Source organism: Chelonia mydas, chromosome 1 (assembly GCF_015237465.2).
Source record: "Chelonia mydas isolate rCheMyd1 chromosome 1, rCheMyd1.pri.v2, whole genome shotgun sequence".
Lineage (NCBI taxonomy): Eukaryota > Metazoa > Chordata > Testudines > Cheloniidae > Chelonia > Chelonia mydas.
In genome coordinates, this window is record NC_057849.1 from 149,650,678 (window position 1) to 149,939,035 (window position 288,358).

Here is a 288,358-nt window from a genome sequence, read left to right on the forward strand (position 1 = left end):
ATTTCAATTTAAACTGTGTTATGTCTTCCAAAATCCAACTGGAAAATTGCACCTTTAAATTTAACTACAATAGGACAGGGGGAGGGGAGGGAAAATGCCATGAGCAGCCCAGTGTTTATCACCAGAAGGAAAGGAGCCAGGAAAGGGGAAGTGGGAGGAGAAGTGAGGTTCCAGGAATTGTTAGCTGCACTTACAGGAAAAATATAATGACCCTCCATTTCTGGAACAGAGAGACAGTCAGTGTTGCAGTAATGGAGATGTTTTGTTGTAAAACCCGTGCACATCGTTTCCTCCTGCACCTCTGCTAGTACACCTCACTGTGCAGATGTTACTCTTGTATCTCTGGCAAAGGCAGAGGGGCCAGTCTCTGCATTCTGGAACATCTACTGCGCAGCTAAGTAGTGCTGCGGTGTAAATGATTAATAAAACAACAACAAAACCCAAATCTTTGTAGAGTCCTGGAGTCTGAGCTGGTTCCAGGTTCTTTAGGAGGGACAGAGAGTGTAAAGAATCCTAGCTCTGAGTTAGCAAGTATACTGCAAAGATGAGAGATGGTTCAATTTCACTGGGATACATCTCATAAACATAGAAAGCTTTTGAGGTGTACTTCCTTTTAAATGTCCAAAAGGAGCAGTTCCTGAGATTTTGAGAGATAGGAAAGTGAAGGCCTCAGGCTACCTGTAGGAATGAGAAGGCTGCTTTTTATGTTTTAGTAATAGGATTTTCTAGGTTGGGAATTAAGAACAGGGGGATTCATTCTTCCCAGGTGATCTTGTCATGTCCTCCTACTGCTTCCTGCCACATCCGTGCACGTGCTAGTGCGCCGCGCTGTGCACATGATCATTCACACTCAAGCAGCTGGCGTTGCAGGGAGATGCTTCATATTTTGAGGCTGTCTGCTGCAGCCGCAGGTATTGGGGCCAGTGATGTAGACCCACCTGTTCATTGCATCTCTATACTGACCAACTGCAGTGCAGAGTTGATTCAGGCAATGCTACGTAGTCCAGGGCTGATCAGCAGTGGGTGGTTGGTGCTTGACTGGTAGCAACTGGAGCTACTCTTCTTTGCCATAACTGAACCCTTGTCTTCCCAGACTAGCTGTGCACAGAATCTAAATGGTTTCTTGGATCCTTAGTTGACAAACTGATTGTAACCTTCGCCATTGCAGTCCGAGTCATCCTTTATTTATAGCTGTAATATCACTGCAATTTGTGGTTTAAGTTTGCCCAGTTTCAAACTGAAAAGGAAAATGACAATGAGTGTCTAATCTTGCAGCCTTCATGAGGAAGCCATAGGACAGTACTTCTCGACTTGTCATCACTCTTCATCTTATTTTCTCCAGTATCACTGGAAAGATCTAAAAATGCATCCTACTTTTCACACATCTGTTGGCTATCATGGAGCAAATTCAGCCCAGGTGTAATTGAGTGTAACTCGACTTATTGAGGTGGCACCCACCTACATTAGGTCTGAATTTGACCCTATTTGCTAAATAAAGGTGTTATTAATATGAACAAAAGTATTGTCAATGTTAGGCCTCAAACTTCCAGAAGCTTCAAAGAGCAAGTTTTGTAGAATTAAACTGGAACTTGTGGTCAGGATGAGCTGCAACCAGATAACACTTTAGGCTAACTCATATGTATTGAGATAATCTATGCACCTGGGCATAGCTTACTCGATACATATTGACCACAGTTGAGATAATTGGCTACATGGAGATAAGCTATGCACCCGCGCATAGCTTATAATATTAAAGTAATCACACTAAGAATTTGGCCCACCCTGATTGGTTGGTCTGTTTTAAAACATGGCTGACAGATAAGATAAAAAGTATGAAGGCACAGGACTGTGTGTGTGTGTGTGTGTGTGTGTGTGTGTGTGTGTGTGTGTGTGTGTGTGTGTGTGTGTGTGTGTTTCCGTCATAAGGCAAACCTAACCCACACCCCCTGAACCGAAGAGACATGCACTTCTCGACTGTCTGTACCTGGCCAGTGTGGAAGACGACCGACTGAAGGGCAACATATTTTCGGACGAATGCAGGGTAAGATTATGGAGTAAAGAAGTCTGGTTGCTTGAACTAAATTGATCTTAGTTGTATCGATACTGTAGTATAAACCAGTGGTAAGTAGCTGGTGGATAATAGCTTTACATGTACTTGTGCTTGTCTTCAGTATAACTAGCCAGGCCAGGTGCATGTAAGGTTATTGTTCTTTAGCTCCTTGATGAGTGGTAACTTTACATGTACTTGTACTTGTCTTCAGTATAACCTGCCATTTATACTAATTCTTATACAATGCTTGTCTTTACTTTTTCTTTTCTTATTTTGTCTGTGTTGCTTTTATAGCTGAAAAGCATTAAAAACCTTTTTTGAGGAATAATTAGTCGTTTTAATTTGTCTTATACGGGCACTACTCAACCTCATTACATCTGTGTTGGGTGGCGACCACCCAGGGCTGAATTAGGGCCCTGAGGCATGTCTCCTTCTTCCTTCATCTCTGCAAAAGGAAAACTGGATTTGTATTGATCTCTCTTTCCTGTGAGATATGGAGGATGTGGTGTTCATGTTGTCTTTTAGTGCATATGCAAGAGACCTCTAAGAAACTCAGCAGTTTTGTTTTGCTATGAGGTTCATGGGTTTGACTCAAAGCCCACTGAAATCAATGGGAAGGTTCCCTTGGCTTCAAAGACGTTTAGATCAGGAGCCACGTGAACATTTTCTTTGGTTACAGTCTTCATCTGTCACCTCCCATGAGTTTTCGGTCTGAACAAAGCCAAGTTCTCCAAGTGAAACTCCATTTCACCTGGCTGAAATGTCAAAAGCCACAACCACAAATACAGTATAATTCCATATAGTAATCCTGGACCATGGAGACCTGAGAGCAAGTCCCTGCTCTGCCATAGACTCCCTGTGTGACTTGGGCTAGTCACTTAGGTCCAGATCCTGAAAGATATTTAGGTGCCTAATTCCCATTGATTTCAATGGAAGTTTGGAGCCTAAATACCTTTGAGGATCTAGGCTTTAGCCTCTCTGTGCCTCAGTTCCCACTCTGTAAAAGGGGGTAGTAGCTCTTCCCTACCACACGGGGTGGCATGTGGATAAACATTAAACATTATGAGAGGCTCGGATATAATGGTGAGGGAGTTATATAAGTACCTTAAATGGCTAGTGAGATACATAGATTTCAGTGGGAAACTATAAATCTGATTGTGATGCAGAGTCAAAAACTGACCCAGGATCTCTCAAAACTGGGATCAGGTTTCTTTTACATCTGTGAATGATAGCAAACCGTATGATGTTTGTGCTTTGAGATTCAAGTGTGAGATTAAACCTGAAAAGGTGAGCGTGGGATGATTTTGGAACTCAGTGTGAACAGTTAGCAAAACTCTAGTATTCCATTTCTCTTTGTCTCTTGATGAGATCCTCCACTGCATGATTTGAAAGCTTCAGAGCAGGGAAACAGCTTGGCTGCACTGCATGCTATTGTGATCCTTTGATCATTTTAATTGCCATGTTTAACAGCAGCTTGAGCTATTTAAAAAAAATAAATTCATGTTTTTTAAGGTAAGAGAATTACTAGAGTGATGTCTGCTCTGTTAAAATAATACAATATTTAATTTGCTTCATCATATGTTTTATGGTCCAGCCATTGTGAGATGCTGCCTAGTTTGGAAAATGCGGGATAAAGACAACTTTTGGGAAGCTGATTAAGCTGTTTACTTAAACGTAAGCTTCGTTTTGTCTTTTGTATAAAGCATAGTAGTAAGATTTGGCTTTCTCCTGCACTGGGAGGGCAAGCTGCCTGTGTAGACAATGGTAGTTCATCCACTTATCTATCTGCCTCCTGCACAGGTTGGCTGACTGCTCGCTCCCCATTTGGCTGGGGATTATGACACTGTCTTTAAACTAGGGTCTCTTGCAAAAACCTGCGGCCTTTGCACCTCTAGAACATTTTACATAGTAGGCTTTTCTGCCTTTGCTCCCTAATCTTATCAGAGTAATTTGAATACAAAACAAGGTGCAGGCCTCTGAGTATTATCTAATCACTAATCTCTCTTTATACGTGTGTGCATGGGTGTTTTTGGGAAAGATCACATTTGCCCATTGATAAGGAAACCGCTCTCCTCCGCTGAAGAGGGCTTGCCAGCTGTGCAATTTTGACAATATTATATTGGGTATTATAAAATGTCATTCATCCAGTGTCTTCTTCCAGTAAACATGACCATTGTTTAGATAAATAGGTTTTGCTCTTTATCTAAGCTCTGCTGTACAGTAATGAGGAAGAACAAGTGATAAGCAAAACCTCGGGCGTCTATGGTTGTACAAAACATAGTCAAATTTATCTGAACCTGTGGGCCACCCCAACAAGTCCCACAACCCTCCTCCTGCCAAAACAGGCCCAAACTTCTTGCTGCTTTGGGTGGGTTTTGCTTGAGATGTAGCGTGAGGTCCACTGGCTTGCTAAGCCCTACAGTCTTCACTTTCTTTGTCATGCTGCCGGTGGTGTCTCACTCCCCATCTGAGGGACCTGGTTCTCTTGGGCTTGGCCTGGCAGTTTCTTTCCCCTGCAGTCCAATCAGTATTCATCTAAGGGGGATGACTGAATGGCTTGCTCTGATGCTTCAGCACCCTGGTGGCTCTTGTTGATCTGACACTTTTGAATGTAAAAGGCTCACTGCAGCAAGGGGAAAATCTCAAGTGTGTGAGATCCCTCTCTCTCAATTTCCCTCCTACCTTGATTTGAAACCCAACAGCCTTCTACGCAGTAGCTACCCCGCACACTGTAGTGGCGCTGTTGCCAGGTGCTGGCGGAGGAATAGTGTGGTACTTTTGCATAAGGATAGCTTAATGGTTCTACCTGTCATGGTGGGAGGGATTTGAATGCAACTCCCAGAAGTTAATTCTGAAAGTGAGTGAAGGGAACTGGCTACTCAGTCATACTCTGAGGATAAACTGAAGACAAAGTGGTATGGCCGTCCCCTAGACCTACCCCTTCCCCTTTTCCCCCAAGAAGATTTGCCTCTGCAGGTAAGAAGAAGAGCAAAGATATGGTTGGAGGATGTAGGTCTATCTTGACACCTCTTTGGATGGGGTGACCTTTGCCACACTTTCCTGAAGGTCTAAATATTGTTTTTGTGTTAAAGGCTGAATAAACATCCCTGTGTGTGTGGGTTCTGTAGTGTCCCTTGCAATAGATGAGAGAAAGGACTCAGATGTGGTTTCTCCACTTGGGACATTGGAGGCATGGAAGTTATTATTAATTATTTCTATTACAGTAGAATCTAGAGGTCCCAGGCAGGATCCGGTCCCCGCTGTGCTGGGTTTTGTACCAACATAAAATGATAGTCAGTCCTTACCGCAAAGAACATGTGCAGTCTAAGGCTCTGATCCTATGAACTACCCAGGGAGGGATGGGCTGCTTTCAGAGAGACTCTGTGCTGGCTCAGGGAACAACAGAAGAATGGCCATACTGGGTCAGACCAGTGGTCTGTTTAGCCCAGTACCCTGTCTTCCGACAGTGGCTGAGGCCAGATGCTTCAGAAGGAATGAACAGAACAGAGCAATTTATTGAGTGTTCCAACCCCTGTCATCCAGTCCCCACATCTGGCAGCCAGAGGCTTAGGGACACCCAGAACATGGGGGTTGCATCCCTGACCATCCTGGCTAATAGCCATTGATGGACCTATCCTCCATGAACATATCTAGTTCTTTTTTGAACCCAGTTATACTTTTGGCCATCATAGCATCTCCTGGTATCCATCAGCATGGAGCAGCTTGCAAGATCAGGGTCTAAGCTCCCTGGATCTCTAGCTTGCAGACTGAGAACAAAGTTTGGGTTTTATATTGTCACTACCCAGGATCTACCTAAGGGTATGTCTACACTGCAGTCAGGAGGTGTGATTGCAGCACACGCAGGCACATCTGAGCTGCCTTGTTAAAAATCACTGCATAGCTTGGTGACCTGAACTAGCCCTTCAAGTACGTACCCAGGGCGGGATTGTACTTAGGCAGCCAGCCTGTGCCACTGTGGCTACACTGCTATTTTTAGAGAGCTAGCTAGATCCAAGCTAGCTTGGGTGTGCCTACCTGTGCTGCAGTCATGGCCTCCTGATTGCAGGGTAGGCGGCGTACCCAAAGGCACAGCCTACACCAAGCAGTCACGGAACAGATTGCTGACTACATTGTGGCTTCTTGGTGTACTTTCTTGAACCCAGTTATGAACCTAGTTGTGATTTGTCCATGTGAGAAGAGTTTTCAGCATTGTGACTTGCCTCAGGTTTTTTCACCAATGTGTCAGAAACAAAACAATTAGCCTTTCCATTTGACAGGCAGGAGAGGTGGTTAAGATGGGCCAGTGCTTATGAGGCAGTAGGCGCTCCATTTTAATTCAGAGCTCCTTAGCGTCTGAAACCAAGGAAATTTCTGTCATCAACTTCAACGGTAGCTGTATCCAGCCCATAATTAAGTGGTGGTGGCAGACAGGGGAATCAAACCACCCTATCCAAGAGAGTGGGGCTGGAAGGGAAGGCTAAAACAGTGACACTTTTTACGTACAAAAAATTAACAGTCTGGAGAGAACCCATATTTCTTCATTACAGCGAAATCCTGTGGAGCCTGTATCTTTTCGTTATCACAGAATCCAAGGGCCTGCTCCTGCATTTGCTGTGCACCAAAAATTTTGCGGAGTCAATTGCTCTGCTACTGCAAAATGTTCTTTGTTACACTACCACTGCTTCACAGCCACTCCTCCCGCTCTTCTGGTGGTGTGCTTTATTTCCCCTCTCCTGGATGAAGTGCCAATTTTCTGGGACAGCCACATGCACAGCACCTCTGCACTCAGCCGCTTGTAAAATGCTACCCAAGCAGCACAGGGAAAATCTGTATTTGTTTTTCTGGGGAGGAGTTTGCTCTTTGCTGCAATAAATTGGACAAATGATGTTTTCACACCCACCCTCCTCCTCATATCACTCTTGCGCTCTTCTGGAGCCTGAAAACAAATCCTCCCCAGCAGCAACTCTGAAAGGAATCATAGAATATCAGGGTTGGAAGGGACCTCAGGAGGTCATCTAGTCCAACCCCCTGCTCAAAGCAGGACCAATCACCAATTTTTGCCCCAGATCCTTAAATGGCCCCTCAAGGATTGAACTCACAACCCAGGGTTTAGCAGGCCAATGGTCAAACCACTGAGCTATGCCTCCCTAGACTGATTGCCTGATTTGTGTGGATGTCCTAATGCTGTTTCGCACATCTGATCAGGAGTGCATTTCTGCAGTGTTGTGTTGCAGGCAAGATTAATGCTGAATCAAGTGACCAGTATTCAGTTTGACCCAAGAGGCATCAGAACTCAGGTACTGGTCAGCAACTGAGGGGTAGAAAAAGCCCCAAACCATCATATTCAAATTGGTTGCTTCAAGTAATTATTTAATGGGTCAGATCTTTAGCACCAGGCATACGTCAATGGTCTGCAAAGTTGCTATGCCATTTGGCACCAGCTGATGATCTGGCTCTGTATATTTATTGATAGTAATTGCTTGATGTTTTTTCCCCTCAGCAGCTACATGCAGTATCACCAGTATGGAACTGTACAGGGGACACACACTTTCTCATAGCCAGTAATTTTGTCTTCTAGTTGCATGCCAGCCCCCCAGCCCCATAGATTCACCATGTTGGCCTTGTCTGTATGTTGCATTATGATTGATTTTATTACTTTTGTGGCTTTTGCTGAAAAATTGAAATCTTATTTCTGAGTGATTAAGCAAACCGTAAAATGGAGACCATTCCTTCACTTCTAAGATGTAAACACAGAAGAACCCTGATGTTCACACACACACACACACACCCTTTTAAGATATAGGGCTGGAAATCATCTATCATTATCTGTTTATTCTCTGTAGCTCTTTATGTTCAAATACCATACCATCCCCACGGCAGGTGTGCATCTGTGAAGATGCTATATTGATAGCCCTGGAAACTGAAATCCTCTCAAATATATCAACAGAGCAGCTTTGCAAGCTTCTGGCTGCAGTTTTGCAAGCTTCTCAGGTTATGTGACTCAAACTTGACCTCTAGGGATTACCGCTAGTGGTGAGAAGGTAGTTCATTCTCTATGCTGATTTTAATTGTCCTTTCTGATGAGATTCTCAATCAGTGCCAACTGGGCCATGGAAACCTGTCCACTAGGAACTAGACACCACCAGATTATTTCAGATATAGTAGGTCACCAGACAGCTGTCTCCTGCTAAGAATCTGGGCTGGATTTGAACTGTGCCCCAAAGGCAGAAGCCTCTTCATCCCCTAACATTCCCTCAAGCCATCCGGTCTCCAAAAGGAACTCTTCGAACCTCTAAATAACGTCATGTTACAGAGACTGCTAAAGAAATTAGATTACATCTAGAAATCGCACAGGGGTAAAACACTCCCCTTGCTTTTAACACTAAATTGCTTCATTATAATTTCCAGCAAGAGAGCATGTGATTTGTCATGTGCATTGTTATCTTTCTCAATTAATACTTTCCACAGGAGTTCAGGTTTAAGCATCTCCCTTTCTCTTCCCAAGCTCTCCACATTTCCCAGACTGTTTTCCAGAGCTACAGATCATTCCGTTTCTGAGATGCTGCATTTCTCACCTGCTGATTGCAATTAGCAACTGCCAGCTGGGACCTGGTGTGCTGCTGAAGAGCTAACAAGAAGTGGAGAACAGCATGAGGCCTAGACAGTACGTATGCTTTGAATATATAAAAATGCTGCTTTGTGTTTATGAGAACACACCACTGCAAACAAGATTTCCATGCTCCTACATGAATGTAGCTTACTTTCCTTCGTGCCATAGTTATGTATTACTTTTTCATACAATACAAGCATGGGTTTACTAGTAAGGCAACATGTGGGGGAATAAAGAATAGCATAGGTAAAAGCGAAGCCAACAACGACCTTGTTAAGCAAACCTTTCACATAGTACTATCCTCAGGCAGTGTCAGTCATGATGGGGCCACGTTACCTCTGTTTGTGTCAAAAGAAGCTCATTAGACTGACAGCTAAAACTCCATAGGCATAGCTGAAATTACAGTGCTGTAGCATTCAGGAGACCTGAGCTTGTGGGTATCATGCTCTCTGGGGTCGGATTGTACCTGCCAACTGCCAGAGGAAAAAGAGCACAAGGAATCTCCCTGCTTCGTGACACACAGGAGCTGACCATGATTAAAATCCTGGCCCTTATCTGAAAGCAAGCTCTCTGCTAGTGCATCCATGGGCACTAGCCTCTCCAAAAGGATGGAGGGGCACTTTAAGGGGCAAAGCAATAGCCACGCTGTCCCTGGACTGTGGGAACCCTGGAAGGCATTGGGCTTCCCTGAGGCACAATGCCTGCTGGTCCTCCCGATGGGGCAGAGAGGTCCCTCAGCACTGCCAATGCTAGGAGGGGCTTATCAGGCACAACGAAGGCCCAAGGTGGCACATTCTGGAAGCACACTCAGTACCTAGTGGGGGAGGGTGGGTATCCTATCACAAATTTCCCCAGCAATACGACTGTGCTCATCTGAAATGCTAAACTGAAATGTGCCAGGGGACGTGCACAGACAGGCAGAGTGGGGAATATAAAAATATAATCTCCTTTTGCTTCAGCCACATGTTGCATGCAGAGGCCTAGTCAGTCTCTGAGTGGGAGAGGCAGCTGGTGCTTTGCAGCTGCTGTCTGTGTTATCAATACTCTGCTTCCTTTGATACGGTATAGCCCTGAAGCATTGCAATGCCCGTGTCACTCATGTTTGGCACTTCATCATCTCCTTGTGTGGGTCGTGGTGTGTATGGTATTCTGCATGTACTGTAATGCAACAAACCCAGGACTTTGCAGGACATAGGCTCTATGGGGTATTGGTTTGAATACTCAGCTCAAGCTCTGCAGGGGGCTCAGTATTGTAACTGCTACTTGCATCTGCATGGGTGCTGTGGTAGTATGGCCGGTGTACCATGAGTTCAAAGGCAAGAGCTGTAGATGATCCAAAGGCTACATCTTGTGGGCTCTGTAGCACCCATTTCCCAGTAACTTTCCCTTAATTCTCCTGCTGCTTGTCAAGACATTTAGATTAAGGCCGACGGAAAGGGTAAATATGCTTAGCGTAGCTCAGAAGTCCCGAAGGACAGTTATGTAGGAGGATACAAAGATAATTCCTCCCCCTTGGCCACCTCACCAAAGGAGCCCCTTTCAGCTTGCCTCTTGCTTGGTGTCTTTGCTCCTGAGTCTTTGCTCCTTAGATCTTGCAATTCTGGCTTGTCTCTGCTCCCAGTGTCCTGGTCTTATTTAATATTCCTGTTGGCCACCGACTCCTCTACAATCAGTCTTGTTGATGATCTCATTGTGATGGGTTCCCCCCAGGGTGCCACTTGGAACTGAGATACCACTGAGCCCACCTGTCCCACCAGCCTGGTTTCCCCTTACTCTGTGCTGCTGGGATAGGCTCTCAAGCTCCCTTCGAGCACAAACACAGATAGAGACACACCCAGCTGCAGCTTTATTCACACAGTTGCTGAAATCAGCTCTGCATGGGAGAGCTCAGCTAAGGAATTGCCCAGCATGCAAGTGCACACCCCCCTCTGGAGTGTACACCCCAAATTGTATCGTCTTGCACTGCACAGAGAACTATACAGCATAAGCTCATAAAATTCTCCCTCTCCCTCAATGTGGAGAGAGATATGCAACAGCTTTCTGCCCCAAGTCTGAGTTCCACACTGGTTTTAGAGAAAAAACAAAACAAATTTATTAACTACAAAAGATAAATTTTAAGTGATTATAAGGGATAGCAAAGAGATCAAAGCAGATTGCCTTAGTAAATAAACAAAAACCACAAACTGAGCTTAACATACTAGATAGGTAGGATATAAATTAGCAAATTCTCACCCTGAGTGATAAACAGGCTGGCAGATTCTTAAGGCACAAGTTACCTTGGGTTTCCCAGGTTTTCGTACACAGACTAAAGATCCTTCTAGCCTGGCACCATCACTTCCCCCTTCCCACAGTTCAGTCTTTGTTCCTCAGGTGTGTTGTTGCAGGGAAAGTGAAGTGCTCCATGATGTCATTTTCCCCCTTTTATATCTTCTCCCCAATTGCTGGAAAATTCTTTTGCTGTGACTTGGGTCAAACAGTTCCCATTGTTTCAGTGCTATCTCTGAGCGGTTTCTATTGTACACAGTTCCTGCGGTAATCCTTGTGCTTGTGTGCACTTCCCCATTAACATTGTTTGGCCTTTTTACTGTCGTACCCTGAAAGGCTGCTTGTGGGTGTTTCCAACCTCAGGACATGTTTTAGCAACACATACATAGCCAAACTTCATAACTTCACATACGATGACAGCACATGCAATCCAATGAGATATTACTGCCTAGCAGATCACGACTTTTAGAATGACACCTCACAAGGCATACTTTGTATAAGACATATCCTAATTACATGACAATGGTGAATATTGGGGTGTCAGGGTGTCACACCCATCTCTTCTTGATGGCCTCTACCTGTAGGTGACAGATTACAAGTCCTGAAGTAGTTATTGGAAAGCATATTCCACTACCAAATTTCCTGTGTGTAGCTCATTCCAGCTTCATGTCCAGTAACCCAATTCACTGATACTCGTTTACTGTCTGCTGTGCTTGGTACTGCTTCCCGAGTGAGTCAGTACCCCTCTGAAATAGGGATAACTCTTTAAGGACTTTAACTGGTTTTGAGACTGTAGCATACTTGACGAGTGGCTAAGGCATCTCCCCTTTAGAGCCTACCACATAGTGTAATCATGCTAACCTTTCCCCAGGTTATTACCTCCCTAAGCCTCAAGGATTTGAGGTACTATCTTTTGAAGTCTGCCCTGGCAGGCTGTTCCTTCTTAGGTTTCAAGGGCTCTCTGTCTGCAGAAGGAGGGCCGGCGGGGGGGGGGGAGGGAAGGCAAGTGGGGCAATTTGCCCCAGGCCCTGCAGACAGGGTGGAGGCAATTTTGGTGGCGGGTCTTTCAGTCCCTCTCTTCCACTTCGGCAGCAGCTCAATCACTCCGCTTCAGTCTTCTGCAGCAATTCGGCGGCGGGTCCTCCTGTCCTCTTCTTTCTTCGGCGGCACGACTTGGGTTTTTCTTTTTTTTTTTCTTCGCCACTTGGGGCGGCAAAACTTATTTTTTTTTATGGAAGGGGCCCCCAAAATTGCTTTGGTCCAGGCCCCCTGAATCCTCTGGGCGGCACTGTGCAGATGTTTGGCTTCCCATTCAGCCAGGAAGAAGAGGGCTGAGTTTTTTGGACACAATGGCCTTTTCTACTCCGAGAACGAATCACTTCAGGTCCCAGACCAGATCTTCCTGCACATTATTTCTCCATGCTAGAAACTGTCTGCTGGTTCTTTTCTTTTCCACAGGACTCTCTGAGCGGCATTTAAGCTGAGAGATGTAAGGAATTCTCTACTGGTTTAGTACCAGTCTAGCTCCATTAGTGCTAACAACAGTGAGAGCAGCAGTGTAAACCAATAGGTATTATTACTACCATGTCAGCCTCCAGTTCTTTCATAGTGACCAGCATCGTTTTTGAGAAATGATTCTAAAAATCTCTCTGGTGTAGTGACTGTCTCTTTATGCTTGTTTCTGCAGAGCACTGCACAATGGGGCCCTGATCCTTGATTCCTTAGGCACCTACTGTGTTACTACTACCAATAATAATGGCAGTAGAGAAGCTGATCAAGAGGGAAGCAAGCAGAGGCATTCAGTTTCATCAGAAGTCTTCAGCAAGTAAACCCTGGTGATCCAGTCTGTGGTCATGAGAGTGGTCAGAAGGGCTACTCATTGCATCTGAAGATTTTTTTTAAAAGGGGTGGTGATAGAAGGGAATGGTCTGACAAAGAGGAATGGAGAATAGCAGTGGAAGAGAGGGTAAGCGATGGGAAATTTTGGGGTGAGGATAGAATAAAGGAGAAATGTAGAACTGGAGAAGAAATAAAAAGATGGAAAGTCTTGGGGAACGTGTGGTGTACTGAGAGCTGTTTTGGATTTGCACATTATTACTTTAAGAGTGGCGGGGTTTCCTGATCCTGCTTGCAGGCTAGGGGGCTCTGTAGCAAAGCATGCAATCAGAGTCAGTCTTGGAAAAATCAGCTTTAAGCAACATGGGGTTCAGTGGTGCCGCCCTGTCTTCAGGAGCGGCCTGTTTTCTCTCTCTGTGTATTTGGGTTGTTGTGTGTTATTGTTTTGCATTCTAAGAAATAAAGTAGTGTTACGTTACAACCTTCCAGCAAGAGTATGTATGTTTTTATCTACTTTTTGTGTGTATGCTGTGAACATAACAAAAGAAGGAACAGACAAAGAAGGGGGAGACACAGAAATAGCTAACCCAGTGAAAGGGGAGTGGGAGAACCCAGTAGAATGAAAAGAATATGCTAAAAGGAGTGCATGAAAGTAGGAAATCAAAGAGAAAATGAAACAGAGGGATGGAATAAGGGAAAGAAAGAGCAAGAAGAAAGGAACACTTTCCATTTGGATTGAATGACAATTGTCTTTGTGACAGGTTTCAGAGTGGTAGCCGTGTTAGTCTGTATCGGCAAAAACAACGAGGAGTCCTTGTGGCACCTTAGAGACTAAAATGTATTTGGGCATAAGCTTTCATGGGCTAAAACCCACTTCATCAGATGCATGGAGTGGAAAATACAGGAGCAGGTATAAATACATGAAAAGATGGAAGTTGCCTTACCAAGTGTGAGGTCAGTCTAACGAGACAATTCAATTAACAGTAGGATACCAAGGGAGGAAAAATAACTTTTGTAGTGGTTACTCTCATTACCATTTGTTAGTCTCTAAGGTGCCACAAGGACTTCTAATTGTATTTGTGAAGCCATACACTCCTCCTACATGTCTAATAAGATTTCCAAATCCATAGCAGATTCCTATCCATCTGAGGTAAGCACTGTAATGCATTACTCACTCAGCTTCATGTTTCCATGTTTCAGTCAGGTGGTGCCTGCCCTACACAAGAGGAAGGAGAGGGGGCAAGGATCCCTTTCCCTCCTGCCCCCTTAGGTACAGTACTGTCACAGTACTTGCTCTCTCTGAATGCAAGGACATTGCAGTCTCTGGGTGGCCCTGGATTCCCTTCAATGGGCAGGGAGTGGTGGGGCCTTGACCCACCCCCATGCACTAGTTAGCAGAGAACGGCTTGCAAGATGAGAACACAGGCAGCACGCTCCCCCTGCATGACACGAGGCAACACATCTGCCTTAGGTTCCATGCCTCCAGAGCTCCCGCGGTAGCCAAAGAATTGTGGGGTTTACGGTGAAAGCATGAAATCTGCCCGAGACTTAGGGCATGGCCTAATAAAGATCTTCAGATCTGGGCTACTGCCAATCCATGCCACGTTGGCTGTGGCAGCTATTTTAAATTCTGTATGAATTTTTTCTACTGTTTATCGTCTTGGACCATCCCAGTGGGTTTTTATTTTTGTACATTAGTATTCCTATTGTCTTGGCTTGAGATTTTACAAAAATATTAAGAATTAACATGCTCTGCAGTGTATCACCAGGGAGCGTTTACTAAAATATTAATTATATAGAAAAACACCACAATATGTTTGCAAGGTTCTGTTCATGACCAGAGAGCTACATTTCTCTTTGCTAATAATGATATTTCAGATTGATCTATGCACACCACGTTATTGCGGTGTCTCAGAAAGATTGAAAAGACAGCTTACAGAAACATGCAGCTTAAAAATGAATTAAGAAACAAAGTCTTTCACAGTCTTCAGTATTTTGAAACATTGCATTCCCCATCATTTTTGAAGGAGGAAAGCTGCAGCTTGGTCTTGGAGATCTCCTTTGCTTGATAGGTTCTGTTAATGGTTTGGTTTTATCTTACAAAATCTTGATTAGGTTATGCTTTAAGACTGTGGCATATGTCATGCTTTTATCATAAACCCCACAATTCCATCATATTTTTGCACAAATCTGATCAGCTAGTGGGTGACACACCTGCACATCATCCCCAGGGCAACTTTTGCCTTTCCAGCCACATTTGGCTCCTTACGGTTTTCCACTGGCAGAAAAATTGGATCTGAAAAGAGAATTTTGTTTCCAGTTACTGAAAAGCCATTGTCTGTTTATGACAGACCCAGCACCTATTTCAATCCTCCTTCAAACCCTGCAAGCACCTGTCAGAGCCTATTGGTGTGGTCCTTAAAGGGGCCCCAGCTTCTCCTGGCTACTGGCCCGCCTTACCTTGTCTTCAGTTTGGTCAGTATGTGAGCCTAATTAAGGCTAGCAATCCCTTAATTTTAGGGCTTGCAGTCTGCTTCGGTCTCTGGCTGCTGTCTCCCCTTTGCTGTCCCAAGCCTCTTTGCCTCCCTTTCCTTCTCTGTACTCTCCCCTTTATAGAAGGCCTTGTTTCCTCTATTGGCTGTAGCTCTGCGTGCTTGCCTCCATGTTTGACAGCTCTGGTAGCTGCATGGGGGTGTGGTCAAGCTGCTTGCTTGTAAACAGGGAAGACTCTCCTCCCTCCTCTGTCTAAACTCAGAATGGGGTTTGTAGGCCCCATTACGGCACCTCCTGGTAGCAGAAGCAGCAGCAAGGTCTTTCGGAAGCCACTACGTTGAAATCCCCTCATTCTCTGGGGTAAGTCTCATCCTTATTTTTTTTTTGGTAGTAAATATTTATACTCTGGAAGCACCCATATGTCCCAATCAAGATTGCAGCCCCATTATGCTCTGGGCTGTGCAAACAGTCTTTTCTCCTTGGCTTCTTTTTGCTTCTCCTAGTAATCTAGGGAAAAGACAAGAAAGGGAAGCCCACCTTCTCACTCAGAAAGTGACACATTTTTCTTCCCCCACATCTTTTCTGAAAGAATTCAGCGGATCTTTTGGAAATGTTCATGGCCCCTGTCACAACCTAGAGAACACAATCACGGATGGACATCATCATCAGAGGTCCTGTGCATGTGGTACATCTGGGCAGCATTGAGCTGTAAGTTCTTGTGGCACAATAAAAGGATTTTTCAAGCTTGTTAAGTCTGAAGGAATTCCCTGAAGGATCAAGCTAAGCTATTGTCCACTAAAGGGCCAATAGGTGAAGGTCAGATCCTTTCATAATACTCTTGCAGTCTCTTTCTTGTTGCTGTATGCAGAATGGGCTCACAGGTTTTTATTCTTAGGCCTGTTTCTTTTAGCCATTTGGTTTGATCCAGGAGGCTGCCACACGTCTTTACTTTTGTGGTTACAGACTATGTAATCTAGGAAAATGTAGCAATTTACACAGCAATTTAAGGTCTTTACTAATTTCCCATTTTCAGGCCTGGCTCCCAGGAGAGTCACAAATGGGTTTGGATTTGTATCAGTTTCAAACACAGATGAAATAAAGGAAGAAAGAACCCTCTCTCCAAACTATTGAAACAGTCTCCAAGCCCACAGAACGTGCTGTCGTATTGTTTGCCCTCAGAAACATTACAATGCTAGCATCTATCTGCCTGGGTCATTGTTGAATGGCCTTTGCTCCTGAGGAGCGCATTACCAAAGGTGAGTAATAAAGAAATGTATTAATTTTAAATTTGTTTTGAATGGTAATTGTATTTTTAAGATGATATTTCTGCTCCCAGGGGTTCACTCTGATTTCCAAATCTAGAGGAGGTTCCTATTTGTCTGAGTTAAGTACTATAAGGCATTAGTTGATTCTAACACCCATTGCTTCTTGAAAGTGAGATTACGATGAAAATTATGAGTTTACTCCAAATAGGTTTTTTAATTGTAGATTGTATTCTAAAAGTACAATTTAATGGTATTACAATTAGAAGGATGGAAGGAACAATCCATTATAACTATTGTATTACTTATTTATTATCGGCAGTGAGGTAACACCTAAATGGCCCCAATCAAGCTGGGATCCCCCTTGTTCTAGGTACTGTACTAACTTATAAAATATGGATCCTGCCCCCAAAGGATTTACAATGTTTAAAATAGCCCAAGACATACCAAAGGGAGGGGAAAGAGCTAGAAGGTCCAATCATTGTGGCCAGGTGGTGATAGACACACGTCTTATTGGTTCCACAGTGATGAAGATTATTGTTGTTTTGATACAAACACTCTTCAGCTGTACTTGGCCATTGTTAGATTAGAAAAACATAGTAATCTCCACTCCCTTTTCCCAATTAGTGACTGTTCCCTAGGGTGCCCTAAATGAGACTTTCTTCTACCTCCAGGTCCCTTTTGCCCATCCCTCTCTGCGTTCAGCAGAAAAACACTCAGGGGAGAATTCTAAACTCCGGAAGAGAGTCTGTGGGGTCCCAATGGGGTGGGGGCAGGAGCCTTTGTGTCCATCCTGTCCGGCTCCAGTGTCCCAGGCAGCCTGCTGCCACCATGTTCTACAGCTAGGTCCTAATGGGGTTCATTGACACGTTGTGTCAAGAGTAGGGAGATCACTCCTTGGCATGGCCTTCTGGAGAAGGGGCAGAAACCTTCATGGCCCTCCTCGACACAGCCTCTCTCAAGGATGCAAGGTGGCAGGGTGTTTGTTATTTGATCTGAATGTTATGCGCTGCACAGACACTCTGTTGACATTTTGGTATGGCAAAATATTTTCTTTAATTGCATAATAATTAATACATTTCACTTTTTGTCTGTAGAGCCTGGTGTTTGATGAAGGCTGGTATGGTGTATTATCCCTTTATATAGGTGGGAGTTACATGAAGCACAGAGACTTGCCCACAGTCACTAATAATTTAGGTCTCTTGCTTGCTAGACCCATGCTCACCTCACTAGAAAACAGAGCTACCCCTAAACCAAATAGTCAATATAATAATATAAATCTCACTGTGCGGTAGTGAAAGCAGCTAGACTGGAGAGCCTGAAATTCAGAAGTTGTTCCATAAGGGAACCACCAGGGACTATTCTCACTGACTTTTTCAATTATCGTCCTGGCTCCGTGTCTGTCCTTGTTTTTACCATGTCTGTTAAGCAGGAGAGCAGTGTCCAACCCACATCTTGCTAAGTTTGAAAAGAAGAAAACGTGGATACAAATTGCTTTTGGGAATTATCATCATGTTGGAATCATTTCACGGTCTCAAAAATAATCCCGGCTGGCAGTGTAGGAGCCCTTAATAGTCTTTAAAATTCATTTTTAAAAAAAATTGAATGAATGCTCAAAATAAAAGAAAGTAAGGAAGAATATGCACTCACACCAAGGTGGACCAATCTGTTCCTAGCACAGTAGTCCAGTGTCTCCCAGTAGCGTACTCTGGGTAGTCTACACTTACACTCATATTCAGGAGGAAAGGTTTAACCCCTGCATTTGCATTTGGCGGTGTTCTTTTAAGTGTTGGGGTGTTTTAAATGGTGCAGATGGTTGGGGACATCAGAGGAGTTTTGTAGTTCCCTACTATCTGTGACATTAAGGCGATTAGAACTCCACAGGGCAGATTCTTTGCTCTGACTGAGCTCTGCATGGAGAGGGACACAATGTGAGATGTGAAAGATGGCTATAACCATATTTGTTCTCTCCTATTCTGGGCTCAGCTGAAGGCCAGCCAAGCTCCTCACATAAGAGCAGCCCCATGTCTACTCTGCCTTACACTTGGCTGCCTATGGCCCCAAGGGGCTTTTCTGACTGCTGAGAATAGCTGTCTGGCCATGTTCCCTATATGCCTATATTGTAGGGACCTGTAGTTCCCAGTGAACAGATTCACTGGGTTTGCAGCCCCTTTACTGCAGCAGAGCAGCAAAAGGGGCCATAATATAATGCAGAATCCAGCAAACTCTCCTCCCCTGTCCTTATCAGAGAAACTGATTTTCTTTAAGAATGCTGATTCACCCAGCTGCTTTCTACAGCAGGCAACACCCCAGGCTTTTTAACCTGTGAGTGATCTCGTCCTATGACTTTGCTTTATTTCCTCCATTCAGCTTCCAAGTCAACAGGACGAGCTTCCTTGCATGTAGCATTTCCAAGGTGAGATACGGCCATTAACCATCCGATGAAGTGAGCTGTAGCTCACGAAAGCTTATGCTCAAATAAATTGGTTAGTCTCTAAGGTGCCACAAGTCCTCCTTTTCTTTTTGCGAATACAGACTAACACGGCTGTTACTCTGAAACCGGCCATTAACCAGTCTGTTGTATTGTGATGGTTCTTTATGGCCCATCTGATTTTAATAGTCCACCTGGATGGGAGGAGGGGATGTTTCCCATGCTTGGGTTCACAAGTACAAAGCAAACATTTTCAAAATTATAAAGCAAAACTTACATATTTTCTTATAGCGTGGAATACAGACATTACAAGCGAGATTACTGCAAGCAGCAATTTACAAGCATTTCATAGAGTCTAAACACTAAATACATTCTTATTCTATTCTGAGCAAAGCTAACATACAGGTGGACTGGTCTGGTCTCCGGCTATGAGTTTGTTAGTTCTTAGCTAATGCCTGCAGCCTGGGCAAGAGCTGGCACCTGGTTTGCAAGCATCCCAGCCCCAAATTGAAGTGAATTTCCACTTCTCCCTCACCAACTACTTCTGTAATTGTTGGCCACATAGAATGGGAGTTCTCCATTTTTAACGGGATGTCCTCAGGGTAAAGTGAGCTGTAGTAAGGGATATGTAGGGCTTTATCCTACAGACTGCTGAACATTTCCTGCATGAGCATTCTCATCTCTCACCTACTTCAGTGGGCTTGGAGGGCATTCTGTGGAGTTGGGCCTATTGTTGGGACATAGTTAATTATATTTTCTTGCTTTTGGGGATGAGAGTTATGCCACTAGCATTATAGTGAATGACCAGTGACTGGAGAACTCAGTTGGGAGCCAAGAACTGGTGGGTTTTTCTCTCTCTGTGGCCTTGGGCATGAAACTTAATCACCCTGCCTCAGTTTCCCCATATGTAAAATAGTGATGACAAAACTTCACAGAGGATTTGCAAATAGAACTGAAGCCAAACCAGGAAGTTTAGATCCAGATCCAAAGCAAAACTTCCCCAAACTTCAAGAGGGGCTTGAATCCAACATTCTGGTTTGACTCCACCTTACAGAAAATAGCCAGAATTACAAAGTTTGGGTCTCAATTTTCTTAAAGTTTGAAGGGGTCTGAGTCCAGTGTTCTGGCTCAGGCTCCCCATGCTTGTTGTGATGATTCATTGGTTAGTGTTTGTGAAGCTCTTCAGATGGAAAGTGCTACAGAAGTGTCAATATTGGGAATAAAAAGAGACAGTCCTGTTCTATCCCGCTGTTGGAAGGGTGGGTAAATGTGATTAGTTAAGAAAGATCTTACCCCTGAGAACAGTAATACAGAAATTTAACATCATTCAAGATTTCCCCGCAAACTACTTAAAAAACACACTCCACCCTGTAAAAAGCCTTTTTTGTATTTAGGGGCATTGCTTCCCTTCCTGGGCACTCAGATACAGTACTATGGTGAGGAGAGTGGTATAAGAACCGGAATAGAGTCTTACATCAATCAGTCACATTCATCCTTTATAAATAAATCATTTTTGATAATTCTGGTTTTATCAGTTTGGGAAGAAATACAGAACTAATCTTATTCGAGAGAAATCCTCCTCCTAGGTCTTTTCACAGCTAGAGTTGTGGTCAGATGCCACCTCACTCCTCTGAATGGAAGCAGTAAGGAAAAGTACCTTACTATACATTTGCTTTCCTCTTGATAGTCAGGTGAAGCCATGCAACGTAAGGGGAATAAAGACTAAGCAGATGCACAGTTAGACTGTACATACAGACTGTATTCTGAACAAACACCAGTGAAAGTTCAGGGAGCAAGAGGTTAATATTTACCTGTGGCGGCCTCTGTAACAAGGTGCTGGAGAAGATTCCAAGCTGGTGTCTTCTGAACGCCAATGTGGCACAACAAAGTAAAGCAATATGAGGTGTAGCTCACTGTCACGGGGGGAGCTGGTCTCTGTGGATAGACTGAGCCCAGCTCCCCTGGACAGAGCAAATGAGCCCAATCCAGCTAATTCAAGAGGGCTGGGCTACAGCAAGGCCTATAAAGGGCTGCTAGCAGGCTGAGCCTTGGGGAGGGAAAGCCACAGGAGTGCAGTGTGAGTGCCTGTGGTGGGTCCCTGGAGCAAGGGGCCAGAGGCTCAGGGAAGCAGCTATGTGGCTGGTGCTCCAGGAAGGGAGCAGAGTTAGCTGAGACTAGGAGGCTGCCTAGAGCTGGAATGCCAGGGATTCCCGGGAGGGGTGGCGCTGAAGCCTGGGGTCCCGATTGAGTTGACTGTGTTCTATTTGTTTATCTCCATTCTGAAAACAAACCTCCTTGACTGAGACGGGGCATGGCAGGGTGAGCTGGGGAGAAGTGATTCCAGTGGACCCTCCCCTCCTGATGGTTTGTTGCATGTTGGCAAAATGACTAACTGCAGGGAATAGCAACAGTGTTGGTAGCCAGCTGTGAGATGTCACAAAAGGGAAAAACAGTTGGTCACTCAGCACTGGCCCATTGAATAGAACAGCAGTTCTTTTTTTTACTGGGACTATTCATTTCACTTTCTCCACCTATACATTTATAGACAGGAGTATGCAATGAGGCTGAGGGGAGGTGGCTTTGTGTTTGTCCTAGAGGAGTGGTGCCAAATAATTGGTGGCTGGCGGACATGCACAAAGAAACTACTGTAAGTAAGCATATAGGTAGACTGAAGGTGTTCCAGGGATGAGGAGCAGTCAAAAAACTTGGGAAACTTTTGTGTTTTACAAGATTGTAAAGCTCTGTTGAGCATTCTCATTGGCCTAAATAGTTACGTGTCTCCTATTATGTACTTCTCAACCAGGAACAAAGCCCCCTTTCTTCCCCCTTGAGATGGCTAAAATACCCAACACAATAAAGGAGAATGATTCAGTGAGAAAACTGAAACCAGCTAGGAAATGAGTCAAAAGAGCTCTCAGTCTCATTGGTAAAACTGAGAGCTGCAAAGTAGAGTGTTGTTCAGAAGATCAAAGCTTTGAGACTATGGTTATAAAGGCAACACTATTCCCAGCATCCCACACCAGGTAAATACATGCAAGAGACAAAATCAATTTATCTGACAGTCAGTGCTATGCAAACACACCTTGGAGTGAGAGTAAGAATGGGGGGAAAGGTCTGCAGACTTGGCTGCTGGAGAAGGCGTTAAGGTGTGCTGTGTTTAGTTTCCTGGGAAAGGAGATTGCTCTGTGATACTAATCTGTGTTCCTTGCTGGCTGCCAGAGGATCCATTTTGCCCCCACCGTTTTGTTCTTCTGCACAAAGAGCTAAAATCACTCTTCCCTAATCTCTGCAGCCCTTTAGTAGGGACATCTGGATTTATTTATTTTTTTAGAACTGGCTGAAATTTTCCAAATTTTGATTTTTTAAACATGAGTTTTTCATAAAAATGTTGATTCCCCCCCGCCCCAAAATCATAGATAAGTTTGCAATGACCCCTCTGCTGGGTTTCCAATCAGCTAAAGAGATGATTGCGTTGTTTTGATTCTGAAAATGTCAACAAACTTTTAAAAGTTTGAAAAAATAGTAAAAAGAAATATGATTTTTTTAACTAAAATTTGTCGTAGTTTTTCCAAAAATCTCTAGCTGTTTTCGAACAGTATTTAGTGACAGTCGCTTCTACTCTGGACAATATAGCTGACAGCTCTTATGATGAATTCATATACAGTATTTTTTCAGTGATGTACTGCCCAGTGTTTTAACAAGGCGCTCCAACTAAAATGTTCCCAACAGCCTTTAATAAACCCCATTAACCCCATATTTGTGCTGCACAGAAGACCCGCAGTGAGCAAAGAATGTATTCATTTCTTTATTCTTTTAAACAAAGGGGAGAAAAAAAACTTTCTGACAGTCATACCCAAGGAGGGAAATGACACCACCAAGGCAAATGCACTGATATTAAATGTTCTTACACTGTTCTTGAAAACTATACTGAGTACATTGATAGTAGAACACAGTGTCCACCTTGTGTAATTTGAATGGAATTGGTAACCTTGCAGGGCCTCCCCTCTGGAAAATTACTGACATCTGTGAGAGAAAGGAAATGTTATTAGCCTTAGCCCATTTTACGGATGAGGAACTGAAGTTCAGAGACACTAAGTGACCCCTCTAAGGTCAGAAAGGAAACCTATGCAGAGCTAGGAATTGAACCTCCTGAGTTCTAGTTCTGTGTATTAACCATAAAACCAGTCTTCCTCTTGTCTATCTTGTTGTAAACAGTATCCCTGAGGAAGAATCCTTGCTGGCCAGTCATTAACTGGCCTGCAGTTATCATGCAACATCATGACATCATGTTGGAAATATCACATCATGATCTCATTGTCGTGCTGGATAAACTTTGAAAAGTAGCAAGTCTTCAAGCAGCTCAGCTTTCAGGAAAGCCAGAAGAGGGCAAACTGTGTTGGTGCTTGCTGCGCTATTGAAACCAGGTGAAATGTGGATGAAAATCTGATCTTCACTTTAGAGTGACTTCTGATTTATCTTTGAGATGAATAGTTGTCAATCTACACTGCACTGTTTAAAGAGGTTTGCTCTGATCTGATACACTTTGCATAGCTGCTGGCTGCACCAACAGGAGAACCTCTTCTCTAAACTATTTGCATTGGGTGTCTAGTGCTCATAATCCCAGATTTAATGTCAAATATTTTCTGCGAGGGGAATAAAAATGTCAATAGGAAGTGAAATGTGGTCTGATTAACAGTTAGACCTCTGCCTCATTTTTGACTGATGTGGTGTTTTACAAGAATAATTCAGCTGATTCCTCTTTATGGATGGGCTCTGATGGAAATATAAATTAAGCAATTATTACGATTCTCTGAGGCTCATAAAAATAAACCGTGCTGAGAGATAGTCATATTTATTTTTGAATTGCTTTAAAAACAAGAAGTGTACATGGCAGTACCACTTTTTTTTATTTTGAAGGAACGTCAAGATAAATAGGACTTCCTTAACATCCAAAATAAAATAGGGAAGCAAAGCAAACAAAAGTCTGTGTGCGGTGGGCAGTTCATGATTGCTGAGGTGCATGATCACTGAGGGAGTTCTGGAGTCCCTGATTTTCATGTGTTTTGTTAAAAATGAAACAAACAAACAAAAATACTGTCTATAACCTTTATAGTAGCACTGAGCGGTCTCATTCCATGGCAAGGGGCCTTTGGGCTACCCAAGCACTGCCCAAACACATAAGGAGGCACAGTCCTTGTCATGAATTGCTCACAATCTGACTCTTGATGTGTGTAAAGTTTTCTCCTGTGGATGGTTGACTGCGATAGCGACACTGGCTCAGTGTTTATTGAGGACCTTGAGGCCTTCCAGCTTGAAACCTGCGTTGCATGGGAGGGACAGCAGAAACTCTCAGGATTAGTAGCACCTGCTGAGTGCTATGCAACAGTATTTGCAAACATTTCTTCTAAGCCTGAGCTGCAGTTTTGGATCCCTTGATGTTTGCGTGAACGGATTTTCTGCTCACACAAATGTTTGGAGAACGTCCAGTACTGCCAAGCCCCAGGGGTTCCAAAGTCACGAGTCAAGCCCTAAAAAATAATAATTTTTCAGTGCTTTTTATTAACCTTCTGGTTTTCAACCCTTAAGATTTTACATTTACAAGCTTTCCTCTGCAGCCATGAAGGCTAGAAACTTACTTTTTTTTTTAATGAAAGCAGAGATTCTCATGTCACAATATGTCCCCAGGAGCTGGGGCTTTAAGAAAAACACCAAATATAACAATGCTCACAATGAAATCGTGAGAGCTGGCAATGCTGAATTTGTTCTTCATACAAAGGCACATACTCATGTGCAAAGAAACAAAGCTATTTTGTGCAAGAGGGTTCGCTGTTTATGCTCACTATACATTGTTCTGTTTCAAAAGTTAGTTATTGAATTGGAGAGCAGAAGTAATGCCTTGACTTAAGGCACCACTCACGTGCCACAGAAAATGAACACTGAATAAGGGTAGTTGTAGCCATGTTGGTCTCAGGATATTTGAGAGACTAGGTGGGCGAGGTAATATCTTTTAACTTCTGTTGGTCCAATAAAATAAATTACCTCACCCACCTTGTCTCTCAGATACTGAATAATGCAAGGTTGTAGTTCATGAAGAACCTCTAGTTTGAGATTTGTTCCCCAAAACTATTCTCTGAATAATTCTACATAAGGAATAGGCCCATGTAAATCTAAGCCTCTTCTTGGATGATTCACAAGCAGAAAAAAGGCTTTAAAATATTTGTAGCAAATGTTCACAACATCTGATTAATTAATCATTAATAAAGGAAGCATGGCCTAGTGGATAGGGCATTAGATTAGGACTTGGGAGTCCTGTATTTAATACCTGGATTTGCCTCAAACTTCTTGTGTGACCTTGGCAAGTCACAAAATATGCCTTGTACCTCGGCTTCCCTTTTTCACAGGGGGTGTTGTGTGGCTAAAATCCATTCATGATTGTGAGATGCTCAGATACTCTGGTGATGAGGGCTATATGTGTACCTAGACAAACAGAATTGAGCAAACTCTATTGTCAAGGTTAGTTTGTTGTGGGGGCTGGAGATAGTTTCATGGATTCTCTGGCTTCTGTGAAAAGTCCTGGAGCTTATATAGCTGGTTTGAGACTTCTGCACAGTGCTGCTGCTAAGATCTTTGCAGAAGCTGGGTCAGGAAAGCAGCTCTGAGGAAGTGGTAGCAGTATCTTTCTTACCTTCCTGCACCATTGTTGCTATGGGGCTGAGCTGGCCCTGGGATAGGAGTTTCAATTATTATTGTATAGCTTTCAGTTATTATTAATTTATTTTAAATACATTGCGTAAAAATACAGGATCTTTTGATTAAGTAATGTAACTTGTGACAGCTGGCATGTTTATACTTTAAATTGTGACTTTTTTTCCTTTCTCTCTTTTATGGCCAGATCATGATAATTTGCATAATTTATGACAGGTTTCAGAGTAGCAGCCGTGTTAGTCTGTATCCGCAAAAAGAAAAGGAGGACTTGTGGCACCTTAGAGACTCCTTTTCTTTTTGCATAATTTATGTGACTACTCTTAGTAATAGCAAACCTCAGTTAATACTTACCAACTACTGTAACTAGTCTTGCAAACAACAGAGGAGATGTCTGCTAAACAGAGTAGGCGTTCATGGAGTCCATGTCTTTAGTTGTTGAAATGCACTGCTCTGGATCTGTTTCCTGGCAGTTGCCCCAGTTAAGTGGGTATGACCTTGAACTGGGTGCAGATGAAGTGGATTCTACCATTCTGAGGTTTCAGGTATGGTGGGAGTGGGAAGCAACATTGTGTTAGCAAAAATTACAGTCATAGCGGGAGTCAGTTGATCTGGGTTCTGCCCTTTGATTTGCCACAGGCTTTCTGGGTGACCTTAATTCAGCTGCATTGTGCATATGCATTATGACACAGTCTCTAATTACATGATCACATACTATTTATTCCACAGGACATGTGCCTCATTCAGTGCACAGAATGGACAGTGCTCACTTAATGAACAATTATGCCATTTTTTTTATCCTCATTGTTCAATGGGTGGCCACAAGCCCTATTTATTGGACACTATTCAACTCCTGCTGTGAAGACAGAACTATTAACTTTTTCATGGGCCTTTCTGTGGTGCTCATCACTATAGTATCTTAGCGCTTCACAAACAGTAATGAATTTAGCTTCACAACACCATGATCAGGTGATGCAGTCCGAGTCTCCTCTCGAGCTCCTCCCTGGCTCCTTATTCCAGTGTCTCTGCCCAGCCAGTCCCAGCTCTTTCCCTGTACCCCAGCAGCACCTTGTAAGATCTGTCACCCCCTGTCCGCTACCCCTTTTCCCTCCACTGGTTCCTCATCCCAGTCTGCTTGTCCAGCCAGTCCCAGTCTTCCACCCTCCCTCCAGCTCCTCACTCAATCTCAGTGTTCCAGTTTCTCTCACTGGCTCCCAGTCCCAGCCTCTCTGTCCAATCAGTCCCAGCCTCCCCGTGTCCTGACCAGTCTTAGTTTCTGTCCCCCCTTTCCAGTCTCCTCACACCAGATTCCTTGCCCCAGTCTAATCCTTTGCCTCCCCCTGCTCTGGATTTTGTCCCCTCTGCATTCAGATCAGATTGTTTCCTCCTCCACACTGCCTGATGTGTCAGCAAAGGCGGGGTCAATGGCTATGTTTACTCTGTACATAGACACCGGGGCTGGCCCAAGCCCTGATTCCGACTCCTGGGGCTCCAGCTAAGGGGCTGTTTAATTGCAGTGTAGACATTTAGGCTCCTGCTGCAGCTCAGACTCTGAGACCCACCAACCTCGCAGGGTCCTAGAGCCCAGGCATCACCCAAGCTCGAATATCTACACCGCAGTTTAACAGCCTCTTAGCCTGAGTCCCGCAAGCCCAAGTTGGCTGGCACAGGCCAGCCAGAGCTTTTAATTGAAGTGTAGACATACCCAAAGAGAGCACAGGAGAGACAGGCTCCCTGCTCTCAGTCCCAGTGCCTGGTCCCACCCGAGCTGGGATCAGTTGGGAGCAGCCGTTGCAGGGAACGCTGCAGTAGCCCCGGGCTGGAGTAGGCTCAGTCACTCAGTGGTGATGTCTGGTCAGCACTAGGAGCTGTCGGAGGCTCGACTGTACTCAGCCAGGAGGGAATCTTGGGAGATTTTAGCTGCTAAAGTCAAGGTCTCTGCTGAACTGTGCAAACTGTGATTTTTCAAAAGCTTAAAACTCGGCTGCATGTGGACAGATTTTCACAGGGACAGAAAAAGGCACGTCCCTGATATAAAGGTGATCCACCTGCCAAATTGCAACTCGCTGCTCCAAAACATGAGGGCACTGGAGCTGTTCAAAGGAAAGGTTGCCAGAATTTTTTAACATGGGTGAAACAACGTCTTTTCCCCCTATCCTTGGTCTCAGAAACAGCTGACCTATTTTGGCTGAAATTTAAAAACAAAATCAGCCTGAGACAGACTTGTGGAAAACTTCAACCCAAATGGTTTCAGTTAGGCAAAGTTAGAAACAATCAACACCAAGGTCATATAATGGGAAGTGTCTTGCAATTTTAAACACAAGCAGTGCTAGCAGCCCTGGCTATAATATGAGTTTGGGCTGAGTACGCACCTCATCCTCTGGGGATCTGGCAGGGCCGATCCCACACCTCAAACAGGTAGGAAAAGGGCTTGCCTTTGGAAGTTCTTGAGTTCTTGGAGTTCTGAGAGTGACTGACCTTTCACACACATTCTCTCTCTGTGAAAATATTTCCCCATCACATTTGATTGTGAAACGACAAAAATTCCAAAGTCCACAGGTTAATTTTAGCTCCTAGTGTGTCCAGAAACATAGGACAGCCCTGTTGGCAGGCTCAGCAGAAAGACACAGGACTAGCTGGACACGGGGAGGCTGCCTTCTCAGCTCTCCTTCCACGTCATGACTGAGGCACATTGGCAGCCTCAGCCATGGCTGCACAGAGGACTGTGGTTGCCAGTGCTCTCAGTCTGGCCCCAGTCAGCAGCACATCCAGTCGCTTTAAAATGTAGGGAGAGCATCAAAACAGTTTTGAGTGTCCACATGAGACAAGGAAGTTCAAGGCATGATTACTGGTCACAATGATCTGCACAGAAAAAAGGCCTGGGGGAAGGAAGTGGTTTGGTAGCTTTCTTCTCTGGCTGCTTGCTGGCTCTGTAATGGGGGGGATTGTTGAACGATTCTGCACAGCCCTGCCAGTCTTTCTCATCCGGATTAAATAGAAGTTTTTACACAGTCCAGTGAAGTGTCCCGTAGCCTCATTGGGCAAATGGATTGGACAGTGGCAGTGACCCAGGGATCATGAGGCATCACAGGCTGTTACTGCTGTTCCAGATGTTGTCTACTGGAATTCTAATGCTGCTGCACTCCAGCAGCTTTCCTCCTCCTAGGGCTTGGCTACACGTGCAGCTGTAGAGCGCTGGGAGTTCAACCAGCCTTCGGAGACCACAGTCGGGAAAACGCTGCCGTGTGTTCACACTGTCAGCTGCACGCGCGCTGGTGTGGCCACATTAGCAGCTCTTGCAACGCCACAGAGAGCAGTGTATTGTGGTAGCTATCCCAGCGTGCAAGTGGATGCAGCGTGCTTTTCAAATGGGGGGGGGGGGGGTGGAGTGCAACAGGGAGTGTGTTGTGTGTGTATGTGCAGGGAGAGACAGTGGGTTTTGGGGTGCTGAGAGTGTGTCAGCTTGCTGTCTTGTAAGTTCAGACAGCAGCAGCCCACCTCCCCCCCTTCCCCTGCTTCTCTCTCTCACACACACAGCGACAGCATTCCACACTAATGGTTGCTTTGTCCTGGAGCAGATAGGCATGCCGACTTTGAAAGGGGGATATCCGCATTCCTACAGCCGATTCCAAAACAATGACAAGAGTAGCCACTTGACTTCAGAGGATTATGGGACATTCTGGAGGCCAATCACAGCAGAGTAATGCAACAGCTCGTTCACACTGACGCCCGGGCGTTTCAGCGGGGGCGCAGCAAGCTTTATGCGTCTCGTGGAGGTGGATTACCAGGAGCGCTCCAGCTGCAGAGTCTGGGCGCTCTAAGTGCCTTGCCAGCGTGGACGCATCGGGAGTTAGGTCACCTGGGGCTGCTTTCATGTGCTGTAACTTGCAAGTGTAGTCAAGCTCTTAGACGGCCTGTCGTGGCAGCATTTCACAGAGAGAAGCTTGTCTCTTCCGCTGGGCATACTTGCCTCCTGGTTTTTAAATGTTTGTTTCTAAACAAACCTGAAAACTGAAGTGAGAAGTGCAGCTCTCCTAGCTCCTGGGCTCTTACACTAGGGCTGTGTCTACACTGCGCACCTGGAAGTGGCACAGCTATGCTGCTGTAAGGTATGCAGTGTAGCTGCTCTTTGTCAGCCGGAGAGAGCTCTTCAGCCAACAAAATAAAGCCACCCCCAACAAGTGGCGGTAGCTTTGTCGGTGGGAGAGCATCTCCCGCCGGTATAGCGCTGTCCACACCGGCGCTTTTCGTCAGTAAAACTTTTGTGGGTTTTTTTCACACCCCTGACTGACAAAAGTTTTACCGACAAACGTGCAGTGCAGACATAGCCTAAGGTTATGACTCCCAAAGAATTGCAACCATCCTCCCTTTTTTGGGCTAGAGGGGAGGGCAGATGCCTTGAAATTCTTCTTTTGTGCTGTAAAGTGGGGTCAAAGAATAGAAAAGACTGAGAACCACCGTCCCAGCCAGCTGCTGGGTGGTTACCAGCTAATAGCTGGAGCCATAGCACTGCAAACTCTCAGTGGTCACCATTGCACCAGTGAGGTGCTCAAAGGAGGGCTGGGGTAACTTCCTTGCTACTGGTTGAATTCAGAACCCCTCTGGCTGCTGCTAAATAATCCCTGTCACAGCTGATTCCTAGGGACTATTAAACATGCTTCCAAATAGGGATGTAAAAGATTAACTGTTAACCTTAACTGTTAACCAGAGCAGCCCCAGCCCCAGCTGTACTGGCCCCAGCCTCACCGGCAGATTGGCTGCAATTCCAGCAGCACCAGCCAGTGGGATTGGCCTCAGCCGCTTAATTGGTTAACTGTTTAAACGACATATTTTTAATCATTTAAACAGTGACATTTTTAAACGGTATTTACATCCCTACTTCCAAAGGGCACATTGCTCGTTTTGCAACACGTAAGATTGCATCAAACGACATTTAACAAAACAAAGAAATCCCAGGGTAGGATATAACGGGCCTCGCTCTCCAAAGTCTCTAGCCCAGCGTTTCTCAAACTGGGGGTCCTGACCCAAAAACGGGTTGCAAGCATATTGTAAGGGGGTCGTGGTATTGCCACCCTAAATCTGCACTGCCTTCAGAGCTGCGCATCCAGCCAGCAGCCGTCGCTCTCTGGCTGCCCAGCTCTGAAGGCAGTGCCGCCGTCAGCAGCAGCGCAGAAATAAGGGTGGCATGGGATGGGAAGGAGGTCATCACCGCCTGAAATATTTTCAAAGGGTGTCCCGGCCAAAAAATGTTTGGGAATCCCTGCTCTAGCCCTTCTACCTCCATTTCAAAATTACACATGCTGAACGCTGGGTACCTCTCAATATTCTCAGTATGGGCCTGATCCAAGCCCACTGAAGCCAATAGAAGGTCTCTCATTGAGTTCAGAGGGCTTTGGATCAGGCCCTCTATTCTTCCGGAGCAAAGTGTGCATATTTCCAGGAAAATGCAGATGGAAATTCTTGATAAGTGCTGCTGCCTCCTTCCTTGGTTAGGAAGTAAGAATAGATGTGTATATGTGGGAAAACAAATGAAAAAATTCCCTACTTGCTGACCTCTTCTCTGGGTGAATTCATTGTGTACACACAGTTTGTCACATGGGTACAGGGCAAAATGTTTGTAGGATCACCTTGTTTAAAATCGTGGCAGAATTTTGCTCTGATATATTGTGCTTGCTGTGTGAAGAGAGGTTGAATGTGTTTGCTCTCCAGCATGGAGTGGTTTCTGTTTTCATGTGAAATGAACATTTGCTAATTATTCCCACTGCTATTCAGAGACTAGCCCTTTTGCAGAGATATGGCTTGCCTTTCCTAGCTGCACAGTACTGACCTGAGAACACTGCGCCTCTTCAAAATATTTGCATTTGATGAATGGTGATTTCTTTCCCTCCCGGGTAGGGGTAAAGCAACTGGAAAATCATCTATAGAAATACCTATGGTAGGTTTTCAAACACTGAACATGAGAAGTCTAATGACACTCCCGTGAGAACAGAAAACGTGTGTAATATACTGCACCCTTATGGGTTAACCCAGACAACATGCAGTTTGTCTCGCTTGAGCTGGAAATGGCAGGATCCCAATGGGATTTACGGCTCCTCCTTAATGATAACTCATTATAGTGGCAGCAACCAGTACTGCTGAAATTCAGACTCTGTCAAGGTTTCTGCGGTGGAGTAGAGTGCTTGTTTCAAGCACTGGTGATGATGTAGCCATGACGCTCCAGCCATCTCTGATATTTGGCCAAGCTGCTCACAGTTAGGCTAGGAAGGGTTGGGGTTGTAATTTTTTTTTATTCAGCTGAGAATAAATTGTGGAGGGGTTTTTGTATTAAATGCCAGAGTTGAAAAATAAAATGAATTGAATTTAACGGGCTTATACTGCTTATTTGCTCTTCTGTTGCCATGGAATTCCACTGAGAGCCTGGAATTAACCAATCGGGGGTTAGGGAAGGGGATCTTCTTTTTTCCGGGGGAGGGTAATTATATGGCATACATTTTCCAAAAGATTGTCTGTTGTATATCTCACAGGGTCTAAAACAATCAACTGAAAAATCCCTCATGATATACTCTGAGCTGCCAGCTACCCCACCTCCCGCCGTTCCCCAACAGGCTCCTGTGTGAGTGCTGTGGATAGGCTTTGTGGTGAGATATGCATTGCTAAACGCATCCACTTCTTATCAGAACTGTAAAATTGGAGAAGTACCACAGGAAAGCAATTAGCATCAATGCGTCATGCATTCAAAACCAATGCTGCCAAAATACCCTCCAGGAGGCTGAGTGATGTTAACCAAGAACATGCAAAAAATCTACCACTTGGGTGAAACTAACCCCAAAGCAGTGACCCACACGAATGCTCCAATTAAGCCCAGAATCAAAGGGCAAATCCATGCCCCCGTTCCACAGCCACAGGGATCCCCATGGCAGGGGAACCAGTGTGGTTGTACTGCACAAGGAGGTGAGATGTGAGCGGGCTGGCTTTGGGGGAGCTGTACAAGCAGTGCACACCCCTTAGATGCCCCTTGCCTGAAAACCATTATGTCCTGTCTACACTAGCAGAGACAGGGCAGTTGTGGGATTGGGAGAGGGAAATAAGAAGGGGGTCCTTTGCTTCCGCAGCAGGGTTGCATTGGAGCAACAGAGAGCTACTTCAGACATGACCCTGAAGTACCCTGTCTGGTTAAGAAGCTAAGATAACCTCGCTGGCACCTGATCAAAATGATCAATGAGGAGACAAGATACTTTCAAAGCTGGGGCGGAGACGGACGGACGGACAAAGGGTCTGTCTATCTGTGTGGTGCTTTTGCCAGGAACAGATCAGGAATGCTCTTCAGAACTTCTGTAAAAAGTTATTAAGCAATCTAGCTAGAAAATGCGTTAGATTTTCTTTTGTTTAAATGGCTGGTAAAATAAGCTGTGCTGGAGGGAATGTATATTCCTGTTTTTGTGTCTTTTTGTAACTTAAGGTTTTGCCTAGAGGGATTCTCTAGGTTTTGAATCTGATTACCCTGTAAGGTATTTACCATCCTGATTTTACAGAGGTGATTCTTTTACTTTTTCTTTAATTAAAATTCTTCTTTTAAGATCCTGATTGCTTTTTCATTGTTCTTAAGATCCAAGGGTTTGGGTCTGTGTTCACCTATGCAAATTGGTGAGGATTTTTATCAAGCCTTCCCCAGGAAAGGGGGTGTAGGGCTTGGGGGGATATTTTTGCGGGAAGATGTCTCCAAGTGGGCTCTTTCCCTGTTCTTTGTTTAACGCGCTTGGTGGTGGCAGCATAGGGTTCAAGGACAAGGCAAAGTTTGTACCTTGGGGAAGTTTTTAACCTAAGCTGGTAAGAATAAGCTTGGGGGTCTTTCATGCAGGTCCCCACATCTGTACCCTAGAGTTCAGAGTGGGGAAGGAAACTTGACAGGGCAGTTGTGGGATTGGGAGAGGGAAATAAGAAGGGGGTCCTTTGCTTCCACAGCAGAGTTGCATTGGAGCAACAGAGAGCTACTTGAGTCATGACCCTGAAGTACCCTGTCTGGCATAGGCACTGACTCCATAGGTACTCTGGAGCTGGAGCACCCACGGGGAAAAAATGGTGGATACTGAGCACCCACCGGCAGCCCCTGCATTAGCTCCCCTCCTGCCCTGCAGTGTTTGTCGCACACCTGTAGGCTCTGCTGATCAGCACCTCCTCCTCCCTCCCTGCGCCTCCTGCCTGCTATGATCAGCTGTTTCATGGCATGCAGAAGGCTTTGGGAGGGACGGGGAGGAGTGAGGGCGCGGCGCACTGCAGGGAGGGGGTGGGAATAGGCGAAGCAGTGTGGAGCGGGAGCAGGAAGAGGAGAGATACGGCCTTGAAGGAAGGGGTGCAGTGGGGGCAGGGCCTGGGGCAGAGCCAAGGGTCGAGCACCCCCCAGCACATTGGAAAGTCAGTGCCTGTGCTCTCTGGAGCGGGTCTGCCGCTGCTGTTGCCTAAAGAAAGGCAAGAGGAGGGGAGGAAATTCCTTTTTCCTGTCCTCAGTGGGCATGGTGCTTGGTTCCTTATTAATGTGATTTTTGTCTGTTATTTATGCTGTGTGGCCCCAGTCAATATCGGGCCCTATCGCACTATGCACTGTACTGTCATATTGTAAAAGATAGTCCTTGCCCCAAGCTTACAGCCTAAAGTTTGGAACCTGTGTCAGGATCTATTAGCACTGACCCCTGCACCTGTGCAAAGTCCCATTAGCTTCAGAGGAATCCCCCACAGGTGCAGGGGATCATGCTAGTAGATCGCCAGGCAGAAGTAAGGCCTGAATCTGGATTTGGCCTTACGGACACAGGCTATGTGGACAGCCTGGTGCAAGTGTTCTGCACACGGGTGGACTGACCCCTTGTGAGTACAGAAAGACACAGAAGCGGAAATGGACTCAGAAAGATATTGAGAGACTAGTTCTGGAGGTAAAATTTTGTGACCTGGTGCTCGGATCAGAGCCAAGCAAGACTGAAGCACTATGGGACCAGGCCTAGGGCCCTAGATCCTGGGGTCAAGTGCTTACATCAGAATTACAGCTTACTTTCTTTTTAATTAAAGATTCTGGCTCACATGGTTGCAAAGAAAAGCTTGAAAACATGAACTGAGTACGACTGATGCAGTGACACCTGCCTGAGTCTGCTGGTGGCCTGAAACAATAGATCAGAGACAGAGTAGGGATACGATACAGAGGGACCTAGACAAATTAGAGGATTGGGCCAAAAGAAATTTGATGAGGTTCAACAAGGACAAGTGCAGAGTCCTGCACTTAGGACAGAAGAACCCCATACACCGCTACAGACTAGAGACCGAGTGGGTAGGCAGCAGTTCTGCAGAAAAGGACCTAGGGGTTACAATGGACAACAAGCTGGATATGAGTCAACAGTGTGCCCTTGTTGCCAAGAAGGCCAATGGCATTTTGGGATGTATACGTAGGGGCATTGCCAGCAGATCGAGGGACGTGATCGTTCCCCTCTATTCAACATTGGTGAGGCCTCATCTGGAGTACTGTGTCCAGTTTTGGGCCCCACACTACAAGAAGGATGTGGAAAAATTGGAAAACGTCCAGCGGAGGGCAACAAAAATGATTAGGGGACTGGAACACATGACTTATGAGGAGAGGCTGAGGGAACTGGGATTGTTTAGTCTGCGGAAGAGAAGAATGAGGGGGGATTTGATAGCTGCTTTCAACTACCTGAAAGGGGGTTCCAAAGAGGATGGATCTAGACTGTTCTCAGTGGTAGCTGATGACAGAACAAGGAATAATGGTCTCAAGTTACAGTGGGGGAGGTTTAAGTTGGATATTAGGAAAAACTTTTTCACTAGGAGCGTGGTGAAACACTGGAATGCGTTACCTAGGGAGGTGGTGGAATCTCCTTCCTTAGAAGTTTTTAAGGTCAGGCTTGACAAAGCCCTGGCTGGGATGGTTTAGTTGGGGATTGGTCCTGCTTTGAGCAGGGGGTTGGACTAGATGACTTCCTGAAGTCCCTTCCAACCCTGATATTCTATGATTCTATGAGTGGGGTGGTAGATCAGACATTAGAATGGGGTGGTAAGGTCAAGACCGACTGCTCTGGAGGGGCCTCTCCAACATCATCCTAGCAGTGAACTCTGTGTGGGTGGGAGGGAAGAGTGCCATGGGCCCAGCACACCCACCCAACCAGATACACCCAGCTGCTGGGCTAAGCATTGAGGTCTCCTTGCTACCACCCTGCCTGTTCAGGATGGGAGATGCTGGCTGCTACCCCTGCTGCTCCCAAGTGAAGGGAGGACACTGCTGTGGCTCCTGGGGTCGCTTACCACCACTGGGTGGGGATGAGACCATAGCATAAGAGAAGGAGCACAACTGCGGTGGATGTGTCGGGGAGAGGGCGGGCAGGTTGTGGTGTGTCTAGGCCCTCAAATTGTCTTCATCTGAGCGTGGACCCAAAGTCTTGAGGAAGTGGGCTGCACCAAGCAGAAACCATTTTGGATCCCAGCTCTTCTTGTCTGTGTCATCCTCCAGAAAACCCCAAATGCCTTACCTGTTCCTGGATGGGAAAGCAGATGCTCCTTCACTCTGCCAGCCAAGCCAAGCTGCCTTCTCTGCCCTCTTGAATTCCAGTGATGTGCTGTCAGTAAATCTTCCGCTAGAGTTTCCCACAGAAGAACTGAGGAAGAACAGAGCTTTTCTTAATGTACTGTGGATGTCAAAAGCTTGCTGGATCCAGAAGACATTTTACAGCACAAAAATAAAGCTCAGTTGGTAACAGCTGAGTACCTACCTTCATGGCTCTAGGTTTCCATCCTTGCCTAAAAGTCCGGAAGATTTGACTTCATAAACTGTGTACCCACTGCCTGGTGATAAAAAAGGCCCTGCGCAGGTCTGGTAAGGCAGATGTACACATCAGCCTAGACTGCTGGAGGAAAGAAAAATTGAGTCAGAATGAAAAAGAAAAGATTAAAAAGGAGAGTGAGGGAAAGATTCGGGGTGGGGAGAAGTCACCACATCTCATGCATGGCGTTAGGTCTGTGGCATCTGTTTTGTAATGATTAATATAATGAACAAGGGGCTCACAAAAAGGCTGCTAATGCTCACAGATCAGAAGTAGAACGACGGGTGAGCTGCAGCTGTTTCAGTGGCTCTCTGAACAGCAGGCTCTTGTTGAATGAGCCCCATGATTATTTATCTTCATCCTGGTTCTTTATTTCAAGTTACTTGTTGTCTTTCCTATATTTTGACCGTCTGTCTTTATGCATAGAAATATCTGATGATGGATTTTTTTTTTTTTGAGTAGCCTCCTTTCCCTTCTGCTTCTACGTCACAGTGTAGCCCAAATCACCACAATATGCAACTGCAAGGGGCTGCCAAAATTTTAACAAGTTTTCCCCCTAAAGACTCATAAACACAGGGTCCCAGCGTGTGCTGCAGAGAGAAGGGCTGGGAGACTATTTATTTTCTCCATTTATACAGAAATGCTTTTTCATAGTGATAATCAAGGAGAGAGGCAAACATATTAAACTATGTCCTTCGGACAATATGCTGAGTATATAGATAGCACTGCACAGCATTCAACTTGTGTAATTTGAAATATGTGTGTAAGTGAAGGCCTTGTAGGACTGCAGAGTTTAGCCTTCCTTGGTGGGGTTTTTTAAATATCTTGTCTTTGGGCCAATCTGGTCTATTTCCAAGGCAAAACGTTTGTTCTTCCAACTCGCTTTTGGGATGCAATAAGGTCTGGAAGAACGTGCAGGGGGCGGGGAGTGAGACAGGCCTGAGTTCTAGTCTTGGCTGGGCCAATGACTAGTTGTGTGATTCCACGCAAATTGCAGTTTCCCCGGTTGTGAGATCAAGATAGTATGGCTTATCTCACAGGGCTGTTGCATTGATTAGTTAGGCCATGTCTACGTCAGCAAGCTTCCAGCGGCACAGCTGTACTGATGCAGCTGTGCCGCTGTAAGATCGCTCGTGTAGCCGCTCTGTGCTGACGGGAGGGAGCTCTCCTGTCAACGGCACTGTGCGCTTTACTACTTATGTCAGCAAAACTTACGTCGCTCAGGGGTGTGAAAAAAACACCCCCCTGAGCGACATACGTTTTGCCAACATAAGTGGTAGTGTAGACCTGGCCTTAGTTAATCCATTCACAATGCTTCAAACATGGAAAGTGCTGTATAAATTCTAGGTAGTATTTTTTTCTCATGAGTCCCAGCTGCCCAGTCTGGTGGCAGAATTTTGACAAGGGACTCCTGATCACACGCCCACTGGAGAGCCACTTCAGGTCACCGCTGTTCTGAAACCAGCACAGCTTGTTCAACGGGCGCAAGAATGTTACGCGTGGAAATTCACCAGCTCAGATTGAAATACAGTCAAAGGGCCTGATCCTCAGCTGGTATAAATTGGCATAGTTCCATTGACTTCAGTTGAGCGAAGCTGATTTATGCCGGCTCAAAATGGGATCTGGCTCAAAATGTCCATATTTGTTAATATTTTAATATAACAGGGCACTTTTTGTATAGTTTTAATTTGTTTTAGCTGTTTGTTTGTATGAAAAAATGACACCCTGAGAAGCCTAAACATAACATCCCTCATTCCACCAATACCAATTTTTTTTCTATTTGAGTTGTCATTTAGAAGGAGCACAACCATTCTTTGGTTGTTGTTTTCATGCAGCGCCAAGATAAAAAGTGTGCATGATATTTCTCACAGGCCCTACAAGAAATGTTATTTTAAATTTTAAGGGCAAGGTATCAAAAGCATTGAATGCTCTCCTTGTAGCCATAGCTCAGCCATTAACTCTACAGGTTATGTTCCACTACCCATCCACCCACCCACCCACTCAGGATTTATAGTCACAAAGAGTCTGTAAAGAGGGCGCAAACCTATGTACTCTGCATTGCATGACTCACTCGGCACCTCTAAAAATAGGGGGTAAGTAGGCAGGAATATAAGCCCAAGTGTGCAAATGGCAGTCTTCGAAGGAGAATCTGTATGGGCAAATGCCATCTGAGTCGGGCAATACTAGATGACTGAAACCTAGAATTCATAAAAAAGGGTTGCCTAGAACTGAGGGCTCCCTGATGCCCTCTGTCAAAATAACACATGAAGGCGAACAAAATAATCACAACTCCTTGTGACTCTGAAAGTGTGGCCATTGCGCCACGTTCCTTCCAGTGCGGACAGGAATGTGGAGCAACTGTGGGAGGGTCAGAGCCCCATTGTGCTAGGCACTGTATATATGAGTAATAAAGACAATCCCTGACCCGGGGAGCTCTCAGTCTAGATCCATGACAAGACGCAACAGTTGAAGGAAGCAGACAAACGGAGGGAGCTAGGGTAACAGGATGAGGTAGCAGTAAAACGAGCACGTTGTAGCCTTGGCTCACGAGCTGTATATCTGCTGTCAGCCGGAGTGTTCTGGTGGCACCAAGGAGGGACTTACTTTCTAGAGCTCAGTGCGGAGTTTTCTCCACACTCTTGGGGCAGCCTGGGAGAAAGTGTGACAGTGCTTGTGGGAGAAATGGACTCATAGACGATAAAGATGGGCATTGCTGACAGAGTGAAGGTGGGGTCAAAGCACAATATGACTTAGATTGGATACATTGGGTAGGGTTAAATCATGAAAGGCCTTAAAGGTAAAAACAAGAAACACGTGGGTGATGGGGGGCCCAAGAAGGGGGTGATGTGATCAGAACAAGAAGTCAGGAAGATCCATGTCATTCTGATTTCATCTGAGTCATTCAGTTAAATTTATTAATGAGTGTACAGCTCTTTGGGTGCTATATACACTGGGTCATGTTCAGCTCCAGCATAAGCAGGTTCAGCTCACACCAGGCCAGATTCCTGTTTATACAACTGTTAATCCAGAGTAACCTCATGAAAGTTATTGTGGGTCTATTGCAATGTAAGGGCCTAATCCTACTAAATGGTGAATTGAAGGTGCCCAGCACCTTGCAGGATCAAATGTAAATGATCTCAGAACCCAGTCCAATATGAGTTATGCCGGGGCTGAATTTGCATCTGTAAGTGCTAAATATTATTACTATTTTATTTATTATTGTTTTATGTTGGAGATTTTAGTTGCACACAGTTGCATACATTCATATTCATTATAATTAACCAAATTACTTGCCCATAGCCTTTTTGTACATCCAGCCTTTAAAACCCAGAAGGCATTTTTTGACCAGATTGTAATAATTTTAAACATTATAAATATTTTGTCTCAGAACAACTGACAGAGTCTCTGCTCTGGATGATCAAAAGCCTGGTTTTAGCAGGTTTTAGTACTTACATGGCAGTTTTCTAAAAGAAAGCACCTTCTTTGAGCATTCAAATCAGTGCAGCATCTTTGCTCTCTGCAGTTCTGGTGAGACAGCACCGAATTTTGTTTTTCTTTGCTACTGTGCTGAAAGGGTGCTTGTGCTTACAAGACTTGTGTGCAGTGATGGATAAAAAACCATCTGCCGCCAGTGACTTTTGAGACATGGTATATTTACAAACCTTGTTAGTTGCCATGAATGTGTCATGCCTGGTTTAGGCCCTTATGGACAAAGAAGGACTGTAGGAAGGGTATTCTCCTTTCCTTTCCCTAAGAAGAAAAGGCCTCTTTTTTTAAAAGGTAGCACATACATGTGAGAGTCCCAGGGGGCAGGAAGGAGCATCCGGTAATTCACCAAAAAGTCAGTCTTAAAAGTGGTAATCATGGCCAGGATGCTATAAAGTCCAGCAACAGGCTGGAACTTGACAGACACACCAGTTTTGCTCTTTTGTTTTTATACAGTGTCTTTTCCTACTCATAACGGGTAATGCTGGGGGAGTGTTATTATGTAATTCCTGTGCTACTCCAGTGCATCATTAATTCATCACCATATACTTGCGGGAAATAATTATTTCTTTTTCCAGAAGACACTACAATGCACAAAACCTTGATTGTTAGATAGAGCCCAATTGTTACAGAGCCCTGTCACTTGAAAAAGGATCTGAGGGATGATTCTGTGGCATTTCTAATCACAGGGTGTCTGCTAATGACATGAAAAAGTTGCATAGCAGTTTGGAAAGGTGCTTTTATTACTTCTGAAAAGGTGGGTTATTCTTAAATGCCTTTCTTTTAGACTAAATGCAATATTTATAAAGGGATCATATTTCTTTCATGGTGTTTGGAACAATTTTCTTACATTTTTGGACTAACAAAATAGCTAATAATACTTCAAAATTTCCAGCCAAATTTATAGTCTGTGTTTTACATTGTGGTCCAACCCTGTTCCTCCATTGTTACTCAGTCCAGAGGACATCACAGAGAAGTAGGTAAGCCTCAGCATCTCTTCGTGTGGTAGTTATTTTGGAATGAGTCTGTAGATTATCATTAAAGGTCCATGTAGGGTAGGCAGTAGCTAAACCTTATGTAATACCTCTTACTCAATTTAAATTGAACACTGGCTGTAAACATGATAAACATGCATATGTCAGTAGTCAGAGGGCTTGAATCCCTATTCCATGCCAGTGCCTGTTTCTGTAACAAGGGCTTTTACTAATCCTAATTCAATTACTTCAGTGATTGACTGAAGAACTAGATGTACTCACAACAAATTGATTATATTAAAAAAATCCCCTATAAGGATTTGCTCAAGTTTGGGCCAGAGATATTACAGACAAACCTTTTGAAGTGTAGGCATAGGTGCTAGAACTAGAGGCTGCTGCACCCCCTGGCTTGGAGTGGTTTCCATTATATACAGGGTTTACAGTTTGGCTCAATGACTCTCAGCACCCCCACTAAACAACTTGTTCCAGCACCCCTGAGTGTAGGATTCACCCAAGAATATTATACATACTCTGTGTTTGTTTGTTGAGCTTCCACATCGAAAACTAGGCCATGTTCACTGGTTGTTTATGGCATATTTGTTTATGTTTCTTTAACATCTTTTCCATAAACAGTGCCCTCCCCTATTAAGAAAACCTACACTGCTGCTGTATTGTGTAACGTATATAGTATATACTATACCCAACACTGTCATGTACTGCTAATAGAACGTAGAAAGCCATCGGTGTGGAATTCTGCTGTATTTTTATAAAGGTTCCAAAAGTGCTGCAGCAAATTCTTCTCCCACAGTGAAGTTGTAGTGTAGATGGCTCAAGCCATCAGCTAGTGGCCCCAGGTCTCCTGTAGGAGCACTTTAGTGATAATTGGCTCATATTCTTTTCCTTGAATCATGGAGCTGATATCTGCTGGTTCTCTTGACATGTAAGTTCCTCTTGTTTGGCACCCGCAGTGAATGCCAAGGGACGCAACTGAACCGCTTCACCATTTAGAGCAGTGCTTCTCAAGCTATCTGATGTGGGGGACCGGCAGTTTTTTTTCCCATGTGAGTGCAGACCGGCAGCCGATGGCTTGCGGACCAGCACCGGTCCACGGACCACCACTTTGAGTAGCACTGATTTACAGCATTTCTTTGACACCTCTACACGATATGTAACTTCTGTGCCCATTTATGGTGCCACCAAATTTGGCCCTTGCTTGCTTTAGTTTCTCATCTTATGCTTGAACGCTTGGGTTTGTAAACACTCCCATTTGCCAGGTGGGGAGCACGATGCCAGGCTCTGCTGTGTCATCACCCTAGCTCCATGCTTGACAGAATATGGCACTGTACAACATGTGCAATATGTCAAACAGGCTCCTATGCCCTTTGCATTCTAAAAGTGTGGTAGGTCTCATATAGTACACACACACCCACAAAAGTAAACCCAGAATGGTGGGAGTGTATTACAGGCCTGTTCCCATGAGGCACCAAGCACACTCAACTTCCATTGGCTCCCAGGGAGCTTTGAGTACCCCACACCGCTGGGCCTTATAGCCGAAATGCTTCACCCAATAAGTTGTTTTTTAGAGCGTTAGTGAAGTAGGGAAGGGACGGGGCTTAGCATACATTCAAGTGCAAACTGTTGCCGGTATATGGAATGGCCAGCCTGAAGGCATGGAGCCTAGAATGGGCAAAGGAGACAAGGGTGTGGTCCAAGCGTTACCATTAGCAGGTGAAAGGCAGAGACATAAGTAGGGCTAGAGTTATGGAATGGAACCTTGGTCTTTAGTGCAGTCAAAGAATGGAAGCCAATATACTGATTGAACTAATGGAGAAGCACTTGGAAGCTGTATAAACCAGTCTGGAATGTGGCTGATGCAGTCATGCAGCACTCTTTGATAGACACATTTAGGAGGCAACAGCATTAAATATATGTAAACAAGCTGTCTCAGCACTAAAATTTTGTTACAAACTAATTAAATTCTGTCATCAACTTTAACTGGCAGCCGTGGCTCACAGCCTTCCATTCCTATTGTTTCATGAGAATAAAAACATGCCTCATATTATTTCCTTCTGAAGATTGATGGAAATCTCTTCCCTGTTCCTATCACCCTCTACTGAGGCCAAAAGACACCTTCAATATCCTAGATATCAGGGAGGCCAGTCACATTTACGTTCATCAATCTTGAGAGTTTTGGATTGCTGAAAGTTTGTTCATTTGCTTTGTGGGCCAAAGAGCAAGTGGGAGGTCCATAAAAACGTTTAATCTAAATGGATCAGAATATGTATCAATATACAAGGTTGGTGTTGCCCCTTTAGGGATCAGGGATCACGCCACTCCTTCTGGGGAGCAAGAGGTAATATTTCCTTAGCAAGCTGTTGTTTGGTCTTCTGTGCATACCTACTTGTACTCGGGTGGGGTAGAAAGCGTATAGAGCAGATGCCTGTACCTGCGCTGATGCAGCCTTCATCTGAGTCATTCTGTTTTCTGTGAATATACTCCTACTCAGAACTACTGCTTCGACCCATCAAATTATAGACTGATCTTGTCCACTTGGTTTTCCTTATGTTTATTTCAGTAATGGACAACATCAGTCTACGACATCTCTCATCTGTGGTGTGATCTGCGCTAATGTCATTTGTATTACTTTTATTTTAAGTCACTGTTCTTTCATGGAAATGTCACTTTCATCTGAACACTCGTTGATTTGTAGTGGAGCATTCACTTTCTATATGGCGGCTTTTCATTGCCAGTCATTCTCAATTGTCTACATGTCTTGGCCACCATCTTGGCTGATACAATGGGGACTGAACCAAAGATCTCCAGAGCGAAAAGCACAAGCTGCTGCAGCGTGAACTAAAGCTCCAAGCTGTCTAGCTGGGTTTAGTAACAACTCCTATCCTCTGCGGATCAAACTGGTAACACACTCGCCGCTGGGTTACCCAACGATGGGATTGTAGCGAAAAAAGCTCATCACCAGGAGTGCAGAAACAAAATGCAGCATCTAAAGCAAATATTCTTGATGAATACAATAGGCCACGGTTTCATTTACACCAGTGTAAATATGGGGTGCCTGTTGACTGAAGCCAGCATAAATGAGATTGGAATTTGTGCTGCTGCTCTTCAGATCATCTGCCGCCTCCAAATAAACACTGAGTTTGAAATCTAGTCCTGGCCAGTGTTAGACCATAAGAGCGTGTCTCCCTCCTGAGTAATAAGTGTATGAATTAAAAAACAAACCTCACAGGAGCACGTCCGGGTGATTAGGAGGCATTGAATGCTCGGCTCAAGCAGGTCCTGCCTTTGACATATTATTTACTGTACCTCAGGAAAATAAAGTCGTGCCATTTTTAAAGCTCCCATTTGCTCCAGCAGAGATGAGAAGGCTCCAGCTCATTATCAGTCGAATGACTGCTGCTCCCTGGATAGCCCTTAACTGGCTCCATTCCCCTTTGCAGACTGCTCAAACCCAGCCACTTGTCAGTCGTTGTGGGAGTGTACCTCTGTTGATGGCCTGTGCTTCCACAGCCATTATATTCCCTTTCTGCTGGAGATTTGCTTATGTAGGGCCCAGATGCAATGAAATTAAATGTCCCTGCATTGATGAGTGACTGGATTGTTGTTGTTTTTGTGGAATAAACGTGTGTGGGAGTAGTGTGCATTAAACATGGATGAGAGGGTTACTTTCTCCAGGGAGGATGCTGGCCAATAATTCCAAAGAATTCCACTCTCCCTCCCCCTTTGCCTTCTCTGCAAAAACAAAGGCGGGGGGGGGGGGGAGGGAGAGAGAATAAATACACAGGGGTGCTTAAATTCCCAGCTAACTGTTGTGCTCACTGTGCTGATTCAGACACTGAGCTTCCTCATGCAGCGGGAAGCAGCATGAAGCCAGGTTGTGAAGCCACGCTTTTAATCTTCCTTTCTTCTGCTTCCAGTGCCTGCTGTGCGAGGAGCAGAAAAAGCTGCAATAGAAAATGCTAATCAGCCTAGCGGCACTGTGCTCCAGTCTGCTCTCAGCCCCTTCCCTTCCCTCCTCCTCCTTGCCCTACCCAGCTTTCCCTTCCCCTGCCTCCTAATGTGCTCTCATACACAGAGCTATGCAAAGCCAGCCCTTCTGTAGGCTGTGCTGGCAGTGTGTGTCCCTGGCTCTGTGTGTGCGTTTGTGTGCACCCATGTGAGCTTCTTTGGCTGCTTTGTAGCTTTGTTTACTCTCAAATTCCCACTGGTGTTACTACCAATCCTGCTGAACTGGTGATAGCACCAGTAGGAGCCCTAGGGTAACAAAGAGCAGGTTTAATTAACACTGTGGTAAAAACACCAGAAGCCACCATAACCTTGTCTACACACCCAGCTCCCACTGGTGCTAAGACCAAGAATTGCACCGGTGGGAGTATTTTGTAACATGCCATACTGTCAACATGGAGTAACATTTTCAAAAGCACCCAAATGAACTAGGAGCCTAAGTGTCACTGGAAGTCAGGGAGTTAGGCTTCAAAATGCCTAAGTCGCTTTTGAAAAATGGGGCTTGGGCTCCTCAGTCACTTAGGCACTTTTGAAAAATTTCCCCACGGCCCACGTTGGTGTAAATGTCTGGCTGTGAGATGGCCACCGTCTTAGCCGACACCAGGAATTGAATGGGGGACCTCCATAGCTGAAAGCCCAACTTGAGCTAAAGAGGCAGCTTTGCAGCTGGGCCTGTGACAGACACGTGGATCAGGCACAGAAGAGGAAGGACATGGAACACACGGCTACCCCTGGGTTATATGTGCCTATGTGAATAGACTTTCAGCCTCTGGGAAGCCTGCCAACATAAAGCAGGGCAGCCCAGAATTTGTCTCCTTTCAATCAGTGTGTGAATGGAAGAGAGTTACCCCAGTGGCCAGCTAACAAAAGGAAATAAATGGTGGGTGGGAGGAGGAGAAATCTATCAATTTGTTTCTGCAATGTAAACACATTGGGCCAGATTCTCAGCAGGGGTAAATGGTTATTGGTCAGGCAAAGTCAGCGTGGTCCTGGCTTCCCATTATGTGTGGCCCACTCCCCTTCCTTCCCCAACAGCCCATACCATTTTGAGTGATCTTGGGCACAGCAGAGCCTTCGTTTTTGTGTCTGAACTGAACGCCTGAAAGACTTACGGGGTGTTTTATTGGCTCTGCCAACGCCACAGCACTACGCTGGGCTACCTACAACAGATCTGAAAAATGTAATTATATTTCTTTATAGGTTGGGACCCCCTTGGGACTGTCACCTGACATGCTGAAGTTACCTCTGAGCCCGTTTTCCCTGCCAGCTTGGGACTTCCAGAACCCTGCCTTGTTGAGCCAGACACGCTAGCCTGCTGCAACCCAGACCCAGGGTCTGGTCCACACCCCCAAAGCTGCAGACTTGAACTAAAAACAGCTCAGCATGTTACTTGCCTCCAGCACCCAGACACCCAGTTCCCAATGGGATCCAAACCCCAAATAAATCCGTTTTACTCTATATAAAGCTTATACAGGGTAAATTCGTAAAATGTTCGCCCTCTATATCACTGATAGAGAGAGATGCACAGCTGTTTGCTCCCCCAGGTATTAATCACTTACTCTGGGTTTATTAATAAAAAAAGTAATTTTATTAAGTATAAAAAGTTGGATTTAAATGGTTTCAGGTAATAATAGACAGAACAAAATAAGTCATAAAGTAAAATAAAATAAAACACTCAAGTCTAAGCCTAATACTTTAAGAAACTGTTTACAGATAAAATCTCACCCTCAGAGATGTTCCAAGAAGCTTCTTTCACAGACTTGACTCCTTCCCACTCTGGGCCCAACCCTTTTGCCGGTATAGTCCTTGTTAGTTCCAGCAGACATCTTAGGTGGTAAGCAGGGGTTTTCTCATGACCGGGACCCCTTTGTCCTGCTCCACACCCTTTTATAGCTTTGGCACAAGGTGGGAATCCTTTGTCTCTCTGGGTCCCACCCCTCCTTCTAAATGGAAAAGTACCAGGTTTAAGATGGATTTGATTATCATGTGACATGGTCATATGTCACTGTAAGACCTCATTCTTCATTACCCACCTCAGTACACCAGAAGGGTTGCAGGTAAATAAACCCATTCACAACCAATTGTCTTAGTCAATGGGCACCATCAAGATTCTAAGCCATCATTAATGGCCCACACTTTGCATAATTACAATAGGACCTCAGAGTTATACTTCATATTCCTAGTTTCAGATACAAGAATGATACATTCATACAAATAGGATGAACACACTCAGTAGATTATAAGCTTTGTGATGATACCGTGCAAGAGACCTTTTGAATAAAGCATATTCCAGTTACCTTATAGTCACATTCATAAGCATATTTCCATAAGACATTATGGAGTGCAATGTCACAATAGGCACTTAAAGTGTTTTCTGTACTCAATTCTATTTGATTTGGCTATGTCTGTCCACTCTATAGAACTGTGAGAGAGACTCAGACTAAAGCTTCCAAAATGAGCACAGTTCAGAGCCATGTTTGAGATGGATAAGCAAGGTGAGACGGAATAGGAAAGACAAGATAGTCACGGTATCCCTGGGTGGGGCAGAAAAGACTCGCCGTCCCAGGAACCCCCATGCCCTGAGGAGGACCTGACAAGGAGACTTTTTCCTATGAGAGTTGGTAGGGCCTTTAGACACGATAAAAAAGGATCAGTTAGCTATCAAATTCAGTTTCTTTATGGCATAACTCTGATCTTACCCTGGTTTTATGCTAGTGAAACTCCACTGACGTCATTGTTGTTACTCCTGATTTACACCGGTGCAACTGAGATTGGTTAGCACAAAGCACCACTTGATTTAGGCCCTGGAAATAGGTCATAAGTGGTTTATAGGTCTTGTGCGGATCTCAGCACAGGGCTAAATTTCACCCTGAGTGTTTTAACTCTGTCTGTATCTGTTGGGCCTTTCTTAGCGCTTCGACAGTTGTATATTAGCATTATAAATGGCATTATACCAGTTGGTGAGAAACGAATCAGGCCAAATATGTCTCTTCTGTATTCCTGGCTGTTTGATACGACAGGTGGCTACATCTGAGTTGCTTTCTGCTGTTGTTTTCCTTCCTCCCAAAGCTAGACAGAGTTTCTCTCCCTCCCGTTATAGTGAGAACAGTGGTAGTTAGGTCTCTCATGTGGCTACTGCCAGCAACTCGGTCTCCACATGGATTGTTCTTGCACACTTCCCCAGAAATGAATCCATTCTGGCCATCCATCATCACCACAGGCAATCTAATTACAGCCCTGTCTGAAAAGGAGAGGCTCATTTATAATAAAGACTGCATTATGGAAGTGTAATACCTTGAACTACATTTTACATTTTTTTTTTTAAGAAAAGGAAATTAATTAATTGTCTTGTGCATAGAAAAAACTCCTGAGGTTGCCACGTCTGCACCTCTCAATGCATTCCCTCCCCCTGAGTGCCTGCTGAGCAACAGTGAAATGCTAAAATTATTATGGCCTGGAAACAGTCTCAAAGGCTGTTGTTTGTTTTCAACAACAGAGGAATATCTCAGAATGCAGCCTGCCCCTCTGCCCTGTGGGACTGTTCCTAATTGCATACAGCATGCTGTAAAAAAGCATTCAAAATGCACCGGATGGCAAGCAGAATTAAACATGAGGAAAAGAACACATGTACAGCACACCCCCAGCTTTAGCGGAGCCAACCTGTTGTAAGAATGCACCTTTCTGAGAACACAAAAGTTTATACTGGAATAATAGGACAAATCTCTTAAGAACATAAGAACAGCCATACTGGGTCAGACCAAAGGTCCATCTAGCCCAGTACCCTGTCTTCCGACAGTGGCCAATGCCAGGTGCCCCAGAGGGAATGAACAGAACAGGTAATCATCAAGTGATCCATCCCCTGTTGCCCATTACCAGCTTCTGACAAACAGAGGCTAGGGACACCATCTCTGCCCATCCTGGCTAATAGCTATTGATGGACCTATCCTCCATGAATTTATCTAGTTCTTTTTTGAACCCTGTTATAGTCTTGGCCTTCACAAAATCCTCTGGCAAGGAGTTCCACAGGTTGACTCTTATTGGCATATGCCCAACAAAACGACAAGGGATTGGGGCCAGATCCTCGGCTGATGGAAATCGACAAAGCTCCACTGAAATCAGCTGATTTTCACCAGCTGAAAAACTGGCCCATTGTATCCAGCCTGACACATCCACCTTTTCTTATGCTGATGCCCGCTGACTTGAGCGAGCAGACCTGTTAATGGGGCTGCTCAGATATGAATAAGAGTTGCCCACTGGAGTTGTTATCACTATTGGAAATGGGTCAACACTAAAACCATTCATCCAAATTGACCCAACTGCTGCAGAGAGGTGGTCTTAACACATGGCTCTGTTGATGTGTTCAGGGGAGTACTGGGTAGTCATTTATCTCCCTTTCGTGTAGGGAGGTCAGGGAACGGAAAGGGACTAAGGCCCCAGTCTTCCAAAGAGGCCTGGATAGGTGGACCTTTGCACCCACAGAGAGTCCAGCTGAAGTGCAGATGGATCCCTTTATAGGACAGGGGCCTAAATTTGGATGTGACAAAAATGGGAGTAATAAACAACTGAAAGACTGGGAATGGGAGAGGTAGAAGGACTGTAGTGATAAGATCACATACCAGCTAATGCATGTATATGTCTCAATACCACTATTTTTATTTGACTTCTTAGTGGCACTTACTGCACATGGCTTTTATTACAGGCTCTTGAATGTAACTTTGCAATGTTCACCATGGCATTTTGCATGCCTTTACGCACATTTTTGCAACTGGTGCTTGGTTTTGTGAATGGTCCTATATGTATTCTTGATGCTGGTTTACTGTGTAGCTCTCGTATGAATTTTGCAATGTTAATACTGAGTTTTGTATGTTTGTTTCTATGTGTTTTGATTCCCTTGGTAGTCTTTAATGCAAGATTCATTTAAAAGAGAAAAGGAAATTATTATTTCAGTAAGAGAGCCCCACGTGAGCAGGAGAAATTGGAAAATGTAAATTTGGAAAATGTAAATCACTCCAATTTGGGAACAGATCCTCTGCTGGTGTAAATTCATGCATGGAGCTGATTTACACCAGCTCTGGCCCCATATTCCCCATGGCCACAATTTCAAAGCCGACATTAGAATAACTCCTGGTTTTGTGTTTTGCAAAAGTAAAAGCTGACAGTGAGGTTTTGCAAATTCAGATGCCCTTTTGATTTGTAATTCACAACCCTGTAGTTCAGGTTATATCAGTACTTTAAAGGATACACCCCTTTGGCTTCATTCTGATCTCCCGTATTCTGGTGTGAATCTAGAGTAACTCCAATTAAATCAATATAGTCAGACTGGTATAAAACCGGTCTAAGCAAGTGGAGAATTAGGGCTTGTGTACATGGCGAGTCAGTGCACAGCAAGCCAGAGTGTGAATCTACAGTGCACTAGCGTGCCGCATATCATGTGGGCCTACTACTGTTGATCGAAACAGGAGCTAGAATTAACAAAGGCCAGGAGTCTTGGTCTCAGATTCGCCTCCCTTCCTGTATCTATCTCAGGGGGTTTGTGTTCCCAGATATGACTCAGACAGGATAAAGGTACAACAAGATTTATTAATGTGGTGGCAAGGACTCCCCAGGTAACAAGGTGAGACGGATAATAAACCAAGGCAGGCTGTATCAATAGGGATCTATATACAAGGATCAAAATGACAATGACACTACCACCTCTAGCAGCTTGATCTGATGATGCCTTCTCCTCTTCTGGATTCCTCAGGTGGAGACAGGACCTCCAGGCAGAACCAGATGAACGTCTTCTCGGGTAAAATAGAAGTATTCAGATAATTAAATCTCTCCCCCTCCCTTTACCTGCATTGTCATGCATGGGGCAAATGATTGCTATAGGAGAGGAATTATGTGGGTGTAGGTAAGTATACTGCCTGCTTAAGACAACCCTTGTGGGGTGAATGGCCTACCCTGTCAACCCTCAGCCACTTGCTCTGCCTCAAACAGACAACAACAAGACTCTGCCACTCAGGCGGGCAGCCCCAATCTAATCTGAGCACCGCCCTTATCTAAATTTAGGGTTGCTAGGCAGATTAGCCGATGACAGTGATCATCTTTTCCCACCTGAACATAAAAAAGGCGCCAAATTCAGAGTGAAGAGGGGGCAAGCAGGGCTTACAAAATGGATGCCTAGTTGTCCTTTAGACTGAGGATCCAAGATGGCCTTAGGATTTTTACCTTTACACTTCCGCTCACTAAAAGTTCTGTAGTGTGCTGTGCCTTACTCCCGTTTCAAGCAGCAGTAGATCAAAGCACATCAAGGAACTTTTAATGTGCTGAAGTAGGGTCAAAACAACCAGTGAGCATGCAGCAAGCTAGCGTGCTGTAGAGTCAGACCATGGCTTGCTGTGCACTACAACCCCTCAAGCCATTTGTTTCTCGGGATAAGAAAATTATCCTTGACAGAACTTGACTCCCCCCGCTTCTTCCCCTAAAATTAAATCTTAACCTGAGAATTTTGACAGTTTGACAGTTTGTATTTGATCGATTTGGAATTTTTGAGTGAAAACATGCAAACGAACAAAAATAACTGTTTTCCTATGTCTTGTTCATGCTCATATAATAAAAATGGAATAATTTAAAACAATGAAATGTTGCTGTACTGTGTAATACAGCCCAGAGCTGTTTGCCATGCAAAATGAATGAGCACACAAGCAAAAAGAAAGGTGCTATGCAAAAAATGTACGAACATGAGTTGACATTTATATACATCAAATGGCTCCAAAAGTGCTTCTGACCCTGATTTTACAAAGTAGACTGATCAAATTCTGCACTAGTTACTCCCTATGTGTAATTTTGTGGGATGTACATCAGTGTAGAAGTTGGTGCTGTGTATGTGTGTGCGTGCGTGTGTAGACATAGCCAGAGAGAGCTGACTTTGTCAACTTAGATTTAAGATTATGCAAATACATTTCCTACCAACAAAATCATGGCACATAAGGGAAACTTCCAATTAAAGCAACACTGACATTCAGGCTTTTCTCGGTTCACAAGTCTTCTCAGCCTAACAAGTCCTCATCTTGTCACACACCAACCAACCCAAGAATCAGCCCGCACGTGGGGACTGCCAGTGTCGCTAGCCCTTGTGATTTCATCACAAAGCTCATGGTACTGGTTATTTTTCTTAAAGCCCAGCTCCTGGATTCATAGGATTACGTGGAAGTCTCAACTTTCATTAAAAATGGTTGCTGAAAAAAAGCTTGAAAACGTGTTCTGAGTGCACCCGGAAGGCTCAAAAACCAGAAGAGAAAGTCCCCCAAATGTATTAGTTTTTACAAAACCTCAGGATTTTTAAGTGAATCCCATTATTTTGGCGGCTCTGGCTCATGATTTTTGAACACATGGGACTGGCAATACTGGGCTGCAGCCTGGGACATTGGCCTGGCTGGTGCACCAGGTCCCAGGATCTGCTAGGCTCTGCAGGAGTGCCCACTGCAGGGCAGCCCCATTGTTTTGCAGCGCAGGCTCCGGGCTTGTGAGCCATAGTAGGACGGTTGGGGATGGAGAAGGCAGAGAAGTGCTGAGCTGCTCTTGAGCCTTCTCACCTGGGCTACCTGCAGCCTCTCCTTTCTGGGCTTCACCTCTTATAGCTCCAGCACTTTTCTTCTCGGCTGGGAAGCTCATATCTGAGGTCAGATTTTGGCTCCAAGTTGTTAAAGTAACTGATTACAGTAACAGGTTACTTTGAAACTATATAATCTGAATTATTTTTCAGGATGATTTGGATTATTTTCAGTTACTTTCCTTAGTAGTCCTTTCATTCCAGTCCCCATGGGTGAGGAGGCCATGGCAATCCTACTAAGCAATAGGGCCATAGTGGCTCTGTGCAGTCTCCCCTGCATAACACAGAAGGACCCACTCCAGCCTGTTCCAAATGCTACTATCAAAAAAAATTATCTCTCTCATCATTTTCAGCAATGGTTCCATTTTCTAACATACACCAGCCTATTCCATCATGTCTAAATTCGGTTGCACGCTCTTCTTTCTTCTGTAAAGCACTTGTGCACATTTTGGGTACCTTTTAAAATGATTAGTAATAACAATAACACCAATGAAAGGAATCTAAAAGGGATCAGGAATTGAGCACTTTTAGGAAATCAGTTATGAATAATGTAGGCTCCTGCTTCTAATGCACCACATCCTTAGACGTGGAGCTACAATCAGAGAAAGAACAAAAGAAATGCCAGCAATTAAGGTATTTCTTACAAATGATTTTTGGCCTCTGCTCCCTGTGTCCAGGCCAACCCAGAAAAGAAATGGAGTGGGATTTACTGCAGATGTAAATCTGAAAGACCCAGATGAGCTGCAAGTTTCTCGGCTACCAGAATCCCCTTCAAGTTTCCTTCTCTTCCCATCCCCATCCCAACCACCCTTTTGGATGGGGCTGCTGCATCGCTGGAAGAGAACCAAAATATTCATTCAGAGCAGCAAAAGTCAGTTAAAAAAAAATTCCCCAGTGAATGTCACACTGTTGTTAATCAGATTGAGAGCTGATTAGCAAAATAAAAAAAAATTGAGATAAATGCTTTGCATAATTTGGCAGACTGCTGTACGTGTACGTGTGTGTGTGTGCATGCATGTGCTTATGGGCTCTTTCATCAGCCTGGTGAATTTAATCCATCACTGCAAGAGAAGCACTTTTGCATTCATAGAATCATAGAATATCAGGGTTGGAAGGGACCTCTGGAGGTCATCTAGTCCAACCCCCTGCTCAAAGCAGGACCAATCCCCAACTAAATCATCCCAGGCAGGGTTTTCATTCCTGTTTTTGATGCAAGTCAGCAGTTGTCTTGTACGGGTCTGGCAGGATGGAGAGGGGGAGTGAGAGGAAGAATCCTGCTCCCAGAGCTTAGCAATAGAAGCAAGATTGGAGGCAGGCTTGTTGAAACCCAGGGCACTGTATTTTGCCTCGCTGCCTGACTTGGAAATTGCAATAGCGTTACATTTTTACAGCAGGAGAGAGGGGAAACTGGGGGAGCTGTGGTACCTCAGAACCTGGGAATGGGCTTACTGTTAGACGTGCCAGATTTTTGGAGAGCCAGGGCCATTAAAAAATAAACCAAGCCCACCCAGTATCGCCTGCTCCATTCACTGAATCTAAAAGACAAAACTGTGTCGTTTCTGAAGGGCAAACAGGCTGCCAGTTCCTCCGGTGGTGTAAATCATAGTCGATGGAGTCACATTGATTTACACCTGGCTCCTTCTCACTGGAGGAAATCCCTGCTGCTCGCAGATCTCCCACATGTACCTATGCACTGCCTAAGGCTACCTCTACCTTCATTTGCTCATGCCGCGTCCTCCTGAGTTTGATGTACTAAGAGTAGGCAGGGGAAGGATCAGCCAGAGAAGTGGAGCACCAACGCTTGCATGTTTTTCTCCAGGTAATAGGGGCAGTTCTTTTCTTTCTTCACTGCACCCCTCCTGCACTGTCCCCCCGCTGCCTCCTCCTCTCCTCACTGTTTCCAGTGTGAATGGTTTCTTGGGAGCATGAAGTCCAGGTTGGCTGCTCCATTCAAATCCAGCCTCATTTTGTTGCTGCCACTGCCAGACTACCTCCTCACTTTGGCTGGCTCCAAATTAACTTGTTGCACTCCCAACAAATGCAGAAGGCCAGATTCAGCCTTTGTGTAAGTGGGTACTTCTCCATTGACTTCAGTAGAGTTGGATGCATCTTGAGGGTTGAATTTTGCCCATATCTTTGATTCTTTATTTTCTCCAGGAAGGGGAGGGCCTTTGAAACTCCAGTAATGTCCTTAAGAGTAGGTCTGTCTGGAGAATGGAATATTCAGTTTGGCTGCAGGTCTGGGGGGGAAAAAAACAGTCAGTCCTAGGAGCAAGAGATTGGAAACCATGGTAGTATGAAAAGAAGCTTGATCTAGATCTAGTGGTTAAAGCAGGGGAGGTCTGATTGCCAGGTAAGGCTCTGCCACTGACTCTGCCATTGACCTTGGGCAAGTCATTTAACTTCCATTTTGTCTCTCTTTTCTTATTGGTAAAACGGTGCTGAAAATATGCACAAGGCTAGATTAAAGAATTTTGGGGCCCTGTGCACTATGGCAATTAGGGACCCTCCACCATCTCTGGCCCTGGGGGCTGGGAGGGCAGGTCCTGCCCCCCAGAGTGGGAGGCTGTTGGAGAGTGAGCCTGCCTGCAGCGGCTTCTATCTCACAAACTGGCCCAGCTCCCCACTTCAGCCTGTTGGCTCTTGTCACATCATGCAGGTGACCCCCCACCTTATCCCCTTCCTGGTCCTGAGATGTTTGTGTGCGTGTGGTGTTTCCCCCGGTGGTTAGGGTGCCCCCCTGACATCAGGGCCCTGTTCAACTGCACTGAGTGCACATTGATTACTCTTGGTCTGAATATGCACTTGTCCTGCAAGAGTGTTGGGAGGCCTCATTAATTAATGTCTGTAAAATATCTGGAGATCACTGCAAATCCTGGCATATCTCCTGCCTTTGCAGCACATGCCAGGCTGGAGGGGCCCACGAGTTCATGGGCCCTGCAAGAACCAGGAGAAGAGTGAAGGTCCAGGAACAGCCCCTCCTCTGCACTGACTGGGAGTTCCCCCAGCTGGACTGATGCCACAGGCGCAGCAAAGCACAGGAAGGTTCCTTCAAAAATTGCCAGCCTGTGCCTGTCCCTTCCCTCAGCTCTCATGGTGACCCCCGGACCAGCAGATCTACCCAGAACAGCAGCAGAGAGTGGTGACTTTTTTCCAAGGCCTCTGCCAAACACAGAGCCACCAATGAATGTAGGAGAGGGACAGGGAGAGGGAGAAGCAGAGAGACACAAGGGTAAGGAAGTAAGTGGGAGCATATTTTGGGTGGCTGAGGGAAAAGGAAATACTTCAAAGCTGTCTGTGTGTGTGTTGATGAGCTCACTTCGATTGGCATTTGAGTTCTATCCAAATGTTGTCGCACCTTGAACCTGAAGGATGACGTTGTTATATGGGGGAGATAAAGATTTTTATGTCCGGTGCAAAGTAACAGCTTGATAGAAATGATAAAACTAAAATATTAGGTGAACTAAAATTTGCTGAAGGACCGGGTCCTCAGTTGGTGTAAGTCATCATGTACCGTGTAAATCATAACAGTCCCTTCTGACTTTAATATCTATTAAAATTGGCATAACTGCATTCAGTTCAGGGGGGCTGCTGCGATTTATGCCAGCTGGGGATTTGGCCCGATGTAGGCACATTCTGTTACACACAAATTAGAATTCTCTCTGGCACAGCGGCTCAGCATCCAGACGGGCTCGGCTGGCTGAAATGTTCTGAGCCTGCACTGGGCTCTTCTAATTCTCATGAAGCCCAGAGAACAACAGGATCTTTTGTTCTGGCTGTTCTCTTAGTTTTCCTCAGATGTTACATCTCTGCATTTGCTTTGCTTCTGTGCTGTGTTTATAGCACCACTATTGCACGACATGTTGCCACATGGCATGAAACTGGGGGAGTGGCTGTGCTTTAGCCAAGAAAAGCCTTTGGTGGGCTTGGATAAGCTAACTTGTCCTGTCAGATGTGGTTTAAAAAATGCTATCGGAAAATGCCTCTGTGCACCTTGCGTTTTTGTGCGCAGCACACTCCGAGGCTGTTAACGTCTGGATCCTAGGCATAGCAAGAATGCACAGCAAGCATGGAATCAGCCAATTAACAGAAACAGAGTCTTACTGCGTGAGATGAAGGGATCTCTCTTTCTGGCTGGGGTGCTAGTGGCCGCTGCTGAGAAATTAGAAGCAGGGTGAACAAATCAGTTTCATAGCATCGGAAAAAGTTGGAGGAGGTATCCCAGAACAAGGACTTTTGTAGCCCATAAGGAGATTCAAGGTTGCTCAGGTTTCTTTTCAGGTAGAACAGCAAATCACCATAAAGTCTCCAGAGTTTGATTCAAAGTCATTGGTCTCACACAGCTTTTACTGAGGCCTTTGCTGATAAGCAGAAGCTGTGGTAAGGCTACGCTGACACTTGTCTTATGTCCTGTTTTCTGGTGCTTGGAGCTTTCTGAAAAAATGATTATTCTTTCATGCTTGGCCTCAGCTCAGAAGTAAATTCATTCATCATATATTTTTGAGTTGCAGCATGGTAGAGAGGGAAAAACAAACATTTTCTGCTGTAAAAGGTGTTTAGAGTCTCATGCAAGCAATTCAAAATTGTCTGAACTTTCCAAGTCAGGAATTACCAGTGGTCTTGTTCGCACCAAGTCGCATAATAAATAAATAAATAAATAATATAAAAGTTAGAAGCCACTGAACAATTGATTTTTGCACAAGCTCAGTACAAAATTTTCACTAAGTTTAGAGTCAGGATGGTACAACTCACAATAAATAAATATATATGTGAGACTATGAAATAACATACATATATAGGGACAAATTCCGCTCTTGATTAAAACAATTAACTCTACACTGAAAACTGGGGAAGTTAAGGTTATTGTCCACATGCTTTTACAACTTCAAAATTTCATTAAACACAAAATTTAGAGGATTTGGGATTTTGGAGGGCTGCTTTTTGAGAGTTGGGGTGGGGGGATCGTTTTGTTTGCTTGCACATCAACTAGTAAAATTCACTTCCAACATGACATTTTTTGTGCTGAGATATTTTTGTGGACGTGCCTTGGCAGCCACCTTTAGCAATTTTGACTTGTGAGTATGGGAACGTCTACACTGCAGCCGGGAGTGCGATTTGCAGCTTGTGTAGACGTACCAGTGCTAGCTGTACTCTAACCAGCTTGCTAAGAATGGAAGTGAGGATGTGGTGGTGTGGGCTTCAGCACTAGCTGCACAAGTGAGTAGGTACCCAGCGGGGTATGTACAGCCTGTGCTGAAGACCACACCACTGCATCCTCTCCTCTATTTTTAGCAAGCTAGCTGGAGTACAGCTAGCCTGGGTATATCTACACAAGCTGCCATTCCCGCCTCCAGCTCTAATAGATGTGCCTCTAAAAGAGCAGAGTGCTCAATGCAAAAATATGCAGCTTCCTCCCCCACCTTCCCCTATGCGCTGCTCCTTTTAGTAGAGCAGTAAAAAAATGTACTACATAGACCAGGCCCCTGAGCTGCTCTGTCCTGTGCCTAGCATGGTAGCTCGGGGACCCTGTGCTGGTCTGCACCACTCCTCTCTCCCCGCATAACGAAGGACAGATTTTTGCCCCAAAGGTTCATATACAAATAAGCCTGCCTGTGTGCCTTACACGGGATCATCCTGAGAGGAAAGCCAGTCCATTTGGTTTCAGAATGAGCAGTCTTTCAGTGATTGCAGCTTTGACTGCAGCCACCCAGGCTGGCTAAATGTCAAGTTTCTGTGAGCTAGGAGTGGTTCCCAAAGGTCTTCATCCCACTCACTTCTGACCTGTGCTGACTTGCTCCACTTGTGGTTCACAAGGCTTTTATGGGAAGCACTTTAGCAGTAGCTGTTTACAGTGAGGTGGCCTATGTCTCACTCGGTCCTCCTCCTTTGATGCCGTGCATACTAGAGCTGGTTGAAAAATCTCCAGTAGAATCGTTTTCCATCGGAAAATGCTGATTCGATGGAATCAAAACATTTGGCAGGAACATGGCCATTGCATCTGTAAACGGGGGAATGGTCTTGCTATTGTGGGGAACTTTCCTGGCTTATACACTACCCCAGTGAAGTGGGCTAGCAAAAGGATCTGAGTCCTCGCTCCCACTTCCTTTACCCAGAGGCCTGCCTGACCTCAAGGGCTCCCCTTCCACTCTCCTGTGTGGCAGTCTTTGTAACCCCAACAAGGCTGGGCCCAGGATTCCTGGGGGCTCGACCCCCAACCTTGTTGTGGTCGCTTAGGGCAGGGGCTAGGGTATCTCCACTCTGGAGTGCTCTCTCTGCACTGGACGCTTCCCTGACCCACTGATCATTACATACAGTTCAAAGGAAATACAATGTATTAAACAGCAATAAATTTAAAAAAAAATAAGGAAAAAATGGGAAAGGCTAAAGGAAAACACAGAACAGCGCTCTGTGGCACGGGGACATCACAATCAGCTGTCTCTGGAATGTCAGGGCAGTTCACAGTCTGTTCCTCACACATCCCAGGCCTCCTGCCCAGATCCTGGCTGTGCTGCAGGGATGCTGCGGATCGGACACTTGCTCTGGTGCTGGCCACACGCCTTCAGGCTCCAGGTGGCAGGACCCTGCTTCCCAGTGTCAGCTCCCCTCCAGCCCCATCAGAGTTACGATCCCCCTCCAAGTCTGGCCTGCAAGGCCTCTTGGCTGGGGGCGTCTCCCTGCGCTGGGCCCACTGCCTAGGGTCTCCCCTCACTGTCCCCAGCTGCTGTTGCGCACCCTGCTCCAGACTGCTCCAGCCCCAGCTCCAGCTCCAGCTCCAGCCCTACTCTGCCTCAGCTCCAGCTCCACTCTGCCTCAGCACTGCTGCTGCTCTGCCTCCAGCCCCCCTGGCTGCTTTTCTGGCCCCTCTGCGTCTGGTTGCTGCGGCTCTCCTCCCAGTACAGATCTGCTCTCTGAGCTGCCTCTCTGGCTCTGCTCCCAACACTGCCCTGCTTCCTGGGCTGCTTCTCTGGCTTTTGTTGCTGCGGCCCTGCTCCCAGCACGGATCTCCTGCCTGGGCTGCTTCTCTGGTTCTCTCTGGATGGTGTGGCCCTGCTCCACAGCTCAGCCCAGGCTCCTACTCTCTCCTTAGCTTGACCCCACTGGCCCACTCTGTTTCAGGCAATTCCAGCTCAATCCCACCCCCGCCCCCCTGACACCCGACTCCCTACTCCCTCATTAGCCTGCCCACCCTGTCAATCAGTCTGACCTAGAGCATTGGCCTCTCCCTAATGTTCCTGGGGACTGTCAGTCTCAGGGTCCTGATTTCCCATCGACCCTTCCCCTTCCTCTTGGTACTGGGAGCTAGCCAACCAAAAAAAGCCAACTGAGTTTTAGTACGGGGCCAACAGTCCCCTTACACATCAACTCTTTTGACAGAAACCAGGCAGGCAGGCTTTGCAGCTGGTTTGCCAGCTGACTGGATCCCCAAATCCCCAGCTGCTCATTGGGCGGATGGGCTGGCTGCCTGTCTGCTTATCTCCCCAGGCACAGCATACCAGCTCCCCTGCTGCCTGCCCGGTGCGCAGGCTGATCATCTCCCCAGCTGCCTGGCTGGCAGATGCCAAGACAGGAAATTGTGGAATGTTGATGTCTCGTTCCGCATTGGAATAAAATGAAACATTGTGAGCCCCAAACATCCCATGAAATGAAAATTCTCTGTTTCATCCAGTTCTAGTCAATATTTGCCTCAGGGGCAGATATGGGCCTGTGTTTCAAGGTTAAAATCTACTCTTTTATTAATTCCTTACTCATCCTTCAGAAATTCCCCATTCTGCTTGTAACATTTGCATAAAGATTCTGATCCTGCAAGATGCTGATGCCCTAACTCAGAAAAGCTAGTAAATGCTTACTGTCTATTGCTAACTAGGAATGGATTGCTGAATTCTGGATTCTGAGAGCATCCACCTAGGTGCTGAGGGTCTCCTGTAGGGACAGGTGTAGGGCATCCTCAGTGCCCAGTCCTTGTACTCCCCCATCTGTTGTCTCTTGTCTTATACTTAGATTGTAAACTCTCTGGGGCAGGGACTGTCTTTTTGTTTTGTTTGTACAGCACCTAGCACAATGGGGTTTGTTCCCTGACTGGGACTCCTAGGTGCTACAGTAACACGAATAATATTCATAATAATATTGACTTCAATGGGAATTGAGGGTACCCAGCTCTGTCCAGTCAGTGCTCTGCATCTCACAGGATCAGGCCCTCTGTGAATGTAGACAGGTGCTATTCAGTATCTTTACAGATGCTGGAGTAGAGGAGTTTTAAACAGGAACCTAATGTGAATTTGTTTTGTCTTTGTGACATTTAACTTCTCCTTGTAATAAGCCACTTCTGCTTTTATCAACTAGACGCTAGTGAAACCTCCCCCCTGCAAACTTCAGTGTCTTCTTTTTCAGTCAAAGAGCTGTGCAGTAAGGGATGTGGCTTTGCTACTGCCCCATGTGCAGGGCTCATATTCAAAGGTTTGAAGAAGCTGTTTCCTTTCTGAGACCTTAGTACACCATACAGCAGATGAAAGTTCGGAGTCAGCAGCAGAGAGAGAGAAGTGGAATGAAACCCTGGCTTCCTGCTGAAACCCCAGCTGAGCTACTGAGACATAAAGAGTGAAAGATTCTCTTCTAAGTTGGTTGTGCTGTGGAGGTGTCCCCTACTTGTTCCCTAGGCAGAGAAAGTGTCCAGCTGCTTGTGTTGTGAGTTCCAGTCTAGCAATGACCAATTCAAATAGTGGCTTCCAAGTCTGCAGCTAGTTGGATAAGTGGCTTCCAAGTCTGCAGCTAGTCTGCAGCAAGTCTGCAGCAGTTGCATAAGGCCCCCGGGACATGGGCTTCCAACACACCACAGAGCAGCTGCAATACTAGTATGATGTTTCCTGCTCATGGTTCAATTCTTCAGGGTGTGGGGTACCAGCAGCTTCATGCTCACAGAAGGATCCGTGGTGAAATTACCTTGAGCCATTTTCTGGAGGTACAGGATGTCTCCCCCTTTATTGCATCCCTGTCTGGGGCAACTTCCAAGTTCATCACTTCTTTTCTGGAACAAGAAACCTCTATCCAGTCTTCCCTTAACTCCTTCCACACACACCCTATTCCCTCCAATGGGATTGCACCCTCCCCTCATGACAATCATTCATGCACACAACAAGGGGGAGGTGATGGGGAGAAGGCCACACACTGAACCTGGGACCTCATAGCTCTATTGAATGGCCTTCCAGAGAGCCGCATGTGTACTTGAGCCAGCCCTGTCTGTTGTTTGCAGCTGCAGTACCTGCCCCATGACCACTGTAACACATGCTAACTCCTGAAGGCACACCGCACCCTGGCCTGTGTGATGGGCAGGGATGTAGGTATGTCATGGGGCTCGTGAACAGTCGCAGAGTCTGTGGTTTTTTTCAGAGCTATTCCTCAGCCATGTAACTCTTTTCCTTTTTTTTAACTATCAGTTTTGAAGTGCTGCCCACTGACGGGAGAGATGTCACCTTGTACCGCTCCAGGCAGGGTGGAGAGAGGTCCTGCTGCTGTCTGTCCCCCACCACCTTACACAGAGGTGATGACTCCACCGCTTGGTGAGAAACACAGCAGCATCCACTCCAGGCTGCTTCCCCCCATGCCACAAAGCTGATTCCGGGAGAAGGAAGAGCCACAGTGTTTTAAACCCAGAGGTATGAGGCAGAGAAGATCTTCATCCTCTCTTTGGGCCATACAACTGGCCCTTGTTTAGGAGTGCCTCCCTCCCCCCGGGAGACATCACCCCTCACTCAGCTTAAATCTGCCTCTGGACACTGGTTTGTAAAACATGCTACATTTTCAGTGCCCTGTAACTCTTCTCCCCCTCTCCACATTGTGCTGAGGTCATGGCACAAACCATTTCCTCCAGTCTGAGCATTATGTTTCTCAGTTTTATAGTTAATATTGAATCTCTAAATTGGATTCCTTGCTATCTTCTCTCCTCCTGCAATAACCTAGAACATTAGGTTGACATTCCTCTGGCCAACAAGTGCAGAACTGATTACTGTGCAAAACCTTGAGAAAGCAGAGCAGGATGGGATCCTTCAAGCAGAAAAGTATGTTATAATATGAAGCTATTATTACACAATCTGGGTTTTAATTAACTACTTTCCTGTTTTGCTTACTACTTGCTGACTTAGCACCTATTTTGTTTTTAGATGAATGTGATAAGAGCAGATGATATTATTTATCACAATAAATTTAGCATGTTATAAAAGCGTGTTATCTTCTTTATTGATTACAGGCTAAAGCTTCCTAGCATTGCTGAAGAAAAGCTGATTCTGTATTCCAGATAAATGCTGAGTTAAAACTTTTTGCTCACATTCAGAATGTTGGACAAATCAGAAATGGCTACAATGTAATACAACAGTTTGGCTAGTTGTGATTGTTAACCACTTTACATGAAATATGCCCCACTGTGTAATACAAAACCTTTCAGGTTTTCATCTTTCCCCTTGATAGTGTGTGGATTGTTTTAGTAACATAGGATAAATACTTATTGCAAATCTAAATACATAGAAAATCCAGACAATGGGTCAGATCCTCAGCTGGTATAAATTGGCATAGTTCCATTGACTTCAGTGGAACTACTTCTATGCATAGAAATAATTTTGTCCATTCCTGCAATCTCCGAGCTCTCAATCAAAGTTGTCATTCTTTTTACATGAAAAAAAATCAATCCCCATGATTGTGGCATAAAAGACTACACAGGCGCAAATTTTCAAAAGTAAGAAAGACTAGAATCACTGAGCCTGATTCTCCACTGCCCTGCTCTTTGTACGCTCATTTATACCTTTACCTCATTGGGTGTAAGGCACTATCAGGTCAAAATGGTTGCGATTAAAACTCACATGGTATAGGTGTGACTGACTGCAAGATGGTAAAGAATCAGATCCAGCGCCTAGGAATGTTATCAAAACACACCTGGATGCCAAATTTAATTTTCACTTTGTTTGATCGTTACAGGTTACTGGGGAAAATACAAATTCTGCTGTCAATTATGCTGATGTAAATTTGGAATAAGGGCCAAATTCTTATCTCACTTACACCAGTGTAAATGGAGATCAGCTGAAATCAGTTGTTACTTTGGATTTAAACTACTGAAATTCATAGCAGAATGTGGCCATTCTATCTTTTACACCAGATGTACAGAAGCACTTGCAAATATAAATGTGATTCCTGCTTTAGCTTATCTCTTATTGTGCTGTTTATTGCTGCACACTTATCATGCAGTACATTGCTGATGACTAGACCTTGGACTGGCTTGCTATATGGGGAGGGCTGCATTCTATCTTTAGAGCCTGGTCTCACTAAGTGAACCTAAGGAATGAAAGTGCATTGCATGTGCAGGGACCGCTGAGTCAGCCTTGAGAGTTACAAGAAGATGCAAAAAATATAATTGCTCCAGTGGTACCTTAGGCAAAGGTGTGGTGCAGCTAACAAGTGCCCAACATTTATACAGAAAACAAGACTTCAACCTCAGCTATGTTGGAAAACAGACTTTACATGCTCTATAATCTTTTGCTACACTTTCCCTGCTGTGGGACACTCCCCAAATGTCTCCTGGGAATATTGTGGGCTGGTGGGATGATGTGCCTTCTGATCAATTTATCTTCAGCTTGGGTGAAGATGCCAAAACCCAATGCAGCAAGAATTAGAACATTGCAGACTGATGGGACTGAAGAAGTACAAAAGAGGTGTTCAGCTGCCTTCGCACCCACCACCATGCTTGGGTTCTGCCCCGTGCTCGGTTCAGCCAGAGGTGAGGAGCGAGTATCTAGTCCTGTAGCAGGGTGGGCTCCATTCCTGCCTCTGTGCACCACAGACACCATCTCAGACTCCACTGGCTGTGTATCCACTGGGCCACCAACACCCTCGCAGACCCATGCAACTGTACTGTTTACACAATATTCCCTATGGCTTAGGCTGTCTCCTCAGGACCTGAGAGGAGCCGAGGTCTCTTTTGCCTGAGACCTCTATGAGATTGGGCTCAGCTAGCCCTGTTACCCTCCCCCTAGCACATCCTTCCTGTTCCTCTTTATCAGTAGGGCCCTACACAATTCACAGTCCATTTTGGTCAATGTCATGGTCATAGGATTGAAAAAATCATAAATTTCATGATTTCAGCTATTTCAATCTGAAATTCCACAGTGTTGCAATTGTAGGGTCCTGACCCAAAAAAGAGTTGTGGGGGGGTCATAAGGTTATTGTAGGGGGGTTGCAGTGCTGCTACCCTTACTGCTGCTCTGCTGGTGGTGGCAGTGCTGCCTTCGGAGCTGGCCAACTGGAGAGCGGTGGCTGCTGGCCGGGAGCCCAGCTCTGAAGGCAAAGCCATCCCCAGCAGCAGCACAGAAGTGAGGATGGCATGGCATGGTACTGCCCCCCCTTACTGCTGCGCTGCTGCCTGCAGAGCTGGGCCCTCTCCGGCCCAGTAGCGGCCACCCTTTGGCCACCCATCTCTGAAGGCAGCAGCGCAGAAGTAAGGGTGGCAGGGTGTGGTAGTGCCACCCTCACTTCTGTGCTGCTCCTGGCAGGCTGCTGCCTTTAGAGCCAGGCATTCAGCCAACAGCCGCTGCGCTCCGGCCACTGGCCACCACTCTCTGGCCACCCAGTTCTGAAGGCAGTGCAGAAGTAAAGGTGGCAATACCATGCCCCCTCTACAATAATTTTGTGTCCCCACAGTGACCTCCTTTCGGGTTGGGACCCCCAGTTCAAGGAACGCTAATGAAACCTGCATAGTATAGGGTAAAGGTATAAAAAATACCAGATTTCATGGGGGAGACCAGATTTCACAGTCCATGACGCATTTTTCACGTTGTTGGGTCATATTCACTATAACCCACTCATCCTTTTCAGCAGCTTTATTGCCTACCCTGCCGGTTTCACATTTTGTTCTTATGTCTCTGATTTGTCCTTCCTACGTGTAGAATTTGTACTTATGTGTCTGATTTGTCCTTCCTACGTGGTATTTATTGGATTTCATCTTCTTGATTTCAGACAAATTCTTCAATTTGTCAAGATTATTTTGCATTCTAATCCTGTCTCCAAAGTGCCAGCAACCCTTCCCAGCTTGGTGAAATCTGCAAAGTTTATAAGCATTCTCTCCACTCCATGATCCAAGTACTTAATGAAAATATTGAATAGTACTGGACCCAGGACAGACCCCTGCGGAACCCCACTAATACGTCCTCCCATTTTCACAGTGATAACTACTTCTTGAGTATGGTCTTTCAATCCACCTTATAGTAATTTCATCTAGACAATGTTTTCCTAGTTTGTCTACGAGAATGTCATGTGGGACAGTGTCAAAAGACTTCCTAAAATCAAGATATATCACATCTACAGCTTTTGCCCACCCACTAAGCCAGTTATCCTATCCAGGAGGAAATTAGGTTGTTTGGCATGATTTGTTCTTGACAAATCCATGTTGACTATTCTTATTACCCTCTTATCCTGTAGGTGCTTACAAATTGATTGTTTAATAATTTGTTCCAGTATATTTCCGGTATTGAATTTAGGCTGACAGTCTATAATTCCCCAGGTCCTCTTTATTACCCTTTTCAAAGACAGGCACTATGTTTGCCCTTCTCTGGTCCTCTGGGACCTCATGAGTTCTCAACAATCATTGCTAACGGTTCTGAGATGGCTTCAGTTAGTTCCTTAAGGTACCCTCGAATGGATTTCATCAGGCCCTGCCAACCCAAATACATCTAACTTATCTAAATATTACTTAAATGGTTCTTTCCTTATTTTGGCTTGTGTTCCTTTCCCCTTGTTGTTAATACTAATTGAGGTAGGTAACACAATTACTTGTGTTAACTGTGTTAAGTAGTTAATTGTGTTAAGTGATAAGCCATTTTAGTGAAGACGGAGGCAAAATAGGCATTGAACACTTCAGCCTTCTTGATCTTATCCGTGATTAGCTCTCCTTCCCTGCTAAGTAGTGGACCTACACTTTTCTTCTTCTTCTTCCTCTTAGTGTGTTTATGTAATCTCTTCTTATTGACTTTGATGATCCTTGCTAGGTGTAACTCATTTTGTGCCTTAGTTGTCTGATTTTTGTCCCTACATGCTCGTGCTGTTCTTTTTAATTCATCTTTAGCAATTTGGCCACATTTCAACTCTTTTAAGGATTCCTTTTTGATCTTCAGGTCACTAAAGAGCTCCTGATGTAGCCATATTGGCCTCTTGCTAGTCTTCTTATCTTTCCTTCGCATAGGGAGTGTTTGCTGTTGAGACTTTAATTTTGTCTCTTTGAGAAACCGCTAGCTCTCCTGAACTCCTTTTTTCTTTAGATGTTCTTCTCATGGGACCCTACCTACCAGGTCTCTGAATTTGTCAAAGTCTGCTTTTTTGAAGTCTTTTGTCATTCTTCTGTTGCTCTCACTCCTTCCTTTCCTTAGAATCAGGGAATCTATCATTTCATGGTCACTTTCGCTCAAATTGCCTTCCACCTTCAGATTCACAACCAATTTCTCCCTGTTAGAATCAAGTATAGAATGCCTGTCCCCCTAGTCACGTCCTCCACCTTCTGAAATATGAAGTTGTCCCCTACACATTCTAACAGTGATCGGTGGTGTTTGAGCACAGCTGCCACAAAAACTTGCCCAATTCATGCAGGAACACAGCCTAATACAAACAAATACTTGTGTTACCACTGTTGTCTGCTCACATGGCACAGACAGCAGTACCTATTGGCGTGCAAATGGTAATCCACTGCCTGGTTTAAGCACCTGAATAGCATTCATTCTGGGTGAGCACATCCATCATAAGGGAATGGGGACTGTAGTGTTTTGTCCACAGTGCTACACACACACATCATCACACTCTGCCTTGCAGTCTCTTTGCAGTAGAGAACAGGAATGTGTTTTCTCATGGATTTCAGGTGAATCTTTCTACCTCCATTCCCAATCAGCTTTTCTCTAGCTCTAGTGTGACATAGCATAGGGAGTTAACACCTACTGAAATCCCAGGGGGATGGGCAGACGCAAGCCTGCCCATATCTGAGCGCCCCTCTTCCAGCCACTAAACCCAGGGTTCAAATAAAGTCAGGGAACAACAAATGATAAAACAGGAATGACCATGAGGGTCACAGGGACAAAAACAGGAAGCCAGAAGGGATCACCAAGCAGAGAACCCCAGACAGTGCCCACTGCTCCTCAAAGGTGTCTAGGGAGCCAGTGGATGCGGCCCAGAGGAATTCTGCCTGGATACATGAACCAAGATAGGAGCGGAAATAGGTCCCACAGTCACAGAGCACCTCCCCATCCAGCATCCTCCTCCTGGTTTTACAGATAGCCACCTTGGCCAGCACCAGTACGAGGTTGATGAGGAGATCTTGCGACTTCATGGGGCCATGGATAAAGGGTGTATAAATCAGGAGGTGCAGCGGAAAATGCATCCAGCACCTAAGGAGAAGGTTCTGGAGGAGCCGTAAAAGGGGCTGCAACCTGGTGCACTCAAGATAGATGTGAAGGGGTAGGTGTCGGGGAGGAGGGTGAACCGTGCCCAGTACACACCCGTGCTCATGGCTCCATGAAGGAGCCACCAGTTAATATCCCCCGTGGGCCATTGGACCATTGTGGAATACAGGTTGGCCCACCGGAACTCCTCACCCTCCACAGGTGGAAGGAGGTCACACCACTTCGCGTTAGGGCGGGACATGAAGGTGAGGAAATGGAATGTGTGGAGCACGAGCATGTATAGCTGTTCCTTAGGCGCGGTTCGGAAGCGAACCAGCTGCAGGTCACACAGCTGGCTTGGGGTTTGCAGAGGGGGTTCGCGGGGCAGGGTTCCCACTGTGTAGGGAGTTAACAGGTCAGCCTGCACTCTGATCACTCTGACACCTATTAGTTCCCTCCCCCTGCTCCCACAGAAAACTGACTGGAGTAATTAAAGTCAATTAGCTAATCAGGCTGGTGGGTGAAGTGACCTAATAAGTCAGTCAGCCCATCAGTTTAATGTAAACAGTAAACTGAATATGACCCAACAACGTGATACAGTTGTGAAAAAGGCTAATATAATTCTGGGGTGTATTAATAGGATCATCTTGGCACTGGTGAGGCCTCAACAGGCCTCAACAGGAATACTGTGTCCAGTTCCGGGTGTCACGCTTCAAGAAATATGTGGACCAATTGGAGCAAGTCCAAAGGAGAGCAACAAAGATGATAAAAGGTTTAGAAAACCTTCCTCTGAAGAAAGGTCAAAAAAACTGGACATGTTTAGTTTTGAAAAAAGAAGATCAAGGGAGGACCTGATAACAAACTTCAAATACATCAAGGACTGTTATAAAGAGGACCATGATCAGTTGTTCTCCATGTCCACTGAAGGACAAGACATAATTGGCTTAATCTGCAGCAAGGGAGATTTAGGTTAGATATCAGGAAAAAGCTTTCTAACTTTGTGGATACTTAAGCACTGGAACAGGCTTCCAAGGGAGGTTGTGGGATCCCCGTCACTGGAGGTTTTTGAGAAAAGGTTGGACAGACACCTGCCAGAGATGATCTAGGTCAGGGATGGGCAACTTTAAGGTAGCAGATCATCACAAAATCCACTAAAACCCTTTGGTGGGCCAAACATTTTTTCTAGAGGCTACATCCTCATCCTTGGGGCAACAACAAGCGGCAAGAGCTGTCAAAGCAGGCAGCAGCAATACCTGATCGGGCTTTGCTTCCACTACGGGAGCCACAGAGTGTTCTCAGCAAGGGCAGTAGCAGCATGTCTTCTCTGGCCAGCCGCAGGTCACAAGCACCACATGGAGGATGCAGGAACAACAGGGTGAGATCGGGAAAGATTTGGGGGGCAGGAGGGGGCGGGAATCTCCTTCCCTGTACTGTACATGGGGTAATGGTGTGGTGGGTCGAATTACATGATCAGGTGGGCCAGATGTGGCCCTTGGGCCATCAGTTGCCCATCCCCAGATTGGGTGTACTTGGTCCTGGCTGGAACCTCTCAAGCACCCTTGCAGCCTGACAGAGATGTGATTCTATGATTATATAATGTAGTATTGCAAAAATCTGATGCAAATTTGTAATCCACATGTAAGAGGTTACACCCATGTGCTATACTTCAGATACGTTGGATAAAGTTGTAACATCCCTCTCTGTCAATGCACCTCTTGTGTCTAGAATTTGTCAGTCCATTTTCCTTCACATTTTTTCTTTCTTTCTTTAGGGCTCAGTGCTGTGAGGTGCTGAGCCGTCTCAGATCCTCTGACTTCAATAGGTTCAGCATACAGCAGGATCTTGCCTTGATCTTGCACCATTGTTTTGTTGTTGACACCAATGGGAGAAGGATCAAGCCCAAAGAGTTTCAAGTGCTCCTCCCAGCCTGGATCCCCACAGCATTTATTGATCAGTTTTCCATTTTCCCCCCTAATTTTTTCACTCTTAAGTGTTTCTGTAGCCCTCATATAAACAGTATCTGAGCATTTCACATTCTTTACTGTCTTTATCCTCGTACCACTCTGTGAGGCAGGGCAGTGCTGTTATCCCCATTTTACAGATATAGGGAACTGAGGCACAGAGAGACCAAGTGACCTGCCCCGCCTCACACAGGATATATGGGGCAGAGCAAGTCCCAGACTAGTGCCCTAACACTAGATTTCCATCCTCCCCTTAATTTAGATTTTCAGATAGAAAAAAATAAGCAGCTTGTAGACCCAAAACTGTTTTACTGTGGACCAGATTCTCAGCTGGTGTAAATCACAGCCATGCCATTGATTTAACTGGTGCTACCATTTATACTCGCTGAGTATCTGACCCCACCTTTTTTAAATTAAAAGCATAATCAAAAGCAGTGTGAGAAAATAAATGTTCTCTGTTTAAATGGAATACTTGCCATTGGCAGAGGCATTAATCATAATGGTATTTATTTGTTCATTGCTTAGTGCAGCCAATGTGCTCTGTGCTGTACAACAAAAATAAAATCAGTCCCTGCCCAGAGGAATTCACAGATGTGTAGAAGACTGGCTCCAATGGGAAATCCAAACTTATTCATTACCATAACCTTTATTTTTTTTAATTTGACTAGGAAAGGTATGGGGAACAATATGATCTTAATGTAAGCATATTCTTATCTTTTCCAAACATGGGTTTCCAGGAGACTTTTTTGCTCAAAGTCTAGCACCACGCTTGTAAATCATTAAAAAGCCTTGTCAGTAATTTTGCCTGTTGCATTTTGAGGTGCTTTATTCAAATTAGGGCCTAGGTATTTAATTGTTCCCCTCAGGCCCTCCTGGGTGTTTCTATTCTGTAAGATTGTTTGTAGGCAAAACACAAGAATGAGCAGACACAATATTTATGAATATACAGTTTGATCTCCAGTTACATATTGTTTGTTGCTAGATAATAGAATTATGAAGTCTGAGATAGCATCACTAATGAGCACCCCATTCATGGTGGCTTATTTGAAGTCCTGTTAGTCAGATGATGTAAAAGTTGTTCATTTTATAAATGATCTTAGGGCAGAGAGTCCCCAAATTGTGGGCAGAGGAACATTTGTGTGTGTGTGTGTGTGTGTGCAGCAGGACAGCGCCCCCAGGGGGCAGGGAGGGATCACCACCCAGGCCCCCTCCGTCCCTTGACCAGCTCCAATCCCAGCCAAAGCTCCAATCTATCCCCTTCTCTGACCCTAGTCCAGCTCCAGCCCCAGCTGGAGCTCCACTCTGCCCCTTGCTCTGTCCCCAACCCAGCTCCACGCTCACTCCCTCTCCACCCCCAGGCCAGCTCTGCCTCTAGCCCCAGCTTCTCCCCCAGTCCTAGTTCTTTCCCCAGCTCCACCTTCAGCCCAAGGTCTTCTGCTGAGCCAATTGTGCCATAATGGAGAGGGGTGCGGACAGATGCCATTACTGGTAAGGTGGACGCGACAGGAAAAGTTTGAGCACCACTGTCTTAGGGCTAAACTCTGTCCTCAGTTACAGACACTGAGCTCCTAGGAGTTGCTCACATGCCCATGTCCCAGAGAAGAACTTAGTCCTTGTATTTTAATATAGGTCATGTTTGTAAGCAGGCCCAGCCCTAGGTGTTGCACGGCTCTGTGAAAAATAAACCGTCAAGCTTCCTTCATATAACTGTGACCATTCCCACTCTATGTTCTCACGATGACTCTGGCTGCCACCCATCTGGCTGTGAACATATTGCAGTGAGGTTTTGCAAATTCAGGTGACTTCCCCCCACCCCTCAAACACTCTGAGGCCGGGGGGAGCAGGAGATGAAGATGTAACACGCTAAAGTAGGGAGTCCTAAGGAGAGCAGTTAGGGAATGAGTCACTACCATGATCTGCTGACACTGAAGTCTGATTGGATGGTGGATGGCACTCTGGCTGACAACCAGGAGATCATGTCTGCTGTTAAGTTTCATAAATTATCAATAATCCCTATGTTACCGTGGGTTGCATAGGCCTAAATCTGCCAATGCTTGTATGCCTCTGGCATCCCGACTAAGAATTACAGCCCTTTGGCTACATCATAGCTGTGCGTAATAGGACCATTGTTTTACTGGCTGGCAATGAGATTTTGGCCATGTGGCACATGCACAAGCTTGTTTGTTAGAATTATACCAGGGCTGGGCCCTAGTAGATCATGAAGGAGCTACCAGTATCTTTGGCTGAGTATGGTCATGGTGAGGGACTTGATTCTGCCAACGTCATAGGCCTAACGGGGGCACCTGCAGTAGTTTTTAATCTAGCTTCTGTTCTTTTGGCAGTCTGATACATCCTGAGATGAATGTTGTGTGATCTAAATGGTCCACTAATCCACGGTCCCCCAGACAGCTTCCTTGGGAGCTTCCAAAAGGGCAAGAGTTTCTGGTTTCTACTTCCCCTACCCCAGAAACCTCTCTTCATAGCTATTAACCTTCCAGTGGAGGAGGGATTAAAAATGCCTTCCAGTCTAAAGTCCTTGCTGCTCCAGAGCTGGGGCTGGGGCTAGGTTAGTGTAAAGCAGTACTGAGTATTCCACATCCATCCCCCATTTCCCTCCCTTAGGCACTTCCGGGCCGGACTGTCTCTATGTGATCCAGTCATAGATCTGCTGTCATCGGATGATTTTAGGATGTACTGAGTTTCAAAATAAAACCAAAAATAAATAAGGCCTGGTACCATCTGCATTACTGGCATTTTGAATACTATGTCTGTTGTGTCCTGAATGCTTTCCCTTTCCCTTCTGCAAACTTTTGCTTGTGGGTTTTGTTGTTTTTTTTTAAGTGGAGCAGCTAGTATGGAGAGTGGTGTTTGTTCATTGCCGCATGGTTGCAGAAAAGGTGCCAGACCTCTGCAATAAATTATTTCCCTGAGACATTAAATATACAGACAACTGCCTGTCAAGGACTCCCCCTGCACAGATGGAAGCGGCAAAGCAGTAGATCTGTGGGGGTCTGAATCTCATGCCACACAAAAAGAACACTTTCATGTTACAGGAAACCACTGCGCAGGGTCTGAAATTAATTCCTTTGGAGCAGGGGGAATCAATTTTGGTCAAATTGCTTTCAGTCAAATGACTAACGGTTTTGTAAAAAAATCTCATTGTCAGTCTTTAGGAGAGATGTTGATCTGGATAAGCTGTCCTGAGCTTTCCCTCCCTCCCTTGCCACTCATGGCTTGAGAAAGCTCTTCAGAAAATATCCCAAGCAGCGTATTATAATGTTATCATGTCCTTGCATATCTCATTCACAGACCTAACCAATTTGATTGTAAATTGTCCATAAATCTCCAACTAAATATAATCTGGGCTTCCTTTTATTTTATGGTTTTCTTCCTCTGTATCTGTTCACACAGTCAAACCCATATTTTCTTTCCTAAATCATGGGATTTTCATCATGGTAAGGGTTATATTTTGGATGTGAGGTGGGCAAAACGACTATGTTTTTTCTCTTATAAAACGGGGGGAGGGGTATTGCTTGTTTGTTTGTTTTTGTTTTTTCCTTGCAAATCCCAAATCTGAGCTGGTTTCAATCTGCATCCCTTTATCGGAATCCCCAAAATCTGATGGGGGGTTAGATAAAATGTTTCCATTTTGGACTGTTGTATTCTGGATAAACAATTCTTTGATTTCCCTTAGATTGTGGTGAATAAAGAAAAGGAGGACTTGTGGCACCTTAGAGACTAACCAATTTATTTGAGCATAAGCTTTCATGAGCTACAGCTCACTTCATCGGATGCTTATGCTCAAATAAATTGGTTAGTCTCTAAGGTGCCACAAGTCCTCCTTTTCTTTTTGCGAATGCAGACTAACAAGGCTGCTACCCTGAAACCTGTCATTGTGTTGAATGCTATTTGCTTTGTGTGCAGGTGTTCTATTAGATCCAGAGGAATTCACTTTGGATAATGGGGAGGGGAATATGTGAGAGCTCAGTAGATTATTCAGTAATTCCCCAGAAAAAATTCTGAAGCGTATTCAGGTGATAAACACCATCTGTGTAGGGGAGAAAAATCTGTGGCTGTTTTTGGTTAATATGTCTTGTGTGGTATGCATGTGCATGTGCTATTTGCACCTCTTTCTTCCAGGCAGAGTGAATCAGCTCCATAGTCTGAATTCAAAATCTGTTTGTTCAAAATCAAGAGATTTTATGGATTTACAGATGGCTGAAGTGTCCAATGCGTTATTTCGAGGTCTTTCTGTGGGTCAGCAGAGAACGGCTATTTGCTAGCTGTGCCTGACTGCTGTTCTTCCTGCCTTTTTTTGTTGACTAAAATGTTTCACTTTAAAACTTTCTGCACCATGTGTTGCTTTGGCTCATTGTAAGGATTTGCATGATCCTGTAAATACTTTTACACATCGATACTGATTTCACAATTGATAAGGTTCTTTTTCGGGACATCTTTATATTGCCTCCTCTGTCTGCCTCTTGACTTTTCCCTAATGTACATTTTCTTTAGTAACTTGGTGTCTTCCAGACAGGACATGTCTGGTCCTGCAAGCTGGTTTTAATATGCATTGCTTCAGTGCGAGTTGTGAAATCTCTTTGCCAAGCATAATTATTTCACATTTCATCTGATATGCATAACAAACTGAAGGCGCCATGGATGAAATTTTCCAGTATCTTGATGTGCCAATGGCAACTTCTGTGTTTCACTGCCAGATAGTAAGGTGGAAATTTGGAGCTCGGTTCTCCATTGTCTTGTGCCTTGTGCAGTAATTTACACCTGTGCAGAGATGGTATAAAAAATGAATGTCTTGGACTGTAGTAGCATTTGCACAGCTGCAAATGACTATAGAAGAAGCAAATCAATGGAGAATCAGGTCCTTGATCTTTTGTGTGATGTGATATATGGATTCCAGCTGCAATCAACATTCTATAGAGCATGTTACATGTCTTTATAACTCAAGAAATGATTTCTTTGTCTTTAAGAACAGTTTCTTCCAAGGTAACATTACTATGGACTGCTACAGATTATTTGGGTGCATATGTTTTTCCAAATGTTAGGGAAACCACTCTAATTGTCCCTTGAAAAGTTTGATTGTCTTCACTAACTTGAGTGACGTTCGTAGTTTTAGATGATGTCTCCATGGTGCTGCTTAGGAAATTGCTACCTTCAGTAATTAGGAGAAGGTGGATTCTGCAAACTGAAATGCCTTATCATTTTTTTGCCTGTGTGGGTAAACTCTCTTTGAACTGATATATAGGGTTTACATTATCAAAGATCTAAAATGTGTGGAGATAACATTTTTATCTCAAAATTTTCTATGTTATGAACCTATCTTAATACTTTCTATGTGATAAATGTGTTATCTCCATGCTCTAATTTATCAGGCTGTCTGAATCTTAACATCTGGCAGTATGTTGCAACAGTTGTTCAGGATTTTTATTTCTTAAAATTCAGAGTAGGCCGTGGTGAGGAGTGGATTTTTTTTCATGATTTTGAGGTGCCTACTTAACCCACAAATTGTGGAAACTAGCAGAGCCATGACAAAGTTGCCTTGTGTAAAATAATTTATGCCATGCTTTCCTGAATCTATCCTCATCAGAGTCTCTAACAGTCTCTTTTAGGGCAAATCACTGGGCCATTACTCCATCCTCATTCTCCTTGACATCTCTGCTGATTTTATTGGGTCAGTCATCCACTCCTTGAAATCATATCCTCCCTCACCATCCATAATCTTAACTCTTCCTGGCTTTCTTCTTACTTCTCTGGTAATTCCTTTCATAGGCCTTCATCCTCTCCTCTCTCTCACTCTCCGTAGGAATTCCATAGGGTACTGCTTTGCCCCCCTCCTCTTCTCACTCTCTACATGTTCTTGTTCTTTTCCTCCCTCAAACCCCTCCCCAAGAGCAATTTTTCCAATGACTCCCACAAGAAGCCAGATGACCAATGATGAGTTGGCTGTGCAGCATTTGGGGAGAGCTGATTTAACTATATGATTAAAAAACACACACATGCATGCAGAAACAACCTGTACCTGCTGATTGGGGGGGGGGGGGGGCAGAGTGAGGGCAGCTGGCTTCAGCAGTATTACTGAGCATGCTCAGTCTTTGTGAGCATGCTCAGTACAAGCCAAGCAGCAAATCAGGGGGAGGGGGCAGGCACATGACCCTGCATGTCCCCCCCCCATGTGTCACCTCATACCAAAAAAAGTCTTCACAAAAGCGTTATGCTCAATTGCTTGGTGTGTGTGTATATAGGTGAATAATACATGTGTCACTTCAGATGGAAGAGACTGCAACCTCTTCCTTTTCCTCTGTATTGGTTTTAGATGTGAATGTTGTGGGGTGTGAAATAATGAGCTTCCTTGTACTTAGCTGCATTTTGGTTCTTTTAAAATGTAGTGCATGTAACAATAAGAAACTAGTAGTCGCATTGTCCTGGAGCTGTGCACATTTCCTCCACCTGAGGTTGCCACCCCTACAGGATGGGCCTGGAGTCTCCAGGAATTAAAGATTAATCTTTAATCAAAGATTATGTCATGTGATGAAATCTCCAGGAATACATCCAACCAAAACTGGCAACCCTACCTCCAGCGTACCTCAGCTTTGGTTTGCACCTGCCGCTGCTCCAGTTCTAGGCCTGTCGCTGAGATAGATTGCCAGTCACGACAGATTGTACCATGGTTCTGGAATGTAGATAAATGTCAGCTGGGGACTAGGTCAAATGCAGCAAACTTGCAATTAAAACGATTTAATGTAAGTAAAGAGCACGGGCACAGCGTCATGGGTGAGTGCTGTTTGAAAGTGCAGCCGGCAGGCATTTTCAGTGCACAAGCGGGGCGCGGGTACAGGGATAGGCCACAGATGAGGCTGGGAGAGTTACTGAAGGATGCACTCTGTACATATATGAAGAGATCAATGAGTGTGTGTGAGGGGGGCGGGGAGGGGAATCTTCGTATACATGCTATGTATGTGCAAAATATTATTAAACATTGGGAAACTGTCAGCTGCAGAACTCTCTGTGATTACTGAGGTAAGTGGAACCCCTTGCTGCCTGCCTTGGCCTATCTCCAACAATGGGCACTAACAAACTGGGCTTGTGGAATTTACCAGACATCTACTAGTGGAGGCCTAGAACTGGGGTTCTACTTGGAAGTAGATTCAAAAGAAAATGGTTGGGGTTGGGAGCTCCTTCGTGACACCTGGGATCAATCCCCCAGCGAGAAGCCTTAGACCCTCTACCACCCTACCCTGTGAGAAGGGGTGTTCTACCAGCATGCTGTCTCTAGACCCACCTTAGGGGTGTCCAGCCCTGGTATCAGCTTCTAGTCTGCAGGTGTATTGTAAATCTGAAGCTCTGCCCCCCCCCTTAGTAACCGAAAGGAAGAAGGAGAGACAAGGTGGGTGAGGCAATATCTTTTACTGGACCAACTTCCCTTGGTGAGAGAGACAAGCTTTCGAACTGACACAGAGCTCTTCTTCAGGTCAAGAAGAAAGAGGCTTCATTCTGGCCACAGGTAGGGAGGATTCTAGTGGAGGCCCAGCACTAGGACCCTCACAAAATGTTCAGGTCGGTGCTAGCTGTCTTTGGTCAGAAGGCTGTTCAACCTGATGACAACACTTGGCATTTGTAAAGGGCTTTCCATCCATGTGTCTCGCGGCACTTTGCAAAGGTAAATAAGCATCATTATCCCCATTTTGTGGAGCAAGAAAACTGAAGCCGGGCAATGTGACTCACTTGCAGACACAGGGAGTCAGAGGCAGAGCTAGGAAATAGAGCTCTGGGCTGCTCTCTGTAGCTGGTGTGTCCTAACCCCTGGGGTGTGTGTGAGAGAACAAGTCGGAGGGAAACTGGTGGTGAAAGTAGGCCGGTAACTTTGGGGTTGTGAAAGCGGCCCAGAAGAACTAGAGGAAAAAGATAAACACTGAATGAACAGCCCCACTCCCTCATGCATTGTATCAAAAGGCAGATGCTGGCTTGTGCAAGGCTTTTAGGCCACTTGCAAACAACCTTAAAAATTCTGATTGTACTGCTGTAACCAGGTCACTTCCTCCAGCTGTAACTGTAGTGTAGCTGGACCCTTACACTCAGCATGGTCAGAGCTTGCTGTGTCTTGGAGTTTAGCCTAGATTGTTTACACAGCGCTCTGACATTCACTTCTAAAGGCGTTTTGCAGTTTGTGTGTGTTCCTCTGCAGCTGCTTTGGTGAAGAGAGAGCTCCTCAGATGAAGCAAAATTATCTAAATACCAATAAAATCTGGTGGCGGATAGAGGGACTAGAAATGGGAAAAGCCCACAATCCAGGTAATTAAGCTGTAAGGCCCTCCAGGGATGGGCTGTCATCAAGTCATCTGATGTGTGATGAAGACCAAAGCAGAGCCAGATGCTTTGTCTCTCAGTCCCCTCCTCCACTCCCCAGAATGTTCTTATTCTCCTAGAAAGTCTGTATATGGAAGGTGGGGGGAAAAGGCTGATAAAAATAAAATCCTAAAGGATAAATCTTGTAATGCAGAGCACTGAACAGCTGGTAGTTTAAGGCACCAAACAACAGTTTAGTGATTAACGTACCTCTTTAAAATGCTGAACGATGCAATACAATAAAATATGACTTGTATGGTGTATGGTCTCTTTCACACCTCCTGTCGCACAGTGCTCTCTAGGGTTAAAAAAGGCAACAGAGCTAAATAATAAGTAATAGCAGAAGCAGCGAAGAATTGAGAGATGGGCAAGAGACCAAAATATCAGCAGCTTAGGAGCTCTCTCGCAATCCATTTAATTTTATTGAAAGGAAATAGCCTTCGTATTTTCCCTGATTTGTACGTATTGATGTCTTTTGCCTTGTGTGCCCTTTCCCTCTCCTTCCATCGCACACAAGCATCTGTCTTCGGCTGCTGTCGGTGACACTCCCTGGTGGCATCAGTGTGCTGCTGAGACTGTCTTACCCTGGATGGCTGCCAGTTCTCTCTCTCTCTCTCTCTTTCTGTCTCATGATTATATGTTGTCTCAGGTGCATGGTTGACCTGGTACCATCACCAAAGGGTATACTGCTGCCCCTGTGTCCTATTGCCTGATACAGCAAAGTCCAGCAACCTACTGTATTTGCATAAAGAAAAGGAGGACTTGTGGCACCTTAGAGACTAACAAATTTATTTGAGCATAAGCTTTCGTGAGCTACAGCTCACAGACTAACACGGCTGCTACTCTGAAACCTGTATTTGCATAGGCAATCTGTGACCACTCTGGAGATGCTGAGAACTGGAGCTCAGGCCTGCTTCATGTATAGCTGTGACTGACGTCTTCAGAAAAGCATGTGTGGTGTGGGAAAGGGAGAGACGGGGAGAGAAGGAGGGGAAATCAGGCCTATAATTATATTGGTTATGGGGGGAATTGCTGTAGTGTCAGGCATGTGCGATCAGATTCATCCCCGCTGTAACACCTTTTAAGTCAATGACATTACATCAAGGTTTTATCTGGCCTAGGAAAACGGGGAGCCATGTAGCTGTTCCCAGTTTAGTTGTCAAATTCATGACAAAGCAACTGCTTGGGGAGCACATTTCGGGGGTGTTCTGACTATTTCTTGAAACCTTCAAATCTGTGGCATTGAGATATCCTGAAATCCTGTCTCTGCCTGCGTGCTATTCATGGGATAATACTAAGGTAGTTAGTTAGCAAACAGATGCTAAAGCCACTCTTACTCCATTTAGCATTTCAGAATTGCAAATGCCTGTTTCAAGGGCTGCTTTTTTTTTCACACAATGACATTGTTCATTTTCCCAAGTCCTTTGACTTTGGAATTCTCTCTTGCAGACAGTAAAATGTGGCAATTAGCTGGGGGAGAGAGGTGGGGAAATGCCATTTCTAGGCCTTGTCTACACTACAAAACAGTGAATGCATACACACTGCAATGCGACTTTTGGCAGCAAAAATGCCCTATTTCAGCAACAAAATAAAATCACCCCAAGGAGAGGAGATACATAAGACTTTTTGCACAAAATTTTTGTCAACAAAGTGCCAGTGTAGATACGACACTTGATTTTATCACTTTAATTGGCACCCAGGAGGTGTCCCACAATGCCCATCCTGACCGCTCTGGTCAGCAGTTTGAACTCCACTGCCCTGCAGCCAGATAAACAACCATCCACCCCTCCCCCTTAGAAGTCCCAGGAATTTTTGATATTCCATTCCCTGTTGGCTCGGCATGGAGAGGTCTCATTGCATCTTCCCAGGTGATCATGGCGGCTTATCACAGCAAACGTTCTTCCGCTTGGACCACTGTGGAGCTGCTGGATCTGCTCAGTATATGGGGAGAGGAGGCTGCGCAGTCCCAGCTGCTATTGAGCTGTAGGAATTTTGATACCTACGGGCAGATTTCTTGAGGCTTGTGCAAAAAGCGCTATAATCATGACACGCTGCAGTGCAGAGCAAAGATAAAGGAGCTGAGGCAGGCGTACCATAAGGGGAGTGAGGCAAATCGTTGCTCTGGTGCTTCACCTAAGACCTGCCCGTTCTATAAGGAGCTGGACTCTATTCTTGGTGACAACCCCACCTCCACCTCCAAGAGCCCCGTGGATTCTTCTGAGGGAACGGAGGCAGCGGAAAGAGGACCTAACCCGGAGGATGAAGTCATTGATGAAGAGATAGAGTTAGACGAGGATGTGGAGTTCCCGGCGGGGTCGCCTGGTGGGGCAGGCGGCCAGGAACTGTTCACCACTCCGGAGGTGTTTAGCTAGTCTCAGCAGTTGCTCTCCGGCGATCAAGAAGCAGGAGAGGAGATGCCTGGTCAGTGGCTCTCGTTTGTGTAGTGCGGAGGTGGGTTCAAGGCATAGAAATGTGGAAGGCTGGCTGTGTTTCTGTGAGTTGCACATTTCCCTGTACAGCTAATCGGTATGGCGGAACAGGGTGTTGATGAATGCTGAGATCTCACGGGAATCCTCCAGAGAGATCTCCAGGACATCTCCAAGCAATGCATCGTGGGACACTGATGCGGTCCCAAGATGCACTGTGATCCGCTCCGCCTTCCCACAAGACCTAGCGACAGAAGCTGTTGAGCTGGACTATGGGATAGGTAACCACTGTGCATTGCTCACACTGTCGATATTGCCACAACGGTGGACACACTCTGCTGACAGAGGGACCGAGTGTGAACATGCAATACTGTTTTTTATTATAGCCCTTTTTGAGTGTTGACATAACTTTTGTCGACAGAACTCTATAGTGTAGACAAGGCCTTAAAGTAATCCAAGAAAAGTGCTGACAGTTCTCATAGGAAGGCAAAAGTCCTGATAAAAAAAATACTCTTAACGCCTATTGAGTTGTATGATGTTCACAGCATTAAAAGGTGTAAATCTCAAGTCCCACTGATTTCAGTGGAGTTACTTAGTTCCCTACCTGCAAAATGGGGATTTACACTCTCATGAGATCAGAATCTGGCCCTGAGACTTATTTGCAAAGAGATTTTATTAAGTAACATCATGATGTGGAATTTCCCTGAACTTTATGTGTTCAGCCTAAAAATCTTGGCCAGTCTCACCCTGTCCAGAGCAAAGTATCTGATACTACAGCTCTGCATTTGAAAAGGCACCTTGTGCTTTTCAAAACGGGTTGGTGGCTGCATTTTCCCCCCAACCAATCTTTAATATAGATCTAATTCTTACTACATTGCAGTGCAGTGAAATCACTTTAGGTAATTTAAGGAGACTGGCAACCCCTTCAAGCATGATAAACCTTTGATTGCTTCCCCCAAAGCACTAATGAATCTGCATAGACTGAGTGTAATGGAGAATTGTTATATCTGGAGTGGTTCTGAGCTTAGGTGCAGTTTGCCGTCGTGACCAGGTGTTAGCTGGGGAGTGACAGGGTTGAGTCCCAGTCTGATGAAGCAGGTGCTGTTTCGCCCTCTAGGTAGAAGAAAGACTGGGTGGAATGAGAGGGGAGGGAGGAGGAAAAGATCACAAAAGATTAAAGGCTGCAATTTCTTTGGGATTCTTCTACCCTTATAAAAAACACCCTAGTGTATTCAACAGTAATAATCCAAACCATGGCTATAACATTGCAGTGAGCTGTATTGTTTTGGACCACTAGTCTCAGCATACCACAGCATTTGTACAAGGACAAACAGATTAGATGTATTCATGTTTTGTTTTTCAGTTACAGACACTGTTTCTCAAGCAGCAAAATTCAGATCCAGATCTTGAAAATCCCCAAAGTCCAGGAGTATTTGGCTGCCCTCTCTGTCTATTAACAGAAAAGGAAAGCATTTCACCTCCTCAGGAAGACTACTGAATCCTGAAAACTTAAATAAATTCTTTATCGCGTGCATATGTGTGGCAGATTGAGAGGTTGCCGCAAAGGTGGGGCATTTTAATGATTGGGGTTGGCACAAAACAGTGCTTATCTTTTTAAGAAATGGAAATGAAGTCTAATTAGCATATACTGGTAGCAGTTAGCATATAAGTCCCATTCTGGGACTTGGAGGAAGGGAAAGGACCAAGCACCAACTTAACAGGATTTTGTTAGACAAAATTAGCTACCATCGAACAGTCATAAAAATATCTAAATTATTAGTAGTTCTGACTCTTAGTGTTAATACTGCATGAACACAATAATATCTAGCTGCTCTGTATCATGCCACTCACCAATAAAACAAGCCATGGTACAAATGTAATCTATCTGATGTGTATTGTTATACTACAGAAAGCAAAATTTGGCAGGTTTTATGTAAATATTAATTGAAAAGCGTTAACATTCTTAAACGGACTTTGGAGAATGATTTTTGCTAATGGTAGATGAGTTATCAAAATGGACCACATTTGAGGAAAAACAGTCATGCTTTCATTTAAAAAAAAAACCATTTGTGTGGGCGTTTCTTGAACTTTACACTCTTTGTTAATTCAGAATGAAACAGAAAAACCTAGAGTTCAGTATTGCCAGCCACAAACATTCAAAATCAATGAATCTCAGGCCCCTCGATGGCTTAAAAAAAAGTGTGCTTTTTGTTATTGGAGGGATTTTTTGCCTTCTGGTTCTTGAGCCTTTAGGGGTCACATTTGCAAGCTTTTCTTCACAATCATGAGGGCTAGAAACATACTTTTAAAAAAAGAAAGAAAGAAAGATGATATTCTTATGTGCTAAAATGATTCCAAGAGCTAGGGCTTTAAGAAAAACACCAAATATCACTAGATTTGCATAAAATCATAAGTGTTGGCAACACTGAAACTACCACTTCTTAAAAAAACGTAGCTTTGAATTTTTTGCACACCTCTGATGTGTACCGCAAAAAAACTTGGATCTATTACTGTTCCTTCTCAAAAATATATTCTCTGCACATGTGGTTATGTGGAATCAACTTAATACTTCTGCAGAGCATGCAGAGGGCCCAACTCTCCCCTCTGCATCTATATGGAGCCAGATCAGTCAGGTTTGGGGTTGAGTGGTGTGGAAGTGGGTCTGCAAGGCTGTGTACTGTTTCTTTAAATCAGTAGCAGGAAATCTGGCAGGATAGACCAGGGGTAGTTTATAGCCGAAAGTCTACAATGATTAGCGAATCCCAAAAAAAGATAGATGAGAGAGAGAAGCTCTAGGTATGATACTGTTTTCCTTATTCTAATAAAGTTCCTTGTTCTGTTTTGGAAGAAAGAAACTGTTTCTGTGATTCTTTGTGATTGCCACATTCCATTCCCCTGATTCTGGAGACACCCCTCCACAGGTAACTAGTAGGAGGTCGCACACTTTATTGTTCCTGTTGGCTGAGCACAATGCAAACAACCAAGGTGTCCCTGCCTCCCTCCATTCGCCCCATAATCTCCCTGTGCTGTCCTTCCATCTCGCTCTATTTCAAGGACTCCCTGCAACTTCCCCAATCTCTCTCTTGCCAGGGGTTCTGTGTTCCCCATAATCCCCTTCTTCCATACCACTGCCTCTGTGTGCACCCGCATCTCCGTCTTCCCTGCTTACCAGGGGCTGTGTTCTCCCCATTTGCCCATCCTCCCATATCAGTGTCCCCCCATTTTTCCTCCACACCAGCACCTCTGTGTGCCCCACTATTCCCCCTCTCCATTCCAACATTTCTGTGTACCCCCACTTCCACAATGCTAGGTTCCCCCAATCCTCCCCACACACACACTAAGGGTTCTATGTACCCCACCATTCCCCCTCCTCCTTTCTTCCAGGACCACCATTTTCACTCCTGGGGCTGGGGCTCTGTGTGAGCTCACTCCCTTCTTTTCCTCCCACAGCCCCTGCTCCCTCCATGCCCGGGTCTCTCAAACTCCCTCCTTGTCAGGGATTCTGAGTGCCTCATTCCTTCTCCCCCATTTGCCCCATACCAGGGGCTCCCATTCTACCCTCCTCCCCAAGGCAGGGACTCTGTGTGTGCCCATATTTCCCCTTCCCCCCATTTTCCCCTCCTCCCACATCAGGGTCCCCAATCTCCACACACACACACCCAGACGTTCTGTGTTCTCTGCATTCCTCCACCCATACCAGGTTCCTCCATTCTACCCCCATGCCCAGGGAGCACAATCCCATTCCAGTCCCCCAGTCTCCTTCCCCCATCATTCTTCTTCTTTCTTCCTGGGAGATAAGTCATTCAGGATGCCAATGTGTTAAACTTTATAGGGAGGATGAACAGCGATGAGATATGGGTATTGTCATGCTGGCAAGTGTTAATGGTGTCATCAGTCAGTTGTTTGGTCGATAGACAGTTGCACAGATGCTTGTGACTGTGTTAAAGAGCTGGTGGGGCAGCATCTGTTCCCCATTTTCTCCCTTTTCAGTTTCCAATTTCCCCCCAAATCAATAGGGTTTTGGCCACTCATGCCTAGAATGTTCTCTGAAATTTTTGAATTGATCAGATATGATGTTCAAAAATTATTGCGTTACAGACAGGCACACAGAGGAGTGCCGTTGGTGGCTGAACTTGCGCTGAACTCAGGGGGTTGACTGTGGCGTTGGGCGATGGCTAATGTTCCTGGCTACTGCCCCCCTCATCCATAGGCAAAATAAGCAGGGTAAAGCAGTTGTGAAATGATCAGTACCATCTTATGCAGGTGGTGCCTCTGGATGGTGATATTTTATGTCTGAGGGTGGGTTTGAGGCAGGAGAGCTAGAAGCTCCCCAGAAGTGGGGGGGCCACCAGTGCCAGAATTGTGGCCCCGTCCTCACTTCCCCCTTCTCCTGAGGCCCCACCCTTGCACTTCCTCTTTCCCCAGAGGCCCCGTCCCCCTCTTGCTCCTCTCCGCCCCCTTCCACCTCTCCGCCCCACCCCCGTCGCTCACCCGTAAGGCAGGTAAAAAGTGGGAGGCCTAAATGATGTGTTTATTATATTACATACTGAGGTACCTTTAAACAAGTGAAGAGCTGTGTCTCTGGATGGTGGAATAATTGTGAGTATTGACTTGACACTAGCAAATAAGGTAAAAAAAACAGATTAAAAACGCATTTAAATTTGCTGGTGTAGACCGTCCAACCCTCCCATTTTGGAGTAGGATTTGGAACAACTTCTATATTTCATCCGTTTGATATGTTCAGGGCATGGTGAGTCTCTCTGAGATGTTGACTCTGCTCCCTGACGAGAAGCCCAATTTACATATTCTCAATTTAATCTAAAGTAGGTGCTAATTGATTACTGCTGAATGTCAGCACGCTCTGATTATCTGTTCAAGATGCTCTGGAAAACAACCCCTGAGCTGCATGTGAGAAAGGGATTTTGCATTCTGCATGCTGAGAACAGAATATTTACACACACTCCTCCCCCCGCCCGCCCATATTATATAAAGGTTTTAATTAGCTAGGCCTGAGGTTCTTGGGTGAGTGCTGCTTCCTTGTGTCCTTCTAAGGCAACTCAGACTGGCTGGGTTGTCCTAGTTATCTGTCCCAAGTGTCCATCTCATTTGGCCTTTCTCAGTTTAGAGATCACGGGACAAATTCTTCTCTGATGTAACTGATATGGCGTTACATCAGGGATGTGTTTGCCTCCCCCATCCCCTTTCATACGTTGACCCCGAGGATTTCCCCAGGAGTCCCTATGTTGACTTTCAAGGCTTGGTACAGGACCAGAGAGGAAGGATAGTCTTGTGTTCAAGACACTTGCCTGGGACTCAGGAGTTCTGGTTTAATTCCCCACAGATTTGGGAGGCTGTGTGGTCTAGTGAAGGGAGCACTGGAGTGAGATTCGGGACACTTGGTTTTCAATCCTAGCTTTGCCACTGACCAGCTGTATAACCATGGGCAATTCACTTCACCTCTCTGTTTACCTTCCCAACCTTTGTCTGTCTCTTCTAGTTGGATTATAACTCTTTGGTGCAGGGACTGTCTCTTACTATGTGTTTGTACAGCGTTTCTTTCAATGTGGCGCTGATTTCAGTTGGCACTATACTGGAGCTAGTATAATACGAATAAGCAAACCTTTCTATTCGGGTCATAACAAGTTTGACCATTTTGGGGCCCCTCACTTCCCATCCCAGGCACCATACAGATGTTTTGGACTATTTTCTTTTGCTTGGGTTTTCTTTATTAGCTGGTTTCTCTGGGCACTGAGCCCAACTTTAATTCGTTTATGATTGTTACAGCATGCCAGTTACTGTACCTGGAGTTGAGCACTCAACAATTATTTAAATAAGTATTTAAGCCCTATATGATGAATAAATCACCAGCACCACTACCAAAAATAAACAAAGCTAAGCCAGATATAGCAGGGAACTGCTCTCTCATTATTCTTTCTTGTGGCTGGCTACTGTTAACCATAACATTTCTGCTTCTTTGGGTCATGGTAGGATTAATCAGCCTCACTGTGGTGAGGCCATTTTTTTTTTCTGGATCTCGCTTGGCATGCAGAACTATTTCCCTGTAGAAGCAGATTTCGATTGAAGTCCCATCATGCAAAAGGCTTTTTGTAATGTTTGCTCTCCCAATGTGGTTTGCACCAACATCCTTCCCTCCAGCTTTTCCAACTTAGCACTCACTGCATGCTCTGTATAGATTTGGGAGGCTGCAGGGGGACAGTGGGGCGGATGCGGCAAGCCTAGCTCAACTAGTGCTGTGCAGAAACAGTTGATTTTTCTTTTGGGCAGTTAATACGTGTAGATCCCCACTAAATTTTCCAGCTCCTGTTATAGTCTCTGATACATAGAAAGCATTTGGTGGTTGGGTCCAGGAACTAGACACTGTAGGGTGGAAATTATTAAAGAGATCCATCTTATGACAAAATGCTGGCTTCCAAGAAATCCCCTGACCTGCTTACTTAATGCTCCAGTAAACGAGCTACATTTTAAACAGGACGTCAATTTAATTTCTTTTTTATTGTTAGCAGCTACACTTTGCCTTGCCCATTATTTGAAATATGTGACTCCTCTTCCTGTGGAATTGTGGTCTAGTAAAATATGGACTGTTCTTGTACAGGAAAAGCTTTCACACAGGTACACGCATAAAAGAAGCACCAAAAAGTGGACAGATACTTCAAAATTTAGTCATCCTTTGCAGCGTACTCAGAGGAGGAGGCTCCCCAGCCAGCGAGCCAGAATTTTTAGTCAGGTTCTTTGGATATTAACCTGAGCCTGAAAAAGGAATGTACCAAGTACTATGTTACCATTTTATTGTAACTTTGCCTTAATAAAAAGTTTTTAAAAAGAAAGAACAAAGAAAATTTCCCTTTGGTTAGTGCTGTTGCTTTTAAGAGCTGAACATTGAATAGTTCCACTGAGAGTCGTGGAGAAAGCTGTTATGTTGTACCGGAAGGGAGCCAGCCTTGCTGCCTCTAAAATTCTTCTGTACAAGATAGTCAAGGGAGCTTCTATAAAGGAATGAAAACTTTAAGAAAATTACTAATGTAACCCTTCTGCCCATCAGAGCTGGCAGCAACAAGGGCCGGGTTCAATATCTAGGGGATCCATTCCAATAACACAATGCAAACCGGCTCGAGCCCCCACCCAGTGACCTGGGACAAATATATACCACCCCCCTGGGCGCCTCCAAGAGGCAATACTTCCCCTCTCGCAAGCACATAGTCTGAGTGTAGCAAAAAGCCTTTTAATAACAGAGAGAAACAATGTGGCATTATGTTGGGGAAACACCACCAACAGGATTCATAACACAACCCATGAGCAAAAAAAACCACCCCAAGCAAATTGGGGCATGCCCCTTTCCCTCAGGTTCTTGAGTCCCAGCACCCAAACGTCTCTTGAGTCCAGCAATCCACAAATCACCCAAAGTCCAAAAGGTCCAGCCCCAGAGTTCAAAAGTTCATCTGCATAGTGTTACTCCCCCAGTCTGGCTAAAATGTGCCTGTGTGTGGGGGAAAGGGGTAAGGGGCACCTTACGTGTCCTGAAGCTGACTGCCCCACAGGTCTCTGCTCTGCTACGCTGTCTCACGAACGGCTCTGCTCCACCACGACCGGCTCCGCTTTGCACAGCTCGCCGTCTCACGAACACGCCGCTGTCTCACGAACGGCTCCGCTCCACCACGACCGGCTCCGCTCTGCACAGCTCGCCGTCTCACGAACAGCTCTGCTCAGCTCGCCGTCTCACGAACACGCCGCTGTCTCACGACCGGCTCTGCTCTGCACAGCTCGCTGTCTCACGAACGGCTCCGCTCTGCACAGCTTGCCGTCTCACGAACAGCTCTGCTCAGCTCGCCGTCTCACGAACACACCGCTGTCTCACGGACGGCTCCGCTCCACCACGACCGGCTCTGCTCGGCACAGCTCGCTGTCTCACAAACAGCTCTGCTCAGCTCGCTGTCTCACGAACGGCTCCGCTCTGCACAGCTCACCGTCTCACGAACAGCACCACTGCAGTCTAGATCTTCCGGCTCCCCACTACTTGACACAGTGCTCAGTGATTTCAGCTCTTAGTGATTTCAGCTCATAGTAGTGGGGGCCTTAGTGCTGGTGCACCATAAGGCCAAAGTGAATGCAGCACAGTACCTGTAGCAAGACTCTTAATAGACCCAAAATTAGCTCTGACATTCCACAGTGGAGAGAGACAGAGGTGCAATTGGTGCTTCAGGCCCTCACAAAGGGGCCCACACCACCAGGTACTAATACCTGTCTCAAGTCTCTCTCCATTCACACAGTTTTGGAACCCATGACCCATGCCTAGCGAGTGCTACTTAGTTGATGGTGAGTCCCTCCATCATAGCAAAAGGCCAAGTACAGTTCCAAGCACAGTTCCCCTAATCAGGGTAATAACAATTTATTCTTCCTGCCCCAATAACAGAGACACTGAGGATCCCACAGCAGCCGAAGTGACCATTTGGGCAGCTATGGCCTCAGTCTAGGCGGGGTGGGTGTGCCTATGCAAATGAGATCAGCCCCTGAAGTTTTTTTTTTCACAACTTGCCACACCTCACCACCAGATGTCAGGGTGGAGCTCATCCTGACACTGCTTACACTAATAATCAGAGCCACATTGTGGCTGGCCATGTGTGGTTATGCAGGAGGTAGGGGAGGGGCAGAGAGACTGCGAAGAATAGCCATCTTTCCACTTGTGTCTGCTTGGGGCAGACACCTTCCCTGTTCTTGGGCTCAGAGAGCACAGTGAATACGCCTTAAGTCCAACAGTGGCCTTCCCAAATGAGGCAAGGAGGAGTGGGCAATAGTGAGACTGTGTGTACACCACCCTGTCCATACTGGCTAGCAGAGTGGCTTCTTCCTTGTAAAACAGTGGAGCAGCGACTGTGCCTGCAAGTTTGTGCCTGTCTTGGGAGAGATGCCACAGAGACAGGGCCGGCTCTAGGCACCAGCAAAACAAGCAGGTGCTTGGGGTGGCACATTTCTAGGGGTCTCATTCCGGCGCCAGCCATGCCGGTCCCTAGAAATGTGCCCGCCCCAGCTCTCCTCCGCTCCGCCTCCGCCTGCTCCCCTGAGCGCGCCGCCGCCACCGCTCCCCTTCTCCCCCCTCCCTCCTAGGCTTGCCGCACGCCAAACAGCTGTTTGGCACTGCCAGCCTGGGAGGGAGAGAGGAGAAGCCAAGTGGCGGCGGTGGTGGAGCAGAGGTGAGCTGGGGTGGGGAGCGGTTCCTCTACCCCCCCCCCCACACTCCCCTCCGCTCCACCTGCTCCCCTGAACGCGCTGCCTCTCCCTCGCCTGAGAGGGAGGGAGGAGAAGTGGAGTGACCGCGTGTTCAGGGGAGCAGGCGGAGCGGACGTGAGCTAGGGTGGGGAGTTGCGAGGGCGTGGGGGGAGCCATAGGAAGCAATGTGGGGGGGGAATGCGGCATGCCCTGGGGAGGAGGTGGGGCTGCGGATTTGGGGAAGGGGTTGGGAAGGGACGGGGCGGGGGGCATGAAAAAAGGCGGGGGCGGCCAAAAATTTTTTTGCTTGGGGCAGCAAAAATCCTAGAGCCGGCCTTGCACGGAGAGTAGCTACTGGGATGGCAGACCTCCCTCCCTCCCATGTGTTGATAACCTACTTAGCAGTGCAATAGAATAGCATACACATCAGGAGAGTTTAAAGATGTTGTTTTAATCCGCCTTCTGATTCTTTTTCACCTTTAGGGGGAAGCTGCCACCCCCCACCCACCTGTGCGTGATCATCTCATGGTCAAAATTCAACCTACCCTGCTTATAACTTAGAGAGGACTCCACCCACCCTCTGCTACCCCTTCAGGTGAGGAGAGGTGCTATCGTTTCCCTCTCTAGCTAGACAGGATAAGCAGCTGCCTCACTCACATTCTGCCTCTGTGATCCCTCATCTCCTGTCCCTTGCTTGGCCTCTGCTACATTCATTTGCCCCCCTATATTTCTCTCTCTTTCTCCTCACAGTCTCCAGCCCCCGGACATCCCTCCTTTCTGCCACACTACATTCCCTGCACCATCCTTCAGTCTGTCTCCTACACCCTGCAGCTACCCCGATGCCTCGTAGTTTCCCATCCTGTTTCGTAATGCTTCATTCCTAGCACCCCCATGTCTTGCACTCATTTGAGTAAGAGGCCACCATTTGCCCTGACAGCAGCCTGGCTTCAGCCTCTCTAGAAACAATGAGAGATGGTGACCATCAGGGTGAGGGCAACCTGCCTGTGGCTTCAGTCCCCTTTACAGTAAAGAGAGATGGTGGCCATTTTGGGATAAGGGCAAAACTTCATGACTATCACAATAATTAGTATTAAATGTTTTGCTTCTACAGTTTTTCTGAATATTTGATTCCTTCTGCCTTTGCAATGTGGATTTCTGGTAATGGAAATTAGTTGCTTTGCCCAGGTAGTTAACCAATTACAGAATCATAGAGTCATAGAAATGTAGGGCTGGAGGGGACCTAAAGAGGTTTTCAAGTCCAGCTCCTTGCGCCGAAGCAGGACTAAGTAATCCTACACCAGGGATCGGCAACCTTTGGCACGTGGCCCACCAGGGTAAGCCCCCTGGTGGGCCAGGCCAGTTTGTTTACCTGCCGCGTCCGCAGGTTCAGCCGATCACAGCTCCCACTGGCTGCGGTTCACCACTCCAGGCCAATGGGGGCAGCGGGAAGCAGCAGCCAGCATGTCCCTTGGCCCGCGCTACTTCCCACAGACAGGATAAGCCTGGAGCAGTGAACCGTGGCCAGTGGGAGCTGCGATTGGCCAAACCTGCAGACGCGGCAGATAAACAAACCGACCCGGCTGCCTGGTGGGCCACGTGCCAAAGGTTGCCGATCCCTGTCCTAGACCATCCCTAACAGGTAGTTGTCCAACCTGGTTTTTAAAACTTCCAATGGCGGGGATTCCACGACCTCCCTTGGAAGCCTATTCCAAGCTTCACTACCCTTACAGCTGCAAAGATTTTCCTAATGCCTAATTTACATCTCCTTTCCTGCAGATTGAGCCCATTATTTCTTCATTGGCCTTCATTGGACGTAGAGAACAATTGATCATGGACCTCTTTATAACAGCCCTTAACATATTTGAAGATTATTAGATCCGCCACTCAATCTTCTTTTCTCAAGACTAAACATGCCCAGATTTTTTAACCTTTCCTTAGAAGTCAAGTTTTCCAAATCTTTTCATTTTTGTTGCTCTTCTGTAGACTCTCTCCAATTTCTCCACATGTTTCCTGAAGTGTGGCACCCAGAATTGGACACAGTACTCCAGCTGAGGCCTCACCCGTTCTGTCTAGAGGGGGACAATTACTTCCTGTGTCTGACATACGACACTTCTGTTAATATACCCTAGAATAATATTAGCCTTTTTCGCAACTGCATTCAAGAGAGAAGCTGAGCCTGTGAGATGGGGAAAAGGTGAAGGAAGGAGTCAAAGAAATGAAATCATTTCATGCAATAGCTAAAATATGAATCCATGGGAACTTAAAGATATTGCATGAACATCAATTTCACATGCCTATTGTTTGAATGAAATTAGTGTGTGTGTGACTCCCCTTCTCAACTACTCCAAGCAAGAAGAGTATTGTAGCAAATCAGGAAATGGCACAACTGAATCAGCCCCGTCACTTGAATGGTTAAAAACTAGACTGGGCGAGGCCCTTGAACATATACATAGTAGAATCGTGCTTCCCTCGCTCACACAAGTAACCACATTGAAGACAGTGGGGCTACTTGTGTGTGTAAAGCAAGTAAGATTTGACCCACAGCAGAGAACAATCCAGCATCGGACTAGATGATGTATCTTTTCCATCTCAGACTTCATTGACAGGACACTGTAAAAGGCAGCCTGCTAGAAAACTATTGAAAAAAATAAAGAGAAATAGGAGTATTTAAAAAATGTAAAGCCATGATTGTGTTTGTCACAGACAGTTTATTTTCTCCTTTTAGGAATAAAACAAAATGCCCAGCGATCAGAGCTCTATGTTTTCAGGGGAAGATATCGCATGGCTCACAATGTGCTGCAGCTGGTTGGAAAGACACTGTTTCCATACCCATACACACCGCACCTTCCCTTCACCCCAATATAAAAGTTGACAATTAGCTTTTAGTGCACATACATGAAGGGAGATACATACTTTGGCCTCTGTGTGAGAGCAATAATTCTCTTAAATTGATGTGTCAGCAAACTAAAACTCAATATTTTTTTCACACAGTATATTTTACAGTCAGAGGACCTTCACTAATCGGAATAAAGCAATTTGGCTCCCTGTCATTGCTCACGGAAAACATATGAGCTGGTTGGCATGTATGGCCTCCTAGATTTATCAGTGTCTCCCATCTAGTGCACGGGAGTTTCAGGGCTGCAGCTCTGAGAGGAGTGAATTTTTATGAACGCTTTGTCCTGAGAATCCCCATAGCTAGATTTATTCCTTATTTTCAGAAACATTTTATTTATTGTCCATAGCCCATACCCTCTTTAGGTCCAATGGAAGTCATATTTTACATGTTTGATTTGTATTATTATGTCTTTATTGCTTCATGTTTTTAAAAAGTCTGGCAGATGCCACCATTCCCAAAGCTATCCGTCCATTGTGTGTGTTTTTCCAAAGATGCCAGACATCTGTGATGGGGATACTTGTAACTTTCCTCTCAAACAGGCAACCCTTCTAAACACATCTTGCATCAATATCTTGGGCATTGTAACTGGCTTCAGTACTGTTCATTAGCTCTGTACCACCTCTAAAGAAGTTTTTAGGCCCCCCTCCAGCTGAACCAGTGCAGTCTACATCAGTGCTATGCCAAGGTGGATAGGACAGCTACATAATTGCAGTCCTCCTTTTTTGACTGCACAGTACTGTGCCCCGCCTTTCAGTGACTGTTGTATATCCCCTACCCTGATACCCCAAGATGGCCATTCTACATGCAATCTCTTGCCATGCTTTTGCTCTCCCCCTTTGCCATAATGTGCCTTCATGTTATAACATTGTTTCGGGACACAAGTGCATAGCTAGTCATAAAGAAAGGGACCTGCTGAACCAATTAAAGACCCCAGGCTGAGAACTCATGGCTTAGAGTACTTGGGTCCTGAAAGAGAGATGATGCCCAGGTTTTCACTCTGAAGGGAATCAAAGAGAGGTTACTCATGGATGAGTTCTAGAAGCTCCTCCAGGGTCTGTTGTCACTGCAGAGTTAGCCTGGGTTCTTACCAGTTTTTTGCCTTGACCACCCTCCCGCACACTCAGCCAAGTTTGATGGCTCTTTCAGCCTGGGCTTATAGGCGCTGACTCTGTGGGTGCTCCGGGGCTGGCAAACCCACGGGGAAAAAAGGTGGGTGCTGAGCACCCACCGGCAGTCCCCCTATCAGCTCCCCGCAGTGCCTTCTTCTCGCCGGTGGACCCCGTGGATCAGCACCTTCCCCTCCCTCCCTGCGCCTCCTGCTCACCCCAATCAGCTGTTTCGTGGCATGCAGGGAGGCTGGGAGAGAGGGGGGAAGAAAAAGGATGCGGTGCACTCGGGGAAGGGGATGGAATTGGATGGGAAGAGGCGGGATGGGGTGGGGCTTTGGGGAAAGGGGTGGAGAAGGGGTGGGGCCTGGGGCAGAGCCAGGGGTCGAGCACCCCCCGGGACTTTGAAAAGTCAGTGCCTGTGGGCTAGCTGGCCCAGTGGGGGCTAGAGCCCTAACTCCTCTCACTCTGGCTGGAACCTGCCCACTTTGCACTAAGGACACAGGCTAACCCACTTGAGAGATGATAAAATCATAGAATCATAGAATATCAGGGTTAAAAGGGACCTCAGGAGGTCATCTAGTCCAACCCCCTGCTCAAAGCAAGATCCAATCTCCAACTAAATCATCCAACCAGGGCTTTGTCAAGCTTGACTTTAAAAACCTCTAAGGAAGGAGATTCCACCACCTCCCTAGGTAACCCATTCCAGTGCTTCACCATTCTCCTAGTGAAAAAGTTTTTCCTAATATCCAACCTAAACCTCCCCCACTGCACTTGAGACCATTACTCCTTGTTCTGTCATCTGGTACAACGGAGAACAGTCTAGATCCATCCTCTTTGGAACCCCCTTTCAGGTAGTTGAAAGCAGCTATCAGATCCCCCCTCAGCCTCTCCTCATAAGTCATGTGCTCCAGCCCCCTAATCATTTTTGTTGCCTTCCGCCGGACTCTTTCCAATTTTTCCACATCCTTCTTGTAGTGTGGGCCCCAAAACTGGACACAGTACTCCAGATGAGGCCTCACCAATTCCAAATAGAGGGGAATGATCACGTCCCTCTATCTGTTGGCAATGCTCCTACTTATACAGCCCAAAATGCCATTGGCTTTCTTGGCAACAAAGGCACACTGTTGAGTCATATCCAGCTTCTCGTCCACTGTAACCCCTAGGTCCTTTTCTGCAGAACTGCTGCCTAGCCACTCGGTCCCTAGTCTGTAGCCGTGCATGGGATTCTTCCTTCCTGAGTGTAGGACTCTGCACTTGTCCTTGTTGAAACTCATCAGATTTCTTTTGGCCCAATCCTCTAATTTGTCTAGGTCCCTCTGTATCCTATCCCTACTCTCCTGCGTATCTATCACTCCTCCCAGTTTAGTGTCATCTGCAGACTTGCTGAGGGTGCAATCCACTCCATCCTCCAGATCATTAATAAAGATATTGAACAAAACCGGCCCCAGGACCGACCCTTGGGGCACTCTGCTTTCTACCGGCTGCCAACTAGACATGGAGCCATTGATTACTACCTGTTGAGCCCAACGATCTTCCCAGCTTTCTATCCATCTTATAGTCCATTCATCCAGCCCATACTTCTTTAACTTGCTGGCAAGAATACTGTGGGAGACCGTACCAAAAGCTTTGCTAAAGTCAAGGAATAACACGTCCACTGCTTTCCCCTCATCCACAGAGCCAGGTATCTCATCATAGAAGGCAGTTAGGTTAGTCAGGCATGACTTGCCCTTGGTGAATCCATGCTGACTGTTCCTGATCACTTTCCTCTCCTCAAAGTGCTTCAAAATTGATCCCTTGAGGACCTGCTCCATGATTTTTCAGGGACTGAGGTGAGGCTGACTGGCCTGTAGTTCCCCGCATCCTCCTCCTTCCCTTTTTTAAAGATGGGCTCTACATACTTTTTCCAGTCATCTGGGACCTCGCCAGATCGCCATGAGTTTTCAAAGATAATGGCCAATGGCTCTGCAATCACATCCGCCAACTCCTTTAGCACCCTCAGAGGCAGTGCATCTGGCCCCATGGACTTGTGCTCGTCCAGCTTTTCTAAATAGTCCTGAACCACTTCTTTCTCCACAGAGGGCAGGTCACCTCCTCCCCATACTGTGCTGCCCAGTGCAATAATCTGGGAGCTGACCTTGTTTGTGAAGACAGGCAAAAAAAGCATTGAGTACATTAGCTTTTTACACATCCTCTGTCACTAGGTTGCCTTCCCCATTCAGTAAGGGGCCCATCCTTTCCCTGACTTTCTTCTTGTTGCGAACATATCTGTAGAAACCCTTCTTGTTACTTTTAACATCCCTTGCTAGCTGCAACTCCAAGTGTGATTTGGCCTTCCTGATTTCACGCTTGCATGCCTGAGCAATATTTTTATACTCTTCCCTGGTCATTTGTCCAGTCTTCCACTTCTTTGTCAGCTTCTTTTTTGTGTTTAAGATCAGCAAGGATTTCACTGTTAAGCCAAGCTGGTCATCTGCCATACTTACTATTCTTTCTACACATAGGGATGGTTTGTTCCTGCAACCTCAACAAGGATTCTTTAAAATACAGCCAGCTCTCCTAGACTCCTTTCCCCTTCATGTTATTCTCCCAGGGGATCCTGCCCATCAGTTCCCTGAGGGAGTCAAAGTCTGCTTTTCTGAAGTCCAGGGTCCATATTCTGCTGCTCTCCTTTCTTCCTTGTGTCAGGATCCTGAACTTGACCATCTCATGGTCACTGCCTCCCAGGTTCCCATCCACTTTTGCTTCCCTTACTAATTTTTCCCTGTTTGTGAGCAGCAGGTCGAGAAGAGCTCTGCCCCTAGTTACCCTAGTTGGTTCCTCCAGCACTTGCACCAGGAAATTGTCCCCTACACTTTCCAAAAACTTCCTGGATTGTCTGTGCACTGCTGTATTGCTCTCCCAGCAGATATCGGAGTGATTGAAGTCCTGCATGAGAACCAGGGCCTGTGATCTAATAACTTCTGTTAGTTGCCTGAAGATAGTCCTCCAGTGCCTTTCCACAATTCCCTCTTTGTCTCCAGAAGGACTGACAAGTTCTCCCGCAATTCACTAGGAAAGTATCATAGTGCAGCTCAGTTACTGCAACACAAAGACCCATGGAAAATGCCCCCAGATGTCTTAGTGCCTCACATGGGTGACTGCAGCACCAGTGAGCACACAGTAACATGGATAGGACTTGGCAAGGTGGCTGCTCATACGTAGGCTAGGCTAACCCAGGTGCTCAGATGCAGATGACAATCACCCAGGCTAATGCTGCAGTAAAGCCGTAACCCATCACTTCAGTAAAACCATAATGAAAATCTCTCCATCCTGCAAAGTGGAATAAAGCTACATCCACAACAGATCAGTTCTTTCCCAAAGAAGACTGTAACTGCCATGTGGGCAGGATGCAGGCATGTTCTGTGGTCATCTTTCAAATCTTCCAGGAACCAGTGCTGTACCATTGGAGTCAGGTTGCCAACAGCATAAAATGCTATGATTTGGCTTGCTCCAACTTGGTTTTTCTCCACTTGGTGTAATGGGGTCAAAACATCCAAAGTCCAGGACAGGGAGAACTTGACAGTCCCAAGGTATAATTGAAAAAGAATATGTCCCAGTCTCTTGTAAACCCAATAATCCGTTTAACCACTCTGTCTAATGTGCTGTTTTTTTCTTACCATCTTTTCCTTTGTTCATTTCCAGCTAGATGTTTCTCACAATTGTAGCCCAAATAATACTTATAAATAAGAAAATAGGATTTAATGCAGGAGCACAAGAGGGAAAAGCTGCTTTTAAAAAGTGAAAGTACTGGCCAGGCTACAACTTTTAAAAGCATTTCCTGGGTACTTGATCCACATTTTTAATATGTTCTAATAACATATCTAGATGGGGGACATCAACAGGGTCTCAGTTGAGCTGTTTTAATAAAAAGAGACAGTTCAAAGAGCTTGGCCAAGGAGGCAGTTTGGATATTTGTGGTGTGGGGCATCAGGTATCCATCTCCACCGCTAAGTGAAAGGTTCATATTGTTCAGCCTTCAGTCTTGTGCCTCCATAACATATTGCATGGGAGGCATGTTAAGAGCCCAGGAGACTCCTGTCCTGTGCTGTGTTGCTGCCTCATACAGCAGAGGTATGTACACAGACAATCCGGTCTGTGCTAGTGGGCAATCAGATGAGTCAGTGCTTGAACTTTGCAATTCTGCCAGTCCAACAGGAGTTAAAGCCCCATCACATGAATTCCATTGAATTCACACTGCGCTCCTGTAAAAAGCACACTTCCTTTCTGCGGATCAGGTGCTCCAAGAATGTTAACAACACTAGCGACATAAAGAAGACTTGTTTCATACCTGATGTCCTTCCCCACACAAATCTCCCTTTGTGGTTTCAGTGGGAATTAGGAATGTGGGAAAACAGCAAAATTGGTCTTTCACTGCATTGCTGGCTTCGCAGCACTCTCTCTGAATTGGAACCTCTTGAGAAAGAATGGTGTCCAGTTTCTTACAGGGTCCCTATTTATCCAGATCTGTGTTTCTCAACATGTGGGGCATGACCCACAGGTGGGCCTTAAATGGTGCCTCTTGGAGGGTCAGCACAGATTGAAAAACAAAAAGGCAGCCATACCAGCTGTGGGTTCTTTTATGGCCCCAATCCCATAAGTCTTTACAACAAGACACCAGAGGTGGATTGTGGGTTCTGGGAGAAAATATGAGGTGAACCACTGGTCTAGATATTTTGCCACTTGGAGGTCATTCTTTGTTGTTGTGTGTTTGTCTTGGAAGTTGTAACACATAATACTAAACAGCTTTCAGATGACTTTCAACTCCAAAATATGAGAGGCTGCAAATGAATGTGTAGAGCAGGATCCTTCTTGTCCTTTGAGAAACCTGAATCAACAGGCTTCCCCTAATTACCCTTTTCAGGCTGTTTCCGAAACAAAATTCCTATGATCCTACTAATGGGAACTTTCTGCAGTTTGCAGTGCACACATCTCAGTCTGCAGAGATATAGGACATGAGAGCAATCATGAAATTGTATGCAAGTCCCACAACAATTTGGCAACGAATTTTACTCTCACTGAAGGGTTTTGTGAAAGAGAGTCTTCTGAATTTTCCCATCTGAATATCATTCTTCTTGTATGTGCCAAATGTACAACTCTCTGCATGTCTGCCTTTAAATGAAGTGGCATCAGTCATGTGAATGATTTCATAGCAACAGTGTTAGTGCTGTTCTTATAAAATATGTAGCTGTTGTCTAGTAACACTCCCTAATGACAATAATAGCACTATACATCTTCAAGGTGCTGCACAAACAGGAGTTAATTAATTAATTTTTCACATCAACTATGAGAAGTAGGTAGTTAAATGTTATAAAACCCATTTTATAATGGTGGGGAGAAACTGACACCATGGTAGAAAGTTTAAGTGACTTGCCTAGGGCCAGGCAAGTAAGTCTGTAGCAGAACCACTGCTAGAACCTGGGAATTCCTCGATTCCAGTGCTCCTCTCTATCATATACTGCTTCTTGAAGACTGCTTGGGTCTTCACCTGCATACTCTGTTGGCTTCTCTTATTCTGTTTTTCTCTTATTTCAGTGTTTTCACATTTATAGATTAAAAGGCCAGAAGGGACCGCTGTGATCATCTACTCTAACCTCCTGTGTAACACATGCCATAAAGCTTCCCTGATGTTACCTCTTTCTGGAATGGTGACTTTCTATTATGGCCAATCCTGGTTGTCAAAAATTATAATAATTGACTATAGCTTATATTTTGATAGCACTTTTCATCCCAAAGGATTCCAAAGCACTACAAGCCGTACCTACACTCAGATGCCCCACTGTTGTTATCACTAGTGTAGCTCTGCCTGTGGTAGGAATGCTGTGGCTGGGGTTTTAACCACCATGTCATCTAGCCCTGCTCTGCAGCAACTTTGTCTCTGCTGGCCCTTCCATGATTGCCACCGTCGATGGAGCTGCACGGGCAGGGCTGTTCTTACCCATACGCAAAGTACGCAGCTGCGTAGGGCACCAGGAAATTTGGTAAATTTGGGGCACCAAATTTCCTGGTGCCCTGCGCAGCTGCATGCTGCTCCAGCCCCTGCTCCGCCTCTTCCCCAGGGCCCCCGCTCCTACTCTACTCCGGTCCCGCCTCTTCCCGCCCCTGCTCTGCCCCAGCCCCACCCCACTCCACCCCTTCCCCAAAGCCCCCGTCCCTGCTCCACCCCAGCCCCGCCTCTTCCCACCCCTGCTCTTCCCCAGCCCCACCCCCATTCCCCTGAGGACTGAAGCAGGGCCGGGCCTGCACTCACCGGTGGCGGAAAGTGCAGCGACCCGGCCCCAGCTGCACTGCCGGTGAGTGCTGTGGGGTGGTTCCCCCCGTCCCCCGAGCCACACCCTCCCCCCCCCACCATGGAGGCCTGGGGCCAGCCCCACCCATGTACTGTCTAGTCTGACACTGCTCAGTTTGGGATCACAGCCCCAGGTGATGTGATTATATGTAGGAATGTGACTTAATACAGACGAGGGCTCCAGCCATTTCAGATCTTTGCTTCATTTATTCCAGACCTTTTAATTCTTTTCCACATTTAGCTGAGCAAAAGGTAGGAATGGAAGCACATTGAATAAGTCTCAGGGGCTTCAAAGTGGAAGGAAGCATATATCAGAGAGAGAGCTAGAGAGCGAGAGTGAGAGAGCGCAGAGTTCTGGTTTGTCAGTATGTGAGACCTCAAGCTTAGTGACTGGGAGTTGACATTCCTTCTATTTATTTATAAAAGTTGTAACTGTGGAAATTAGCCTTAGAAGCTGTAGACCCATTACTATTATTTTTATCGTCCTTCTAAGACATACCCTGAGGCATTCCTGGAGATTGAATCCCATTGTACTTTGCAATAAGCCCATAATTGATTATGCCATGGAGCTTTAATATGGATTGGAGAAATGGAATTCAGAGTAAATACATTCAAAATTTTGCTAGCAGGCCAAATTTAAAACTGATTTTCTGAACCTACCAGGATTATTCCTCCTCAGTTAATGATTTAATTTGAGCTAGCCACCCTGAGAGGTGCAATATGTGAGGTAAGTCTAGCTCCCTGGGCTTCTTTAAAGGAGTTTATCCTGTATACGGCACCTGTAAATTTCTGAAAATAAAATTAAACTCAAAAATTATACATTATGGACCAATGAATAATCCTGATGCTTGCTCAGGTCCTGGCTGGTGCTTCCCAGTGTAATGCCGCAGTCACCTGTCACTAATATTGTCAGCTGTGAGTTTGCTGATTCACTTCATTTCTGGTAAACGAGGAAATTATACCAGATTTCTGCATATGACAGGGGACAGAACTAGGGGGTTAGAGTTTGCCTTTGTTAATCTGAGCTTGAAAAGAGCTGTCAAAGCTCGAGGTGGCCAGACTAAATGGGTGTTTCAATGCACTTATTGAGAGAATCCCAGCAGCTTGTTCAGCTTGTCCATTAACGGTCCTTTCCCTCTGTGACAGGTTCGGTCAGAGAGATCCCCTAGGGACTGTCATCTGGTGTGCTGAAATTACCTCTGAGCCCATTTTCAGTGCCAGCTTGGGACTTCCAGAACCCTGCCTTGTTGAGCCAGACACGCTAGCCTGCTGCAACACAGACCCAGGGTCTGGTCCACGCCCCCAAAGCTGCAGACTTTAACTAAAAACAGCTCAGTAGGTTACTTGCCTCCAGCACCCAGACAACCAGCTCCCAATGAGATCCAAACCCCAAATAAATCCGTTTTACTCTATATAAAGCTTATACAGGGTAAATTCATAAATTGCTCACTCTCTATATCACTGATAGAGAGATATGCACAGCTGTTTGCTCCCCCAGGTATTAATCACTTACTCTGGGTTTATTAATAAAAAAAGTGGTTTTATTAAGTATGAAAAGTAGGATTTAAGTGGTTTCAGGTAATAGACAGAACAAAGTAAGTCATAAAGTAAAATAAAACAAAACACGCAAATCTAAGCCTAATACTTTAAGAAACTGATTACAGGTAATATCTCACCCTCAGAGATGTTCCAATAAGCTTATTTCACAGACTAGACTCCTTCCTAGTCTGAGCCCAATCCTTTCCCCTGTACGGTCCTTGTTAGTTCCAGCAGACATCTCAGGTGGTAAGCAGGGGTTTTCTAATGACTGGCCGCCCCCTTTGCCCTGCTCCACCCCCTTTTATAGCTTTGGCACAAGGTGGGAATCTTTTGTCTCTCTGGGTCCCCACCCCTCCTTCTAAATGGAAAAGTACCAGATTTAAGATGGATTTCATTATCAGGTGACATGGTCACATGTCACCGTAAGACCCCTAGTCTCCATTCTTCCTGGGTTGGCCCACACATACACAGGAAGGCTTGCAGGTAAATAAACCATTTACAACCAATTGTCCTAGTCGATAAGCCATCAAGATTCTAAACCACCATTAGTGGCCCACACTTTGCATAATTACAAGTGAATAGGACCTCAGAGTTATACTTCATATTTCTAGCTTTAGATACAAGAATGATACATGCATACAAATAGGAGGAATATATTCAGTAGGTTATAACCTTTGTTATGTTACCTTCCAAGAGACCTTTTGCATAAAGCATATTTCAGTTACATCATATTCACACTCATAAGCATATTTCCATAAAACATATGGAGTGCAACATCACTCCCTCCCTTTTCTTAAAGTGATCTTTTCCTTTCTCCCCATTTCTGATGACCCCATATTCTGTGCTTTGATATGCAAAGCAGCTCCCACTGATTTCAGATAATTTCATGGTTTAAAGTGGGCTAAATTGCAGACCTGGCAGAAATTAAAGTCCTCTAAGGTGGGTCAGTTGCCATCTAGGAGCCAATACAAACGAGCTGCCCAAGCCCTGAATATTGATACAAGCTAATGAAATTCTCTCAGACATCACAGAATTAGCATTATTTTCAGATCATTTTAAATCCTGGATTTGTTTCTTGACTTCAAAGCGCCAAGGCAAAAATTGCCCATTAAATTCTATCCTAGGAATTGTTTTTTTCAGCTCCCACTATGCATTTATATGAGTAGCTTTCATGAAACCTTGTCATCAGCTGTGTATGGTCTGAAGAATGAAAAATGTGATGTAGTCCGGTATTTTTAGGGGAGCAAACTTTTGCAGTCATTTCATGCATTTTGGTAGTATACGAATGTAGATCAGTAACTGAAAAGTTGGGGGCTTCCTTGGAGTTAATTAAATGATTGGCTCGTGTCTACTAAGAAGCAATACAGTGAAAATGTGGGTGCTCAGAATATCCCTAGTTCCACAAGTTTTTCTAAAATCCAATGGTAGTGTAGTTCTGTGCCTTGGCCCAGGCTGAGGCCCAGGGCTGGACTGCAGAGATGAGTACCTGCTGTCACATTGGAGACAGCTGAGCTAAATCCTTACATTAGAGCCAATGTATGAGGACTGTCTTTAGCTCAAAATGCCTACAATCAAATAGAAGGCAAGAGGCAACAATAAAGTGTGGGGTCGGGGGCATGGGAACAAAAAGGAATGGAAATAAGAGATGTGTTAACCTAGGTCAGCTGTGTGAAGCACAGTTAGATGGATTCTGGGCTGGACTTTTGGTTGGTTATTTTTTAAAACTGATATAAATAATAAACACACTGTAAATTCCAAGATGAAGGCTATACAATCTCCTGTTCTTCTCCATCCTCCAACTCAACTGAAGTAGGAAATTCATAGTTAATTACCATCACTGTTAAAAATTTGCTCCTTCTCATCTGAATTTGCCTAGCTTCAATTTCCAGCCATTAGATCTTGTTATACCTTTATCTGCTAGATTGAAGAGCCCTCTAATCAAATTTCTGTTCTCTGTGTGCTGTTCTCTTACAGACTGTGATCAAGTCACCACCTTAGCTTCTCTTTGATAAGCTAAATAGACTGAGCTCCTTGAGTCTATCACATTAAGGCATGTTTTCCAGTTCTTTAATCAGTCTCATGGCTCTTCTCTGAACTCTCCAATTTATCAACATCCTTCTTGAACTGTGGACACCAGAACTGGATACAGTATTACAGTAGCAGTCACATGAGTGCCAAGTACAGAGGTAATAATATAACCTCCCTAGTCCTGCTTGAGATTCTCCTGTTTATACACCCAAGGACTGCATAAGCCCTTTTGGCCACACCATCGCACTGGGAGCTCAAAACAATACATTTTGGGTTCTTTTCTTTTTCCTTCTTGATTTTTAACCTTTAGTGTGCCCTTGGGTCACACTTTCAAGCTTTTTGCTACAAACATAAGGGCAAAATACTTATTTTTTAAAAAGAAAACTGACGTCCTCATGTAATCACCTGACTCTAGGAGCTCAGACTCCAAGAGAAAATACTGAATACTGCAACACTCACATAAAATTGTGAAGCCTGCCAACACTGTACCTGATATGTGGCCACTTCTGGTGAACAGATTTAAAAGCCTTTTTTCCTCGGAAAATGTCAGAAAATATAATGTACAAATGTACAATTTATATATTATAAACAGAATGTGTAATAACCCTCTCTCTTCAGGTTATTGTGTATGGTCTTAAAGGAGACATCAGTAGCTTGCTGTACTACTATAAAGAAAAGTTCATTAGTACACCACCATAGCATTTTAAACAATCAGTTTATCAACAAGAGTCAGTTAGGTCCAGTTAGCTCACTTCTCAGTTTTCAGAGATGCCAGTGCAATTGACATATGCACTGTTTGAGGTCTGTAGGTGTAATTAGTCGGGCGGGGGAGGGAGGGTTGTTGGTATGAGTGATACAGGGACAGAGTTATGTTACATTTGTTGTATAGGCTTCTACTAAAAATACAAATATTGGTAAGAATTTTGTAAGAAATATTGTTATTTCTCTACACTGACACTTATTTATTTAGGAAGTATTCACAATCCCTGCCATGTCAATATCAGAAACAAAACAATAATCATAACAACAGTTAGCTTTTGTTTAAAGAAACATTGTGTAGTGATAGTCATCTGATCCCTCTACTTAATAGATTTTTTTTACCATATCACAGAGGGAGCATCATTACAATACCTGTGGCACGTCATTTTTTTTATGCTGACACTTTCAAAATCTTTATTGTCCTTAAAAAATAAAAAGTAGCAAGCCAAATAAAGCTAGAAAAGCCAAAGAAGTAAAATAAGCTCTCTCAAAAAGTTAACAGCCTTTAGTTTTGTTTATGGTAAACTTCCTCTTTAGCAGAGTTGGTTGATATTTGCAGACTTCCTGTGTGGCCACTAGATCTGTGTGTATTTATGTTCTCTCTCAGTAGAAGTGAAAAAACAGGAACCATACATAAAAATGAAATTTTGAAACAAGCAGGGCCGTCGAGAGAAAGCTTGGTCCCGATACATCATGTTTGCTGGGGCCTAACCCTCTCTCACGTCCATTAATTTATACAGGTTTTAGGGAGAGGCTGAGTGTCCCAGTACAATTGTCCCCCCTTACCCTTCCTCTCATTAGTCCCAGAAACAAGGTCCTAGCCAAGAACTAATTAAACTATTGCAGTGTATTTGCTAGTGCCTGCGATGATTGTGTAATCCAGACTAGGATTCAGGGACAGCTTGCATGTGATGCTAGGCTGCATGAACTGTATCAAGTTGGGAGCGAGAAAGCCAGAGAGTACCACTGCGTCTGTGTATGTCTGGCAGCCTCAATAAAGAATTCATTTTATTTTCATTGTAGCTGAGTCCTATCTTATATTTACCATGAGCACTAAAGGTTGCATATCTCCATCTTTCTCTCTCTCTCTCTGGGCTGTAGACCTTCAGGGATATATTGTTTTAAAATCTAAGACTTTTGTAATGATACCCATCACCATAGTAAGTCATGGATATGATTTCTTCACCTCTGCTCATCTTTCCAAGGTTTCTCCTCTTTAGAAAGTGACTGAATTAGGGCTGCTCAAAAAATGCTTTTTTTTTTTTTTTTTGTGAAATTTGAAATACACTTTATTTTCACTTCTACAATTTTTTATTTGTTTGTTTGATGGAAAAACTTGAAGCTTTTCAGTTGTCAAAAGCAGAAAACTTTTACAAACAATTAGAACAACTTCTTTTGGTTTTTCATAGAAAAACTGGCAAAGCTTTGAATGAAATGCAAAAATTTACACCAAAATTTTTGGGAGAGAGCCATTTTCTGTTGGGCAACAAAAAACAAAAAAATTGTGGCATAAAACATTCGACCATCTCTAGAAATCATTCTGTGCTCAGAGAAGTAAAGTGAAAATAATTAATTTTCCTCAAAATGTTGGTGTGCTAGACACTAGCTTGAATTTTGTAAATTAAGTCATGTAGACCTTGTGGAGATTAGCTTTTTGTCCCCACCCTTTTTTAACTAACGGTTGCAATGGTGGAATCTCAGGTAAGGCACTGCTGGCTCACATTTTAACCATCATCTAGAACTGCTCTCAGCAGGGGTAGACCGCATGATTATTAAAACACAATCAACAACTGTACAGGAGTTCTTACCATAAACAACCGTACATGGTTCTTACCAGCAGTGGAGCTGCACCGTGTGCATGTGTGTGTGTGTGTGTCTGAGAGAGAGAGAGAGAGAGAGAGGAGCTGCACCGTGTGTGTGTGTATGTGTGTGTGTGTGTGTGTGAGAGAGAGAGAGAGAGAGAGAGGAGCTGCACCGTGTGTGTGTGTGTGTGTGTGTGTGTGTGTGAGGGGGGGGGAGCTGCACCGTGTGTGTGTGTGTGTGTGTGTGTGTGTGTGTGAGAGAGAGAGAGAGAGAGAGAGAGAGAGAGAGAAAGAGAGAGGAGCTGCACCGTGTGTGTGTGTGTGTGTGTGTGTGTGTGAGAGACAGAGAGAGAGAGAGGAGCTGCACCGTGTGTGTGGGGGGGGGAGCTGCACCGTGTGTGTGTGTGTGTGTGTGTGTGAGAGAGAGAGAGAGAGAGAGAGAGAGAGATAGAGAGGAGCTGCACCGTGTGTGTATGTGTGTGTGAGAGAGAGAGAGAGAGAGAGAGAGGAGCTGCACCGTGTGTGTGTGTATGTGTGTGTGTGAGAGAGAGAGAGAGAGAGAGGAGCTGCACCGTGTGTGTGTGTGTGTGTGTGTGTGTGTGTGTGTGTGTGTGTGTGTGAGAGAGAGAGAGAGAGGAGCTGCACCGTGTGTGTGTGTGTGAGAGAGAGAGAGAGAGAGAGATTTTAGGAGAAAAGGTTCATGTGGAGAGCCCTGAATGAGAACTAAAACCAAAAGGTCAGAATGCAAGATTAAAAGTGTGTGTGTTTTGGTGGCTGTCCAGAATCCTTGCCCTGATGGCTTTTTTGCAAGGAGGAGAATTTGAGAGTTGGCAGTCGGGAACATAACAGGGTTGTTCCTCATAAACGAAAAGTGACCTCACATGGCACATCATAAACCAAAAGCTTGCTTCACTACTCCATGCGACGATATAGTTCTGCATGGGGACAAAGTATTGGGTTTAGACTCTTTTGCACAGCAGTAGTGTGAGGTAGGGAAAGTGCATTCTGTAGAATGGCACGTCCTCTGTGTGATGCTTACTGACATTTATTGAGTTTCTAAGGGGTTGGAATGTACATTCCGGCAGATTCCTTTTCTAGCCTAAATGTGCTCCTGCATATTACTGGAGTGGAAGAGCTTCCCCATCCCCTTCATCTTTACAGCATGAGGGGAAAAGGGCAACCCCCCCTATATTAAAACAAAAAAATGTTAAATAGTTGCAGTATTTTCACTTGATGTTACGTTGATTTGAAAACACTGTCATCGTTTAAAATGCCCCAAAGAGCAGCTGCACTCATTTATAAAGTTATTTAGTCCTTCCTCCCCCCTGCCTCCCAAAAACCCACCAAGTTTACAGAAGAGGAGAGGGTGAAGCCAGGGAATGATGGTTACCCACCTTCCTCTGCCCTCACATACATACACAGTATTCCAATTTGGTAACATAATCTGCTCTACCTGTCAGGATTTATGAATCATTAAGTTGCCAGTGGACTGAGACGTTGTTTCTGAATATGGCAGTTGCTGCCTATTTTGAGGTACATTAATGGAAAAGCAGAATGCTAACACTTGTTCCAGATGAGCTAAATATATATAATGTATACAACAACTATCGAACATTATTTAGGTTGAAAAGCTAAGCACTCTAAAATTAGGAAGTGCCAGACTTTCAGTTGCAAGTGTAGCCTTAGTTCTGCCCTCTTGTGCATCCATTTTGTACACTGAATGAGGCAGAGATCCTGTGGAAAAAAGAGTATGTGATCATGTAATTAAGACAGTATCATAATGCAGCATTTCTCAAACTGGGGGTCTGGTATGGTACTCCAGGGGATCCACAAGTCATGTCCAGGTCTGCCAGTCCCACTGATAAACTCCTCCTCCTCCCTCCCAGTGCCTCCTGCATGCCGGGGAACAGCTGTTCGGTGGCATGCAGGAGGCACTGGAAGGGAGGGAGAGGAGCTGGGATGGGGCGTGCTCAGGGGAGGGGGCAGAGAAGAGGAAGGGCAAGGGTGGAATAGGGACAGGAAGAGGTGGGGCGGGGTGGGGCAGGGGTGTAGCCAAGGGTGGGTCTGGGTGGACAGTGGCCAACCCACTTAGCATTTAGGCCCATCCCACAGCCCCGGGTCTGTTCTGGCCCCAGTGCTTGCCCCATTCCGCCCACCTGCCCAGCACTTCTGCTGGGAAGCGGGATCAGGGCACCAAGGCTTGTCCTGCTCTGCCTGCCCACCCGGTGCTCCTGCCAAGGAGTGGGGTCCTGCAGGGGCCGGGTGGGTGGAACGGGGCAAGCCTCTGGATCTGGCTGGAACACCAGGCAGATGGCCAGATAGGGGAAGCCCCCACACTCCCACCCCACTCCCCAGCAGGAGTGCCGGTTGGGCAGAGTGGGTGGGCGCGTTGGAGTACCCATTTTTCCGGGGCCCCGGGTTGGCCCACTGGCTAACCCACCACTGAGGGGAGGTAGGGTTGCCAACTTTCTACTTGTACAAAACCGAACACCTTTGCCCACCCCCTGCCACACCCCTTCTCCGAGGCCCCACCCCTTTGCTGAGGTTCAACCCTTCTCTGAGGCCCTGTTCCCCACTCACTCCATCTCCCTTCCCGGCCAATGGGAGCTGCAGAGCCGGTGCTTGGGGCAGGGGCTGGCTGCCCCTATTCATAGGAGCTGGAGGTGGGACATGCCACTGCTTCCGGGAGCCGTGCAGAGCCACGGCAGGCACGGAGCCTGCCTTAGCCCCACTGCACCACCACAGCGGGCAGGGAGCCTGCCTTAGCCCCAGTGCACCGCTGACTGGATTTTTAATGGCCTGGTCAGTGGTACTGACCGAAGCCAACAGGGTCCCTTTTTGACCAGGCACTCCGGACCTGGCAACCCTAGGAGGAGGGCAAGTGAGTGGGTGGCCAGTGGTGGTAGAGGAGGTAGGCCTGCTGCCTGGGGGAGCCGGGTGGGCCTGGCATGGGGCGTTGGGACCTGGAAGGGAGCTGGGAGCCATGTGTGTTTGAGAGCAGTGTCTCCTCCTGGAGCTGGGTGCGCACCCGGGGCCCTGGGGAGCCCCTGGCCAAAGCGTCCATCCATTGCCCCCTGCAGGGCTGGCTGCAGGGTTAGGGGAGGCAGGACCCCCATCCCTCCTGCCCTACTGCCCCCCCATAATTGCCTGCCCACCAGTGATACAAGTAGAAATAATTTCTTGCCGGTACTACACTCATGGGAGGTACACAAGGGGGGGCATGTGACCTCCCCACGTGGCCCTCCATGTGACACCTCCCTGCCCCACCCCCAGCCCAGGGCCCCCACGCTCTCCCCACCTCTGACACCCCCCTTTGTATATACAAACATCAACATGCTTAACTACTCACTTCCCCCCCACATATGTAGTATTCAGTCTGTTTATATGGAATATGGGAGTTGGGTGAGGAGCCATTTCAGCATATTTATGACTTATTAAAAGACACATTTTAAGTAGAACTGTATCCTAAACTGCTTTATGGTATTGTACCTAAATGTTGCATTTCAATGGGGGATTCAACTTCCTTTATAGGAACAGTCTCCTGAAACTCTTACCAGTCCACAAAAGTGGTCCACAGTTATGCAAATAGTCCCATTGTCTTCAATGGGATTGATCAAATGATTAAGGGTTTACAAGATTAGGTAAATTGTTCTGGATGAAACTGACAATGCCTGAACTGTCAGATCAGAAGGAGCTTCATTTGAATAAAAGTGGGCAGATGTGTGATAAGTCTTAGCTCCATTGCTAAGATGAGGAACATATTTTTAGCAAAGTTCTTGGCAGATTCCTGAGGCAGCTGGTTTAAGGCTGTCAGTGTCCGGCATTGTAATCTTCACTTACAGTTCTCTCACCCACAAAGCTGGAAAAGGAGGCATTTGTTGTCTTTGTTTTGCTGCTCCAGTTCCAGTTAACAAAATGCATGTTAGACTAGTTTGGCTGCAAAAAAGAATCCTATGTACACTGGGGACAACACCTGATTCCTGTAAGGCTGCAGAACTGGGCTGACATCAGAATCCAAACGTCGTCTGGTCAGTGCAAGCAGAGGCATTCCTCTAATGATTTGGACTCGATGAAAAACACTGTTTAAACACCTTCCGTCCCCCCCACCCCTCCCCTCTTGAGGCCTCCTGATCAACGTAAGAGCACAATAATTAAAGCCTTTGCTTAAGTTTGTTAGCATATGTATTGTGCTGTTAAAGCCATTTAAAGAATGAATGCCCTCCCTTGCTCCCTTTAAGGAGCAGAGCTCACCTCCACCCCTCCTCCAGAGTGTGTGGGGGGGGCTAGCCCCAAGTCTTTCCGGTACTCCGTTACCCGGTAAAAACCTATCGCTGGTACTGCATACTGGCGGGTCCCGCCCTACTTGGACTCCTGACACCCACCCAAAATCAGGGCCCACCCAAATGTCCCATGCTGGCTATGCACTGGGGTGGGGCCTTGGGGGAAGGGGTGGAGTGGGGGCGGGGCCTGGGCTGAGCGGTGACTTGGAGGGGGCCGCGAAAATTTTTAAATCAAAGTGGGGTACTTGGCTTGCTAAAGTTTGAGAATCACTGTCATAATGCATACACACAAGGGGACAGATTTCAGGTTGCACAAGCGACCTTAATCCTGGCATTTCCTACCTTTTGAGTGCTTGATGTTGCAACCTAAATAGTGTTATTTTAACACAGATTTTTGTACATAATTTCTTTGTTTACTGAAGAAAAGGGGGAAAAATACATTTTACTATGCACAAATGTAACCCACCCATCAGGTATCATCAGTAGAGCTTTGAACCCTAACATTAAGTACTGTAGCTCAGACTTCTGCCACTTAAGTTAATAGAGAGACAAGGTGGGTGAAGTAATATCTTTTATTGGACCAATTTCTGTTGGTGAGAGAGACAAGCTTTCAAGCTGACACAGAGCTCTTCTCATAGATGACTTCCCATACTGGGCGGGAGGGGGAGTCACAATCTAACGAGGAGGACATGTGACCACCCCATGTGTCTCCTCTGCCCAGTGACACCCCACCCCCTGCACCCAGCCCAGGGCGTTGCGCTTTCCCCGCCCCACCAGAGTTATATGCTGGGGATGAGGGGGTGGGTCTGTCCTTCTCTCTCACTGTGCCTCTCCCCTGGCATGTTCAGCCACTCTCCCTGCAAAGCTGCCTCTGCCTGAGAGAGCCTGGCTGGGAGGCAGTGGCATCCCGCTCTCTGCCCGGGCTTGGCTGCCGGGGCAGGGGCTCAGCATGCCGGGTGGGAGGGGAGGCTCCAGCTCACTCGGCCCCTGTCCCTGGCAGCTGGGGTGGCAGCAGGTCACCTCCCTGCCTGGGCCCTGCAGAAGTCTGAACTGCTCTTCATTGTCATTTGCGTTTCTGATTTGTCTCAAGTCAATTCTTCGAGCAAAGAGAATCCTGCTGACAGATATATATATTTTTAAATAGCGCAAACTCAGAGAGGTAATTCTTTCCTTTACTCCAGAGGTCCACAAAGTGTGGGGCACGCCTCCTAAGGGGGCACGGAGGAATGTCCAGGGGGGCGTGGCAGGGCTTTGGTCAGCCCCCACTGGATGGGGGGAAGGTAGCGCTGCCCTACCCCCAGCAACATCACCGGCTCCCGGCCCTATGCCTGGCCCCGTCCCCAGCCTTGGCTCTGGCTCCGTACCCGCCCCCAGCCTCAGCCCCTGGCCCCGCTCCTAACCCCAGACCTGCCCCCAGCTGCGGCCCCAGCTTAGGCCCCCTTACCCCTGTCTGCCCCCCCCCCAACTCGGAGCCGCATCCCCGCTCCCAACCCCGACTCCAGAGTGGCAGGGAGTGGGCACGGACAGGGGTAAGGAAGGGCGAGACTCTCAAAAGTTTGGGGACTGCTGCTTTACTCTGATGCAGGATGCACATATATGCTGTGTGACATGCTCTGCTCTCCCCTTGTACCACAGTTGTTAACTAAACCTGTTGGCTTCTGAAAGGGATGAACTGATGCTGAGAATTTTGAGCTCCTGTTCTTACTTTTAACCTGGTGGATTTTTTATTTGCTGGAGCTGGGAAAACAGCCCAATTTGATGAAAGGGGACTGGTTTAGATCTATATTTTTTCCTACACATCTGATTGTAATTCACTGGTATATTTATGAGATCTTTATTAAGACAAGCCAGATTTAGTTTTCATTTGCTTTAAATTGTTTATGCCCATTTTAAAATGCACTGTATCCTCACCATTGGGTTTTCTGTTATCTGCCTGATGATGAAGAATTATGTGTTAAAAAGTATATTAAGATCCTATTCTATTGCATGCTCTCTGCTATTTATAAAATGAGAGTTGTACGAAGGAGAGACAGATAGACATGGAGTGGATCAGTTATACACAAATCTCGCTTCTCAGCTGATAATTTGATTCCAGTCCAGATCAGTAGTGACTAAAGCTCACTCCCCTTAGACTGCTAGGTGGCCTACACTATAGGCCAGATTTCCAAAAGAGCTACTTAGGCAACCAAATAAGGGTCAGATTTTCAAGAGTTCGGAACCCTACAGAGCTCTTCTAAAAATCTGACCTTATAGTTTGGTGCCTAAATGGGAGTTGAGTTCTCTTATGAAATGAGTGGGTGGTGTTAGTCCCGCCAGTTTCTAGTGGACAAGTACATATTGTGGTCTCTAGATGGTGGACAGACACTGGCATGAATTTGCCCATAGAAGACTGGTGACTGGACTTTCAGTGGCATGTGTGTTCTGGATATTATCCTAGCTGGTAATTGAATGGAACACTTGTCTGTATACAGCAGCTTTACCGGGAGAATAATGCTAATAAAAAAAAAAGACTCCATCTGGCTAGGCTGGTAGGAGCTGTGCTGTATTAAGCTTCTCTCAGATGAAAATTGCATAATCTTACATCTGAGCCAGCAGCCTCAGCAAAGAGGTCAAAGACTGACAAGGCCTGGAGTTTGAGTTTCCCTCTCCCGCTTCAGCCTGGCCCAGCAAATCAGGGCTGAGGTGCACTGGTGACCAAGCGTAGGCAATGCTTGTACTGCTTGCTAATATTTCCTACCCTTTGAATATCAAGACGACTTTTATGCCCAGTTTTTTGTAAATCTGATACCTTTCTCCCACACTCAAATCAGTATAAAAGAGAACATGTTCTACTGACCATAGATTTATGGCTACGTGAGGTTCTCAAATTAACTAGTTTTGATTGACAAATCAGCTCTAATTTAAAACAACAAAATAAATTCTATTGATGTTGCTCTGATGTGTTTTCCCTCAAGTGTTCCGAGTAACTAAGCAACTATGAACTTTCTGTGTGTATAAATGAAAACAGCCTCTGGATTTTCCCCCACCCAATTCTGCACTTTGCCTTGTCATCTTATTAGAGAGCAGTGCAGCATGGAGTAGAAATATTAAAAGTCTCTCTACCCAGGGAGGACGCAAAGGGGAGTCCCACAGGATCCAGGATTTCTATCAAATCAGCTAGTGGGGGGGAGGGGGGAGAAGGAAGGCACATACCCATAGGGCTTTGAAAGGAATAGGTTTGATTACCTACTCAGCTACAGTGGTTTTATACCAGTGTACTTTGTTGGCTTCAGTCATGTTAGTCCTGATTTACTCCAGTGTAAAGGAGAGAAGAATGGAGTTTGTGTGTTTAAATCTGAACTGAAGCAAGACATTACCTGTATGGTTATGGTGCAATTAAACACCTGTGGCTGGCCCAGGCTCATGGAGTTCAGGCTAAGGGGCTGTTTAATTGTACCGTAGACGTTTGGGCTTTGAAGCCTGAGCTCTGGGACCCTCCCACCTCATGGGATCCCAGACCCAGGCTCCAGCCCGAGTCTCAATGTCTACACTGCAGTTAAACAGCCCCTTACCCCAAGCCCGAGTCAGCTGACATGGGCCAGCCATAAGGTTTTAACTGCAATGTAGACATATTCTCCAGGGCCTCCAAGAAAAGCTCTGTGGGCTCTTGGACTCTCATTTTCCTGTTTCTGCTTCTCTTTTTAACAAGCATGCAATTTGTTCAGGCCCCCATTCAGCAGTCATCCCCGGTCAGCAAAGCACTTAGGCACATGCTTAGCTGTCATCCTGGACGGCAATGGATTTAAGTACACGCATACAAATTACGCACATGCTTAAATGCTTGGCTGAATTAGGGGATGTGAGTACCTCTCATGAGAAACAAATGATTACATCCCTTTTTATTTCAACTACTCAGACACTAGTTTTGCGTCACAGGAAAGGAAGGAAGGAAGGAAATGTCTACTTGGGAATGATATACTTGGAGGGCATGGAAGCATTTGAGACGGTTCGGGTGCACAGCTAGGTCACCATTCTACGGGCACCACTTTGTGGCCAGAGATATTTCCACACGGCCTTGCTGTGCTCCCTTTCTTCAGGGGCCCTTGAGAGCAGCATATAGTCTTTCTCCAGGCCATCACAAACTGGGTTGGTAGCCCAAAGTAATTCAAAATAGTCCTCAGTGTCCCAAATGCAAGGTCTGTCATAGTAGCCCCATAGTTCATACCCATCTCCAGGAGACCTTGTTCTGCTCAGCAGAATCCTCGACTTCTGGCTCATGCTTCCTTCCTCTGTCCACCTCTCTGGGGCTTCTGGCTGCCTTTTCTAGTTGAACGACCTGATTCCCCTCAGATGGGCTCATTGTGTAATCAGGGCTGGCTTAGCCGCAGGCTCTCCACCCCACATCATGACAGCCAGTTTTAGGGTACATGATCTAAGGCCTGTCATCTTTCACTTCATTCTGCCTAGTAGCAATAGGATTGGTGCTCTTCCCAAGGCCAATGAACATAGTGGTTGGTCCAGTATTCTGTTATCGACTAAGCTTTGTTCTTTTTCTGGTTCACTGCGGCATATCACGAAAGCACATCAGAAATAACGCAGCACTGGTCTGGGGACAGAATAATACACTTGGCCAATGAGATACCTTTCCCTTGACCCAGGTAATGCAGGTGGTATATTGTTCATCCTCATGTGGGAGGAGGTTACCAGGACTGTCATGTCTTCTATGAATCTGTGTCCAGTCCTCTAAGCAGAACTTGGGCATTACTTCAGGAGAGACTGCTCCCCTGCTTTCCTAGCCACGGCTCCAGCACAGTTATTGTGAGCATCAAATAGGTGAGGGCGTGGGTTAGGTTAAGATTACTTAAGGGATCATGTTCTTGGCAGAGGAGTATGTGTAAATGGTGCTTGTGGGCGATTTAATTCTGAAGTGAAGCTGAAGCATTTTAATGTCCTTAGAAGCCATTGGTTGCAAGTTTGCTGGAGTGCCAGAAACCTTATTCTTGTTGTAAAATAAGAGGAAAATAAATGACATAATAAAGAGGAAATACAAAGTGTGTCTTGCCTTTTTGGAGGATTGGAAATTCTGGGCTGCTATCTTCTCAGAATCCTGAGTGGTGAGAGCTTTAGGTGAACAATTGTTGAAGGGCAGATCTGAAAAGTAAATAATGGGTTGAGGGAGAGGTGTGTGTAGAAATGGTGAATGGGAACAAATAGATTCAGAGGATAATGTTTGTATAAGGAGGATAATGTTTACTTGATTCTTCTGGGCTTTAATTGGCTGATATCTTTCTCCTCCAACAAAGCAGCCACATATACCTAGATGCGATGTGATATGATATTTGATATTCAAAATTCAAGCTCTGTTGGCCAGTTTTGATAGGACAAGCTACATCACATGCTATTCTTCTGCTCATTATTGGATGAGTGTACCTCTTAGAATCTGATTTCCACTGCAAATGCCTTTGTTAACTGATGCAAAACTCATTTTGGAAGTATTCAATTCTTCAATATTTGCTTAAAATTTGCTTTCCATTCACATTCCCACCAGTAAATGTGTTTGCAAAATGATTATTCATAGAAAGTGAACACAACAGGCAGATTTATACTTTAAGTACTGTAGGTTTGAAAGTTTCTCCTTATTTAGATTGTAAAGGTCTAAAGGGCAGGGACCCTCCCTTTTGTGGTTTTTGTACAGTGCCCACCACTATGGAGCAATTTCAGTAGGGGTTCCTATGTGCTACCATCGTGCAAATACTTAGTAGTAATTATACAATACACAGTGCCTTTAAAAACTGGAGACTGAGTTGGATAAACCTGGAAAGGAGGGATAATTTCTGCCCTTATGCCCATCTCTATGCTCTTGTACTTAACAACTGTGATGCAACATCACTGGAGTTGATCCACAATGTTTAATTACAATTCCAACCAGCTCTTTAAAGATTGGCATGATACATCAGGTCATTAGCAATAATGTTCTGCCATTGCATTGCTCTGCATCACTAAGCTACAGTGAGCATTTTCCAGGATTAACTTTGCTCCGCTTCTCAATTGGTGTTGATGGGTTTAGCAAGACTTTTCTTAGCCAGTGTGGAGAAACTAATGCTCTTAGTTCTCGAGCTTTTTAACACGTGCATGAGGCCAGATCATCCCCTCTCATTTTTGCCACAGAGGGGATGTAGCTAGTGGAAAACCCACTAATGCAGCTTGAAATCTGCTGGAGGAAAGCTAAATTACATCTCTTCAGTCCACCCATGCACGATCTGCATGTCTGTGGCATGGCAGCTGTGGTTGGGTAGGCATGAAGCAAGGGGAAAGAGGCTCAAGGTAGCACCAGTCCCAGCAAGCCTGGAGGGGAATACCCAGGATGGGTGTCAGCAGGGCTTAAATTCTCATAGAGTATTTCCCAGGGCCCCCCATTCGGGGCTCCAGGCTTCAGCTACGGGGTGGGGGGGTCTCATGGCTTCAGCCCCCACGGGGCGCGCCAGGGCATGTGGCTTCAATCCCATAGGACACACTGGAGCTTGGGGCTTCAGCCCCACGGGTTTGAAAATACATACCAGAGCTCTGTTGTGAACTGCTCCAGCTGAATTTAAGCCCTGGGGATCAGTGTCTGAATGAGAAGCAGGTTAACAAGAAAACTCATGATTCACAAGGAGTTAATCTCCAGTGAAGACATCAGTAGGGCTGGAGGGCTCTCCTCTTTGCTCTGTCAGGAGGCAAATTTCATTCCTTCCCTTACCAGATAATTACCCTGTACTCTATAGGGTATTTCTACAGCAGTGGTTCCCAACTTTTTCTCTGCTGCGGCACACCCCGAGCTCCTGGGACGCTTTTCCCTGCCCCCAGCTGGCGGCTGAAGGAGGGAAGGGTTGGGTCAGAGGAGTCAACCTGTTGTTCACACAGGAGGGGAGGGGGAATAGAGGGAGATTGAGCTCTGATTGATTGCTCCGCCCCTGGAAGAGGTGGGGAAATGAGGCAGACAGCCGATCAGAAGGTGGCTTTCCCCCCTGCCACCCTTGTTCTCACATGTACTTTTTAAAAAAAACCCATGGCACACCTGTTCCGGCCTGACAGCACACCAATTGGGAAATACTGGACCACAGTACGGAGACTATATCAGCATAGCTATGTTGGCATAGCCTCATAGTGCAGACGGAGCCTACATCACCAGAAGGAGGTTTTCCATTGGTGTTGAAACACCACTTCCCCAAAGTGCATTAGTGACATCAAGAGAAGCTCTCTTCCATCAACATAGCTATGTCTACACTGGGAGTCATGTCAGCAGAGTTATGTCCATCAGGGGTGTGGCTGACCTACATAGCTATGCCGAGATACCTTTCAAGTGTAGACCAAGCTGAAGTGAAGCGAAAATAATACCCATCTTTATATCTTTTTCCATTGGTATTGCTACTGAACGCAACAGAGCTAGATAGCTATGTAGGCTGCCACTTCAATGGTTTGAACGGAGTATTCTACCGGCACCTAAGAACTGAAGTGGGTAAAAATCAGAGGTGGTTTTGGTCTTCCCAATCCTTGGTGGGTCCGAGTTTGGAGTTGCAAAGTCACCGTTTGGATTCAGATCCTGTTTTAGCCAAACCCAAAAGTTCAGGCAGCAGGGGAGAGGTTTAGACAATGATTTCATTTTTATGCCTCTTTGGGGACTACATTTTCTTTTTAAAAAATCCCCTTTTTTTCCAAATAAACCTTCCATATCAGAGTCTGTGTGCACACACTATTCCTTTATATTTTTATAAAATCTATTTCTAAAGCTAAAACTAATCCTTTAGAAAACAGAGAATGAAGCCCAGCCCAAAATTACATACAAACAACTGTCCTCACTGTTCAGATGTGTGAATAGCATGCATGGATTATGATTAACACATGCTGTTCTCCTTTCAGTCTGGGCAAAAGTGCCCAGTGACAAAGGGTGGGCGGCTTCATGGCACTGTAATGAAATTATGAACAGTGGGGGGTTTTTTCCAGCCCAGAATTTCTGTGATGCTCACTAGGACAATGAAACAATAAGGATAAGATAAAGAATCCAAAGATATGACACTTCCAGTGAATTCATTGGCTTTAGAGGTTGCTACTGTAGTTAACTCTGCACTGACCTCAAGTTTCATAGAATATTAAAAATGTACTGCTAGAACGGATCTTGAGAAGTCATCCTGTCCAGACCCTTGCAATGAGGCAGGACCAAATAAACCTAAATTACCTTGACAGGTGTCTGTCCAACCCCTTCTTAAAACCTCCCAGTGATGGGGATTCCAAAACCTCCCTTGGAAGTCTATTCTAAAGTCTAACTATCCTTATAGTTGGAAAGATTTTTCTAAATCTCCCTTGCTAAAGATTAAGCCCATTACTTCTTGTCCTATCATCAGTGGACATGGAGAACAATTGGTCACAGTCCCCTTTATAGGAGTTGTTAATATATTGGAAGACTGTTATCGGGTCTCCCTTCAGTCTGACTTTCTCAAGACTCAGCATGCCCAGTTTTCACCTTTCCTCATAGGTTAGGTTTTCTAAACCTTTTATCATTTTTGTTGCTCTCCTCTGGGCTCCCTCCAATATGTCCATATCTTTCCTGAAGTGTGATGCCCAGAATTGGGCACAATACTCCAGCTGACGCCTCACTAGTTCTGAGTAGAGCAGGACCATTGTTGTCTTACACACAACACTCCTGCTAATATACTCCAGAATGATATTAGTTTTGTGCAACTGCATCACACTGTTGACTCATATTTAATTTGTGATTGACTATGACCCCAAATTCCTTTCAGTAGTACTACAACCAAGCCAGTTATTCTGGTGTGCACTCACCTTATAATAATTTTACCTGGAACACATTTCCATAGTTTGCTTATGAGAATGTCATGTGGGACTGTGTCCAAAGTGTAACTAAAATCAAGATATAGCATGTCTACTGCTTCCCCCATCCACTAGGCCAATAACCCTGTCAAAGTTTACTGATCAGCCAGTGAGAGTTTTTGTTTTGATTATTGTAAATACTTCTAATTCTATAACTCCCCATTGGAGTTTGCCAGCTCCTGCAATGCTGGATTGAGCTTCTAGGGGTCCTACCCTACAGCACAACAATAAAGACTACCAGAGCCTTCTAACACCATTTCCCAGAATGCTTGGAGGCAGAGATGGGATTTGGGACAGAATGGACTATAAACTCCTGCTGAGGCCAATAGGGTGGCTTCTGCCCAGGGTGGGATATGGGCAAACCAGGCTGTTCCTGGTTCAGCTGGTTAGTATAGTTGCAACTGAAATGTTAAAATTATGTAGTGTTTACATTGTGGAAAATCTAGAGCCCTCAATCAGGATCAGGGCCCCTTTATGTTCAGTGTGGAGTAACAAATATGAAAATACACCAGTCATTGTCCTGAAGAGCTTACAATCCAAGTCAGTTTTGTAATAAAACTATTATTTTTCTAATTTGCCTGCAGACTCTTGAGTAGCAACAAGCACGATCCACAGAATTGGCACCGTAACCCAGACAGGTAAATGCACGTTATGGGGTTTCCCTTCCAAAGGCATTCATTCTGCAAAAGCAAAATTCATGAACTGAACTCTTTGCTCTGATTTATTGACAGAACTTTCTCCTCACTTCCAGCCTCCACTGAGTAGGAATAATGGGAAACAACTGGCTAATAAATGGTTACAAATCTCAAAACATAAAATATTGGTGGAGTATCAGAATTGGGTACGGTCATATCTAGGCATGACTGAAAATCCATTGATGGTGGCTTGGTGCCCTAGCAGCATAGGCTAGTCCAGTATTATGGTTTAGAGGAAGAGCAGTCACATTAAACGTAAGCAAAACTCTCACCTCCTGCACTCTCTACACAACTATTTTTAAAAATATATATTACGTATTTAATTTGAGAGCAAAGTAATGGTGTGGTTATATAACCTTGCTAAGGACATCATAAAAGGTAGGAAATAATGGCTTTGCATTTTTAGCTTTCCACTGACTTAGAGATTTTGTGTTTGTTAAATCAGACCATCTCTTAGCAGTGATGGAATAACTAATGTAAACTAATTGAGTTTGGACCACTTAAGCAGATGGCTTTCCCCTATTTGTGCTGTTGCGTGGTCGAACAGGGCACAGTGTGTTGTCCTGGGGATTATGCTTGTGTTTTTGCAAGTGCTAGATCTGTATCTAATTTTGGATGGGGGTTAAAACCATGTAAACAGTTAAACATGTGCACAGTCTACTAAGGGGCCAGCCAAATGAATGCTGCGGAGCTGTTTGAGATTCATTTTTATCATTAAACATCTGTTAAAAGCATTCACTGAGCTGTCCTTTTCTGAGCTAGAGATGTGCAGAGCATGTTTAAAGTATTTTCCTATTTATCAATAATTTTTGTTGCCTGTGATTTTGGTGATAGTGGTCCTGCAGCATCCAAGTATAGGTTTTGCCTTTCCTGACATCCCAACCCAGAGAGCAGACTGAAGGGATTTCAGTCTCACTTGAATGGAGTGAAATATTGACAAGAAAACCAGCAATCAGGGAGAATTTGGATGACCTCTTTACAAGCCTGATACTCAGCCCGGTTTAGTCAAAAGGTTTGCTGTGAGGTTTGTGGTTTCACATGGTTTCAGCTCAAAGCCAGATGCAACTTGGTAGATTTAGCAGACTTTGAAGTTAGAGCTCATTTGAATCTGAAACTCCAAATGCAACATGCAGAGTGTCTGAACCCATGTAAAACTGAAGAGAAGGCATGCATTAATTTCTGCAAACTCAGATTGCTGAGTTTCACTTACCTGTTACAGCACAAAGCCAATAGGGTAATAATGACTTTCATTTATCCCTTTATTGGGAGCTTCCGTTTCCGCCTTGTATAATTATCTCACCTCCTGCATACTCAAGAGAAGATACTTGCCCTGCTGTCAATGGATATAAGGTGCAATAACCTCCTCTGAAAAAGCAGCCCCATTCTACAACCTGCCTGTAAGTCAGGGGTGGGCAAATTTTTTGGCCCGAGGGCCACATTTGGGTATGGAAATTGTATGGCGGGCCATGAATGCTCCCAAAACTGGAGGCTGAGGTGTGGGAGGAGGTGAGGGCTCTGGCTGGGGGTGCGGGCTCTGGGGTGGGGCCAGAAATGAGGAGTTTGGGGTGCAGGAGGGGATCTGGGCTGGAACTAAGGGGTTTGGAGGGCGGAAGAGTGATCAGGGCTGGGGCCAGGGAGTGCAGGGGGTGCAGGCACCAAGTGGTGCTTACCTCAAGCAGCTCCAGGAAGCAGTAGCATGTCCCTCTCTGGCTCCTATGTGGAGGCACAGCCAGGTGGCTCTGCATGTTGCCCCGTCCACAGACACTGCCCCTGCAACTCCCATTGGCCGCGGTTCCTAGCCAACGGGAGCTGTGGGGGCCTCACTTGGGCCGTGAGCAGCATGTGGAGCTCCCTGGCTGCCCTACATGTAGGAGCCGGAGGGAGGACATGCCGCTGCTTCTGGGAGCTGGGCGGAGCCACTGCATGTGCGGAGTGAGGCCAACCCCCAACTCCACTCCCCGGCTGGAGTGCTGGAGTGTGGACAAGCCCCAGACTCTGCTCACCGGTGGGACCTTGAGGGCCGGATTAAAATGTCTGAAGGGCCGAATGCGGCCCCCGAGCCGTAGTTTGCCCACCCCGCTCTAAGTGATGTTCAGGAGCAGTGTAAAGTGTACTCTCCACAATTTCTTCCCTTATGGACAGAGAACATCATCTCTGCAATATTCTCCCTGTATGATCCATAGGTGCTGGGGTCTGCTAGAACATGCAGGGCCAATTGTGCCCCCTGAATGCTGCTCGGGAGACATGTAGGAACCATAAATGAGCCATTGTGGGCCAAGGGAAAATTATTCTGGTGCAGGAACAACATAAGGCTAACATTCCAAGATTCTGCATAGGGCGGGTTCAGGGACAAATGGGAAGGGAAAGATCTGTTGCTGTAGCACTTGGCACTAAGGGTATTCTGGGCTGCAGAGCAACCTGTATGGCGCCTGAGAGAGGCTACTGTAAGTTAGAGCAGCCCCTGAGGCGGCTTCTCAGATGAATTGCCACAGCATCTGGACCTCCGCAAGAGAATATGCGGGGCAATGCCACTCCACCGTTGAAGCAGTGGAGGTCACCTTGAAGTGCCATTGAAACACATTGAAGTGCTGAGCGGTATGATGGCAACATGCCAGGAGCCTGCAGGCTTGCTTTGAGCTGGTTGGCCTGCAGGCTGGCTGTACATCACACATTGTAGGGCTACCATCTGAGCCTTTGCTCATGTAAATTTGAATCTGAATACAGTAGCTGAGACTCACTGTTGACTTTGACTAGAGTGACCAGGTGTCCCAATTTTATAGGGACAGTCCTGATATTTGGGGATTTGTCTTGGATAGGTGCCTATTACCCCACACCCCGTCCCAATTTTTCACACTTCCTGTCTGGTCACCCTAACTTTAACCTATAGGCTCAGATCACATTGTGAGGAAAAGCAGGTGCCCAATATGAAAACATATGACTTTTCTTTCGGCTTTAGTCCAGGGCACCATGTAGGCAAATAGCCATCTTAAGGGATATCTGCAATGGTAACCGGCAGCAATCAAGCTCTGGATTTGCAGGGATTTTTATTTAGTTTATACACTGGGACTGAGCCAATGTTATTCCTGAAAGTAATCCATGAGAAGAGATCTTTACCTGAATAACTCTCAGCTTCAGCAATTCCTTTTCATGATTTTAGAGCAATCTTTCACATTCTCACACAGCAAGAAGAAACCGATTATTTAAATATAGTGAAGTATCTGATATGAAATGATACAGGCCATGAAATTCCACTCCTCACTCACCCCCTAGCTCCCATGTAGGCCTGGCTATTCCAGCATATCTGGCATGTAATAACTCAATGTTCCAAGGCCTTCCCAGCAGATCACTGCATATATCTTCACTATCTAAAGGTAACTGAAAAGTGGGCTGCTTCAGCTTTACTGCTGAATTCTTCCATTTAAATCAGACATTTGGTTTTATTTTGGCAAAGGAACTTTACAGTGTTGATTTCCTTTTATTCATAGCAAAGAAAGGAAAATTAGAGTGTAATCTGGCTTGTATAGAATGTGCACAAGATGTAACAAACTCAACAACTATTAGGAACAACCCAGAACTTTGGAATTACAATAAGCATTAATTAGTCAGAAAAGTAACAGGGATGAACTTTGGTTCACTTTTCAGTTCATGCTAAATCCCTCCATTTTTTTTCAAACGCAACAGAATGATAACTGAAGGATGAATTTATCTTTCATCCCTCTCCTCCCATTCCCTAATATTTGCATTTTGAGTGGGATGCTTGCCATATATTTTTAGCTAAGAAATACTGTAAGTAGAATATGCAGGTTGCTTTTAACAATACACAATTATGTGCAATGGCTAAAAGGTCCTGGTAAATGGCCAGGTATTCTGGTTCACTGATGTAAATCCAGAGGAACTCCAGATTTACACCAGTATAACTGAGCATTAGAATCTTCCCATTGACCCCTAACTGAAAGATCTTGAAATTAATTTGAGGGTCTTAGGTCAGTGCCTGGTGGATCCAAGTCCACAATGTAAAAGTACCATATGTAGATTGTCACAATTAATGTAGTCTTCGCTCAGCTGTGGCTGCAGAGTGAGATGGAAATTGAAAGTGACTCCATGTAAATTTTAATGTCTAGACAGACCTGCCTTCCCAGTTCAAAGGTCATTGAAATAGCAAGGAGGAGGTCATGTGGCTGCAGTATGGGCTGTAGCTGATCATGGACAGAAGGGGAAGTTCACTTCCAGTATTCTCAGCTATCTTAGAATCATGAAATTAAAAACAACAGCCCTCGTGTTCAGCTGGAGGAACAGGGAGAGGGAGAAGGGGGAGGAGAGTGGTATTCAGACCTTCCCTTCAAAGTATTTCTGTGAGGATTAATTAGCTGAAATCCTTTGTTTTTCATCTCTTCAGGGAAGTCCACTGAGAATTTATTGCTGAGCGACTAATGAATTTTTAAACTGCCAAGAAGTAATGCAAATAAGTGCGATCCACATCTGTTACACTACCATTATCAGGTCAAAATACATGCACAAACACTATTGCTTCAAGTAAAGGGAACATCCTGAGCTGGGCAGAGGGTGTTTATAGAAACCATGCATAGCACTGAGGGTTAGAGCAATTAAATTGGAACCCCTTAACTGTATTTGAAAGAGCTTCCATTCAAAAAAAATTAGATGATGATTGCAATGTGGTGTCCAGGAGGACAGTATTTTTTTTTTTTTTTTTTTTTTTTTTGCAGTTTCATTGTAGTAAGCAGATAAGAATGTTGTATAGGGCCCCAAATCTATTGATGTCAGTGGAAAGACAACTGCTTCCAACAATGGGCTTTGCATCAAGCCCTTACATGGAGGAATGTGTGCACCCAATGTATGTCCCAGGGGTGTAACCTGACCATTGGCATTGCTTCATATGTGACTTCATTTTGTTCCGGTGGCTTAATTACAATATGTGAATACACTCTTTTATAACTGCTGCCGCAAACCAATAAAGATGCACCTTAATGAATTTTAATTACTAACTGGTAATAATTTAGCCCTAAACCCTTTATTTTTAATTATTACTGCGTTTAGCTTTCGTGGTCTCTTTTGAAAAAAAACTGACCTAATGATGGGTGTGATTTTAAGAAAACTTGTCTCCAGTATTATTATTTTTTAGCTTATGGAGAGGAAAACAACACTTTACTGGTCTTGAATAGACAATCACCCTTGAAAACAAACTTCTCTAAAAACAGTAGTGAGATTGGCACACTAGGTGCTTAGTGCCGAGTCAATGGAAAGATACCCATTAATTTCAGTGGGCTTGGATCAGGCTCCAGGATCATAAAACGTTCCCAAATCACCCCAGCACCCTTCCTTCTAAATCAAATATTCTCTAATGTGCAGGTGTTCTGTTAACTTCTGGGGGTTGGTTTTTGGTGAAAGAGAGCCTTTTAAAAATTAAAATGCTAAGTATTCTAGTAATATATAAAGTGGGTTACCCCTCCGGGACCCAGAATATAACTTTTGAAAGGTCTTAGTTATGTGAAGGCTCAGGTCCTCTTTCATTTATTCTGCTCTGTAGCCAGTAATATAGAAGAATGCCTGGCCTGGGTTCAAGCTTCCCTTGCTATTAATTTACAACTGCAATACAGATGTTCATTATAAAATCAGAAGAGCAGCACATATCTCCTCACTCTTGTATGCCAACCACCAGTCAGCAAATATGAAGGGCCAATTCCTCAACTGGTGTAACTGGCATAGTTGCACTGACTTAATTTACACTAGCTGAGGATTTGAGCACATATCTCCCCACTCTTCATATTCAGTCCATTCCCACAAAAAGGAAAAAAAGAAGCAGCAGCAGCAAGCTCCAGAGAATGTTCATTCTCAGTGGTAAGCAGGTTCTTCCCCCCGCCCCGCAAAAACACAATCTCCTATCGAGACAATAAAGACACCTTTGACTTGGTGGGTTTTAAATTTGGGGACAGATATTTCAGAACTCTTTCCAATATGCACTTTTGTCCAGTATCCAGAAAAGGAGGATCTGCTCCTTGATGGCCTCAAGAGAAATCTTTAGTAGCATTAACACAACCTGCTTTCAAAATATATAACCTATGTTTATGGGCTTTACTGCATGCAAACTGCAAATAGAGTATTCTCCTAAACTAAGGATGGGCAGAATTCATCCTTGGACTGAACACGGCTGATGCAGTTCTGTAGTGTGGTCCACACCTGCCCTCCTCTTCGGTACAGAGGTCAATCCCATAGAGTTTGTGGATCAGATTCTGATTTCAGTTACACCAGTGAAAACTTAGAGTAACGCTACTGGAGTCAGTGAAGTTACCCTGTATTTACACTGATAAAATGGAGAACATAAGTTGGCCTTCCAGGTACACAATTTGGCCATTCTGACTTTCAGAGGACACTTGAATAATAAAAATGTGTAAACTCATATGTAGTGTATAGAAAAAGGGTAGTATCCCTATACATTCTGAATGCCATTAGAAGGCTCTCAGACTATTTAGAGGGATACCATATTACCCCACTGGCTTCTGATGGCTTCTAAAATCTAGAACACAGTCAGAGCCACAGTATCCATACAGCTAGGGCTTGCATGTGTGTGTATATTTACTAAACATAGATATTTGGGTCCAATTGTACCATAGGGTTTCTTATAATTTTGTTGCATAAACAGCAAAAGACACACCACCACTGATGTGTAGATAAGAAATTCTGCAGCAGGCATAGTGAAATAACTTGAGAACCATTTGTGTAGCTCTGCCCTAAACTCTTGCACTTGATCTAATACCGGGTTATGAATCAGAATGAAATTCATACCACTTTTAATTATGGAAATGTATTCTAGATTCACTTGTACCGGGGCACATGCTGGGTGACTGCTGCTGCTTAGTTACTATTTGTAAGTTCACACTGTTTCATTTACAAGAGCTGAATCAGAACATATTTGCCATGACCTGGATAAATCACATACATTTCCTATCTAGATGGAGCTTTCCATGATTCTGTGCATCTGCTTCTGACAAATGAAAAACATCAGCTAAAACATTGAATGAAAATGCAATACCTTCCAAACCTTAAAAACCCCATTAAATCAGGGAAGCCACTTAATCTCTAGTGCCTCTGCTCCGCATCTGTGAAATGGAGATAATACTTCCCCTTTGGCATCACTGCCTTGTTTATTTAGATTGTAAGCTCTTCAGGACAGGGACTGCCTCCTAGTCCATGTACGTACCATGCCTAACACAAGGGGACCCTGGTCTGAGTTGGGGTATGCAGGAACTATAATAATAGTAGTGTCGCTACTGTTTTAAATATGCAAAAAACAGCAACCAAAAGGTAATTATGGTAATACAACTTCAGAGCTGAGATTTTAATCACACAGAAGCTAAGAAATTCAAATGTGTGGTTACCTAGTGTTGTAAATTGTCTGTCTCATGGGTTAATAGCATTTTCTTACTGTACGTAACATTAACACTAATAGCTTAGTTTTCAATTCTGCCCTTGGTTAGGCAGGCATGATTCCCTATTCAGTCAGTGGGACTACTCATGGTAATAAACACTACAAGGTGTTTTGTCAGCAGGATGAGGCCTTCCCTTGCCAATTGTAACTAGCTGAAAATTTTGAACTGGATTTTCTGCTAGACAAGGGTGACTGGAAGCAAAAGTAAAACTGACGAGTGTGTTGACATTGTCCACACGGATGAAATATGAAAAGAAAAACAGTGGCATCTATGGTGAAAACGACATTCATTTTTAATAATCTGCCGTGTTGTCAGTAAAACAAGGACATTTTGTGTTTAACATTATTTTTAATCATATAGTGACCTTTTAAAAGGGGGGTGGGGACAGACAGCACCAGTGCATGTATTTACATATGCAATCTACCATGGCTATCACTGAGTAAAAGTAAAATGCATATATGCATTTATTTGAATGTGTGATCTAAAAATTACGCAGCCAAATAATGGCACCGTCACCTTGAGAGTGACAGAACATTGATGCATCAGCACCCCTGGCTTCATAAGTGCTTATTTATTTGCACGTTTAATCATAGTAATGACAGGTGCAATTATTTCCGTGTAGATGTCTGGATAAATGTGCTCCATGCACACTTCAGGTAGTATGGAAGATAATGTGCTGTACCTAGACAATATTTTACTTTCGCTCATTTAGAATGTGTTTCGTTGACTGTTTTTTCCATAGTGTACTTTGGGGCATTCCTCACTGAGTTCTATGTACTGCACCTGCCAAGTTTTAAACTCTTAAATGAAAAGGATTTTCATTATCTGAACACAAAGAAGCATCTTACCATTTTTTGTCCCAAAGTGAAAAAATTGATTTCTAGCTGGATAGTTCAAAAATAACTAAACAGATTTTATGCAAACCTTCCAAAGACATTCACTTCTAGGCAAAAGAACACGCATGATACATTTCTACCCATGAGGCTGTCTGTGAAGAAAGGAACAAGACAGGGAAAATAGGAGTATAGAACGAAAAATCCATTTTATCTGAAGTAATCAGTATAGTTCTGTAAACCAGTTGGTAATACCTTTTTGCTGATGTAAAGAGTTCAGTGTACAAAACTAGTGTGTCACTCATCATCAGTCATAAACATGCGAATTAGAGACAGACCGAAGCCTCAGAACTTCTATTCCAATCCAGATTTCCAAAACCATCTCTCACTTCCCTCTCCTTCCATCCCCCGACAAAGTTCAGAAGTGTTTACATCAGGGATTTTGGTTAATGCCCATCTCTAATTATAATGTACTTTGCATTTCCATAGTATCTCACATTTGTAGATCTCAAAGCACTTTGCAAACCCCAATTAAGCCTCACAAGACCCTTGTACTATATGGAAGTATTATCAACTTCACTTTATAGATGGATAAACTGAAGCACGGAGAGATTAAGTTCTGCAGCTTGCCCAAGGTCACAGAGGAAGTCAATGGCAGAGCCAAAAATAGAATTTAGGAGTCCTGACTCAGTCGCTTGATCTACTCAGTAAACCAGACTCCCTGTTTATCAGTCTGTAGCATATTACAAACAGAATTTTAGCTGCTTTGCAGGCTTACCACAGTCTTAAACACAGTAAAACTATCCCCATTTTCTTTTACACACTTGGGCTTCAGTGGCATTGAACTCCAGGTTGAATTGAGAAGGGTTTCACTTGTTCTGCCCTTCAATTATCAGCTTCCTTTTGCTTGTATTCTTAGGTATGGATAAGACAAGATAATGAAAGGTTACTGAGTTAATCTGAATCTAATCCAAAGTATGTACAAGATACTGAAAAACTCTGCCTTTTTCCCTGTGCCATGACTAGCTGTCGTAGCGACTGTAGATGGGAAATCAGGTGGCTGGGTGTATTTCAGTCTCCTTTCCATTTCAGAACTGTGTGACATTGGAGTTGCACTTTTGCAAGGCTGAGCAGGACAAAGCCTTAGTGCTCTAAGAAATACTGACTCTGTTACAAACTAATATAAACATTGCAGCTTTTGGGGGGGGGGGGGACGTAAATGGGAGAGACAAAGATGCAAGACCCTGATGCTCTGACTGGCTTTCAATCTTTCACCGCTACCATTCTCTCTATCATGAATCACCTCTTTTATAGCCCCTCAATATTTCCTCCCATCCACCACTGCTTCAGTAACTACAGCCAAAGCAATTGCACTGAACACAACCCTAATGTGCCAGGGGAAGTATTGTTTGCATTACTCCTTCTCTTCAGTTTGGCCATTTCTGACCATTCCCTTCTTTTAACAAGCAGATAGGGTTTGCTAAGCACCTGCAGGTCTCACAAACTTCAAGTGGAGGCTCAGAACGTCTGAAAATCAGGCCCTCAAACATTTAATGAGTCCCACGCTAAACCAGATATATTTCCCAGGAATCGGTCCCATTTTTGCTTTAGTTTGTAAGGGCCTGATCCCATGAACTTTCATATACATAATTTTACTCTCATGAGTAATTCTTCCCTTGGGGAAGTGGGGAGAACCTCAAGGATTTATTGAGTCAGTTTTGTAGCTGATTCACAGGGTGACGTTGTCTATGAAAGACTAATCCTGAAGAGATGTGGTTTATTCAATTCATAGAACTATTCTGGATTGAGTACACAGTGGCTGCAAAAATGAAAAGATGATGCTATTCATGGGGGATAAAATAGAAGCATCTCTATAATAGATCAAGCCACAAAAGGATGGAGTAGCTAATTCACTTAGTGTGGTCAGGGGAAAATGGAAACTATAAAAAATCCTCTGATGTCACAGCATGTTTCACTTGCAGTTTCTGGTATGAGCGACACCAGGGTTCGGTATGTGTGGTTTTAATTAAGCCAGCCAGAAAGTGAAAAGAAAATTAGAAGCCATTTCCAGCAACGGTTAAGAAAAACCTTCCCATCAAAACAGACACGTTAATTGAACAGGGTCTGAGTTCTACTTTGATACATGGGGCCAAACCGAGGATGCCTCACTCTCACTGTGGAAAGCTGTATTACGCGATTTAAGTTAGAAGCAGCAGTCTCTCCATTTTATCCTTTAGTAGTTGGCAACATCAATTTCCTCCCTCCCCTTCTGCCCTCTCCCCAGCTCTGCAATTACATTAACACAACTCCTTTTCATTTGAAAAAGAAATACGGGGTGATAGCATGCAAAAATTTGTGCTACAGGCAGGATTGCGGGTACAATACATTTTTGTCTGTGGGCCCTACAAAAATAGTAGCTCTCAATTTGCTTTGGCACTATACGAACTATCTGGTGGGGTTGTACAGATGTGGAAACATCTAGAGAGCAATAAATGTATGTGATAAATTTAATTCCAGTATGAACTAAGGAAGGGGTACAGTACAGACTGGTTTTGTCAATCTCGAATGGTCAGCTCAGCACAATTTGGGAGGGAAAAGTGATCACATATTGATTAGAGTATATTTTTTTCTGTGGCTTTTGATTCAGTGAATCATCAGACTCTGAACTGCGTGGTGAGCAGGTTGATTGTAACTGTTCCATATTCAAGGTTTTTTGGCACTATTTGGTGGCTAGATAGTGTCTTTGGGAGAATTAGCCAATTCTGCGGCACCTGGAATAGACATGGCTAACTAAGGAGCTGGGGAGAACTGGCCTTGGTGTTTCCTATCAAGGAGGGACTGCAGGGCCAAAGAGGGAGAATTGAGAGAGGAGAGCTGCAGTAAGAAGCTTTTACCCTGTGATTTCTCCTGAAGGGAGAGAACAGTAAAGGTGAAGGGATTCCAGGCAGCTGCCAGAGAGGCTAAGAGACACCTAGAGAAAGCTCCTTAGCAACAGACTGGGAAAAGCTGCATAGAGAGGTGAAACTCCAGGGAGAGGGGGACTGAACAGCGCAGCTGCACGACAGACACATGCAAGCAGGCAAAGGTAGGGAACCAGCAAGGGATCATTAGAAACAGGCTTATCACAAAGGCCCTGGGCTGGAACCCAGAGGAAAGGCAGGCCTGTCTCCCCCAACCATCCCCTTGCAGGAAGTATGGTTGTCACATTATGGGGTGAAATCTGGACCAGTGAGGGGCTGTCACCACCTACCCTGCGACCTTGGGGGCCTCACAATGCTCTGCTGTTTTACTCCCAACCTTGGCCGCACACAAACAGGCAAACAGCATGCAGGTCACATCCTGAGTGTCTGTGAATAGCTACAGCCCTGGTCCAGCAACTCTGACCCCACCAGCCTGTCAGCAACATACCAGCCATCCTCTGGCTTCCATCAGCCTTGGTTACTATGTGCAGGGTAACCCCAACACACTCCTAGTCCTGAATTTTTCCCAAAACATGTGTTCTGCACTGTCCAACACTCTCCTGAGCAGCTCAGATATTAGTTCTGTTGCCTCTGTAGGGGGTCAATATGCAACAATTTGCTGCTTTAACTGGAGTTATCCAAACAGTTCAGTTTAAACACAACACTGGATTGGTTTTGATTTAAAAAAAATAAAACAAAAATAAAACTGCAAAGAGATAGATTTTAAGTGAGTACAAGTATAAGATATTAAAGTCAAAAATAGTTACAGGAGAAATAAAGATAAAACATTTCCTAGTAGCTAACACTTAATAAACTGGACTTGGTTTAAGTTCAAATCCTTACCACATGTTCCCAGCAACGTGGCTAAATTCTCTGGTCAAGATGCCCCCAACTCCAAAGTCAAAGGACTGGTTCCTTTGTCCTGTTAGGTGAGAGAGAGAGAGAGAGAGTGTGTGTGTGTGTGTGTATGAGAGAGCGATCCCAGAGTGTTTTTCCCCCTCATGTTATAGTCCAGTCACCCTTTGAAATGCATTTTCCTGAGGTCTACCCCTAGATAAAGTTCCTTCCAGCTGTGAGGACAGAGATATGGGGTCTCATGGTGAAAGAGGTTCTACTTTGTTGTTTGCTAATATGCAGGTTAGTATGTCCCTGTCCCCCTTCCTTGCCAAAGAATGGCCACTTGACAGATGATTGACAATCTATTTTGATGACAGCTAGCTAGAGGAGTCGGTTTATCCTTTGTCTTTGAGGAACCAGGTTACCCCCTCCTCATACATGTCTGGTAAACACATTTCAGTCACAATTTCATTTTATGTTCATAACTTTACATATAATGTTGCTATATACCAGGGTAATCCGCTGGTGGGCCGCGAGACAGTTTGTTTATATTGACTGTCTGCAGACACGGCCACCTGCAGCTCCCAGTGTCCGCAGTTCGCTGTTCCCAGCCAATGGGAGCTGCGGGAAGTGATGCGGGTGGTTGCCCACCACTGCAATATACAGTCACAGTGGTGTAAGCCTCAGGAAAGGGGCAAGGACTACTGAGCCCAGGCTGGGGATGAAGGCCTGCTATGTGGTCACTAAGACTTCGGATTTTCATTTTGACTTATTTGGTTACCCCAGAAGCAGAGTCAACTGAAATGTGCCCTGGCTGAAGGGCTAGGGCACAGGAGTTGCAGACTGCAGCAGAACTAGAATGGTGGGACCAGGTTATGCTAGAGGCAAAGAACCCCGGCAACCCCATGACCTGACACCAGGTTGCTACAGCAGTGGAGGCAACTGCTTACACATACCTTGGGCACTGTGACTGGACTTCCAAAATGCTCTCTTCCTAAGAAGCAGCTGGTGTCAGATGCAGCAGGAATATTGTGATCAATGAGGACAGGGGATTAGCTCACTCACTGTACTGACTGCCTATGACATACCCTAATTTCGTAGTATAGACATACCATAGACTCCATCTATGGTGCTATAGATGGAGTTTAAGCTTATAGTTCTTAATGTTTGATGTTTAAAGTAGCGCTTATTGGAACACGCCAATACCTCAGAATCAAAACATTCCATAAGAACATGTGAATTTCAACACAAATGTGTTGAACACCAGGGAGGTATACAACAAAAAGCTGCCTGCAAGACTGGGTTCTGTCAAAAACCTGCCTGGTTTCCTGCCAGCTCACCCTTGCAGCTCTTCAGCAGCCTGCCTGGTGGGCTGACAAGGAACTGAAAGCCTGCTAGTCCTGGCTCCAAAGCTCCCAGGCTTGTGACTTCTCAGCCGTCCAAGCTTCCAGGTTCCTCAGCTCCAGGGAATTCCACCAGGCAGACTGCCCCAGAGCCAGGACTCCCAAGGTTTTCAGAGTCCTGGTTCCTTGTCAGCTTGGAAGCCCTGACCGCCAAGCTTCCTGCCTGGTGGACTGCCAGGGTTCTGGGCAGCTCAGGGAGCCATGGAAATGTTTTGACAAGGTCAAAACAAAATCATAGAATCATTGAATCATAGAAGATTAGGTTTGGAAGAGACCTCAGGAGGTCATCTAGTCCAACCCCCTGCTCAAAGCAGGACCAACCCCAACTAAATCATCCCAGCCAGGGCTTTGTCAAGCCGGGCCTTAAAAACCTCTAAGGGTGGAGATTCTACCACCTCCCTAGGTAACCCATTCCAGTGCTTCACCACCCTCCTAGTGAAATAGTGTTTCCTAATATCCAACCTAGACCATCCCCACTGCAACTTGAGACCATTGCTCCTTGTTCGGTCATCTGCCACCACTGAGAACAGCCTAGCTCCATCCTCTTTGGAACCCCCCTTCAGGTAGTTGAAGGCTGCTATCAAATACCCCCTCACTCTTCTCTTCTGGAGACTAAATAAGCCCAGTTCCCTCAGCCTGTTCTCGTAAGTCATGTGCCCCAGCCCCCTAATCATTTTTGTTGCCCTCCACTGGACTCTCTCCAACATGTCCACATCCTTTCTATAGTGGGGGGCCCAAAACTGGATACTCTGGATGTGGCCTCACCTGTGCCGAATAGAGGGGAATAATCACTTACCTCGATCTGCTGGCAATGCTCCTACTAATGCCTTCTTGGCAACAAGGGCACATTGTTGACTCATATCCGGCTTCTCGTCCACTGTAATCCCCAGGTCTTTTTCTGAAGAACTGCCACCTAGCCAGTCGGTCCCCAGCCTGTAGCAGAGCATGGGATTCTTCCGTCCTAAGTGCAGGACTCTGCACTTGTCCTTGCTGAACCTCATCAGATTTCTTTTGGCCCAATCCTCCTATTTGTCTAGGCCACTCTGGACGCTATCCCTAACCTCAAATGTAGCTTTCACTTCTTCAAAATAAAATTGGGGATTCTCTTTCTGCAGAAAATTTCAAAATTTTATTCCATTCCCGAATGATGATTTTTTGGCAATTTCAGAGTATCCCCATGGAACAGGAGTTTCAGTTTCTGACTAGCTTTAGTTTAAAGCTCTAAATGCTGTGGCTACCAGCTATTTGTCAGAAGCTCTGTAACCGCTATGGAACCTCTCCCTCTCAGGACAAATGGAATGGTGTGCTGGATTTCAAGGCCAAGGAGGGGGCAGGGGATAGTGACTCTATTTTTGCTGTGGGACTTTAAAGTGTCCTGCCCTGTGGCCTCCAACCTGTCATGGGTTTGATTGGAAAGAGATCTTAGCTTGCTTTATTTTCTAAAGCTTATTACACATCAGCATGATTAATTGCATTTACTTTGGTCTTGAAAGGCACATCGATACCTTTGATGGAAGATAAGAATTGAATATAATCAATATCAAAGATTTCTAGGTCCAGGTGTGTGAGAGAGAGGATCTTAGCCTGACAATTGCGTAGTAAAACTGACCAAAAATTGACATTAAAGTTTGTCCATAGTCAAGGACTATGCTCAGACAGCATTGCAAATTGGCCCCTTAATTATTATTGCTGTTATCAATATTACCGATAGGCTGCTGGATTTTGAGAGCTTTAAATATTAAGAAATACTCAGAGGAATTTTGTTTTCAGATATGACCTACTATAAAATTCAAGATCTTGGGCCTAAAACTGCTTTGCAGTGAATGTCTCTCAGCTGCTGTGCTTCACAATCCTGAAAAGGAGGCGTAAACAGAGAGAGTGAAAACACAGCTTTTAGGAGCTAAGCTTGAGGACATGGCAACCTGGAATTGTTTCAAGACCCCTTGGAGTTTTTAGCTGGATTTTCCCTTCAGTAAATGAGAGGGGTCACTAGGTTATGTTTCTTTATGGCGCAAATGCAGATATGGTCTGTTGCCTCCGTTATACTCTGATAATGTTGTTTTCCTAGTGAGTTTACCATCGATCTGACATGCCATTACATCTTATCCCTATTACAAAATGAGGCATAATGCAAGGGAGGTCTGTTTTTCATTACTGTTGAACTTGCTGCACAGGAAGTTTCTTTAACGCAGTTCATGATGAGGTTAGGAGGAGGGGGGAGTTATTAGTTATTACCTCTGTTTCCTCTGCTGGAGTGTGGGCTTCTCTACAGTGCTCTGCCTATTCTCTTGAGGGCCGAGAAGTAATTCCACCACGCTTGTGCACTCCTGAGCCTCTCTTAAGAAGAGACTTTCAGTCATGACAAATTATCAGTGCTGATTTTGTGACATGAACTGTTACCCATTAGGGAATGAGCTGACACCAATAAATTCATTTCACTTACAACCTCACGCTGCGTGTGAATTGAAGTTCTAGAGGTGAAAGACATAAATTTACCAGGTGGGCAGATACTCAGCTTCCCCGTAAGACTGTGCATTTCACCTCTGCTGTGTGCGTCGCCTCTGCCAGGCCAGACCAACATTAATTTTGCATAGAGTAGATTTCTCTGGTAATGCGTGTCTCCTTTCTGATTTATGTCTGTTCCTAACAGCTGTGCGAGCTGCACCACTGCAAAACAAATCCACTGGCTATGTCTTCACCAAAATAAACCCAGCAGAGCCAAATGCAGCCTGCTCATCAGGTGCCCTTTGCATTACATGATGATAATAATTAGCATTTATGTAGCACTTTCTGCCTTCCAAGCACTTTTCAAGCAATAAGTAATTAATCCTCCCAACATCCCTTTAAGGCAAGTTAGCAAGTGTTATTTATTAACTGAAAAGTAGTTTGGATATGTTTAGGTATGTATGTTAGTCATTCGGATATATATATTAGCAATTCTCTCACACTAGTCATTTGGTTAAATGGCTGAACATTTTGATCATTTGAGCAAATGATCATCCCACAGTGATTTGGCCAAATGACTAAAACTTCCACCAAATGTCTAATATGACTTCCTGACCTCAGAAGCCAAAGCCATAAAATTGTTACACTTTCCCAAAATGATGCAAATATAGGTGCGTGTGTGTGTCGGGGGAGCAATGGTAAAATCCACAACTATGATTAATGGTCACGTTCACTTTTAAATATGTGTATTGCAATTGCACCTAAAACCCCAAGTGAGACTTAGGGCTCCATGCTGCTAAGTGGTACACAAACCCAGAGTAAAAGGTAGTCTCTGCCCTGAGGAATGATTGACACCTGGCTTTTGTTAGGAAAAAAAGAAAAGTTGCAGCTTGGATACAACTCGACTATGTTTGATGTATCCATTTCAGATGAGTGATAAGAAAAGCACAGTTGTGCTGGTGATGTTGAGGGGGGCTTTAAATTCTTCCTCCCTGCTTGCATGTTTCAACTAGTTCTTTGGAAACTATTCCACCTCTTGTATAAAGGCCTATTGGGTGTGAAGAGAAAAGGGGGATTAGAGCACAAGCATCTACCCCTCCCCTTTTTTGGGAGATGGGCGGGGGGTGGGAGGCAGAGCCGTGGATGGAGGAAAACAGAAAAGGACCCATGCAGGAGCATGAAAATGAGTCCTGCTGACTGAGCTTTCTTAAGTTGCAGAGCTGAAGACATGCTTTTCCCAGTCCTTCCTAGCGTAGCAGACACTGAGGACACATCCTTCTCATGGCTTATCTGGCTGAGGAGGTTCCTTCTCGGCCTCACCCACAAGGCCCAAACCCCCTTCGCATTTAAGTCTGCCTTGCACACCCATTTCTGCTGTGCTGCCTTTGGTAAATCTAATGGACTTATACTGAAGACAGCATGTATAATATAAAAGTTACATGTATTTGTGTGCATATAGCTGTGGAGAGAGAGGGTTGGAAAATAGGCTTTAGGTTCAGGGACTGAACTTTTCATATCTGCTAGTTCTGAGCTAAAGCTGTTATGAACTTGTGACCACAAAAGAGACCCCTTTGGGGGGCTTGAGGAGCTCACCTGCCAGAGCCCATGTTGAACACAATCAGGATGATCTCTCATAAGATTATTAGCATGTGGGTAGGTTATGGTATTGTTTTTATATGTTTTCTCGGAAGTGCTTTTACCTTCCAAATAAAATAGGCTTGCATGAGAAGTGCTGTGTGGTAAGTTAGAACTGTTGGCAGTTACACCGTGTACCGTCTCTGAGGGGAGAAGTGAACAGGCCTGCTCAGGCAGAGTGTCTTTTGCTGGGAATAACACAGTGAAGGTAGGGAACGAACTGTTCAACCTGGAAATATTCCAGTCAGAAGTAGGGTGACCAGTCGTCCTGATGTTTCTGGGGCTTTGTTTTATATGGGAACTTATTCTCCCCCCAGCTCCAGCACAGGCCCTTGTTCCCCCCATCCGCTATTCTGATTTTTCATACTTGCTATCTGGTAACCCTATTCAGGAGGGACAGAGACCCTGGTCTCCACTCAAGAAAGGCAACAGCTAGGGAGCTGGAAGCCTCGCAGTGGGTGCCGTTGCTGAAGCACTAAGGGGAAATACAGGTGCACTTGCCCTGAACTGTGGCACTGTACTGTGGTGGTGGGGACTGTGCCTTTTAAGGGCTGAGCTTCCCAGACAGAATGTCTGGATGAAGCAATGTGAAGCTCTTGTTGTTATGCATAGCCAGTTGGAAGCAGGCCCAGAATAAAGCAGAGCCCTGGCAGCACGTTAAAGTCTGACGCTGAGTGATCACTGAACACCGTGTGCCTCGTGAGAGAGAGCAGCACATTAAGCTGCTGCCTGTGGTGTGCGTATGGAGCGGCAAGGGGCACCAGAGAGACTCCCTTGATTCCAGCACCAAATGATAACCCTGTGGGCTGGATTAGTGGAAATCAGGCTTTTCTAGTTTTCACCAAAAATCAAAATGATTCTGCCCTTTGATGGCTGGAACGTTCCCTGAAATGTTGGAATTGATTGGATGTGGAGTTCAAAAGTTATTGGGTTAGACTAGTAGAGAAATGCCAGCAAGTTGAGCACAGGGCCTTGCTTTGCTTAGCTGACAATCTTGTTTTGCAGAGATGTGGCCAAGCATCACTTTGACCTTTCTATTTATATGAAGCCATTTCCCATGACCTTTGTCTGTCTGCCATCCCAACCTTGTCAGCCCCTCAGGGAAGGGACTGTCTCATCTTTTCTGGCTGGAAGGGGACTAGTATGTTGTGGGCTCTACTATGGAAAAGAAGGAATGGAAAGTAAGCTGATCTCTCCCAGGAGGTACTGTGCCCCAGAGGCACCTGTGTCAGAATTCCTCCCTTGTGCAGGAGAGGGAATACTGTACTTTATTACGACCCTCAACCCGGTGAAGCAGATGCCCTGCCCTCAGACCCAGATAGTTCTTCTGGTTGGTGCATGAAAAGGCAGAGCCAGGCCTTTCTACTTCCTCTCTCACTTGCTTACCAAGAAGAGCATCGAGTGTGCAACCCTTGCTCTCACACTCCTCTTGAAGCTATAATCTGGGCGCCCCTAATGCAGCTGCACTTGAGGGAAAGAGGAGGAGCTCTGACTCCCCTTGCAGGGTAGTGCCTGGGCTAGAGCTGGTGTCAATCTAGCCAGTAATGAATAAATCATAAATGTTCCTGACAAATGTCCCCGCTGCAGCAGGGAATATAGAGGTGGCCTTGCAGAGATTCCCGAGTTTCATAGAACAAGGAACAGTAATGTGGCATGTCATCTTCAGTAAAGTGTTCGGCACTCAGGTTGGCGAGAGAGAATGTAGAGTCTTTGTATTAAGGGCACAAAGCACTCTGCTGAGGATTCTGGCACCTTGCTTTCACCCAACATTCCCAGAGACTCTGTCCTACAGTCATTACATCTTCTCTCTTGCGTGGCTTCTCCCATGCCAATAACGTGGTACCTGTGTGTAGCATCGTATGGTGAGTCCATCTCTGGATAGCCAAAGGGTGAAGGGACATTATTCCAGATACTCCTGTACATCCACAAGCTTGGGAAGGAGCCTGGTGAGGTAGGTAACTGTGACAGGGGTGGATTTAAAATGGTGGCTATTTTTAAAAAATGGTAAGTAGGATTTGTTGATAGTGTGACTCCAGTGAATGAATAATTACCCTTTAGTCTGATTTTTTTATAAAAATCTGTTCAGGCCCCTGTCCAGAAACACAATGACATCTTCAGTCATGTGGCCAAATGCCTTTTAGTTTTAATCCTTTGATGAAATGCCCTAGTGGAATGGCCATTTGTTCAAATGACTGAAAGTTTGTCATTTGACCAAATTACTAGTCTGACAGGATGACTAACATGTTCTGCCATATCCTCCAAGTCTATTAATGTCATTCAAGAGAGACAAGTGAGTAAAGGAAGGGTTAAGAATGAAAGCTGAGAAAAGCGTTTACTCTCCAGCCACATCCCTCACACCAGTGGCCCACAACAGTTGGTATGAAGCTCCTATGCTGGCTCTGCACCACCTGAGGAGCCCATTTACACAAGGGGAAATAGCCATGGAAGCCTGCTTTCTGGCTGCTTTGCATTGCTGGAGTGGGGTGGCTCAAAGCATCTGGATCACAGGGGAGAATCAGGGCCGTGATCCATCCCCTGGAGTCTAGCTCCGTGGCTGATTGTGCAGAAGGAACTTTTTTAAGAACAAAATGTGGCTGAGCAATCAGAAAGGCACTGAGGCTCAGAGACAGTAGCCAGTGACAAATATCCAGTAGCCTCATTGGTGTGTTTTAACTGACCCTATTAGTTTGTGATCCTAATATATTTTCCCTGCCTTAGTTTGTGGTTAGTTGCATTTCAGTCTCAAAAAAGATGATGTGACAGTAGCTACTGGAGGTAGTAAAAACTGACTCCTGGCCCTAAGATATGGATATTAACCTTTCATAAACCTGATCCATGTCCTACGATTGGAGCCTGGATATAAATATGAGTCTCATATCAGTTTTCTTGTGCCTCACCTGTTATTACAGAGCACTTTGATTTCCTGTGAATTGTTTTTACATTGATAAGTACATGAGTACAGGAAAGAGTATTCTAGGCAGATATCAGCTACCACAAAGGCTCTTCATTTATTTACAGACTTTGACCAAAAATTTATATGTTTTACAATAGCTATTTGTTTTTTACCAATATTTCACCTGAATTTTTGACCACTCATGTATATTTAAATACTGATTTTAAGAAAATCCAATAATTACATTAGGTGGAGGTATTTATGTTAATAATAAATTAGCCCTAAGTATAAATGTGCCTGTTAGAGTAAGGTAATGTAGTGAATGTGCATGCATATGTCTGTGTACTGTTAATGTATGGCTCATGAAATAAATCACAGCATTAAACTACTTTTCATTTCAGTACTCTTACTTTTCTCTACTCATTGCTTTTTTTGCTGTCCTCCCATCCCCCAATATTAACCCTGATACTTACTGAGAAAACTGTAAAGTTAGGATTTTCACCCATGTTTTAATTTTTGTAATATACACTGATAAATTCCCAGGACATTTTAAACAGAATTTAAAAAACAGAAAATGAAGGGCCGTGGCTACAACTTACTAACATCAAAGCAAACTGTAGAAATGGGTCTGAGCCCAGACATATGGATCCAGAACCCAACGTTCCTCAAGTTCTAGAAAGAGTTTCAAGGTGGGATTCTAGTTTAGGTCCATGTGATTGGGTATCTGAACTCTCTACTGGCCAGGAAAGGTTAATGAGCTGCTGTAGACTCAATCAGCCCGGCCCCAAGTCACCTGTAAGAGCTGTCAGAGTTGTAAGGAGAGAGCCAGCTCAGCTGTGGGAAGGAGAGCAGACTGGCAGCTCCCACGCCACATTGTGTGAGAAGCGTCAGGGTATGTCTACACTACGAAATTAGGTCGAATTTATAGAAGTCGGTTTTTTAGAAATCGTTTTTATATATTCGAGTGTGTGTGTGCCCACAGAAAATGCTCTAAGTGCATTAAGTGCATTAACTCGGCGGAGCGCTTCCACAGTACCGAGGCAAGCGTTGACTTCCGGAGTGTTGCACTGTGGGTAGCTATCCCACAGTTCCCGCAGTCTCTGCTGCCCATTGGAATTCTGGGTTGAGATCCCAATGCCTGATGGGGCTAAAACATTGTTGCGGGTGGTTCTGGGTACATATCCATTGTCGCGGGTGGTTCTGGGTACATATCGTCAGGCCCCCGTTCCCTCCCTCCCTCCGTGAAAGCAGCAGCAGACAATCGTTTCGCTCCTTTTTTCTTGAGTTACCTGTGCAGACGCCATACCACGGCAAGCATGGAGCCCGCTCAGGTAACCGTCACCGTATGTCTCCTGGGTGCTGGCAGACGTGGTACTGCATTGCTACACAGCAGCAGCAACCCATTGCCTTGTGGCAGCAGACGGAAGAGTACGACTGGTAGCCGTCATCGTCATGTCGGAGGTGCTCCTGGCCACATGGGCCAGGAGCGCCTGGGCAGACATGGGCGAGGGACTAAATTTGGAGTGACTTGACCAGGTCATTCTCTTTAGTCCTGCAGTCAGTCCTATTGAACCGTCTTATAGTGAGCAGGCAGGCGATCCGGATTGCTAGCAGTCCTACTGTACCATCCTCTGCCAGGCAGGCAAGAGATGAGGATGGCTAGCAGACCTACTGCACCATCTTCGGCCAAGCAGCCATGAGATGTGGATGGCTTGCAGTCCTTCTGCACCGTCTGCTGCCAGCCAAAGATGTAAAAGATAGATGGAGTGGATCAAAACAAGAAATAGACCAGATTTGTTTTGTACTCATTTGCTTCCCCCCCTCCCCCGTCTAGGGGACTCATTCCTCTAGGTCACACTGCAGTCACTCACAGAGAAGGTGCAGTGAGGTAAATCTAGCCATGTATCAATCAGAGGCCAGACCAACCTGCTTGTTCCAATAAGAACAATTACTTAGGTGCACGATTTCTTATTGGAACCCTCCGTGAAGTCCTGCCTGAAATACTCCTTGATGTAAAGCCACCCCCTTTGTTGATTTTAATTCCCTGTAAGCCAACCCTGTAAGCCATGTTGTCAGTCGCCCCTCCCTCCGTCAAAGCAACAGCAGACAATCGTTCCGCGCCTTTTTTCTGTGCGGACGCCATACCAAGGCAAGTATGGAGGCCGCTCAGCTCACTTTGGCAATTAGGAGCACATTAAACACCACACGCATTATCCAGCAGTATATGCAGCACCAGAACCTGGCAGAGCGATACCGGGCGAGGAGGTGACGTCAGCGTGGTCACGTGAGTGATCAGGACATGGACACAGATTTCTCTGAAAGCATGGGCCCTGACAATGCATGCATCATGGTGCTAATGGGGCAGGTTCATGCTGTGGAATGCCAATTCTGGGCTCGGGAAACAAGCACAGACTGGTGGGACCGCATAGTGTTGCGGGTCTGGGACAATTCCCAGTGGCTGCAAAACTTTCGCATGTGTAAGGGCACTTTCATGGAACTTTGTGACTTGCTTTCCCCTGCCCTGAAGCGCATGAATACCAAGATGAGAGCAGCCCTCACAGTTGAGAAGCGAGTGGTGATAGCCCTGTGGAAGCTTGCAACGCCAGACAGCTACCGGTCAGTTGGGAATCAATTTGGACTGGGCAAATCTACTGTGGGGGCTGCTGTGATGCAAGTAGCCCAGGCAATCAAAGATCTGCTGATATCAAGGGTAGTGACCCTGGGAAATGTGCAGGTCATAGTGGATGGCTTTGCTGCAATGGGATTCCCTAACTGTGATGGGGCCATAGACGGAACCCATATCCCTATCTTGGCACCGGAGCACCAAGCCGGCGAGTACATAAACTGCAAGGGGTACTTTTCAATAGTGCTGCAAGCTCTGGTGGATCACAAGGGACGTTTCACCAACATCAACGTGGGATGGACGGGAAAGGTACATGACGCTCGCATCTTCAGGAACTCTGGTCCGTTTCAAAAGCTGAAGGAAGGGACTTTATTCCCAGACCAGAAAATAACTGTTGAGGATGTTGAAATGCCTATATGTATCCTTGGGGACCCAGCCTACCCCTTAATGCCCTGGCTCATGAAGCCATATGTAGGCAGCCTGGATGGTAGTCAGGAGCTGTTCAACTACAGGCTGAGCAAGTGCAGAATGGTGGCAGAATGTGCATTTGGACGTTTAAAGGCGCGCTGGCGCAGTTTACTGACTCGGTTAGACCTCAGCGAAACCAATATTCCCACTATTATTACTGCTTGCTGTGCGCTCCTCAATATCTGTGAGAGTAAGGGGGAGACGTTTATGGCGGGGTGGGAGGTTGAGGCAAATCGCCTGGCTGCTGGTTACGCGCAGCCAGACACCAGAGCACAGGAGGGCGCGGTATGCATCAGAGAAGCTTTGAAAACCAGTTTCATGACTGGCCAGGCTATGGTGTGAAAGTTCTGTTTGTTTCTCCTTGATGAAACCCCCTGCCCCTTGGTTCACTCTACTTCCCTGTAAGCTAACCACCCTCCCCTCCTCCCTTTGATCACCGCTTGCAGAGGCAATAAAGTCATTGTTGCTTCACATTCATGCATTCTTTATTCATTCATCACACAAATAGGGGGATGACTACCAAGGTAGCCCAGGAGGGGTGGTGGAGGAGGGAAGGAAAATGCCACACAGCACTTTAAAAGTTTACAACTTTAAAATGTATTGAATGCCAGCCTTCTGTTTTTTGGACAATCCTCTGTGGTGGAGTGGCTGATTGGCCAGAGGCCCCCCCACCGCGTTCTTGGGCGTCTGGGTGTGGAGGCTATGGAACTTGGGGAGGAGGGTGGTTGGTTACACAGGGGCTGTAGTGGCAATCTGTGCTCCAGCTGCCTTTGCTGCAGCTCAACCATACACTGGAGCATACTGGTTTGATCCTCCAGCAGCCTCAGCATTGAATCCTGCCTCCTCTCATCACGCTGCCACTAGATTTGAGCTTCAGCCCTGTCTTCAGCCCGCCACTTACTCTCTTCAGCCCGCCACCTCTCCTCCCAGTCATTTTGTGCTTTCCTGCACTCTGACATTATTTGCCTCCACGCATTCGTCTGTGCTCTGTCAGTGTGGGAGGACAGCATGAGCTCAGAGAACATTTCATCACGAGTGTGTTTTTTTTTCTTTCTAATCTTCACTAGCCTCTGGGAAGGAGAAGATCCTGTGATCATTGAAACACATGCAGCTGGTGGAGAAAAAAAAAGGGACAGCGGTATTTAAAAAGACACATTTTATAAAACAGTGGCTACACTCTTTCAGGATAAACCTTGCTGTTAACATTACATACACAGCACATGTGCTTTCGTTACAAGGTCGCATTTTGCCTCCCCCCACCACGTGGCTACCCCCTCAACCCACCTCCCTCCCCGTGGCTAACAGCGGGGAACATTTCTGTTCAGCCACAGGCAAACAGCCCAGCAGGAACGGGCACCTCTGAGTATCCCCTGAAGAAAAGCACCCTATTTCAACCAGGTGACCATGAATGATATCTCACTCTCCTGAGGATAACGCAGAGAGATAAAGAACGGATGTTGTTTGAATGCCAGCAAACATACACTGCAATGCTTTGTTGTACAATGATTCCCGAGTACGTGTTACTGGCCTGGAGTGGTAAAGTGTTCTACCATGGAGGACGCAATAAGGCTGCCCTCCCCCGAAACCTTTTGCAAAGGCTTTGGGAGTACATCCAGGAGAGCCGCGAATGCCAGGGCAAATTAATCCTTTCACATGCTTGCTTTTAAACCATGTATAGTATTTTAAAAGGTACACTCACCGGAGGTCCCTTCTCCGCCTGCCAGGTCCAGGAGGCAGCCTTGGGTGGGTTTGGGGGGTACTGGCTCCAGGTCCAGGGTGAGAAACAGTTCCTGGCTGTTGGGAAAACCGGTTTCTCCGCTTGCTTGCTGTGAGCTATCTACAACCTCATCATCATCTTCTTCATCCCCAAAACCTGCTTCCGTATTGCCTCCATCTCCATTGAAGGAGTCAAACAACATGGCTGGGGTAGTGGTGCTGAACCCCCTAAAATGGCATGCAGCTCATCATAGAAGTGGCATGTTTGGGGCTCTGACCCGGAGCGGCCGTTCGCCTCTCTGGTTTTCTGGTAGGCTTGCCTCAGCTTCTTAAGTTTCACGCGGCACTGCTTCGGGTCGCTGTTATGGCGTCTGTCCTTCATGCCCAGGGAGATTTTGACAAAGGTTTTGGCATTTCGAAAACTGGAATGGAGTTCTGATAGCACGGATTCCTCTCCCCATACAGCGATCAGATCCCGTACCTCCCGTTCAGTCCGTGCTGGAGCTCTTTTGCGATTCTGGGACTCCATCATGGTCACCTCTGCTGATGAGCTCTGCATGGTCACCTGCAGCTTGGCACGCTGGCCAAACAGGAAATGAGATTCAAAAGTTCGTGGTTCTTTTCCTGTCTACCTGGCCAGTGCATCTGAGTTGAGAGTGCTGTCCAGAGCGGTCACAATGGAGCACTCTGGGATAGCTCCCGGAGGCCAATACTGTTGAATTGTGTCCACAGGACCCCAAATTTGACCCGGCAAGGCTGATTTAAGCGCTAATCCACTTGTCAGGGGTGGAGTAAGGAGATCGATTTTAAGAGCCCTTTAAGTCGAAAAAAAGGGCTTCATCGTGTGGACGGGTGCAGGTTTACATCAATTTAACGCTGCTAAATTCGACCTAAAGTCCTAGTGTAGACCAGGGCTCAGTGGGACCGGGGGCTGACTGAAGACTATTAAGGCAAGCTGCTACAACTAGGGTCTGTCTGAAAGGAAGGGGATTGAAAGCTGCACCAAATGGGGCCGAGGAGTCCTTTTGTTTGGTGTTATGTTGGATTTTGACTTGGAGACTTTGCTACCCCAGAAGATGCTGAACTCTCTCTGTGACTTGGCCGGAGGGCTAAGACACATGCATGCACAAAGTGTGCTGAAGACTCTGTTGTGGAAACAAAGGCAGAGCTGCTCCAGTACCACAGCACAGGCAGAGGCATGCAGGGACACAGTCCAGCTTTACTAAACTTGAGTAACCCACAATCTGATGCATGACTGAGGCTCCGAGTGCTACAATACTACAAATACTAAGTAATAATAATCCTCCTTATGCCCCTCAGCCATGACATATATACAGGAGCAGTAAAATGCACAGGCAAATATATAAACCTGTAAGGTTAGCTTTAAAAATGTTTTCTGCTGCTGCCCTTGAGACTTCTGTCACATTAGAGCTATGCTACCATTGTGATGGACACCATATAAGTCAATGAATAAAATAAATAATTGTCACGGCGGATGATTATCCTGGTGGCTGCTGTCAGTCACATGACACACAGAGCTTTCCTTTGTCTCTGTGACTGAGAGTGAACCAGTGTCCCTGAACACAAATGAACCAGTTGTGTACGTTTTGCCTGTTATAGTTTAAAACTCCTGACTTCCCTCCCTTCCCCCAAGCCCACTTGCACCAAAAGAGTGCCCTGCACCAAATGAAACATGATTTTAAAACTTAAGTAAACTATTTAATTCTGTGCAATTGTAGCAAATTTCATGGGTCCTAAGCAGCAGCCTAGACTCACAAAGGACAGAGTCTCTTCATGGCTGTGCTACTTGCTCTCATGGTCTCATCCTTATTCTTGGGACTTAAACCTAACTTCTTAGCAAACCTGAAACTGCTGTGGGCTTGGCTTGGTTCTGCATGCCTTCCTCAAACCATTCTGATAAATGTGGTATTAGCTACTGTTTATTCTATACATTCTTCTTATGCACGCTCTATTGTCTATTGGGTGTATATTGTATGTTTACTCTTACAACATGGGCCAGGGATTCTTTGTTCTGTGTTCGTATAGCACTCAGCACTATGGGGCCCTGGTCCGTGATTAAAACTGCTATGCCCTACAGTAATACAAATAATAATATCGCTATTTGCCCATTGGGTCAGCAATTGCCTCCCCAACCAAACAGCAAGGGTTGAGTGGCTCTGCCGTATTAGACTTTAGAGAGCAGGGACTCCTGAGGTGCTGACTGTGGATCTGTGGCAGTATCACAGACAGCCCACGGCGGGTCATGTACGTACTTATGAATTCGTACGTGTACTTGGAGAGTCTATGTTCAAGGTCTGCATGACCTATCCACGAGCAAGGGGGAAGCTGATATGTATCTAAGGACTCAGAGTTCCAAAGACCACTCTGGTAGAGAGAGATTTTCGATTTCTCCTCAGTAGCGGATAAATGTCTCAGTCAAATCCATTATGTATTCTGTGTATACACAATGGGTTTGACTAGAGACGTATTTATGACCAAGAATATTATGTATTCTCTTTATACACCATGCAAGGTTAAAAAATTTTTGAAAATTTATATTTGCTTTTTATCGTACACAGACATACAAACGATTTACAGCCAGACCTGCTGAATTGAATCAGCCTGTAAACTCCCCTTTATTCTGGATTAACTCCTGAAATGCTGGAGGTCACTGTCTTGCTCAATGCTGTTAACATATTTTTTGTGTATGAAAACCCAACAACTGAAACCAGGTTTGATAAAGTTCATTTAAAACAATATGGATGGGTCTGAGCTGCAAAGTTTCAGGGTTTGGATTTGGCTCATTTATAGATATAAGGGTCAAACAAAAGTTTGGCTTCAGATCTGATCTTCCCAAAAGTTTGGGGGCATTTTCATTTGGGCCCGTCTCTAATAAACAAGCAGACCTGGATCACTCTTTGAATGCAGACTACCTGCAAGATTAGTACAAGTAAACCAAAAGTTTCAAACACTAGAAACCTAACTTTAGGTGCCTAAATCCATAATTAGATAAGTGTCCTGGCTTTTAGATATAGAGATATGTGGATTTATGTGCCTACTTTTAGGCATTCAAGTTTGAAACAGTCCTGCAGTTTATGATAGTTAATGTCCAGATCCTTGGCTGGTGTAATTTGCTACCTCCAGTGATTTCGGTGGATCACTTTGGGCCAGAATCTACAGCCAATATGCACATACTCGTTTATATTAAAAGATCAGGAGCTCTTAGTTTATCTGGGCACCACTAGTTAATAAGCTGGCGCTAAAGAGTTCTAGCCAAGAACAACTGGCTCAAAAAAATCAAGTTTCAGCTTATGTGGAGTACAAGACTTGTGATCTAAAATTAGACATTGGCACACACCATCAAATGCCTAACCAGCTGGAATAGATTAGCCAACCTGGACTTGGTATTCACGATAGCACAGTGCAATAACATCAAACTTATCAAAAGTAAAACTAATATTTAAATGTAATAATATTTATCCACCATACAGAGCAATATGCTTCCCATAGAACTGCTCAGCAGCCAGCCTGCTGCAAAACCCCCCAGAGGGCATGAATCATGATGATTATTTTTGATCAAGTAACAGACACCATTTGTGCAGTCGGGGTTTCCAGTGTAGCTCCAGCTTTTGATAAATACGTTGCATTCCATGATAACTGTGTCAAGTGCTTTAATATTCTACAGCTCAGTCCCCAATGTCTGTCTCTTGCAAATGTGGGAAGGAAGAGCAAATATCAATAAAATCACCCAGTCTGCTGCAGCCCAATACGTAACCTCCCTCAAGGGTAAATAAATAGCAGCTTTGTTATCTGCTGGTGGAAAAAAGGGTGGGTCCTTTGTTTACTCTGTTCATTCTTGCCTTTTACCCAAGTAAAAGATGTTCCATTCATATGTATTCAGTTATGTAGGATCTACACCTTTGTTACAAGACTGCCCATATGCTATGTGCCCTGATTTATAGCACTTTCTGTTTCTCTTCTCCATTCACACCACCTTTGGTCATGTTATCCACTCCTGCTGGTCAGGTGCCCAGAATGCTTGGCTTTGAGAAGTATGATATATATTTCTTTAAACAACAGCAAAATATGCCAATAGAAGAACTATAGGCATCCTAACAATTAGTGAGAACTGCCCAGCATCATAAAATCAAGGAAGGTGGTCTGCCTACTGGAAATATTACTTGTGCAGATGAGAATTGGGGACCACTGTCCTGTAGTAGGGGGTGATGGCAGTTGTGCTTGCGGACTTCTAAGTGAAATATCAGTGAAATATTTTTCATATGTTTTGTTTGAGGTTTGTTGGCTTCAGTATATTCCATATGTGGTATTTGACTGTCGGAGGAAAATCCAAATGTCCCTGCACCATGGATCAAAAATTGACAGGCAGTGTATCTAGAATGCTCAGAATGGCACACCCTGTTCCTAGAGGCTTTCTCCAATGTTCATCAGAGCCAAGCCCCAGACTAGTGCAGCCTGATGAAGCCTGCTGTAACTGCCATGATGTCATTGCTTGGCCCAGAGATGGGACCTGACTAGCATCCCTGTGTGAGGGAAGAAAAGAACAAAAGGAGTCGTGGGGCCAGATCTTCAGCTGGTGTGAATCAGCAGAGCTCTATTGACTTCAATGGAGCTATGAGGATTCACACTAGCTGAGGATCTGGCACAATATGTCAGCAAGAGTCCACGTTTGATGAGATGATCTGCTGTCAGGCTCATGTTTTCCCAAGGTTTCTCGATGTGGGAGGAGTTAACTGGGAGATGGGTGAAATGATGCTGGGGTGGGTTTATTTTCTTTGAAAGTTAATTTTCCTTGGGTGTTAGGGTTAAACTTGCTAGGGAGAGGAAGGTTTTGGAGCCCCGGTTGATTTATGATTTTTTTTGTCTGAATTGATTTGTAATTAGATTTTGTTTGTGTTTCGAAAACATGAGAAGCACCAATGAAATAAAATGTCCATTCTCTGCTGCCTTCTGCTTCAGTTAATACCTTGCAAGCTAGGAAGGCAGCTGCTATCGCTCCCCACCCCATCCATTTGCAGCATTCATGTGTTAGAGATGGGGCAAAGCTACAAAGTCCACATCCAAACTTCCAGTAAGCCCCAGGCTATCCAGATGTGGGGTTTTGGTTCAGCCTATTACACAGCAGAGATAAGCCCAAATCAAAATCCTGATCTCAACTTCTTTGAACATTAGGATGTTCAAAACCCGAACTAGATACAATTTTGGTATCTCTCTACTATGGACAGGGGAACCAGAAGAGAAGTTTGGATCTGGATCTGAAATTGCTCAGAGCTGGATTTTTGTTGAGGAGCTTCCACAACCTCCCTAGGCAGTCTGTTCCATTGGCCTACAGTTATGTATGTATTTAAAATGTTTATGGGACATAAAGATATTGGGGGATGTGGATAGGGTTTAAAAACAAACAAAAAAACCCACCTGACTGGTGCAATGTGCATCAGCTCAGGTTTCTTCTGAATATTTACTCAGAAAGAATATGAGAAAAAGGGGATTTTTTTTCTCCACAGTAGTTTTCATAGTGTGCGCTAGACTCAAAGAATGACTGGTCCATTTATCATTTAATAAATACAGAATGCAAACATCAAATCAAAAATCCCCTTCAGGATTGACAGTTTAGGGAAACCTCTAGAACTTTATGGGAAGTATAAACCCCACCATACAGGCAGCTGTCTACTCCATTGCCTAGGAGAACTATGATAGTGTGGAAGCCATAAAGGAATTTCTTATCAAGGCAAAGCCCTGGGTTGGAATTAAAAATGGTATAGCAAACACTAACCTAAGCAAACACAACATCACAATGGGCCCCAGAATCAACAGAGAAGCTGCCCACACCCCTTTTCAGAGGAATGAAAAAATCTGAAAAGCAAATAAGAGTCCCTGCATACAGTATAACCTGCCTAACTACAATCCCACTGAAGAACACAATCATTTCTTGCCAGTAAGTGCCTGATGACAGTTTATATTCTCAATCCAGCTTTCTCCCCCTCTGAATGCAGCCAACGAGCAAAATGCTGCACTGGTTTAAACCCGGTGGAAGGGGCGGCGTGGGAGTTGGGGCTTCAGGGGAAGACGTGGCGTGGTAGTGGGGCCTTGGGGGGAGGGGGCAGTGCAGGGGTGGGGCCTCGGGGGGAAGGGATGATGCAAGGGCGGGAGCAAGAGAGAAGGGGTGGGGGGAGGGGCAATGGTTTGGGTGCCCGTGGCCCCCCACTTTTAGAGAGCTTCTGCAGCTCCTGGTATGAGGGATGCTCTTGCAGCTGTGGGTTAAAGGGCAAGCGTGGAGGGTAGTTCAGGGTTTGGACTTTGATGTTGGGAGATGAAGGATGGTCCGGAGAGTGTAAAATGGCGGCATTGCAAGGACAAGCAGGGCCGGGAGTGGGACTTTTGAGAGGAATCTGAGACATAGGTAAACTTTGGAGTCTGTTGTGAGCTGGTGGTGTGAGGTACGTTGAGTTTCTAGGTGGGAAAGCAAGCCCCTGCTGTGGTAAATACACTGTGATAAAGCCTGGGTAAGAGCCTTGGTTCTGGAGAGCCGGAAGGGAAGAGGTTGTGGAGATGGAGTGGGAGGAGGGAGGGAACAGTATTAGGTGTGAAGTATGACAACGGTAAAACAGGAAAATACTCTCCACACCTTTTCTCAGCTCGCCTAGAACAGCAGGGTGCTGAGCAGCATTAAACAGCGCGGAAGATGTATAGGCCTTGTCTATGCTAGCACTGGAGCAGCAATACTGGTAGCGCTATAGCAAGTGTTTTAACCCCCATGTCCTCTAGCCCTGCCCATCACTGGGAGACGTGGAATGAGAATCTTTAGGCTTCCTGGATCATGAGCTCAATGACATCACTACAGTCTTGTACTGCTGTTATGTACAGTGCCATAGGCACGTTCTTCTTCATAAAGGAATAACGTTAGATACAGGCAATTCACAGCAATTGCGTCCCTGTTGGTCTCGTCTCAGTGCAGCTCCCGTGGGGCTAGCAATGATGGAAGCGCTAGGGCTGGAGTAGAAGACACATCTGTGATTGCTGCCACCCCTGGAGCTGCACTGGGGCTAGACCAGTGGTGAGGACGGGTGCGCACGCTCTCAAACTTTCATCTCCATTGAACAGCCAAACATTTAATAGTGAATAAACGGAAAAAGCTTCGGCCGTACTCAGCTCCGATGAAACGAATACAATGCACGTCTCCGAGATTGCTGTTGTACTTGTTTTATTTTTATTTCTTACAGTGACTGTTTCACTCACTTGTGGCCAATACCATTGTTAAGTAATGCAGTAACTATAACTCATGAAAATAAAACAAGTACGCCACCCCTCAAAGACACAAGTATTCTATAGAAAAATTTAGTTTATAACTGCCAGATCCACGAATATGGATTGGCTGCATAGTTCTACCAGTGTCCATCAGCCAGACAGACCTGCTTAATGAGAATGAGAATTTATGCCACTAATTCCTATATTGGCTACTGCTGGAGTGCAATTGGCAGGAGAGCTTTTCTATAGCTAAAAAGATTAGAAAGGAGATTTTGTCCCTGGAAGAGAGCCTGCAGTCTAACATTTTATGAGAGCTTCTGCATGAGTTGATTTACTTCCTAGGTGGGTGTAATTCTTTTGTGCTGTAGGTAGAATAAAGGTACTCAGCCTATGTAGGCAGGTGGAGAATATACATATAGTTGGTTGAATAGGTACAAATATATGGTGCATGATCAATTCAATTCAGTCCTTCGTTGGTGTTTACAGGAAACAGCATATTTGCCTCCTGCTAATTTTTTTTAAAAAAATGTGCTGTGTTACAAACACACATTCAAAATTAGGGGGAATGCGGTGGACATAATATACATGGACGTCAGCAAGGTTTTTGGCACAGTCCCACATGACATTCTGATAAGTAAGCTGGATAAATGCAGGCTTGACAGAACTACAATTAAGTGGATACATAATTGGTTAAACAGCCGCAAACAAAGAGTAACTATTAATGGAATGATGTCAGATTGGAGGGAGGTCTCAAATGGGGTTCCACAGGGATCTGTTCTGGGTCCCGTGTTGTTTAACATCTTTATTAATGACTTGGATGTTGGTTTAGAGAGTTTACTGATCAAATTTTCAGATGACAGAAAGCTATCGGGGGGGAGTTGCCAACACTTTGGAGGATAAAGCTAAAATTCAGAGGGATCTTGATAAATTGGAGAACTGGGCAATAGATGACAAAATGAAATTAATCAAAGACAAATGTAAGGTGCTACACCTATGGAAAAAGAACCAAATGCACAAAGACAGAATGGGGGATAACTGGCTTGTCAGCAGCACTGCTGAAAAGGATCTGGTTGTTGTGGTGGATCCCAGTCTCAACATGGGTCAGCAATGCAATGCTGTTGCAAAAAAAAAAAAAAAAAAAAAAAAAAGCAAAAGCAATTTTAGGCTGCTTTAATGGAGGCATAGCATGCAAGTCACGGGAGGTGATAGTACTGCTCTTCTCAGTGCTAGTTAGGCCTCAGCTGGAGTGCTATGTCCAATTTTGGTCACCAGTGCATAGAAAGGATGTAGAGAAACTGGAAAGGATCCAGAGGCGAGCGACAAAGATGTTCTAAGGGATGGAAATACAAGCCATATAAGCAAAGGCTGAAGGAACTGGGTATGTTTAGTTTGGAAAAGAGGAGATTAAGGGGGGACGTATAGTGATCTTCAAATACTTGAAAGGCTGCCACAAAAAAGATAGAGAAAAGTTGTTCCCTCTTGCCACAGAGGGCAGAAGAAGAGGAAGGGGGTTCAAACTACAGCACAGCAGATTTAGATTAAATCTCAGGGAAAATTTCCTACCTGTAGGAACGGTAGCAACTGGAACAAACTGCCTAGGGAGGTTTTCAGAAGGAGGCAGGATAGGGACAATCATCTGTCTTGGATGGTTTAGACACAACAAATCCTGCATCTTGGCAGGGGGTTAGATTAGATGACCCTTGTGCTCCCTTCTACTCTATGATTTTATGGTTAAACATTTGCACTGTAATTATGGGGAATGGGGATACTTTCAAAGACACAAGGGGGAGTTATGTGCCCGGTGTCAGTGAATGTCAGTGGGATTTGGCTACCAACACCCATTTGAAAAGCTCTTCTGTTAAAGTTTTCCCATCCTCCTGATTTGAAGCAGTACTAGTGCATAAAAGTCAGTGAGTGAAACAAGGAAATGTTAGATTATGTGGCTGTTTGAAAATATCAAACTACTTCTTAATGAGCGCCAACGCAATCCCAGGCTTCTAACTGGATAGAACAGAGGGGCCAAAATTTAGCCATTCACCAAAGTTAAGCTGTGACTCTCCTCACCTTCTCCATTGGCTGTTATTGGTGTTCCTGTATGTTTTTGGCATGTTGGTATAACAGAGTGAAGGCTTCTCTGGCTAAGGAGGAGCAGTGAAATTGTACTTCAGAAGCAATGAATTGGTCTTCGTGGATGGTTACACCTCCCTATTAATGGCCACCCCCACTTAAACTCAGGCTTCTAGCACATTGCCTCTGGGATAGAAGAATCTCCCCTTCAGGAATAAAAATAGAAAAAAGGGGGAAAAGGACTCCTCTTGGAATTACAGTAGTCACACACTTTGCTCACAATGCCTGAGTTTAGCAACCACTTCCCTGGAGGAAAGGACTTCTGTCTGTCTCAATTTTTAGCTAGACAAGAGACGGAGAAATTAGCCTACCCATCCAAAGTCAATTTGAAGCAGGAGCAATTTCTTTCCCTTGTCAGGTGGGTTTTCTGACTTAGAACCAATTGCCTCATGGAGCCCCTTCATGGTTTACCAAGGAGGGGACCTCACAGAGAACCTAAGGACCTGACTCCATTGAATACGACTATCAGAAGCTGTAATTTAAACTTGTATTGAACCACTTCACTACACGCACAGCTACCAACATAGCTCTCACATCTGGATAACCTGGAAAGACAATGAAGTTGCAATTTGTGCAATTTAGCTTCCCCCAGGAAATACATCTCTGAGCTGGTACCCAAACTGAACCACCATTTGCTTCAGGCAGGACCCTCACAGTTACACTAAACCGAGGTCAGCTGTCCTGCTTTAGCTCTGTTTTGGCGGTTCTAGAACTACCTGCATGGTAGAATGTTTGTGCGGTGTGGGCCCAACTCTGCCAGGTGCTGAGTGTCTTCAGTTCTCTTTGATTTAAATGGAAGACTCACAGGATTTGGCCCTGTGTCAGCAGATGTAATCTGACCTCTTTTGACAAGCTGTCAAAATTGTCTCTCTTTTACAATGCAATCTATCAAGGACTTGGGCATCACAAAGACAAACCAGCATAACTGCTACCTTTCTTGAGGCAGAAAAGGAAAAAAGTACAATTTTCTTTTCACAGGCAATTGTGCTTCAGGGTTTACAGCTGCATGGGCCTATATTAAGAGGTTATAAAATATCTGAGTTGCTGATTCTAAACAGTTAAGTAAGTTATTCACACAGACATGGTTAATCTATATGGATGGGTTGGATTTATCCATATGTATGATTATCTGAAAAGTTTAATGTGCTAGCCAATCTGAAATGCACGTGTTCTGGCCATTTGTAAACCCAGAGACTTCTAGTTAAAATAACAGAGCTGGGAATCTCAGAGCTCTGCCTCTTTCAAAAAGGTCCTGATCCAAAGTCTGTTGAAGTTAATGGAAAGATTCCCACTGACTTCAGTGGGCTCTGTATCAGACCCCAATTACAGACTAGCAGCCCCCACTTAAATGTTCTTAGTCTATGCAGAATTAATGCTTTCTGTAATGTTCATTAAAATACTTTGCTAACAGAACGAAATCAGATATGTGAGTGAGGATGATGGTGTTGAAGTGTTTCATGTCCTTAAAGAAACAAGCTTAGGCTCTGTTTACACTACAGCTTATGTTGGCATAATGTACGTTGCTTAGGGGAGGTGAACAAATCACCCCTCTGAGTGACATGAGTTACACCGACATAAGCGCCAGTGTGGACAGCGCTATGTCAGCAGGAGAGTGTCTCCCACCAACATAGCTATTGCTGCTCACGGGGGCTGGAGTAAGTCGATGGGAGAGCTCTCTCCCGTCTGCTTAGAGCAGCTACATTAGAGAGTTTACAGTGGCGCAGCTGCATTGGGGTTGCTGTGCCGCTATAAACTCTGTAGTGTAGCCGTGCCCTTAGAAATATACAGCTGATAGGGTTAAGCCAGTACTTTTCAAAATGATGGGTTCTAAATTAGCTGTTACCACTCATGAAAGAAATCTTGGAGCCTGTGATAAATAAAGCTACCCTCTTGGTAGCCGTTCTTTACTTGCTTTCCCTGTAAAGGGTTAAAAAATCCCACAGGTAAAAGAAAAGGAGTGGGCACCTGACCAAAAGAGCCAATGGGAAGGTAGAACTTTTTAAAATTGGGAAAGAAACTTTCCCTTTGTCTGTTGTTCTCTGGGCTGCAGGGACAGAGCAGCAATGCTATAGGCAGGAGTGCTGTGTAAGGCTTGAACCAGGTATGAAAATTCATCAGATCATACCTAGAATTACTTATTTGGAACCCCCCAAATATGTAAGTAAATTAGGGCTGTTTAGCTAGACGCGATCAGATTTATTTTCTTCATTTTAGCTTGTGGATCTCCTCTGTGCTAACCCCAGATGCTTTTGTTTGCTTGTGACCTTTAAGCTGAACCATTTTGCATTTGGGTGGTGGCAGCGTTTACCAAGCCAAGGTCAGAGAAAAGCTGCAACCTTGGGAGTTTAATACAAGCCTGGAGTGGCAAGTATTAATTTTTAAAATCCTTGCGGGCCCCCACTTCCTGCACTCAGAGTGACAGAGTTGGATTCAGCCTTAACAGAGCCATTGTGAATAGCTCTCTGAAAACATCTTTTCAGTGTTAGGCACTCTTAGGAAAGGGATAGATGATAAGACAGAAAGTGTCATGATGCCACTATATAAAACCATAGTATGTGTACACCTTGAATACTGTGTGCAGGTCTGGTCATCCCATCTCAAAACAGATATATTAGAACTGAGAAAATTACAGAGAAGGGCAACAAAAATGATTAGGGGTGTAGAACAGCTTCCATGTGAGGAGGGCTTAAAAAGACTGGGACGGTTCATCTTAGTTAGAAGAGAGAGAACTGAGAGGAGATATGATAGAGGTTGATAAAATCATGAATGGTGTGGAGAAAGTGAAGAAGAAAGTGTAATTTACCCCTTCACATGACACAAGAACCAGGGGTCACCTGATTAAATTAACAGGCAGCTGGTTTAAAAACAAACATACGGAAGTACTTCCTTGCACAACACACAGTCAACTGTGGAACTTGTTGCCAGGGGATATTGAAAGCCAAAAGTATAACTGGGTTAAAAAAAGAATTAAATAAGTTCATGGAGGATCGGTCTATCAATGGCTATTAGCCAAGATGGTCAGGGGCACAACCCCAAGCTCTGGGTGTCCCTAAGCCTCTGATTGCCAGAAGCTGGGCTTGGATGACAGGAGTAAATCACTCAATAAATTGCCCTGTTCTGTTCATTTCCTGTGAAGCATCTGGCATGGTCCACTGTCGGAAGACAGGATACTGGGCTAGATGGGCCATTGGTCTGACCCAGTATGGCCATTCTTCTGTTCCTATGATGTGTTGCGCTAATCAGATTTATAGCGCCTGATTCCATTACCTTCCAGTGCAAGAGTCCCCGAGGAAGGAAAACAGTTGAACTATCATGGTTATAACTTTGATATCAGAATGAATATCTGCTAGCCTTGGGCAAATGGGCTTCTGTGAATTTTGTCTGGGGAGTGTGATACACAGTGGCAAGCCATGTCACTTAGGATTGTGTCTGCTTAGACAGGATGCCTCTGAGTAATGTAATTTATATTTCATGCACAATTGAAGCAGCTAATGGTATAATTCACCAAGGGAGAAACAAGTTGTTACAGTGTTAATTACATTGCAGTTGCATTTTTTTCTCTACCCTGTGCAGACTGCTTTAAGGTTATCAGCTAGCAGTAAAATATTTGGAATTCTGTAAAAGAACTTCTGGCTGTTCATGTTCCTGGCTTCTGTTAGTGGTGGCAGATCAGTTTTTCCCTTATATTAACCATTTGCTAGGTATCTGATGTTGTCCGTCTGTATTTCCAAGTAGATTCTGCTTGCTAGGACAGAGTGCCTCTTGTGTCTTCTATGGGGAACTGCAGCTCAAAACCAAGACAGCAGCCAAACATGCTGAAATGGTATTAGAGAACTCAAGAGAGGACCCTGATCCTGGGAAGCAGTGAAAACTGAAACATCTTGGGATCTGAAGAAAAGATAATAGTGTCAGCATGGTCTCAGGTCCTCTGCAGCGATCGTGCCTTCTAGGAAGGGAAAGTAATTCAAGAGGTGCTCAGGAGCAGAAGGGGAAGAAGGCAGAGAGGGTATTTGACATCTGTGCTGAACTGGGCTTTCTTTCCAAACTACTCTCAAGGAGAAGATGCCCTGTGCCTTCAGCCTGGTGTCACTCCGCATTTGTCACAAAATATCAGAAAATCCCCCAAAAGTGACAGGATGAGGAGCACCGAATGTGGCTTTAATAAGCCAAAGTTACCAACAATGGCACTGAGAGGATTTTGTTTTTAAAGAGGAAACAAAAGAGCAGTTCAGTAGGAGGGTGACTCGGAGTGGTCATGCAGGAATCTAGAGCACAAAACAAAGCTATGGATTCTGGACCAGGGAAGCAAAGAGAGGGGAGTAAATGATAACACTGCTGTCCCAACCAGAAGACATTAGCAGTGTATGTAGAGGGAAAAAGGTCCCTAATTACAAATATGAAGCACAGCAGGGGTATCATGCAGGCAGAGCAGGGGTTGCCTCTGGCAGCAGTTTGGGGGCTGTTTTTTGTGTGTCTGACTCCAGGCTGTAAGGGGTGTTCACTTTTCAGTTTGCCTAAGGCATCAAAAACCATAGAGCCATCAGCAGTGGAAAGAGGGGATATAAAATCAGAACAAAAGTTACATACTTAGATGTGCTCAGACTGGAACTAACACTAATTTGTATTGCTGTTATAAAAATAAAATCAAATGGAATAAAATGGGTGGAGGGGCAGTTGCACAATGTAGGCTGCTAGGAAAAGAATCAAATTAAAAATAAAGTGTGTGTGAGTGTTTTGGCTCACCAGCATGTCTGGGATGCAGAATGAAGTGTTGTGCTGCCGAGTAGGAGACTGAAGACCAAAAGCGACGTCTGGATTCGAGTTTCCCACACTGTCAAGAGGCTGGGACTATTGTGGCAATGACATCCCTGATTCTTTGTAGGGCTGGACTAGGGAAGGTATCTGTTCTGGCTGCACTGAAAGCACTTCTAAGTGGCAGCAGACACTTCATCTGAAAGCAGATGGCTAGGTAATCATGAGTTCAAAAAATGGGTGGTCCAGATTAACAAGGTGGGGATCACTCTTTGCTTCTGTGGATTTGTCTTGTGCTCTTTGGCATCTCACAAAACAAGGAGGGCAGGAGTCCACATTGCAATGTCTGAGGTGCACTGGCCTGGGAACACTACTTATTACACTTTTCTATTTTATTGTAATGAGCCAGTTCACAAAATTAAATAAAAACAAAGTAGGGCCTTTCTCAATACACATAATGGCGCTGCTCTTTTATACAAAGAGATGTTAAGAGCACCCCAGATATGTTGGTAAAAAGACGGCAGTGATAGAAGCCGAGATTTTAAAAAATAAGGGCCTAAACTTTTTTTAAAATCTTGTCTGGAAGCTCCACGGTATAGATCTAGATCTGAATATCCCCTTAATCTCCAATCACTAGACAAGAGTGTGTAATTATTTAATTTTTTCCTTAAACAGTTAGGAAGTACCAGGTATATCTGCTGTTCCTGGAACTATTGCTGTGTATCTTGGCTTCCACAATCCAAATATATCAGCATTACTCTGAAGTTATTCCAAAGGAGTGTCTGCGCAGTGTTAGAAAGTAGAGGCTTGTACTGTGAAGTTGATGGATGAACACTGAAGTTCTGCTCTTACAGAGACCTCTTTACCTGCCATACTGTTGAGGATTTCAGCTATTCATCAAAAGGTCTAATTTGAAATAACGCGAGTGCCCCTTTAATATCCCACTCTGTTGCCACGCTTTATACAGGTCTCCTGAGCTAGAAGAGGTGAACCTCAAAGTGCAAGAGTAGGATCTGGAATTTAAACACCACAAAGTTCAGGCATGTTTGGATCCAGGGTTTTGGCTCAGCCCATTGTACATTTGGCTCCACGTCATCACCTCAATCCCCTTCTCCTCTCTCCCCAAACTTTGGAGAGGTTTAGATCTGGGGTTTTCTGGGCGGGATCAATTTATAATGAGTCCAGGTGGAGCTGTTTAGGATATTGCTGTGTATTGTGCTGGCATTAGCTGCTGCGTGTGCAATTGCAAGATCCTTGTGCAGATGAAGTGTGGCATAAGGAAGGGCAAACTGGGTTGGATTAAATAACCCCTGCTTTCCCTCGGAGCCTTCACCTCTGCATGAAACTGAACCCTGCTAGAAACAACCCTTCTGTTAACTTTTTTCCCCCCCGTTATCCTTAAACTTTTAGGCCCCTCTACTCTTGCAGAGTCCAGCTGGGAGAATGCCAGAAATACTGTGTGGATGTGTGCCTGCCTCTGGGAAGGCTTGAAATGCGGTAAGACATACCCAACATTTCATAAGAAATCTCACAAAAACTGGTTTTTCCAGGCCTGCTTTACCGGCCAATAGAGTTTAGATGAGCTTTGACCAAGCATACATACTCTGTTTTAATTTTAGCTTTTTCTTCCCTTTCGCCCTACATCAGCCTGGCACCAGACGCGGACACCAAGAGAGCCAGCAGACAGATCCTGGAAGCAAGGCCTGGGTGTATGCCTTGCTAAGAGAGACCTTGCACCTTATGAATATTGAAAGGCTTTTGCGACAGATTTCTGACCCTTTTGCGAAACAATTTACCGGGCTCAATGGGAAGCTGGAGAAAACTGCAACAGATGATGTTGTAACCAGCTGAAAGGGGCAAGAGACATTTCCAGTTCAGCATTCCCTTGGATTTGAACAATTGCAAAAGGGTTTGTGACTCAAGGTATACATGAATGATGCTGGACTGGTCCCATTAGAGAGTGAAGTTCATAGAAGAGAAACAGCATTCTGCAGTTCCCTGCACTGCCCTCAATCTCCCTCTAGCAGGTGAGAGGGTAGCTCAATCCCACGTTCATTCAGTACCTGGCCTCCCTATTGAGACTACCTGCAATACTATTAAATGTGGTATTGGCTTTCCAATTAAAAGTATCCATTAGGAAGTGGCCTGAGATCACTAACTCATCTCACACAGGACACTGAACAGCAGTCAGATGATAATTTTAGGTCATGGGTATTAAACATTTTTCATACTTGCTAGTATTATAATCAATTCCTCTGTTAACCTGTAGCAGAAACAGCTTTGTTCTGCTCACACATAGGAATATCTCTATAGTCTATGACAACTGACTTGCACTTAGGACAAAGACAACTGTAGAGAAGGACGAGTGGAACTTTAGCACAGGGCCTTTCTGCAACTCTGACCTGGCCTAGACTAAACTTTTACAACGTCTGAACATAGCTGGGTTCATGTTTGCTCACACCATGCTGAATACAATGCAGTGATCAGCGTAAACCAGGCAAAATAATGTGTTCGTATCCTGGCAGCTAACCATGCCCAGGCCTTAGATTGAGAGGCTCACATCCTGATCTCAGTCGCAAAAGTGTAGAAGTCAGCAGAGACAACACATAACCGTTGATGGGGGTGGGGGTCAAAATTTAAAGCAACAGTTTTCAAACTTTTTGAGCTGAGACCCCCTTTGACTTACAATTTTTGGTTGCTCCCAGACAAAGAGAGGTGAGTCAAGGGGCAGACGTGGCGCTCCCTCACCAAGCTCCACTGTGCGGTGTTGAAGCCTGAGCCTGCCTGGCGTTGGTGCTCACCCCCACCCCAAACGTTCCTCCATGCCCCGTAGGGGGATATTCCCCACAGTTTGAAAACCTCTGATTTAAAGGTTCTGGTGGTATGCAGCAGGGTTCAGGGCAGGCCATATAAACCCCAACAGAAAACTCACGTTGCCCCCCACCACTACCCACTGGAAGTAAATTTTCACCTAAATGGAGCTATTCCAGACTTACACCAGTGTAAGTGAGATCCAAGTCCATGTCTTATTCCTCTGTCACCCTACTTTATATTCAAATTGTTTTGTTTTTTTAATTCCTAAAAAGTAGGCAGCATAATACATAAAGCATCCACTCTAACTCCTTTGCCTACTTAAATGACAGTACTGGATTTAGGTCTGTCTGGTGTCAAAAGGCTATATGCTTCAGAAAAAGAATAGGGGTTGAGAAAAAAAGAAGTGGAAATAACAGTAAACATGACCGATTTGCATGGATTCTCCAGGAAGAAAAATGGGAAAATGCCAAAAAATAAACCCTCCCATCTGACAAAGCTGACCCTGTCTGGATTTGGCTTTTGCAATCCTTATACTGCAACTGATAATGCTAGAAAAATGTCTTCCTTCACAAAAACAGCAGACAATCCCTTTAGATTTAATGCAACAGCCATCCACAGTGACATGCACAATTCATTACAAACACAGGTACTAGTGTCCCTCTTGCACCTTCATACAACTATAGTGTCCATAAAGATGCAACACAACAGTTCTATAGCAAAGATTTTTGCTTTTAACTAACAATCAATATTATTTTTAATCATTCTCCACTTTTTTACATTGCATTTAAATTGGCTTTATTTCAAGATCAAACAAAAATATTCAGGAGCTGACACACACTAGGGCTGTCAAACTATTACAAAAAATTGCGATTAATCATGAGATTAAAAAAAATCATGATTGCAGTTTTAATCACAATAGAATACAATTTATTTAAATATTTTGGATGTTTTCTAGATTTTCAAATATATTGATTTCAATTACAACACAGAATACAAAGTATACAGTGCTCATTTTATATTTGTCTTACAAATATTTGCACTGTAAAAAAGAAACAAGAGTTTTTTTCAGTTCACCTCATACAAGTACTATAGTGCAATCTCTATCATTCTATTCTATAAACTGCAACTTACAAATGTAGAATTATTTTTTTCTGCATAACTGCACCCAAAAATAAAACAATGTAAAACTTTGGCACCTACAAGTCCATTTAATTCTACTGCTTGGTCAGCCAATTGCTCAGACAAACAAATTTGTTTACATTTACGGGAGACAATGCTGCCTGCTTCTTATTTTCAATGTCACCTGCAAATGATAATAGACATTCGCATGGCACTTTTGTAGCCGGTATTGCAAGATATTTACATGCCAGAGATGCTTAACATTCGTATGCCCCTTCATGCTTTAACCACCATTCCAGAGGACATGTATCTATGCTGATGACGGGTTCTGCTCGATAACAATCCAAAGCAGTGTGGACCAGCGCATGTTCATTTTCATCATCCGAGTCAGATGCCACCAGCAGAAGGTTGATTTTCTTTTTTGGTTGTTCGGATTCTGTAGTTTCTGCATCGGAGTGTTGCTCTTTTAAGACTTCTGAAAGCATGCTCCACACCCCATCCCTCTCAGATTTTGGAAGGCACTTCCGATTCTTAAATCTTGGATCAAGTGCTGAGCTATTTTTAGAAATCTCACATTAGTACCTTCTTTGTATTTTGTCAAATATGTAATGAAAGTGTTCTTAAAATGAACATGTGCTGGGTCATCATCTTTCACATGAAATATATGGCAGAATGCAGGTAAAACAGAACAGGAGACATACAATCCTCCCCCAAGGAGTTCAGTCACAAATTTAATTAATGCATTATTTTTTTTAACAAAAGTGTCATCAGCATGGAAGCATGTCCTCTGGAAGGGTGGCTGAAGCATAAAGGGACATACGAATGTTTCGTATATCTGGCATGTAAATACCTTGCAATGCTGGCTACGCCTGTTCTCACTTTCAGGTGACATTGTAAACGAGAAGCGGGCAGCATTATCTCCTGTAAATGTAAACAAACTTGTTTGAGCAATTGGTTGAACAAAAAGTAGGATTTGATGGATTTGTAGGCTCTAAAGTTTTACATTGTTTTGTTTTTGAGTACAGTTACGTAACCAAAAAAAAAAAAAATCTACATTTGTAAGTTGCACTTTCATGATAACGAGATTGCACTACAGTACTTGTATGTTGTGAACTGAAAAATACTATTTCTTTTGTTTATCTTTTTTACAGTGCAAATATTTGTAAGAAAACAATATAAAGTGAGCACTGTACACTTTGTATTCTGTGTTGTAATTAAAAATCAATATATTTGAAAATGTAGAAAAACATCCAAAAATATTTATAATCAATTTAAATTGGTATTCTATTACTGTTTAACAGTGCGATTAAAACTGCAATTATTCGTGGTTAAATTTTTTAGTCAAATTAATTTGTTTTGAGTGAATTGCTTGAGTTACTGCAATATAAATAAAGGGACATTAAACAATTCCTGAGCTTTTGCTGTCTCAGTATTTTTAAAGATGACATTGATCAAAGGGACTGTGAACTCTAATGGGAATTGATCAGCAAAGCAAGGTGATGTCACTAAACAGGGCATCTCATTGTGGGATTCCAAACTCTTCCTTTCATCTGATGTGCAGTCAAATGATCCATAACCTCCGCCCTAAGCTCGATAACAGCTATTTCTAAACTGCTAGCATTTCTTTGGAAAGATGCATGGTCAAATGGATTAATTTTTATGCAAAGCAATCAGTTATGTATCTGCTTCATAATATTCTAGCATTACAGGTCTGGAGGGCAGAAGGCAGCTCTCCCATGTTCCCTCTTGTACCCAACATGTCACCATTGCACACAGTCTGCTACTGCAGTGGAGGAGTGGTGGTTTGTGAAGAATGGCAGAAGTAGAGACTTTGGGAGATGATATTTTAGCCCTCTTATCACCATATAATGCACGTTCCAATCATGTGCTGCTCTCATCTGGTGCACTTGGGTCTTGTGAAGAGGCACAAATGCACTCAATGTGTTTTAGGACTTGTGTATGCACTGGGGTCCTGTGCTGTATGGGAGTATGATTTCTAAAGCATACTAGCACTGTTGGTTATTAATTAGTCCATGTAGACCCTGCTGATGCGCTTTAATGTGGCACTGTTTGAAACAGTTCTGTTAAAGCGCATGTGGGAACCTTTAGTGCACATCCACGGAGTCTACATGGACCAATTAATGTGCACTTTAGAAATCACACGCCTGTAGAGCATGTTACCCCGCCGTGTAGACAAGCCCTTAGACTGTAAATCCTCTGGGACCAGAATTGCCTCTTTTCTGTGTTTGTACAGCACCTACTACAATGGGCCCCCCAATCCTGAGTCTTTGGGTGCTCCAGCCAGGACAGATATTTACTATTACAGTAAGAACTCTAGATATGAAGCATTCAGATACTGTGGTGATGAAGGCTATATATAAACCAGGAGAGAACAGTCTGCTAACTGAATTGAAAGCAAAACAATTCCTATTTTCAGCTGATGCTGGAACCTCGGTGGGGAAAGTTCACTTTGACAGGAGATGCAACTAAATATTTGTAGTCTCTTTAAAAATCATATTCATTACCTTCTCCTTTGCTAGTGCTGATGCTTTCTTTAATGGCTTTGGATATCTGGCTGCAAGTGGAACAGAATAGAAAGATTTTGGACAGGGAGGAGGAAGTGGTGGGTAGAACTGTCTTGTTGCTATGGAGGAATCACTCAGAATGATTTGTCAGACAATGGACCACAGCATCAGGATGTCGGGGTGGGTGTGTGTGTGAGAAAGAGAGACACACACACACACACACACTCACATTGTCTCTGTAAATAGGAACCTGGATATAAAACTAGAATAGCTAGCAAGACAGATCGCAATGAAATTTGAGCTGTATGGCAATTCTGCTTCTGAGCAGCCCTGCTAGTCCTCATTCAGCTTTGAGGGGAACTAACTATATTAACAGTGAAGCAGCTATTACACTCACAACAGGAGATGGACAGTGATGTGATGTATATGATGTGGAGTCTTCACTTATGGAGATGCCACATCTTTCTCTTTGGGGGCAGTTCGCTGAAAAAGCCATCCAGAGAATCTCCCCCAATGGCAGAAAGTTGACAGTGGATCCAAAAGGCAAAAAGTGCTAGTTTAGGAAGACAGATGAAGAGGACACGCTTACTTCATCGCTGTGGCCCAGCTGAGTTTAGTATCCTTATGTGTGTGGGTTTTTTTAAAGGGGCTATATAGAGATAAATCACTAATTCGAAAAGGTTGCATACTTCCCCCACCCACTGGGGGAAAAAAGCCTAGTTCACATCCACCAGCCATATGTACTTTTGTGTAGAGCTGTGTTGGTGCTGTCTGGGGAAGAGTGCTGGTTTAATGAAATACCAAGCTTCCTTGGAACCACACATCCTAATCCCAAGAACAATGGCTGTGCTTGGCCAGATAGATAGAATGAGTTCCATGCAGGTGGAATTCCATATCTGTGTGTCTTTTAAGCAATACTTTAAAATTCAAGGGCCTATCTGCTCTTCCTAGACACACAAAATCCTATGGCACTTCTTCCAGTTTTCCATTCTTTACTAGCGGGCTGCATACCAGTTTTCCACCCCATTGCTGCCCTCCAGCTCAAGGGTCATAACAATCCACAGTGTGCTAAGTTTTCAAAACACTGTATAAAAAATCCTCACTTGTCTCCTATGGGGCAGGAAAGTTTACAGATGGGGAAAGGTTTCAGAGTAACAGCCGTGTTAGTCTGTATTCGCAAAAAGAAAAGGAGGACTTGTGGCACCTTAGAGACTAACCAATTTATTTGAGCATGAGCTTTCGTGAGCTACAGCTCACTTCATCGGATGCATACTGTGGAAATTGCAGAAGACATTATATACACAGACACCATGAAACAATACTTCCTCCCACCCCACTCTCCTGCTGGTAATAGCTTATCTAAAGTGATCATCAAGTTGGGCCATTTCCAGCACAAATCCAGGTTTTCTCACCCTCCGCCCCCCCACAGACAAACTCACTCTCTTGCTGGTAATAGCCCATCCAAAGTGACCACTGTCTTCACAATGTGTATGTAGATGGGGAAACTGATCCTGGGAGGTTGCAATTTACCCAAGATCACAGAATAAGTATCAGGCCCCTGGTTGAAACTCTGGGCTTCCACCCTCCCAGCCTCAACCTCAGTCCCTTTAAAACCCACTGCTTCATTAAATTCAGTGATACTGTATTTATACTCACTCTATACATGGAACATATTCATATAAACCTTACCAATTAATGGTTGTGTGCCTTAGATTAAAGGTGCTGTAGAAATTATAAATTGTCTTGCTTGAATAAAAAGTTAACCATATCCAATATGTAGATTGATTAATTGATTTTAAAACATTTAGAACCCAATGTCTTAGATGCTTTACACACAGGTAGGAATATATAGTCCAGGCCCCAAAGAGCTGATATTCTACACAGGTAACATATGTACAAAGGGCAGTGATGGGATGGAACAAAAGCAGATGACCTCTGCACTGCCTCACTCTCTCCTGAGGTGACTTGACTACCAGACATCGAGGTGACATGCTGACTAGGAGGCACGTTGGACTCATCACAGCTCCTGGACACTCGGGAACAGAACAGGTATGAGAAATGCCTTTGACCACTACAAACAAGCCTGGAAATGACAGTCATTCCTGTCACATGAGGACCCTGCCATTGTAATACACACTTCTTTGTCACCTCCAATCTGTACTTCTGCAACTTGCTCTACCTGGGGCTGACTTAGGAATTCAGTCAAATTCAGGCTGCAGCATGGTTTTGGAGCCAGAAATATTGATGCGAACGTTGCTGAGCACCAGCGCAATGCACTACAAGCTCCCGATCCTGCTCTGGCTCCACACCAAAGTCCTGTCTCTCATTTACAAGGCCCTCCATGGCTTGTGGCCTGGCTAGCTCTGAATCTCGCTCCTGATCAAGGACCGCCGGTTACAACTGTGATGATAGGGAAGCTGAAGCTGCCCATCTAATTAAGCAACAGTGAAGACCTCTTCCGTTAGACTGCTTGTGCGCCTTAATTTTGTACTGCTGCCTTGATACCACAACAAAAAGGGTGCTCAATGAATCAGTTAGATGCATACCGATTAGCATGAGTTTTGTTCATGCTATAATGTTTTTCACTGGGGGAGACAATATTTATTCTGTTGTGCTTTGTTTGTATGACTCTTGTTCTTTTCTTTCTAGGCTGGTTGACAAGTGCATAAAGAGATTTAATGAATGTGAAACATTACAATTAGCCCCGCAATGATAAGAAACTAATACATATTAGAACCTCTGACACACTGGGGACTCCAGCGCACTGTGGAAAGTAGGACTTGCTGGTCAGGACACATTGATTTCCTTATGACTCCATCCACGCAGGATTCAAGGACAGGACAAAACACTATTAAGTCAGCAAGCAGACTGCAGTAAATAATGCAAGAGTTTTAGAGGGCTGAGGTTGTGTTTGAGTTATATAAATTTTGTTGAGCTATGCATCTCAGCATCATGTTGACACTGTCTCTGGCACATAAGAGAAATCTTGATAGGTAACATGAGTCAAAAAAGCCATTTGGGATTTGAGATGTGTTGCAGCTTATTTTCATGCAAGAGGCAAAAATAGCCGCCCCACACAAAAAAGAAACACTGTATCTTATCAATGGCTCCCATTAACAAACTAAAACAAACACAAATCTATGCATAGCAATGTAACTAATGTTTGTTTATGAAAGAAGGAGAGGGGAGACTCCAGTAGTGCACTCAGAAAGAGATAACGGCTTTCCATGGACTAGCAGGAGGGAGAAAGAAACCCATTAGCATTCCTGCTCCTTTGTTTGCTTTTATAGGCTCTGATCCTGAAAATGCTTGAGCATCTGAGTGGTCCAATTGAGCTCAGTGGGACTAATCAAGTGCACTAAGTTATTCATGTGATCAGGTGTTTGCAGGACCAGGGTCCTAGTTTAGTGCCACAGGGAAACAGAAGAAGAGAGAGAAAACTGGCTGTCATGCCAGCTCCTCAAAACTGACCTCTTGTCCTTTGTCAGACTCTTCCCCTGGTTTGGCCTAACCATAGCTAGAATGCTGGCATCACCTTGTGGGATCACTTTTGAGAGTCTCTTCAGAGATCAAAGCATCATTTATTCAGAGTTGCCAAATCTTGCAATTTTGTTGCTAGTCATACGATATTTCGTGGGCCCCAGTTCCTAAAATGAAGTGATTACAGGAGAATCTCAGCTTTCATTTTTTTAAAAAAGTCAGTTTATAGTGTTGATGGTTGCAAAGGAAAGCTTGAAACTGTGAATTCTAATGGCTCAAAAGCCAGAAGGCAAATAAGAAGAACCACAAAATATGCTATTTAAAAAAAAAAAAGATTTTTAAAGTCAATTTTATGATTTGGGGTGTGGGGGCTGACTCATAAAATTTGAACATTTGCAGTTGGCAATACTGCAGGAATAACCTCCCAAAGAACCAATAATATCAAATATAGTTAAAATAAAACCAAATTTATTCAAAAATAAAAATATATCAACCCTAGGTTTTTAAATAGCAAAGCCTAAAATAGAGGGAGAATTTCAGAAACTGAAAATAAAAGGCAAAGCTTCATCTCTTTTTGTTAGGGGAAAGCATAATAGAGCCAGACTCACCCGGCAGCATCTCCTGCTAGTTGTCCTTGGGAATTAGCTCCTCAGCCTCTGGAGCTCCCTCTGCCGTCTGGTGATCCGCCTTACTGCTGGCCCCAGTGCCTCCCAGGACCCAGTGCCTCCTCCCACTGGGGTGCTGCCCCCTGGCAGTAAACCCCAACAATCCCTGAGGGTCTCCCCTCCCTGGGGAACTTCAACCCACTACCCCCACCTCACCTAAGTCTTGGCTACTGCCAGTCATCGCTAAGCCCCGTCCCCCAGGGCAGACTGCAGCGTATCAGCCACTCATCACAGGCGACAGGGTTTGGACCTACTGCCTCTGTCTACCCGCGGGCTGCCCCCTTTCAACCCCAGGACCTAATAGGCCTTAATCTAGGCCTCACAGCCTGGGGGTTTCGAGGCCAGAGCTCCCCTGACCTTTCTACCTCAGCCCTGCTCCAATCTAGGTATTCCCTCAGGTCCCTGCAGCCAGGCCCTTCTCTCTCTGAACACAGAGAGACTCTGGCTAAGCTTCAGCCTAGCTGTGGCCTGATTGGGGCATGGCCCAGCTGCAGCCATTTCCCCAATCAGTCTTGTTTTTCTTGCCCTCAGCCCTGGCTCTCTCCCTGGCTTTTAAGCCCCACAGGGCAGGAGCAGGTAACCACCCCGCTACAGAAAGGTTTAGGGTTATGGTATGGCAGTCCTCAAGGGGTACACAGAAAGGCTGGCTGGTGTTACAGGTCAGATTACAAAGAACTCAGAATCTTAGAGTACATACTGAGATCAACCTGTGCTTGTTTTTCTTCTGGGCTAATCCTACAGTACTTGGCGTCAAGCCATTGCCTGCACTACAGACATCTGCCAGAATAGCTATGTCCGTCAGGAGTGTGAAGAGGTGTGTTCCCTGACGGATATAGTTATGCGACTGACAATACACTTTTGCCAGTATAGCATCTTTTTGCTCAGGAGGGCTGGAATAAGCTATACAGGCAAAAGTGCAGTTTGCTGGTTTAAGCTATGATCCACCCTGGGAGCACTTTGTCAGTATAGTACAGCAGTAATCCTAAAACAGCAAAGCACCCCTAGTGTAGACATGGCCTCGCTCTGGATCCTACCCAGAGTTCTTATCTTTTTCTTCTTGGTCTCTCCTTTTCTGCCACCCTGACCTCCCCTGTTAACCATGTCAATAGATTAGATCAGTGGTTCTCAACCTGCGGCCTGCAGGCCACTTGCAGCCCAATCAGCACAGAGCTGCGGCCCATGTCACATGTGACATCCTCAAGGTCATACAGGTAGTATTGGATGCAGTCCACATAACATATTGTGGGCCGGATATGCGGCCCACAACTGTAAATAGGTTGGGAACTACTGGACTAGATCCACCAATGGGTAACTCCCATCCCCCCAGCCAGACCAGTTTAGGAGTTGATTCAATAACCCTGCCAAACACCACCTCTGAGGGCCATTAAATCTCCTTTCTCTTTATCCCTTCCTTGAAACTGCCCTCTTTAGCCATTATTTTAACAAATGGGCGTTAACTGAGTTGGACTGGGTCAAATCAAGCACCCAGTGTACCTTTATAATGGCTTTCTTCTGCGCAGACACTGTGTGCTTGTCTACTGCTGCAGCTGTGTATCATCACTGGCGCAGCTACTGTTAGTGCAGATGTACGGCATGGGGCACACTATGAATGGTACTGGCGTGCTTCACACCAGGGGGTTGTAGTCGAGCGACAAAACCCAGTGTAGATGAGCTTTAGCTGTTTAATGAAGCAATAGGTTCCCCCAGCCTGGTCTTCCTTATTGCATATTTTTGTCAGAGCTAATTCTCTACAGATGATGCTCAGTCACCTTCTTAGTCACCTAAGAAGGCCTGAAGCTCTCAAACAGGCTCTCTTCTCCCTTGGTGACTAGGGGTGAAAGATTTATATTGGGTGTAGTGGTCCATATACCATTGTGCCATTAGCATTTGACCCCTTTCCTGTATAGGGCAATAAACCATACTTTCCTGTTGCAATGGCATCTTGTGTTAGTACTGACTGTGATTGTCCGTAGAGTGTGACATGGTAGTATTCATTAGTTTCATTTCAGCAATTTCTGTGCCAACAGGAGCTGCTTAATGCTTGGCAATTTTGCAAATTGGGTCACTTATTTAGGTCCCTGAACATGGATTTAGGAGTCTAACTTTCAGCATCCATTTTTGAAATTCTTTATATATATATATATATATATATATAAAGTGAAAGCGAGAGATCAGCAGGAGTTTGTGGATGCAAGGTGCTGTATAGCGTGGTTACTCATATGAGTGAATAATCTTTCAGTTTTAGTTTATTTCTTACAAATTCAGTGCTGATGTCTTGTCTCCACAGTAGATATTTTGGTTTAACATCCAGCACCCAGTATGAAAAAATGGGAATAGCTGGTAAACACTGCTAATACAAGCTGTACTGTCACGGAAGAACTAATGCTGTGGGGCATGTTCCCTCTTCTCCTGGTGGGGCTTTGTTTTCAATGGCAAGGTGGTGCTTTAAATCAAGATTAATAATGACACTTTAAATATGCAAACAATGGGTGGTCACCATCATCTACTCACTAGAGCTAGGGATGAGCGAACCCAGATAGTGTGAAGTTTTGAGCAACTCACTAACTATCTGGAGGGGATGCAAAATCCGTTTGTGTTGCCGAACCTTTTCTCTGCCATTTGAATTTTTTTAAAGGATGATTCAAAGTTGGTATTGGTTTTTTGTTTGTTTGTTTGTTTTTTTGCCAGCCAGTGGGAAGCCTGCGTTCTGGATTCTGGATAAAAGTGCCCCCAAAAGCTAAGTTGGATGGGCTGTATATGGCACAGCTAGTAGTTATTTTATTTGGATGTTGTTATATACCGAACCTCGGCTCCTTGTCACAGACATACTGTGCTTGTGTGTCACTATGTCCACTTGCTGCTCCGTTCCTCGTGTTTGTGTGTCACTCTGTCCACTTGCTGCTCCGTTTCTCGCATTGTCTCCCAAGCTGAACACAACCCGCGAAACTTTAGAGCCCATCATGTTCAAGTGAGTTCCACATCAGAGAAAATGAGTTTCCCACTCAACTAGAGCTAAAGTACCAATTCATTTCTACCAGCTACATGGGGACAAGGCGGCAGCATTGCTCTGCTAACAAAAAGCCTTCCTCTGGATAATTAAGAGATAAAATAACCATGTGAGGAGAGACCCAGGCTGTGAAAGTTTAGGTAGTGCCTGCAGTGGCTTTCTGACCTTTATATGTAAAAGTCACCATGGTAAGCCTTGATAATTAAAGTGTCGTTGATTAAAGTGCAGCATAGGTCTTTCAAGTCTCTTTTTAGATGCCTCCTTCCTACGTGGGTTGTAAACTTTTGAAACCTTTGGGGAGAGGGTTAAGGAATCTGAGAGAGATTACATTTGCTTGTTGAGTTATATGGCCATTCGACTCTAGGAGCTGGGGCTTAAGCCCTAGCCACTTGATTTTTCAGAGGTGCTGGGTGTACTCAGGCATCTCTAAAAATCAAGCCGTCCATATCTTTATGGCATGATAATCCGTGCAAATAGGATGGTTTGCCTTGGATTTTATGGTGGCAAATATTCAGTGATGTGTAGGAAATTAGGAGTGTAACAGCCACAGAAGAAATCACATGGCTAAATCCTGTACCTTGCGCTGAATATGTATGCCTCTGCTCCCACATGCAGCACTTGCCATATAGATATCTGATTTAAATCAGCATTCCACACTGAACTTGTAGCAATCAGTGTGGAAATTGTCCTTACTGTGCATATGTTTGCTGCTTCAGAATGTCACCATTTGGCATTTTTGCATACCAATATTTCCATCAGCATGTCTACTATCTGCCAATCTGCTAGACAGCAAATCTGAGATTCCGTTAACTAGAAATCCTGAACAAGCAAGTTCATTTCCTACTGTTTGGATTCAGATCTTCTATATGAAGAAATCCAAAGTCAGATACAAACTATTCACCAGGCCCCAGCCATATATCCATGAGCTGCATCCTTGCTTGCCTGATAATAACCAACAGTAATATCAGACAGCATTTGCAACATCAAATTCTGCCACATGAAAAGGAACATTAAACCTGCCTCATCTCAAGGGAGATTCTGTGCTAATCAGAAATATTTTGGGCAAAGGGCTTTTGCCACTGAACAATTTAGGTTGCTTTCTCATCAGTCCATTGAAACACTATTATTTTCTGTGGCTGCACATTGTGTAGGAATTCAGCCATCCCTGCTTAATCCTATTTCGCTACACTTTCTCTGATGCTATATTGGAATATGCTCACATTTTTGGAAGTGAAAAGACTTATTGCCTTTTGTGAACCATGGAACTTCAGCATTGCACCTTTGGGGGGGAGTGCTATTTTTTAAATATAATATTGGCTTTTACCATGAATGATGGAAGAGTACCCAGGCAATTCTAATTAACTGGTTACTTTCTACCTGAATCAGAGGGACACATTGTGTGGTAGTCTGCACACAAGACTAGGAGCAAGGAACTCCTGAGTTCTAGCTCTGGTTCTAACACAGACTACTTCTGTGGCCTTGGCCAAGATACTGAGGACCAAACCTTCAAAAATGGCCTCTAATTTTGAATGCCTCAATGTTTGGGTGTCTGTCTTTCTTGAGGCACATAAGGTGCTTTGGGATCCTCACATGGAAGGTGCTGAAAAAGTGTCACCCAGTAATTAAAGAGTAAAGGCTCTGTGCCTTCCTATTTTCAGTCAGTTTTCTATTTGTTCACCTCTTAACTTTAGTCCCTCTCTGTATGTTCAGTTGACCTATCCCTGGTATTTTAGCTGCACATCCAAACTTCAGCTATGACACAATGTACTGATACTGGCTTCCCACTCTTCAGAGACTGAACACCTTAAGTTTTGCAGCACTTTCAGCTGGAGTCTGCTGGGAAGTAGGAGCTACTGTAGGACTCTGTTCTCACATGGCTGTGACCTCCCAATTTGTTAGACACCATCAGTGGTGTTTCTAGAAGTTAACCTTAACAGTGGCAGAGAAGTTGATTTTGAGGTCACAGAACTGCACCAATCCCTCTCTCCTGAACATTGGAAAGCACTAAAGGAGAATTTGATTTGGTACAATATTAGAGCAGTACTATCCATTTTACCCCTGCTGTAGAAATGTTGGCATCTAAATGCACCCTGAAGATGTGCTTCACATTATTACATATTCTCTCAGCTGGGATAGGAAAGTTCTTCCACAAGGAGAAGACAAGGAAACTGCCCACCTGGGAAACAGGCTGGATCCCTTACAGCTGATGTACTAACCTGTCAAGCACAGTAAGTGGCTCTCCCCCTTGCCAGAGCTATACCGGTTAACAACCAGCTGCTGCTTTTGCTGGAACATGAATAGCTCAGTTCTGTGGAATGCTTGGCAAGTACTGGCCTTGGCTATGCCCCCTGAAATCCCCTGTAACACATTTTCTCAGCCTACTCTTGTGCCCTTAAAACACCTTTATTCCCAGTTCTGCCCCGTCCCGCCCGGGTGTCTGTAGTGCTTGTGTCTCCTGCAGGAAGGAAAACAGGAGTGGAAGATGGAGGGGGAAGTTTTGTCCACCACAGACAAATCCATCTGTGTGAGGTGTGGTGGAGCAGATCAGAGGAAGAAATCTCCCAGTGTGTAACTGCTTGTCACAGCTGCAAAAGCTGCCCACCCAGGGCAGATAAGGACGCAGCCTGGGCCTCTCAGGACAGGATAGTCTGCAGCCGCAGTGATTGATTGGTGGCAATGTGCAGATGCTGGGTATTTTGGGTTTGGATACTGAGGCCTAAATACAGAATTTCCCTGGGTTCTTTTTTCAGAATGCAGCAATGGGGAAGTCCCTCAGTTTAGCTGGAAATATCATCGGACAGGCATGTTTTTTAAGATGTTGCTCACAAATAAAAGTGCTCAGATGAAAAATAAACCTTTAAAAAATCGCAGCCTATTCACTCCTAACAGTCTGGTACTCCTTCAAACTGTCAGACTTAGCAGATTGTTTACTGGAAATGGTTCAATTGGCAGGACCTTCTGCTGTACTGATGAAATTTTTAAATCCCGTTTCTTGTTGCGCTCAAAGAGTCTCTCTTTTCACTGTGCAGCTTCATAGAATTATTATTCACTTGTTTCCCATTGAATCAGAAAATATCCTCTCCCTTTCATTTCTATGATAAAAATGTGCAAGGAATATTAACCCTCATGCATCAGGACATAAGCCAACCACTAACTGCCTGGGCTTTGGAGGAAACTTTCCCTCATAGGCATGATAATGCATAATGGGCAATTATCCCTGAAGCAGCTGGCTTGGCCGCTGGATGAGTCAGGATATTGGACGGGATGGACCATTGGTCTGACCTGGAATGGCAATTTGTGTGTTCTCACATGAGTGTCTCTTGGTAAATGGAGTATTTCTGTAACTAAGCACAGTCCTACCCATTCCAGGCCTAAGAGAAAGCTTAGTAGCTAGTCTCTTATTTTCTCACCTGCAAGAAGAGCAAGGGAAAAAGAGTCTGTTGAAATTCTGGGGCTTTTATTCATTTATTCTCATTACACTGAGGTGACTGCCTTAATTTGTTTAGGCTTGGGCTACCAGTCTCATTGGCCTGCTTTCGTGGCTGAAATGCACTCCTCCATTTTTTCAGCATGCATGTTTGAAAACTGACCCATGCTTGCAAGTGATTATGATGAGAGGGACACATTATAAATAGCTCATAGGGGCTTATGCTCCGGAGACCACCACGTGTTTGGGAAATTGCATGCTCTAGCTCCTTCCCACATTCACTGGTCAGAGGTTCAAGTCATATCTGGGCTGCTACACTTTGTCCTCTTCACCCTTGACCGCTGCAGCTTTGTCCTCTAGGGTAAATGCTGATGCAACCTGTATCCAACTATTTGGTTCCATTTTTCATCTTCCCTTACCTCTTGATCGACTAGAAAGCCAAGAGCCACACACCTCTTCTGGCTCATTACGTACTTAAAGGATGAATTACTGTTTATCTTAATATCTTGAGTTAGTCGTTCTTTACACTCTTTGCCCCTTTTTAGTTACAATGTTCACCCTGCCAGGCACAGTTAGCACTGTAAGCTATTTATTGATCAGGTAAGATTGCTATTATTTAAAAGATATTCCTTTAGTCCAATTAAATTTTTGTACTTCATTTAACCATGCTGGTTTTCTTCTCTTCTTACTACCCTTTTGGGACAGTGGTCATGGTGGGGTGTCTCAAAGGTTTATACATTATTTTCCCCCTACACCACTGTTTCCTTCAGTAGCCTCCAGGCTGAGTCTATGGAGCTTTTTAGTTTTGCTCTCAGCTGGCTGCAAAGAATTTCATCATAGTGACAGTGAATGTGAAATGAGCAGATTTTAAAACTGTATTACCTCTAGGGAAGTCACCCTCTAATAGATCAGCCTCAACAGTGCACTGATCATTGTCATCCAGTGGAACTCCCACACCAGCTTCCTGCATTAACTCCTGCCTGTTACATAAGACTAAGTTGAGAGCTGTCTCCTCCATTGTAGGTGTCATAAGAAGCTGATCTAAGAAGCAGTCGCTTATGGCATCAATAAAGTAAGCCTCCAGACAGTGCCCTGATGTGCCATTCAACCAATTAACATAGGGGTAGTTAAGATCACCCATAATTATTACATCCACAGATGATTCAACTTCCTTAATCTCCTAACAAGGTCATTATCATTATGTTGATCTACGAATCTCCTATCATCATGTTTGGATTTTTGTTGTTGGGATTCATAACCAAAGAATCTATAATCTCTTCTTTGTGTGCTGTATAACACTCTGGAACAGTTTATACAGTGGGGACACCGAGAAGCATTGAACAAAACTGTAAAACCCTGTGTATAATGAACCCCTAGTTCCAGCACTTAAGCCCCCACCCACCCACATGCTGTTCTTTCTTCAGCCCTCTTGAAAGTCTGTCCCTAAGCCATGTCCCAGATTTGGCATGTACCTTTTCATGTTAATAAAAAATAAAAGTGCAGTGGTGCAAACACTGTGGATAAACAGGGCAGAAGTGCATTAGGGTAAATTAGCATATATGTCTGATTTTTCTCAGTGGCATTCTCGGAAGCTAGGGCCGACTTTACACATTAACACAGTCATGTGAGTCAGCCATTACTGATGCCCGGAAAATGCCTTTCTTGTGTCTGAAGTGCAGTCCAGCTATTGATGGACACTGCAAAACTATCTGTGGTATTAAAGCTGCCCAGCTGCTGAAGTTTTTGTGATTAGGCTGTTGATGAAATAGGACCACATTACAAGATGGTGTTGTTATGGCTTACCAGTGGATTCTGTGAGTGTAGTTCAAGTCCTTGGTTCAAATCTGATTTCCCTACAGTAAAATATTTATCTAGTTCAAGGAAACAGCAATGAACATGAATGGAGGCTTCCAGATAAGGAGAGAGTAAGAATTCTGGGATTATTGGGTTTAGAGATGAAGAATGTTATAGGTCTATACAAGAAAAATCCGTTGGACATTCATACTGACACAGTCCCGTAATGCAAGGTGACTCTTAAAATTAACACAAAATGTAAAATGGGTAAAACAAAATATTGTGCGCAACATAAAACGTATGCAATTTATAGTTGCAGGGGATTACTAAAACAAAGATCCCCAAAAAAGGATTGATCATTTATAGGAACAGTTATAACTGGTGAGAGAAAATTACAATGATTCAGAATCCTTATGCTTCAGGGTATAAACTGATCACCTTCTCCTATCAGGAAGAAAATTAGTACAGAACTGCACAATCCGTGGGCATTATAGAAGTGTTGAAAAGCAGGACATCAGATTAAATGGCCCATTTTTCAGCTCTAGTATGGTAATTCCTATATTCCTGTGGGAACACTCACTAAACTGCCTGATGGAAGATAGCAAGGGCAGAGGTGACTCCAAACAACAAACTGTTATAGTGAAATAGACCCCACTGGCTATGGATGGTGACATATTGCCTGGACCACTCCTCCAGGACCAGCTGCTGGTACGCATGGCTCAAATCCAACTTTGTAATGGTTTTCGCCAAGCTGAAGTGACACAAATTTTTCCATGTATGCGATGGGGTAGGAGTGCTACCTTGCTCCTCTGTTAATGAGAAGTTTATATTTCCTGCAGAATAGCTACTGACCATTCTAATTTCCTTACCAGTACAAATGAACTGCCCACTAATAGTAACAGATTCTATGACCCCCACCCTTTACTTCTGTTCAGAACCCCTCTACGCCATAAAATTAATTGTGTTGGTGGGGAAGATGGCTGCCCCTGACTTAATTAAAATGGACACAGCAAGGCTACACAACAGTTTGGGGGAAAAACAAATTTGGTTCCTATCTATATTACGAGACCAAATAATCTTTTAATTGTATTTCCAAATCTTGTTACAGCTTTGGTGTGTCCATGGTTTAATTGATATGAATGTTTCAGGGGTGATAGTGTGGTAACTGGCCACTAACACGGCTTTATTCTAATGGTGGAGGGGACTAGCTTGACTCTGGTGGTCTGAGAGAGCTACATCACAATTGCTAGCAGTCGGCCTAACTATTTCAGAAAGATGTGAACAAATGGGGAGAGTCCAGAGAAAAGCAACCAAAAATGCTAAGAGGTTTGGAAAACATGACCAATGAGTAAAGGTTGCAAGAACTGGGCATGTTTAGTTTAGAGAAGAGAAGGCTGAGTCTTCAAATGTATAAAAGGTTGTTATAAAGAGGACAGAGATCAATTATTTTCTGTGTCCACCAAGAATAGGACAAGAAGTAATTAGCTTAGTTTGCAGCACAGGAGATATAGGTTTTGATATTAGGAAAAATGGTCAGGCTAAAAGGATATGTAAGCACTGAAACAGGTTACCTAGAGGAGTTGTGGAATCCCCATCCCTGGACAGGTCGGACAAACACCTGTCGGGGATGATCTATGTTTACTTAATCCTGCCTCAGCACAGGACTAGACAATCTCTTGAAGTCCCTTCCAGCTCTATGTTTCTATGAAAAATCCCACTGGAACCACAGTTGGTTCCGTGATCTGATGCTTTGAGATTCCCCAATTTACAAGCACCGATGACTGTTTCTCTGACTGCAAGAACTCTGGCCCTTTCAGCCGCAACTCCAGTGCCTCACGTGCCATTCCCTCTTAAATTCCAAGGGCAGCCACATCTGGGGTCATCTCAGCAGCGTCCAAGGCTGTTGCTCATTTCAAACTTGCCAGCACTGTGGTGTTTCCACATTTCTTGTGCTCCAAAACACAGGCTGTGCCTCTGGCCTCAGTGTATGAGTTTCATTGTTTTAAGTGAGGAGAAAGCAGATTTTTAAAGGAAGATGCATGCTTTCTATGGGCCTATTTCTGACTGGCACCTGGAGATTGTAAGATCTTGGTTAAATACCTAGGTCATTAGTCAGGTTCACAGTCTACTTCTTCCTCACAGCTCCTTGCATGAGGCAGGCTAGCTTTAGTAGCAGTGACATTTCTGAGCCAGCTCTCATTCACTGTAGCAAGAGGGACAGCCAGTCCCACCAACTGTAGTTGGGGGTCCTGGAGTTACTTGTATTATAGTACAGTAGAACCTCAAAGATACAAACACCAGAGTTACAGACACCCTGAGGAACCGCAAGTCCTCAATCAGGCTGCAGCACAGACCAAAAAAAAAAAAAGCAGCAAATACTGTACTGCCTCAGAGCTTCAGCCCCAGGGGGTTGGGGCTGCAGCCGCCACGGGGTGGGAGGGGCTAGAATTCTGGGAGTGGGACTTGGGGCTGCTGACCCTTGGGAGCACCAGGGCTCAGGGCTTTAGACTGGGTGGGAGCATTGGGGTTCGGGGCTTCAGCCCTGCAGCTCCATTCCCGGCTTCAGCCCCCCTGGGGGCGCTGAGGCTTGGGGCTTTAGCTACAAGGGGAGTGCTGGTTTCAGCCCCAGCACTCCCCCCATAGCTAAAGCCCTGAGCCCTAGCACATCCCTCCCCAACCCCCCACTGAAGCCAGGAGCGGAGCCATGGGGAGCCCCAAGCCTCAGAACCCCCAGCGGGGCTGAAGCCGGGAATGGAGCTGCAGGGCTGAAGCCCCAAACCCCAGCACTCCCCCAGGTCTAAAGTGCTGAGCCCAGGTGCTCCGATGGGGCAGAAGCCCTGAGTCATCTTGTCCTCCGCTCCAGAGCCTGGGCGCCCTGAGGGTCAGAAGTCCCAACTCCTCCTGGCCACCCGGAGCCCTGACCTCCCCCATCCTGCTGCTGCAACCCCAACTCCCCATGTGGCTGAAGTCCGTAACCTCTTCTTCAGAGTTACAGAACATTTTAGAGTTATGGACAACCTCCATTCCCGAGGTGCGCAAAACTCTGAGGTTCTGCTGTAGTGCCTAGAGGCCCCAACTGAGATCAGGGCTGCCATTGTGTTAGGATCTGTAAACACAGATAGGTATAGACAGTCCCTACCCCAAAGAGCTTATGATCTCAATAGGTGCTACAGCCAATGTGTGGAAAGGGAAATAGAGACAGAAGGGAGTGATGCGATTTGCCCAGGGACACCCAGAAGGGCAGTCGCAGAATTCAGTGTAGAACTCAGTGTCACGTTCTGGGGTGCACTCCACACCAGTGAGGGGTTGTACGCTACCTGCCCTGCCTCACAATGCTTTGCTACTGTAGCTCCCAGCCTCGGCTGTAAGGTCTGAGGCCTTTTTCTGCAGCCATATTCGGCGAGCAGCAGCCATGAGTCAAGAAGCAGAAAGTCACATCCTCACATTCCTTCTCAGTTATCACAAACCACTGTAATATCAGGCTGTTAAGAAGATGCCCCTCCTCATAGTACCCACCATCACCAGATAAGCAAGGAATCTCCTAAAATGTTGAAAGAAAACTTTGTTTGACAGCATTCTGTCTGTCAGGGAATCACTTATCAACAGTTTGGGTGTGAAATCTCTGCTTCTTTATTGTTTTGCCTTTATGGTCCCTACTTTTCTCTTGTTTGTCTGTATGGTCTCTGTCTGGTTCTTTGATTGTTTCTGCCTGTTGCATAACTAATTTTGCTAGGTGTAAATCAGCTATGGTGGTGGGGTATGATTGGTTAAAGAATTGTTTCATAATGGGCTAGGATGGGTGAGAAATACTGTTTAGTAGTGCTTTAGTTTAAAATGATTGATTAAGATACAGCTAAGCAGAACTCAAGTTTCACTATATAAACTAGGGTCCGACTCCAAAAGGAAGTTCTTTGGAACCAACTCCAGGACACAGCCCCAAAATCAGAGTTGCCAGACCACAACATCCTGCCAATCTCGCTGTGCAGAAGCTGGAGTCCCCAGATGACCTGATCCTGACTGGCCAGCAGGAAAAGATTGTCTGCCTTATTGGGAGCGGTGAGCATTGTACGCTTAGTGTGTGTATTCTGTTTTGGTGACTGTTAATAAATAGAGGTTAAGGATATTACTGTGTAAGGCTCTTTCACTGGTAAAAGACCCTGTAAACCCACAAAAGATTAAGCCCCAAGTCATAGGAATTAAGTATGGGTGGCCCTGAGCCCTAGGATTTGGGTAAGGGTAGGTGCCTTTTGCCCAGAGCCCTAGGAACTGAGAAAGGGTGGGAGTGCCTAAATCCATAGGTGCCAACTCCACGGGCAGCCAGCTCCCCCTTTCCCCACCCAGTGTCTCCCATCTGCTGGTGGCCCCACCGATCAACTCCTCCTCCTCCCTCCCAGCGCCTCCTGCCTGCCACAGTCAGCTGTTTCATGGCATGCAGAAAGAGCTGGGAGGAGGGTGAGGAGCGGGGATAGGGGGCACTCAGGGGGGGCAGAACTGGGCAGGAAGAGGTGGTGCGGGGTGGAGCAAGGGTGGGAAAAAGCAGGGCTGGGTGGGAGGTTGCGAAAAGAGGTGGGGTGGGGGTGGGGCCTGGGGCCGAGTGGGGGGTTGAGCACCTCCTGGGCCCCAGAGGAAGCTGGCGCCTGTGCCTAAATCAACCAGGTTATGCCTTGAGCCCCAGGAACTGGGTAAAGGTGGGTGCCCTAGAGTGTCCGGGTAACAGTGCTGCTCACAAGCAGCATGCAGGTCACACCTTGAGTGTCTGTGTATAGCTGCAGCCCTCCTCCAGCAGCTCTGACCCCAGCAGCCTGTCAGCAAAACACCAGTCACACTTTGGCTTTCACCTGCTTTGGTTACTACTTGCAGGGTGTTTCCAACACACTCCCAGTCCTGAATTTTCCCCAAAATGTATGTTCTGCACAATCCAACCCTCTCTTGGGTAGATCAGATATAAAAAGGTCGGTTGCCCCTGTAAGGGGTCAATATGCAAGAGTTTGCTACTTTAACTGGAGTTATCCAAACAGTTCAATTTAAACACAACACTGGATTGGTTCATATTTTAAAAAATAGAACAAGTTTATTGACAAAAGAAGATAGGCTTTAAATGAATTCAGGTAATAAAGTCAGAAATGGTTACAAGAGAAATAAGGATAAAACTGTTTCTAGTAGCTAAAACTTAACAAGCTAGACTTGGTTCAAGGTAAAATCCTTACCACATGTTCCCAACAACACGGCTGACCATATTCTCAGGTCAGGATCTCCCCCCAAAGGGCTGGTTCCTTTGTCTTCTTAGGTGAGAGAGAAAGAGAGTGAGCTTGGGGTTTTCTACCCCTTTCTTTTATAGTCCAGTGAACATTTGAAGTGGATTCTTCTGAGGGTTACCCTTCAAAACAAAGTTTATTCAAACAGTAAAGGAGGCAACATGGAGTCTGGTGGTAAAGGAGGCTCCATGTTTTTTCTTCTCATCTGTGTTTGCTGGGATGCAAATTTGCTCTGTCTCCTGCCATTTCCTCTCCCTGCTGGCTCAAGAACCCTGTTTACTACTTATATGTAAACTGAGGGAAACACATATTTCTTCATTCAGGCTAGTTCTGCCTGGGCAGGACTGTGTGGGTTTGAACATGTGCTAAGAACATTATGCAGGAGGATTTCATAACTTTACATAGAATGTCACTACATGCAATTCACTGTGATATTATTGACTAGCAAGTTATTAGTTTTCAAATGATACCTCATAAGGCATATTGGGTACAATGATTATTACAATAGTCTGCAGGGTGTGAATACATGGGTGCTGCTCTGGGTGAAGAGGATAGGCCAGAGGACGCAAGGAGTAGTTAACTGACTATCACTCTGTCTTTGATAGGGTGTCAAGAAGATGTTGCACAGGCACTGCATTTTAGTGCAGGGACTATGCCTTGTTGTCTGTTTGAAAAGAGAAATGTAGTACACTGTAGGTGCTACCAAGACCACACATGCCAATAGTAATTAATAATAGTTGTGTGCATTTACAAAAATCACAGTTCAAAACAGCTGATTCCTGGCATCCTACAATCCCAAAAAATTAATACCACTGATGGAAGTTTAAAGTTTTTCCCCATAATAAGGCATGAACTTTCTCAGCACGAGCAGATCAATGGACTTCAACCACTAATTCAAAGTTTTCTTTGTAATATGCCATCTGAGGCAAGACCTCTACAATGCTATAAGCTGAGACTTCATCTGGTGATTTAACCATAAATGTAGCTTGCGAAGAGATTTAGCTGCATCCCCCCTCCCCCTCCCCCTCCAATTGCCTTTACTGAGGTTATATGCCAAACACTTTTAAAATATAACCCAGGTCTATTACCCACATGCACTTCAATAGGTGGTCAATCCAGCTCCCATCATTAAGTTCCTTCCCTGATTTATGGACACCTGCTACACAGCGCTATAAATCAGGACATATATCAGAGGATGTAATGGGAGAAAGACATGCATTTTTTCAACAGAACCAGTGTTATAACACAGAAACGGTAGCACTATGGACTTGTCCTACTTGCGTATTGCTTTTGTGTCTCCATCCAAAACAATCAAAAGGAGGAGTCTGACTAGATGACTGCATAGAAAATTGTGTCAGGGCTTAATAGAAAAACCTGGTAAATGTTGTGGGAGATTCTTAACTGTTTGTTTTGCTATTTCTTTGCAAGTGGGAAAGAGGAAGAGGGGTGGCTTGCAGACCCCAAGAAACAAATATGATTGGCTGGTGCTCTGACTCAAGAGAGGGAGCCGGGGAGGACATTAGAGCACTGGGGAAGAGATTTATGTCTTTTACTGTCCATCTGCAAAGCAAAACAAAAATAGCTGAAACACCGGTTTTCTGCTTTATCGGCTCTGTGAATAAGCATATAAATTTCTATGACATTTCTGGAGGCTTGCTGAAGGGGAAAAAAATTCATCCCCCAGGACCTGGCCAGCAGCAGGGGCAGCATATGGTCTGCTGGAATCGGTGGCTGAGTGCCTTTTGTGTGTGTTAGCATTAAAAAGGTGACTTTGTGAGTAATTTCAGAAGTAGGGAGGGGTTTTCTTTTTTCTTTTCTTTTTTTAAATCCTGCCTAAGCTGATGCAGCTGTCGAAGCCAATAACTCTTCAATAAGTTGTGCTGCATTTCATGACTGGGAAGCAATGAAGGGTGCAGACCTCATTTATGGCTCTTGGCTTCCTCGGGGTGGCACACTTGGCCTCTCAAGAGCAGAGGTCTTCTGGCTAACAAGCTCATCCTGGGAGGAAGAGGGAAGATGCATGAAGAGGATATTAACATCCCTGGAGCAGCTAAAGAAAGGAATTGTGGGTGTTTTATTTTCCCCAGCAGCTGCTGCTTACTCAGATGAGGAGCGAAGGCCCTGCAAGTTCATGGGAAAGTGACTGCGACCTCCTTGTACATTCCCAAGTTTGTACGACCATAGCAGGGGAGCATGGTTTAAAGGATGGAATCACTGGGATAAAATAAATACCAATAGGGAACTGTTTCCAGTGGATAAACTATGCATTTTCTCTTTAATCATTGACTAAAACCACATGTTCTTTCTGGTAAAGGAGGCATGAAATGTAACTTGCTGTCAGAAAGATGTCTTTCTGCAAACAGCACCTCTGGATGTTTATCTCTCTGGCATTGTGCTCTAAACTCTTTGAAACGTGAAAAGAATACATCACTAATCACATTGTTGCTTGAAGATCAACAGTGACATGACATATATTTTGTCACGATTCGCTCGCTCTTTTTAAAATGAAAACAGTGACATTCATTAAGGGCTACGTTGGTGTGTTTATTTTTTGTTGATGACTCTCTACTGCCCTTTCCCTGGAGCTTACTGTCACAAAATTATCATCTGCTGTTTGCTGTCGATTGCTGATTTCAGCCTTAGCACCATTTCCAGCTGTTGGCAAAAGGCATCTTGCTATCACATGTATTTTCCCCAGTTTCAGGGCTAAATACAGCCCTTGGTTACACGTGTGCAATGCCAATGAAGTCAGTGGAAATGCGCGAATGCAACTGAAGACAGACTCTGCCCTTGAAAAGCTGTAAAATGTAGAGTATCTTATCGCCTTATTCATATCTATACTTCTTTCCAGAACAGAGAAATTAACCTCTAACTAAAATGACATTGGCCTCCCTCGCATATATATATAGCACATATTTATATTATATATATTATATAATTTACACATATTTAGCACATATTATATAATTTAGAATGTGTGAGGTAGAATGTCTAACAACACATCCTTTATCCTAGTCCAGGCATGTCCTAAGAGTCATCACTCCCAAGCACTACAACAGAAATATTGCTAATGAGAAATATGCCATGGGTACTAGCCTGAGACTGAAGAGGTGACAGGCTGGGGGAGGATTTTCAGATGCTTTTTCTGAGACTGAAGCAAAATAAGAGGTTGCCATTGTAATATTTGGCCTGTGAACCCAGAGAAATCCCCATATTTAATCTCACCCTGTCATTGTTATCAAGAAAGGAAGAAAAGTTACCACATCACTTGGAATAGGAAAGAGCAGGTCTTGCCGCTGCAAATATAAAAGTATACGTCAAAGAAACTTCAAATCACTAACAAAGTGACGAATGAGCCTGAAACAATAGGCAACTAAGGCTCATTGCCATTATTCATCAATAGGCTTTTCAAAAAGCACAGCTAAAATGAGATGAAGATTAGATCCCCCCCCCCCCGCCCCTTGGGAATGAAGACTTTGAAGTGCTGAAGAAGGGCATGTAATCAGAAAAACTTGGAAATGCAGTGTGAGGATCTACAATTCAGCCACAAAGCTGAAAACAGCTCAAGGAGATCACGTGAACATCTAGAAGGAAAAATTGAGTGTCCACAGAGAGATCAGGAAAGGGCACTGAGAGCACAAGGCAGGGTTGTGCAGCTTCATCTTTGCCTCCACATTAACAAGGGTGTTTTTGTTGTACCCAAGAGAAGATCCAAATAGCTCCCCAAATTCAGGGGTGTTTGAAAAACAAGACTGGGATTCAACTTTTGCAGCTTGGCATATCTCTAGTTCTCATACAGCATGTGTATCAAAGCAAGTCAGTAACTAATTTCCCTAACTAGCAAACTGCCTTCTTTGGCATACCTCTTTTTGTGCATGATCACTTGTGATCCCTTTTGTGACATCCTGTATGAAACCTAGTGTGTGCAGATGTAATTGTGAGTAGTATATGAAAATACTTTAGTTCCAATAATCATATAAGGAGGCGAATAGTTAGCAAGGGTCCCTTCAAACTACGGTCAAATGTAAATGGCCTGCCTGTGTGTTCCACTGCTGTGCTTTACTGGAGCACGCAGAAGCAGTGCCTTCTGTCAGTTAGTGGGAGGATGTGCTGTATTGAGTCCAGGAACAATTTTTCCTCACTAGAAGAGGTGCTGTGTCCAGCTGAGCATGTTCAGAGCTATGCACCAGCGACCAGAAGGACAAGCAAAATAGGAAGAGGTCATGGAAATGGGGGGGAATGAGAGAAGAGAGGCAAAAGGGAGAGATGGGGTTAGAAGAAATGATGGCTAATGGGAACTAGAGAAGGGAGAAAGAATGAAGACATGGGAGAAGAGTCAATGGGAAGAAGACAAGGAACAAAATGTGGGTGAGCACAACAGGAGAAAATCAAGAGAATGAAAACAAATGAGGAAAAACAGGACAAAGGTAGAGGGGAGGCAGAGGAAAAGGGAGAGAGAATCCATCCTTCCAGAAACCAACACCGTGATGGCTGTTGCTGACAGTTCATAGATAAGAAGTGCTGTCCTAGAAATACTGATGGAGAGAGAATGAACACCACATGGCAGATATTCGTTACATTGCTTAACGCACTGCTGGAAGACACTCAGATGCTGTGGTGATGCGGACGATGTAAGAACCTACATAGAACAGAAGAGAACAGCCACTGGAGAGTGCCAGGAATGACAGGAAAGCCCAATGCACCTGACCTTCACATGAGAAAAATTAAAGAAAGGCAAAAGGAGGGGATTGCATTTTTAGTGTTTCCAGAGTCCATCTGTGGGTACGTCTACACTTCCAGCCAGCCATTTCCCAGCTCCAGAAGGCATACGCATGCTAGCATGCTAAAAATAGAATATAGCCATGGTGGCACACGGGCCAGCCACCCCAAGTAGATACCCATCTGAGACGGTAGGCAGCCAGTGTTGGAATGACAGCAACTGAATCCAGGTAGACAGTGATTGGAGGGACAGAAAGCATTTTACATCCATTATATTGGCACTCCAGCAAACTAACTGTTCTGAAAACAATCTCTCATATATATCAAATACACTGTGTTTGGAAAAAAAAGATCTTTAAAATGGCAATACAGTGTACATTTTGCGGGATATCTTAAAAATCATGTTTTCTTCTAATATAAATCACTTTCTGCAAAGTTCAGTGATGAAATCACCACTGAGCAATGAATGCCACAAAATCCTTTTTACAAAATGACTGTATGTGAATAGAGTTTTTTAATCTTCCACTGTACCTTTTAACAATGCAAAGACCACCAAAACTTCTCAGTAACTGTTTTGCTTTCCCAGTTGCCAGAGAACCAGCTGCTGTGTTATGTCATATTTAAAAAAAGGTCTCAAGAAGGTCAGAACCAGCATATTAGCTGAGCTGTTTATCTGCAGCCAACCAAGAGAGTATGGTGCTGCTCAAATCAATTTTCTGTGCACTGATTGGTCCAGCTTCTTGACACTCAGATGTTACTGTGATCCTGGTGATAGAAAGGCCTGCCGAAAAAAGACTGGTTTTGGATTTGTGCAGCATCCAGTTGACCAAGTGGGAATTGACAATATTACTCATCAGGAGACTTTTAAAGATAAAGTTAAACAGAAGAGTATATTTTCAGCAGTTTGGTTAATCTAGTATCCTTGGCAGCACACTGAATTTTTTTCTTCTTTCTCCTCTCTGTCCTCACTGTATACAACCAACTTTCTTTTTTACAGAGTACAAATAGAGTATATAAATTGCATCATATGTTGGTCCCACTTCCATCTGTGAAACCCCAGTGAAACAGACTTTACTTCTACTGTCTGCAAAAAGAAAGAGGAAGTCTCTTGTATAGACAAAGAAACAAGGAGAAAAATATCAGGCATATTAGCTTTGGACATGAGATACTGAGTTTGATATGATCTGAATCTAAACGTTCCCAATGTTCATTATGTATTTGGATTTAATTTGCCCATTCATACCATTAGAGAGAGATCCCTAGAAGCAAATTTTGGTTCCAAATCTTGTTTTGAAACATTGCTAGTTAGTGGAAAGGTTCTAATATAAAATGTGTGTACAGGTGTATGTGTATGAATACCACACAGTACCATAAGCAAGAAGATCTCTTAGCTAATAATACATAACACATACAGTACTTTCATCTTCAAAGTACTGTACTTTACAAAAAAAAACCCCAACCCTTCGCATGAACCCTGCTGAAATTTTGCAGCAGGCTGTGATTTGTCCAAGGACACAGGCAGACAGTATAAGAGCCAGGATCAGAGCTGTTTGTTAATAGTGACGTCTACACTTAAACTTGTCTAACATTTTCTAGTCTAGGAAATTGTTTTCAGTTGCTTATATAATTTTGCCAAACATAAACCATTTGGGCTGAAGTTTTCCAGTCCAGGTGTATTTTCTGCCTCAGGCTGAATTTTTGGGGAAAAGTTTCAGCAAAAATGGTTCAGCTGTTTCCGAAAATGGAGTTAGGGAAGAAATATGTTGCTTTGCAGGTGTTTAAAAACTTCTTGCAACCATTTTGTTGAGAAATTCTACCACCTTCATGCTTTGAAGCAGAGACTTGAAATTTGTCCGGGAAATCACTCTGGTTTCCAAGAAGTGCCATTTGCCATCCCTTTGCAACTCCACCCCAAATTGACCAAGTTATTGTCCTCTGAAGACCACCATTCATAATATATAGTATAGACTTGGAGTTCGGCAGCAAAATTCTCCAAAGATTTTGTTTGCACTGGATATGATCCATCCCAGGGCTGCTGAGGATAAGCAGGATTTCCCTGCGATTACTCCTCCCAGATGCTGGGAGCTACTGTGGTTCCAGGCATCTGGAACTGAAAGCATGGAGACTGTCTCTCCTGTGCTCTCACTGCTCAGGAGGAAACAGACAGACTAGAATGCAGCAGTGGGACAGGACAGGAGCAGGCTATGGGGTATGGAACAGGGGAGGAGGGATATGAGCACAGTGTGACAGGGACAGATTGGGGGTGATGGGAGCAGAAGAGGTCAGGCTGGTGTGGGAGAGAGGGTCTCTATCCACCGCTAGAATATACTTTCTGCCACAACTTGGCAAAATGTGTACCTAATTTCTTCTCTTGATGCTGGCCCACACAGAGGATAACAGCCTGCTACTGCTATCAGTTACTTCATCAGCTCAAATGATAGAAGGGTGTGCAGTGACTATAAAGGTCCCAGACCTGCTGCTGATGCACATAGCGGGGCAGTCTGTTCTATGTGATGACATTTTGAGGTTTTTTTTAATTTGCTTTTTAAAAAAAACGTACAAAATTACATACAAAAAAAGAGACTTTAAATATATTAAGGTTGCAAAGTCAAGCCTTCAGAAGACAGGAAATGCCAGAATTAAGGTTGGCCATCAAACTGTAGTTTGGCTCCCTTGTGTATATGATTGGAGCTGGTCAGAATTTTCCTGAACTATATTGTTTCAGCAAACCCGAAATATTTCACAGAGACATACTGCTTTTCATTACGTTTTTGTCCCGGAGGGAGAGATTCTTGTGCACTCTATATCCTGATGCGTATGGCAATAGTGGCCTGGGATGTGGGAGATACAGGTGCAGTCCCCACTCTGGCTGATTTGGAATAATCTGGGATGAAAAATATTTGCTCTAGCTCAGGGACTTGAACCTGGGTCTTCATAGACCATTCCCTAAACAACCAGGGAAAACACTCACTCTCCTGCCCACCCCGAAAGTTTGCTTTTCAAAACCAGCCATTTCAACACAATTCCATTTTCATCAAAACGTTTGACAGATTTGATTTTCGTGCCAGTGAGGAACGGAAAAAATGTTTGAAACCTCAAAAATTGCCGTGAGATGGAATTGTCATCTGCTGGTCACCTCTGATTCTGATATCGTCTTTAAATATATGACCCCACACTGTTCTTTTCCACAGGACACCTGCCTCATTCAGTGGACAGGATGGACAGTGCTCAGGGAATGACCTAGTGTTGTGTACTGAATTAGGCTGTTGTTTCTAGGATCACTGTGCCTTATTTGTTGCAGACATTGAAAGGTGTGTAGTGAATGAGGAAAGGGGTGGTATCATGGTTAAGGAAGTTGAACGCCGCCCTGGAGAACTGGATTCTATCCTGAGCTGTGCCACAGAGTTCCTGTGTTCTGGTGGGCAAGTCATTTAAACTAATCCTTTCACGTGTGGTGAGTGATTGAATTGCGTGTCTCTTATTTTCTGGGTACCTAATTTGACACTTAGGGCTTGATTTGCATTCACAGCTGCAACGGAAGACAGTGGGAGCTATGGTCTGACAATATAAAGTGCTAAGGACGATGGAAAATCAGGCCTTGGGTGTCCCAAATTGGAGACCTAAAATTAGTGGGCATTTTTGACAGGTTTGTATTTAATCTCTCTGTACTTCAGTTCCCCATCTATAAAATGTGATGATAATATCACCCCAACTCATGGGGGTGTTATAAAAATAAATTCACTAATTTCTGGGAAGCACTTAGATACTAAGGTAATGGGCACCATAGAAAAGCCCATGATGAAATTAGTAATTCTGTTTTCAGTGCAGGCTTTGAATGCTATGCACTAAATAAAACAGGGGCTTAATATTCAGTAAGGATAAAAAGAAATATTGAATAGCTACCCAGTCAGTGAGCACCATTCATACTGTGCACTGAATGAGGCATGGGTTCTGTGGGGAAAAAAGGTAGGGGATCCTGTAAATAAAGACTGTATCATAATGCATACGCAGGAGGCCAGGTGAAAGTTGCAGAGTGAACCTTAATTCTGGGGCTTCCAAACATTTGAGTGCTCAACTTGCAACCTTAACATTCTTTTAATGTTTGTTTGTATTTAAGATAAACGTATTATATATATCATCAGCCTTTTGGTAACATGCATGGCAGCGTATTTCACATAGGGCAGGTCTACACTTAACGTTCTCTAGGGGCGCAGCTGCACCGGTGTACTGTGGCATCTCAGTAAAGACACTACTGTGCCAATGGGAGAGCTCCTCCTGTCGGCATAGTTAATCCACCTCCACTAGAGGCAGTCGCTATGTTGACGGGAGAAGCCTTCCCATCGACATAGTGCTGCCTACCCTGGGGGTTAGGTCGGTGGATTTTTCACACCCCTGAGAGACGTAGTTATACAGTTTATAGTGTAGACCTGGCCTGGGACATGTAGCCCTTTTATCTTGTTTCCCTTTCAGTTTTTTTTCTGGCTTTTCAGGCTGCTCATTCTTGTTAGTTAAACTGTTTCTTTTGATAATATACCCCTCTCTTTTCCCTACCCCCAAGCAACATCCTGTACTCAGCTGTGAGCTTCTCACAGGAAGACACAACAGCTGGGAGTGACAACATGCAGTGAATTGAGGGTCCTTAAATCTAGGCAAGGAGACAAAGAGTTCGGTAAACCCGCTGGAAAAGATGTGAGATAAGGAGTCAACACAGGAAACACAGAGCACTGAGAGCGACAGATACACTCAACAACGTGGAAAGAAATACTCAATGAAGAAAGAAAATACCCTTCAAAACATATGGAAGGAAGCATATTGATTGGCCAGGAAAGATTCTTATCAAAGCTGGGGAGAATACTGGCTCTGAGGAAATAGATTTCACCAACTTTGCCCAGCCCTAGCTCTGACTGCATGGGGGGCCATCAGGTTAGGGCTGGTTGAACAGCTTTCTTCCCATGAACTCATGCACCCTCAGAGCAGAAAACATTTTGGCAAAATACTGTTTTCTCTATTAGGTTTTTTAATTATATTTTCCCTCTAAACTTAAGTTACTTACAGATATTTTGAGCCCAAGACATCCCTGGTGGAATTCCATTGACTTCTGTGTAAATACACCAGAGATGTATTTTGCACTAGCAGTCTTTGGCTCCTCAAGCCTGCTGGTGCTCTTGGCTATCTGCACTTGAAGGGCAGGTCTCAGCTGCCAGCTGAAATTCCCATGATAGCAGGGGCATGCGCCAGGGTGGGGGGAGCAAGGGCACATGCCCCCCCAGTCAGCAGGGACACCGTACTCTTCCGGAGCTGGGATAGGGCAGGAGATCCAGATCCTCCAGGTGCCAGGGGAGAGCAAGCTCCACCGGCCGCTGGGGGAGGAGGGGAGAACTAGATCCTCCAGCCACAGGGCAGTTGCGGGGAGAGCCAGCTCCTCTGGCCTCGGGGCGGGATGGAGAAGAAGCCAGCTCCTCCGGCTTCAGGGGCTCAGAAAGTGTCCCTCCAAAAAGCAGTCAAATTTTTATTCCTGTGCTCGCCTCTGCATAGTAGAGTTCCAGCTTTCAGCTGCTGATTCAATTTCCACTCCTGCTTCTGCAGAAAGGGAGCAATGGCTGGGTAAAAATCAAGTAAGGAAGTGTCATCCCTCTTTGCCAGTTCAAAGTCTCTCTCTGGAAGCAGGAGCAGAAGCAGGAAGCTGGTGCAGGCAGTTTAGATGCTGGAACTCTAACTCATTTCAGCTGCCAGACCTGAAAGTGCTGGTTTCCAAAAGGCATCTGTAGCTGTGAAGAGCCAAGAGGCTGTGTTTGCAAGGGCTTTCTGTTTGAAATGAGCTGGAGTATGAACATATTTGTCCTAGAAAGGGAATTGTCCATTACACTTAAAAACAACTTTTAAAAATATAATCTTCTTAATGCTTTCATGTGAAAATGCCTTGGCAATCATTTCAGTGACAGCAATGCAGCACTTTGAGTAGTGTCGTTGTGTCTGTTACAGGACGTGCACTTCTTCGGTGGCTGCTTCTGCATCACATTGCACTTGCTATGTGTGGATAGCCAGTTATGAGCTTAGCCAGCTCATGAATTCTCCTTTTGGGGGGTCTTAGAGTAGCCATATGTCAAATCAAAATCTTTATAGCGAGAGAGCCCTGCCTAGAGTCAGAAAATGGGCTTTTGTCCCGTCCTCCCCCCCCATGAAACTTAATCCATCTTTCTAGTTCCAGTATTTCATTCACACAGGATAAACACACATCTTGTCATAACTTGTTGCCTATATAGCATGCTGGCCACGTGTCCATCTGTCGTGGTTAGTCCACACAGAGGATAAAAGCCTACTACTGCTACCAGCTAATGGAGTTAGTCCTTTAATTCAAATGATAGTGATCTGTCTTCTGGTGCTAATGGTCTTGGGTTCATATCCCTGCTAGTAACTTGTACAACTTTTGGGGGAGATCATTAGGTACCTCTGTCTTCCTCTTTATATGATAATGTGTTATGTACATCAAGGGTACCTACCCACAGTGTAGCTGCTTTTTCACTTTTATTTTTAAAAGTATAATCAGCATTTTTTGTTGCTTTTGATTGTCATGTATGCATCTAAATAAAAAAAGAAGTACAGAGTGACTATGAAGAGGTGCAGGTGGAAAAGATAAATCTATAGGAAGAGACAGCAGAAGGAGTGTTAATCAAAAGAAATCTTTGAAAAGTTTGTCTGCAAGATAGAGGGAGAGTCAAACCCAAACGGAAAAATGGATAGAAGTCAAGGGAAAATAAAGCAGCGATCATAGGAGGGAATGAGAGGGGTAGAGGAGGAAAGAAGAGGATGCGAGGTGATTCTGAGTCACTACATTCAGATGCTGATCCAAATCTGGACTGGGAAACTCCTAAATGTGGAGGTCAGTGTCAGGAATGAGGGCCTGTATTTGTTGCCTGCCCAGTTGTCATGCAGCCAGCGAGTGCAACTGGACCACAGCAGAAACACCTGGTTGCCTAAGGCAGTCAGGTGGCTTGCTTTTAAGCTAGCTGCTGCATCAGATCAGTGGCTGCTCAATGTACATGCCTGTGGATTCCCTACCTCCCTGTGCTTGCTTCGCTCCAAGCCCTGCTCCTGCTTGCCCCTGTCCTGCACCCAGCCTTGTTCCAGTCCTATCCCAGCCTTGCTCCTGCCTTGGAGCCAGTCCTGCTCCAGTCTTCCCTGACTTCAGGTAATGTGGTTCTGACCCTTGGCTCCAGTTCCTGGGTCTGACTCCGTCTCAACCCTTGGCTCTGGCCTTCGGATTCTGACCTTTGGCACTGGTTCTGACTCTGGGTATGTCTACACTGCAATTACAAACCCGCAGCTTGCCCGGGCCAGCTGACTGGTGCTCAGCCTGCGGTGCTGTTTCATTGCAGTGCAGACTTCTGGGCTTGGGCTGGAGCCTGGGCTCTGGGCCTGCAAGATGGGAGGATCTCAGAGCCTGGACTCCAGCCTGAGCCCAGAAGTCTGCACGGCACTGAAATAGCCCCGCGCCTGAGCCCCGTGAGCCCACGTCAGCTGGCATGGGCCACCCACGGGTGTCTACTTGCAGCGTAGATGTACCCTCTGTCTCAACCTTTGGCTCTGGTATTTGGGCTCTCACTTCGGTTCTGATCTTTAGCTCGGATCCCCAGCTCTGATTCTGCTTTGGTCTTGGGCTTTCGCATTTGGACTGACCACTAGGCCTGACTCCTGCTCTGACCACTGGGCATGACTGCCTATAACCCAGTCTCTTGACAGTGGGTCAGTTCCAAGCTTTTGTTTGGGCCATTAGCGTGAGGGCAGAATTAAACTTCAACACCAGATGCAAATCAAGATTTTGGAAGCATTCAGATAATGGAGCTGTCAAGGTTCCTTCCCCACTCTGAACTCCAGGATACAGATGTGGGGACCTGCATGAAAGACCCCCACTAAGCTTATTCTTACCAGCTTAGGTTAAAAACTTCCCCAAGGTACAAAATCTGCCTTGGCCTTGAACAGTATGCTGCCACCACCAAGCGTTTTAAACAAAGAACAGGGAAAGAGACCACTTGGAGATGTCTTCCCCTAAAATATCCCCCCAAGCCCTACACCCCCTTTCCTGGGGAAGGCTTGATAATAATCCTCACCAATTGGTACAGGTGAACACAGACCCAAACCCTTGGATCTTAAGAACAATGAAAAATCAATCAGGTTCTTAAAAGAAGAATTTTAATTAAAGAAAAGGTAAAAGAATCACCTCTGTAAAATCAGGATGGTAAATACCTTACAGGGTAATCAGATTCAAAACATAGAGAATCCCTCTAGGCAAAACCTTAAGTTACAAAAAGACACAAAAACAGGAATATACATTCCCTCCGAAAAGGAAAGGAGTACTTGTGGCACCTTAGAGACTAACCAATTTATTTGAGCATAAGCTTTCGTGAGCTACAGCTCACTTCATCGGATGCATACTGTGGAAAGTATAGAAGATCTTTTATACACACAAAGCATGAAAAAATGGGTGTTTACCACTACAAAAGGTTTTCTCTCCCCCACCCCACTCTCCTGCTGGTAATAGTTTATCTAAAGTGATCACTCTCCTTACAATGTGTATGATAATCAAGGTGGGCCATTTCCAGCACAAATCCAGGGTTTAACAAGAACGTCTGAGGAGGGTGGGGGTAGGAAAAAACAAGGGGAAATAGGTTACCTTGCATAATGACTTAGCCACTCCCAGTCTCTATTCAAGCCTAAGTTCATTATATCCAATTTGCAAATGAATTCCAATTCAACAATCTCTCGCTGGAGTCTGGTTTTGAAGTTTTTTTGTTGTAATATCGCAACTTTCATGTCTGTAATCACGTGACCAGAGAGATTGAAGTGTTCTCCGACTGGTTTATGAATGTTATAATTCTTGACATCTGATTTGTGTCCATTTATTCTTTTATGTAGAGACTGTCCAGTTTAACCAATGTACATGGCAGAGGGGCATTGCTGGCACATGATGGCATATATCACATTGGTGGATGTGCAGGTGAACGAGCCTCTGATAGTGTGGCTGATGTGATTAGGCCCTGTGATGGTGTCCCCTGAATAGATATGTGGGCACAGTTGGCAACGGGCTTTGTTGCAAGGATAGGTTCCTGGGTTAGTGGTTCTGTTGTGTGGTATGTGGTTGTGGTGAGTATTCGCTTCAGGTTGGGGGGCTGTCTGTAGGCAAGGACGGCCTGTCTCCCAAGATTTGTGAGAGTGTTGGGTCATCCTTCAGGATAGGTTGTAGATCCTTAATAATGCGTTGGAGGGGTTTTAATTGGGGGCTGAAGGTGACGGCTAGTGGCGTTCTGTTATTTTCTTTGTTCGGCCTGTCCTATAGTAGGTGACTTCTGGGAACTCTTCTGGCTCTATCAATCTGTTTCTTCACTTCCACAGGTGGGTATTGTAGTTGTAAGAATGCTTGATAGAGATCTTGTAGGTGTTTGTCTCTGTCTGAGGGGTTGGAGCAAATGCGGTTGTATCGCAGAGCTTGGCTGTAGACAATGGATCGTGTGGTGTGGTCAGGGTGAAAGCTGGAGGCATGTAGGTAGGAATAGCGGTCAGTGGGTTTCCAGTATCAGGTGGTGTTTATGTGACCATCGTTTATTAGCACTGTAGTGTCCAGGAAGTGGATCTCTTGTGTGGACTGGACCAGGCTGAGGTTGATGGTGGGATGAAAATTGTTGAAATCATGGTGGAATTCCTCAAGGGCTTCTTTTCCATGGGTCCAGATGATGAAGATGTCATCAATATAGTGCAAGTAGAGTAGGGGCGTTAGGGGACGAGAGCTGAGGAAGCGTTGTTCTAAGTCAGCCATAAAAATGTTGGCATACTGTGAGGCCATGCGGGTACCCATAGCAGTGCCGCTGATTTGAAGGTATACATTGTCCCCAAATGTAAAATAGTTATGGGTAAGGACAAAGTCACAAAGTTCAGCCACCAGGTTAGCTGTGACATTATCGGGGATAGTGTTCTTGACGGCTTGTAGTCCATCTTTGTGTGGAATGTTGGTGTAGAGGGCTTCTACATCCATAGTGGCCAGGATGGTGTTATCAGGAAGATCACCGATGGATTGTAGTTTCCTCAGGAAGTCAGTGGTGTCTCGAAGGTAGCTGGGAGTGCTGGTAGCGTAGGGCCTGAGGAGGGAGTCTACATAGCCAGACAATCCTGCTGTCAGGTGCCAATGCCTAAGATGATGGGGCGCTCAGGATTTCCAGGTTTATGGATCTTGGGTAGTAGATAGAATATCCCAGGTCGGGGTTCCAGGGTTGTGTCTGTGTAGATTTGATCTTGTGCTTTTTCAGGGAGTTTCTTGAGCAAATGCTGTAGTTTCTTTTGGTAACTCTCAGTGGGATCAGAGGGTAATGGCTTGTAGAAAGTGGTGTTGGAGAGCTGCCGAGCAGCCTCTTGTTCATATTCTGTCCTATTCATGATGACAACAGCACCTCCTTTGTCAGCCTTTTTGATTATGATGTCAGAGTTGTTTCTGAGGCTGTGGATGGATGTGGATGTTTGGACAGGCCTAACAAAGAAAATAACAGAACGCCACTAGCCGTCACCTTCAGCCCCCAACTAAAACCCCTCCAACGCATTATTAAGGATTTACAACCTATCCTGAAGGATGACCCAACACTCTCACAAATCCTGGGAGACAGGCCAGTCCTTGCCTACAGACAGCCCCCCAACCTGAAGCAAATACTCACCAGCAACCACATACCACACAACAGAACCACTAACTCAGGAACCTATCCTTGCAACAAAGCCCGTTGCCAACTGTGCCCACATATCTATTCAGGGGACACCATCACAGGGCCTAATAACATCAGCCACATTATCAGAGGCTCGTTCACCTGCACATCCACCAATGGGATATATGCCATCATGTGCCAGCAATGCCCCTCTGCCATGTACATTGGTTAAACTGGACAGTCTCTACGTAAAAGAATAAATGGACACAAATCAGATGTCAAGAATTATAACATTCATAAACCAGTCGGAGAACACTTCAATCTCTCTGGTCACGCGATTACAGACATGAAAGTTGCGATATTACAACAAAAAAACTTCAAAACCAGATTCCAGTGAGAGACTGTTGAATTGGAATTCATTTGCAAATTGGATACAATTAACTTAGGCTTGAATAGAGACTGGGAGTGGCTAAGTCATTATGCAAGGTAACCTATTTCCCCTTGTTTTTTCCTACCCCCCCCCCCCCAGACGTTCTTGTTAAACCCTGGATTTGTGCTGGAAATGGCCCACCTTGATTATCATACACATTGTAAGGAGAGTGATCACTTTAGATAAGCTATTACCAACAGGAGAGTGGGTTTGTGTGTGGGGCGGGGGGGGAGGAGAAAACCTGGATTTGTGCTGGAAATGGCCCAACTTGATTATCATACACATTGTAAGGAGAGTGATCACTTTATATAAGCTATTACCAGCAGGAGAGTGGGGTGGGGGGAGAGAAAACCTTTTGTAGTGGTAAACACCCATTTTTTCATGCTTTGTGTGTATAAAAGATCTTCTATACTTTCCACAGTATGCATCCGATGAAGTGAGCTGTAGCTCACGAAAGCTTATGCTCAAATAAATTGGTTAGTCTCTAAGGTGCCACAAGTACTCCTTTTCTTTTTGCGAATACAGACTAACACGGCTGCTACTCTGAAACATTCCCTCCAGCACTACTTATTTTACCAGCCATTAAACAAAAGAAAATCTAACCCATTTTCTAGCTAGATTACTTACTAATTTAACAAGAGTTAGAAGGCTTGCATTTCTGATCTGTTCCCGGCAAAAGCATCACACAGACAGACAGAAGCCTTTGTTCCCACCCTCCAGATTTGAAAGTATCTTGTCCCTTCACTGGTCATTTTGGGTCAGGTGCCAGCAAGGTTACCTTATCTTCTTAACTCTTTACAGGTGAAAGGGTTTTGCCTCTGGCCAGGAGGGATTTTATAGCACTGTATACAGAAAGGTGGTTACCCTTCCCTTTATATTTATGACAGGAGCTTTGTTTAAGGTTCACCTCTAATAAAAAAGTAGGCAAACTGTGATCAAGAAAAAGAAAATACATCTCCATTTGCATGATTCACATCTCCAGACACCCAGAATATATTCCTTTGCCTTGCTCTGATCTGCTCAGTTCTGAAGCAAACAGCTAAGAACAGAGCAAAGGAGCTGTAGACAGAATGGGGAAAAAAAGAAATGAAGGAAGCCGTTACATTTTATTCTTTCTAACATTTTGCTGAATTGGTCCTGGAAGCTTCCATGGATCTAGGAAGCTGGGAAGGCGAATGAGGGGAAATTTCATTGAGCAAAAGATTCTAAGATATAATTGGAGGCTAGGGATAATAGGAGTGGGCTGTATTTTGCTGGGAGAGGAGAGAAAGCTTTATATTTATTAATTGAACAAGCTCAAAGAGGTGACTATGGAGTTGTGGTTTTAGCTTGGAGGAGTTTAGGGAATTTATATTTTTACTAATTTAAATAGACATTTGGGGCTACATTTTATTTTATTTTTTTACAAAAATGAGCCCCTTAATTGTGCTTATAAAGCATACAATTGTATGTAGTAAACATGCACTTTGCTGTCTTCCTGTGGGTTTTTTTTGCAATGGCATTCAGTTATTCGTTCTGAAAAAGATGCACGGCTGTGGCATTGCTATTTGCAACTGGTGTGTGGAGCGGAGACAGAGATGGGCCAGAAATGGCTCAGGTGGTGTTGTGGTTATGTGGCAGGAGCATGGTCACAAGAGAAAAGGAAGCTATGTGGAGCCTTCCAGGGTATGTCTACACTGCAGCTGAGAGCAAGTCTCCCAGCCAGGGTAGGCAGACTCATAGTAGCGGGGTCTCAAGCTACGGCGCTAAAAGTAGCAGTGTGGACATTGCAGACTGGGCTCTAAAATTGGACTGGGAAGCTCTCTCATAACTACAGTGTAGACGTACCCACTAAACCGAGGGTCTGCCCTGAGCAGAGTGGCTGATACCTAAACTATTGGTGTGCACAAATTGACTCCTCCTAATAGCTAAAGGTTGCAACAGTCAGACACCACCATCAGAATATCTTTACAGAAGACCATAGTTCCATTAGTGGAATAGATAGAGTGGAGTTATTTCTATAGAAGTAAAGGCACTTTGTAGTACCTCAGAAGGTAGCCTGTTCCTTGTGTCTTTATTTTCATACCTGTCAAATTGTGCCCTTCCTCATAAATTGGCAGACAAAAAAAATCCTTAATCCACTAATTAGAAATCATCTGCATTGAATATCCTATTAATTCCATGCATATTAGCCTGTCTTCCTTAATCCTTTTTCCTGAATTGTGCAAATTAAAAACGCTTTTGGGCCTGATTCTTATTCTAATTTACACTAAGGCCCTTTACCCCATTCAGACAACAGAAACTGCCCCTACAGTGGAAGCAAATTACATTTACAGTGACTTTCAGGTCCCTTTATTCTACCAGCATGGTGTAAATGGACCATTGTGAAATTAGAATCAGGCCCTTGACTGTTTAACGCTCTTTGTTAGGCTGACCTGCAAACTCACTAGAAGTGGGACTCCCACTGATTTCAATGGGAGTTCCGTCTGCGAAGTGCTTACAGTGTTAGATCCAGTAAAAAAATTATGGATAAATTGCTGTGGGGAGATTGGCTAGTGGGAATGCTCCAATGAATGGCCCTGTTTTCATGGGAGCAGGAGGATACACATCAGAGTGGTGGTTTTAGAGGCCCAGAATTCTTTTTCTTCTAATTCCGAGGAAGGGGGGCTATATTTAAGAAGTTCTTTGTGGTAGCCTTCTTCAGGGGGCATGTGCAGCCCTCACTGAAATCCAGGGAAGCCTCACACATGCATTTGAGAGCAGAATGTAGCCCATAAATTACAATCCTGATCATAACTACATGCTGAACCCTGCCTTAATATGAATCATTAAGAAGGAGCCTTTATGGGTGGAGTGGTTTTAATTATTGTGTAATTTTATTGTTATCGCTCCCATTAAACATTAACAAATGTTTCTTATTTTTGGTTAACAAAGATTTTTCTTAGATTGCACAGTAGTTAATACAAACCATCTGAACACATGCGGAAAGACACTGACTCAATTAAATAAACAAAGTAGATCTATAAACCAGCAAGATTGCAATGAATCATAAACAAATATGAGACTCTAAAAGCTGCCTTGGGTAGAGTAGTAAATGTGTAACCCAAAGATTTGCATTTTGTTAAGGCTTGAATTGCTGTCTGCGCACAGCTTTCACTAACCCACAGACATATCCCTTTCTCAACATTAGACAGTGAGGGTCAAGTGAACATCCTTCCTTCTGTGTATGTAGATTAAACTAGTTCGAAAAATATAAGTCAAAAGGAGATTGCTGGAATGTCAAATTTTAAGACCAGCTTTCCCAGCTGTGATTACAGGATATAGAAAAAGATTATCAGAGTGTCTGAAAAAAATAATTTGAATCACTTTGGAAACACTGGAATTCCAGGTCTCAGTGGGAAATGTTTTGTTGAAGATTATTTGGAAGGACTTGGCATTAGAGACAAATTAAAAAGTCTCCAGTAGAGGGACCCAGCATACACCTGAACTACAGGTAAGTTTCACTCTACATATTCCCAAATATGTGAGTGGAATAGATGTACATAAGCAGCACCTGGCTAGTTGTCTTCAATTGGCTTCCAGTTCCGTCCATGTCTTATGCAATGAAGGACAACAGACAACCAGATACTTATCTGCTTTCTGCTATAAGGATATTTCAGAATCACTCAGATGCCATCATTGGTAGTTAAGCACGTTGGGCATTAAAAGACAATACAGTGATGTTATTAATCATGAACTTCTCTTTATTTTTACTGAATTTAGTGCTCCTGGAAGGTGCCAAGTGAAGAGCACTGGAGACAGAAGTCCCCTTCCAAAGATCTAGTAGTCACTCTACCGGCAGCAGCGCAAGCTGCCTTGGGCCTTGACATGGAAGTGCTACCTTTAGAAGTGTGGGGGTGGTTCTGTTTCCAGGTCTTTTCATCTAATCTGGCCATTCAGTGTCAACAAGGAGAGCTGTACCAGATGTGGGCAGCTGTTCACTAGAATTGGGCTGATGTCACACCCTCATTTCTCATAGGCCTCTAAACAGCCATAACATGGTAGTAACTTTCAGTCCCTATTAACCTGGGTTGCACTTGTGAAAAAGCTTCATATACTACATCTACTAAGCCCCTGAATGATCTTGTCTGCTAATGGTGTGAATTACTGAAGTTTAGTCTTAAGCAACGAGGCAAAGAAAGCATAGCCACATAAAAACTATTAGGATGCAATAATTAATCTGTCCCATAAAGAGGGATTAATGGTTTGGGGTAACTAACATAAAAAGCTGTAACTAGACTGTGCACAATCTCCTGTACTCTGTATAGTGTTGCAATAATAGTCAACATCCTCAGAAATATTATGCCTATAAGTGAACGCTCTTCCTCACCAACTAATTAAAAGATTAACCCTAATATTTTACCAGCACAAATAATATTGAGTGTTACATTGGGCACACTAGCATAATTTAGGTACAATGGCAGAAAAATATAGACATTTAATAGTGGCTTTTTCAGATGACTGTCTTTTATATCTATTCTGTATAGTCTCCTGACCACTCACTTAGCTGGCAGTATGGAAAATGTCAGTGTTCAAAGTTTTAAATGGTGAGAGAAGCTGAAGCACTTGATAATGACAAAAGCTGCTTTGTGAGAATCTACTCCAATGTCCGGGGGTATCTATAAATCTGTCTCAGCCACCAATTACTGTGATTGTCCCAGCCTGGCATGAGATAGGGGAAAATACAAAGTGCTAAGACCACATTCTCTTTCTCTTCGGGGGGCTGGTATTGTGAGATAGTTAATGTTAAGAAATTAGTCCTGTATTTCACTAGGAAAATGGCAAGATCGGTGATCATTCTTATTTCTGGCTGGAGGGAGGTTACCAAGGCCTGTGCCAACTACTGAGAGAGCCTACTCCCCTGTAGGTTTCACTCAGCATATCATCCTATGCATTGGAGGGGACTTGGTTTTTAGTTGTTTTTATTTTTTAATTTGAATTTCCAGCATGGAAGGAAAAACACACAAAACAGAGGTGTAATTTATACGCCAACTATTGTTTTCTCTCAACTGATAGACTATTTATTTTTGAAGGATCATTTATGGATTATTTATAGTGGTCTCTGGTGCCCAGCTCTGCCATCAACAAGATGGAATGCACACCCGTAAATACTCGTGTATGTCCTGTACATGTTAAGAACACATTAAAAAAAGCATGTATGTGTTTTAGGGTCATAATAGCTTGATGGAGATATCTAAATTTTTCAAACTTGTCAGATCATTCCAAAAGATGGATTATTTCCGTTAGAATTTAATCTGTCTAATTATTTTTATCTTGATTATGTAACTGTTCCAGATTTTTTATCCCACTGTATTCTAATCATATCCAGAGTCCAAGAAGAATGCTGGTAGTTTTTTAGCACACAGATGACTGGTAGAAAAAATATTTTTTGTTCACAATGGGCTATTAGTTTGTTGGGTAGGTGGTAACCCACGCATAGAGGTATTCAGATACCAGTGATGGAGCAGTAGGAAAGAGACATAGTGATGGATCAGAAGCATAAGGCCACAAAGTCTTTTTTGTATTCAAGCCAAAGCATGGTGCTGGAAAGTCTTTAAGTACCAGGATGTACCACATGGTAACCTGACTACTCCCATCCCTATCACTGACATGTTTTACGCACAGAAGAAGTTGTCAAATCCCCAACCAAAGCACTGCACCAATTATGAAAGACATGGTGAAAAAAGTCATGACCATGGTACAATGGTACAAACTGGATTCTCTGGGAACAGGAGAGGGAATTTTAAGTCATCGTTTTAAGTCAGCCTCCTCTCATGAGGAGAAGAAGCGGAATAATGGCACAAAAGTGTTGGAGAGTCCAACAGAATCCCCTCCCCAGGTGCCTTTTATTCTCGAACAATAATGCATTCTAAATAGGGCTTAGGGTAGGCAGCCTTTTGCTGACGGCTTGTGTGCATATCTACACACATGCAGGGAAAGGTAGGATTTTTGTTTAGGGGCTGAGGGTGGTGTAGCATCTTCCCTGGGTACTGTTTGGGGACCCGTGTGGCCTAATGAATAGGAATCTCCACCTCCTGAGCTTTAGTTTATCACGTGCATGTGGTAGGGCTTACAGGGGCTATCAGACTCTAGAGGCCCACAGAATAATAGGTGTCAGAGTAGCAGCCGTGTTAGTCTGTATCCGCAAAAAGAACAGGAGGACTTGTGGCACCTTAGAGACTAACCAATTTATTTGAGCATAAGCTTTCGTGAGCTACAGCTCACTTATTGTTAAACAAAACAGTGTTTTAACTTCCTCTTCAGTTGGCTTATATATAAATATATAATCTCCCCACTGTATTTTCCACTGAATGCATCCGATGAAGTGAGCTGTAGCTCACAGAATAATAGTCACTGCTACCTCCCAGCACAACCACATGTGTACATTATGACATTGGGCAAGATTTGTAATTAGCAGGGGTGATGTTACAATGGCCAGTCTCAAGTTTTGAGAGGCATACATATAACGCTCTTTATTTGTCACTGACACAGCAAAGATTACCCACAATGCCTTTCTTCTAAAGGGTATCACACATGGGCAGCGGGAGTCATAGGCTGGGGGAGGCTGTGCCTCCCCAAAGATCCTGGTGTGGCCCCGCCCATGCTCCACCCCAAACCCCCTTCTGCAGTTCCCAGCGCTCTGGCCCGCCCGGGCTGGCTCAGGCCGCCGGCCTGCCACAGGGACTCAGGGCGGTTGGTGCTGGGGCTGCACTGCCCTCCTGGTGCTCGGACCACGCTGCCTGGTCACCTGGGGCTGGGGGCGCTGCGGCTGTGCTGCCCAATGGTGGACCAGGGGCCGCAGTGGGAGTGATCTGGGCTCCTGCGGGGAAGGGGGGATAGGAAGGAAGGGGGGCCTCGGGCACAAGGGAAGGGGCCGGGGGCTAGCCTCCTCCAGCGGCCAGTTCACCGGCCACCCATGGTATTACACTTATTGTTAAAAAAAAAACAGTGTTTTAACTTCCTCTTCAGTTGGTTTATGATGTTATTGTTTCATGATCAGTGGAACTGGAGTCAGAAGGCCCATGTTCCTTGCAAGGACTGTTATCGAATGGACACCAGGGAATGCAGGGAGTGAGGCTGGAAACAACTCAGCCACTCGAACAGAGCAGTCCATAGGGTTTAATGGAGTTCTGCTTGTTCAGTTTAAGCTGCGTGCAGCATCCCTGTGTGCTAATGAAACATGGTGGCAGCCTGAGCCATGGAACCCAGTCTGAGGACACCAAACTATATAACCAGCTGTGTGTGATAAAGATGAGACTCCAACTTGGCTATGTGCTAGCAACCTCTAGCCCAAAGGACATGGGGCGAGGGGGGCCTGAGCGTCAATTATTTGTTTTAAAAATTATATTAAAACGTTTGTAAAATAAGCAAGATGTTTTGTAATCAGTGGAACTGGAGTCAGAGGACCCATGTTCCCTGGAGAGACCATTATTGAGAGGACACCTGAGGAACAGGGAACATGGGGAGTTAGGCTGGGAGCAACTCAACCACATAGACAGAGCAGTGCATAGGGCTTCATAAAGTTCCCTTGTTCACCTTAACCTCCGTGCAGCATCACTGCTTGTGAATGAAACAGTTATCATTCTACCCCTTGCTATCATTATAGCCATATCGTTCCCAGGTACCTCAGTTCAGTGAAAACACCAGTCATTTATTTTATACGCAACAAAGAGTGATGGTGTCCACCTGAAGTAGGCTGTAACATGCTGGCCAGTATGCCTGCATGCGGCTGTTCTCTCCTGGAGCCATTGAGGATTCAGCTGTGTCAGGCCCTACATTGCTCACTACTAACAGAGACTTTCCTTTAGCTCAATTTATAGGCGCCCGTGCTTGAGGAAAGGGGGGAATCTGAGTGCTAGTACTGTTGCCATAAAGCTGTGAGAGGAAGCAGTGTGGAGCACAGTGACGACAGTGAAGTATCTGTGTGGCTACAGATGGGTTGCAGTACAACACTTTTGGGCAATGAGTTCGGTAGCAGAGGAGCTAATTGATCCCCCCACCCCAGACAGCAATTAGCTGGTAGGAAGTGAGAACAATTGCAGTTCTATGTGTATTTCTACACTATGCGCAGAGTAAGTGGGCAGGGTCTGGGACCCAACAGCCTTTGTCATTTTTCAGCAGTACAGTGGGAGATGGCCAGAAAGAGAGAGCAGTCTGCTGTGTGGTACACCTGTCAAAATTGCATATCGTGTGAGGAATGCCTGCTGCCCTTTGGCTGATCCTGCATCCTGGAAAAGGGCCAGAATTGCCTCGACAGGGCCTTTGAAACTGCTCTCCTCCGAGTGCAAGCAGCCTTTTTTTAACCTTGGCGTGCTTGATGTCAGCCTTTCCTACACAGCAGGGCAGGAAGGGATCATGAGGAGAACATTCTCTGCTCACATGGCTGGGGGGTGAGCGGTTTCCTATTACATGTGATTATAAAGAAGCATTTGTTGTGAACTGATGAATTGCAGCCGAGCTGAGGACTCAGCAGTTAGCGCACCTGGGGTTATCAGCTGTATTTTATTTTTTATTAAACTTGCAAAATCTATTTATACATCAAATATTACAGCATATTTTCTTCAGACTGTTTGGTATGGGACTAGGAAGGGAGGAGTGGGTTTGCCCCTGCTGAAGCCAAAAAATTGTCTTGAAGCTTTAAAGTGATACAGATCCTCCACTTAGGTCAACAGAAAGTTGAACTGATGTGAGCTAAGATTTCAGAAGCTGGAAATAAATAGGGAACTGCAGCAGAACGCAAAGCCTAATAAACATATGGAATAAGTTACTGGGGAAGACGATTGAAGCAAAGTGTATAAATAAATTCAAGAGATGCCTAGCTTTTTCTCAAGAGAAGGAAAAGACTTGAGGGGGTCTAGTTGAAAAAGCAGGAAGGAGGGATTAAGATAAAGCAAAAAGAGGCAGACATGTTGGGCCAAGAGGCCTTTGTCTGTTCCTGCATTTCTTAACCGTAACAGATATTAATTTAATTAAAATGGGGGGGTGACTACATTAGAGATCAGCAGCGGGCTAATAGCAAGCAGAACTAAAAGTAATTGCCATTTACCTAGCAGCTGGGCTGCAGAAGCAAATAAAATGTTGATGTTGAAAGGAGCATGTACCAGGGTGGTCACCCACTCCTGCCTTCAAAGGCTTAAAACAGCCTGGGGAGAGGGCTGTGGCAGGGAAGGAAAAGCGGGGCTGATTGGGAGAAGCAGTCTCAGCTGGGGACCACGCCCCAATCAGGCCGTGGCTGGCTTAATCAGGGCCCAGCTGGCCCTTATAAGAGGGCAGTGAGCTAGAAACACACAGAGTCTCCTCCATCTCTTGAGAGAGATGGGCCTGGCTCCTGGGGAAGTGTACTAGGTGAAGCAGGGCTAGGGAAGGCCAAAGGAGCTGGGAGGCTCCAGACTGGAAAAGCCCCAGGTTGCAGGCCCAGCAGATGGCCTAAGACAGGGTACTGGGGTTGCAACAGGGCAGCCCAAGGGTAGGCGGAGGCAGCAGGTCCAAACCCCCCTTACAGACTGCAGTCAGCCACAATGAAAGGGGCTAGATGGTGACTGGCAGTAGCCCATAGGCTGAGGGAAGGTGGGGATAGAGGGTTGAGGGGTTCCCCAGGGAGGGGAGACCCAGATCTGTGGGGTATTGCCTGGAGAGGCAGCACCCTGGGTAAAAGGGCACCGGGGTCTGGGAGGAACATGAGGGCCAGCGATGGTGAGACACTGGCAGAGGGCGCTCCGGAGCTGGTAAAAAGAGCTAATTCCCAGATGACCAGCAGGAGGCGCCGTTGAGTGAGTCTGTGCCCCCTTACAGAGCATAAAACATAAGGTCATGAACAGCAACCTCAGCCACCACAATCTCAAATTAGCAAATCAATGTGATTGGGACCTGTGAGTACTGTGAGCCCTAGTGGAGAACAAATAATCATGATGGGTAAAATTCACCCCTCTGCAAAGGACCAGCAGAAAGCCTATTAAATGCTTAAATCCCACTTAAGCACAAGGTAGGACTTAAGTGATGCATGGGTCTTTTTCCCTCTACACAGGGGATGAAGTTCACCCTTGCCAAAGAGAATAGAATGTAAGGACACAGAGTGTGATCAGCAGAATAGAAAATCCTGGATGCTAAAAGCACAGGGAAGTAAACACAAGAGATGACTCCTTGTGTGTTGGAAACATGGAAAATCATTCCATATCCTTTACCCTTGAATATTACACCATTTTAACAATAATATTTTCCCTTCCTGTTTTGTGCTTCCTCCTTTGGCAGTGGTTAATCCCATAAGTGCATCCTTTTTATTTTCAAGCTTTAAAAAATGGATAATTAGAAGCACAATTAATGCTGCTGTTTTAAAAAGGGGTTGATGGAATTAATTTAATAAATTAGGCTCCAACCTGGCAAGTAACATACTGAAACTCTGTGACAGCACAGGGCTCCACCCACACAGATAGAGACACGTGCCAGATCAGGGGCTTCATAATGAGACTGCAATGCCTTAATTGGAGATGTCTATATATGCCTTGCCTATATTCAAAGTTGCACCGATCTAACTAAAGGTGTGACTTTTAAAGTGATTGACTTAAAACTGTGCAAAAGCCTGTGTGGACACTCTTATTCTGACTTAAACCAAGTTTAAATTGATTTATCACCCTATATTCTGCAGTTTCTTGCAGGTCTTCCAACATTAGCTGTAGTTGGTTAGTAGTCTCTCCAACTAAGGCAATATCATTCTCATACCTGAGATCCTCTAAAGATGAATCTTTAAATTTCACACCTCCTACATTCGCCTCAGTCAGCTTTGTCATCAGATAGTCTATGAAAACATTAAATAACATAGGTGAGCGAATGCATCCCTGGCATACCCCTCAATTCACTGAAAACCAGTCTAACACATCTGCTGACCCTCACCCAGCTAAATGTACCATGGAATAGTTCCTCCACTAGGCACACTTAGTCCTCAGATACCCCATACTGGCGTAGCAGTATCCACAGTGCTGACTGAGGAACTGAGTCAAAACTGGCGACAAAGTCTGTGCATGCATCCTATAAAACAGAAATGAATGTCGTGCCTATGCTGTATGTAGATGGCAATGACACTGAATGGATGAATAGTTTTATCTAGCTGGGTAATCGGCTGACAGAAGGAGGTTCTCTCTAGACTAAATAAGTCACAGATTGGTCTTGTGTCAATGGCATTTCAGCATCTTCAGAGGCCTCTGTGTCACAGGATGCCTATGTGACAACTAAGATACAAGTGTTCAAGATAGTAGTGATGACAACTCCATTATATGGAGAAGACACATGGAGGTCAAAAACCCCTGAGAAGAGGAAACTCAACAGTTTTCAGGGTCAAGTCATAACATATTCTTAACATCCATTGGCTTGCTTTGTGGGTGTTTGTCACGAACGAGGCAGTACTTAGACGATCCGGGCAAGTTGCAGTGTTGCATCAGATGAGAACAAGATGACTGCAATGGTTGGGCCATGTCCAATGTGCAGAAAAGGTACACCTCTACACAAGGTTTATAGAGCTGAGGTCAAAGGAAGCAGAGCATGAGACCAACCATGAATGAGGTTGGAAGATGCAACTTTGAGGGATTTAAAAAATCTAAATCTTCCTATGCTGACTCCTGCTGAAGGAAGAAGGTTTGCAAGGGACCATTCAAGAAGTCTGTTTTACATGCCACCACAGCTACATCAAAGCCATGTGAGGCTGCAGTTGCTCTGTTATATTGATCTAGCATAACTCAATTCCTTATTGAAGTAAGCTAAGTAGATGGTCTAAATCAAATTAAGAAAGCCCCCACTATGTTTTGCACCTGATTAACCAAATGTGGGGCTTAAATTGATTTACAGTTAAAACCAACAAGGCCTCACACTCACATTTAACAGCAACAAGCCCTCACATTCTTCTCTAGCCACAGCATTATTTCCTTTAAAAACAGAACAAAACAAATAAAAAATCACTGTTATAGAAAATGGCACGGAAGAACAACAAAGCTAATCCTCGATAGAGATGTTTCGATAGAAACATACTTTGTAGAGAGACAGTAGACTCTTTCTATTCAATGTTGCATCCAGATTCCATTATAAGCCCTATTTTTAAGCTCCCCTATAACATCTGACTGTAAAATTGGTTTGGTCTGAAAATTATCTTGTTTAATTTGAAGGATGAAGAAACTTTTATTTTTTTTTTTTTTTTGAAAGGCTGAACAAAATTGGTCAAACTATTTTTCAGTTACAGAGAGACAAAGTGGGTGACGTAATATCTTTTATTGGACCAACTTCTGTGTCTCTCTAATATCTTGGGACCAACACAGCAAACAATTTAAGTTTCAGGTCATTTAAAAATAACTTACCTTGATTTGAAAATCTCCCTTGCCTACCTTTTTAAAATGTCCCTGTACCTTACTAATGTTTTGCTAATACATCTTCAAGCTTTCCATCTAGGTAAATCTCTCTGAAAACTGTCGGCAGGATATCTTTAAAAAACAAGGTGGAGTAAAGTTGAGATGGAAAGAGAATGAAAATTTTGCCTCTACTGGCTGGCTGCAGTTTAGACAGAACCTGAGTGTCCCATACCCTTGTTTCTCAACCTTTTTCATATCAGGGACTGGCTTATTGCCTTTCTAACCGGTGTCAGGGCGATCTGAGGGACCAGCATCGATCCATGAATAGCTCGTTGAGAAACACTATCCTACCCTACATGAGTTCAATAGGGGTACGTCTGATGAAAGGCCTGCAGCATGGCCATGGCTGGCTCGGGTCACACTGACTTGGGCTTGCGGTGGTTGAGCTGTGGAGCTGTAAAATTGCAGTGTCGACCTTTGGGCTTGGGCTGGAGCTTGGGTTCTGAGACCATGTGCGGGGGCAGGGACTCAAAGCCTGGGATCCAGCCCAAGACTGAATGTCTACACTGCTATTTTTAGCCCCACAGCTTGAGCCCTGCAAGCCTGACTCAGCTGACCTGGGCTCTGAGACTTCAGTGCCACAGGTTTTTTATTGTAATGTAGATATACCCTCAGTTTTCTCTCAGGTCATGCAGGAGATGCCTGTGGCTTTGAAGTTAAAGGACCAAGGGTCTAATCCCGGTTTACAGTCTTGTGTTACAAAACGTATATAAATTTAAGCCCTGATCCTGCAAACATTTACGCACTTATGTAACTTCACGCCCATAAGTAGTCCCATGACTTCAATAGGATTACTTGCCTGCATAAAACTAAACATGTATAAATATTTGCTGGACCAGGTCTTTGTTTTGCAATGATGGATTTGTCACAGAGTGATCCCTAACTATGTCTTCTGCAAAGAAAGAAAAAAATTGGTCATGCTGGTTTTTGAGTTACAGGTCATTAAATATTACCCACAATCTACAGTCACTCTGCAGCAGCTCCACAGATAAGAATGCAATTATAAGCCCTGTACACATTTAAACTTTTGAATAGGAAATGCATCTTTGTGATTTACTTTCAGAGCACATTTCGTAAAGAAACTTTGGAGGCAGGTGGACAAATGATTTTTACAATGCAAAGTTCTGATTCAGCAGCCCATCCCTACTCAGCAAAGAAGTTAAGTACGTGCTTAATTTTAACTTCAGTGGGACTTAGCCGCATGCTGAATTGGGCCTAGATGCTTAAAATGGCTTTTTTTTTTAAATGTTACAGGCTGTATAATTTTTTGGATCCTTCTAGGTAAAAGACAGCCTGATTGTACAATTTCTGAAGAAAGATATAAAGAATAGATTACAAGAAACTCATTTTGTTGTTGAGACTTTGACATACATGCTACCAAGTCCAAAAGGCCTGATGGATACTGTATAAAATCTATGCAGGGCAAAGAGAAGCAGAGAGAAATGGGAACACTACAGGTGCCTCCTCAGATCCACCGAGCAGTGCAGGACAAGGGTAACTGGGGTTCACATTGCCAGTCTCTCAAGGTCTGAGTGGCAATGTGAACTCAGGGGCATTGGGGATCCTGCAGAGTTCCTAATCCCCAGAGATCAGGGAAGGAAAAGTAAACTAGGGACCCAGTTGATGGGTTACGTTGGCTTTCTTCCTTCAAGTAAAATAATGAATGGGGCAAAGCTGGGTGTTTCTAGAGCATGGAGTATCTGATGTGTAATGCTGTATTCACTTAGGCCTTGTCTACACTGGAAACTTTCTTTGCAGTAAAGCAGCTTTCTGTGCTGTAACTCCCGAGGTGTACACACTGCCAAGCCACTTTGTGTGCAGAAACTACGCAGTTGCAGCGCTGTAAAAAAACCACCCCAACGAGAGGCGTACAGCTTTCTGTGCCGGGGGTACAGTGCCGCAGTGCCAGTGTAGACACCGTGGTCGATTACAGCGCTGCGATTGGCCTCTGGGAGGTGTCCCACAATGCCTGTTCTCGCCTCTCTGGTCATTGGTTTGAACTCTACTGCCCTGCCCTCAGGTGACCAACCGTCGACCCCCACCTCTTAAATTCCTGGGAATTTCCTGTTTGCTGGGTGACGCGTGCAGTGGTCTCAGCGCATCTTTCCAGGTCACCATGTCTGCTCCATGCACCAGGCGATCCTCCACTTGGAGCAACGCTGAGCAGCTAGACCTCACCAGCATTTGGGGAGAGGAGGCTGTCCAATCCCAGCTGCGCGCCAGCTGTAGGAATTATGATACCTACGGACAGATTTCTGTCAGATGCATGACAGAAAGGGACCATGACCAGAACACACTGCAGTGCAGGGTCAAAGTGAAGCAGCTGCGGAAAGTCTACCACAAGTCGTGGGAGGCAAACTGCCGCTCCGGTGCTGTGCCTACGAGCTGCCGGTTCTACAAAGAGCTGGACACAATACTCAGTGGCAACCCCACCTCCACTGCGAAGGCCACTGTGGATACTTCAGCTCACATGCCAGTCGAGAGTGGACCAACCCAGGAGGAGGAAATCTTGGATGAGGATATGGAAGGGGAGGTGGAGGATGACTCGGAGGTCAGAGATGCATGTAGCCAGGAGCTCTTCTCTACCCCAAAGGAGGCTAGCCAGTCACAGCTGTCGGATTTTGGCAAAGCGCAAACAGGAGAGGAGGCCCCTGGTAAGTGGCTTTGATTTTGGGAATCGCTGAAGCGAGTTGCTGGGGGCAGGAGGGTTGCAGAAAGCAGGCTTGTGTCTGTATGATGCATGTACCACCACATGCCTCATCTGAGCGGCAGAACAGGGTGTTGATTGACTCCCTCACTTCACGGGAAGCTGCCTCAGAGATCTCCACGAAACTGTCATGGAGATACTGGGCAATCCGCTGCTGCAGGTTCTTTGGCGGAGCTGCTTTGTTTCTTGCCCCTTTAAGGGTAACTTTCCCACGCCACTCTGCAGTCATGGTGGGTGGGGGAGACCATTGCTGCACACAGGGCACATAAGGGCCAGGGCGGAAGCCACAGTCTTGGAGAAGACCCTCCCTTGATTCCCTGCTCACCCTCAGAAGCGAGATATCTTCTATAATGAACCCAGCCTGTAGAAAATGTGGGGACAGGAATGATTATAAGGCCCCCCTACAGTGCTGGCTCTCCCCAACAGCCATGTGCCCAGTGTACAATGTGGTCCTGGAACACTGATTTCCCCTGCCTGCGGTTACTCACCATTCTGGGGGTCTTGTGGCTCATGTGTGCTTGCCTGGGGTCAGCCAGTTAGTGACAGGTATGTGAAGAGTGGCTGTGTTCTAAGTCACTGAATCAGTGGTCTGTGTGTTGCAAACAATACTGCTTCTGTAAAATGTTGCATTTTGGCTTCACAGATATGACCTTGGGAGCCCAGCCTCCCTCTTTGTTATCGCTGGCTGAACGGCTGTGCAGAATTAGAAAGTGGCCACGAAGAACTAAAGAGGACTTTCTGTGTGATGTCATGATGCACGCCACGGCCGAAAAACAAGAATTGAAGGAATAGCGGGACAGCAAGAAGAGGGATTGAAAGGAGAACACGGCGTGCCAGGATGAAGCCATGAAGAGGCTCTTAAAGTTTATGGAGCTCCAGGCAGACACGCTCCGGGCGCTACTAGCACTGCAAACCGAGCAGCTCCGCACCTGCTCTGGCCTGCAGCCGCTGTCACAAAACTCTTTCCCATGCGCCCCCCCAGACCCCGCCAACACACTCTTAACAACCTCCTGGCTCCAGTCTGTACCTGCTGCATTCCACTCCTCCCCCATCACAGGCCAGCCCTGCGGACTCCCAGTACCCACTGCACTCAACACCCGTCCCTCTGCAGGTTAGCCCTGCTGAAGTACAGTACCCGCTGCACTGTACTCCAAAGGAGAAGGTTGCATATGATACCTGGACATACACAAATCTTTAATTGTCCCTGAACCCCACCTCCTCCTGGGACCCTCCCTTCTCCCATCCCCCACAGTGCTGATGTGTTTTTCTATTTGTTTCCCTGCTCCGGTTGTTGTTTTTTAATAAAATAATTGTGTTGGTTCCAAAGCACTCTTTATTCTATTCATTGAAAGCAAACAGAGCCCAGCAAAGCAACAGGCAATTTTCTTAAACCTTCACAGTGCATCGTCTGCACCAATCACCATCACCTCCCAGCATTACAAGCACTGCACTCCCAAGCATAGCAACAAATATTAGTGGCTTTCAGCTTCAAATTGCTGCCTCAGGGCATCCCTGATCCTTATGGCCCCATGTTGCACTCCTTGAATAGCCCTGGTCTCTGGCTGTTCAAATTCAGCCTCCAGGTGCTGAGCCTCAGCTGTCCAGCCCTGAGTGAAGCTTTCACTCTTCCCTTCACAAATATTTTGCAGTGTAGAGCACGCCGCTATAAGCATAGGAATATTGTCATCGGCCAGGTCCAGCCTCCCATATAGGCAGCGCCAGCTGGCCTTTAAACGGCCAAAAGCACACTCAACAGTCATTCTGCACTTGCTCAGCCTGTTGTTGAAACGCTCCTTGCTGCTATCAAGGTTCCCTGTGTGTGGCTTCATAAGTCATGGCATTAAGAGGTAGGCAGGGTCTCCCATGATCAAAATGGGCATTTCAACTTCCCCTACGGTGATCTTCTGGTCCGGGAAGAAAGTCCCGGCTTGCAGCTTCCTGAACAGGCCAGTGTTCCGAAAGATGCATGTGTCATGCACCTTTCTGGACCAGCCTGTGTTAATGTCCGTGAAACACCCACGGTGATCTACAAGTGCCTGGAGAACCATAGAGAAATACCCCTTCCAATTAACGTACTCGGTGGCTAGCTGGTCTGGTTCCAGAATTGGAGTATGCATGCCATCTATCGCCCCTCCCCAGTTAGGGAAACCCATTTGTGCAAAGCCATCCACTATGTCACGCACGTTGCCCAGAGTCATGGTCTTTCGGAGCAGGATGCGATTAATGGTCCTGCTCACTTCCATCAACACGAGTCCACCGTCCGACTTTCCCACTCCAAACTGGCTAGCGACTGATCGGTAGCAGTCTGGAGTAGCCAGCTTCTACAGTGCAATCGCCACGCGCTTCTCCACCGGCAGGGCAGCTCTCATTCTTCTGTCCTTGCGCCACAGGGCTGGGTCGAGCTCATCACACAGTCCCATGAACATGGCTTTCCCCATCCAAAAGTTCTGCAGCCACTGCTCGTCATCCCTGACATGCATGATGCTGCGATCCCACCACTCGGTGCTTGTTTCCTGAGCCCAAAAGCAGCGTTCCACTGTGGTCAGCACTTCCGTGAATGCCACAAGCAATCTCATGTCATAGCTACTACGCGTGGCGAGACCAATGTCGAACTGCTCTTGCCTTTGTAGTTTAAGGAATAACTCCACTGCCGCTCGAGCGAGCAGCATACTGGTCAACAGTGCGGGATCCATTCCTGCAGACCGAAGAGTCAGAGCGCGCAGTACACAAACCGTTGAAAGATGTCACCAAATGCAGACGGAAGCACAGCGATTGCTGGGATGCAAAGCAATGCATCATGGGGCATTGGGACAGGACCCAGGATGTCCCATGTCCCCTCTGCCTTTCCACAACTCTTTGCAGCAGCAGAAGAAGAGATGCTCTGTGGGATTGCTGCCCAGAGTGCACCACTCCGAATACCGCTGCAAGTGTCAGAAGTGTGAACATGCTATTGTGCAGGCAGCTGACAGTGTGAATACACAACAGCGGTTTCCCTTCAGCGCTCTCTGAGCTGCGCTGTAACTGCCGGCGATGTAACTCTGCCAGTGTAGACATACCCTGAGCGAGAGTGGGTAGCGGAGATGTATGCAGTGTGGGGGTGGGTAGCTGGTGAGTTTATACCCACTCCTGGAACTGTACATGGTGTATGATGGATGGACATAAGAGGGTTTCTGGTCTGGGTTGTGTCAGGATAGGAGTATGGGGGCAGAGTTAAGATGTGTATGTCTGGAATATTTATAACTTTTGACACATTGATAATAAGAGATTGTGTGAACTGCGAGTATATCCAAATCTACTCATCTAGGTTCGTATATGACCCCCAACACTTCCCGAAAATACCTTCCCATAACTATTTCTGTATATTTTAAATGCTTAGGGTTTGTTTTTTTAATTGCAGTGTTCCTTAGTATATGTACATAGTATTAACTTTAACTTAAAGTTAACATAGGGGTTTGGCTTATTTAACAAGAAAGCCCAGGCATGAAGCAGACAATGGACCCAGACCCCCTCAAACACTGGGAATGTTCAGATCCAAACTTCGCACCTCAGATGCATTGCACAATCCATGGCATACTTGTTCAAATGCCAAAGTAGTGTTATTATTTGGAACCATCAAGTTGTACAGTAATTACACTATTTATAACTGCATGGTTTTATTTTCCTTGGCCGCCTCATTCCTCTCCTTCCTATTGTTTGGGACATTCACTTGTGTGGAGTTAGACTGTAAACTCTTCAAGGCAGGAACCATGTTTCCGCAATACGTGTGCTTGTGTTGCATAGAACAATGGGGCTTGATCCTGATCTGGCTGCTCCCAGATGACAAGTAATAATAATCAGGCCTCTCTCTGCAAAGTGCAATACAGGTACACAACACCTTTGTTCAAATGTTAAATAAGGAACACAGTGGTCACCAAATGACCTATTGTGAGGACACTGAATTGTCAGAGACTGACTGGCTGATTTGAAGAGCTCACTGCTACCCTGTTTGTTTAGGGGCACTTCCATTTGAGAATGTCAAGCCTTGACACATCAGACTTGTCTATAGGGCAAACGGCAAGCCCTGTGGAATTGTCCAGCTGAAATGTATCTTTCCTCCTGCTCCTCTTCCATGACAACAAATATAGGAACAATGATTAGTTTCAGTTTAGTTTTGCATATAGAAAGTTACTGCCTGTGGGCACATTATATTCTGTACTATGCAAGGTAATACCTTGATATTAAATGAGGAACACTGAATATTCTGTTGTATATATTACCATTATCGTAATAACTATGCAAAATATTGTATTATTGATTGTTGTGTCATCTCACTAAAGGCTTTAGCATGACTCTTGGTTGTCAGAACCAAAAGTCTTTTTATAAAATAGTTTAAAAGAGAGCCTCTTACCGATAATCATCAGCTTTAGTTTCCAGGTCCCCTATACTGGGGAAAGCGTGAAGCTGCCTGTACCCAAGCATGGTCTGCTGTACAGCATAAACAAACCTGTTTTTTGAAATGTCTTTCAAGTGTGGTAATCTTAGGTGTGACTTGTAACAGTAGGAGGAATGAAAGTGGTTTTTTGTTTGGGTGTTTTGTTTTTACTTATTTATTATTTTAAAGTTCAAGTTCCCTTTAAATCTTGTGTTTACAAAATCTAGACCTTGTGCCTAAATCAGTCGCCTTGGCCCTTTACTGTCTGGTAGGGCTTTACAGGCAGTGAGCCAGACTGAAAACAGACTCCGTCAGCAACCTGTCTGCTTCCTTAGGAGTCCTTGCCACAGCTTCCATGCTGCACCTCAAGGCTGAGAGCAAACAACTGCAGGTCAATGGAGTTTTCAGCATGTTGCTTTTCTACAGCCTTCTACAGTAGGCTGGCAATTGAAGAATATTTGAAGGAAGAACAAAAAGGAAGGTCAAGATCCCATTACCCCAGTATGCTGCTCTTCCATGGTTCATCCACACCTGCGTATTTTACATGATATGAGGCAGCAATAAACCTGACCTTATATTGGCCTTGAATTGTGCAGATTCAAAAGAAAAAGTTCTGGAATACTTTTCATGCTCGGTGGTTGACAGCTCTTTACTAGAACTGCAGCCTACAAAGAGGCATATCTGTTGGTTTAACGGAACCTTTTATGAAGAGGTCTCCCATTGAGCACAGACAGGCGAGCACTTGTCAATCCTTATGTCAGTAACCACTGGCTACCAGCTTTTGTAATTCAGATGAGGATGCCCCACCTTGTCTGCTCCATTATTGGGCTCCTAATTTTTGGCAGCCATTGGTAGCGTTGATTTGTTTTTCTCCTGGAACTGGCTGTCGTTTTGGTGCTGCAAAGACATTTAAGGTTCAAATTCAAGGCAGTTCAAATGCACAGACCCTTGTGATTAACAGTGTTAAAAATGTTTCCCATGTAATATGCCTTTCAGCCTCAGAGCACTGTATTAATGACAGTTATGAACATAACGGGTTGATTTAGGGCTCCTCTGTGTCAGAACAGCAGCCGGTCTCCTTGGCCCTTCTCCCTTTGCCCGCTCTCTCCTACCAGGCCATGCAGGAGCCCTCACTCTTCCTTCCCACCCCCCGCCGGGGACTCCGCACCAGTAGGACAAGCTCCAGAAGTGACCTAAAAAGCCACAGCCACAGACCCCAGCCTACCCCCACTAGCCTCCTGCCATGACTGGAAGCTTCAGACTTGAACTCTTGTCCCTTTCACACAGATTGCTTTCCTCTCTGACTCTCAGACTCAGGCCTGGTCTACACTACCAACTTGTGTCACTATAACGGCAATGCCGTTATACCAAGCTAGCTCCCAGTGTAGACAGCACCATGTTGACGGTGCTCCCCTGCATCCTCCCTCACATTGCCCCACCTTCTCTTTCATTTACCTCTATCTTCACTATCTCTTCTCTTCTCATCCCCTCGGCCCCTCCCTCCATCCCTTCTTCTCCCCACACCTGTGTGTGCCTTTCTGTCTCCACCGGTCCCTGCCCCATAAGCAACCAAAAACAGTTTGCACTTTGCATGTCTTTCCCCCACCTTTTCCATATCTTGTCTATTTAGATTGCAAGCCCCTTGGGGGAGGGACTGGCCTTCTCCTCCGTTTGTGTGTGTGTGTGTGTGCGCACGCATGTGCCCCAAACGTAATAGGGCCCTGATCCGCGATGGAACCTTTAGCCATAAATAATAATAATAATAATAATATTGCCAAATATTTGTAAACAGCCTCAGGAGACTGGCTGAGATAAAACATCTCTCAGAGTTTCCTGCCAGCACAAACAACATAAATTACAGAATTAGTAACACAAAGTATCATAACTGTCCTTGCTCTGCAAAACTAAGTTGCGTCTCAGCAGTCTAGAAGCATCATAACGGCAGTTTAAAACAGCAACAACAACACTGACAGAATAGGGATAAGGCAAAATACAATCCAATTAGCTGTTTTGTTGCTCAAATTATGATAGCTTCAGACCCAACTTTCTGGCTGTCTATATACACTTTAGGCTGGAACTCCCTGGATCAATGGGGCTTAGACAATGAACATTCTCGCTTCAATGTGACATAAGCAAAAAGGGCCTGCCTGGCATCTGGTACATATGCATAGTCCCACAGCAGAATCAGAAGGACAATTTGACCCTAAAGGAATTATTTTTCCTGGGTCAATCTTTCCCAAAATGTAAACAAGGCTTTAGTGGCCAGAGCCGTTAACTGTTAGTTAAAACTGCTTTTGAATTTTAGGAAAAATGTACCCAATGCACAAAGGACCAAAGGCTCAATTTCCTAATGTTAGACCCATCTGTGTGTATGGTATGTAGTTCACGTTCACTGAAGGAATCTTATTAGATTGGAACTATTGCACCACACGTCCTTGCTCCACTTGTGTACATTGTGTGGAGACTTGTTCTGTGATCATGCTTGCTTGCTTCTTCATAGAATCAAAGAAATATAGGGCTGGAAGGGACCTTGAAAAGTAAAGTCCAGCCCCCTGCACTGAGGCAGGACCAAGTAAACCTTCTTGATGAAGTGTAGATAAATATCTGCCCAGTTTTTGGCAATATTATTTTTCACCTTCAAGCACTTTCCAGGCATGTACCATAGGAAGTAATATCTCTGCTTTACATATGGGGAAACTGAGTCAGAGAGGTGCTGTGTCTAGTCCAAGGCCCCAGAAAATAATCAGCATCAGACCCAGAACTGGAATTCTGGTATTCCTGCCTCCCAGTTCTGTGCCAAGTCCTGATAAAACAGTTGTTTGCCTCTCTCTTTAGTTTTGCTATATATGTGGAAACTACTGATCTAACTTCCATTGTGTGTGAATGTGGTGAAAAGTTTCTTACAATATTTTTGCTGTATTTGAAAGCCGACTCTTAACTCCTACTAAACTAGATGTGCTGGATTTTCTTTGGGCTTGCCATGAAAACAAATCATTTGTAACCGGGGGAAGAGGATTTGTTTGATTCTTTAAAAGGAGGGGGTGGGGGATTATAAAAAGATTTTCCACCAAAAGGTGATGTCAAAGTTGTAGAGAATTTCACACACACATTCAATATGACTCTTTCCTGTTGCTGTGATTATTCTGCACAGTAAAACTCCATTGGGATAAACTGACCTCACCTCTCCTTTTAGCCAAGACAATATACAATGCTGCCTTTTTCTTTTCTTGATGCTGACATTAAAAAAGAACATTTTTAAAAGTTCCTTTTGTCTGTTATAACGGAAAAAATCCAGGAATTCATGTAGTTTTCACGGAACTAGCACGGTCTTGAGAACTGAGATCACATAGGGAGCCAGGAACTCCTACTTTCTAATTCCAGCTCTACCATTGACGTTGAGTGATTCACTTAGACCAAAATGTTCTCAAATCCATTAATTTGGGTATCTTGGCTTTTGAGTGCCCAGCTTGGTACATGTAGGCCCTAATGTCTTCTCAGTATCTAATCTATCTGATTTCAGGGTTTCATACCACTATTGCTCACAGTAATAACTGAGCATCTTCCATATACAATGGATAGCAATAGTGAAGTCTCTAGTGGACTTCATGAAGTCTTTGGTTTTTCTCCCTTTTGGGGATAAATTCAGTTGTAATTTGTCAAAGGTGTTGAGCCCCCAATCGGTATTACCTGTCAGAAAATATGGAAGCACATAAAATTAGAAATTATGCTAAAGACAGTAATTTGCCATGGGTCTTTAAAGGGAAAAAGTTGAAGGGAAACTTAAAGACCACAAAAAAGCCAAATGTGGCAACACCTAAATGGAGAGATGCCATAAAGTTTTATTACTTCTTGGGAAGGCCGGTATGGTACCTCATTTGTGATTCCACTATTTGTGAATAACGTGACAGTCCCAAACTCCTAGCAATAAAACCTTTATAACATCCTGAACCTTCACTCACTGTTTCTATATATAACATCCATTTGATTAACTTTGCCATTGCATATTTGCATAATGGGGATGGATGACGTTTGAAGCCACGGCTATCGTGGGTTGTACAATTTCTATCATTCTGAAGAGGAATTAAACCCAGACTAAAGAACAAGTTGATGGGATTAAACAGACAAGTATGTTTCCCTGTAATGAAATAACACTGATGTAGTAACGTGGCAGTTTGTGAAGAGTAGCCCTCGGGTTTCTGAACTAGACCTATGTTTTCTGTTGAAGATGGTGTCACCATTTTGATCTATTGGTTTCAATAAGAAATCTTTAAATTTGATCATTCCATATGTAAACACACCAATCTGAGAAACATTTCTAGCACCAGTCTGAAAATAGATTGAGCTGTTAACATCAAAAAGGTGGGATGTCTTGATCAATATTGTTGTTCTCTCTCACACACACACATCCTCTCTGTTTGGCTAAGATCAAGTGCAGTATCTATACTTATCAATTTAATATTCGATATATCTTCTTTTGGGGACAATATCCCGTAATACTTAGGGTCTTCTTTCAGGGGTCTATATCCTGCCTCTGCAGGGGTATGTATCCGATGGTCTAATGGTCTTTTCCATGTTTGTCTATGATATTTCCACAATTCTTCCCTCCCCCACTTTCTGTCTGTCTCTCAGGATGTGTGTCTCACTTTTTTTAGAGCATACCATTTTTCTGCTTGGGGAGTACCATGTGTCCTTTCTTGCCATCCGTTCTTCAGAGATTACTGTGGCCCTGCCAGACATTAGAGTTGGTGGTAAGACTCTGAATGCAATGGCACCGCTTAATCAAATGCTAATTCTGGGTAGTGAAAGAATTGACTGGAATCTGCAAAGAGTGCTGGCAGCAAGAAAATGCATTGATTCACTCCAAAATCTGCTTTGCAGAGAGCCAGGCGGAGATTTAGAATGTAAAGCTGCATTAAATCACAAAGTAATGTTTGGCTCACACAGGAATCCTTTGTGCCCTTAATGAAGGGAAAAACAGGGCTTTATTCTGAAGCTTTATGTATAATCAGATGTCATGTTGTAAGGCTCTGGAAAACACACCAGAAATAATAATTGAGAGGAAATAAAAGGTTTAGTTGAAAACAGTATATGATTTAAATAAGAAATAAAAGAAAGTGCATAAGTTTTGAGCATTGGAAAAATAAACTTTGAAATCATTTTCATTGAGATTACATGGGGAGGAGTAGTGTTTAAAATGATATAAAAACTAGTTTAGATGTAAATGAGAGATAACGGTCTTTGGCTAAGGAAATAAGGAGGATGAACCTTATCCTATCAGGAGACCCCAGGTAACTCCTGCCATTGTTGGTGGAGCTGGAAATCCCAGCTGCAGTAACTAACAATAAGTTTGCAGATCTCAATGCAGGCTGAACAAAAGGTCATCACTTCTCAGAGCTGCTTCCATCTGGGGAATAGGAGGAGGTTAACTGGCACATGACAATGGATCATTAACCAGAGGGGGGGTAGGGGGGGTGTCAGAGATTGCTGCCTGGGGCGGACATAAAGGGAATTTAGGGTTTAGGGGGTTAATAGTTTCCAGAGTGCTAGCATTTTAAAGTGAAAACTTCCCTCTGCAACTTAGACAAGGATTTGGTTGTACATATGTCCTGCTGCCCAACTTAAGGAAAGTGCTCCTAGTCTCTAATTCGTTAATGATCTGCTTATTAGTTCTGATCAGGGAGCCACACTGCTGGAAAGATTTGAATTGGCATTGATTTATAACTGTTTACATCCTTACAGCTGCACTTGCCTCCCAGAGTAGGAAAGAGCTGAGAATTAGGACAAAACAGCCAGCCTGACACAGAATGCTGCATTAATGCCGGGTTTTCATTTTCCCCTTTCAATAATGTAGTCCAGTGCAAGCAGTCAAGTTAATGCAGCATATGTATAGGCCATATGCATGCTGGAGCCTGGTAGATCATGGAAGCCTGGCTAGATTTGTTGTTGTTGTTTTGTTTTAGAAGAGCTGATTGTGGTTGTTTTTAAAAACAAAAATTGTGCTGAACTCCTAAAAAATAATTCCATTTGCTCGTAAGGGGTTTTTTTTAATCACGTAAATTAATTACACCTTTGGCATATTTCAGTAGTTCTGTCGGTGTATGTTGCTGAAACCCTCTGGTGCCGCATGGCAACCTGTGGCATAGCAACCCCTTTGCTTACACTATTGCTGCAAAAAAATGTGCCCCTGGTTTGTTTCCTGTGTGTGGCGCTGAGACGTTTGTTCCAGGCACATATGGTGAATACCCCGTGATACCACCTTTCAATGGCCTGCCTAATCCCAGACGGATTTGTTATAGATTTTCATTGAGAGTGACCCAGTTTCTGGATCCTGTCAGGAAAAAACCAAAACTTTGCAGTCATCCAAGTGATGCATGAGACAGGTAGACATCAGGTCAGAAAGAAGCTTTAAGTTCCCAGGCCATGGCATGCAACTGGCCTCATTTTGGTTCCATAGCTCCCTCATTTTTTATCAGTGTTGTTTACCATTCAACGTTTACCAGTGATGGCTGTAGTGCCTTCCAGCTGAGGAGCTCAAAGCACCTTCTAATGACTACGGAATGCGTCTTCACAATACCCCTGAAAGGTAGGGAGATATCATTCATATTTTACAAATGGTGGGGCCAGATCGCTCCCACCAGGGGAAAGCGACAAAAACGCAGGAAAAGTCTACAAGGGCCCTACTAGACATTCCAATGCAGCATCATTTTGAGGGGCAGGGGTTTGAGTCCCAGCAAGGTTTGGAAAGGGAGAAGCCTCCCCACTGTGGAAGGGATGCCCTGGATATGAGGGGGCAGGAGCCATCCAAATGGACAGCGGCCACTCCTGAGCACATGAGGTTAGATATGCACCAGCAGGTGAAGGGCGGGATGGGCTGGCGGTGGACCTCTGTGCATAGAGACAAAGGATCCATTCCCAGTGCTGTTGGCTTGTACCCTGGCCATGCTGACAGAAGCTGCCTAGCTTCTCTCCTTGGACATCCAACATGTAAGTGTCACAGGCACCATGTGATGATTCATCAGGTTCAGAATACACATCACACTGAAAAGGAAACACGGGGAAGACAGAGCTATGTCTTCAATCCATTCCCTTCTCCCAGGTTTAGCTTGTTAAAAACTAGACTAAAAATGGTTGATACATGCTACTTTCAGGCACTTCTTTTTTACTAGCCCTCATGTGTCTGTGTTTATCTATAAAGCTCACTATGATCATCTAGGTCTCTCTCTCATTCCCATATGAAATATGCCTTGTTCCGGGGAGAGGTGCCCCTTCCCTGCTGTTCCCCTGCCTCAATCCTCCTGTAATGCTGCTTCTGCTTTTCAGGCTATTCTGATGCTGCTGGACCCACTCCTTGAGAGTGGGGTTATTCTTGGGCTCTGAGGATGTCTCTCTGCAGTTCTCGCTTCCTGTTGCTTCCCAGCATAGCAAGCCATGCTCCACTGTGCAACTTGTGTGCATGCAACCCTGTCTGCTGCTGGGATTTGCATGTCTTAGAAGCACCCAGTGATGGGACAATGTTAATGTGAAATATAAATCACTCAAGACCAGCTGTGTTGACCCAGTTATCCTGGAAAGAAGGTAGGGGCTGCTGGCTGGCCAGGCCAGGCCAGATCTGGAGATCTCTGCTGGCAGGCCCTCCCACAACTGAACTGTGTTCACTAACCATCAACAAGGGCTGGGGACAGGGATTTTTCTGATATGCTAAAGGAGGGCCTCACACTCAGCCTGTTCTCCAAAAGCTCCTGGATCATACCCAGTTCTGGCTTTGATCTCCAGTTGAAATTTCAGCTTTCCCAATTTTCTGGGGATTGGGGGTTTTTTTTAGAACTGGATTTTCACTGGGCTCAGTCAAAGAAGGATGTGGCCTAGTGGTCTGACCGCCGGCTTCAGGGGAAGGCCCTCCTGGCATCCAGTCATTGCTCTGACACTGACACCCTCTGCAGCCTTAAGCAAGTCACTTAAACTCTCTGGGTCAGATTGTGTCCTCATATAAAGGAGACCCTCTGTGCACAGATCTCCCCCCTTCTTTGCAGAAATGTGACACAGCTGCCTCTATGGCACCATTTCTCCTTGCCTTCTCCCCGACCTTATCCAGCGCCCATTCTGAGGGAGGGGTTAGAGACAGATTGGGATGATCATTTCCCACCTCAGCTCCATGCAAAGTAGGTGAAAGAGATAATACAGTTTGCTGTGTAGCCCTTTCGAAGACATGAGGGCAAGCCCCATAGTGTGTTGCACAAGGGAGAGGGCAAACCCACTCCTGGATGGGATGATTTGTGGGGCTCTTTGGGAGAAAATCTCTTGTAGACATCTTCCCTCAAAGCCACCTCACATGGGAATTTCAGCAGAAAAGGGTGATCTGGGCCTCTGAGATTTATAGGTGGTGAAACTGCATTCACTGACCTTGTTGTGTGGCTTCAAGAATGTTTGTACAGCATTCTGCATAGAACTGCCCCATGCTGGTTTTAACAATCCCACCTTTGGAAGGGAAATCCCTTTGGCTTGAGTCAAATCTTCACATTGGGCCATTTGATGCATGTGGCGGGTTTGGACATACAGAAAAGGCAGCAGGGCAAGTGCATTTGTGTGTGGAAATTGAAGTTCACACAGAGAAGCTTCCAACCTGCCCAGTGCAAAGGACAGGATCTTGAGTGAAGGGCAAAGCTCAGAGTGAGAGTTGAGTGACTCTGCGTTTGGTACTTTTAAACTTTACATTCATGGAAAATCCATAACAAAAATCCCAGGGCGAATTCTTTACTGGTATAATCCATTGATATCAATGAAATTACGAGAGAATTCCGGTACTCAACTTTAGTGTCATCAGACATTGCCAACAGGAAGTGACAAGAACTTCACGATTCCCGTTGTCCAACATACTGCATGCAGTGTAGTTGTAGCCATGCCAGTCCCAGGATATTAGAGAGACAAGCTGGGTGAGGTGATATCTTTTATTAGAACAACTTCTGTTGGTGAGAGAGACAAGCTTTTGCACTTCCACAGAACTCTTCTTCAGGCAGTTCTGCTGCTGACGCATTCAGGGTCAGAAAAAGAGCTGCCTGCAGCCAGGGGAAGTAAAGGGGGTGGGGTGAGGGGCGCTGAACAGTGTACAATACAGAGCTATTTGTACAAGATAAAGGACTGTTTTTAAAAATCTGAGATTGGTCTTGTGCCCTAATGGAGCATCACATAGAGTTAAATTCCATATGCTGTATTGTGGTTGTAGCTCTTTGCGCATGCCATTTGAAGGAGTCGTCATTGTTGTAATGTTTTGCTTCTTCTGAGAGACAAGCCTGAATTAGTAGCCTATATTAGAACCCCCTTGAAATTTGGGGGGAGGATATATCTGGCTTCAAACTCCAGCTGGGATCATTCTTTTAATTACTAGAACCCTAAATTCAAACACCCCCTGAACTCAGGGGCAGGATCTGAACTTCACAGGTTGGGCCCCCATTTCCTGTCTCTCATTCTCTGGTTTGTTTGTTTGTTTGTTTGTTTGTTTATTGAGAGAGAGAGAGAGAGAGAAATGAATTATTTGATTGACATTTGGAGGATTATAGAAGCCAAGTTCTTGGGAATGTGGAAATCTCTCTGCCATTAGTATTAGGGACAAGTTTTCCTCTTGACACTTAGTGCTAAAGGAACAGCACATTACACAGATTTTGCCATCTCTGTTGGGGAGGAGGTGGCTCCGACCTCCCCCTGTTTGGTTTGTATGACATTGATTTTCATTCCAAGCAAGCTCATGATTGCTGGTTTAAAAAAATCCCCACACAATTTCTACAACAGCGTGACTGTAATTTTACCAGGCATGCACCGTTCCTTCACAATGCAATCCATGAATTTGTGGTAAGATACATTTACGACATCTGTGCTTATTCTGTACGATCACAAGGCCCCTCTCCTCCCTGGAGTGTATCACTGTGTCCAGGAACAGCTCTGATTGTCTTTGGTTTTATAAGATGCGGGGGGAGGTTAAATATGGGGCTGTGACTGGCACTGAGGCTCCTGGCTAAGAAGGAAGCATATGCACTTGGTGGGGAAGGAACACGCCAGCAGGCAGTGAGGAAGCAATTCAGACACTTTCTCCACATATCTAAGCTGTGGAGAAACTAAACGCTGTTGATAGTGAAGCAAAGAGCCCAAGCCAGCACGCGAAGCAGAAAGGGCATAAGCACCGCTGAATCACCTCAGGGTCCCCCCATTGAGTGGAATTATCATCCCCATTAAGCACCACTCATTGCTATTTAAGCCTTGATCCTGAAAGCCTTTGCAGAGTCAGTCTGCGGGAGGGAGCACATGTTTGTCATGCTCCAGCAGACATGCCTGGGGAAGGTGTGCCTGGGAGCAAGTAAAATGAACCACTAGGTATAGTCCTTCCCACTGAGTGGAAGTCTCCAAACCTCTTGCTCACCCACTCCCTTAATCTTGAGATCAGGGTGTGAAAAGGGTTTAGGCAAGCACATGGGCTTTTGTGCAATCCTCAGCATGTAAATGAAGCACTGACACACTCCCTCTCCTCCTTGGCCTGACTCCTGCTTCCAGGCCCACAAAGCAGCACTCTCATTAATGCCTTAATTCACTCTGTCCTCCTCTTCACATCTTGTCTGACCTTATCTCTGCCACACCGTGCAGAATCAAGCGTGCTGCAATGCAATGCTAAACTGTACTATATTGTTCCACCAGTAGGTGGAAGTGTGTGAAATACCTTATGTAAATGAACTCAGCTATATCTAGCAGATATTAAAGGATCTTATGATGAACACATGTGGGTTGCATAAGCAAGTGCTGTAGCCAGTCCATATCTTGTACAGAACAACATAACATGGTGTCAGGAGTAAATTAAGAACAGAAACAGAAGGAATAAAGAAACAAAGGTTATAGACAAAAGGAAAAAAGGTTGTGGGATCTCATCAATACGCCTCTCTTCAGTGCCCCAGAGAATTGACTATGAAAGTATTCTGGCTATGTTTGATGCATACATTATACTGCAGAGAAATGTGGTTTATGAGAGAACATGTCATCAGAAAATTCTCAAGCCGGGGGAAACGTTGAATGTTTTATAAGAGTTCCACACACATTGGCTGAAAACTGTGCTTTTTGGGACTGCAAAACATGAAAATATCAGAGACAGGCTGATTATTGGGTTAACAGATAAAAACCTTTCACAGCAGCTACAACTGAAGAGAGATTTAACCCTAGCCACAGTTATACACGTAGCAAAACTGTCAGAATTAGTCAAACCACAGAACAAAAGGCAGGAGCAACTTGAAAAACCTGAAACTACCTTAGAAGCTATAAATGGACACTTGAGTGATAAAAGTCATTATCATAACACCTCTGAGGCAAGGAGAGAGAACTCTCAGGCTAAGAGGGACACATTCCAGTCTATGTGTACTATGATGTCTATGTGTACACAGTCTATGTCTGTGTACTATGTGTACAAGATGTGGAAAAAGTCATATCCCAAGGGATGATGCATTTCCAGCCAGAGGTGCATGATGTAATAAATGCATAAATTATGGACATTTTGCAGCTGTTTGCCATACCAATGTAGTCAGGGTGTTGACTCATATTACAGACAATCAAAAACCATCATTTCTGGGACCTATCACTTGTGATTACATAGAGCCTGCCTGGATGGTGAAATTGAATATTCATGGCAAGACTATTGACGTTAAAATTGACTCAAGAGTTGATATCACAGTCATCTCAGAAGAGACTTATAATCATCTTTAACCCATCACAGAGCTGAAGTCATCTGTCACAACTCTGACTAGCCCAGGAGATATTCTGAACTGCATGGGCCAGTTCACTACAGAAACAAGTTACACTCTGAATGCATAGCTTTTGTCTTTGAATGTGATCAAAGGACCACAGACCAACAGCCTTCTCAGCCACAGCATGGCAGCTATGTTGGGCCTAGTGAAAAAATTGGAAGAACTTAATGAAATATTTGGTGATATTGGACTTTTGAAAGGAGATCCAGTACAAATAAGCTGGAGACAAATCTGAATCATATAATGTACATACACCTCACAGGATTCCAATCCCATTACTGTACTTGATAATGTGGAAACTGAGTTAAAGAGAATGGAGTAGAATGGCAGACTTGAGAAAATATCTGAGCCAACAGCATGGAAAATGGAAAAACACTTTCTCCCCAAAGTGAAAGGAGCTACAGTATTCTCCAAGCTGGATGCCTCAAGCAGATTCTGGCAAATTTCTTTAGCCAAAGAAAGTGCTAAACTGACAACAATTACCACATCATTTGGAAAATTTAGCTTTCGAAGATTACCTTTTGCAATTACCAGTGCACCTGAAATTTTCCAAAGAAAGATGGCAGAATTGTTAACAAACACAAATGGAGTTGTAGTCTTCATAGACAATATTGCGATATATGGAGCTTCGATGGAGGAACATAACAAAACCCTCAGCATGGTCCTAAACCTAATCAGATAGTCTGGACTGAAGCTAAGCAAGGAAAAATGTGTTTTCCCTCTATCCCCAAATCGAGTTTTTGGGACAGACAATAAACAAAGATGGAATCAGACCTACCCCAGAGAAAGTAAAAGCAATGCAAGAATTGAAAGCATCAACTAATATACTAGAACTGAAAAGTGTACTGGGGATGATAAATTACCTTAGCCAACACCTACAAGACCTTTCTGCTGTGACAAAACCACTGAATAAACTGTTAAGCTCTAACACATTTTTGGCTATGGGGCCAAATCAAGAAATTGCCTTCAAAAGGGTAAAAGAAATTTTCTCAAGCACTACAATGTGAACAAACTCACAGTGGTCAGTGGGGATGCAAACAGCTCTGGCCTAGGTAGTGTATGGCTGCAACATCATGGCTCTGAGTGGAAGCCAGTTGCATTTTGCTCTCGCACACTCACAGAAGCCAAAAAAGCGACATGCACAGATTGAAAAGGAGTGCCTGGCAAGCATATGGGCATGTGAGAACATTTACAGATGTCTGTGTGAATTGGATTCATTTACACAGATAACAGACCGTAAACCACTTGTACCCTTCGTCAACAGAAAAGACCTAGATCAAGCACCCCTGGGATGCCAATGTCTATTGCTAAGGCTAATGCAATTCAACCCAATTGCTAAATATGTTCCTGAGAAAAATCTGGTAGTAGCGGACACTGTCACGGAGCCCAGCATCGCACTCTACTACCCATGAGCTCAAAGATGATGTCAAGGCATATGTGGATGCTGTGGACACATACAGGCCAGTATTAGAAAAGAGACTACTCCAGCTACAAAAACATCCTTGATGGACACGCAACTTCAGGAAGTTCTAAGTTACATTAGGGGCGACTGGCCCCAGAATCGAAAGGACACTAAGGAAGTGACAAGAGACTACGTGCATGGACAATTAACTGAGTTCAACAGACTCATGACTAAAGGCAATTGCATCGTTATCCAAAACAAAATGAGAGGAGAAATCCTAAATCTCATCCATGAAGGACATCAAGGATTAACTAAATACCATGAATGGATCAACCAGCCATTGTGGTGGCCCCGCATCAGCAAGCACATAAAGAATAAAAGATCTGCATGTGAACATTTCAGAACTAACATACCAACCCAATACAAAGAACCTTTAATCACAGCACCTCTACCAGACAGATCTTGGAAGAGACTAGCTGCAGATTTTTGCGAATTCAGAGGACGACATTACCTGGTCATCGTGGACTGTATTTCCAGGTATATAGAAATAATGTACTTGATAGACATAACTTGTTGCAGTGTTACCAAGAAACCAAAGTGCATGTTTGCGCACTTCAGTATTCCAGAACAACTAGTGATGGACAATGGACCACAATTTACTGCCGCAGAATTTAAGTCTTTCAGAATGAAATATGGTTTTGATTATATTACTTACAGCCCACATTACCCACAAGTGAATGGAGAGGCTGAGAGAGCTGTACAGGTAGCCAAGAAAATCCTACAGCATGAAGATCCATTCCTTGCTCTTCTGAGTTACAGATCAGCACCAATAGTGGCTACTGAATGTAGTCCAGAACAGCTTTTGATGGGAAGACAACTCAGAACTACAGTTCCAACTTTGGAAAAGAACTTATTTCCAAAGTGGCCAGACATGAAGAAAGTAGTCAAATTAGAGGATATTATGATGAGCACATCTGGTGAGTATGAGTGAGCTCTGTCGCCAGTCCATATCTGGTACAGAAGAACATGGCACTTACCATTTATTGGTTCCCATGCTGCTGCCAGGTGGAGACACTCTCATCTAGGGTGCCAGAGAGTGCATGTCCTTGTTCCAGACTAAAGGGACATCATCAGCTAGTCTAAGCTTTGTAAAAATAAGATGTTGGTCCTGATTCTCGGTTCCCCTGTGTAGCCATTTGTTCCACTAACATCAGTGGGAATCTTTTGTGTGTAAGGACTGAAGGATGTCAGGGTTTGACCCGTTTTGATTTTCCAAATGAAGGTTCCGGGCCATGTGTCTCCTTACTAGGAGCCCCTTTTAATCAATAGCCTTACACCAGGGATGGATTTGCTGCAGTATTTTATATAGGTTTTCCCTGCTCACCAAATGTGAATGCTGAAGAGCAGCAAATCCCAATGACCCATTAAGCAGGTGCAGAGAGAGAGAGAGAGAGCACCTTCTTCACCTCACTCATTCCCGCCCTCACCCCACGCCCGGCTCTGATGCAGTCAATGGAGATATGCACACATGTGCGCGCACTCACATGCATGCTGCCTGCAAGAAATATCCTCATGCAAGAGGAGACTCATCTCTCCCCTTCTCTGCATGACTGGAGCTGTTGGGACATTCCTGTCTCCCCTCTGCTGAAAGAGCTACGGCTCCTGCCACTGCTGACATTGCATTACTACAAACAAAACAACGATTTTCTAGGTAACTAACAAGAGCCATCGAACTCTTCATTCTGAGACAATCTGACATGATTGCATTGAAGGTTACTGCACTCTGAGGCTTGTCTTTCAATGATCTCTCTCTCTCTCTCTGTTGGGCCTGTGAACTAGTGCTAAACCAATCTCTGCTTCCAGCTGGGTCGCCTGAGCAGAGAATAGCCATGTGCATAGGCACCGACCCTATGGGTGCTCTGGGGCTGGAGCACCCACAGGGGGAAAATGGTGGGTGCTCAGCACCCTCCGGTAGCGCCCCTGCCCAGCGCCTCCCGCCCGCCGGCAGGCCCCACCAATCAGCACCTTCCCCTCCCTCCCTGCGCCTCCCGCCCACTGCAATCAGCTGTTCATGGCATGGGGGAGGCTCTGGGGGGGAGGGGGGAGGAGCGAGGACACGGCACACTTAGGGGAGGGGCAGAACGGGGTGGGAAGGGGTGGAGAGGGGATGGGAAGGGGTGGGGGCTTGGGAAAAAGGGGGGAGTGGGGGCAGGGCCTGGGGCAGAGCCGTGGGTCAAGCACCCCATGGCACTTCGGAAAGTCAGTGCCTGTGGCCATGTGTTTGAATACCAACAACATTTAGCGATTTTTAAAAGATCAAGAGCAATTGCGCCAGCATTTGGTAGGAAGTGATGTTTCACCTGCTGATGGGACGTTTTCTGCTTGTCAGGTGCCCAGCCCACATCTGAGGCTGGATGATCTTATAACCTGAATATATCCAGAGACCAGCCCGGATGAGATGCCCACACTGATTAGACAGTGCTTTCTGACTCTGAGGATGTACCAGCCTTGAAGCAATGATCCTCATGCACCAACACTGCTGGGCTAGACATCGTGTGTGGATGCCAAACTCTTGCCTCCCAAAACAAGCCTGCTACTCTCAGCTCACCCATGGTCAGAGATCCCATCAGAGGAAACACTTTTCTGGAGCGGCAGGGGACTTCACTTAAGAAATAACCTTTCAGAACCTCTCTCTTCTCTTGGTAAGCTGAAAGAATAAAGTGCAGTTAGAGCCTGATCCAACAGCCATTACAGTCAATGGGAGGCTTTCCATAGATTTCAGTGGGCATTCAACCAGGCCATTAAAGCCAAATGTCTTCAACATTTTGCTTTTTCTCCCCCTCCCCACACCCCAGCAAACCACACTTACATTACCCTCCATTCTAAACTTCCAGGGATCGATGAGTCATCAAGATGATGAGTTAGCGTCTGTAGTGACAATGGCACTTTCCATTACTGCTGATATGCCTGGGGGACACGTCTCCCAAAGACACATCAAGGCTAAGAAATTCAACAAAGAAGCTAAAACTGTCATTTTCAATGTACCTGCCCTAAGGCCCTGATCCTGCAACCTGAGCCATATGGGCAGATCCTTCCTGGTACCCATGCGGAGCTCAGTGGGACTTGTTGGCGTGGACATAAGAGGTGCAGATCAGACTGCCAGGTTGGGACCTAAATTGCTCGCTCTTTTTTCTTTTTAAAGTGTGAGGTCCCCCATGGAGAGCCATTTGCATCAGTTTCTCCAAGCAGAGGACTCATTTCCTTTCCTGCACATCTTTCATAAATAGCACACTCATTTTTCGAGGGCTGCATTACTATGACATTTGAATTGGCTCAGGACTGTTCAAGTCTCAAAGCCAATTTCGCCATTCTTGTTTACCCCTTATATTTTTAAGGGGAAAAGTGGCACTCTTCATTTTGATATATGCCCTACGCTAGCCAAAAATGGTGTCGCAGCACATAGAAAATAACCTCCTTTCATTTCACGGTTCATTGCAGATCCAGTTACTTCCTTCCTGGTTTAATTTTAATGTGAAACATTAGCTATACCTGCTCCTCTACGCTTGCTGTTTGCACTGAGATTGCTGAAGCCTGAGAAGCAGACGGGCTGCCTGTGTCTACTCGAGTTTCTTTAGCTACTGGGCACTAACATGTTCAGAGCCAGCAATCGGTGTAATTGCAGGATTTCAGGGAAAGAGGCAGCTGCAAGTCATGAACTGCTAATGAGTGGGTGTAACTGGAAGGAGTGGCAGAGTCCAGCGAGAGCCACTTGGGGCTGACAGGAAGACAGCCAGTTGGACTTGAGAGCCTCTGTGTCATAGCGAGGGCATCAGCTTCATCAAAGCCGAAAAATGTGTCAGAACTGTGCCACATGTTGTAAGGAAGGCAGAGAGAGAGAGAGAGAATCCCTGCAGTAACAAAGACCACTCTGCGCATCCTGGCACTTGGCAGTGATCATCTGTAATTTGTTACACCTGTAGTGCTTGCCTGGCCTCCTTCATTTCCTTCCTTTTTATCCTAGGCTGTGGCTTTTATTCTGCGTGACATCTTGACACACCCGCTGTGTCAGTGCACCCCGTATCACTCCAATTACCCTTCTGCTGCTCCTAACAGAGCATCGTTGTGGTCTGTTCTTACCTGCAGGCATTTCTTGTTCGATAGTCTCTCACGTTCAGAGACCAGGCGCACTGAAGGAATCGTGAAATGGCCCTGCTGTAGCATTCTGCAGTCATCAGTTCCACTGATTTCACAGTCCAGAGTCTCATCTCCCCAGTGGAATCCCTCAAGACTTGCTAAAGAGGGCTTCAAAATTGCAGTGTTAATAACTGGATATTACCTGATGCATCCTAGAAGAGGTTCTGAAAAGCCCAAGGAGGAAATGCAAACTTCCTTCAGTGCTAAAGGAACAATGCAAATAAACTCCCGCACACCCACTTATGGAAATATACTACAGCATTCTACATCTTACCACTATGTTACATCATTGTTTACTGTAGTAGTTTTGAAAGGGGGCTCCCCAAATCGCCAGTTCAAACTACAGGGATGATCTGTAAGTAGCTACAATACTTGGATGCACTGTATATAACTCTAAACACACAGATATAGAGTATTTATGCAGAACAATGCTCAGGAAATTATATGCACTATTCTCACTCACAACATCAGAAATTCTATGGGCCGCTGTGCATCTGGGGTTAACGTTTATAGAGATAAGTGAGAGATACCTGCTGCTGTTAGTTAATGGGTTGGGTATTTCCCCAGCTTGCTCTAGAAATATACACTGGAAAATATATTGGGTCAGATCTCAGCACTTTTCAGGATTTGCTCCATTGTAATATAAATCCTTGAAAGGCTGTTGGAAAGGAAATAGACATCATCAAATGTCAAGCGGTTCACAAATGTGTCAAGCTGGCAGCTGGAGAGTTTGATAAGCCATGTGGAGGGCTTGTGTGAGACATACATGTTAGTGCCTGTAATATATTATGTAAGGATCTTATGTTAACATCTGTGCCTGTATTTTTAGGGGGGGTTTCTAAACATGCCAGGGATTGTTGAGATTCATGACCTGAAATATGTTTTCCCTCTGATTTCACATTTTCAATTTGATTTACACAAATGCGCACAGCACGGCTCATTCTAGGTCTGTGTAAACACTGTCCAGCGTTAGCAGACTCTCCAGCCTGTTTATAATAGGTACGGCCAGTGCAGCAGCATCCCACTGCAGCCTGTTTTTAAAGTCGCATCTACTAAAGCTGGAATAAACTTCTACCGTAAAAGGGTTTTCTTCATAAACTGTCATAGAGGTTTGGAAACTGAAGTAGAGGGTAATAGATGTTCATAGCTGTGAATATGGGGCCGTAGGTGAAGGGGATTAGGAGCGTTCAGGGTCTTAGTATTGGTATATAAAGCCCTTCATAATCTGGGCCTTAAATACTTTAGTGACCATGTCTCACCTTGTGCACTCAGCTGCTCATGGCTGAGACCCCTCGCCCTTAGGTTCAGTCAGTAACAGCTGGGATGGGACTCAGTCAGAAGTTCTCAGCTGTGGCGCTGCCTCCGGGGGCAAGTCTGCTCCAGTCCTTCACTGGCAGGGCAGGCCACAGGACCCATTCATCTCCATCAGTTTGTACTTGGTTGGGGCCTTCCCTCCTGCGCTCCCTTTCTTTCTTGCATCAGCTATTCCTGGTTTCTCAGAACGTCTACGAGGCAGAGATTGATCCTTTTGTTGCTGGGTGTTTACTGGGTTTGCCCTTGTGCCAGCCTAGTGTGATGAATGCATGGGCCGATTGGCTTTGCTTTTAGGCTATGTTTAATGGTTAGTAGTAGGGGGAGGGAGGGAAGAGAGGTGTGTGTGGGCCTTAGATGCCTTGTAATTGTCAACTTAGACATTGATTTAAGGGCTTCGTTGTGCCTGCGGGCATGGGCTTGTGTGGGGAATTGTGCTGTCTCATCAGGAGCTCTAGGACGCATTGTGCGGCTCATTTGTGCTCAGGGGGAGTACGCGTTACTGCAGCCTGTGCTTGCGGAGCACACCGGGGAGCAGAGGGAGGAATTGTGTATGCAGAAGGAGAGCTGTGCAGCACATGGGAATGATGTGATGTGCCTTCTTAACTAGGGCCAGGGCTGGCCTCTTCCATAGTCCCTTTATTTTATTTTATTTTATTTTTTTTTTGGTAAAGCCTTCCTCACTGAAACTAAACCTCAACAAAGTGCTGAAAGTTCTATCTGTTATGAGACCCTCTCCGTCCCTGGGAGCGGACCTGTAGGAGACCGGCCACTTTCACTTTTCGTACACTATACCCAACAGCTGACCACTTTTTCAAATTCGGTTAAGCAAATATGGTAGATCATGCCATTTTTGCAGCAGGAACGGTATTCTACCTACAAACTTCCCTTTCTTTTTGTAGCAAACTGAGGCAGGGTATGGAAGTCAGGCAAAACTACAAGGTTAATTTCTCTTGAAACAATCAAAAAACTCAGTGGTTTTTCTACCCAGCTCTCCCATGACTTCATTTTCTCTCTTAGGAAAGATGCCGGAACAGGCTTCCCTTCCCCACGGTATCCTGTGAGGAGCGAAGTGCCCAGCAATGGTACAACTGAACAAAAGAGATCTTCTTGCAGCCTAAGGGTATGCTTACACTGCCATCCAAGGTGTGATTGTAGCCTATGGTGAGATACCCAAGGCAGCTTTAATGTAACGAGTGGGGCTGCAAATAACAGCAAAGCCACGGCAACACAAGCCTCAGTTCGGCCTATATGACCCTGCCCAGGAGCCGGGCTATTTAAGTGGTTAGCCCACACTGGCATCTATGCTGCCCTGACTTCACTGCAATTGTTATCTGCAGTAGCTAAATTAAAGCTAGCTCAGATGTGCCTACATGTGCTGCAATCAAGGGCAGAGGTGACAAGTATCTGGATGGCGGGGGGGGGCGTGCACAATTGAAAGATTCTGTGGAAGCATGTGACCGCCCCATGTGTTGCCTCTGGCTCCACCCCCTGAAACTAGATATGTGTGTAGACAACATAGACTAGTTTCAGAGTAGCACCCACCGTGTTAGTCTGTATCCGCAAAAAGAAAAGGCCTCCTCCTCCTCCTGCTCTCTGTCCTGTGGCTGCCCAGCCCCTTGCAGAGCTTGCAGGCAGCCCTCCCTGCCTCAGCTCTCCTCAATCAATTTAGCACATGTTCAAAACAAACCCAACAAAAGGGGCAACACAGTGGGGATGCGCAGTCCCCCGTGCTCCATCAGGGTGGATCGTGCCGGAGGGGATGGTGCTCGGGACTGGATCGCCTCCATTAACAAGTTGGAGAATTATCCATCACTTTTTGTTGGAGGGGGGAATATGACACCCCCAAATCACCTTCTCCTTGATAAGCACATTGGAGGCTACTGCTGCATCAATGCACCCCCAGCAGCAGCAAGCCAGGGGTGCGCTGAAGCAGCAGCAGCAACAGGATCCTCCCCCTTTTCCCACTCTCCCTCCCCTCCCAACCTGCTCCTCTCATGTACCCCCAGAGCTCTCAGGCTGGATGGGGCTCCACAGGAGCTGCTTGGCGCTGAGCACATCACAGCTCCTTTTCCCGATCTCAAAGATGCCCCCCGACGACCTCAGTGGGCAGTCTGCAAAGCAGGCAGCAGGAAGCACTGGGACTCCAGACCCATGTAGCGCCAGGGAAGAAGGAGCAGGACAGGAGCTCAGGCTGTAGCCAACCCCCCTGATGATTCCTCCCTCCCCACGCTGCATGGATACATGGTGGTGAGTGCTGCCACCAGGGGGAGCCACTGCCTCCTCACTTCTGGACATCCTGGTGAGAGGTGGCCTGAGGTGGGGGGACACCGGTGACACCGTGTGCCTCCTCTCCCATGCGTCGAATCTGCCTCTGAGTGCGGTCTACACATACCCTTAGTCAGCAGAAAACAAGAAATATGCTCACCCCATCCAGCTGTCTATCCTCTGATTCTTTGCTATGGGATCTTTTCAGATCCCTAGTTAACATAGGCTTGGGTCTTATCCTGCCACCTAGCTCGTTGCGTGGATGGAATGTTTGGTGTTTTGTTTTCCCCACACAAAGAACAACCATATGCTTCTAGGCTAATGGATTTCTAATTTAGATTAAGGGAAAGCAACTAAACAAGAAAGAACGAAAGCAAAGTTTCTATTCGAGAACTCTCCTGTGCAACAGCCTGCCTGGGAACTGAACATGGCAGCTGCCTCTGAGAGCTGTCAGGGTGTGGCATACAGAAAACAAAATCATAAGTTGCACAGAGCTCCATACACCAGAGAAATTCGCTCACTGTGCTAAGTAACTGAGCTACCCCAACCCACCCCCTCAGACTGGAGCGGGGACTGTCGCCTCTAGGTCCAGTTCTGTGCTGTGCCTCCTGGAGCTGTCACATAGAAGGTGCCCCTTTCAGATTTTGGGCTGCTGAAGAGCCCTTAAATAGCCCTAGCTGCCTTCCTCAGCCTGCCTACGAGCTATGACACAGTCCAGGACCCTCCAAACACCATGCTTATTGCAGCCCCAGGAATTCTCCCCAGCTCCCGCATGGCCCTGTGCTTCACCTGAGCAGCACAGAGGGCCTGCAGCTATGGCCAGAATCTGTGCCTAGATCTCATGTCGAGTACAACACTGGTTTTCTCAACAATTAACCAGCAAGCAAACTACCGGAATTGTTTCCCCTAACCTGTGTTTATGATAGATGCATGACATATGTAATCTATTTACTGCAACTTCTCAGTGCACCTCACTGACAGCCATGGGCTGTAATACAAGCAATAGGCCCAAGCCTGTGAAATGCTGAGAACTACAACGTACCACCTGAGGACTCTGAACTCCCTGTTACTTCATTGGCAACTTGCAGGATTGGCCCCAGTCTGGCTGAGGTGTTATCTGAATTCAAGCACTGCGATTAACCAGTCGGTCCTAAATACTGTAGATACAGACAGATTAGTTTACACATGAGTGTTTTGTAATCCCAGACACAACTGAGATAAACTAAGCACAGATTAACCAGGTCTGGCTGCCTTTAACTGTCCTGCTTTCTGTTTATTTTTGGTAGGCTGGTGAAAAGTGACAATAGCCACCCTAGTGCTGGATGTGACACTCTCACATCAGACTTTGTTTGGGTTTCTTTTTTCCGATCCTTCCCCCTGTTACAGCATTTGGGCCTGAAGCCACTCCCCAGGACCTAGCCGAAGTACCTGGGCTTTGGGGAGCTCACTGAGGGAAAGGGATAAGAAGACTCCACTTCATGGAGGCTATTTTAGGAAGGTGGACAACTCCCACAATTATATTCTGAGTCTCACAATAGTTAGCATTTTACTTAAGGCCCCAGCTGGTGGAATCGGGTGATTATGTGAGAATCTCCACTTTTATTTACAGTAAAATACAAGTTTCTTGCCCTCATGGTTGCAGAGAAAATAATGAAAAATGTGAAATCTAAAGTCCTGAAGGCAAATAAAAAGAAACCAAAACATATTATTTTTTATATCTTATGAATATTAAGCCAGTCTCATAATTTTCTGGAGGGCTGGCTCATAATTTTTGAATGCTTAGAGCTGACAATATTGTTTCAGCCTCACAGCTGGAATTAAGACTCAGCAGCACTTGGGGGATTTGAAGCTCCACTATAATAAGTGGAGAATTTAAAAAATCCAATTCCCTGGCGTCTGTTTATGTTTTTTCTTCAATATTTGTATCTCTCTCAGCTTGGACAATGTGACTGAAATCAGTTTCACTTTCTGGATCTCCTTGCTACGATGTCTGGGTTTCAGACAGTTACAGGGGGATGGTTTTGTTTTAGCAAAATTTATCATTGAAGTTTGGGTGGGGGGGGCAGGGGCAGCGGGTAAAGTTGAGGAACCATTTCCACTGGTCTAAGATTTTATACAAGCTTGTTTTCCAAAATTTAAAGCTTGGCCAAAATTTGGCAGGATACTTTTAAGTAAAACAGACAAAGAAGAGGAGGGAGCAGGCTTTCTGACTGTTCCATTAAAAAAAAATCTAAGTTTCTGTCTTTTGATCACTTTTTGGGTTGTTTTAAACTAGCTGCAGCACTGCAAAGTTGATTCACATTACTACCTACATATATCTTTTTATGACCTTTATTCTATTGTAGCATGTTTTTCTCTTTGGCTGAGATAAATATATCCTCAAAAATTCACATGTACGTACATATATGTGTGTCTATGGCAGGAAAGAGTATACTGTGAGATGAAATTGGCTAATACATTTGCTTTTAGCAGGTGAGTTTCTGTATAAATTGTCTACTCAAATGTAGAATCATAGAATCATAGGACTGGAAGGGACCTCGAGAGGTCATCTAGTCCAGTCCCCTGCACTCATGGCAGGACTAAGTATTATCTAGACCATCCCTGACAGGTGTTTGTCTAACCTGCTCTTAAAAATCTCCAGTGATGGAGATTCCACAACCTCCCTGGGCAATTTATTCCAGTGCTTAACCACCCTGACAGTTAGGAATGTTTTCCTAATGTCCAACATAAACCTCCCTTGCTGCAATTTAAGCTCATTGCTTCTTGTCCTATCCTCAGAGGTCAAGAAGAATAATTTTTCTCCCTCCTTGTAACAACCTTTTATGTAGTTGAAAACTATTATCATGTCCCCTCTCAGTCTTCCCTTTTCCAGACTAAACAAACCCAATATTTTCAATCTTCCCGCATAGGTCATGTTTTCTAGACCTTTCATCATTTTTGTTACTCTTCTCTGGACTTTCTCCAATTTGTCCACATCATTCCTGGAATGTGGCACCCAGAATTGGACACAATACTCCAGCTGAGGCCTAAACAGCGCAGAGTAGAGTGGAAGAATTACTTCTTGTGTCTTGCTTACAACATTCCTGTTAATACATCCCAGAATGATGTTCACTTTTTTTGCAACAGTGTTACACTGTTGACTCATATTTAGCTTGTGGTCCACTCTGACCCCCAAATCCCTTTCTGCAGTACTCCTTCCTAGGCAGTCATTTCCCATTTTGTACGTGTGCAACTGATTGCTCCTTCCTAAGTGGAGTATTTTGCATTTGTTCTTATTGAATTTTATCCTATTTACTTCAGACCATTTCTCCAGTTTGTCCAGATCATTTTGTAATCCTATCCTCCAAAGCACTTGCAATCCCTCCCAGCTAGGTATCAGCGTAAACTTTATAAGTGTGCTCTCTATGCTGAAGATACTGAACAGAACCGGACCCAGAACTGATCCCTGTGGGACCCCACTCGTTATGCCCTTCCAGCATGATTGTGAACCACTGATAACTACTCTCTGGGAATGGTTTTCCAACCAGTTTTGCACCCACCTTATAGTACCTCACTCTAGATTGAATTTCCCTAGTTTGTTTATGAGCAGCATCATAGGGCCAGATTCCACAAGTAGATCCACTATTTTCAGTTGGACCATTCATAGACTAAGGTGTGACAAAGCAGGAATTTCCTGGAATATTTTTATTAATCCTAGGTGTGTCTCAGTTTCCCTCTGTACTTTGCAGTGCTACCCAGTGGGTGCAAAAGGGTTAACACTGCTCCTGGAACGGCACAGGAGACATGGGGTGGAGGGGTATCACCTATGGGTCTGGGTGAAATGACTGGATCATTACGGAACTCATTGAAACTGATCCAGCACAGCAGGGGATCTGGAAAGACAAGGACCACTCGCCACCTACCTGAATGCATCTGGAGAACAAAGTGGGGAAAGGTGTCAGGCAGCTGGATTATGGGCTGCCCTGTGGAGGCACTTAGCTTTTCTCACCAGGGACTAAGGACAACGGGAGGGAGCCAGAGCCAGAAATGGAGTCCACACAGCTTGGCTGGCTCATTGCACTGCCTGATCTAGCATGAACTGTGATTTAATTTTTGCCTCTCTTCGCTGACCTAACGACTTTATGAAGTTGTAGGCCAGGTGACTAATAAATTGTCACTTTGTTTTGAAAAGGTGGCCTGCTGTCGCTGCAAATACTCCCTGAGAGCATTGCACCCAGAAGGAGTAAAGTACAAGCCTCCTGCAGGAGACAGTCACAACTGGATTTGCTGCAGGGAGCCACAGAGAAAGAGAGAGAGAGAGAGAGACTGGGATTGGTGGTGCCTGAATGCCTAGACTTGGAGGCCATGGGCCTGCCCCTGTGGAATTATGTGGGCCCTTGAGTTTGGTACACTTAAGTGGTCACTCCCCCAGGACTGGTTACAGGCTGGGGCATAGACCAGACTCTGCGGATCCATGACAGTAAGGTACTACTCAATGTGAGTAAGGGTATGATCTAGTTACCACTATGGACCCAATTCCGCTCAGCTTATACTAGAGTAACATTTATTCCACAAGTAGTCTATTTATTTTAAAGGGACTATACTCGTAGTAAGGTACCACTCAGCATGAGTAAAGTGGGGGTAGAATTAGTACCTATGTTTCAGGGTATCTATGGTATACAATATTATCCTATGGCTAGTCAGGCACTATCCATTCATATCACATTGAACATAAAAGACCCTTCTCTTGCTTCACTGCTGTCACTTTATGATATTGCCAGTCTGCAAGATTCTTTTAATTGCATCATTTTAAAATGATCATTTCAAAATACAGGCGAGGTAACTGTGCGTCGACAGCATGCATCAATGAACAGTGGCATATCAACTGGATGTGCTGAAAACTTCTGGATAACTTAAAAACATGTGGATGAATTGAGGATGCTGGGCTTTTTACCCAAAGGCCGTCCAGTTATGGGGTTGCAAATCACTGACCAAATGACCTTTCTCCCATTTGTTGCCCTGCCACACTTTTTCAGTACCAGGAAATTCTGTCTGTGGAACACAGTATAAACATCCCTGATATAATGAAATGAACATGTAAGAGGATACAAATCTTGTTAAGCTGAAATTTGCAACATATTTTATTTACTCACAGAAATTAAGGGCTTGAGTTAATAACAAACTTCCTCAGCAGCTGCCCGTCTTTAAAAGCTCCTTGGGCCCCCCGTGTGTTGCAGTTTATAGAGTCTAATCCTAATTCCTAGCAGAAATGGAATTGTAGCCCACACACCTCCTGTGGGTGGTGTTCTGTCCCATCTCGTGGCACCGAGACCGCTTAGAGAGAGAGAGTGATGAGTTTGTTCTATAGCCTTAACTCACAACCGGTTGGCTTTTAGCTCATGCGGTGGAGGCTCATGCGCTAAACTCCTGAGGTCCCCAGTTCAATCCCGCCAGCTGACGACTGGGGTCTGTCAGTGTTACAGAGCCATTTCCTTTCTCCATCAGAAGTAAAATGCACTTCTGCTCAAATCTGTATGAGAGAGATTTATTTTGGGGCCCATTATGCTACTGATCCAAAATGTTTGTCTTGGGAAAATGCTTATTTTTCTCTTTATATGTGCCAAATGTTCCTTACAAGGAAAAAAAAACCTTATGTGAAGGGAAAGAGTTCAGGAACCTCCATGAGACTGAACATGCTGAGATTCCAAAACTGTTCTTGCAGAGGAAGGGGCCTGGACGTGATCGAAAAACCTCACAGTTCTACTACTTCTGCGGGAACCCTGCAGATCGCAGAACCTTTGCAAATGTGGCCATTCCATTCCCACTGCTACCCACTCACTTGCCTGCTATGCCTGTACCATCCCTCCCAAACACCAGGCTCCAGGAAAGTAGGAGGTGCAGGAGAGTTAATCCTGCCTCAGTCAGCATTAATTCTGGTGCTCTCAAGTGGAAATCTGCTCCAGCCCCAGGGGACCACATCACCTAGAACAGCTGCTCCTCAGTTCTGCTCCCAAGTTTCCCAGTCATGGGTGTGGCAAGGGCTGTAGGTGGGTTGCCTGAGACGGTGAGCACATAATGGAGCCGCCATTCAGCTCTCTTCCATTACTTTAGCCTACAGAAGTGTAAACTTTCCACTCATCTGCCCCCTTCATTGTGTGTAATGGGATGAAGCATAAGGGAGGTGATCAGGAGCAAATTCCAATCAGTTTTTCACTTGGGTGCTTATCTTTCCTTTGTGTAAACTACACAGCGGGATTAAACTGTTCATTCAAAAGTTGCAAAGGCAACTTTAAAATAAACGAAGAGGTCTTTTGGCCTCCTAAAGCTGATCCCAAGTAGGTGTTTTTTTCAGATGGTAGAATAGTAATAAACCCAAACTTTAGTAAACAATAGTAAATTGACCCAAACTTCCCCTCTTAGCTTCTTCATAATACTAACACAGCATTTTCCGTACATAGTTATCAGACCACTTTAGAAAGATGGGTAAGGACTGTATCCCTGGTCCATACTTGGGAAAACTGAGGCATGGAGCAAGGAAGTAACTTGCCCAAGGTCACCTAGCAAGTCTGTGGGAGGGTTAGGATTAGAACGCAGGTCTTCTGATTTATAGGCCTTCCCCTATCTTTTGGCCCACTCTACCACCCTTTTGAAACTCCAGCACCACAAATGCGGAGACATGCAGATCGTAAGCACTTTTTGGAGCTAAAGCACAATAGCATCCTACAGATCACCAGTTAAATGTTTCAGTCTGTGGGAAAGCTCACTTAAGCCACTTTTTGGAGCTAAGCTTATTTAGACCTGACAGTGGAATTTAACCCTCTGCTTTTTAATCTCAATTTTTGGTCTCTGTATTCAATGAAAACCAGGTCCATATATTTTCATGAAATGATATATATTAGATTTCAGCTACACTGCTACAATTGCTGAACTATTTGCTTAAAAGGGACCTGCACAATTGGGCATGACAACGTCATGCAGTAATTCCCTGGTTTCACAGCCAATCCTAGAATCTGTACAGACTCCTGGCTGTGGAATGCCTTCGATTAATGACAGTGGGCTTCCAGCCTGAGAGCAGACAGATTTTACAGTTCCAATAAGAACACATTTGAAAGTAATATTGTACTGTTGTAGATTATAACCTTTGCACTTTGCTACACCGGCTTTTTGCAATTTGTTTTCAGTATATAGAAACAGCTGCAAATATTCCTCTCTTTTTTCACTGCCAGCAAAAAACGCACTTGGTAATAGTCATTGTGTCGCTGGACAAACACACCACATTTGTGTTTTCACTGCTGTGACATGCTAGCTGGGAAAGCTTGTGCTGATCAGTTTTCTACCATCAAATCAGTCTCTGCCACATACAATGAAGGAAATTAAGGAATCTCGGCGTTTTTGCAATATTGCTTAGTTGGCCATGAAATATGGGTGTTTCTGTGAGCAATAGTTTATTTCTCTCTCACTCAGATAAAGCAAGTTGGGCTAATGATGAAACATTGCTGCATGATGAAGCCAAGCTAAAGACAGCATTCTGATGAAAGAAGACAAACGGTGGTATCCCGGCAGAAGGGATGCATAAACAGATCTGCATATATGGGATCTGTAACACTAGTCTGGTTGAACTAAGTTGGTGGGAGAATTATTTCCTCCTATCTCATTCCAAACACACTATTAATAAAATACCTAGGCTTCCAAATTTATCCAAGAAATTACATTATTTGAAACTTGTCTGGATGTTTTCTAGTTTAATTTTTTTCCATGTAGGATAGATAATTTATGTCTTGCAGGGAAATATAGTTACCTGAAACTAGGCTGGCCTATGCACTATAGAATATACTACACTGGGCAGGAAATAGACAAAGGGTAAAATTTTCAAAAGTGCTTAAGTCCCATATTTAGAAGTGACTTAGGCACTTAGGTCCAGCTCCTCAAAGGTGTTTAGGCACCTAACTCCCATGGAAGTTAGGCACCTCAGGATTGGGGCCTAAGTGTTATAGAAAGTCAGTGGGGACTTTGGCTTTAACGTGGCTTGTGTGGTTGCGGCAGAGCTCTCCCAGAGCTCATAAAAACCCACCTCCACAAGGGGAATGTCTATACCGGCGCGTTACAGCACTGGAACTTGCTGCGCTCAGAGAGGTGTTTTTTCACACCCCTGAGTGAGAAAGTTGCAGCTCTGTAAAGTGCCAGTGCAGAAAAGCCCGAAATGTCCAAGCTCTGGACTCGGTACTTAGTGGAGTGATGCCCATTTACACCAGCTAAGTGAATGGAGCTGCACTGATTTGCACCAACTGAGGATCTGGCCCCCTGTCTCCAAGGGAGGACAACTATAAGAACGATCATTATGCTTTCAAAACATGACATTCCTCCTCTCTTTGAATTCTGGCATGCATGCTTGAAACCGTTGCATTTTTTTTCAATTGGAATTTCTAGCTGTAGTTATTGCTATGTTCAAGTTTGAAAAGATTGGGGTGGAAATGAGGAAGGAATTTGGCCCCTTAAGGTAAATTCACCGCCTCTATCCAAAAAAAAAAAAAAAAAAAAAAGAAATCATCTGCAGTTTTGATTAGCAGCTTTTTGGCTGAACTGGGCACTGCATCTTCCACTGGATGGATTTTCTTGGCACCATGTGATGTGGTTGAAGGAATCAAAGGACCCAAGAGAGGGGTGCGGTAATATACTTGGATAACCATAGAACATTCAGTATTGCCGCTCCAAAATTTAAAATTCTGATGATGCATAGGGGCTGGGAAAGAATATTTTTGTCAATGGTTTGTGAATAAAATGTTTAGCCAACCACAGGCTGGGCTTTGTGTGACCCTGTTCCTGGCACTGAAGCACATAAATCACTTTTATGTAACAATCCTCTGATATGAGCTGCAGACAGGGATTTGTGCTCTCTTTGAAGTAAATTGCATCCTGGTGCACTATAGCATGAAAGTTACGATTTACCATTGCTTGGACACTGAAGACCTGCTGGAAGCTAAACTAATTAGCACAGCGCTCTATTTTCTTGCCTTCCGCTGTGAGAACTGACTTAACAGATCTTCTTATCCTTCCTCACCCTTTCATATTAGGAAGGATAAGTGGTCATATTTGCATCTGGCTAGAGATGAACAAACACATCGGCTAGCAAGCAAAGCACTTTAAAGGGATGACATGGCAAAGTGAAATGAAAAGATAGCCTTAGAAGATAGAAAGAAGTCCATTGGGTGACTTGTTCTTCCCCCATATTTGGCAGGACTACCGGTTTTTAAACACACACTCACAAGACTGGAATATTCAGAGGAGCACATTTCTCTCCCCTTTTCCACCACCTCCATCCCCAGTGAACAATGGGGAGCAAGAATTGGGGTGTCCTTTATGTCACAGTGTATCTATCCACTGTTTATCTTCATGCTTCAGAATGCTGCCATTTAGCACAGCTTTGGCATTCAGTGATGCTTCATCATTAGTTGAAGTTGCTAGATCTGTCTGAGGAAGAAACGAACTGTGCCTCAAAGAAATACCCATGTTTCACAGCCAACTGAGTAAATATTTTGAAAATTCTGCAATTTCCATGGTTGTATAAAGAAAAGCCAGATCAGAAACGAAAGGGCTCACTAACTCCCTGCAAGGATCTACAGGACTAGAACACAGCTCAGAGCCTGGGACAGTTGCTGTTCCCACACTGTTATCAGCAGGCCATGCAAAGCTCTGTCCAAGGAGGACCAATGTGGAGATTAGGTGCTGTAGGAAGTACTGTCCAAAGGGTCCAAAGTGACAGCACCCTGCAACCTTCTGTTTGGCACATGCTTACTATTTAAGTCTGGTTGTCTGGGTAACCATATAAACTTTAGGTGTGCTGTGACTGCAGGCCTCACCTCACTTTCTGATTTTCAGGATCTGACCCCAGCCTGACTCTTGTCCCCTGAGTCCAGCCTGGTACGATCTGTGGTCTCCAACTCCGGCTTGACTCTGACTCTTGCCTATTGATCCCACCTCTCACAATTACTCTGATCCCTGCTCACTGACTACCTCCTTGTGGCCGTCCTTGACTTGTGGACACCGGCCCAGCTGTGACTGCTAGGCCAGACTGCCTATGCCCTGGTCCCTTACACTCCCATGCAACTCCACTGACATCAGTGATTGGAACAAGGACCAGTAAAGAACTCAAGGGTGTGCGGCTGCTACTCTGAAACCTTGAAGTTATGTTGCTTACAGATAACTATGTACTTAAGTGATTTGCAGAAGGGGATGGGCTTGAGCAAGTCTTAGTGCTTTGCTGAATCATGCCATAAGTGTAGAATTTGCTCTAATGGCCTAAATTTGTGCAGCATCTTCCACTTCAAAGGACTCCAAAGTGCTTGACAAACTACTCTAGGGTAGCTTCGTGCAGCACTATTGAAATGTAGCCATTTGTGGAGTGGCAAAGGAACAGCCAGGCACACAGCACTTTGTATCCAAAGGCAATATCCTACACTTATGAAAAGTGCCATGGGATATTGAGCTGACCCTGCTGAGTTTTGATGTGACAGATTCTCCAGTAAGCGTGCTGAGTGCCCAGACATCATCAATAGGATTTAGCATAAACTCAGTCTCATGGGCCACGCTGTGCCTGGCCATTGGGAGGGGAGAGTCAAGAAGCTTGCCTTCTTTATGCCTTTACGCAGTGGCTGTGCGTAGTTGTATTCCCTCCTCAAAGGCAGTCCTATTCCTTCCTTTGCATGCCGCAAAGGGGATGAGGTGGTCCATGACCCTGCCCCCGCTCCACACTGGGCTGTGAAGCATATGGTGTGCACCTTAAGTGGTACAGCAATGGATGCTCTCAGTCCATGCATCTAAATGATCCAGAAGGGACTGTGCTTCTCTGAGGCACAATCCTTCCTGCAGGTCCACTGCGGCGGGAGGGAAGCCAACAGAAGGTTAATCAGGGCAAGCTGAGTGTTCAGTGTGTGTGTGGGGCAGTTGGCTTTATATTCACAAATGGATGAACTCAGAAAGAGCCACTCCATCAGTACTATGCCAGCTTCACAGCCAAGCAGTCACAGTCACCTAGTGTAAAAAGAAAAGGAGTACTTGTGTCACCTTAGAGACTAACAGAAGAGCTCATTCTTAATCTTTCCCTGTTTGCTGTAGAGGATGTTGATTAGATGGTTCTGCAGTTTCTTTGAGAGCGTGTGGCACAAGCTGTCAGCATAGTCTGTGTGGTATGTAGATTGTAATGGATTTTTTACCTTCAGTCCTTTCGGTACGATGTCCATCTGTTTGCATTTGGAAAGGAAGATGATGTCTGTCTGTATCTGTATGAGTTTTTTCATGAAGTTGATACATTTCCACTCCATACGGCTAAATTCAGTGCCTTGCATAATGACAGGTTTCAGAGTAGCAGCCGTGTTCGTCTGTATTCGCAAAAAGAAAAGAAGGACTTGTGGCACCTTAGAGACTAGAGACTTAGAGTCTCTAAGGTGCCACAAGTCCTCCTTTTCTTTTTGCGAATACAGACTAACACAGCTGCTACTCTGAAACCAGTCACCTAGTGTATAACTCTTCAGATTCTCCTTCTCACACTGAGCCCACGATAGTGACTTGGCTTGTGTTTTCCCTCACTGAGCCAAGCCAAACAGCTGGCACGGAACCTCGACAGCACCATCAAACATTCCAGCGTCAACAACCAGGTGTGGAAGAGAGGTGATACAGGAATAAAACACTGGGCTCGATTCTCCTTGTGGTTACACCAGTTTTACACCTATGTAACTTCATCGATGTTCAGTGGAGTTACTCCTGACGTACAGTGGGAATCAGGCCCATTGTCCTTGTTGGCTGGGACTCAGACAGCATTCACAGTGTTTCATTTTGTTCTGTTGACGAGAGCATTTTGGAAATTCGCCTTATCTGGAGTACAGAATCCTTTGCTTATTAGACATTGGTGAGGCCTCATCTGGAGTATTGCATCCAGTTTGGGCCCCACACTACAAGAAGGATGTGGAAAAATTGGAAAGCGTCCAGCGGAGGGCAACAAAAATGATTAGGGGACTGGAACACATGACTTACGAGGAGAGGCTGAGGGAACTGGGATTGTTTAGTCTGCAGAAGAGAGGAGTGAGGGGGGATTTGATAGCTGCTTTCAACTACCTGAAAGGGGGTTCCAAAGAGGATGGATCTACACTGTTCTCAGTGGTGGCGGATGACAGAACAAGGAGTAATGGTCTCAAGTTGCAGTGGGGGAGGTTTAGGTTGGATATTAGGAAAAACTTTTTCACTAGGAGGGTAGTGAAGCACTGGAATGCGTTACTTAGGGAGGTGGTGGAATCTCCTTCCTTTGAGGTTTTTAAGGTCAGGCTTGACAAAGCCCTGGCTGGGATGATTTAGTTGGGGATTGGTCCTGCTTTGAGCAGGGGGTTGGACTAGATGACCTCCTGAGGTCCCGTTCAACCCTGATATTCTATCATTCTATGAGTCTATGACTCATCTTCCTTACCAAAGATATTGCACTGGTCTTGCTGCCATTAATACACAGCTGACCCCACACCAGGCCTAGATCATCAGGTGACTACACAGGGTAATGTATCAAATGCCTCTGTTCATTCAAAGTGCAGAGCTGGATTGCTCTGCGCTTGGAAGCATTTTCTATACCTCCTTCTAACACTTAATGTGCAAACAGACACACTCCTCGATGAAGGATTTTGGATGTTGGGACACTGCACAAGAAACAGAAAAATCACCCATGGGATGCAGAAAAAGGACAGCCCCTTATGTGCTAGTTAAACTCCCTTTTCCATTTGCATTTCCACCTTAGCAACTGCTTTCATCATCAACATTATCACACATTAGGAAGCAGGCTAAGCCTTACTTGTGTGTGTATGGGGGGGATACTGGGGCTAAGCATTGTTACTGCAAGACTTAGGAATTAGAGACCAATGTGACCGGCAAAGCTAAATGAACCCAAATACCGTGATTATGCAGACAAGATTCAGCATAGTAAGGAGGTCATATCACCAATGATATCCTGGAGTGTGCTGCTGGCTAGAGCTCATGAGGTGACACAGTAACATAGATACGAAGGCAAGCATTTGACTGGAAGCATTAATACTGTAAAAGGGTGAACAGCAAAGGTTTTGCTGAGAATTAAAATTGTGCTTGTACAATCTCCACAGAGGACGAAAAGGATAGAACTACTGTTTAAGCGTGTAATTAGAGCTGTATATTCACTGAGATAGTAACAAGCTGTGTCAGATGCTGAGGATTATCAGAGCTGCAGGTCTCCTGCTTTCTGGGCTGGTAACTGAATGAGAAGTTTCAGAGTAACAGCCGTGTTAGTCTGTATTTACAAAAAGAAAAGGAGGACTTGTGGCACCTTAGAGACTAACCAATTTATTTGAGCATAAGCTTTCGTGAGCTACAGCTCACTTCATTGGATGCATACTGTGGAAAATACAGAAGACGTTTTTATACACACAAACCATGAAAAAATGGGTGATTATCACTACAAAAGGTTTCCCCCCCCCCCCCGCCCCCACTCTCCTGCTGGTAATAGCTTATGTAAAGTGATCACTCTCCTTACAATGTGTATGATAATCAAGGTGGGCCATTTCCAGCACAAATCCAGGTTTTCTTCCCCCCCCCCACAAAAACCCCTCCCCCCAACAAACCCACTCCCCTGTTGGTAATAGCTTATCTAAAGTGATCACTCTCCTTACAATGTGTATGATAATCAAGGTGGGCCATTTCCAGCACAAATCCAGGGTTTAACAAGAACTTCTGGGGGGGGGGGGGGTTAGGAAAAAACAAGGGGAAATAGGTTTGGCCCACCTTGATTATCATACATATTGTAAGGAGAGTGATTACTTTAGATAAGCTATTACCAACAGGAGAGTGGGTTTGCGGGGGGGGGGGAGAAAACCTGGATTTGTGCTGGAAATGGCCCACCTTGATTATCATACACATTGTAAGGAGAGTTTCAGAGTAACAGCCGTGTTAGTCTGTATTCGCAAAAAGAAAAGGAGTACTTGTGGCACCTTAGAGACTAACCAATTTATTTGAGCATAAGCTTTCGTGAGCTACAGCTCACTTCATCGGATGCAACAATATGCTTATGCTCAAATAAATTGGTTAGTCTCTAAGGTGCCACAAGTACTCCTTTTCTTATTGTAAGGAGAGTGATCACTTTACATAAGCTATTACCAGCAGGAGAGTGGAGTGGGGGGAGAGAAAACCTTTTGTAGTGATAATCACCCATTTTTTCATGGTTTGTGTATATAAAAATGTCTTCTGTATTTTCCACTGAATGCATCCGATGAAGTGAGCTGTAGCTCACGAAAGCTTATGCTCAAATAAATTGGTTAGTTTCTAAGGTGCCACAAGTACTTCTTTTCTTTTTGAATGAGAAGTATCTCAGCTGTTGGAAAAGACATTTGGTTCTAAGTCTCTGTCCCAGGTAACTTTTCTCTTTATTTGATTATATTTAAATCCTTTTTGCATGTATCTTTTTCACACATGGTCTCCTTCCAAGGTCGTTTTTTGGGTGAAGTTTCCACAGAATTGGTTGAGCCACTTTTTCATTCTAGCAGCAGGAAAAAGATGGAAACCCACCAAGTCCCCAGGGGAGTATGGGAAACGACCTACCACTCCCACAATCCACATGGGACTACGGGAAGCAGAGATGATCTCGAGGCACTCTGTCAGGAGGCCCAGCACAGTGTAGACCCAAATATGAATATACAGATGTGCCAAGAACCAAAATGTGGATAGGCTGGGAAATTGCCCATGCACATCTGTACACCCCACCCTTCACACCTTCCCAATGAGGTGCTACCTCATACTGCAACCACAATCTCATACTCTTCATCTTCTGGGAGTGCAGCTATTCAGTGATGCAGGTCCTCTTTTCTATGGGTTGATGCATCCACAAAGTAGGTCAGTGTCCCGGGAATGAGAGGCCAGAATATTCTTCCTTTGCAATGCTACCCTCTCCCTTTGGGCATCTCAATTTTCCCTCCCTCACACCCATATTAAGGAACCCTCACTCTGTTTTCAAATAGAAATTAATAAGACCTTTCCTCTTAACAAGCTAGCTAAGAGCTCCTGATCAGACTTCTAACTTTGCTCCTGGGTCCCTATCGCAGGCTCCTAATTAACCACCTTGTATGCAACAATAAAGAAAATAATCCCAAGCAAAGAGAAACAGCCACCCTCAATCAGCATCTTCTTCCATGAAAAATATATGAGAGAGACATCAGTGGCAACACTTTTGCTATAAAGTAGGACAGCAGAGACTTTCCCTTTCCCACTTGTTTGAAATATGCCCTGGCTACATTAGGCAGGAGTTTTGTAAGAAAACCTTGGACCCATTCTTATCTCACTTTCCACTGCAGTTAAACTTGCGGCGTTCCTCCTGGTTTTCACACCAGTGCTAGTGAGCCCAGAATCAGGCCTTTTGCATTCTGAATTTCTAAAATATCTGCATCTTCCTCCATGGTGGGGGGTGGGGGAGGAGAAAGAATACAAACTAAACATTCTCAAGTCACCACACACATTAACCCAGCAAACAGCTGATTTGATTATCTGATTGCGTGCTGACCAGGGCACTCAGTTCCTCGAGGCAGGCTTGTTAGTTTAAAGTGCTGCACACGTGAGTTTGTTTGTTTGTTTGTTTAAATGCCATGTTTTCTTATAAAAAGAAAAGGAGCACTTGTGGCACCTTAGAGACTAACAAATGGAGCAAGCAAAAATGCATTATTCTCATTCTTTCTTTTTTAAAAAAATTTCTGATGAATAAACCAACATAGTTAGAAAGGGCAGGGCAGAATACAAAATTGTCTTGCACTGTCGCTATTGTTCCTCTTTTTCACTATCCTGCACATCATCATTTGAAAATATGTATATTAGCAGTGTTGGCACCTCTTGCAATTTTATTGTCTTATGATATTTGGTGGTTTTCTTAAAGACCCAACTCCTGGAGAGTCCTGTGATAACGAGAGAATCTCAGGTTTCATTTGTAAAAAAAAAACCCAAACAAACACAAAATAAGCAAGTTCCTAGCTCTCCTGGTTGCAAGAAAACTTTGAAAGTGTGAACCATACGGGTTCACAAAACAGAAAGCAAGAAAGAGAGCCCCAAATCTAGTATTTTTTATAAATCTCATGGTTGCAGCGGCTGATTCACAATTGTTGAATGCTTGGGCTTAGCGAGCCTATATTAAGTTTAAAAAGAGAGGTTTATTGATTACACTACAAAAGGAAGAAAAAATGCAACGGACTTGTAAATGTACAACTGACTTGTATAGTGCATATTTAATAGTACCTGCTACATCAGCCCATCTGTAGTGGAGGATGTACCCCAGTTCTATCCATCGATCATCAGCCACCAATGCAACCACACTGACGCAAGCCCCTAGTACAGACAAGGAAAACCATGACTTGCTCCAGTGCAGCTATGCCATTGGCAGAGCATCATTTTCCAGAATCAGGTCACATTCCCAGTGGAGACAAAGCCTTCATTTCTTTATACAGCAATTTGTGCAGAAATCTATTAGGAATTATTTGTATATCAGCAACATTCACTGATGTCATAAGAAACAAGAATTCTTGGTTAATGGTGCCAAGTGCCAGATTTAGCCACTCTTTGATTTATTCTATCCACAGATAAAGCAAATGCACTAGGTCCACAGGAACCATATTTTAAAAGAAATAGGTCAAATTCATCCCTGCATTGCCCTATATGGAGCTACCCACAGGATACATTCAGCCTCGTGTGTTCAGATGCCAGGTTTCAAAGACCTGAAATGCACAATGGCACGATATGCTGAATTTACCAGAGACAGGCCCAAAGCAAACCATCAGATGGCAACACTCCTGTGCTTTGAAGCTTTCATAATCCAGACCTAAATCTGGCAGTTCGGTCCCATTGCTAGTAAGTATAGTTGGGGCAAAGTAACTTTCCGCGAGTAGGACAGTGGTACCAAAAGCAACTGAAACACTATGCCGAGGGGTATATATATTGCAGCTTCTGCCCGTGATATCTATCCACTTTGGAGCTCTCCTCTGTGAGCTTCATCTCTGGGCCCACAGCTCCTTCACCACAGCTGTCAGGTTACCAGGTAGAATGTTCCCCCCCTGCATCAGGCAGTTGCTCTGCATAGATCACACCTGCCCCCTGGCAATCAAAGGGGCCCAGTAGGTGAGCATGGCAGTGGGGCTGGTAGAGTCACAGACTCCAGCTCCTAGCCATGGGTGAGGTTTGGCTGCTGCCTGGGCGCTACACTGCCATCCCTGAGTGGGGTTGCTCCTCAGACTACACACGGGGATACATCACTATAGACTCAGGCCAGGCCATGGCGTTCTGGCTGGCTCCATGCCGGGGCTACACTGGGTGAGGACTTGAGCCCAGATTTGGATAATACCACGTAAGCACACATCTCGTACCTAGTACTGTTTGAAAGCAGCGTGAGTTTCAGTGCCAACTGGAGTCTGATACGAGAGCTAGAAATCCAGCAAATATATGAAGAGTCTAGCTCTTAGCACCCCAGATGAAAGAGAGACTGTATTTAATGAAAGGGAAATTGTGCTGCTGGATCCTATCACTGCCCCAGGTTGACTGGAATAATCCTGAATGGGGCTTTTCCCAAAAGAATGGGTAGATTGGCCAATACGGAATAAAATAGCTCTGCCCCAGGACCTCCTTGGTGTGCTGACTTTCAAATAGCTCAGAGCACAGGCAGGAAAATGCAGACCTGGTGAGTCACCATGCAACACCTCCCCCCCTCCCTTTTTTTTTTTTTTAAGTCGGATCACTGATCCATCAGTCAATTACTTGAAGAGCCACTCTAATTTGGCATCCAATTGTTTTCCCAGCTGCTCCTGTGTCTGATCTCTGATATCAGATGTATGAGCAGCATGCCTGTTTAAGAAGAGTGCAGCCACAGAATAAAGGAACCACGAGAGGACTAGGTTGTCTGTCTGAAGAGCACTGCATGCGTTAAAAAAAATCAAAATATTGGCACCGAAATTTCTCAATGTCAAAGGTGATTCCTGGATAAAAAAAATAATTGATGCCTCTCCCCACTGGCGAGGGGGGAAAGATCTTAATGGGAATTACAGCTTCTTACAGTGGAGAAAGTTTCTTCATTCTTCAGCCTATAAAGGTCACCCTCCTTAGGTGCTGATGATAATAACCAACAAATAATTAATATTACTTAGCACTTGCAGGGTTGGGGAGGAGGGCAGACTTTTTTTTCTACCATAGATTTCAAACTGCTTTGCAAAGGTTGGTGAGTATAATTACCCGCAATGTAATACATTGGCGCGGGCGGGCTGGGGAATGAAGTGCAGAGAGATTAAAAGTGACTCGCCCAAAATCACACAGGCAGGCAGTGGCAGGGCCCGGTGCAGAACTCAGTTTTCCTGGCTTCTCTTCCTGCTGCCTATTCCCAAGACAATACTTCTGCTCCTTTTTTCAGAAAGTCCAAAACGAATGGATCGTACCGTGCCATCAGCATTTACAAACTCTTCACTGATTTCTGTGTGGAGTTCTGATTTTGAAGAAGACCGGCACAATCTTATTGATTAGATAACATGAAGGACTGAGAAGAGGCCAAACACCTGTGTTTTGGAGGAGCAGGCCAGTGGTGGCTAAAAGTTAATTATTGGAACTATTTTCTAGGTACCAGAATCTGCCACCTTTGCTCATATGGAGCAGGCCCTGACACCATTGACTTCCATAGGATTACTCATAGAGTAAGGCTACTGGAATCTTAGACTGGTGGATTTTTTTCCTCCAAAGACTGGAATATTTGCCTTCCATTATGATAACCAACTGTTATTTCACTCCCAGTTAGCAGTCATCTTACATTCAGACGTCTAGATTTCATATGCTGTGTGTATTCTGCAAGGTAGATCACACAGGCTGATCATTTGCATGACTTCTTTTTGGATGAATCTATCCAGGTGGCAGTGCTGAAGAAATTGGTTTGGAGTAAGAGACAGTGAGACCAACTTATCGTCCAGAATAGGATGGAGCCTCCTAGCCAGATGGAGAGGGTAGAAAGCATTACTAAGTTGTGGGCCAATTTAGGGTGTGGTGTTGGCTTCACAGGAAGCTACCAGGCTGTCTCTCTGAATCAAAATGCTATCAATAATGCCAGAAGACACGTGCAATGGGGGAAACTGAAGCAAAATGGCAGAGTTGATGGCAACACAACATTCAATTTTTACCATATGTTTGGATTTCATTGCATTCTCTCATCCTAAGGGCTCAGTCTTTTTGCTGTGTTATGATAGGGGGTGTTTTTTATGTGATCAGTTCACAGAAGGATGTTACAAAACCAGCCGTCCTCAGGCTGCAGTGACTCACTAAGTTTTGCACCATGCAAAATCCCACCCCATGCACAATGAGCAACTTAAATTGACAAGCTCAGGCATTCTATATGATTAATAGCAGACCGTAATCTGCCATATCACCAAAACAGTTGGACCCTAAGCCCCTGGTCCATCTTAGTGATACACCTCGGAACTAATGTGGATGACAAATGCTGTAAGTAAATGCTTAATAATACATTCTGCCATAATAATAATACATACTCCTTATTTAGAAGGAATAGGTTCTATTTAATTCCCCAAACATGCAACATTTCTCCCTGGTGTTACTGCAGATTGTTTTACTGGCATGAGGCCAAATCCTGGATCCAGCAGAGAGCTAGAGTACTCCCTGGGGTGGTACCAAATTGTTCTGGAAGGGAGAGAGGGCAGAATCATCCAGCTGTGATGCAACAACAGAGATGCTCCACAATGCGTTCTGACCGCTACAGTAGCCCCCGCAACTGCTATTTCTCCCTTTACATGGAGGGGTTTGGGTTGGTGGATCCACCAAACCCACAGTCCTCTCTCCCTGAAAGTCTGCCCTCCTCCCCAACTCTTCACCCCAAACCTGCACACATTGGGGTGCAGTGAATTTCCTCTGCGGGCTTTCTGCATTTTACCCACCCTGCACAACAGAGTCACATTTATGTCCAGAGCATTAGCAATCTTCTCCTTTTAAGGTCTGACCCAAACCCCGTTAGAAAAACTCTCATTGAATGTAATGGGCTAATGCATTTCAGTGAGTAGGGTGAACTTATTTCCCGATGCTGAATACGGAACACGTGGTAAAATTAAAAGGAGTACTTGTGGCACCTTAGAGACTAACCAATTTATTTGAGCATAAGCTTTCATGAACTACAGCTCACTTCATTCCACAGTATGCATCCGATGAAGTGAGCTGTAGCTCACGAAAGCTTATGCTCAAATAAATTGGTTAGTCTCTAAGGTGCCACAAGTACTCCTTTTCTTTTTGCGAATACAGACTAACACGGCTGTTACTCTGAAACCTGGTAAAATTACTCATATACAAGCAAGTTCAATGGCAAAAACTAGGCAGTACAACCATTCAAATTAACATCAAGTTGACTGAGCCCCTGTTAAAAAGAAATACTGCGTAGCTGGATTATTTTTATTTACCTTCTTATCTTTAAGGCTTTAGGGTTCACATGGGGAAGGGTGACACACACACACTCCCGTACACCTCTCTCACACCGGGGGAAGGGGGTGACGACCAACCCAACCCTCCCTGCCCAGCGCTCTCCCCCTCCATGCCTGGCTGGGCCCCCAAGCTGGACCTGCCTCTCCTGGTACCTGCTGCTGCGTCATAGATTATAGATTCATAGATATTTAGGTCAGAAGGGACCATTATGATCATCTAGTCTGACCTGCACAATGCAGGCCACAGAATTTCACCCACCACTCCTGCAAGGCAACACATGGGGAGGGCACACATGCTCCACCCCCTTCCCCCCCCCACACACACAGATTTCTGCCAGGGTTCACACCAGAATGTGGCCCGTGTCTTTGCAGAGCTTATCTCTTCTCCCTGCCCCCATCCCAGTGGCTGGAAGCAGCTTGTCCCTTCCTGCCCACGCAGTGTCCAAAGGCAGCTAACACCTCCAGGGCTGCTGCTGGCCACCGACATAACCCAGCCACCTCTGGCTACAGAGCTGGAAGGAAGGGGTTAAGCCCTAAGGATGCATTGTGCACCAGGGCCTAGGGAACCTGACTGCAAGGGCTTCATGGAACCTGGCCAGAGAGGTGGCTCAGCAGGGGAGGGTGCCTAGGGGACAGGCTGGAGCAGCCCCACATTCCCTGGGGTCAGGACCCAGGGCAGGGTGGGATGAAGAGGGGGCTAAGCCGCTGGCCAGAGGGCTGCTGTGAAGCCTACAGAGTCAGAGTGCAAAAAGGCTGGAAATAGCTTCCTCCTGCCTCCCCCACCACTCCAGAGCTTAGCTGAGGGGTGGAGAGGCTTCCCCGTGCCAGTGCTGTGCGGGGCTTTGGCACACACAGGGCTCGGCTCCTCCTGGCCAGTGCCCTGGGCCAGAGGGTCTTGGGTTTTCCTAGGGTGCCGGCCCAGCCAGAGGCAGTGGGGGAAGGAAGGAGCCTGCTGGCCAGGCTGTTGGTGAGCTCAGCGCTCTAACCGGGGGCTGGTTCTCCACACAGCACTGGGAATGGGACGCGCCCCGCTGAGGGGGAGGAGGGGAATATGGAGGAGCAGCAGGGCTGGGGGGGGTGGGTGAAGGGGCAAAGCAGGAAGGGGACAGCGAGAGGAGGAGCACATAAAGGTCTGATGGGTGAGCAGCCAAGGCGACACGTAACTGGCTGCTGCCTGGCACCTGCCCACACTCACCAACCACCGCAGCTCACAGCACACAGCCAGTGCCGGCCAGAAACATGACAAGGGGCATGGCCCTGCTGGCTGAGAGCCAGCACGCAGCGGGGGCTGCATTGACGGACCAGCAGGGGAAGCAGCCGGCCCCATGCGCTGCATCTTCGCCCTGCCACCAGCCTTGCACACACACTCACTCACTGCTGGTGAGCAAGCGGATGGTGAGCAGGGATCCGGCCAGCAGCAGGACCCTCCAGTACTGATGTGGGGAGACAGAAAATACAGGACAATTTGCCTGTTTTAAGAAAAAATTGGGACACCTGCAGGAGGGCTTAAATACGGTACTGTGCCTTTAAAACTGGGACGTCTGGTCACACTATCAACCAGGTTAAAGGAGTACCCTCGCTTTGCCTTCTCTCAAACAGTGGCAGTTATGCCAACTGGAAACCTCACTGAACCCTGTGACAGGGTACACAAACTCCACATGAGACAGGAAGGGGTTACAGCCCTGCCCCACCACACCACCTATGATGTATACGGGACTTGAAAGAGGAGCTTTAAAAGAGAGAAGCGCAGCTCAGAAGGTCCCAGCCCTGGCGGGTGGACAGAGCTCTCAACCTCAGCTCTAGAGAGGAGCATAGCAGAGTCAAGCTGCCTTAGGTTTCCTCTCAACTCGAGGGCTAGCACAGGTGGCTGAAGGACCCTCGTGGATCAGAAGACCTGGTGCTGCTCTTTACTTCTGGTCAGTTTTCTTTCTTTTCTCCTATTGGGTGCAGGGACCAGGGGCCTGCTGAGGAGAAGGTGCGTTGATGTAGGAAGCAGCCAGGGAAGAAGCAAGAGGTCTGACAAGACAGTCCTGAACCACTTGCTACAGGGTCCCTGGTGTGGAACCTAGGTTAGAGGGAGGTCCTGGGTTTCCCTACAGCCTCACTGAGGAGCCTAGCATGAAGACCCCTAATATAAGGGCTGGAAGGACTACTGGGTCTGGGCCTATGAGGTTATAAGACTATTGAATTAAACTCTGGTTTATCCCTGGGTGAGATTAAACCAATCGACACAGCATGAAACGTGAATTACAGTCAAATAAGTCAACATTCACTTTCAGTACAATGTAGTATATTTCAACTTTGTTCTAGATTAAGTGATATCAAACTGTACCTATATAATACATACATAATACATACATAATAGATTAGATACATAATACAGTCATAGATAAGAGTTTACTGACACTAATCCGCTTCAAAGCATCGTTCACACCACTTCAAAGACAAACACACTTTCAGTGACCTTGCAGAATATGCAGTCCCTTGGCTTTGGCTCGAAATATAAATCTCCTGCAATAAATGACTAGATCCATACAAAATAGACAGTAAAGGGGTACCTGGTAGAAATCAAATAAAGCAGGAAGAGAATATGTAGGGAAAGATCACTGACTACTTCCTGTGGAGTAACAGCAATTAGCGAATGTACATGTAAGCCTATCACTAAATAATTGGAAAAATACTATTTCTGAGTGAATAGTTAGTGGGAGCAGCCAAGAAGCCAATAGAAGGAGCTAGATGATGATACCATTGGTATGGGCAGACCAAAGCTTCAGAAGGGTGCGTCATTTGGTCAGAGAGAGGGACGCTAGCAATCACTGAGTGAGAGAGAGCCCCATCGGCCAGGGAGTATAACCGCCTAACCAGGGCACAGGGTAGGTGATACCAACAGACTGACCACGGTAAATCAGTGCCCAAGTATACCATATATTACAAATTTTCAGTCTCTTGGAAATGAGTAACAGCCAAAGCAACAAAGAAATAAAGCCACTGCCAGCAGGAGGAATAATACCAGAACCAGAGCTACTTCTAGCCCACTTGGGTTGTAATTGCAAACTCAACGATTTCTATGGGGGAAAAGGCCTCCACATGTTATTCTTTATTGGCAACTAAAATGTATAACACAACAGAGTACTAGGAGCGATGTTCTTTGGCCTCTGGTAAAGGCCCCTCACCCTCTAGCACCTCAAAGCTTAGAAGGAAGGAATCAAAACGTTACTACCAACTGCTAATAGAGATTCTCCTTTTATTTTCAAATAGAAGCAAGACCTAAAAATGCTCAGGTGACGCTGCAGCAGCAAATAAATACATTTGGGTCTAGATCACTAAGTTTTGTGAGCCATTGTATTTGTAATATGGTTAGTCAATCCCATTGTCATAGAAATGTGAAAATATTGAACCTATGCATAAGAACAGTCAGTTTTGCTGTCTGGAACAGCAGGATGGGATCTGTCAGCTCCTGCAGGATAGGCAGTTTGGGGCCAGATTCACAGGTGTGTTTAAGTCACGACTCAAAGGGAGTTGATGTAAATTGGTCTAACTTATACTGTCTTCTGATCCCCTCAACATGGACAATAAAGCAACTCAGATGCCCTCTAGCCTTCAAGGCTGTGTCTTGACTAAGGCCATGCATGTCTCTACCCTGCCCCAAAGTTTTAAAGTGCTGCATTGTAAGTCCCCTGTGGGGACACTGCGGCTGCGAACTTAAGGGCCCCTTGTTCTCATTAATATAGTGCTCTTCAAAGAGGACCACATTAGCGCAAACCAGGGACCTTTCTGTTCGAGTCCACAGCACACACGCACATGGGAGTTACAGCGCAGTACTCTGGTGCGCACCGCTATTCACACAAGGTTCTCAGAAATGCGAGGCAGTGTAGACATGCCCTAAGCTTTTAAAGGGTGTTGTTGGAATGTGTTAGTTAATATGTGCTAGCTACTATGTTCTAATAGTCTAGTGTAGATTAGTGAGGAGCCTGGGCTTTAACTTAACCAGTTTAGCATGTAGTAAAGTCTACACTGTCTGGTCTACACTAGACTTTTAGAACGTGTTAGCTAATGAGCTAACATCACACCTTTAAATCCTAGTCTGGGCGAAACCTGTTAGACTCACTGAGCCACATGGCCATCCACCACTTTGTAATTTACATTCCCCTCCATCGGCACATCATATCTGAATTTGTCCCACTGAGTCTGAGTGCAAAGGACTGCAAATTAGTGCAAAGGGGACAAATTTGTCATCCAGTTGCACTAGCTCCATTAAAGTCAGTGGAGTTGCACCAGACTGGCCCAAGGAGTCTTAACTTAGACCACCTTAAAAATCACTTCTGAATTTGGCTAATGTTGTGTATTGCCAGTAAAACCAGCCATTATCTAAAGAAACTAATTTTAGAATCTAAAGCGCAATGAAAAGGAAGCATTTCAAATTATCTACTAGTAACTTGTTTAATTAATCAGGAAAATTCTGGTTTGTTCATCAGTTTGGGAGGTATGCATCCCACCCCCAAATGCTGGCAGGCAGGTTAAATGATATTCATGTATTTAAAGAGACGGTCAAGTAGCATAGGCCCCAAATTTCACATATGTGCAAAGCTGAGCATGTTACAATAGCAAGTGTCTTTCTGAGTCCACTCAGGGGATTCTTTCTGAAGTCAATCACTATCATACAAATTTTTAAAATCACAGTTTCTATGGACCCTACAGAGGGGACACAGGCACAGCTTTGTCTGTGTGTTGGACATTGCATAAGTGCAGTGATTTTTTTTAACTCAGCAGTTCAGTCATCCTGTTACAAAAAAACCACCTAGATGGTATCTGGAGGGCATTTGCTACTATACACAGATGGAATGAATGTGAAATGTAGGACTTTAACAACTGATTGTCCCTTTAAAGAACAATTCCTAAAGACACTATTATACCAATGCTGCGAGAGGAAAACAGCCAAATCATTTAATCCAGCTCTGCTTACTGAAGGAAGCAAAGAAACTCTCCCTGTGGTTAGTAAAGGTTTTCACTTCAACACTGTGCTGACACTGAGTTAAACCTGAGTGAAATGTGCTGCCATGTCTAGATGTTAAAAGACCACTGTGCCAGTACATGTGGGGTTAATTGTGAAGTTATAACTTTGGTTGTTAAAATTCATGAGGTGTAAAATACAAATTGCACGTGGTAGACTAGCTGTCTTTAAAGTTTATATATTACTTTTTTTTCCCCCCTCTGGTTCAAACTGCTATTGGCACAAGCTAATTAGAACTCACAAAAGAGGAAAGCGTATCCTGCATGAGGCAGAGATTACACTGGAAGGTCCTGCCAATACTGTGTCTAGACTGTGTTTATAGATGTTTGACTGCAGGAAGCCAAGGGAAACCCATGTCGTACCCATGCATGAACAATCACAGATCACAATTAATAGTTTACTTTCATTTCTTCCTCTTTTCAACATTTTCAGTTGTAAAGAGATGTATCGCTACCTTTGAAGTTTATCCTCTTGTGTCTGATTATCCCTGCAGCTCAGTTTGTGAGTTTCCTATGAAGAACAACAACAAAATGTATTTTAAAAAAATGATTCCCAAAGCAGTAATGTGTTTTTACCATTAATTCCATTTCTTATGTGCCTTTTATGACTTGGGACATAAATACATTTTGGAGCAAAGTTTCTGCATTTCTGCTGGTACTGTTCCATTTCTTTAATATTGTCATTTACAAACTTACCACCCCCCCTGGGGGGGAGGGGTTAAGAGCTACTGAAATCCACAGGTATATAAAGGCCATTTCATTCCAATCTGTAGGAATTTCTTGTTTTCCTGCTCAGTAACTCTTTCTCCAGAGTCTTAAGATCTGTATTTTAGATGAACATGAATATTCTCATCCTGAACTCTCCACACTCTGGGATTTTCCTTGAATAAGTCCCTTCACACCAAGGCTAGAATTAGGGATGAGAGAATTGGCATAGAAAAAGTCTAGAGCCTCAGCTTTAGCACAGCGATACAAACTGAACCCAAACCATGATTAAGGTATGGCTCGGTTGGAATAGGAAATTTAAATATTGAAATACTCGTTCTCCTGCCTATCTGAAATAAATTCTGCCCATGTACTGCAAGCCAAGATACTTCAAATTGTTGATTAGCTTCAGCAAAGGCAGAGTGAAGGAAAGGGGAAAATTATTTGTACATTGTCTATTTCTGTTTTTGAGATGAGACTTTTATTTTTTTTCTTTCTAGTATTTGTGATTGTGCTCTGTGACTCTCCGATTATCTGTGTGATGATGTGATTATTGTTCACATAGAATGTAGAGCTACAGATACACAATCAGACATATCTTACATGTCTAAAGTACCTCTAGAAGGGTCACCGCATGGTTTACCGCTGTGGTGGACAACCTGCGGCCCATCAGGGTAATCTGATTGTGGGCTGCGAGACATTTTGTTGACATTGACCATCCACAGGCACGGCCCCACCCAGGTCCCAGGGGCCGCGGTTCACCGTTCCCGGCCAATGGGAGCTGTGGGTAGCGGGGCGGGCAGCAGGGACATGCTGACCGCCACTTCCCGCAGCTCCCACTGGCCAGGAAAGGTGAACCGCGGCCATTGGGAGCCACGGGGGGCCGTGCCTACAGATGGTCAATATCAGCAAAATGTTTCGTGGCCTGCAATTAGATTATCTTGATGGGCCGCATGCGTCCCATGGGCCACAGGTTGCCCACCATTGGTTTACAGAATGAGCCAGATCCTGGGCCCTGCTGGGGCCATTTTGCATTGGCATAGCAGCAGAAAACAACGATAATCCAAGGGGATCTGAACACAGGAGAATTCCATTGCATGTGATATAGAACTGCTCTCGCAACTTGTAGACCAATTTCTCCCAGCCCTCGGCTCACAGGTAACGTGGCAAGAGCTAGGATGCTGGTGCATCTGGTTGATTCCTAGCTGACAGAACAGCCATGGGCAACCAGATGTAAGTTAGAGCAGTTGTGAGGCTCCTTTAGCTTATACCAGGAATCAGCCCACCCCAGCCCTTGTTGCCCCTGGTAACAGGGAAGTAGCTTAAAAAGCCACTTTTACATCATCAGACTCCCTGGTCCTGCACTGAGTGCTTCTAGTCTGGACCAGAGGATCTGTCCCAGTGGATGCAACATTTCACCCTTCACTGAAATGTGTCCACTTCTGGGGTGATAAAAACCAAGCCGTCACTTTATGCCGATAACAAGGATTTTAGGAGGCGATGTGCTGGAATAGTTTATCCAGTGGAAACTACAGGAGAGATTTCCAGTAGCAAAGTGTAGCTCGCCTAATAGGAATTAGGACAGGAAGCTGAGGAAAATGCCCTCCTGCTTGCAAAAAAGGCCCAGTGATCTTTACTGAATGTCACTGCTCCGGAGCTCAGTTTTAGGTGGGGTGTAGGACGCTTGCCAGGATCATCTGGTTACATCTCACTTAATCAATGCACTAACATTGCAGGGGCCGCAGGCATTGGCACACCTTGGTCCTGCCTGTTCTTTGCCCGTGGCACATAATAGTTTAGTTTCCTGAGGGCTGTGGTACCTTGGCATAATTTCAGTTGTTAGGTTCAGTGTGTGGGTGTTGGTGACCTGTGTTACACAGGAGGTCAGACTGGTTAATCTGGTGGTCCCTTCTAGCCTTAAGCTCTATGAGTCTCTCACCATGACACCTGAAATTCTGAATAGCTGGGTTTCAATGCACATTAAGAACAAATACATTTGCTAAAATAATGTTTAAGCTTCTGGCTAAACATAAAATAGCAAAGAAATTCTAAGCTAAGGCTCCCATTCCACTGTTAACTCAGTGGCCCAAGTTTCTGCCCACAGCACAGTTTGATACATACGAGCAACAGCTGTGTTCAAAAATGCTTGTCAAAGAAAAACAATTCTGCCCGAACCATGTTTGACAACAGCTTTCCAACACAGCCGTAGCGTGAATTCCCTGTTCACTCTGCAAAGGGATTTTCTTACATACTAGCCCAAACCATGCTGTAAACTACCTCTCTGTGTGGTCTATCAGATAGTCTCTGAGCACAGTTTGAGGCCATGTCAGTTGTGAAAGCAAACCAGGTTTAAAAATGGCTTCAAATACGGCCAAAAGTCAGAGTGAAAAATTCATCCCTGCCCTAAAAACATTTTGTGCCAGCAGGGACTGCCCCTGCCAGACACTGAGCTGGCCTGGCTAACTCTACAGCACTCCCCACAGGAATCCACACTGCTGGGGGCATGCCAGGGAAGGAGACATGGTGGGAGTGCTCCAATATCCCAGTTCATGCCAGCTGTCAGAACAGTTCATAGGGACAATTACTCTGAAGCCGACCCCCCCATCCCTAGACTTCAGAGCTCCAGCCTCCAACTTCAGAGTGCTGTCTACACAGCAGAAGCACAAGGGTGAGCCCTCTTAGCCCGAGTTTGTCATCCCAGACTGGGAAGCTTGCTCTGAAATGCTCTGTAGACATATCCTTAGCAGGCCCCAGCAGCACTGGGGTCAGGGTGGTACATGAAAGAATTCCTCATTTAGGGGGCATAGGCCTAAGTAATACAGGAGGTATGTTTTGGTGACATCTCCTAGTCTTCAGCTTGCCAGTACTGGACTGCATTTTTGCATTTCTGAGTTCCAGTTGGCAGCACACTGTAGTCTCTTCTTAGAGGTTTTGTTGTTTGCCTTGGTTCCAGAGGCAGTAATATAACATGTAATGACATAGTTAAAATCATTTTCCCATTGCTGACACTTTTCAATATGACACAAACTCCCTGTTCACTTGAACAGCATTCAAAATGCCTAGGCAGTACTTTGTTTAGCCTCTCACTGGTTTCTGCCATTTCTATCATATCTAAAGTAGCTCCTAACATTTCCCAGTTATCTTTCTTTCTTGAAATCAATAGCAGTTAGGCACCCAGGCACTTTTGAAAATCCCACTAGGCATCTATCTGCATCTTTAGGCACCTAAAGGCCTTTAAAATATTCCCTTTCTCCCATCCTTTGTCTGGCTTGTCTAGTTAGATTGTAAGCTCTGCAGGGGGCAGTTTGTCTCCTACTATGCTCTCTACCACACCGAGCACAATGAGCCCCATTACATGGCTGAGCCTTCTAGGCACCACTGTAATACTCACAATAATAGTAACACTCTCTAATATTTTAAATAACTTAGAGTTGATAAGTCACGTTTCTCAACTTTTTTATCCAGGAGAGTCAAATATCATGTAAGTGCAATGTCCATTCAGCACAACTGATAAACACTGCAGCATTTCTTAGATCCAAAAGGCAACCAAAACGTTCCCAAACTAGGTGCTAACAGTGTCCCTGGACATAGCTCAATAGCTATCATATGAGCCAGTCTGCCTCTCCTCTGTCTCAGTTCAACCGTCTAGGATTGGCTGTTCATACAGCCAAGTGCATTTGAAGAGCTGCCCGCCATTTACAGACACGGCCATGATTTTCAAAAGCAATTTATGATTTTGGGTCACTCAGTTTTGAGTACCCAATTTGAGACACCTTGAAGGGGCCTGATTTTCTGAAAGTGCTGAGCTCCTACCCTCTGAAAACCAGACTCCTTTAAGGAATCTCAAGCTAAGCACCCAAATATTGAAACACCCAAAATCACTAGTTGCTTTTGACGGTGATGGCGATGGTGCTCTTCCTACAAGATGGAGCCGGATGTTTCTCCAGGAAAAGTTTGAAGAACCTGGGAAGGAGTCTTCTTAGAGACAAGAGCACACCAGCGGGCAGCCTCACTCCTAACATATCACATGAGTTATCTTCAAAGAGAGGCATGAGAGGGAGAAATGGGGATGGCAGAAAGCGGAGGGAAAGTCACCTTATAGGGTGGCCCTTTCCTAAGGTTGGGAGTAGACATGGGTCTGGACTGGCACATCAGATCCAAACTCTCTCTGTTTGGGCCCAGTTCTATTTGGGAGCAAGAGACATAGATTCATACCCTTTAAGGTCAGAAAGGACCATCATGATCATCTAGGCTGACCTCCAGCACATTGCAGGCCACAGAACTCACCCACCCACTCCTGTAATAGACTCCTAACCTCTGGCTGAGTTACTGAAGTCCTCAAATCATGGTTCAAAGACTTCAAGACATGGGACTGAAGGACATGGTGGTGCTAGGGGTACGTCTACTCAGGGATAAAATACCTGCGGCTGGCCCAGGTCAGCTGATTTGGGCTTGTGGGGCTCAGGCTCTGGGCTAAAAAATCGCTATGTAGACATTCAGGCTTGGGCTCCAGCCCCAGCCGCAGCCATGCTGTGGGTCTTTTATCCTGTTGCAGACACACCCTTGGAGTCCTACTGTTACTCGGAGAGCAGCCAAAGGGCATGAATTGTCAGGAAGTAAAAAAGTCCCCACAAAGGGAATTGCTGCCACAGGAGCAGATTGAGAAATAAAAGTAGGTCAGAAAGGGAGACTTACTTTTCCAGTCAGAGAGACGCTGCCTACTGCTTTGAGACTAGACTGCGTGAACTGTGATTATGGGAGAGTAATATCGTAATATTTCATAACAGCTCTTAGGAAAGACATTTCTGGCTTCTGGTGAGCGAGGGCAGAAATGGTCTGTGAGGAAAGGAGGGCTAATTTCCAAGAGATAAACTTAGGAGACAGAGGATGGAGGTCCTGGTGCATTCCGATAGTGCTGAGCACAAGAGACCCAGAACACTTCTCTGACTCAGTGATCATTTGCCACCCCAACAGCATTCTTCACACATCCAGCACCAGTAAGGCTGAGTACTCTTGGCACCATGAGTCAAGAGAAACAAGAGGCTATTAAGCAGCTAGCAGAGTCAGTGGAGAGAGAATCTTGCTGGCTCAAGAGACACAGAGGGATTTTAAAACGTAGGTTTGGGGTTAAAAAGTGAACAAGGCTGCTCAGAGGCAGTGCCTCTTAAGAAATCTGCAACACAGTGCCCATCTGAAGTTAATCCTCTGCCTTAGGGTGGGTGGCCAGCATAAGGAATTACCTGATTGCAGAGGATGGACCAGCTGAATGAGGGATTTGTTTGTAAGGATAAGAGACAATGGTAACTGGAGGCATAAGGGTGGGGAGCCACAAAGGAATTTAGGTGCCCAAATCTTGTTTTGGGGCACCACTGTGAGCCACAGAACTCCTGCTTGGTGCCACCTAACCCTGTAGGTGCCTAACGTCACCTACGTTTTTGCAGTAAAAGTTACCTAGGTACCTGTGTTTCTGCCTCTGACCATGCACACTGCTCACTCTAGGCACGCAGCTACCTTTCTCCTGCCTAAGCCCCAGAGCAATTCACAAACCAGGGAAACGAAAGGTGTTCAGCATCCTAAGTCACAGGCGAGGCACGGTCCTGTAGACATGCTCAAAGGCCATCTAACTCCACACAAAGCAGCGGAGGAAGAGGCCAGACAGATTCATTCTAACTCTTTCAGAGGCCCAGTTAATATTTAACTAGTCCATTATTTAATTAAAGTGGAGCCATTTAAAATAGGAGAGATTGAGGGAGCCCCACATCAGAATATTCCATAGCCTAGTGGTTAGGGCTCTGACCTGAGAGGTGGCAGATCCCTGGTCAAATCCCTGCTCCTCCTCAGACAGAGGGGGGACTTGAATGGGGGGTTTCTCATATGCTAGGTGAGTATGCTAACCTGTGGGCTGAAAGGCTGCCATCTTTCCTCCCCTCCCCCAACTGTTTAGTGTGGAGCTAGGTGGCCTTGAGCACGTCTACTGCATCGAGCCTTGCATGTGACTTAGGTGGCCAAATGTCTGTCTTCCCCCAGTTCATGAATTGAAAGCAGAGCTAGGCTGCTCCTTGTACTCTTGACCTAGGCACCTTTCTCCGTGAGAGGGTCGGGGCTTAGCACACACCCCTCTCATTGGCATCTTCCAATGGCTAGCTTAGGTGACTACTGGCATCCTGGCTTTGTGGATCCCATGCTAAGGCACCTCTTTCTCCCCATTCATTGTGTACGAACCTAAGTGCCTAACTCAGCTTTGGAAATCACAGTGTTGTTCCTACGATTGTCTAGGTGCCATAATGTTAGGCATTCTGATGCTCCACATTGCAACACCTAAGGCCTTTGGTGGATCCAGGCCTAAGCAACTTCAAGGTGTCTTTTCCCAGCAAGTGATTAACTACAAATTCAGATGGGAAGAAGGTGACCAGAGGTTGCTGCTTTTTAAAGTCCTTTTGATAAGGCTGGTTCTGATGTAATAAGCTATTTGTTTGTGTCTCCTGACAGAGATGGCAACTGCAGAGTCGCTTGCGTCATAGGCACCGACTCCATGGGTGCTCCAGGGTTCAAGCACCCCTGGAAAAAAATAGGGGGTGCTCAGCACCCACCAGGTACACAGGTTCCAGCCCTGGGCTGGCGGCCCCTCAGCTGTCTGGTGGGGCCCCAGGACTGGCCACTGATCAGCTGTTCGGCAGGCTGGAGGCACTAGGAGGAGGGAGAGGGTGGAGAGGAGCCAGCGGCGGTTGGGGCGCCTCGGGGAAGAGGCGGGGCAAGGGCAGGACCTCCGGGGATGGGGTGGAGCAAGGGCAGAGTGGGGGTGGAGCGTCCACAGGGAAAAATAAAATCAGTGCCTGTGGCTTGCATCTTCCTCGGAAGGATCTGGTGATGGACCCTATCCTAATACAAGATGATTATTACTTATATAACCATTATGCTGTGGCAATTCATAGGTACCGCACCTTTAATATATGCCATCTCTGTTTTGGGAGGTAGCTTGAGATGGAGGCTCTTGCAAAGTGAGGGAGGGACACACTCTGCTTTCGCTCCCGTGAAGTTTTAATCATGGTTCATTCGTTGTCAGTTGTCTCCCTTACTCTAAAATAAAAGTCAATTAGTCACATGCTTGTCAATCCAGAAACCTGGAGATTTTAGGCAAATTATGCAATGCCTATAACGCCATGTTCAAATATGTGCTGTCTAATTTGCATAGATTCAGGGGGACTTTCCTGCCCACTTCTTCATTCCCCACAAAGACTTCCCCTCATCCCCCACTTTCTCTCTCTCCACATGAGAGTTCCATCTATATCCAAAAAGAAAAGGAGGACTTGTGGCACCTTAGAGACTAACCAATTTATTTGAGCATCAGCTTTCATGAGCTACAGCTCACTTCTCACGAAAGCTTATGCTCAGATAAATTGGTTAGTCTCTAAGGTGCCACAAGTACTCCTTTTCTTTTTGCGAATACAGACTAACACGGCTGCTACTCTGAAACCATCTATATCCCTCTCTCTTTGTTTCCATTCAAGGCTTCTCCCTCTGGCTGGCTCCCCCGATACTCCTCAAGTTTCCCCAAGTTTCATCCCCACCTTCTCCTCAGGGTGAAGGACCACATTTCTTAAGATGCTGTAGAACTGCACAGGACAAGATGCTGTAGAACTGTTAAATTCCTGGCCTGAAGGACTTGCTTGCGTCCCTTCAATCTTAAATCCAAGATGACCTCTCGATGACCAGATAGCCTAAGCAAGACTAATGAATGAGTCCCAGACGCTGACTGGAGGAGATAGGAAAGTGCATTTTAAAAAGTGTTTTGTTTTGTTTTTTAAAGGCAGTTTTGCCTGGCTGCCCATGTAGAAAACAATTGTTGTTAGTCTGGTGTTTGTGATGCCGAAACCAGTACAGGGCTAGATAGCAGAGTGCAGCTGATGTACAGCTGGGTGAGAAACCCTGCTGGGAATTTGTGCCATCACTGAAATCAAATAATGTGGATATAAATAGGCCGCTGAGGGGCTGGCTTGACAGCTGCTAGGTCTCCACCCTCTTTCCCCTGCGTGAACTTGTAGTTCCTGTTAAAACTTCAGTACTATATGAGGGCTAGCAGAAAAATAACAGATGTTCTGCTAATGACACTGAAAACTCTTGACTCATGGCAACTCAAACCTTCCAATCCCTCCCTGGCTGGAAAAATAAGTGACTAACAGGAAGGATTTGAAGTAAGTACAGGCTTCCCCGGCATGAAAAATAAAAATCCCCAGCAACAAACAACATCCTGCTTACACTGTTGTTTTAAAAGTCAAGAGGAAAACACAGGCTAAAGTTACATGTTTATCCATCATGCTGTGAAGAAAAATACTGCAAAATAACAAATGAGTTTAATTCTCTGGTCCTGCCTCCATCCCTTTCAGCAAATGATACAATGTCCTCTTCAAAAGAAAAATGGACATCAAAGAAAAATGTACATCTTCTCCTCTCTTTCTGCATCACCTATTTCCCCCTCTCCCCCCAAACGTTTTGCCTCCCCCCCACACCCCGCTCCAACGCGTTGCTAAATTAATTACCTTTATACAGCATCTCACAGCATGGCTGAGCAATAATGAACAGATCCTTGTGGCTCACATGCTGGCAGCTTTAAAAAAAATGACTTTTAATCAGCTGAATGGGCACAGGAGAAATTACCATAGAACGTGCATGTCAGTACAGAGCCCAGAACCACACAAAGAGTGGAGCATTGTTAATCTGGGCTCCATTTGGCCCACAGAAAGAATTGCCTTTTCCAAGCAGTTCCCTGGGAAGGAATTAGTATAAAGTTACCAACTGCATATTGCAGCTGACCATAGATTGCTCATCAGGCAAGTGAAATGGCTTGTAAAACATTACAGCTTTTTTCTTTTCTTTTCTTTAAAGCCCATTATTCAACCTGAATGTCTCCGATAAAAGTAATTTTGATATGTCCCCCTCTACCAATCCAAGTTAAAGCTAAGGATGAAGTCCAGCTGCATGTTACCTACCAGGAACTGAAGGCAAAAATTTGCTGTCACACCAAAATTTAGATTGTAAGGCCCTTGGGGGCAGGGACAGTCATTTAATCTGTTTTTGTACTGTGTCTGAGACAATGGGGGCCTCACTCCCATTGAGGTCTCTAAGGGTATGTCTACACTGCAATGTAAGCCCAGGATTAGTAGCACTCAAGTTAGCAGACCCTGAGTTTGTTAACCTAGGGCTTCAGCATCTACACTCATTTGTAACCCCAGGTTAGGAACTGTTGCACCCTAGGTCCCAACCTGGGGCTCCAGGGTTCCTCCTGCGTTATGCAGGCCCATATCCAACCACCTATATCCCAGACTTCCTAGCACCATCCCAACATGTGGCTGCTCTAGCCCTTTGTTCGTGGTGCAGTGTGGGAAAACTTGACTGTTCACCAAACTTGAAAATCCAGAGGACAAAAGAATTTGGCCTGTGGGATTGTGGAATACTTTGGACCGACTCCCAGAGCACAAGTCCAGTGGAGCTGCATTTACACTGCAAAGCAATAAGGCTTGAACTTGAGGTGCCAGCTTGACCCTGGCTCAGACGCTCCAACCCCGTGGCATTCTGGGACCTTGGGTCCTAGCCCTGGGTTAGCATGATTTGTGTGTAGACAGAAGGGGGGTTAGGCTCAAGCCTAAATTCAAACTCTGGGCATACCTTGCAGTGTAGGCATACTCCGTGTGCTCTCACAAATAGTAATAACAACTCCCAGTACGTATTTTGTTCCTTCTTCTAGATAGCATAGATACAGACAGCTGTGACCCATACGTATCTTTACCGCTTCGTTCCTTCTGGGTATCTAGCACTGACCTCCCTTAACCCAAATCTTGTTACTTGGTGCAAGACCCTTCAGTATAGCTCTTGCCATCAGGAACAGACTGCCTGTGTCTCTGCACCCCTCTGGCTCTTGTCTTGCTTGACCATCTTAATTCCTTTCAGTTGCTGCTGTGGTAGAACTTTTTAATGCTGTTATTGAACTCTATTTGGGGGCACAATTTGTTAATGATCTGGCAATGATCATACATGAACACAGTGACTATCGTCCAGATGGACCCACATCACTCTATAGACTTCGCTAACAGACTGAATATTCAGTAATTAGACTAATGTATCTTATCAGATAAGATGGGAGTGTCTCCCACTTCTACCTGTCTGTCTATATATTTCCAGTGCCCCAGTCGCTAGAGCTGGTCAAAGAACAAGGGACCGGGGAGGAACGCGTGAAATCTCTTTTGAAATGTGTCTCCTGTTTCTTTGTCAAATTTCAAATTTTGAAGAAAAAAAAACTGACCTGCCCTTTAGTTGGAGAAAAGGATTCATGAAAAAATTGTCCATATTTTTCCCTGTTTTTCATTGAAATTTTAACAAACTTTTTTGTCAAACTGAAAAACTTTCAACCACCTCTATCAATCACCATGCCAGGTCAGCTCCTCCCCTGGTATGTGACCTTTCAATGAGTTCATCTCACGGAACGATGACTCTTAACTTCTTTTATTCATACCACTGTACAGGAATCACGTTGCCTGCAAATTAAGTGCAGCCTCCTCTGGGGTAAAACGTAATGAGCGATGCGATACAAAATTAAATTCTATTGTATTGGAGGGTTCAAAGCACCTCTTGGAGCTACATGCCACTTCTGCCTTTCTTTGTTACAGGGGAGAGAAGCTCTTTACAAGGAAAAGAGGAGGCTTCCTCCAGAAATTGACCTGACCACTTCAGAAAGCAAATCCATGTCTTGGGAGGGCGTTTAGTGTGAAAGCTGATCTCCCCCTGACAGCTGACAGGACTCCTAAAGGCCACAGCCATTTTCATCCCAGGCCTGGCTGTCTCGGTGCCTTTGCTCCCGTGTGAACTTTCCTGTATTTCTAATGTTGGCCGTGATGTGATGACATGAATTATTGGGCCTTCCGTCATAGAATGTTGCCCAGCAATGTTACAGTCACACTGTCATCCTCAATAGGAAATGTTTTGAAGGACTTTTGTGGCCCTGCCAATCAAATGCTTCACACTTGTGATTTATGAAGTGCATGTCCAGCTAGTCACAGATTTTCTCTTTGTCACTGATGAGGCTTGATGCAATATATACTGGATAAATGTAACCTGGTTTCATACAGGCCTTTATTTCTGGGAGGTCTGTTGCTGTTCACTAAGGCCTAAATTCTTGTCCTCTAGGAGGTCATGTAATGTGTGTCTATCTACATGCCTTCTCCTCAAATCATACAGATAGAAGAGCAAATTCACCCTTCTGCAAAAGTTTCAAACCCTTCCTGATGCCCGTGAGAATATAGCCCTGTGATGACTTTGAGGCTACAACAATCCAGTCTGATGCATTGTCAAGCAGGTATCTACGTCTTTGCACCAAAATATGAAGGAGACACTTTCCTTTGGTCTCCCAGGGAGCAGTAAGTCACTTGGCTTCATTGATCTATGATATTTTATGACAGCCTAGAAAGGGCTGACTGCCCACAAATTTGCTCTATGCACTGAATCAAAGGTCTGATGGAAGTCTACAAAAAGTGCTGTTCATGGCTTATGAAATGCAGCCATCTTCTCAAAAAGCTGTCTCAAGGTAAAGATCTTATCAACAGTGAAATGAACAGGTCTAAAGCTGCACTGAGTATCCTGGCCTTTGTCACGAAGTGTATTGTTGATTTGAGACATTAGCATGGAAGCAAAGACTTTCCCTGGGACCCACAATAGCATAGTACCTTTATAGTTGCTATATGCAGCCTTATCACCCTTTTGGAACACAAGCAAAATAACCCCTTTTTTACAGTCATCAGGGATGATGTTAGTAAGCCACATGGTCTGGAAGAGGGTAGGCAGCTATGGTACAACAATACTCTCACCTTGCTTCAACAATTCAAGGGTGATGTTACAAACCCCTAGTACCTTCCCAGGTTTCATCTTATGGACTTCAGTATGGATCTCTTCTCTGGATTGACATTGTCTGTTCTCATGGTCAGTCAGCTGCTGCATATCAAGAGGCAGGACAAGATCAGGAACAAGGATATTCGAAGACAAACCTAGTAACTGCTCCATCAGCACAGGTTTGGTTTTGGCAGCTTTCTTGGTATGCACATCTGACCAGAATGGAAGACCAATGAATTCTGAAGTGTGTATAGCAAGGAATGCTGCTACACGGCCATCAATCCTGTGAGTGCCAAAAGTTTCAGTGGTTCGAGAAGATTGCCACTTCTGAACAAGAACTGAATATACAATCAGACCACCTTCAGCACCTTGCCAGAGATCAATCTGGGCAGGCGTTTCATTGGCAATGAGGCCACCCCACTTTGGGATTTGCCATGATGATGATAAGAAAAAGTTGACCATTCCATAGCTTCTGCTAATAGGAACACCTCTGATTGCAAGACTGGAACAGAGACACTGCTTCCAGGATGAGGGTCAAAGGCCTCCTTTTGGGGAAACTGCCTCTTTGAACAGATCTAGAGGAAATAAAAGCCCAATGTCTTAGATTATCCTTAGCCTGAAAGGGATGACTAAAGATCTAGAGTGGAAATTCTTTGTATCATAGCTCAGTGATGCCTGCATCCCCAAAGAAGAATCCAGCCTGACTAGCCGCTGTCACTTGAACTGCATCTTCCCACACCCTGAAGCAGATTTCCTGAATTAGACTCCACCTCCTCCCCTTGCTATCTAGCTCCTCCCTGGAATTCTCTATCAGTCAGAAGATGGCTTTTCAAGTTCAAAGAAGTGTTTGCATCAATGAGCCTCAGACATCAAAGTTCTCCAAACTATTCAGCCAGGCTTTGCATACCACAGAATACCTGGGGTTTCTGGTGCTAGGATCCTTGGTGGGTTTGGAATTCCTTTCCCGCACTCTCTTCCCTTCCCCCCTCAAACCCCCCACAACCACCACCATGTTTGGTTTTGGCTAAAATATGAGTTATTTTTTAGAGTAAAAATTGGTTTTTCTGTGGTTCAGAAATTTTTTTCATGGAAGTCTGACCTTCAGCACAGGTAGAGCAGAGGTACACTTGCAGGTGCAGGGCTTATGGGGCCAGCAAAAACTGATTGTTCTCTTCCTACAGCTGAGTGGAGAGGGAAGCTGTTACTCTTCCCTTCAGCCTGCCAGTGACTCTAGTGACTACTGTTACACAGAGATGCACTCACCTTACAGGAAATGCCTTCTCTGGCCTTGTCCTCACTAGGAAAAAAAGGGTTGTTCTTAAGACAAGGCAGTATGACGTTTTCATACAAGTTAACCAGTCAAGATAAAGACCACCTAGTCTTGATGGGGGTATGGGGGAAGGAGAGGGACAACTAGGGGATTAGGAGAGGCCATGATGGAGGAAGAAGGACAAAGGGCAGAAGAGGAAGCTGGGGACAATGGGGAAGCAGTGGAACAAAGCTGGGGAACACAGGGGAGACAAAGGGACAATAACATGACTGACAAGTGGACAAAAGCAGGACAACAGAAAGAGAGAAGATGTAGGGAGGGGATTAGAGAAGAGTAACATTGTGGAAACTGCGTTGTGGGTGGTGGGGGAAAGACATGGGGAAGAGAATGAAAATAAAGGGAGAGAAAGAATCCTGGAGAAAAGGAGACAAAGCAGAGGCATACACATGGAGGAAGAGGAGAGAGACACAGGGAGACAAGCCCCAAGTAGGGATCCCACCAGAAAGAGTGCCTCTGTCCTGTCAGTCAGAGATGAAATGCTTCCTCTAACCAAACCAATACAGGCATCAGGAAGTGGCAGCTGAATCACCGAACCAAAGCAAGAAACACTGAAAAAGCCTTAAAACATTCTTTTTAACAACTGAAAGGCAGAAGAATGCTTAAAACGAAGCCCTGCTATGCTCATGCCGAGGCACTTTCTAAGGAGCAGGATGCAACCATGGGGAGGACTTTTACAAATCTAAATAGATGTGCTGAAAATGCATCATGCAGTTTAATAACCCATCATGCAAAATGGTGAACAGCATGGTGCATTTTCAAAACATCCTTTTAGCTTTGTAGGAGCGTTCTCTGAAGCTGCAGACTAGTCTGTCCTGCTCCTTCGAACTGCTACAGAATCACAGAATAGAGAACTCTGGAAAGCAGCATCTGATCAGAGGATGTTAGGCTGTGTGCCTGCCCAGTTGTTGTTGTTTTATTTACTACTTGAATGAAAGCCTTGGAGAGGAGACATTCACACACATCACATCATGCCATGGCAATGGGAAACTCTTAGCTTGAATTCATCCCCTTGGATCACCTTGGGGTCCTGTTCTTGCTTGGAGTGCCACAAAAACAACGTTCAGCTCTGAAAACATTGTAAATTGGATTTATATTTGGTGCTTTTGCCAGAAGCTGGGAATGGGCGACAGGGAACGGATCATTTGATGATTGCCTGTTCTGTTCATTCCCTCTGGGGCACCTGGCATTGGCCACTGTCGGAAGACAGGATACTGGGCTAGATGGACCTTTGGTCTGACCCAGTATGGCCGTTCTTATGTTCTTATGTATAAACACCTCTTCTCAAATGTTGGCTTCAGGTTTTATTGTTTCTTAACCTAATACCATCAACCTTAGTAGCTTAGCCTTAAATACAATAATCACACTCAACTCCGAGAAGGAAGGTCACCAAATAGTACTATAGCTTCAATAGCTCTTTTTAAAAGGCAATATCTATAGTCTCTTGGCAAGACAGCTCATAGCTTATTGTGCCCAAGCATCTCAGTAGTATACACGAATATCTTAGGAAACATGTTTGAGGGCAATAATCGTCTATGCCAATCTCTAAGCCCCAATGTCTGAAAAATACAGTAAGTGTCCCATTGTATGAAGGGTCCAATATGTCTTCCGGCGTCCTCCAGAGAGTGTCTGCCATTTGTAGTAAATGACCAGCACCCATCAATTTCAGTACCTTGTCCTTCTTCCCTCTCCATATGGCCGAGGAATCTTATAGAGGTCATGGCTTGGCAGAGTAAGTAAGCTTATGTATGGTGGGGGAGCCAAGAGGGAAGCTATGACTGCACATACTCCCATGTCTCAGGTTTCAGAGTGGTAGCCGTGTTAGTCTGTATCAGCAAAAAAAATGAGGAGTACTTGTGGCACCTTAGAGACGAACAAATGTATTTGGGCATAAGCTTTCATGGGCTAAAACCCACTTCATTGGATGCATGAAGCGGAAAATACGGTAGGAAGATAGATATACACAGAGAACTTGAAAAAATGGGTGTTGCCATACCAACTATAACGCAACCAATTAATTAAGGTGGGCTATTATCAGCAGGAGAAAAAAAAACTTTTGTAGTGATAATCAGGATGGCCCGTTTCAAACAGTTGACAAGAAGATGTGAGTAACAGTGGGGGTGGGGGGAATTAGCATGGGGAAATAGTTTTTACTTTGTGTAATGACCCATCCACTCCTAGTCTTTAGTCAAGCCCTAATTTAATGGTGTCCAGTTTGCAAATTAATTCCAATTCTGCAGTTTCTCGTTGGAGTCTGTTTTTGAAGTTTTTTTGTTGGAGAATTGCAACTTTTAGGTCTGAAATTGAGTAACTGGGGAGGTTGAAGTGTTCTCCGACTGGTTTTTGAATGTTATAATTCTTGATGTCCGATTTGTGTCCATTTATTCTTTTGCATAGAGATTGTCCAATTTAGCCAATGTACATGGCAGAGGGGCATTGCTGGCACAGGATGGCATATATCACATTGGTAGATGTGCAGGTGAATGATCCTCTTATGGTGTGGCTGATGTGATTAGGTCCTATGATGGTGTCCCTTGAATAGATATGTGGACAGACTTGGCAATGGGCTTTGTTGCAAGGATAGGTTCCTGGGTTAGTGTTTTTGTTGTGTGGTGTGTGGTTGCTGGTGAGTATTTGCTTCAGGTTGGGGGGCTGTCTGTAAGTGAGGACTGGCCTGTCTCCCAAGATCTGTGAGAGTGAGGGATCATCCTTCAGGATAGGTTGTAGGGCCTTGATGTTGCCCTGGAGAGGTTTAAGTTGGAGGCTGAAGGTGATGGCTAGTGGCGTTCTGTTACTTTCTTTGTCCATCCTGTCCTGGACTAGGTGACTTCTGGGTATTCTTCTGGCTCTGTCAATCTGTTTCTTCACTTGAGCGGTGGGTATTGTAGTTTTAAGAATGCTTGATAGAGATCTTGTAGGTGTTTGTCTCTGTCCTAGCGATTGGAGCAAATGCGGTTGTATCTTAGAGCTTGGCTGTAGACAATGAATCGTGTGATGTGGTCTGGAAGAAATCTGGAGGCATGTAGGCAAGTATAGCGGTCAGTAGGTTTCCGGTATAGGGTGGTGTTTATGTGGCCATCTCTTATTAGCACTGTAGTGTCCAGGAAGTGGATCCACATTTGCTCCAATCCCTCAGTATGTGCCATAAAATCCGCTGCCTTAGCGAACTGTTTCAACAACGGAGATGTTCTCCTGGGGCCATGCATTCTGAATCTGCAGATCTTCCTTGCTTTAACTGGGGCAGCCAATGATCAGTCTGTTTGCCATCTGGGCCTCCACGTAGCTACCCTGTTTCTGCACCAGATGGCCATATCTACAGTACATGCACTGGCTGCCAGCTCCTGCCCTATGAACTGAAGAACAGAAAGTTACTTACACACTGTCATCCCTGGCATTGATTCGCAGTGGGCTCCACAAGGGCATGGATGGCTGAGCAGAAATCATTCTCATAGCATCCTCTGGGCCATAGAGGTAATGTTCTTTTCATATGTTTGGTATGGTCTTCTCCAGCCAGCCTACCTGTCTCCAGTGCTCGCTCCAGACAGGACCAGGCTCTGCCTGTTAGCAATGCTTCTGTGGGAAAGAAGATTCAGAAGACTTCAAGGAGTTTTTGAAAAAGCCAGCTGACCCTTCCAGGTATATTTCAGGTAGGGCATTCTTTGTATTTTTTGTGAAGCCACCTTTGCATGATCCAAAGCCTAGCATGACAAGGTGCAGGGGACCTACTTGGTCCCTGGGTGAATGACAGCTTTGCCTCAGATCAACTCCCCCACCCCTTGCACAGGTGCTTAGGGAAGGGGCTAATAGGAAAGGCTTTTGGGGAGACAGGAGGATGCGTTGGGGAAGGAAGGCTCACCACTCATGGCTTTAAAGAACCAGGCTGGAGGGTTTATCTGATTATGATAAATTATTTTACTTTCTTGCTATAATCACTGACCCTTGAGGAGGAGACCTTGCTGACTGCACCTCTTGCATTCTATTGAGTTATTCAACTCAACTCCCACCTATTTTCTGAACTCTCCTGCGGTGACTAGTGGATTCTCGGGAGGATTTCGCCAACCTGTTAATTCACTTTTTGGATTAAGGCATCCTCCATTTCCTACAAGGATTTAAATTTGGTTTTACAGACTCTAATGATCAACTCCCACACAAAGCGAACAACAACAACAACAAAAAAACAGATCCACACGCATTGAGTCGATGGCCTCATTTCCTTTATAACCTTTAACATTAAAGGCTGTTGAGGTGGCCCAGAGGACAGGGTGTAACAGTTAATGCTCAAGCCAGTAGATACAACCTGACAGGGATGTAACCTTTGTAATATTGTCCCATCATGTAACAGGCCACACAGTAATGATCACTCCCTCTCCACCACTCCCATGCATCACACTCTTATTGTACAGAGGAGATGGGATGTTCTAGTCACTGAGCTATTTTAACTTCATGTTTTCGTGATAAAATAGCTTTGCATTTTCCCCTACATTTTTTCTTAAAAATCAGCCACATTTTGAGGTCCTTACTCAGTATTTACTTAATCCAGGCTAAGAAAAACTCCCACTCACTTTAATGTAGCTTGCCTGAGTAAAACGTGAGCAACGACCTTAGACTTTGAGCTCATGGTTTCTATTTCCCTATCTATCTCAAACCCTTTTTCTCCTCTGGGATTCATGTTTCATTCACTGGTCATTTTAGTAACTTTCATATTCTACCTCCACTGAAGCACATATACAGGAGTCTATGAGACCAAACAAGGAGCTAAAAATTCAAATATTGCCACCTCTTCATGGTTTCTGATGATCATAGTTGACTTATCTCCTTGTGGTTAATGCATCCCTGATAAAAATATACAGGTTAGTTACTTGGATGTTGTAACACGGCTCCATTACCCACTGCAAGATGGACCTGTGAACCTCAATTGATGCAGCTTTTGATAGCAGGGTTTTTTTCATGGTGTTTTGGGAGTGTCCTCATCTTCACATTGCTTGGTAGTGGTTTGGCTGTTCCTGGGTTGGTGAAGGGGGCAAGTATGAAAAAAACATTACTGCTGTTTTCTGTTGTCCCTCATCCTCACTTAACCAGTCATAACAGTCTTTCCACTTATCCTTTTATACTGTGGCAGGTACTCTTCCTTGGGAGGTTTGGGATTATATCACTGTGTGACTGACAGCACTCATCAGGTTGTTGCTATTAGTGACAGGAGTCAAATGCCCATGAGTAATGATGACTTACTTCTTCCTGGATTGGTGAAAAGAAGGCCTGTGAAAAGCACCACTACTGATAAGTAACTGCTCCTTTCAACTTTAATGACAGGTTTCATCCATCCTTAAGTTCTCCAGAAATTCTCTCCTGGGACTTTGACATCTCTGTAAATGGGAGTGACAGTGCATCAGGGAGATGCAGGCCTCACTGAGGCTAGGTTCCACCACATGTAAATTAATGAGAGGCAGCAGGGTAAGTACATTAGACCCTGTATTTATTAGGCCATCGAGACCTCAGAGGGATGCTCCTGGCCCTTGTATGCAGGAAACCATATCTTTGATCATTCTGGGCAGTGCTGTCAAACAGCATTGCTGGATTTGTGCCTCACCCAGCTGTTGTGAATATTTGCCAAGTATCCCATTTCAATTTCCTGTCATGGAATGATTTTCCCTCCTTTTAAAAGAAAACATAAAAAATACAACAAAAATCTACCCAAGGGGTGTGAGCGGGGAGGGAGCTGAAACTCTGAGTACAGTGATGGTTCCATTATACTGGAATTCAATCTCTCCTCCTCCCTCATTTGAATACAGCATGTTTCTCCTACAGTGTCATAATTACAAAGATTACTAAATGAATCTTTTTGCTTCTGTACACACTGGGCAGTCAGCGCAGGCAAGCCACTCTAATAGTTGTCATTAAGTTTTCAGGGAGGTGGGAGAAGATAGATTGAATGCATGCACTTCAGTGCTGCCCATAGCCCATTGATGGCTGCTGAGTAATGATTTTTTTTCTAATTGGTGGAGAGCAGCGGCCCTAATGGATGGAGCCTCTCTGTGCATTTACACTGTCTCCTCAATCAATAACCCTAGCTGTGCCTGGTACAGAGGAGTTCCTGAAAGCCCCTTTGTAATAATGGATTGCTATAGGTTACATAAACCACTGCCTCCCGCTGAGTCAGCCCTCTGTCAGGCACCGAGCACTCCGACAGTGGGATGGCTTTTTAGAAGGACAGTGTGGGGAACGCCCCGCAGAGAAAGCAGCCTGTCCTCTGGTCTGATGCCCCCATCCTGTGGCTAACAACACCCTGCAGGCTTCGGGGTTCTGGAATAGTGTATTGCTTTTAGAGCTGGTGTGGGCTCTGGGAGAGTGTGAACTGCACAAAGTCCTTTTAGCTGGGGTGAGGAGTTAAAGAAAAATTCCTGGGTGAAATCCTGCAGCCCTTACTCAGACTGAAACCAGTGGGAGGTTAGCCTGAGTACAGATTGGTAAAAGGGGAGCAGAGAACTCTGCATTTGGCCCTGTGTTTTCATATTACAGAAAATGAATGCTGGTACTGGTTGAAGAAATAGGGATAGGAAAGAAAGATCCTTGGTCTAAAATAGTTGAAAGAGATCTCCACTTATACCACCCTGTTAAACACACATAAGTGTTCTTCTATTTACCACCCCTACCTTGCCCCGAGCAGTTTCCTGTTTTACATTTTTGTGTATATAACTAATGGTAAGATCGATCTTAGAACTCAGAATTACTTCTGCAGTCTTAGGGCAGGTATGCACAATATGGGCTGGGCCAAGACAACAACATATTTTAAGTACCTACATCTTTTAAAAGTGAAACTTCAATTGGGGGTGTGTGAGAGGGGAGGGGCAGAGTTCTTTACCCCGCTCAGCACCTCCCCCAAGATTCTTTCATGACCAAAGGCAGGGGAATTATCAGTGACTTGATGTGACTAATGGTGGGCCAGGTACTCAGTATCTCTTAGCTGTTATGCAGAGGGGTTTGAAGCAGGCCATCAGGATGTAGGGTATAAAAAGTATCAGGTCAGGGAAAGAGATTGCCATAGAAAAGTCGGAGCCTTAAATGGCTGTTGCTGAGCCCTTTTAGAGCAAAGCCAGCCCTGGTTACATCATGCTGGAGTCTCAGAATTGCTGGATTCCAATTGCCACCCGTGATGCCAACTCTTGTTTATTGCCTAGGCTTTACCTAGTTAATTACAGAGAATATACATAACTCAGGTCACCTGTTGGCTCGTCTTCAGAATGGATCTCCAGGTGTGTGTGGGGGGGGAGGGGCTTAGAATCATCCCACTGAAGGGGCTGCAGCATCAGCTGATCCAGTTTTAAGTTGAGGCTATTTGAGTATCAACAACCAGCAGTGTAGCTTCTGGTGTTTGAGGTTGGCCTCCTGGCTCCTTAGTGTCCTTGTGGGTTTTGTGAGGCGCTCTCCACTGCCGTATATTGTTTCTTGGCCCTGAGTTTCTTCCTAGGTTTTTAGTCATTCCCAGTGCTTGCCATGGTGTCAAGTTGAACTCAGGAAAGCTAAATGACACAGAAGGAGGTTAGTGCACAAGCAGGGCCAGATGAACCCATCACTGAACCTTAGGCAAATACATATGTCTCCTTGCCCACTGCAGAGGGAAAGCCCCGGGCAGGAAATGGGGACGGGGGTTTGAAGAGCAACCTCACCCATCAGCGGCAGAGAGTGCTGCTGCAACTGGCTGGTGCCCCCTGAGTGGGGTGAGGAAGAGGAGAAAGATGTTGTCCTATGAGGGTTTTTTTTTGGCGTGGGAGGCACGAATCTGTCCCCTGGGCACATGCCTAGTTTGCTTGTTCCTTAATCAAGCCCTGTGCACAGGCAGGGAGGGTCTGAACTTGAAAATTCAAATTGAGTCTGAGGCCTCGATGCTGGCATGCAGTGTGCTCTGTGCTGCGTGGCTGGCAGGAGGTGGGTACAGGGCTGGCCGAGCTGATCCCAGGAGGATCATCCCAGTGTAAAGGAATGGTGAAGAGCTGGCGTTGCTGTTTCTATTCTCCTCCCTCCCCTCTGCTACTGGCACACAGGACATGGCGTGGGGAAGAGGACCTGACTGGGAAGCTCCTGTGTCACACTGATCCCCAGCTGCCATATCACCCCCTGGGGCCATTGGCAGCCAGTGTAACAAAGAGAAGCCCCCAGGATCAGGGAAGGCAAAAAGTCATTTTTGCTCTGTCCCCTCCAAAGTTGCGCTACTCACTCCTTGGCTTTAACCGAGTATCTAGCAGGCAAGAGGGCTGAAGAAGAAGAAATACTTTGTCCCAACAACAGACAGGGTGAAGAACCACCCAGCAGACCTGTTAGAGGGGGTGAAAGTCTGATTTGTCCAGATGGTCTCTTCTGTCTCATTCCCTAAGTGCTGTGAGGGATTTTCTAGGTCCTTCACTGAGAGAATCAGTCATATTTGAGGGGTAGCCATGTTAGTCTGTCTCCACAAAAACAACGAGGAGTCCAGTGGCACCTTGAAGACTAGCAGATTTATTTGGGCATAAGCTTTCGTGGGTAAAAAAAAACACTTCTTCCATGCATCTGAAAGTTTATGCCCAAATAAATCTGTTAATCTTTAAGGTGCCACCGGACTCCTCATTGTTTTAGTTATATATGAGCTAGTTTCTCGCACTAAGTAAGGAACGGGCACGGGGGAGGGGAAGGAATCCTGTATTCTGGTTGTTTGACAGGGTCTATCTCCATAATGTCTAAAGGGTCCAGGGAAGGGGGGAGGACTTAAGCTCACTTTTTGCTTTTCCTTGCCCATCATGATATGAAGTCCAGTGGTGAGGTAATATCCCTTGGGATTTAACTCTCCTATCAGACTTTCCCTGATTTTGCAGTGTCACAGGCTGAGCTGGCTCTTTAAGGGGGTTACAACTCAGCCTCACCTGTGATAAGCTTAGTTAGCCCCCTCTCCCCTCCCCAGGTGGGGAGAATAAGAGTGTAAGGGTCATGTGACAGGAGCATATGACTGGGAATCAGGGTTGCTGGGAAATAAAAG

General features: G+C 44.9%; 5 long non-coding RNA genes and 1 other non-coding gene across 6 annotated transcripts; 5 read left to right on the forward strand and 1 right to left on the reverse strand.

Annotated features, from left to right (window-relative positions):
- Window positions 1-1,502: 1,502 nt before the first annotated feature.
- Window positions 1,503-13,249, forward strand: LOC114020519. The gene is made up of 4 exons (XR_003565359.3): window positions 1,503-2,041; window positions 3,645-3,724; window positions 8,556-8,714; window positions 12,613-13,249. It is a non-coding gene; the product is annotated as an uncharacterized LOC114020519 (long non-coding RNA).
- A 2,216-nt stretch (window positions 13,250-15,465) lies between these two features.
- On the forward strand, window positions 15,466-169,460 carry LOC119566618. Its single transcript, XR_006287908.1, has 6 exons — window positions 15,466-15,614; window positions 16,288-16,510; window positions 50,684-50,728; window positions 90,383-90,494; window positions 160,990-161,076; window positions 161,227-169,460. It is a non-coding gene; the product is annotated as an uncharacterized LOC119566618 (long non-coding RNA).
- On the forward strand, window positions 18,847-44,521 carry LOC122464058. Its single transcript, XR_006287910.1, has 2 exons — window positions 18,847-18,932; window positions 43,577-44,521. It is a non-coding gene; the product is annotated as an uncharacterized LOC122464058 (long non-coding RNA).
- LOC122464057 lies at window positions 22,777-36,758 on the reverse strand. Its single transcript, XR_006287909.1, has 3 exons — window positions 36,410-36,758; window positions 36,170-36,295; window positions 22,777-22,970 (listed from the first exon to the last, which is right to left on the reverse strand). It is a non-coding gene; the product is annotated as an uncharacterized LOC122464057 (long non-coding RNA).
- On the forward strand, window positions 54,748-62,747 carry LOC114020522. Its single transcript, XR_003565362.3, has 2 exons — window positions 54,748-55,766; window positions 61,966-62,747. It is a non-coding gene; the product is annotated as an uncharacterized LOC114020522 (long non-coding RNA).
- A 53,963-nt stretch (window positions 169,461-223,423) lies between the features above and the next one.
- LOC114020526 lies at window positions 223,424-223,619 on the forward strand. Its single transcript, XR_003565365.1, has one exon. It is a non-coding gene; the product is annotated as a U2 spliceosomal RNA (small nuclear RNA).
- The last annotated feature ends 64,739 nt before the right edge of the window (window positions 223,620-288,358 follow it).